General features: G+C 38.2%; 5 protein-coding genes and 2 long non-coding RNA genes across 10 annotated transcripts; 2 read left to right on the top strand and 5 right to left on the bottom strand.

Moving 5' to 3' along the window:
• Positions 1–1,750: 1,750 nt before the first annotated feature.
• LOC112542717 (complement factor H-related protein 2-like) lies at positions 1,751–8,949 on the bottom strand. 2 transcript variants are annotated; one of them, XM_025176212.2, is made up of 5 exons: positions 8,637–8,949; positions 6,484–6,540; positions 4,996–5,178; positions 2,599–2,799; positions 1,751–2,325 (listed from the first exon to the last, which is right to left on the bottom strand). In XM_025176212.2, the coding sequence occupies exons 1-4, from the start codon at positions 8,695–8,697 to the stop codon at positions 2,603–2,605; spliced, it is 498 nt and encodes a 165-aa protein (XP_025031980.1). In that variant the 5' UTR covers positions 8,698–8,949; the 3' UTR covers positions 1,751–2,325; positions 2,599–2,602. The 2 variants fall into 2 exon arrangements, with proteins under 2 accessions (XP_025031980.1, XP_025031979.1); XM_025176211.2 differs by having other exon boundaries at positions 1,751–2,799; positions 8,637–8,948.
• Positions 8,950–12,642: 3,693 nt separating this feature from the next.
• LOC103067128 (coagulation factor XIII B chain) lies at positions 12,643–34,853 on the bottom strand. Its single transcript, XM_025176215.2, has 11 exons — positions 34,750–34,853; positions 23,842–24,042; positions 22,918–23,115; positions 20,885–21,061; positions 20,588–20,764; positions 18,932–19,111; positions 18,103–18,333; positions 16,573–16,779; positions 14,615–14,797; positions 13,882–14,092; positions 12,643–13,126 (listed from the first exon to the last, which is right to left on the bottom strand). Exons 1-11 carry the CDS (start codon positions 34,844–34,846, stop codon positions 13,123–13,125), a joined length of 1,866 nt encoding a protein of 621 aa, XP_025031983.1. The 5' UTR covers positions 34,847–34,853; the 3' UTR covers positions 12,643–13,122.
• Positions 34,854–37,244: 2,391 nt separating this feature from the next.
• ASPM (assembly factor for spindle microtubules) lies at positions 37,245–61,443 on the bottom strand. Its single transcript, XM_088153124.1, has 24 exons — positions 61,018–61,443; positions 59,047–59,190; positions 57,276–58,524; positions 56,967–57,062; positions 55,720–55,866; positions 53,276–53,518; positions 53,026–53,093; positions 51,867–52,008; positions 51,412–51,542; positions 50,848–51,023; positions 50,611–50,756; positions 50,441–50,526; positions 49,325–49,534; positions 47,486–47,690; positions 47,240–47,385; positions 47,035–47,157; positions 46,817–46,942; positions 43,773–46,601; positions 43,363–43,533; positions 40,741–40,933; positions 39,863–40,017; positions 39,210–39,386; positions 37,702–37,874; positions 37,245–37,618 (listed from the first exon to the last, which is right to left on the bottom strand). Exons 1-24 carry the CDS (start codon positions 61,312–61,314, stop codon positions 37,513–37,515), a joined length of 7,539 nt encoding a protein of 2,512 aa, XP_088009250.1. The 5' UTR covers positions 61,315–61,443; the 3' UTR covers positions 37,245–37,512.
• A 124-nt stretch (positions 61,444–61,567) lies between these two features.
• Positions 61,568–67,486, top strand: LOC148214136 (uncharacterized). The gene is made up of 4 exons (XR_015798314.1): positions 61,568–61,720; positions 64,258–64,476; positions 65,171–65,297; positions 67,351–67,486. It is a non-coding gene; the product is annotated as an uncharacterized LOC148214136 (long non-coding RNA).
• On the bottom strand, positions 65,338–89,373 carry ZBTB41 (zinc finger and BTB domain containing 41). Its single transcript, XM_088153125.1, has 11 exons — positions 89,038–89,373; positions 85,195–86,405; positions 81,246–81,453; positions 80,005–80,074; positions 78,721–78,868; positions 75,307–75,436; positions 71,835–71,931; positions 71,219–71,324; positions 70,367–70,472; positions 69,050–69,138; positions 65,338–67,965 (listed from the first exon to the last, which is right to left on the bottom strand). Exons 2-11 carry the CDS (start codon positions 86,312–86,314, stop codon positions 67,316–67,318), a joined length of 2,724 nt encoding a protein of 907 aa, XP_088009251.1. The 5' UTR covers positions 86,315–86,405; positions 89,038–89,373; the 3' UTR covers positions 65,338–67,315.
• A 28,546-nt stretch (positions 89,374–117,919) lies between these two features.
• CRB1 (crumbs cell polarity complex component 1) lies at positions 117,920–237,723 on the top strand. Of its 3 annotated transcripts, XM_088153677.1 has the most exons (13): positions 117,920–118,146; positions 151,152–151,736; positions 164,290–164,485; positions 167,642–167,781; positions 171,819–172,001; positions 175,219–175,287; positions 193,059–194,006; positions 202,289–202,839; positions 205,812–205,977; positions 208,106–209,012; positions 211,346–211,474; positions 213,214–213,340; positions 236,685–237,723. In XM_088153677.1, exons 1-13 carry the CDS (start codon positions 118,071–118,073, stop codon positions 236,898–236,900), a joined length of 4,293 nt encoding a protein of 1,430 aa, XP_088009803.1. In that variant the 5' UTR covers positions 117,920–118,070; the 3' UTR covers positions 236,901–237,723. The 3 variants fall into 3 exon arrangements, with proteins under 3 accessions (XP_088009803.1, XP_088009804.1, XP_088009805.1); XM_088153678.1 differs by lacking the exon at positions 175,219–175,287; XM_088153679.1 differs by lacking the exons at positions 164,290–164,485; positions 167,642–167,781; positions 171,819–172,001; positions 175,219–175,287.
• On the bottom strand, positions 132,854–142,767 carry LOC148214137 (uncharacterized). Its single transcript, XR_015798403.1, has 3 exons — positions 142,653–142,767; positions 133,782–133,885; positions 132,854–133,012 (listed from the first exon to the last, which is right to left on the bottom strand). It is a non-coding gene; the product is annotated as an uncharacterized LOC148214137 (long non-coding RNA).
• Positions 237,724–246,995: the final 9,272 nt, after the last annotated feature.

Raw genomic sequence — 246,995 nt, forward strand, 5'->3', positions numbered from 1 at the left:
CAGAATCTGGTTTGGGATCAACTATTTAAGCAGGATGGAGATTGATGATGATGATGATGATGATGATGATGATGATGATGATGAAGATGGAGGAGGAGGAGGAGGAGGAAGAAGAAGAAGAAGAAGAAGAAGAAGATGATGATGATGGATAGATTGATTTTGGTAAATAGTCTTTCAGCAGAATGTATAAAAAAGCCTTTGTGAAGTATAATGAGACATTACTTCGGAAATTTCATTTAAAAATAAGTTTATTTTCAGGTTAAGCATCCTTTTCATACAGTTAATAATTATTTTAGATCCATCTGATGTCATCTTGTTATGGCATATTTACACTTTTATTTAACACCTCTATTTAAAATACAGTAAATCTTCTATAGGATCTGTTTTTAAATCAGCAAAAGCATTAAGAGTGCCAGTGATAATAAACTATATATTTTAAGCTTAAACAAATAGGTCTATTTTGCATTTTAACTTCTAATTTTTTTTCTAAGAAGTAAAACCTAAAAGATCTCTCCCCTTAAGCATACAAAAGATCAATAATAATAATAACATGTATTTTTATGTATTTTAAACTAAACCAAATAAATCACTTTTACAGGTATAAATCATCCTCTTACAGCACTGGTCAGAAAAAGAAAATTCAGTATTAACAATCCAAGATCAAAATATAGACAATTTAACCCTGATCTGATAGATCCACCTTGAATTCCTTTCTCTTCTTTTTGGAAGGCTGAGTCTTCAGTCTCTTTTCCAAATAAAACCCCAAATAGTAATCTCATATCATTCTCTCCCTGCCTATTTTCAGAAAAAGTTTCAGAGATTTGATGTTTTTAACCAGGATAAACACTCATGTGATGTTCTATGTATTGTATAGGACTTAGATTAAACTAAGTATGGCAAACACAGTAATCCTCACATTTTATTGATGAATCATAGCTTCTTTAATTATCATCTGGCAGCTTTAGAATTCTTTTCGGTACAATATGACCTGCTTTGTCAGTGGCCATCAAAGTAAACTCCTGAAACTTTTAAAGCAATTATTTTTATGTCGTTTGTTTTACAGTGAAGGCCTTATTTTTAATTAATGGCTGAAGAAATTAATGGCTGAAGAAATAATTACATAAGCTATCTCTCATATACATTGGGGATTTTTTAAATAGAAACCACCTGCTAGAATGCTGTAAGGATGGTTCTGTAACATTACTGTAACACATGACTCCACTAAACTAATGGAGGCCACCACAGAGGACATTAATGAGCTGGCAGGACTAAACCAACCTTGGGAAAAGTATGTAACCTGTTAGATCTTTCTGGGTTCATGATGCCCTTAGTGTTTCAGGAATTTTTTCACAGTGCCCTGCAATTCACAAACTGTGTGCTATGATGCCCTGTGCACTATGATTGCCCTTGGGAACTATGGGCTTAACAGAAACAGTGAACTCACACAGGAGTGCTGTGAGATATTTTAAATTTTCAAGGGAAACACAGTGATACTAGATACAGTAGTTTGTGCACTGCCCAACATCCAATAGATGTCAAATATCACTGTGTTCCCTTTAAAATATCCTGCTGTGCCCCTGTGAGTTTGCTGTGGCACCCTGAAACGCTGCAGCACAGGGTTTGGGAACTGTGGAGTCCTTGGGGTTCTCTAAGCTTGGTTCTTTTCTTGCAAACATTTCATTACCCGGCTAGGTAACATCTTCAGTGCTAAAATGGGATGGGGTTTGCTCTCTATTTATATACTGTGGCATGTTTTGCCAGTACTGGTGGGGGTGGGGTTTTTTGTTTTGCTCCTCTGGTAGTTCCTTGATTAGCATATGTTTACTGCTTGATTGTGTGCCTGGTGGTGACCTTTGCTTATCTGGGTGATGATTGCTGGTGAGGCAATCTTCTGGTCTTTGTCTCTTTTGAATAGTATGTAGATGTTGTTTATGTCTGTTAATTGCTGCCTTGTCTGAATACCAAGCTTCCAAGAATTCTCTTGCATTTTTGGATTTAGCTTGGTCTAAAATGCTGACAGTTTCCCAGTTGAAACTATGGTTCAGTCTGTCCATGTGTTGTGAGATTAAGGAGTTTTCATCATTCAGTTTTCATTTCAGTTTGGGAACTGCAGACCTATGCACAATTCTAGGATTCTAAAGTAAGTTTACAGTAGTCTACAGTGGAAAAGTGGATTGGTAGAGTGATGTATTGTGATCCCTCCCTCAGATGGGACTTCCAGATGGGACACAACTTCTTAAGTCATTCCAGGTCCATAAATCATTAGTTATCAAGAAGGTGTGGGGAGCTCTGATTAGATAGGAGACATGAACAGTAATTGTGCTTCTGAGAAGAGGATAAAGAAAGGAAGACTGTTAGTTCCTAATGTAGGTCACTTAAGTTTCAACTCTGAGATCTCCAAAGCCCAGAGAGCCCACAAATTATCACCAATAGCAGGAGATGGCAGCAGGTAGGGTAAGGATCATCACAATTTGCCACATCATTTTTTCTTTCTGATTTTTAAAACATTCAGGCAGTTACACACCATCATACAAGGATAAGGTTATTAACCTTTTGAGTACGTGTGAATTTTCTATAGCTGAACTAGGAAATACTCACACTATTAAACACATCTAGGGTACACCCATGGTCCCTTTACACATTGTTTCATAAATGGTGATGAAAATGGGTGCTTATGAAATCCCATTTTACACTCAAACTCCATCCAATAATCTGACGCTGTCATGGAGGTTGACTTAGTTATCCATCTCAGTTGAATATTGTTGTGGTCCATATCAGCTTTATCAGCTCTACAGGTTTCTGAAGAATACATAAATATATTTATCTTTAAATTGAAATAACCCAGGTGTACTTGAAGGCAGAATAGTAGAATCTAGGATTATTCCCTGGTCTTGATCCCATAATGGAAGAATATCCCTTCAGGGGCAGGGAAGGCTCCCTCAAATTGACTGAGAGTTCCCCCAAGCACCAAACCCTCAGATTTATCTGGATTCAGTTTCAATCTGTTACAATTTACCCAGACTACAATGCAGTCCAGATGAGAGCCAATTCAGGAACTTGGCACCATTGGCAGTGATAGAAAAGAGAAATAGTCCTGGGTACTATCAACATTAAGATGGCACCCAGATATACTACCCTTACAATCACTCTCACCCACCCCAAAAAAGTTAATTGGGGATAGAATTTAACCTTGTGGCATCCCATAATCCAAAGACCATGGATTGAGCAGAAGTCCTCCAATGTCAATTCTCAAAGACAGGGCAGAAGAATTCCATGATTGATAGTATCAAAGCCCTCAAAGATATCCAAGAGCCTGAGCAATGAAAATTGCCCAACATCTGTTTCCTTAGCAGATCATCCAATCCTATCTAACCAAAGCCTGGCCTGAAATTGGACTGAAACAGACCTAGAAAATCAGGTTCCTCCAGGAGCATTTGGGGTCCAGGGCCAAACTGTAGCATTGTGATAATACACTTTGGTAACTTACTGAAATGTTATCAGTTTGGCATCTGGGAATAAAAGCAGATACACATCATTTCATTTCAGTGGTGCTGCTACTATAGAAGCATATTTATCTATATTGTAATATGTATATTGCCTTTCTCTAAAGCACGGGAGGGAATTGTTTTCTTAGTTGTCTTTATATTTAGTATACATGTCTGTGAGTCTTTTCATGGTTTCCTGTAAGAAATGTTGATTCTATCTGCAGATTAGGTTCTCCATCTACAGGAAGGAAGCCTGCTACAGGCATAAGTCTTTATGTATTTCCTGTTCTCAGTTTTCTAGGCCTATTGACTAGATCTTGGAGGTAAGAATGTGAAAGGCCTATCTAGCCTAGGGGTGGAGTAGTGACATTGTCCTGGTACCAAGTAATTACATGAGGATGTGTTGAAGAATACTGTAGGTTTAAAGCTGAACAAGATTTGCACAATGCTGATTGGCTAGTCCTTAAGTTAAACATCAAAGCTTCTACCTTTTCCTTATTTTCGGTGATGACAATGAAAGAATCATATTTAAAACTTCTACAAGGATAATGAATAAAACCATTATGCACCCTAAGTTATGATGTCATTGGTTAAACTGAGTGAGATCCCATAGATCTTTCAACTTGAGGCAAAGCAGCAAAAGACCTTCTTTCTCCTTCGCCAAATCATGGGTCATTGTACCAACTGTTTTGGCACCTAAATCCTACTATTTCCTAACAGTAAAAATTTAATATAAAAAAAAAATTAAACAACTATTCGCTGCCTTTCCATGATGCTGCCAAACTACAGGTAGTCCCATTTAGCAATCATAATGGGACTGGCAACTTGGTCATTAATCAAAGTGGTCACTAAGTGAGACCATGATTGTGCTTATGATCTTACTTCAGCTTTCCTTTGCTTTACAGACCTGTGAAGATTGTAAATGCGAGGATTGGTCACAAAGTTACTTTTTCATCACTGCCGTAACTGTGAACAGTTGCCAAATGAGGAAATCACTAAATGAGGACTATCTGTGATTGCTTGAGGAAGTTGTCTCACAATACTAAACAGTATGGCTGAGATAGCATTTTAACAAAAGTCTTTTCTTTGACTGTATGCTACATACTGTATACTATAACGATGGGATCCATGTCTATCAAATTTAATATATGTATCACATTCTAATGTAACTAAAACAATATAACCCAGGGGAAGGCTAAGGAGTTTTGCCAGTCTTCATTTAAAATGGCTACACTCCCAAGAAGCAAAGAATAAATTTAACTTCTATTCCACAATCTTCTTGATTGCATATGTTTTTTTTATTTCATGAAGTAGTGCATTTTTTTTTCCAGGAAAATATTGTAAAGTTTTGCATTTCATGATATTGCTGCCCTCAACCTCTGATATCATGTGGCCTGGCCTCGCAAGGATATCACAGAAAAGGGCCATTTTTGCCATAAGTATTTTTCTTATAAGAAAGATATTTTGCCATCACAACAAGAATTATTAGAGTTTTAAATGTTATACTTACGAACACATCTTGGCACACCTCTCCAATGACCATTCTTACACCTTGCAACTGGAGTGCCCTCCATTTCATACAGCCTGTAGCACTGATATATCACAGTTTCACCTGATAAGAATTCCTGTCTTTGGTTGGCTAGAAGCAATGCATTACCAATAACAGGTGGAGGACCACAACTTGCTGGAATCTCTATAATTAAAATATTAAAATATTAAATAAATGGCTATATTAGACTGACTAACAAATAATGTCAGATCCCATATACCATGGTACTGTATAAGACCATGAAAGAAACAGAATGAAATATACAATATATATCTCCCACTTTACCCAGCATTTCACCTTGGAAGGTTAAATAATCAGTTATAATTTCTACCTACTATCCCCCATTTTCTCCCCCATTTCTGTTGTGAATTCTGCATGGTATTAGGTCATATTTTTCTGGAGAGGAGCCATAGCTCAGTTATAGAATTAGTTATGATTCTACTTTCTATTCCAGCCATCTCAGGTTAACAGAATCTCATGTAACAGGACTAGAAATATATCTGCTTGTCAATGCAAGTAGATGTGCTGTAGAAGACATGTAAATCTAATTTTTGTTTGTTTGTTTTTATGGAAATCTACATTTTTTCTGAATTAACATTGCCAGGTATAATATAAGTGTATGTTGTCTATTGCCTGTGCATATTTTTAAAGTCAAGATTTTTTTTTTTTTACAGTGAGGTAATTTTTTAAAATGAATTCTTAACTAATTAATGATAATACTGAACTAACAGAATTAATTACATTTGTGAAAATCAAAACATTGTAGAGTTAGGATATTTTCATAAGACACAAAAAGACTACCTTTCTTAAATGACAATACACAAATTTAATGTCATCAATAGTTCCTAGATAAAGACAAAATATCACACTTATGAAGATTTATGATCCAGAAATTCACATTACTGATAGCCCATTGCCATTTTATTAGCATGAAACAATACCATTGTAATATACACTTTAGAGGTATGTTCCTCCCATACTAAAAATACAACAAATTGGGCGGGCTGGATTCAGATTTACTGGAATTTTTTCAATAATTGGGATTGGAAAGTCCTATGGATTTCAGTGGACATTCAGTGGAAAGCCAGTTTGGTGTAGTGGTTAAGATGGTAGCCTAGAAAACAGGATACTTTTAGTGAAATGGAAGCCAGCTGGGTGACTTTGGGCCAGTTACTTTTTCTCAGGTCAACCCTCCACATAGGATGCAGGAGTATTAGGCATGTTTGCCACCTTGTGTTTGTATATATGTGTATATATAGATTTGCCCATGATACATGGTATATGGATGTATAAATGACAACCTGAGCTCGAGATTGTGGAGAATATATTACGGATACATATTTCTTTACTTGCTCAAATTTTTAAAAAGCGCACAGAGATGTATCTTGTATAATGCCCTGACTGGAATTCAATTTTTTGTATTACAGGCTAGTAGAGTTTGTATCTTACCTGGTTCAGTAAGTAGATTGACCAAGTCCTCATATGCAACTTGCCTCTGCTGGGATACTGAAAGAGCAATGTGGAATGCAAAAAAGGAGGTACTAAAGTTCAATGATACCAACTTTAGAGGGAGCTTAATTTCTATTAATGTTTAGAATCTTTTTCTGTATTGATAAGCCCTGCCATTTCTTTGAGAGTAAATCGTTCCTTGCCTGTCTGTAATTCATCTTCTGCAAAATGCAAATGTAATGGCTACTTCCCATTCTCATTTTTCGAGAAAGGGAATATGGTGCACTTTTTGAAGACAAATAAGTGGTTGTTTCTGAGGAGGAAAACATAATTAGATTCTATTACAGAACCATTTATTTGTCCTTCTAAGTACCACCGAGAAACATCAGCTCATAGTAATTGATTCTCAGAGAGAATCTTTTTTTCAGTTAGACTACTTGCAGTCACACTGAAATCAATGAATGAAACTGTTATCTAAAACTTAAATTTCATTAATTTCAAAGTCTGGATCCATTTCAATATTAGTTGAGCACACTTTCTGCGAAACTGTTCGTTCCCCTTTTTCCTTTCTATGTAGGTTTTTTCAGCTGTTTTGGAAAGGAGAAGATTGCAGATCAGGAATAATAGTGTGGCTTTTTCCTTTGCCATGAGTCACAGCTAGTAAATGCTGAGTTACTAACACTCTTTCCTGACTGCTGTTCTTAGGATATACAGTATATTTGACCATGACCATGAAAGCTGCCTGATCTCAATGAGTTTCTTATTGCTCTGGCTTTTCCCCAGCACTTGCTCAATAACTTCATATTTGTACCCAACAAGCAGTAGTAGGGATCAAACAAAGAACCCCACAAGAGATGCCAATCTGTTAGCTAGCTCCAAGGCTGCACCCGCCCCCCCAAACGACATTGTTTAAAATCAGTGGTCTGGTCTCCCCTCATATATGCTTAAATAATTATTCAAAATAAAGTGAAAAGAAGAACCCCACTCCACACACCTGTACACACACAGAGATCCTGGCCCTTGACCACACGTGTGACACAGCAGTTCCCATTTTGCATTATTGTCTCACCAACGGTGGCCCTTGCCCTCATAGAAAATGTTAAGTGCAGCCCCAATCATGAACGCTACTAATATTCTTCAACTATGCACTGAGATATAAGAATAACAACTCCATTTTCATGTGCTCAACTGGGAAACAATGCAAAAGGACTGGTGACAAATAATTTGAAGCTTCTTAATGACTAGCAAGAGTTATTCTGCCATAAACTTTCACAAACGTTACCTACTTCTTCAGATGCATGGGGTTGTAATTGGAAAAAGCATAATATGTGTGTTTACATTTGTCAAAGTACATAGCACTGAAACCCAGCCAAATAATTTTGGCACACGAAAACCTTGCGACTACTTCTCCCTATCAAAAACTATGTACAACTGCAACAAAGTATATAACAAATAATTTGTTGGTCTTTCAAAACCTACTAACTAAAACAGCTTTCTCAATTCCAACTAATAACTGCAAGACAGATGAGAATCTTCAACATAAATAGTCTTTCAGCTACTTATAATTATAAACATTCATTATAATGATATGTGCCATAAGTATCATAGCACTCTATGATCTGCATTTCATTTCCATCTAACCTCATTGTTTACTATTAATTTAATGATAAAACACCCACACCCACACATATCTCAGGCAATTAGACAATGCATCTGTTGAAGTAGAATATAGTACTTCAAAGTTTATAATAAAATAAAGATGCCTTAAGATGCCACAACTGTTTTCAATACAACAGATGAACAGCCATCCTTAACAGTGAAGTTGCTTTGAGTTCTGCACCGATTGCAAAATTCAGAAAGAGCCATCAAGTATCTTCGTGTATTACATTACAGAATCTAAGCTGAATAGACATCATTAAGCATCTAACCACAATTACTTAGCCAATGGACATGAGCTGAAACATAAGATTCTAATATCTGTTTTAGATGCAAAATGTTGCAAATCACAACATTTTCTCATGACATGTTCTTGCTTTACAAAACAACTTGAAATACTTGATATTTATCTCTGCATTGCCTTAAAAAATATGAAGAGCAATTCATTTCCCCTGTTAAAAAAAAAAGTAATGTTTACTTCTACTTGAATAACTTACCCTTCTGGAGAGCACAGCATATCCATAGTAGGCCAAAAATCATACAGCCAAAACAACTCATGTCTGTATTTCAGATTGTCTGTATCTGCACTGTACAGTTGGGACTTTTAACCACTGACACCAGAGACTGTCCTTGGGAAGGTTTTTCACTTGTAGTTCCACAAAACTGATTATTTACTTATTCATAAAGCAAAGTCCACAATACGTCTCTCTCTGATGGAAACCTGCATTATAAAGTATTAACCTATATACTTACCCCAGACAAATGTTATTCAGAATTTGCCAAAATAAAGGATTGTGGAAAACAGAGTTGAAACTCCTAACCTAATTTATTGCGGAAAGTTTCTGAGGCCTGCTCATTAATATACAAACATGCTGAATGACCTTTACCAAGAAGCAGTGGGAGGGGAAATGTGAGCAAAAGAATACTGGGAAAGGCTGCTTATCCTCTATTTTGGGGAATTAATTCTTCCAGTTATACTTGTGTGTGTAATCACTGCTTCTTACTAGATACAGTACACACACACATTGAATAGGACTCTTTTTTCTGTTTTCAAAAAGGAACTGTTTGCCTTTAAGGCTCCCCCCCCCCCTTCAGTTTAGGGCTTTCCTTAGTTAAAAAAAACAATCTGAACAAGCCATAGCTGAGAGAGTAAGGCCAATTAGAAAATTAGACAGTGGGAAGGCCTGGCCAAGGTTTCCTAGACAAAGGGAGTGGGCAGAGTAATAAAATCATGTTGGTTTTAGAAATGGCTTTAGTACTGTATGGCACCTTTTATTTCCCAAGTTTCAATAAAGCCAAATAAGAAGACTTGAGATGAGGCTTTTAATTAACAGAGGTTTTATTGGCCAAGGAAACCTTCTGGATGGCTCAAGGAGTGTTGCCCAGAACCACACCTTGCAAAGCAAGCAACAAAGATTTTATAGGCATATTCAGATGTATTCAGATAGTACATCCCCTCATATCCATACAAGGGAATTTTGGGATGACCCAGGGAAAAGTAAAGGTGGGCCTAAAGAGGTGAATCTAAGTTTAACTTTTTTCTTCTGGTTATCAAGGAAATACCTAACTTCTTTGGAATGTAGGGCCTCTCTCGTTGCAACTTCTTTGCCTGGTACCGATCTAATTTATGGCTTCAGGCATCTGGCTAATTGCTTCTAAGGAAATGGGGTGGGGGAATGCTGTGCTCTCTTAGAAGGCAATCAGGCATTCAACAAAGAGATAAGGTGGGGGAAAGAAACACTGCTCTTTATAAAGCAAGCTAATCCTTTGTAAATAAGATAGAGTGCACTGTCACATGCATGCCCACACATTATGAGAGAGTGTAAAATTGTGTATCAAAACAATGCCCTTCAGTACTGTTCCTCCTTCCTGAGACAGAAGCTGATGATGTGATGGGTAAGGCTCAGGAAGGGCCCACTGCTGTGGAAGGAGTTCTTCCCTCCACATAGGCAAAGGAAGTGGTGGTGTTGATGTTTCAGATACAAATAGTCCTCACTTAGCAACCGCAATTGGGACTGGCAATTCAGTCACTGAGCGATGCAGTCGCTAAGCAGAAAATCACGTGAACACGACTGAGCTTACAGACTTACTTCCCCTTCAGTCATTAAGCAAAGTGACATGGTCACTAAGCAAAAAATCACATGACTGCGACTTATGATTTTACTTCCACTTTCTGTATTAATTCTGCTTGTCACAAGCCAGTTGCGAAGCCCACGATTGGTGATCACATGGCTTCAGGACACTGCAACAGTCATAAATGCAAGGATTGGTCACAAAGTTATATTTTTAGCACCATCATAACTCTGAATGATTGTTGCATGAGGCAGTCGATAAGTGAGGTCTACCTGTAATCAGTCTGCTTTCTCCATTAGAAACCCAGGGGCTGAGGGCAAAGGTCAGGGTGAAGAAGAGGATTCTTTCTGAATCTGAGACAATGGCATGTGGTGGCACTGGGGACTCAGCAGACCACCCATTACTACCAAACAAGCATGCTGGTATGGTAGCACTCCAAGTTGTGCTTAAAGACCCGCGCTGTGCTGTTTGCAACCACTGCAATGTATAGGTCAGCAAGGGGCTTTTCCATCTTGGCAACAATTCAGCACCTGTCTTGCCCACCTCTGGCATTGCTACACTACCCAGATTGCTCACTAGCAGGAAAGGCACTGGCTCTCAAACAGCAAAAATCTTCCACAAATTTTGAAGCAGTCATTTGGCAGCAAGCACAGTGTGGTTCAAAAACATCCGATGATAGCTTTGGATGACCAGCCATTCAGCATGTTGGAGGATGATGGATTCTGGCACTTCTGATTACACCAACTGCTTGATCTCCTCATACAGCAACTTTACCAGGCAGCCAGTGCCTACCCTATTAATTGATGCAGCAAGAAAGTGTTGTGAATGCTGTGAACAATAGGCTGAAATCCTTATGTTCATTTTACCTTGGCCCAGTTGAAGTGGACGGTGTCTTTTTACCTCTCCCTCAGCATGAACTGGCATCAGTGGGGTGAGAATGAAGGGATGTCTCCCACAGTAAACCATAGCACTTCTTAAGATGCAGAACCCAGGCCCTGGTGGGTACTGCTTCATAGTGGGGTAATGAACATGACTCACACAGCAGATGAGTTGAGCATAGTTGGGCAGCTAAATCAGACTGTGAAGGATGGCCTTAGTGTAAAGAGATGTTCTGGACAAGTGCGATAGATTGCTCGTTATTTCTACTGAAGTATAAAGGGAAGACAGATATATACCAGTGCCAGGTCAAGCTTCATTCATCCTGACCTCTGATCCCTCAAGATATTCCCATCCAAGAAACACTATCTGTTGTTCAAGCGGTTGCTGAGGATGAAATGGAAAAGCATTCAGATATGGGTCTCCTTTACCCCTGGGAGTGGAGACTTAGCATCAAAGCAATCACTCTACGTGAGTTGTCCTATTTTTGCAATGAACCTCTCAAGTCAGACAGCCAAGGTTTTACTCTTGGCTTTTTTCATAGAAAAGTTCTTAGGATTCTCTTTCTTTAAGAGAAACTGGGCTCTGAGGATGGGACCCAGAACCCAACCGGGGTTCCCGCTGGAATTGTGCAGTGGATGAAGCCACCGGGTTCTGAAGATATGTTTGTGCTTACCAAATTCTGAATCCCAAGGTTAAAGGGAACAATCATCCACACGGATGAATTTTGGGATGATTGGGTGTCGTAACTACCAATTAAAGGATGGCTGCAGTGGGTTCCTTCTCCCAGGTATTACTCCAGCAGAAGGAGGAAACTGGAGAGAAGGATTTGGAAGGCACAGATAAAGGGACAGGTCTGAGGGAGCCTCAGAGTCCCCTCCCTGTTATGCAGACACAGTTGGAAATAATTTTAGGGGCAGAATAGGTTAGTAATAGTAGGATATAAATAATTTGCAGAAATAAGTAAACCATTTTAATCCTACCTTTTAACATGATTCAATAAAAGTCAGTTTGTTCCATTATTCCTTTGTTAACCAGGTATATCTTCCCACCCAGTTTTATTACTTCAGAGTAATGTAAGTATAATTCTATTTAAAAGATAACAAAGAGAGATTACTATTTCTGAGACAATTTGGTCAAGACATGTTTTATACTAGGAATTATGTGACAGAAACCATAATAGTATAGGAGACGTCACTTCAGATAACAGTGATATTCTATCTGGAATACTGATGGAGGAAAATTATGTTCCAATTTCTAAGGAACATTAGAAGAAGTGCTGGGAATATTCAGTATTTTTTAGATGCAGTGGTTCTGCCATTTCTGGAATTTCTAGCCAACATGAACTTTAGGAAAGCTGCTTTGGAGGTTTTCTTAGGAAATACGTTTGGATTCTGTGGCATAGGTGCTCCAGAAGAGCACGACTTTGCATTATAAACTATGTACAATCAGATTACCTTGTGGTACCTTTAGCATGTCGTGGGTCATCATGGAAGGCCATTAAGAATTCTGTATTAGAAAAAATGTATCCTGAGAACCCAATACACCCTTGCATTTTATTAAGCAGATGTTTTAAGAATAGGCTTAATATATAAAATGACTGTGACTAATAAACTTGCTGTTGTGTTTGTCAATCTCTCTGTTACCCGGTCACCTAAGAGTAGCTGGAGCATGTTGACTAGTATCAGACTTATGAAAAAGTCCTGTAAAGTAAATTACTAATAAGAAAAATAAAAGAAGAACATGGAGGAATTTGATACATTTGGCATTTAAAAAAAAAACTGAAGTGGAAAAATGCAAAGCCGATGTTTATTGTAATAAATATGAATATTTATTACAATAATAAATATTGTAATAAACAGATCATGGGATTATTCTCTTTACAAGCATCTTCAAATTATGTTACAGCTGTTCCAATAACCCTGAGTGACTATAGTCTTCCAGCAGTAAAAAAGGTAAGGCAAGTTAATTTGGCAAGCTTCTTGCAACATGGTATGAGGCCGAGAAGTCACCCAGGTTTTTTTCCATGTTCTTTTATCTAAAGAAAAACAAAATACATAAAATATTACCTACAAGGAAAGACGAAATACATAACTATAACCAATAATTCTAAAACTTGGTTTGGGGAGGAAAATTAATTATTCATAAGTAATAAAACAGCAGTACTGCTCAGCTCAAAAATAATGCCTGATATAAACCAACGTAACTTCCAAGTATCCTTCTGCAAAATACTGCATTTTTTCAACTGATCTCTAATCTAAAAAAAATGAAGAATAATTTTATAGCAATATGCTTTTTCATATTCTTCAACAGACAGAGCACTGTCTGTTGCATTAGTCTCCTTTTATATACCATATACTGGAATACTTTCCCTTTCCCTATTTTACAAGGTGCATTATAAAATTACAAGGTACATTGTAAAAATATCCATCAAGTCTTCTACAGCGCGTGAACCAAGCTAAGTGTTTTTATAACATCTATTTTCTAATAGTGTCAATGGTTCAGGTTCAACTAGCTTTAATAAATTAAAAATAAAAATCCTCTATTTTTCTAATCATGGCTGAATGAAAGGAACCAAAGAGGAATCCTTAAAAACTGGTGATATTTTTGAAGTAGCAATCACTGTTTAATCACTTTCGAGAAATGTATTTAACATGCATTGTCCAAATACCATTTTGGTAGCCGTTATGCCCAAATTCTTAAAATATACTTCTGAGAAGCTTAGCTATTTGAACAAGGAAAACACAGTACCAAGTAAATATGAAGATATCCTGCAGGTAATTTTCTACTTACCTGTTGTTCCTAATGCATTGTGGATACAATAGTTGTCCATTCTGACACTGTACTCTAAAATCAGGGAGTGAACTTGATAAGACTCCAGTGTGGTATGCTTTGCACATAAACTCAACAAATTCTCCATGAAGAAAATAAGGTCGATTGTCAAAACTCCATCTCAGAAGCAAATTATTTTTTGCCATCACTTCCTGTGACAAGGTACATGGCTCTTTAGAAAATAAATACAGTATTATTAGTTTTTTACCATACCATGAAATTTAGTAGAACATTTCCATTAGATAATATGATTCTCCTATATTGTATTTGCTAAAATATAAACATTAATGAATTACAACTTTGTCAATTAGAATTATCAACAGCTTGCATATTTTCACTCCATTAAATGGCTAATTTGAAAATCACTGATAATTACTTGCTAAAACTACAGTATGTATATTGTTTTAAAAATCAGATGGTAGCTTAGCTGTTGCACTATTAATACCTTGGAGTTAAACATCAAACAATCAAATATAAAAGAACTACAACCACACAATATAAAACAACAAAAATAGAAGCCAAAGCCACAATATATTCAAAATCCTAAACCAATTTCCAGTTGGGATTATCAAACCCTCCATTTAGTCATGAAGACACCAATAAATTTCTAAAATTGAAATGCATTGAAGCTGCATGTTTACCTCGATATCTATTTGTATTGTATTACAATGATAATAACAACACTGTACAATACCTATACAAACAGGTGGAGTAGTCCATTGGCCCCTTGAACAAAACACTGTTCTGGAGCCTTGCAAAACATGATGTTCATTGCAACTGTACTGTATTGAAGAACCATCTTCATAGTTTTCTGTTAATGAGCCTATAACAACCCCATTTTCTATGGAAGGTGGAGAACCACAGTTAGCACTTAAGCCTGCAAAACAAAGTGAAAAAAATAAAGGCAGCATAGGCCAGTAATGTGTTATGGCTAAAATCAATTTTAAAATGGAGAGGAAACAGGTGCTTTTGCACAAATTTTCTCCTGCAATCCCTAGTTTATAGAAAGTAGTATATTGCAAAATTGGGGTAAAAATGCTCCCCCATTCAAAATGAGAGGTGGCTCCATCGTTCTGACTTCTCTTTGTGATGTCATCACAAAGTCAAAATCAAATGACAGTATGATATCCTATTACTGACAGAAAGAAACCTAGTTCCTTTTTTTAAGAAAAGGAAACCTAGTTCCTTTAAAAAAAATTTTTTTTTTTAAATGTCCTAGCTACTGTATATCCTGAGCAAAAGATACAGTTGGGGGAAAACCACCCAGAGTCACTTCCTGGCTAATTTTGAAAAATGAATGAATGAATGAATGAATGAATGAATGAATGATGGAATAAATAAATAAATAAAGAACTGTTCTTATGAAAAAAAGCAAAAGAAGGTTGTTATGAGAGTAAAGACAAATATCATTTTGTCATGCCAATTCCTTAAAGAAACACTATAATATAAATGGAATTCAAAATAAATGGAATATAATATATAGTCCAGTAATTGTATATGGACATCAGCCTCTCTTGTTCCTACAGATTCTTAGATATTTCATCCAGAGAACAGTGGCTCACTTCATAATATGCACAGAAGAATTAGACCTTGAACCTTTGATGATATCTCACAGACACCAAATTGACAAATTTCTTAGATATTAGTATCTATTCACTGCAGGCAACTACAACTATGTTTTTATATAAAAGCATAACATTTAGGTGCACATAATTGGTGAACCTCATTACTGTAATACAGTGATTGACCTTTAAACTTCCAGTGCTATACAGGTAGTCCTTGTTTAGCAACCACAGCTGGTTCCAGTGACTTGGTCATTAAGCAAAGTGGTTGCTAAGTGAAAATTACATGACCATGACTTGCTTACGATTTTACTTCAGTTTTCCTTTGCTTTTCAGCATCAGAAGGATATGACCCCAAACAGCCAGGTGACCCCAAACAGCAGGGAAGGTTTCTGGAACTCGACTCACAAGGAAGCCAGGTAAAAGGGCAAATCTTATAGTCCTTTTTCTCCACTCCCCTGCCCTTTGGAATTCTCACCCCAGTGTTGGAATAATTAGCAAGAAGAGAATTGATGTTTATATTTACATCCATTGCAGAGGAAGGGATTACAAGAGAGTAAGCAGGTGCACAATAGGAAATACACATCAAAAGGAATGCGCTAGCACTGGCTGTTTGTCTAGCTGGCTTGCAGCTGCAAGTCACAAGCCACTTAGGAGGCACCCAAGTCTTTAGTGTGAAACTGATTAGGGTCTTGTCAATTTTGGGCAGCAGCTGCAGCCAGCCCACAATTCTAATCAGCCAATTATGGTCACAAAGCTGAGCTTGTTAACTTGTGGTTAACACTTTTCAGGAATAGGATGCACTGCAGAGAAAAGCAGCCCGGGAAGAGATAGCTTGTTTAGGCAATCTCTCCCCTCTGCAAGGGGGGAAAAATGGGTCAGGTACAGGACAATGTGTACTAATTGACTGTAATGGCGAACACATGACAGAGAGAGAGAGAGAGAGAGCGAGCGCAAAGGTCATGAATGTGGGCATTGGTCGCAAAGTTACATTTTCATCACTGTTGTAACTGCAAATAGTCGCTGACTGAGGATGTTGGAAATATCAGAATTCTGAATAAAACTTTTGCTAAGGACAGCATCCTTTTACCTTTGAGAATACACTGAGGGTATAACAGTTGTCCATTATTGCATTGCACCAGCAATTTGGATTCTGAGACTAAGGGTGGCAAAACATATCCTGGTTTACATGCAAATTCAATAATGTCACCATGTTGGAAATACCATTCTTCTTCAAGCTTCCATTTCATTTCTATGTTGTAATTGCCAGGAATTTCTTCCCTAGCTAAACATGGCTCTATAAGACAAGAATTAACAATAATATGATATTAAGTTCTATAATTAGAAAATTATTGGCACTCAGTAATTTCCCAAGCCACAAATCTAGTTGATTACAGATATTGGGAGATAGGAAAGGGGAACATTCTTAATTTATGGTTAACAATGATTTGCTGCCCTAGTCTCCTGCCTTAGATAGAAAGCCTAGTGGTGATCAGCAGTGTCATGGCCATTAGAGTCATGGCCCCCAGTATAAAAAAACAACTGATTAATCATTTGATGTATTACTCACATTTCAGCAGCTCAATCCATGGAGATATGTCAGTTGTGATAACCAAACTATATATTCAAACACGTTTTGAGTGTTAATTATGATGGCCAAATTTTGTGTCTTAACCACACTGAAAGCATTCAGTTTTCAAACTGTTTTGGAGAAGAAATTTTTGGAGACAAACAGCATTATACTTTTAAAGAATGATAGGATTTATAGGAACATAATGCTGAATGTTTCCTTAGCCTAGTTTGAAAATGAAAAATTTATAGAATAGCAATGTACTATAGTGGTCTTTCAGTCTAAGGTCTTCCATCTGCAATATATGAATGGGATTAGGCATCCAGTGTCAGAATCCTTGCAATCAATCACTTGCACCACTAGTTCGCTTGCTTCGTTTCTGCCATTACAGTAGAGAGGGAGGAAGGGAGAAATGGTTGGAATGTTAACCGTTAGGCTCAGATGGGCCATTATCTGGCTCTCAGGAATGCCCAAGGTCGTACCAACGCGGGAACCTAAGAACATCTTCAACATGCACAAGAGAGATTCAAAGAAGGGGGAGCGAAATGGGAGTGAGGTAAAACCAAGTTTCGGCACACGCAGGACTCACTTCCAGCTATGTTTCTGGAGCTGCTCACTACTTAGCAATAAATGAACTTTCCTTTGAACCTGCATTGGTTTCAATGAGAGTTGCTTTCATTGAGAACTGAGTACCGCGGTTCTTACACCAGAGGTATATGAAAATGACAATAGGTCCCCATGTTCTTATATTACTCTGTTGATATAAAGTAATATAAGATATCTTTTTATATAAAATAAAAGATGATACATATGGCCATGTGAGGGATGGGAACTTCTAACACAGAGTTCTGAGCTTGTTTCTCAATATTCCTGTAATGCATGCTAATCTCTAATGTTATACAGTATTTCAGAAGATCTTGAATGAAAGCTGGCAAATATGTTAAGATGTAAAAATATTAAGATCTGGTATTACATCATTCTTTTATTCATTCTTGCACAGTTCTCTTCAATTTAATAATGTATATAATTGATTTGTTCTTCAAGGCTTACCCAAACAAATTGGTGACTCGGTCCAAGCTCCATGGACACAATGAATTGTATTGGATCCTTTCATTATATGCAAAGGACGACATGCATATTCCACTAGAGATCCAGGTTTGTAACTTGCCAATGGAACAACATCATTAATAACAATACTATTTTTAACTACAGGAGGGGAATTGCAATTTCTGTCAGTTTCTACAATCTGACGATCTTCTGTTGTTAGTGGCCTGCCCACATCTGAGAAATAAACAAAAAGATGGAAAAAAGTAAAACAAAACAAAACAAATTCTAATGATGCTCAGGTATACTTTATCAGAATCATTATATAAATGGCATTTCAATCCTCTTGCGTTTTTAAGTTACAAATTTCCTTTTTCTCTTTCTCAACATGTTAGCATTATGAGATCCAAGAAAATAGCTAGGAAAATTCAGAACTCAGCAAAGGTATTAACAATTGACAATTGACACATGGTACTAATCCTAATTATCTAGTCACTAGACAATTGATACATGGTACTTGACACATAGTACTAGTCAATTTCCTGCTACCTCTCTGTCTTGGAAAAGGGACAGTTTTTAGTTCCAGGAATAAAGATGTCTGAGCAATATGTTCATTGTTCATTCTTACAGGAAATAATATGATCTGAATCTCTTGGATAGAACTAGCTTTCCAGAATATCTAATATCTAAAATAGTCACTTTTGGGTGACTAAATATACCTGAATGCATATCACATTTATATTTGGGAAAAAATACACAAGATAGGCATTAAACTATGTCTTAAAATTCTATCTTCCAAAATGTAATTATCTAACACTGATATTTAGAGACCGACCTATGCATTTGGGAGGTGAAGTCCATTTGCCATTCTCACATCGGATTTCTCCAGTTCCATTAAGTTGAAAAGAATGCTCACACTGAAAATGTATTATGTCTCCTGGATGGTAAGTTCTTAAATTGGTTAGTAATTTGGTATTTGGGGGCTGAGGTGGAGGAGGGCATTTGTTTCTTCTTTCTGTAATCATAATAATAAATAATAAACAATAGCAAAATACCATTTTTGTTTGGTTAATAAAAGCTTTACAATACAGTCTTTCAGAAAAACCATGTCCAAAGATATCTTGGAGTAAAACAGGCAATAAAGCAGTTTGCTCTATAATGAAAATTAATTTAACGGCATTATTTTTTTTCGAGAAAAAAATTTAACCACATCCCACTTTCTACTATTTTTCAAAGGTAATAAGTAGAGGTGAATCAAAGCATCCCTCACAGAATTCCAAGTAACCGAAATGTAAAAGACACCTAGTTGGGAAAAAATAATTTTAAAGTTAAACATGCTATATATAAACAGTAACATTTAGTTTATGCTCTTTAATTGATGATTCAGGATAATCTTTTCTTCCTAATTATTTCTGCAACATATTTAAAGCAAATTACATAATCAGTGATTTTGGTATTGCATAGAAAAAAGGAACTGATAAAGAAAATATTAATGGAGGTTGTTCTACCAAAATGGAGGCTCACAATTGTCCAGTAATCTTCAATCCAGTGTTCCTCAACCTTGGCAACTTTAAGATCTGTGGACTTCAATTCCCACAAGGCTGGCTGGGAGTTGAAGTCCACATATCTTAAAATTGCCAAGATTGAGAAACACTGCTTTAATCTATGGTTAAAGCTTACCTCTTGTCCAATGAACCAGGTTGCTCTAACAACTTTCATTCTGTCTCCAGAGTTTTTGCTGTCTGTGGGCTATGCTAAATTAGGGTGCCTCTTCAGAAGCAAGTCCTGATTGTTGAACCGCAACATGATCTACCCTCCAGGTCCTAGAGTTTGAATCCAGTTCTGCAGCCAGCCAAGTATCCTGCCTGCCTGATCATTCTAGAGCTTTTCCTCAAGCTTGATTTAACATCCTTCCATCTGCTCTGCTGGAAGGCAGATTTAATAGGACTCCCTATGAGGAGTGCACCTGCCTGTTTGAATTTTAAACATGGCAAAGGGCTGGGTTATTTGAGGAACTACCTCTCCCCAACCATGTCTACCCATCCCATCATGTCTGGCAGGCAGGCATGTTGCAGGTCCTATCCACAAAGGAATGACCCAGGAGGAGAGCCTTTTCTGCTGCGGCACCTACCCTGTGGAAGATTATTCCCCCAAGGTCAGATTGGCCCTGACCTTTCCAGAAGAGCCTGAAAACACAGCTTTGCCACATGGCCTGGGGATCCAGTAATGTGAATATGGAACCTGCAAAATGGCTGTATTGCTAGGGAAATTGAGTGCACTGTCCTGCTGATTATGGGGATTTTGAAATGGTTTTTTAAACTTTTTTATTGTTTTTGATGATTTTTAATGATTTTTGTTGTTAAGTTTTTGGTTATTTTGTTTTATTGTTTTGTGCTTTTAGCTTTGTATGCCAGAGTCACATATATCAGATGGATGCCTATACAAGTTTACCAAATAAGTAAGAGAACTGTGAATAATATAAGAGAATTACCTTCACATATTGGAAACTTTGGATACCAGCCAAAGTAATAACACTGAATTAACTCAGACCCTCTCAAAGTATAACCTTCCAAGCAGATAAACTGAATTACATCTCCTTCTTCATAACTGCCCTTCTTGGGGTAGACATCTCCATGCTCAACAGGATTTGGAGATGAACACTCTAATTCTAAAATGGAAGGCAAAGTGAGAATGAACATGAGTAAGTGATCTATTTTTCAGTGTTGATACATATCACCTACTTAGAATGCTGGTCTTGGCCTGAAGCAAATCTTGTAAATCAACTTACTAGTACATTTGGGAACAAGAGACCAGCCTTGAACTTGACATAGTACTTCCTCTGTTGTGTTTCCTCCAGCTGTAAGATATCCATCAGTGCATTCATATCTGAGCTTGTCATTTACACTGAACACTCTCTGGACTGTATGATAGTGACCATGCAGCAGATCTGGTGCTAAACAAGTCTCTGAAAACAAATAGTAGAAAAACCAGACAAACCTTGAGAGAAGGGAAGAGGAAGAATAGGTTGTGCAGAAAAATGTACATTATATGTGTATCATTATTATTATTGTTATATAAATTATAAATTATATTTTATAATTCACCGAGACCTTAACTTATTTGGAGACAAACCTAAACATGGAAGTGACAAGTTAGACATAAAATTAAGTCAGGTATAGCACAGTCAGAGTAATTCAAACACTTTTCTTTCAGGTTAACTGACCTCAGTTGGGGATTAGAAAGGTCACATATAATTCTATTGGTCTATTGGGTCATTTGGTAGGTTCTGCACAGCCTGGGCAGAACCTTATCCTCAGTCCTTGCAGGACCTTTTATCTTGGGGAAGATGGGTGTTAAGGGATGAGAAGTTCTGCAACTTTCAAGAGGTGACAAAAATAGGAAAATTAGATGAATTAGCATTTTATTTTTTAAGCTTAAACAATAAGTCTGAAATGTCAAAGGATGGCACTCTTCGTTTCTGGTTTGCACACTGTTTCTTCTAAGACTCAAAAAAATATCAGGCTGGCATCATCTCTCTCTGGCAAACATGTTTAGTGGTACATATAGTAAGATTATTTGCTAAAAATAAATCTGTTCTGCTTGCCAGAATTCCAGATTTGAGACGCAACTTTTTACCCACAAAATGGAATGCTTATTGAACAAACTTAACAATTTTAAAAATATTAATTTTAATAGTACCTCATTTTAGTTGTACTGATAATTAGACTCATCCAGGTGAACAACGTTATGCATATCTCACCAAAACTAAGTTCCATTAAGTTCAATAAACTTTCCAAGTAAGCATGTGTACAACTGGAGCTTTATAACACACATTTACTTAGAAGTAAATCCTAAAACTACCATTCTTACTGAGCCAGTGGAATTTACTTTGGAATTTACTATGGAATTTACTTTGACTAGACCTCTGTTGGCTTATACTCTACTGGGTTATTTCTTTTTCAGTACAAATAAGTTGCAAATATTTAACCTATGCATACAGTTATTGGCTTGTTGAAATCTGAGAAGCATGGGGTGGGAATTTAGATGCTTGTACACATCCTCCTTTATGCTTTATATATTTGGATCAATGAACAGAAAAACTGAATTTCTGTTAAAGGAGATAAAAACATTTATATTTAGTTAACCTTTCCCCAGTGGCATTTGTACTACAGTAGAAACAATATTTGTCAGGAATGTCCCATTTAGATCTGCATTTTCAAGTTGGTTATTTAATATATTTTAATTCCACTCTTCAGCTGAAAAGATTCCAATAGTAATAGTCTCTTACATTCTATAAGGCATGACAGAAAAGAAAAGAGGCATAGAGAGGTAAGTTGAAAAAGAAAAAAAGCAAACCCACACTTTATTTCTTAGTTAAATCATCATTCTTATAAAGATCACTGGAATGGGTGCTTTGAAATGCACAGGGTTTCAACATTTTCATTTTTAAGCAACACTCTTCCACTCCTTTCTCCCAATAATAGTAATGATTTATTTTATGCTGTTCATACTTTTTCTCAATGCAGTAAATCCATAATTGTGCCATTGCAAAGGCCATAAGGATGGAAATGTTTTCTCCCAAGGGGAATCAAGAGTGGAGAGACTTTGAAGATTTTGTTTTACTAAATCTTATTTCTAGGATATTTTCTTACACACATATTCTCAAAGATCACAAAATCAGTAATAATCTCCATCAGTGGAAAATATTCCATGGAAATTTCTGCTAGATGATTCAATGTCCTAACACCAATAATAACATCGCTTAAAATCTTCTTAATAACTTGAGAGCTGTGGGGTGAGAGTAGGGGAGAGAGACATTACCTAAAGGTTTTTTAGTTGCGTCCACACACTCTGGCTGAACTGGCCATCCATCTTGAAGACATTGTATGGTTGCATCCCTCTTGCCTTCTGGAGTTTGATAGCCTGAATGGCAACTATATTCTAAGTTTTCCCAGATGTTGTAGGACAGTTTTGTATCAGAAAAAACACCATTATCCAAAGTAGGTTGGGAACATTTCTCTTCAGCGTGTTAAATAAAAAGATTAGGAAAATATTATATTTTTTCTTTGTTCATAAAACTTCAGTCTTTCATGGCAAGAATTGTATTATAGAAAGGACCTATAATCACTTAGCCAAATTCTATTCATCAAGAAACCATGTTAATATTTTGAGAAACTAATAGTATTCAAGGTAGGTTAGGAGAGCAGGGATGGATTAATAAAATAATTATGTGAGAGGCCAGGTAGCTGTAGAGAATATAAATGTCCTCTTTTATAATTTACATACATTTTTTCATATCCATTTTTCTATCCCAATTTTATTTTACAATCCCTAGGAATCTGGCTATAAGTAAGAACTTTACATAGCTTCTTACTTCATTCCAGATTAGAAATCCTTTGCAGTTGTAGGAACTACACATTCACATATGGCTTTCTTCTATAGAAGTTTCCATGTTGATTTTAGTTGAATGAAATAAACATAGAAACATGCAAAATGATGAAAAATAATCAATGGAAATTCATTGATACTGATGTGCTCATACCAGAGATATATGCATGTATCAAAGCCTATATTGGGAAACATTTTTTTAAACTGTCAAATTGTATATAGAGAGGTTGCTTAGAAAATCCAATTTTGACCATATCCTAACTATGTTTTATATATAAAATTAAAATTTCCTTACAATATGAAGGATACTACATTTATTTTCTAACCAGACTAGAAAAGACAAGGATATGGACTTACTGTAACATTTGGGGACTGGTTTCCAGCCTTCATTTGTGCAGTTTACCCTTGCATTTTGACTCCCAGTTTCAGTTGAAAACCCAGCCAAGCAGGTGTATGAAAGCTTTTCACCTTTCTTCATTGGAAAATAGTATTTTTGAAAACTATAATAATATAGTGCCATCCTTCCATTTTCTATATTGGGGAAGTCACAAGCTTTGTCTAGAAGAAATGTGTTAATATTCAAGTAGGAAGAAATAAGAAATATACCAGTCAAACAACTTTATTTCAAACAAGGGCAACAGGCAAATGGAAAAAAAGACTGGAAGCCATGTCTTTTTAAAATATGGTAACAGTGCCTTTGACTATATTCACAAGAATCCAACTGAGCACGGCATTGTTTCTATTTCATGACTCTGATTTTGAGAATAAAAAGGCCCCAAAATCTATAATACACATATAGATTTGCTCACTCGGCAAGACCTAGACATTCTGGAAAGTGAAGTTAAATGGGCATTATTAACTTATTGTTAATAATAAAGCTGCACTTTATAGCATCCTCAATAGGAAGGAAGGCAAGGGGAGACAAGGGTCAGAAATAGCATCATGACATCACAATGCAAACCCTGTGACATATGTATGCTGTACTTGTTTGACATCAAGAAACAATTACAAAAGGGCAGAGTTTGCATTGTGACATCACACATCATCTTTTCCTCATCTGACACCTGTGTGCAGGATTGATTAAATATCAGAACTTTTAAAACTCTTACAAAACAATGCAGTTAAAATGCACATGTGATTTATAAGCAGAGATGGAAAACACAGATAAACATAAAATATAAAAGAGCCATTTCTATTCCAATGCTGGGAGTCCTCATTCAGCAACCACAATTGGGACTGGGAACTTGGTCATTAAGTGAGATGGTCACTAAGTGAAACTGTTGCTGTGTTTATATCTGACTTCAGTTTTCCTTTGCTTTACAGACCTGCAAAGATTTTAAATGCGAGGATTGGTTGTAAAGCTACTTTTTTATCACCATCATAACTGCAAATGGTTGCTAAATGAGGCATTCACTAAACGAGACTGTACCCAAAAAAGTGCTGAAAAATGCACGTTAATAAAATAATGCTCAAGATTTTGCTATGCAAACTTCAACAGTACATGGAACAAGAACTGCCAGATGTATAAGCAGAAGAGGCAGGGGCACTTAAGATCACATTGTTAACATCTGAGTGATAATAGGAAAAAAAATGGGAATTCCAAAATGAAGTCTAATTTTGCTTTGCTTATACAAAGACTGTTAGTAATAATACTTTATTAACTGTATATGCTGCCCAACTCCTAGTGATTCTGGGTGATTTACAGCTGTTAAAAACATTTTAAAACAAAGTACAATAAAACAGCATAAGACAAAAGAACAAAGATGTCAAAGAAAACAAACCTGGAGAGGAAGAAGGAAAAGGAAGTAAGGGGTGTCTGTCATTCTTGCCAAAGGCCTGGGCAAAGAGCTATGTCTTCAGAGCCCTTCAAAATACTGGTAGGGTGGGGGCCATTCAAATCTTGCGGAGAACCTTATTCCAGAGGGCAGGCACTGCTACAGAGAAGGTATGCTTCCAGGGTCCTGCCAGATAGCATTGCTTAATCAAGGGAACTTGGAGTGTGCCAACCCTGCCAGATCAAACTAGACAGGCAGATACTATAGGAGACAAGTGGTCCCTCAAGTAACCAGGTCCTCTGCCATGTAGGGCTTTTTAGATAGTGACCAGCATCTTGAATCACATGCAGAACCAAACTGGCAACCAGTGCAGCTCGCGAAGCAGATGTGTTACATGGGCATACCAAGGCATGCCCATCACTGCCTGTGCAAGAGCATTCTGGACCAGCTGAAGCTTCTGGGTGGTCTTCAAGGGCAACCCCATGTACAGCGCATGGCAACAATCAAGCCGTGAGATGACCAGGGCATGAGTGACTGTCTGAAGGACCAGATGAAGGTGGGCAATAGCCTTCCTGGCCACACCTGTCACCTGCTCATCAAGCAGGTGCTCTGAGTCCAGGAAGACCCCCAAATTGCTCACCACCCTTGAATGGGGAAATGCAACCTCATCAAAGGTCAAAGTTGGAATATCACCAGATCTGGGTGGTCCAAATGCCCACAGCCACTCAGTCTTGGTAGAATTGAGTCAGAGACATTTCCTCCCCATCCAAACCTCCAGGCACTGGAATAGAACCTCGACAGCCTCATTTGGCCGCCTTGGAGTTGAAAGATGTAATTGGGTATTATCAGCACACTGATGTTACTGAACCCTAAGCTAGCGGATGACCTCATTCAGTGGTTTCATGTAGATATTGAAAAGGAGGGAGAGAGAATAGAACCCAGTGGCACCCCACTACTGAGGGGCCATGGGGACAATCCTTCTCCACCAACCTAGGACCCAGCCCCAGAGAAAGGAAGACAACCACCATAAAATGGTACTTCGATCTCCAACCCACAGAGCCAGTCCAGAAGGATACCATCAGCCTTCCCAGGTAGACCAGATGGGAAACACGGCAAGATGAGCTAATTCTACTTTATAGTAAGGCTACATTAACAGAATCTTGCAAGTCTGAAAGTACAAATCTCCCGTCATCTCTTTTACAGCCTGATAGGTTAGGGAGATTCCTGTCTGAGTTTCATTCTCTGCCCAATATGCAGTGCAAGCTATGCCCTCTCTTATCTGATAGTTCCCTAGGCAGCATTTCTTTCCCGTCTCCCAAGCTCATTCCCACATGCCATTACAGATACCATGGTCGATGGTATCAAAAGCCACTGAGAGATCAAGGAACACAAGGCCTGGATGCACCACGTCATCCTGGCTCCCCTACAGGTCAACAACAAGCATGACCAAAGCTGTCTCAATACTAAGTCCCATCCTGAAACCTGACTGAAACAGGTCTAGTAATCTGTTTCCTCCAGGGTTCTCATCAGGTATACCCTGACCACCTTCTCAACAACCTTTCCCAGAAAGGAAAGGATGAAAACTGGGCAATAGTTATCAAAGACCATTGGGCCCAAGGGCAGCCTCTTGAGAAAGGGGCACACCACCACCTCTTACAAGGCTGGGGGCACCACCCCCTCCATCAAAGAGGCTGACACTATAGCATGGTAGGACTGAGATCCAGTAAACAAGCTAACAGCATCAACACCACTTCCTCAGGAATTACCAGGTCAAACTCATCCCAGATCATACCAGTCTATACCCCAGGCACTTCAGCCTGCTCTACCCAGTCAGAGTCCAAGGCAAAGCGAATCTGATCAACCTTATCCACCAGATAGCCTGAATAATCCTCACAATGGCCCAGCAGATGTTCTGGGGGGGGGCCTCCCTGCTCAATAGGGGCTGGGTCACCCTACACAGGGCTGCTGGATGGCTATCAGCAGATGCAATAAGGGCAGAGAAATATTGATGTTTTGCCACCCTTATTGTCACAAGGTAATCCCTAATATGGGGTTTTACCCATGTCTAGTCAGACTCGCTTTGAGTCTTCATGGAGGAGGAGCCATGACATCAGCCCAGCAACACATGTTTTTCCAAGCTCCTGCCCTTTCAATTTCATTTTATTTATATTACTATATTTTAATTACGTTTTTAAAGCTAATTTTTAGTTAAAATAAGTATACTACGTTACAGTAGACTTATTCGATTTTTATTAGACTTATTGGATCTTTTTAAATTTAATCATAACTTCTTCGGGCGAGATGAACATGGAGGCAAAAGGCACAGGTAAAAGATTCTGAGTGGATTTGAACAACATGGGAAAAAGAAAGAAACGTCATGGATCAATCCGGGCTCCCTTTCTTCATCAAAGTCTGCTAAGGAAAGTTAGAATAACATTTCAAAGGAGAACAAAGGAATCTGTAAGTAAAACAAATTTTCCTCCCACCTTTAACAAATTTGCAGCCCGTGAATCACTTGAATGGGACCTTCAGACAGAACTGGAAAAATCAGATACTGCTAGATCTTTCACTATCTGTCAGGGAATTGCTAAATGAGAATCTGGGTTTTCTCCCAATCTCTCATTGTGTGTCTCTCACTGTGTGCTAGTTCACGTGCTTACTTCAAGGGAAATAAAAATAAGCTTAAAAATAAAATGCAAAAATCAGAATACTGAGAGGCCCCCATGGGAAAATTCAACAGAGTTTATGGCAAAGCAATGCCTTTTTACAGCACAAGTTATTTCGTTATTTGAGCAGCTGTCAGATATAAAATATGACCTGGAATTGCTGAAAAATGACTTGGAGGCTTTCGTTCAAAAATAAAAATCTGGACATACCACTTCCATTAAGTGGTATACAGAAGCTCTGGCCAAGCCACATATTCCAGGCATGTGCTCTGATAAAGGGCAAGTTGTTAAAGTTAAACAGACACAACTGTGCAACAATCAAACATCTGTATTAATAAATCCTTACTGTCTGACAAAGCAAAGAGTGGAGGCTTCATACATACTAAAGCCTGTTTGGATACTAAAGAAGCAATTCCCTGAAAGTTAAATCATTCAGACACAGCAGATTGCTCTCTGTATCTTCCTGAATAGTCTCAATATTGGACGCTGGAATTCCAGGAGAGCAACTGTAACTTCCCAAGGACAACTTCTTCATTGTCAGCACAGACAGGTAGATTTATGTGCTGTTGAGTGGCTTCCAAATGCTCCAAACAGAAAACGGATTCTGCTGTCTTTTAAGCAGCCTACTATCCCACAGATGCTATTCAAGATGAGATTGTACTTAGCATAATTTCAAATCTTTCCCACCTTTGTGAGTCTTTCACAAAGTAAAAGTTAATTTCTTGTTCGGTTCTGTCTCACCTAGATTCCGTAACAGTTTTAAAACTGTACCAGATGCCACCAAGTTTGCCTCTTCCCCATACCTGGCCTTGAAAAGGCAAGGATGTGGGAGTCAGCATGTCTCAGTAACTGAAGATGTGTCAGGCCCATCTGAAGCTGGCCTTATCAGTGCTTTTGGTTTCCTGCCCAGGAATGAACAAGATCAGCTGGAAAACCTTAAGAAAACCTTACTGGCTACAATTGACCTTGTGTCTCCAAGCATCAACACTAATTGCCCTCCCTCAGTGGATAATGGAATGGCTGGATATCACCCTCCAAATAATATTTGTTCTGGCCCTTATGGGGCAGTTGGGGAGCCTCTTGGAGAGTGCCAGACCATGCTAACTATTGAGGAGGAGATCTCCTACAGGGTCCATAACTGCAAATCATGGGGCAGGAGGAGGATCTCCTGCAGAATCACCTGTGCAGGTCACTTAAGTTCAGATGCCCTTGGTGATGAAGAAGAAAGCCACACGTCTACTCCTAAATGCATTTCCATTACCAGAACAAGACCCATATGGAAACTTACCAATATGTTCCTCAAAAATTACAAATTACGCCCACTTTAGTAGATCCCATGCAGAATCATTGTGATCCATTAATCCTGCACGCAGTGACTCCAAATGAAGCTGCCGCAAGGTAGGAGGGTACCCAAGGAAGTATCACAACCCTAGTTAGTACAGCTTTACAACTGAAATGTGTGCCTCTGCCTTCTTTAAGCCCATGGGTATCAGCCTCCCTGCTGTCCCTCAAACAGGCTGAAATCATACTTTTTAACATCCACATCCCCCCTTCTAAAACACATGCCCAAACAAAGCACCTGGGAGTATATAGAAAATTTTATCCTCACTTGCTCAGATACACACCCTGCAGGATCAACAATAATTGGTGGGGATTTAAATGCCAGGATGGGGCCAAATGATCACTCCCTATTCCATCAATTTAAGACCTTTCATGAGGAAGATGCACTAGAGGGACCCCTATACACTAGAGAATTTAAGGATCTAAAATATAATTGGGCAGGATTATGTGTTAGGCAGATGACCACACATCTGGAGCTGTGCATACTCAATGGCTCCCTAGATGGGGATCATCCAGCAGAATATACTTACTGGGGTGCAGGGAGAAGATCAACAGTTGATTATTGGATCATATTACATGATCTCCTAAATGCCCTACCTCCTGGATGGAGGTAGATTCACAATTAGAAAGCGATCATCACTCCCTAATACTACCTATGACACTCCTCTGGGAATCAGTAAGAACAGAAGCAGCGTACACCCCAATGCTGGAAAATAAGAACACAGAGGTGTTATTAACAAATTAAATGGAATGGAAGTAGTGCAAAAGTAGTTGCAAAATGGCTGACAGCTCCAGAAACCTTAGAAATTTGTGCACATCTATTAGACAACAAGCCTCAAAAATCATACTTAGACATGTATGTTCTGTTAATTTTTAATCTGAAATCTGTTTTTTTCAAAGAAATAAAGTAACAATCAGTCAGGATTTTCTTTCTCATGGGAAAGGATTCATCCCGTTATCTTTACAACAATAACAAATAATATTTTGGCTACAGAGATCATGTGAGAAACACCTGCTATTGTGTGTTGTGTATTGTGCTATTTACTGCCACCTATTGGCGTGTGTCTGCTAGTTACCCAGTGGGGGTGGCATGGAGCTATAATATGAGAGGAAAATGTTCAGCCTCTCAGTGTGTGTGTGTGTTTTTAGCTTTAGCTCAGTATAGCACCATGTAATCATTTTTATGGGCTATGTAGTTGTAACAAATAACCAAGTAGTGTACCTCTTCTCTGAGAGTTTGTAACTACATTTTGTTAAGCTTGTGTTGCTAATAAGTCTTGGATGCTACATTACATGAGAAGATGTGTTTTTCTTTATATTTTGTATGATATTTGCATTTTATGGAATTTTGCATTTTTATCAATACACACCAGTTAGTATATATTTTCTGACTGGATTTCTTTGGGAAACAAGAAATGGACATTGCATTGTGAACAGCTGCAATGTTGATGTGTATCTTTCCTGGAAAACTTTTCCTGGAGTTTTTGCTGTGCTCTGCACAAACAGGAGTGTTTGTGATTTGCACTCTGCCCGACACAATCCAGTAACTGGGATGTAAAACATAAAAAAAAATGTTTTGATCAGGACTGTGCACAGCTGAAAAGGTTGTATCATACAACATATACAAAGTGTAAACATTTTCCTTCTGAGGATTATGAAATTTAAAGGCTCAATACAAGGCCCTCCTAAAAGAAAACAAATGATTGGCAGTGAAAGAGACCTGGTAGAAATTAATTCAATCAGTCAGGAAGTGGGATTCTTCCTTCTTCTGACAAACTACCAGAGGACTAGGAAAACTGCAAGCCCCCCCCCAATCAAGTACCAAAACAGGTAGTCCTCAGTTAGTGACCACAATTGGGACTGGCAACTCGGTCATTAAGCAAAGTGGACACTAAGTCAAACTACGATTGTGCTTATGATCTTACTTCAGCTTTCCTTTGCTTTACAGATCTGTGAAGGTCATAAATGTGAGTATTGGTCACTAAGTTACCTTTTCATCACCATCATAACTGCAAATGGTCACTAAATGAGGCAGTCACTAAATGAGGACTAACTGTACAAACCTGGGAACAGTATTTTAGAGGGTTGCACGTGGACCCAGCTAGTAACATAAATGAGAGTGAAGTCGACCTGGACCAAGTTCAAAATTGGCCCCATCTTTGTGCAAGAGATAACCCGATTGAATCCCTTAAGGTGAACACCTGCTCCAGGTGTTGTTTGTGTTTTGCCTGAAATAGTTAAAAAGAATCCCAGCTGGTGGGTGCCTCTGCTAGCATTGCTATTTACATTCATAGATCAGACTGGTGATGTTCCAAAAGATTGGGGGTTGGCAATAATAGTCCTAATCTATTAAAAGGGCAAAAATTACAGGCCTATCAGCCTTTTGAGTGTTGTTAGCAAATTATATGCTAAATACCTAAATCACAAGCTCCATGACAGGACAGAGACAGAGGGTATAATCCAAAATGAGCAGGCAGGATTCAGAGAAGGGAGGTCAATAACAGACTACATTTTGGTGCTCCACCATCTTGTACAAGAATAGACTCATAAAAAGAAATCCTCCCTTTATGGCCTTTCTAGATTTTAAACATGCCTTTCACTCAATTTTCAGGAATGCCCTTTCGGGAAAATTAAAAAACACAACTATTGACAGTCCTCCTCTTTCTGATACAGAAATTATACTCCACCACCACCTTGAGTGAGGTGCAACCCCCAAGGGTCCCGCTCTGGCACAGTAAGTGCTGAGAAAGGAGTGAGACAGGGATGTATTCTTGCCCCATCTCTTTTCAACTTGTACCTCAGTTCAATGGTGCACCTTCTTCATAATCCGGATTTCCACACACCTAAACTAGCAGGGCGCAAAATCCCTATGCTCCTCTATGCTGCTGCTGCTGCCATAATTTCACAAACCCTATAGGGCTGAAAAGAGCAATAGCAGCAGTATTTTGGTACTGCAGACCCAATCACCTTAAATGTGGGTGTTCTTAATTTTAATACATCTAAAATTCTGGTCTTTGCTAAAAGAGCCATCTAACAATCCTGGAGAATAGAAGGGCATAAGCTAGAGCAGGTTACTGCATTTAAATATCTTGGGGAGGTTTTCCACTCTAAAGGCACTTGGAAGGCGCATCAGAATCATGTAATGCAATTAGCTCTTAAGTCTACAAGTGCTATTAAGGGCTTCTTTTATACAAGCAGAGGACAATCAATCCCTGCAGCATTAAAAGGTTTTGAGCCCAAACCTCTAGCCCAAATCCTTTATGGGGCACAAGTAGGAATTTATGTGAAGAAGGATGCACTGGAAACAGTGCAAACAAAATTTTTGAGATCAATCCTTGCTGTTCCCAGTGGAACAGCAAATGCCCAGTTAAGGCTTGAGACAGGAATACTTGCAATCTAGGTAAGGCTTGGAGGAGGATAAGCTATTAGCTGAAAATCCAATTCTTCCCAGTCGGACTGACCCCTTTAGTTTTAATAGACGATTTTCCTTCTTCCTGGAAACAGACTGTAGAACAGAAGTTGGCTTTCTGTACCATTCCTAATCTTTTTAGGTTATGACCAAGCCAAACAACTGCTCACTCAAAGAATAAGGGATATGAAATTTCAGATTGAAGTTAACAGGCTGCCCCAACATGGCAGAAATTGGATAAATAAGGGCACTTGGGAACCAGCAAGATATCTACAAAATCTAACTTTCCCCAAACTGAGAATAACATTTTTCAAAGCCAGGCATAACATTTTACCATCCGCACTGCTGCAAGGCAGATACTCCAAAACCCCATTAACTGAGCATACCTGCCCACATGGCAACAAGATCAAAACCGTTTCACATTGTAAACTCTACAAAGATATCAGATCTGCTTATATTCTGCCCTAAAATGTAAATTTCCAGAAAGACTTGACAATTTCTATGTGAACCATTTTCTAGATGATTTGAAACCATTTATCCCCTGTGCAGTAGCCAAATTCTGTGTTGCCGCAATCAAAATAAGGCATAACTAGTTACGGAAATAATCACTTCTGCTTTATTTATCACTTTATATTTAACACATGCTAGCTATCTTGTTTTTAGATGATATGTATTTTACTTCATAGTCTGTAATATTTTAGATTTACAATTGCACAAGAAATTAATGCACCGTTATAGCAGTGTATGTCACATTTTTATGTGTAATTTTATTTTTGTTATGCTAGTATTTTATCTCATCTACTCAATTTTACTTTGGTGTTGTATTTTTTTTTTTGTCATTGACCTATTATTATATGGTTGGTGGCAACCATCCAGCCAGATGTTTAGACTGGAATTATTATTATTATTATTATTATTATTATTATTATTATTATTATTATTTCGAGTCTTCCTCCAACAGAGTCAGAGCTGTTCAGTAAACAAAGATGCACACTGGGATTGGCGCACAGGGAGAGGTGGCATAGGAGTGATTACATCCAACGTAAGCCACCTACCCATTCCAGTCAGTGACTAGGGCCTCAGCCAAACTGCCCACCAGATCCTCAAGGAAAACCCCAAGCTCTCTCTGGAACTCCACTGGGTTCATCAATCACCTGGGGCCAGCCAATCAAATGGATCCAGTTTCCCTGCAGGGAGGGGTGACACCAGTGAGCCAGAAGGCAACCATCTCTCCATAGCAGATCCCTGTTGACAGAGTTGATTACAACAATTTGCAGATAGCCCTTAAAACCCGAACATACCAGGCCATTTCATTTGCCTATTAAAACATTTCTATGATGATCAAGAAACAAAAGCATGGGATATGAAATCAGGAAAGAAATGCTAGAGAAGAAGAAAATGTAATTATGGAGGTTTTATAACAGTTCTATAACAGATCATTATCTTCTATTGATAAAAAAAAAAAAAGACCAAGAGTTCTCCTAGGGTAGAAAGGGATTAAAGTCTGATTTTCCATTTAACGTTGACAGATGACTCAAAAGATTACCTAAAATGTAAACCCACCAAAGCTCCTACTTGGTTATTTCCAGTAGGCTGGTGTCCTGAAATTAACATATACACCATAGTAACTTACATAAAACTTGCCTGACTGGTCATCTGGATACTGTACAATTTGTTGGAGCTGTTATCTAGATTCCAGCAACTAATTATTTATGGGGGTCCTTTAGGGTACACAGTATATTTGCATTAAATTAGGAGAGAAAGCGGGTGTTTCTAGATGAGGCTTATTGTATAATGATCTGCTTTATCCAGATAAGCATAACCTCTTATTTCCCATGTTCCCCCCTCCACACACAAACTTGTTTAAGATTGAATATCCAAAATCTTTTGCTTGCTGGCACAACTTTCAGCCTCTCAGTATCCATGGAATCATACCTTTTTAAAATTCTTCTTAAAAGAAGTAATCGGAAAGGGACAATATACAAGTCACTTGAACCTAATTGCCTTATAATTGCTGAATAAGTAGTGATAAGATATTCTAACTGCAACATACATACATTTATTTGATTTTTACCTTCTGCAGGAAGTTTCCTTATTGCAGCAAACATTAATAGAAATGAAAAAATCCACCTTTTATATCCCATCCTGGGTGCTTCCTGGAAAGTTTGCATTAACCCAGCTTTGCTGATTTACTCCGTTTCTGAAGGCAATGCAGTTAATAATTTATAGGACAGCTTGACAGACTGGGAAGCTTCGGGGAAGTCAGCTGAAAGATTATCTCATAAACAGCAATTCAGTCTAGGTAGTGAGAATTTGGGGGGAAAAGTGCCTCAAAGAGACTTCACCTTAATTAACTCAATTAAATTGAGGCTGGGAAATTCCTATTACAGTTCCCAAGTTTCTGTATTTAGCCCCAGACTGGCAGAAAAATCCTACATTGAAATCCATGTCATTTTTGCTTCCTTGCTCTTGCCAGCTATATGGGGTGACGGACAAATACTGTTCTTGTTTTCAGTATGAAACTTTATTCCCAAATAGAATTATGTATACCTACAACTAAGTTGTAAAAAGGCAATATCCTTTAGGAAATGTGAAAAAAAAAATCTGCAATGCTTATATATGATCAGTTAAAAGGTTTTTGATGTGACTAAAGTTAGCCCCAGGCTGGGTTTTTTAAAAATTATTTTTAATACCTATACATGAAAATCTGTTCACTTTACTGAATATCATCTCCGCAACTCTGAAGTAATTCATGTCCTAATAACCTCACACTTGGATTATTGTAATCCACTACATAGGAGGCTACCATTAAAGGCAGCATAGAAGCTCTAACCAGTACAGGATGTGGTTGCTGGATTGTTAAATTGGAAGCTAAGCAGGACTACATAACACTATCCTTATAAACATTACAGTACTTCACAAGTTCAGTGTAAGCATTGACAATCTATTACCTTCTAAATAATTTAGGATTTATGAATGTAAAGTAAAATAAGCTGGGGAGGCCTTGTTCATAGTCTCACAGATGGTTCAACTCGTACTGCAGTTGCCAGCAATAGAGCATTTTCCATGGCAATGTCCCAATTATAGAACTCTTCTGAAGGGACGTTTGGCTACCCCTTCCCCACTCACATCTAAAAAATAAGTAAAAACAGGCATATTTACCAAGACATTTGCAGGTAAACATAACTTTTAGATTACCTATTACTTTGCTTCTTTTTAAATGAAATTTGCATTATTTTTTGTATCCATTGTTGAGTGTTGGTTTTATTGTAATAGCCTTATTTAAGTTTTTTATTTTTCTGTTGTAAACTATTCTGGGCTCCTCCAGGATGAAGAAAATAAATAATAGGCCAAATCCTCAGACCACTACATTTTATTGAAAGGGAAGCCTTGCAATCAACTACTAGAAAACAAAAGTAGCAGTTTTTACTAACAATTTGTTAGCCATGTTCATTTGTGGACACTAACACTACCACCAAACAGATCAAGGCATTTAAATACTTAGGAATTACTTTTCAATCCTCTGTGGCTTGAAGGAAAATCAAAAGTTGATTTAAAATCAAATTCTTTATGAAAGAATTCTATCAACTGCTGTGTATCAAATGCAAGCCTTATAGTAAAATCTAGTCACAAATTTCTTGTGCCTTTTTCTCTCCTCTGAGTGAAGCAACAGACTACCTCCCTTTTCCCTTCTGGGCAACAGGAGCAATTTCCATCTTCTCTTGTGTTAATAATGAACAGATCTGATATCTGGCTATTTAGACCATTGTGAAAATTATTTCTCACATATATATTAAAATAGTTAAAAACAATAAAAATCAAAACAACTGAAACAACGAAAAGGCCATGATGAACAAATGTTTTGAGCCTGCTACTGAATTATGGGGAATGGGAGTTACTTTAACTCCAGAGGCAGTTTGTTCCATGATACAGGCCTAGCCGCAGAAAAAGGCATATGTAGGCATCCAGTGAATCAGTGGAAGGACATGTAAAAGATGAAGATAGAATTGGTGATCCAAGAGTGTGGGGTGAACTGAATATGAATAAACAGTCTTGCAACTAGTAGTAGTTATTTTCATAATTTTGATGTTTCCATTTAGTAATCATATCTTGTGAAAGAACTTACTTCTCATGAAATAACAAATACAAAACTTAGGATTCCTTGGTTGCAGTGGTAAAGCAAAAATATAAGAATTCTACAGATAATAAAAGCTAAACTTCCCATTCTTAAACCAGAAAATAATTTGATTAAGTGAAAAACCAAATGTAAAATATTCATTATTTTAATGTATCACAAGGAGAAAATTATCCAATACATGGGAAGTAATCCTATGAGTTTTTAAAATTAATTTAGCTTAAGTTATATTTAAATTCAGTTTTTGTCCTGGTATTTTCCACCATTTTTTCTATGAACCTGTCCAAACCTTTAGAATGCAATCTCCCACAGACTAGCCCTTAGCCTTAAACAAGTTTTGCATGCTCATTTTATGGTATTAAACTGTTAGTATTTGCCTCAAATTTCCCTCTGAAGCAAAAGAAATACACATTACATTAACAATCTTAGTTTTTCCATTTTATTGTATAAAATGACAATCTTATTAAATTGTACACAGTATACAATTTTCTTATTTATAAGTTATATACAAGTAATATTTGAGACTTTATTAATTCAGTAGATAAAATATCAGAATTTGCAGTAACATATTTAGTTTAGTTGATAGTTATTTCAAGGACTGGTAAACAAGATTTATAAAATAACTACATAATATGTAAATTGATACAAGAAGTCAAGTCCATTTCTTTCGAAAACTGTCATAATTATAAACTCTTTAATCTTTTAATTGCAAGAAATTCCAAGCGTGTTCATTACCATTTCAATGGCCTGCAGTGGATCAACAATCTCTCTTATATTATCTTTCTTTAAATCCCAATCTGGCCTCTGCCTATAGGATGGGAAAAAAAAAATCCATAAAAATAAAAGTAGGATTTGAAGGAGAAAATTAAAGTCAGAACAATTTAGACTTACCGTGAAACTATTTTTGTTTTTACAGGAAGCACTGGAATGGAGCTCTGTCCATTTATGTATGCATCTAACTTCTGTTTGGCAAGCATTCTTTGGACATCCATTTGATGTTTACGGGCTATAAGTTTAAACAATCTCCGAAGGCAAGCAACTACTTTATGGTTGTTTCGAATCTCCTAAAAAGTAAGCAACCATCTTGTTGTTAAAGTACAGTATTTTGTTCAGTGAAACTTCAAACCTATATAATTTTCAAAATCCTTTCTAATTTTCAGTTGGACCACTTTGATGCTGTTTTTATAATCTTAGTATGCCTCATTTACACCAAGTGCTTCCTTTTAAAACTACTCTCTGGTTATAATTTACAGAATTGAGGACACACCAGCCCTCTACAGAAAAGGGCAAATTCAAACACTTAAAATAAGGTATATTTTATTAAATACACAGAATTATGTACAAGAAGAGCTGGTAACTTTTTCAAAAATATCCCATAAAATTGTATGGTCTGCCAATTGTGAGTTGTTTGAACTAAGTTCTGCTTTTAAAGACTATTAGCTGTTACGGGATCCAGGTCAATTTGATTTATGACCTATATACTAGAAGACAAAGATCAGTAGGAATTGACTACTTTGAACTACAGCCCCCAAAGAAGCATCTTCCTTTCTCCCTTGGCACATTTAAGATGATTTGTCAGCATAGCTAGAGAAATAAAACCCTATTGTTAGAATCCAATATCCAAGATTTTGCATTTAACTATATGGTAGCCCTTGTTTAGCGACTGCCTCATTTAGTGACTGTTCCCAGTTACGGTAGTGATGAAAAAGTAACTTTGTGATCAGTCCTCCTCACATTGATAACCTTCACAGGTTTGTATAGCAAAGGAAAGCTGAAGTAAGATCATAAGCACAGTCATGGTTTCACTTAGCAACCGTTTCCTTAACAATTGAGTTGCCAGTCCCAATTGTGGTTGCTAAACAAGGACTACCTGTACTTAAGATGAATCAGTGGCATCCCAGATAAAACCACTATATGTAGGCAAGTATTAATTGGACAGACATATGTGTAATAATAATAGCATAGTGAACGTTTTGCAATATTTTGCCCACTCAGCAGATACATCACATTGCAGTATAAAATAATCACACATTTAATGTGGCAAGAGCTAGTAGAAATATTTGCTCACTATTTAGTTCTAAAGTACTATTATTCTAGAATGGTCCTTTTAAAAGCTCCAGCAACTACCCTGCAGCCTCCAAGTACTAGCTCCTGCACCCTAACCCTAAGTCTAGCCCTAGCCATTTTTTGGCATGCAAGCCCTCAACCTGAAAAATAATTTGCACTCCAATTATATATGTAGGTGAAATGCAATTGACACCTAACTACAGCAACCATCAGCATTTAACACTCAGTCAACATCATTTGTTTATTAACTGTAGTAATTCTCTCTTGTTTGCCTGATACAACCTTGACAACTTCCAGATAATAAAGACACAAAGTTAACAAATAAAACTTACAGAAGCTCTCCTTGAGTCCTTTGACAGATGAGCAAATAAGCAGCATGTCTTTGTAAAAATGCTACCACCTTTTTCTGAAGTTTTGTCCCCAGCTCTTTCCCGGTACATCTGAAGTAAATCCAACAATGTTCCTATAGAATTTTCCACCGTATAAACAGCATCAGTAGTCCTTTCATACTTAAATAGAAGAAAAGAGTTTTAAGTCAATTGTCAAGAATCCTACCATGCTTAGTACTGAATTTAAAATCTACTTTCCCTATTTTTCCATAATGAAATATTTTGCTCAAGTACTTTCTGGCTATTTGGCAGACTGATACAGACTACAAGAGCAATGAATAAATTCTTTGCAATTTGAATCACATACTAGGTGAAATGCTAATCAATTTTAAGATGGAAAAAAATTGTGAAAACCAATATCACAGGTATTTTTCAGAACAGAAATTATTTGGCCCTGCATTTTAGAACTGCATTAAATTAAACTTGAAATGGACTTCAAAGATTAAAACTTAACCCTCATTTACAATATAGCCTGAAATTTAAATTCTGGCATTTATTAAAATTGAGAAAATTATAACATATATAACCTTTATAATACAAACTTACAAAAAATAAAAAACAGCTTAATTTCAACAAACATGAAAGTATATAAATACCTTTGATAAATTAAGCAAGACTTGGACAGAATATCTAATAACATCCATGCTAGGGACACTTCTATTGCAGCTCCGTATCAAAGTAAAAATAGTACTGACTGCTTTACTTTGGGCCATATTTTCACAACAAACAGGAGATAATCTAGTTACAACCTCTGAGAAGAGAAAAACAGGAAAAATACTAACATATTTTCAGAATAATACTTAGCCTAAATATATTGTTGAAAGAAATTTAGTGACCAATCTATTCCTCATGCAACTGGAACCCTGGAAGAAGAGTTGATTGCATGTGTTTACTGAGCCTCATTCTTTACATCAACTCTTAGTCTAGTCCTACAATATTCTACTTCATTGCAGCTTAAGCTCTAAGCATACAAAATTCAAAGGCTTCCAACATAATTTAGAATTCAGGGTTACTACATTCTACATTTCTAGGTACACTGTTATTTAAAACCCCAATTTCTACTGTCTGTGAGGAGTCTATGCAACTGAGCTCTCAACTGCACAAACTTCAGCCTCAGTGTGTGGAGGATGATCAGGGAACAACCAACAGGGCAAGTTAAGTCAACATTTGCTCACTGTTCCAAATGTATGATTCAAACTGCACCATGTACAGAGACTGATTATGACAGCAATCCAGTGGTAAAATAGTGCTTCTTTCAGACATATATTTAGTTTTGACCTAACTGCCTCCCTTCCTGCTTTTCTGTCATTTTAGACACCAGTACTTCTAAAGGCTAAAGTAATAATGGTACTAATAACTAGTTTTCCAAAGTATTTTTGTTTTTCAAATGAAAGGGTGTTTAACTTCATACATATAAGATTGTCTGTATACTGATATTTAAAAATAAAGACTGCCCTCGAATCAAATTACTAACCCAGATCCTTTAAAGCTGCCAGAACATGAGAAAAGTCTTTATATTTAAGAAGATAATCAATAGCAACTGCAGTTCTATTACACAGCTTCTTCTCTTCTTTGCTTTCTTTATTGGCAATGATCAAACTGTCTCGCAGAGATCTGGTTTCTTTTGTATCAGTCTTCTTCCTCCAAGAATATCCTCTCCACAGTGCCTTATAAGTAAGGGGGGGGGGGGAATCACATGTTAAGGAATAAAAGAGAGGCAGAAATATCCAACCCAGAACATAGCTTTATTACTTAAAAATAAGTTCCACAAAATTTTTCAAGTAATATTGTTTTTCTCCAGTGTTTTCTGAAAGTCACTCAATGAGAATTATGAGAATAAATGGAAAATTTTAGAAAGTGGGCTATTTATCAAACATTTCCAGATAATCCTTGAGCAATATGCAAGATTTTAGACCTAGTTCACAGAGAATCCCAGAAAAAAAATCAAACTGTTTCCATGTTTTGCAACTTTTTAGAGTCAGCTGACCTGAAATGGAATGAGCAAATCATTTGACTTATTTTATTTATTTATTTATTTAAAATATTTGTATACCCGCCCATCTTAAAGCAACTCTGGGCAGTTTACAACCAATAAAGCAGTGTAAAAACGAAGAATAAAAATAAAAACAGAACAACCTGATGCCTTGGCCACGCTTCTCTAAGGCACCGACATTCTCATCCCACCCTGGCCTTTCCCTATCCCAACACCTGGGGGATGAACCAGGTTTTAAGTGCTCTCCAGAAGGATAGAAGGGTAGGGGCCTGTCAGATCTGAGGGGAGAGTGTTCAATAGGGCTACGACGGAAAACGCACACTTCCAAGGCTCCACAAAATGGCAATATTTAAGGGAAGGTACCTGGAGTGTGCCCATCTATCTAATCTGATAGGACAAACAGATGTCCTCAGGGACAGGTGGTCCTGCAGATAACCTGGTCCCATGCAACGTAGGGCTTTAAAGGTAATAACCACCACCTTGAATTACACCTGGAAGGAAACTGGGCAGTGCCAGTGCAGTGTGTGCAACAGGGTATAATATGGGCAAACCTAGGGATGCCCAACGTTCTGGACCAGTTATAACTTCTGGGTGGTCTTCAAGGGCAGCCTCATGTAAAGCACGTTGCAGTAATCCAAATGAGAAATGACCAAGGCATGAGTGACCATGAGCAGGGCCTCCCAGTCGAGGAAAGGGCACAATTGGTGCACAAGATGAATGTGCAAAGGCCCCCTAGCTACAGCTGCCACCTGCTCATCAAGCAGTAGCTGTGAGTCTTGGAGGACCCCCAAATTGCATACCAGCTCTGTCCAGGGTAGTGCAACCCCATCCAGAGTCAAAGATGATATATCCCCATCTTCTGGGGGGCCAAAAATTGAAAGCCACTCCATGTTGCCAGGGTTGAGTCAGTTCCTCCCCATCCAGATCCTCTTAGCCTCCAGGCACTTGGCCAGCATCACAAAAGCACCACCTGCCTAGTCTGGGGTGGAGATGTATAAGTGGGTATCATCAACATTCTGATGATATCGCACTCCATGCCGGCAAATGACTTCACCCAATGTTTTCATGTAGAAGTTAAAGAGAGGAGGAGGAGAGAGACCCAAGCTGTGAGGCACCCCACATGCAGGGGTCTAGGGCTCAACCTTTCCCCTCCCAGCAACACTGACTGAAACTAGCCACGGAGAAAGGAAGAGAACCACCACAAAATAGTGTCTCCTACACCCAGTCCCCAAAGCCAACTCAGAAGGATACCATGGTCAATAGTATTGAAAGCTACTGAGAGATTCAGGCGGGCCAGGATGGTCACACCATTCCCATCCTAAGTCCTCCAAAGGTCATCAACAAGTGCGACCAATGCCATCTCAGTGCTGTATCCTGGCCTGAACCCAGACTGAAAAGGGTCCAGATAATCCACTTCATCGAGCCAACCACCCTTTCAACAACCTTCCCTAAAAAGGTAAAGTTGGAGACTGGACAAAAGTTGTCAAGAACTGTTGGGTTCAAGAATGACCTCTTGAGAAGTGGGGTGCACCACCACCTCCTTCAACACAGGTGGCACCACTCCCTCCCACAGGGAGGCATTAACCACTGCTTGGACCAACTGCATGCCACCACCTGGGAGGCCTTAGCCAACCAAGAACAGCATGGGTCCAGAACATAGGTGGCCAAACTCACAGCCACAAGGACCCTGTCCACTTCCTCAGGACTAATTCAAACTCCTCCCAGATAATAGGGCTTAGATGCATCTTGGTCACTTCCAAACAGACCTGCCCAGCCAAAGACCAATTCTGAGCAAAGTCAAGCAACTTTGTTTAACAGATGCTGAGAATATTCTTTATGGTGGCCCTGGAAGAGTTCCCCCGGCTCCTCCTTACCTAGGAGGAACCTGGTAATGCAGACCAGGTCGGGCCTCTTTTCCACAATCAAGTCATGGACAACAGAAGCTTTATTATGGGCTGACCTGACTTGTTTCATTTGGATCACTGCAGGCCCAAATGAAGGGTAAAGGAATTTCCAAAACATAATATTTGAGTTTGAAACAAAGCTCCTTTGCCTTTTATGCACAGCCCTAAACAGTATCATTTTTCTGGAACATTTACTTACCTGAAATTTAATTATTCCATTGCTAACAATATTGGGGTTTACATCTTTTGGAATTCCACCTGTAGTTATATTCCTGCAATTCATCCATCTTCTCACCATTCTTTGTATTATAATAATTTTCTTACGATATTGCAGGTATCTCCTCCTCTGCCAGTGTGCTCGATACCATCTCTGTTTTAAAAGGATATAAAAGGAACATGAGCTCATGACCTCATAATTATGGAAAACAGTAACCTAACGTAAATAAAGGACAGCAATAAAAGAGGGATATTCTGTATTTTAATGATAGTGGGCTTGCATAACTTTGGTTTTAATTTAAAGTTAAATTAAATCAAATGTCATTTTATTCAAACTTATGCTACAGTAATTGGAAGCAATTAATACTGGAGAAAACTGAATTTCTTGAATACCTGGATTTTTATTGTATTTCTTTTTAATCTGGAAAATCTTTGTCGTTCAATGAAACCTCTCACTGTGGCTTGCAAAAGAATTATTCTCTTACGTGTTTGTAAATAAACCATTGATTGATGCTTCATAGTCACATAAGATCGGTACTGTTGTTGTATTAAAAGTGCAGCTTTCCAATATTTCTGGTACTGTTCTACAGCTTCACTTGTATGGCACTGAGTCTCTGATCCAGCAGCTTCAGTTCTATGATCCACAGCCATGTGAAAGAACTGACTGTTTCTTGCTGCATGCATTTTCTTTGCTTTTTTGCGTGCTACCATTCCACGATAGGCAGACTGAATAATTATCACAGCCCAGCATATCAATTTGTAATGCTTTTGCTGTACATACATCCGATAAAGAGACTGGATGATAGTTGCTGAAATATGCATAGTGTCCAGTTCTGGGTGTATTCTTGTTCCTCTGCAAGTGGCCTGACTTACAGATTTCTGAATTACCTGATGTGTATTTTGATGTTTTCCCTTTAGGCGTGATCGATAGTACTTCTGCATGGTGATAGCAGCACATCTGAGTTTCTGGTAAGCCAGCTTAGTTTTGTGCATTCTAAATGTTGCCTGAATTGCTGTTGCTGCTAAATGCTGGCGTTTAACTTCTTTCCGTATTTTAAAACCTCTATAGAAAGACTGCACACAAATAACTTTTGCACGAACAGAAGCGTATTCTTTAGCTTGTCTTCTCATCACAACCAATGCCCTGTACTTTCTCTGAAGGAATATAGTAGCCGTTTTTAAAGTGAGGTAATTTTTACGTGCAACTTGCATTTTAAAATTCCGCTGAAGCACGATCGCAGCTTCCTGTCTTTTTTGGTATCGTCTTGCCTTCATCCTGCGAAAAGCTTTCTGAATGCAGATGGTAGCCTTCTTAACTGAAGAATATTGCTGGACTGCAATTTTGCTCTCTTTGTTGGCTCTGACTCTTATCTGGATGATTCTGACTGCCCACTGAATTTTTTGGTAGGATTTCCATTGCCTGTGTTTTCTATAGTTACTTTGTATGACTACTGCAGCTTCATGTTTTTTCTTTAACATACGTCTAACTTTCATTCCTCTGTAAACTGCCTGAAGAATTAAAACAGAATGGTGCTGTTTTAAGTACAAGTCTCTAGTTTGTTTAGTTTTTCGGTATGCTCTATAATGTTGCTGTATTACAACAGAAGCAAACTTCATTATTCTGTATCGAGTGGAGGCTATGTGCATTCTAAAGGTTGCCTGGATAACTACAGCAGCCAAATGCATTTGCTTTAAATGTTTCCTAACAAGCAGGCCTCTGAGAGTAGACTGTATTATGATCACTACTCTACGTAAATTAAGAAACTTCTCTCGCTGCCGTTTTGAGAGTACTGTTGCTCGATACTTTCTCTGAATTGTCACAGCAGCTGACTTAAGAAAAATAAACTTACGCCTCTGAATGAAAGTTTTAAAACTTCTTTGAATGATGATGGCAGCCACATGCATCTTTTTAAAATAGACTCTAGTTTTCATACCCCGGAAAGCAGACTGGATTCGGAGAGTAGAAATCTTCATCATCTTGTATTTATGCATCTGAGCATTTGTATCTCTGGAAGCACGATACCACTGCTGAATCACTTTTGTCGCTGCGACCAACTTTAAGTAAGCTTTCCGTTCTCTGTACATTCGATAATATGACTGAATAACTATTACACACTGGTGCCTAGTTCTCAATTCCTGTCTAATTTTCATGCCTCTGTAGGCTGCTTGAAGGATGAGAGATGCCTTTCTTTGCGCCAGATATGTTTTCCGATCTTTTTGTCCTCTGCAGAAAGCTCTGTATCGTGCTTGAATTACAGCAGCTGACTTTTTCAGGGTCCTATATCGAACATGACTCTGATGCATTTTAAACATGGCTTGGATACAAATCGCTGCTTGGTTCATGCACTGGATTTTTCGCCTTACTCTCAAACCTCGGTAAATTGCCTGCATTTTAACAGTTGCTTCCTTTAAAGCAAGGTATTTTTGTCGTGTATTACGGGCTTGAATAGCAGCACGATACCATCTCTGAATTGTAATTGCAGCTTCCCTGAAATGTTTAAACTTGGCCTGCTTCACATGCATCCTATAATAGGACTGAATGGTCACTGCAGCCTGGCACTGTCTTTCTATTTGCCTCCTCACAACAGTTCCTCTCCAAGTTGCCTGGAGTAATATGATGCTATTGCAAAGAACAATATATTCCTGTTGCTGTTTTTTACTTAAGATGTGAGCTCGATAATGCTGCTGTAGAGTTAGAGCAGTGCTTCTCACCATTCTGAATTTTTTCATAGCTGTATACTTTCTGTAGGCAGATTGTATAGTAATGGCAGCAGCATGCTGCTTCTGAAGCCATTTTCTCACTTGCCAACCACGCAAAACTGCTTGCAAGGAAATCACAGCTGCCTTTGTCTTCAAAAAACTTTTTCTTATTTTGGATCCCTTTTTAGAAGCCCTGTACCATCTCTGAATCACAATGGAAGCTTGAATCAAACTCTGATATTTCATTCTAGCAACATAAGCCCTGTACGCAGCCTGGATTTTAGTAGCAGCCATGCTTTGGTGTCTTAGCATTCTTCGTACTTTACGGCCCCTGTAGCTTGCTTGCAAATGCAAAGTTGCCTTTTTTATTTGCAAAAACTTCTGTCTTTGAAAGGTTTGTTCTCTATGTGCGCGATAGTGTATTTGAATGACAGATGCAGCTCCAGACATCTTTAAAAACCGCTGCCTCTCTCTCCTCATTCTGTACCAAGCTTGAAGGACAATTACAGCCTCTTGCTGTCTCTGAATCACAAGAAAAGAGAGAACAAAAGTTATGCATTTGTTTGTTCAGGATTTTTTATAAAATGTGAAGACCAAAAAATACTCTATTAATGAAATCCTTATCTACTTGAACTTGAAATCTAATGGCTTGGGCAATGAAAACCATAGCTCTTAACAATCTTAAGTAAAAAATGGATTTATTTTGATGAAGTGGTTTTATATGAAGTCAATTATACCTGGATTACAACTCTTCCAGTTTCTTCCTGCTTTGCCTTTTTTAATTTCTGAAGTTCCAGTAGAGCCAAATATCTTCTCCAGTGCTTCTGAATTATAACTACTGCATTAGATTTTTGCTTCTTGGTCTGAAAAATAAAAAATATAAACATTCCTATTTCCTTCCAATAGCAGTAGTTTCAGTTGACAATTAAGAGCAGAATAGAAAGCAACTGAATACCTGAGCAAGTTTTATTTTCAATCTGTATTTTCTCCAAGCAGACTGAATCAACTGAGCTGCTCGAATCTCTTTAGAAAGACTTAAAAGTCGTGAACACAGAAATGACACATAGGTAATAACTACCTAAAAAGAGAGCATACAACAGAAATTTATTATGTTGTGAGGAAACAAAACAACTTTGAACTTTAATGACCTGACTGATTACCTTCTCATCAGGTATTGTATTAGACATGTCTGTATGCTGAATCATAGCTGGAACACCTCCCAGGTCAGAAACTGCAGCGTTGATCAGCTGAAAATTTCTCTTTTCATTGTCAAGGAGTTCTTTATAAAGCACTGAAGTACTTATAGCTTTGTAAGCAGAAACATGAAAAATGGAATATATTAAAGCAGAAATAATAGTAACTCATATTTTCAACCTGCTTTGAAGCTCTATTTTTAATGAACTCACTTTGATCAAAAGTTCCATTGACTAGATTTAGAGAAGCATCAGACTCAGAGGAGGAATTCAGTGCAAGAGTGCCACTTTTGGTACATTCTACTGTTTGAGTAGTGCGTTTACATACAGCTTCCAAAGGCACATAACATGGGTGATAATGATGAATCAAATAGCATAATACTCTTCCATCTGAAAAGGACACTGTAAAATTTTCCACCTAGAATAAAGAAAAGGAAAAAAAAAATTAAGTGACTGCTCCCAGTGGTAGCTCTGTTATGGTTGTAAAAATCTAACATATGTTAAAGCAGTTCTGAAGCATTCATTCTGAGAGAAATAACTTGCTTAGGGCCTATTCATCCAGATACACACACACACGTGCGCGCACACACACATACAAATAATATGTATATAATTAATAAAAAGGTATTTTATTAAAAAAGCAAATCTAGATGCAAAAATCTACCTTTTCTTATGTACTAGCCTAGAATTATTTTTTTAAAGTCAGGTTAGGATTGAGGGCTAGGCAGGCTGATGGGAAAGAAAGAAACAAGGTTCTGTGAATAGTGGTAGATTGTGGCAGAAAGATGGGGACTAAGCCAACTGATGGGAAGGAGGCAGGAAAGGCAAATTCATTTTATTTCTACTACTTTTATATTAGATTACATTTTCTTTTTTTGTTGCAACAAAAATGTATGGAATTCTTTTTAATTATAAAAAAAAATAAATAGTGTGTTTGTGTTTAATTTTAATCATGAATGGAAATTTTTGTTAGTGAGTAGCCTTAAATAATGGGTAGGGAGACTTGAGTGTTTCTAAAGAAAATCCAAAAGGAGACATGTTGCCAAATAGTTTGGAAATCCCTGCTCTAGAGAATATTAACTGTGAGAGAGCATTTGTAGATAGAATATTAATATATTCCACAACAACTAGTTGATGCAAAAACTCTGCAACAGTTCTGTAAAAAAAAGCACAAGATTTGAAACAAATCTCATCGTTCGTTTTTGCCAAACTAAACTGAAGCTTCAGCAAGTTTTTATTTAAGCTATGTTCTTATTTGAAGATTTCAGCACATGGTTCATCTGAAGTTTTTTTAAAACAAACTGTTGGAACTAAAACAGGGAAATATATGACCATATCATAAGGACATTTAAAGATTTAACATCAAGTTAAATCACTGATTAACTTACATTAATAGTATACGTACTGAGTGGTAGAAAATTTAGTGTGTTTAAAAAGAGTCAGTGTCACATATTCTCTTAACCGAAGTAATTTACAGACAAATGAATTAATCTAACAATATGCAATATGCTTCTGAATCACATACAGTACTGTCTATTGAATTTTAAGCCCAATCATACTGCCAGGCCATTATATTTGTACCTGCTCTCTCTCTCTCTCTCTCTCTCTCTCTCTCTCTCTCTCTCTCTCTCTGCCATTACTTGCTTTAAATCATTATCATCATTTTCCCACCAGCAAGCAACTATCCACATCATGCAATCTAGTATCAATGAAGTATACCAAGAAAAGAGACAGGACAGCAGCAAATGCAATACAATTAGCACTTAAATCGTCGTTGTAATCAACTCTTATTTTAATATTTTAGTTTCCATTTACTACAGCAGTAATAATCCATAATCAAAAACAAATATATAATCAAACACAAATACACTTGCCTTGAAATTTCAATTCATTTTTATTAAATTTGGTTAACTCTAATATTTATCAAATATTAGAGTTAAAACAGGGAAATATATGACCATATCATAAGGACAGAACTAAAACAGGGAAATATATGACCATATCATAAGGACAGTGTGCTTTGTGAAGTTGTTTGAGGAAATAATTATTTACCTTAATACTGTAAAACCCACAGACAACATTCACCCACTCCATCAGCAGCTTTATATTTTCACCATAGCTTTCATATGAATAAGACCTGTCGGTATCATTTCCCACGCTGCTAGTACATTCCGCATCTAATCTTTTTAGTTTTGCAGCATGCACATTTTTTAAGAAAGCAATTTCTTCTTTTAACTGATCCATGTCAAGAGAAATATTCACCTAAATAAAATCCAAACACCATTATATTTATAACATATTCCTTATACAGTGAAATAATTAAACAGAGTATTATTGGCAGAATTTAAAAAAAAATTCTGAGTAATGTTTAGGATGTTAAAACATAACGACTCTCGACAACTTGCTAAGACAAACTATCAAAACTGAAATGGCAATAGGTATGGGGTAGGATATTCAGAAATGTTGATTTTGTTCCTGTGTTGTGAAAACAGCCTTCTGAAAGTTCTAATAACTCAGAGAGACTGTGAAAACAATGTCTTAGTCTAAAACTGCAGTCCTATATAGTTATGTATGTAAGACTGTATTATTTAAAATAAAATAATTAGGACTGTGCAGTGTTTTGCTTTCAGTTCTAGAAAGGTGCTCTGAAATATGAAGAGGCACTAACATAAAACCTATCTGTAACTCTTTAAAGCAGCTATGTTTTTTCTTAGAACTGTGCAGCTACCTTTTATGGCTACCATGCGGTCAGAAGACATGGCTGCTTTAAAAAGTTGTATACAATGCTACACAGCACTGAAAAATGATATTTAAAATTAGATCACCAAATAATGACAGGAATCAATTTCTTGATAATTTCTGTGTATACTTTAAAGTTTCAAATCTTAATATCCATAGCTGTCACTTTGTATGATAGCTTTTCATGAAAGCCCTACAAATGTAAATAAATGTATCCTCACCAGTCCTGTCATCCATTTTTTCTCACTGAAATTGAGTCTGTGTAGTGCACTTCCTACTTTTACAAATTGGCTTTATGCATAAAACAAAATAGTGCCATAGTAAGTTTCATGCACCGACCATTGCTAAAATTCTAAAGATAGATTACAAGTGCATACACTTTCTTATTTTATGTTCCAAAAACAAATTAGACCAATGATTATGCAGTACCTGAAAAGCAAACACTATTTTCCATAACAAAGCAAATGTTTTCTCTCTATGTCGATCCACAATATCCTTTGTGTCAATGGTTGAACCTATAAACCAGTGAAACGAATTAATGGAAAGCAAAATCAACAGACTTATAAGATACCATCTCCACATTACTTTCTAGTACTTACCGTGTTCATCTTTCAACTGAATTCCATGATCTTTCAGTACCTCAAAAGCAAGTTTAACATTATGCACCTTCTGAAGTCTGCTGATTGCAGGCACTCTTAATTTTTTGGAAAGAGTCCAGTCTGATGACAGCAGTTCTAAAGTTCTCCTTAAATACATATATTCCATATTAAAAGTAATTAATTTCTTCATGCAACATACTTTTGTAATTTTAGTAACAAAATTCAGCAAAAACTTACACAAGACGAATGCCACATTGTAAGTCTGTAGCTAAATTTGTAACAGCAAAGTCAAATTCATCAAGTGGAGTCTGCACGTGATTAACTGGGAAACCCAAGAAGCCAAGGTGACGTGAAAGATCACCTTCTCCACTTAAAAAGTCCCGGGAAAATGCAAGTAATATCTCTTTACTAGACTAGAAAAAAAGGAAACAAATCAGTATACATATACAGCAGAGCTACAATCCTATGTAATTAACGAGTCTTAGGCTACTGAACTATAATACAAATATTACTGCTACCTGTACAGTTTGTTTTCAATATGATCATGGACATTAATTACAATCATTAATGAAACTGCTAGTTTAATTAATAAGACGAATAGTTATATATTATCTAGATCAAAAACTTATAATAAACCCATTGTTGACTATATATCTAATCAATCCTGAAAAAATCCTGTATCTGATATCTATTATTTAAAAAAAATATTCTGAAGAAATAAGCATGACTTGTGCCTTTCAACACACACATATATATAGATTATATGCAAACATAATTTAAGACAAACTTAAGTGAGAGTACCTTGAATTCTGCATTTTTTAAGAATAAGCAAGGGTCGTGTTCAATAATTCGAGACACTTTGGCACGATCAAGGAAGCACACCAGTAGTAGAAGTTTTTTCAGTGTGAATTTGGACAATGCTTCTTCATGACCTACAAATGCAGTATTTTATATAGAGATGCCTCTTGTAACTGTATTTTTTTTTCTTTGTGCTTTTGAGTCAGTCTTGACTCCTGGCGACTACATGAGGAAATCCATGCAGTTTTTAAACATTTTTGGAAATCGTTTGCCATTTCCTGCTTCCTAGGGTAGAGAGAGAGTGACTAGCCCAAAGTCACCCAGTTATCTCTGTGCCTAAACCAGGACTAAAACTCATAGTCTCGCAATTTCTAGCCTGGTGCCTTTAACCATTACACAAACTCACTCTCAGCTGTGAAATACAATTACATAATACCAAAGAAAAAGTATTATTGTACCATCTCGATAAAGGTGAGGCACAGTTGGGTGTCTGTATTCAGCTGCAATATCTGGGTTCCACAACAAGCGATTAAGTATAAATACTGCCAAACCCATCACATCACTGTTACTTTCCAAAGCAATCAGTTCACCAAAGATTGTCTGACAAAGAGAAAATGGTGAAAATAATTTAAAATATGAATAAAACTTTTGTAGGAATAGGATGACATTCAAATTTTTGTAAAAAACTTCCAAGATACCATATACACGCACGTTATGAATTCCACTGAGTCTGCATCACTGTAAGATTATCTTCACTGAATATTTCAGGAAGCAACAGAATCAAGTATGGGAAAGGAAGAGCAAGACATTTAGTGTCATTATGTTAATTCAGTTTATCCATTAGCTGAAGCTGTTTCTGTTCTCATCACTGCAATCAGCTTTATGAGTCACAAAATACAGTGGTACCTCAGGTCACGAACTTAATTCGTTCTGCGACTCTGGTCGTGACCCGAATTGGTCGCGACCCGAATCAAATTTTCCCATAAGGTTCAATGTAAATATGGTTAATCCGTTCTGACCCCTCCGAATTTGGTCGCCAACCGATTTTGGTCGCGTCCTGAATCAAATTTCCCCATAAGGTTCAATGTAATTATGGTTAATCTGTTCTGAACCATATGTATTTTTTTTTTAAAACCACAAAAATATGAAACAAAATACAGTACAGTACAGTACGAAGAGAGAGAACGCTAACCTTGCTCGAGGCGACTTCTGGCGTGGAGGACAGGAAGGCGGGTGAGGAGGCGGTTATTGCTTGGAGGGAGAGTCCCCCTCCCTGCAGGAAGCCACGACCACGTGTCATGGCAGGGAAAATGGCCGCGGATCCTGTTTATCACCTGATGCGGAGTTCGCGGACAGAAGCAAAATTTTGCGAACGGTGCTGTTCGTGATCCGAATTGGTCGTGAACAGAAGCGTTCTTGACCCGAGGTACCACTGTACTTGCATTTGTTTTGGCCACTGATACCTACTGATATTAAGCTTTGTGTTCTCAACCAGCAGGATTCAGGATTAAAGAATATCTGGTGTTGGATAGTTCATTGTAACACAGTAATCATTAGATTTTACAAAATAGCATATTGCTTACAGAATGCTTTAATCATTAGAAAGGACAGACTTACTTCTAGGCCTATGCGCAACCATAATGGATTGTAGCATAGAAGCCAGCTAAGGATTTTCTGTCGTTCTCCTGAAGGAAAGACAGGGGCAAAAGCATTATGTAGTGAAAGTATTTCTGAATAAAGTTACAGAAAGATACTGACGACAACATCAATAACAGAAGCATGGTCAATTTATTATAGTATTTAACAACTTGGTTCATCAGTTTTATTAAGCCTTAAAAAAAAATCTAAAACACAACTATATTCTTACCAATATCCTTCCACAGATGTCTGTCTTTTCGAACTAACAAGCGTTTTGCTTCAGTTTCAATCTCCAGCCTTTTTATTGCTTTAATCATTTCATCACAGGTAAACAAACGGCAAGCTGACCTACGAAGTCTGTTTAATTTGCACCGAGTTGTATATGCTCTTAATGATGCTTCTTCTTTTGTTGGTGCTTTAGGAACGCTGGATTTATAAGTCTCTGTTCCCAGGATGAGACATGCTGTATTAACTGATGAAGAGAAAATAGTTGTATTTGTTTAAAACTTACAGAATCTCATCTTAAAAATTATTATTTAGTTTACTTCCTTGAGTAACTTGCTTTTCCTGGTATTTTTCTATAATGAATCTTTCTTAGTTTGGCTCTGCATCACTGGATTATCTTGACTTGTGATAGGCTGGCCTAAATTATGTTAATAGTGTTCCAGGACAACTTCCTTGGCATCTATCAAAGCCTCCTGCCTTCTTGATTTTTAAAAATGTAAGCATTCTTTTAACTCAATCTGGAAAAGAGCAGAGCCCCCACAAACCCTTTATTTCAATGCAATGAACAACTCTAGATACCCCATGGGCTCAGAGCTTTCTTCAAATACAAAAGGTTATAGGGCAACTCAAAACTGGAGCTCTACTACCTTCTATCCACTTCCCAAAACTTGACCAAAACCAAACCATTGCTTTAGGCAAAGTTGAAAAACGGAGAAGAGGGGACTGATCAGAAAGGAAAGAGGCAAGTAATAGCAGGGAATACCATAGAAGACGGGAGAGAGGGCTAGAAAATCCAGAATGGAGGGGTGGGGCTGTGGAATTACTAATAAAAAGAAATAATCGCACATATCTAACATGTAAATTACCTATTAGAATAAACATATATTCAGATATCATTGCATTGTCATCAGAAGGATGGCCAGATGGCTGAATCTTGCTGAGCAAGCAGTCTTAAATCCTAAGCAAATCCAGCAGCCCAGAGAAAAGAACTTTTAATGTGATTGCCAGGTTGACTTCAGATAATAGCAGGTCCTACAAGACTATATCACCAGCTGGACTTCTGGGGAAGAAATGGCAAACTGAAGACAGCTCTGTTAAAAGCAGAGCCAATGACTGCAGTGGAATGAAGAACCGGTGAGTAGACCGGCTCTTTGTAATTCCTTTCCAGACAACGAGAGGACTTGAGATTGCCCACAAGTGCTCCATACAGTTGCTCCTCATGAGGTGACCGCAAGATAGCAGTCTCTGGCGGGTTTAGAGCTCTGGGAGACAAGGGAATAACCATCTTTTTGCTCAAACCATGGTTGGCACCTTCAAAACTGGGTTCACATACTTTTCTAATCACTTTTGAATATTGCTTGTTAATTGCTTTTCAGCTGTTAGGAACCTTTGGATCAATAGGTTTTACAGCACCTATTATTTATTTGATCAAGGTTAAAATAGATATGTTGTTATCTCTGATAATCCTTAATGGACTTTTGCTGATCAGGACTGAAACGACAAGGCTTTAAGGATTTGCTTATAGATAAGAGATGGGATATGGGAAGAAGAAATCATTTGTTGTATTTTAAGAGAAGGTGATAAGTTACTACAATTGTTTATACTTGTGATAAGGGGGAAGTCATCTCTCTCTCTCTCTATATATATATATATATTTACTATATTCTTATTTTTTCTTTCTTTTCTATTTTTCTATTTTTTCTTTCCTGCACTTTGTTTTTTTCTTTTTATTCTTTTTTAGTTTGTATTAGTTTTTATCTTTTTATTTGTAATTTTTAATACAATTACTATAAAAAAAGACTATATCACCAGCTCAATTTCAATTATACTCAATGTGCAGAAATGAAAGAACTTTAATGGAAAGTTTTTATGCATATACACACAGCTAATTTCTGGAACATAGAACAGTTCTTATATACTATAACTACCTCTAATCCTTGAAAAATATATATATATATATATATATATATATATATATATATTTTATCTGCGCTCAGTCATTACTGACTCTGCAGTGACTGCTTGAACAAGTCCTTGCAGTTTTCAAGGCAAGTGTTTCGGAAGTGGTTTGCCAGAGCCTCCTTCCTAGAGCAGAGCCCAGCTGGCGCGCGCAGGAGATGGGGTTTCTGTTGCTTTGCGCCCTTTTCGGGCGAGCGCGGTTTCGCGTTTTTACCGGCAACTGCTCCCGACTCCTTTTTTCCAAGGTGCCACCAGCATTTTTCCTCCCACCAGAGTGAGAGTACCCATTTGTCTACTCACGTGAGTTTTCGACCTGTTGGGTTGACAGGAACTGGGGAGGAAACAGGAGCTCACCCTGTTTAACGCGAAGGCTGGACTTGAACCACTGAAGCGTCAGCCATTTCTGGCCAGCAACTTTCAGCATCATTAAGCCGCTGAGCCACCGCGTCCCCCCCCTTGAAATATTAAGATGCCATTAATCAGCTTTACCTTGTGAAATGTCCGTTTTCAAAGTAAAGTCATCAGGAGTAAGTACAAAATTCAACCACCACGTAAAACCTCTTTGCTGTTTTTCTTTCCACTGCTCATCGTAAAACATATTCTTAGCCACAAAAGGCATTGGATGCCTAGGAATATCTTTTAAAATAATTAAAAGTTATATTATTTTTTTTCCTGAAACACTGTAATCCCTATCAACTAATGAGAATATCTCAAAGCTCAATTTCTAACAGCAAATGAAGGCTAGGAATGCACAAAATATTAGGGCTGTGCAAAGCACTGGAAATGGACATTTCTTTTAGTGTGTTAGCATAAGCACTTACTTAAACTGTTAAAGTAACTGACTCTTCTAGTTAGTGTCACTGCTTTGAAGGCTCTACCAGTTATCTGAAAATGAGTGCGTGTTCACAAACACTCCTGTAATAACGGCCAATAAAGTGAGGCAGCTCTGCATGCACATACAAATGCACAAACAGTTGCAGGGACAGCTTTCAAAGGAGCAGCACAAGCCTTCCAAACGACATGGCTGCTTTAACACTGGTAAGTGCTGGTTTACTTATGTTAAATTGCCTTGTGAAGTGGCTCTTTCCAATGTTTTGTACAGCCCTACCAAATATGAGATAACAGAACAGATGCATAGCTGTTGTTTCAGATTTCACATAATCCTCCATTTTTCTCTAAAGATTCTCCATCCTGAAGTGAATTCTAACTTTTAAAATTCTTACTATTTTTTATTTCACTTACCTTCCTCACTCAATCTGTGCATGAAACCAATAAATAAATAAACCAATAGTTCTGCTACATATTGCATTATCTAAATTATTTAAAAATAATTTCAACTCTCGGGCAAGTAAGCAGTCTCCTAGTTATATACAAAGATACAACCCTAGCATCAGTAACAGTCTCCCCCTTAAAATGGCAGGCCTCTACCCTCCTAGCCTTCCAAAAAGCTTTGAAGACCTGGCTTTTCCCACAAGCATAGTGTGAAGCTGGAGCCCAGAAAGGTTTTTTGCAGATGTGTGGGAATGTGTAGCAGCTGGGTACATTGGGAGCTTCACTGAATAAATATCTGAACCATTGTGAAATAGAATGAAAAGAATGAAAACCACATAATTCTACTAACTTTTACTGTTTTTACTATTTCACCCAGTGTACTTTAGATAAACTTTACCAAAATTATTTTAAATGATATAAAGAAAAAATGCTTTCTTTTCAGGAGACCAGGAATTTATTTTCACCTGTTTTTAAAGTCTTCACAAAGGTCAGTTGAGACTGTGCAACAGGAACAGTATTTTTTGTTCTTTTAAAAATCTTAGATTTTTGAGAAGCAGAACCTGAAAAGAATAAAAAATAAATAATTCTAACATCCGAAACTGAAATGGAAGCAAAAGACCAAGAAATTTAGAAGCAAACTGTTCTATCACTTCTATCACAAAAGGTTAATATAAGAACAAGACTGACTTGCCCTGAGCTGCATCAAATATTGTTTTCTCTAACTGAACACCCATCCAAAGTTAAATGCTTTTTTTTTTCTTTTGTTACATTACCGCATCTCTTCTGCTTATTTCCAGTCTGAGATTTGGAAACAGAACATTTCAAAGCACTCTTGCTTCCGTTTCCTTCACAGGACTTCAGAGTTCTTTTTGTTCCTAAATTTTCTGCATATTCTTCTCTTCCACTCTTAGCTTCTTCTAAATGTTCTCCACTTTTTCTTTTACGATTATGTGAAGATGATTCCAAATAAATAGAATCTGCTTTAGCTTTGACACATTTAGCTTCACTTTCAATAACTGGAAGTCTTGGCAATGTGTCCAGGTTTGCATTGTTAGGGATAATGTCCACGCAGTGCTCTATTGCATTAGAAAGACATCTTTTAGATTTTAGTTTTAACATCTCTGTTTCTTTTCCCTCAGGAGTGGGCTTGGTTTTGGTAACAGTACTAGAAAGCAAAGGCCTTTTTTTCTTCTGAAAGCAGCAAGCCTGATTATTTGTCCTGTATCTGGCATTTTGTTCAGTCTTATCATAGCAAACTGTAGGATTTCTGTCATTTATATTGTTGGGAGCTTTGGTGGAAAGCTGAGGTTCCATAAAAAAGGAAGTAACTTGTATCTTTTCTTTCTGTTTTGAAAATTCTGCTCCCGACGTACATGATTTCACATCTGAAGAAAAGGACACTGGTTTACATTCTTGTGAGGTTGGTTGAATAACTATTTGATTCTCTCTCAAAAACCGATCAGGTGAAAGAATAGGCATTGCTGTAGCTGCATCAGGTTCTTCAGTAACTTCATAGCTATTGTTTACAAAAGAATCAGGACTTAAAATCTTCCTATGATTCAAAGATATGTTCAGTTGTTCTGGTGTACAGACTGAGTTTGCATTTATTTCTACTGAGTTCATAACATTCTCTCTGCTTGCTTTCTTTTTTTCCAAAACATTATCACATACAGTTGTAACAGTAGAGGTTTCTGTTATATTATTTAATGACTTATTACATGCTGGTGCCCCAGGAACAGAATATGTAGTTGATAGGGGGGTATAAATGACATGTTGGTTTTTCTGAAAGATGGGACCAATAGGGGAAAGAGAAAGCTTATTTTCTGAAATGATTATGGAATTTCCATTAGGTGAAATTCTGTTTGAATTCACTTCCAGGTTCTCACAGGATTGAAGAGGGCTTCTATTTCTCTCTGTTTTTTCAGACATCTGAAATGTTTTATTTATTCTTTTAATGACTGGCACTCTTTTTCGTGATTGTTGTGCTGGAGTTCTTCTTTTAATAGTATCCCAAAGTTTCTTCTGAAATGACATTATACATAGACAAGCATTATGTTTTCACTTATTGTACTTATAAAATTAAAAGCCCATACTGCCCATGACATGTTTCTAATAATTCCTTTATAAATAAAGGAATGGTAATTCTCCTTTTTAAAGTTGGCATTGATATTGCAGCATTTTATCTCTACTATTTATGTATCTCCATTGCATATTTATTTACAATAGCTATCTTTCATTTTGTAGAATTCAATCTTAGGGGACATTTAAGATGCTTAAAATCAAGGAAGATATACTAAGAATTTCACAGGGGGCACAGGAACACAGGTATAAGTCCTATGGAGACTTTTATAATATAAACATCTATAAAGCTCAGAGGCCTATGAAGTTTCTGCAGCTTTAATTACATTAGTATGTGGTTTTGCACTTTCAAACATGCCACCAATTTATGCAGAAAAGCTTATTACATAGATAGATATTCTGCATGACAAAGGAAAAGACCAACTTTATTAATAAGAACAAGAAAGATTTTAAAGAACTTCCTACCTTCTTCTTTATAGGCTGCTCAGCATTCCCCAGCAAAACTGCTTGATGTTTTACAACATCATTTACAATAAAAGTTATGAGCTCCCGAACTTTGCCACCTTGTAGTGGTGTCCATGTTATTAATATATATATTCTCTCTCCTGGCTGCAAAAGACAAGCATGAAACAACAGGCAGATGGTATAGTAGCTGTGACAAATACATGAAGAATATATCCAGTTACAAACACAATACTGTCCAGACTAGTTCCTTTGAAAGCTTAAAGTTATATTTAAGGATTATATCTGTGTCATTCTCCAAGAAAGTAAGGATCACTAGTGGATCAAATTTTGCTTTGTGTGCAATCTCCAAATTTGCTTTGAAACCTGGGAGCCTTCCACAGCATAGCTCTTTAAAATATTGTGCTTAAATCATGAATCATGCTTAGATATTTTGTGAGTATGCCACAATGTTTCCTAAGACAGCAACAAAATGTCACAAGAGATTTTATTTCTGAAATTTATATGCCACTCAATTCCAAAAATAAAAAAGGCTCTCCAGAATAGCCAGATCTTGACAATTTTGTTACAATTAATATTTTTCATAATACCAGCCTCCCATATGAATTCAGACCAAGACTGTGCTCTATAAACAACAATATTTGAAACAATATTACAGTTTATAACACCCCCCCCACACACACACACAAACTAAAAACGCATGTAACTCAATAATCTGCTCAAGCCTCCAAATTCTACCTTCAAATAATATGCATTTTTGAAGAGGGCAAAGAGTAGAAAAGGGGAAAGGAAGGAGAAAGATTAAAATTTTGCTACAAGCAAATTGCAATTGATATTTTAAATCTCCCACTACTGTAGCAATGTGGAATTGCTTTTCATCTTCTTTGCTTTAGAAAAGCCTTCTGAACAAACTTCTTTGGTTATAGAAATATCTAGGTACTCTAGTTTTCTTGGCAATAATATATGTAGAAGTGATTTGACACTGCCTTCTTCTCAATTTTTTTTCAACTTCACAGTTTTTCTGATAGTGAGATTTTCTGGCAGTTTTCCATCCAAGCAATGCCCACATCTGATCCTGCTTAGCTTTTGGAGATCCACCATGGTCAGCTATAACCTACCTACCTAGCCAGACCTATTTTTGACTATTACTCACTGCCAATATCTGATATATTTATATTATAGCTTAAATTGTATAGCAAGAGCCAGTTTGGTATAGTGGTTAAGGCTTCAGGCTAGAAACTGGGAGACTGTTCTAATCCTGCCTTAAGCACAAAGCCAGCAAGGTTTGCTTGGGTACTCTGGCTCAGCCCTAGGAAGGAGGCAATGGCAAACCTCTTCTGAAATCTTGCCAAGAAAACTGCAGGGACTAGTCCAAGCAGTCACCAGGACTCAATACCAACTCGAAAAATTGTAGAGCACATGTGAACTCATACTACATAAAATACAGACAAGATTTTTTAATATAATATTTATCATATTCACTTTAGCCTACGGTCCTAATGTAAGAAGCATTCATTACCTTTATATCCCACCAAAAAACAATCCTCATAGAAATAGCCTCGTTTGGGAAGATTCTAAGTTTATTAACCATTAACATACTACAAGCTTCCCACTTCCCTAGAAACAGTAAACAAGAAGATAACTTATAGCAGCATTCTTTAAAAATAAGTAGGATATTGGTAGAGAATCAGCGGACCTTACCCATAAATTGAAGGTTATTCCATAACGCCCATGATCAATTGAAAGTCAGGGAGTAAAAAAATGTAAATACTGTAGAGTATTGCTATATTTATCATTGTCATTTAACCATTTCTTCACACCGGCCAGCCAATCTTTCAGGCTATCGATGGTACATGAACATTACCGTCCCCCCCCAGCTTTGACCTCAGCACTGGCTTTTGATGTCGCCGCCACCTTAGAGCCGCCTCCCCTCCCAGACCACGTCGTCTCGCCTCCCCTCTTCTGATAAAGTACCTGAAGGAGGAAGCTGCACTGCTCCACTGTGAAGCCTTTGGAGACGGGCGGCGGGCGGCAGACGGCCCCGTGGACAGGCTCCGCATTGGGGTTCTCCACGGCCAGGCGGCGAACGCAAGAGGTACCGACGCGGACCGAGCCGAAACTGAGGAATGGCGGTCGGGAGAAGTGGCTGAGTGACAGAACGGCGTCGCTCCCGTCCTCGCAGCCTTGTGCGGCAGCCCAGCGCCTGCTCTGCTCGGGCGGACTCGGCTCCTGAAGCCTGGCTGCTCCCGCAGTCTGCCTTCTTTCCGCCATAGCCCCATGTGGGGAAACGATCGCGGTCAGCCTCCCCCGACTTCGCCTGTCAGAACGCAATACACAAGCTCCTTCCAAAAATCGGAGTCGCAACCGCCGCTCGAGAGTTCAAACTCACAGCCTCCACCAATCAAGAGGGCTTACAGCGTTCGCAGACCGTTCGCACACCAGACTCTTCCTCCAATCGTCGTGCAGCCCTGAGCAAAGATTCGGCCAATCGTTTGAGCCGTTCCTTTTTTTTTTTTTTTAACTGCTTTCAATCCTTTCTCCTTGATCAAAGCCTCCGAACTCTCCGTGTTACGCACCAATAACAAGCGAGCGCTCAATTTAAAACGCGCGTCGTGGGAAAATTGAATTGCCTTCTTTCGGATGTTTACCCCGCGCAAGTCCCCTTGTTACTCGAGAGGTGAGTCTCGGTGCTACGTTGCAGTAAAAGCACGAAATAAGTCCCGAAAGGTTCTGTCTAGCCTATTAACTGCCAGTGAAGAGCCAGCCAAGGCCCTCTGGAAAAGATCTTTCCTTGAAAGCTTCCCAAAGTCTTAGGGATGAGATTGGCTTAGTAAAAGAATAAATAAATTGATCTTAGTAAAATAAATAAATAACCCTGGAAATTTTCGCGATAATTTGGCATCAGTGCTCAGATCTGTTTGCTTCCCCCCACTCTTTTTTTAAAAACGTTTAGTTCTCTTTGAATGTTTATCAATGGACTTTCTGTGCCTATTAATGGCTAATTTCTCAGAGCAGCAGTTTAAAAAAAAAACAACCAAAAGTCAAAGAAAAGGCAAAGGATTAGGGTTAGATGTCCACACCAGATAAGCAAAATCAGTCATATAGGAGACAAAGCTCACCTGGGAGGGGAAGCAGCTGTATATAAACAGCCAACACACCTCCTTTCCTCCACATCACAACGAGTGAGATAATGGAACTTCTGCAAGGAAAACACCAAGCTGAGAGATCATCAAAGCCAAAGTGGTTTTCATATTAGAAACCATTACTTATGCTGTGCAGAATAAGCATAAGGCCAGGTTTGTTTGTTTTTTAATCTGTTCAGTTGTGTCTGATTCTCAGACATGGTCTGGACAAGTCCCTGCAGTTTTCTCGGTAAGGTTTTTCAGAGGTGGTTTACCATTGCCTCGTTCCTAGGGCTGAGAGAGAGTGACTGGCCCAGCATCAACCAGCTGGCTTTGTGCCTAAGGCGGACCTAAAACTCTTGGTCTCCTGGTTTCTAGCCTGAAGCTTTAACCACTACACCAAACTGGCTCTCTATAACAGTTCTTAGTTGTAACAAAAGATACCAGTAACTCATATTGTTAAGCCCAAGTCATTAAAAATCAACACCCCCCATGGTAAGCAAAGTGATATTATAATTTTTTCTGCTTTAGATTACCATGATGAATGACCTAGTTTTGTGCCAACTGAAAATTTAATTTTATCCAGAATATTTACATGTCAATAGCACCATTCCAATGTGGTTTTATTCCCATGACACAATCTCTGACATATAATTGCTTCTATGGATTGTTTCTAGTCAGTATGATCCAGTTCATGATAATTTTTTTTTCTATAAACTTCAGAAGGTGTGTGCCTAAGTCCTTTACACTGCCAGTTTACAGCTACCCAGATACTTCTGGGTGGTCATCACTCCCAGTGTAGAAGTGGCAGGTCTTGGCTCAACCTGGCCTCTCTGCATAGTCTCAACTATTATGGTATCTGCTGCTATAGTAGCTGGCATCATCTTCTCTCTCCCCCAACTGCTGCAGTTGGAGACTCAGCACGGGTTCTTTTTCAGTAAAGGCAAAAGCTGTCTTGCTTTCAGGCAGCCCAGCCATGTGGCTATAGAAAATAAGGGAGCTATTACTGCTGTTGTTGCCACCAACTCCACTCAAGGAACCACAATGGCTGCCATGCCTCTTCCTTTTGCTCAGCACCACTATGGAGGTGAGGAGCCAGAAGGCAAACCAGCTGTAACCTAAACAAATCTAGAGTCCTTGGGGTTCTCTGAGCTTGGTTGTTTTCTCACAAATGTTTCATTACCCGGCTAGGTAACATCTTCAGTGCTAGCCAGGTAATGAAACGTTTGCAAGCTCAGAGAACCCCAAGGACTCCACAGTTCAACCATGAGGTATATGAGGTAACTCTGCTGGCTAATATCTACTAAGGAAATATATAACAAGATAGGGAAAGCTTGCATATGCTCTACTTTGCGTCATGTGACTGGGAAGAGGACTTAGAATGGAGCGGTCATCATTTGTATTATGAGCCATTGCTAATTTACCTTCCCGTGCAGCGCACTGGGGGAATTGGGGAGGGTATGTGTGTTTCTGCATAGCGCTACCCTGATTCAATCCATTTTTTAACTGTATCTTTGTATTGCCAGCTTCTGCTCTCCACCACAAAATATGGTACCATTCTGTTCTGTTTTGACAGAGTTGTTCTGCTGACAAATACATAGACAGAATCCCAAAGCCCTTTACATAATATCCTTCCTTCTGTTGGGTTGGAAAGAATAAAAACCGATTAAGCATTGTTTTAATTTAACATGCGTTATGAAAGGAGTTCCCTTGCCAACCAGCAAAACTCACATATTCACAATACACATCACTTCATCTCAGACAGAATCCACAAGTCTACAAGTTCAAGATGGAACCTTCAAATTACCTCACCTCCTCCTTTGCTAGAGATAAGAATTTTGTCATTTAAAAATATTGGAATATATTCATTGGAATATATACTTCTCTCAGAGAATTGGATTAAGACTGGGAAAAAAAGGTTCTATTCCCTTTCCCCAGAAGCCCCAGAATAAAGCTGGAATCCCCCCACCCCCCCACACACACAAAAAGGAAAGATGGGATTTTGTACTAGGTTGCTTTTTCCGTGTGACCCAAAGTCTATTTCTTCCCTGTCTCTATAGAATATTGAATTGTGTGTATTTTATTTCTGTAGAATCTTCTTGTGTGAATAATTTCAAAATCTCCCACCTATCTCCTTATGGAGACCTGGAATGGTAAAAAATTTACATTTCTAGCAGACCAGGACCATCTTGTAGTCTGCCTGAAGCATTGCATTATCTTCCATAATTTCCTTTTTAAACCAACCTGCTGATCATGACCTGTCAGCTCTGCCTTCAAGACTGAATATTTGCATGGTTCTTAGTTAAATGGAGTAAGTTTTAAAAACTTTTTTACCTTTTGATCTGTATCTTTATTTTTTCTTCTTAAAAAACTGTGTTGTTTATTCCTATGAGATTGGTCTATTTCCCGTGGGAGGGAAGGGCTGAATCTTCTAATTCCATGCTTTGATACAAAATATGGATTTTGCATTTTGATCTTTTAGGCAGTACTAACTGTGAGAGGCCTATTTCTCTCAGATGCCAAAGGTCCAGAGTAGGACACCAGAGAAGATCTGTGGAAAGATTAGATTAGCTGGGAAATTACTGAGACTTGAAATACTAAGAAAATAAATGGCAGCAGACTTTGTTTGAAATAAAGTTTCTTGAACCCAGACTGCCTCTACTTTAATACAGTGGCCTTGTGTACATAATTCCTATTATATTCATTTATTGTGGCAAATCATAAAGTGATTTCTTTGGTTCTTGCTTAGTATGTTGTGTGAACCCAGATTATCAGTTTATTTAGTCAATTATGGGTTAGTGTGATGCTGGAATCCAGCCTATGTTGTGATGACAAAGCACCGTAAGATTTTTTTTTTTTATTTGTGATTTGTCCAAGTTTAAGCACTTTTTTGACGAAATATATGGTCATATCCTGGTTTTTATGAAGGAAGAATGAAAAATGTGTGATGATTTGCTGTGGGACAACTGAAATTCTACTGTAACTAAGATTTTATCTTGCCTTAGGATTCTCTAGGTAACAGTAGAAGTGTGGCAGTTTGGAGCTTTGACTTGAGGTGAAAAGGAAGATCTTTCCTGTTTAGCTCCGATGATTACTTGGCTTTGGATAAACCTTGCTACTATATTTTAAAAGGTAAACTAACATGACTAATTATATAGTTATGTAAAAGATTATGTGATATATGTTTACTCTGGTTAAGATTAGATTCCTAAACTAGTGGTATAATAAAAGTAGCAGGTGTACACTTTTAAGTCTCTAAGAACTGTTATCAAAGTTAGAGTGTTTATCAATTATATTTCAGCTATGTCTTGCAGATTACAACTTTTAACAGAGTATGGAAATAATCTTCAAATTAGATCCTCCTATGTAGTTAGTATTAGGCTGGAATTGATAAAACACTCTAATCTGTACAGACCTGGTTTAAGCACTAGCCAGTACTATTTTGTTTCTATCTTGTTTTTAATTAGCTTTTAATTACATGGATTTTTTTTCCTCATGGTCAACACAGCTCCTTTTACTTTCTATAATCAAAGCAATTGAAATTAGCACTTCAGTTCCATGAGCCTTTGCATTTATGCAGGTTTCACATACAACTAATTATATTTAAGGATAATTTTCCATTTTTTTCAAAGCCTCTCCAAAAAAAAAAACTAGATTAAGGAAGCAACAAAGAAAGACATGCTTAACACAGTTGTCTTCTGAATGTGTTTTAGATTACTAACAGCAATTACTACTTTTGATACCAAAGACATTAACTTAAGGAAGCAAGATTGCTACCTTGATTTCTTTTAATTTATATTGAAATACAAATGGTTTTAAAATTATGACATTTGATTGAGATTGAATTAATCCACAATCTAAAGAAAGGTTTATGTGGTTTTAACCATAAAGCTTTTTATAACATTTTCATATGTGAAAGGAGATATGTGTACAATGAAAACATATGGGGGGAACATCAATCCATAATTGATTAAATGTGTATTGTTTTTACTCTTGTACCCTTCAAGAATCTATTTTAAAAAACATTACAATTTTTTAAAAAACACATGATTTTGAAAGCTAAACCACTGCATTAAAAAGGCAACAATAATTTTTCATGCTCAACAGCTTTAAAAAAACTGAAGAAGTCAAAGAAAATACAGATACATTAACTTTTCAATAGTTAAAAGAATTTTCAGTGGAACAGCTGTATTAGTTTGTTGGAGCAAAAACAGACACCATAAAGACCAACTGTTATAATTTTCGTGCACTGCAGCTCTCTTCCTGCAATATTAACTTTCTATCTCTCTAGAACAGCAGAATACTGATGTCAGAAATACTGCAAATACTGATGTCAGAAAGAAATGCACTAGAGAAAGTACAAGTAGTTATTACTACTATGCCTGTGCATGCTTTAAAAATGATTTGGAATAAGAGTTTTGGATCTCACGTAAGCACAGTACAGGTAGTCCCCAGTTTAATGAGTTGCATTCCCAAGGTCTGTCCTTACGTCAAATTTGTATGTAAGCTGGAATATACCAGTAATAGTATTATGTAATTAACTTGAACGATTGTGTATTTAACTCAAATTTTGCTACAGTAGGCTCCATTCTTAACTATGGGTTGTCTGTAATCTATGGGTTCTTAACCCAAAGATTACCTGTACCTTTCTACTGTTCATTAAAGCAGCTGTTCTTTTTTCAGGCTCCTGAGCAAGTCTGAATAAAGATGTAGCTGCTTTAAGAGTGTGATAATGGAACCTGGTCTCTATTTAATGATTAAACAAAAATTGAGCTAAATTTTATTTAAATGATTTTTAAATCTAAATTAGCTAACTAAATACAGCTAATATGATTACTTTCACGTATCTAGTAATTTTTGTCTTCTGTCATACAGAAGAATGCTAGGATCAGTGACAAGAAGACACTTGTCACAATCTATATTCTCTGTATTTCATTTCCCTCTGAGTTTTCTATTGCATATTCTGCCCCCATAATTCTGACTATATATATATATAGTATATATATTCCTGTTTCAATATAATACTCCATTCATTTGATGAAATGGTCAGCAGCTCATACAATAATGTTAGCCTTTAAGATGCCTCACAGCTCACTGTTTGAAAAGAAGTATTAAGACTATTGAAATATCACACTCCATAGACATGATCATTAATGTTCATTATTTGAAATGTTCTGTACAGAAGGAGCTGTATCAAGACCCAGTAATGTCCCAAGATAAGTTTGTTCTCTAGGATCCAATATTTGTTCAGGTTTGACTGGATGAACTATATTTGCTGGCTGTGGAGTAAGAGTATATTTTTCAAGAAATTCCAAATCTGTCGTTTGCTGGTAGTCTGTTGGAGGGGGCTGTGAAGGAAGAATTGAGTGAGATGAAGATGTAACAGGAGGCTGTTGTACAAGATCAGACTGAGTTTCACGCATTCGAACAGATATCAGTGTCACTGGCACACATGTATCTGATGGTACATTCTGTAGCATTGTCTTGGTGTCCACTTGATAAGTTGTGGTCTGATCCACAAATGGTTTAGAATCACCTTGAAAAGCCTTATCATCTGGTGCGTACTGAGCTGGCAATGACATATTTTTTTCATCTGACAGTGGGTTTTGCAATTCTTCTACAGATTTTCCTCCGTGTACATGATCAGTATGGTATTTTAGTTTATCCTTTCGTTTAAATGTTGCATTGCAGTACTGACAGTTGAAAGGGCGAGCATCTGAATGAATAACCATGTGTTTAGTTAATGTCTTCTTAATCCTGAAGGACTGGTTACAAATTTGGCATCTGTACGGTTTCTCACCTGTATTGAAAAGCCAATATTAATGGAATAAACGTGCTGCCTCTCATATCAATATCTGTTGTTTTTTATCCTTGTTGCATACCAAAATATTTTGTCAAGTAATTTCTACAGATTATAGAGCACTTGACACAAGCCTGAGAAAAAACACACAAGTCATTTTAAAGTTTACTATCATTTCTTTTTTAAAAATACATCATTACTTTTAAGGATACAGAAAACCTTCGACTTACACCAAACTTTGTGTCAAGTTAGAACACAGCATAGGGATATACAAAGCTGGTATACGCCACCATGGGGTGATACTCTGTAACTTGCAAAACATTTAGAGGAGCTGATTCACTTTGACTGGCAGCCTTGCATCAAAAATGTGCAGAGCTCCTTCATTTAGCAGAAAGCATTGCAGGCCATTGGGGAGGGTGCAAAGTGAGGTCTTAATTTTGTAGTTTTGCTTTAAGAGGATTTTTTTTCTCCAAATGCTCATCAAAGCAAAACAGCTCTTTAAAATTCACACCTCAATCACACACAGTTCATTACTTTTGTTAGTGTTTTGGAAGCTTGCATTAGAGTTATAAATGGACATTCAAAATAGCTTATTGTTTTCTTTACATCCCAGGCCACAAGGACAGAGGGGGTGGAAATCCATACTGAATACTTTTAGCCACTCAACTTGCAGAAAGATTGGCCAAAGGAATCATTTTAAAATATTTTTGACAACATTCTTACAGAAAAGCATTGGAATGGGGGAAAATAATACATAAAGTCAGTGTATTAATAGTTAACTGGGGAACCTCAGAAAGCTCAACAGCATGGAATATAGCATGAACCTGGAAAGGGAATTGGGACAGATTAAGAATCCAAGGGATAGAAACCCATCCAGCAAACCACTAAACTGTGAGAATTAAGATCAGTGCTCAAAGTGTCCTGGATTAAATATTTTCACTGCTCAAAACAGGAGGGAAACAGAAAGACAGAGAAATGCAAGCATTCTCCCCGTTCATATATCTGTCTTGTCTGTTTGCTGCAAGCAGGATTTTGAAAATATCAGAGATTCCAACTGAGTTTTAAGACTATTCTGATTGTTTACCTGAATGTGTCCTAAAATGCATTTCCAAACTTGATTTCCCCTTAAAAACTTTCTTGCAGACTTCACATTGATGAAATGTTGCTTTGTACCTTCAAAGAAAAACAAATAAGCAGAATATATTAGAAGATAAACTTTCTATCAAGGAATGTTTTCAGGCTTAATGAACTAAGTCACTATTACAGACTTAATCTCTTTTTTTACTGCTTCTGTAGAAATATATGAGCATTGAGTTGTTGTTTGTGAACAATTTCATTCTCTTCACAAGAAGTGGTAATACAAATAAATGTATAAGCCATCAAGAAATTCAGTTTTATCCAGTGGTGTGCTGGAATCACAACAGCCAATTGTTAAATTTTGGGCAATTTGTGAACCGGTTGAGGGCAGAGCTGAGCCACGAAACCTAGCACGGTGACCAGATGTTCCATGGCTAGCCGCATGGCCGCAGCAATGGAGCTGGCAGAACCAGTTCTTAAACATTTACTAGCATACCACTGGTTCTATCTCCTGTAAATGGGACATTTAAAAAAAACAAACTCACTGATGCTGCAATTCTATATAATACTGCCTAGGAATAAACCACTCTGATAGGTCTTGCATTCTTATAGTCATATATAGGATTGTACTGTAAACATTCATATATTCTTCGTACAAGGGTAAATGATTACTGCAAAATCCAGCTATTCTATGATTTGAAGGCCACCTATCAGAATGGTTCCCAGGTTGGAGAAGAATGTGAGCTATTGTTAATGAAATATTGAAGTGCACTTTCTATATCTTATTTTCTTTTGGCCTTGCTGTTTTCAGTCTCATGTTCCCTTTCAGCTATGTGATACACACGCACTTGCCAATTTAGGAGAAAACTTCATACATCTCAAGCAAAACAACAACAACACAGAAATAAAATCAAATCAGATAAGGCACTTAGATCCATAATTAATATCTTCTATGTTTGCTTCTCACTGTTTTGGATATCAAGTAACTGGTGTCATGGATTATTGAAGCCTTTTCGTCCATGAAGTTTCCCTGATCTGAAACCCCTCATCAGTAGGTATGAATATTTTGCTTTATATGTGATATTTAAATCACATTTTCATACTTGTTATAATAATGGAAAATTGTATCTTATCATACCATAGTATCTTTCTTCAGCATTAGTATATAAGGGACAAAAGGAATGTGTTCACCTAAGACTAATTTTTGGTTCAATTAAGCCCTGATTTAACAGATCAAAATGGTTCTATTTGAATCATTCCACATGGTGTATAATAATCTAACATATCCTCACAATAATATATTTCAATATTAAATTAAACTTACTTTTGCCACACTTTTTCTCCTAGATGAACACTTTTATAATGTACAGTGAGGTGATCTCTTCGGCCAAAGCATTTTCCACATTCCTCACACTGATGGGCCTTCTCTCCTAAGGCGAACCAACAATATATTCTGAATTAATGTTATTAAAAGTTTCAGGAATCATCCAAAAGAATACTAGAGGCACTCAAATGTTTCTGATTTTGGGCCAGTCACTCTCTCTCAACCCAACCCACCTCATAGGGTTGTTGTGGGGAAAATAGGAGGAGGGAGTATTATGTAGGCCACCTTGAGCTGTACAAAATAAAGGCAGGATATAAATCAAATAAATACATTAGGGGTTAGTGTCCATGGCTCATCAGTATGTGATAATAGTATGTCAGATGATCAGTAAGTATCACCAAGACTATGAAAAGAAGTAGCATTTATCAAATGATGTGTTAAACTGCTGATAGGCTTAACATGTCTTTTAAAATTAAGTTTATTATCCCAAAGGTGTTGGGGGAGCGATGGGATTAGGAATATCATGTCCTGGTCCCACCACTAATTTAATTTCATTACTGCTCTACACTCTGTGACTCTTTGCTGCTGAAAAAATAATTTTAAAATGTGCAGTCCTTCCATCAGAAAATAGTTACATTCTAGTATACCTCAGTGTTTTCCATGAGTAGAAGCCTTTTCATTCATGGAATAGCTGGTCTGCATATAATTGTCTAGCCACATATGTTGGCATACATCCTCTCCATCTCTGACCAGTCATGGTGGAAACAGACATTAAATTATCCTCTTTTCTATGTTCCCGCTATGTTCATGGGTTCTTGGATTGAGAAAGGTAATATCAATGCCACTCCTTACCTGAATGTATCTTTTTGTGTTTTGTGAGATGGTCATGGCGAATAAATGTTTTTCCACATTCTTCACATTCATATCTCTTATCATCATGGTGGACTCGCAGATGAAGCCAATATTAACAGGAATACAAGATTAGCATCTGCATGCTTAATATACCATGATACTCAGATTTGAAAATCTCAATTAGAAGTATAATTCAACAATGAGACCATCTGCTGTGAGATAGTTTCTGTACAATTTCCTGGTAGATTTGCCCCTACTGTTTTTTTTAGTGTTGTTTGATACACTGCACATGAAGCACACTATTAAGACTAAATATATTTGAATTTTGGAGAAAATGGGTCATGAAATCTAGCTCCAGATTATAATCTTGTACCTATTATCTTGAAATAAGACAATTCAGTTGAGCAAAATTTGCTAAGGATTGCTTATCAATAGGCCATTTTTGCTAAAATCTAAAAACAGATTCCATAGGGATTTCTCTATTTTAGTAATTTGTATTATGTTTTAATTCATAGTAGCTACTGTCTTAGATGAGACACTGGCTATAAATAACTTCAGTAAAATGAAGTAATTTCAGAGCATGACTGATTGCGGCATAACAGTATAGAATGTGTTACCTGTAGGAGCTTCCATGACGAAAACTCTGCCCACAAATGCTACATAGGTGTGGCTTCTCTCCACTATGAATTCTCAAATGCTCTTTCAATGTTGTTCTGCAAGAAAGAAATTCAGATATTAAGAGGAAAATATTTCCTAATCCTTGCACAATGATACATAATTCTACTTCAATTTAATGCATTTAAAATGGCCAAGTCCAATTTCTGCAGAGTGTAACTGACATCTATAGATCATGTGACAAACTATTATCAGATATTGGCAATTTATTTATTTATTTATTTATTAGATCGATTTATATAGCCGCCCATCTCACTACAGTGATCATTGTCAATGATCACTGACAGCTGGGCTTGCCTTCTTTCAGAAATAGATGTGCGCTTCTGGTGTTTCTGCCAGCATTCTGCCTAAAAGTCCTACTGCAGTTTTAAAACATTAAATACTTTTGGGACACCATGTATATCCACAGTCTTTGGGATCTCTGTAGAAGTGTATGTGTTAGTGCAGTTAAGTATTTTTATCCTTTTTATTTTAAAAAGTTATAAGATTATCTCATTTTATTTGACACATAGATTAAGTTTTAATTTTAAAAAGTCACTTATTTACTATTGTTCAACCCTAATCTCAATAAAATCATTTTCTTATTCATAGGAGGATGGGCTACACAATCTTACTTATTATTTTAAGTCACATGGAGTCCCAAAATTGAGAATTCTGCTGTACAGATAAGTATTTAAACACACAGCATATAAGATAAACTTAGAAAGTAAGTTTACTGATGGCACATAAAATGGCCAACATGAAGGAGAATCTGAAAAAGGCAATTTAACACATTGGGTAAAGACTACGCTATTGGTAATTCTGACAGAGTAACTTAATGGCTTACCAAAAACTAAGAAAGTATATTCTTCAGCTTCGTATTTTTGGAACGCAAAAATATAAAACTAAACAAAATATTCTCTTACTTTTTGAAAAGCGTAAACACAAATGCATTAATATTGCATTTTCATGGACAGGTTGGTAAGCCTCTCCATATTCCTGATGATTACAGCTACTGGGAATCAAGCCTATGCTGATCTGCGCAGTCTTTACCTGGGTTCTGTTTCTTAGCCTTTCTTAGTATACACTAACAGTCAAGTCTCAGAATGCCTATCTGTATTAAGAGTGTAATGTTTTGGCTACAAAGGAATAAAAGATGATTTAGATAGCATCTCCCAAAATGAAAGGCATCTTCCCCCAGGATCATGCTACAGCTGTACAATCCCAGAAGAGGTTGCTGACATACTAAATGAATGCCCCCTGAACTACAAAGCACCCTGTCCTTTTTAATTCAAAGCACTGTACAACACTAATTTTTATGTAATCTAAACAGTAGAAGAAAACTAAAACTGCACTGATATACAGTTGCAAGAAAAAGTATGTGAACCTTTTGGAATTTCATGGTGTTCTGCATTAATTTGTCATAAAATGTGATATGCCTAAAATAATAACACAAAAACAATTCTGATCCTTCATGTCTTTATTGAACACACTCATTCAACATTCAAAATGCTAGTGGAAAAACTAAGTGAACCCTTGGAATCAATAACTGGTTGACCCCCCCTTGGCAGCAATAACCTCAACCAGGCACTTCCTGTAGCTGTGGATCAGACCCGCACATCGTTCAGAAGGGATTTTAGCCCATTCTTCCTGGCAGAACTGCTTTAGCTCTGTCAAATTCTTTGGACATCTCATGTGTATGGCTCTCTTCAAGTCATTCCATAGCACCTCTATTGGGTTGAGGTCTGGGCTCTGACTTGGCCACTCCAAAAGGCGGATTTTGTTTTTCTGAAGCCATTCTGTTGTGGACTTGCTCCAGTGTTTTGGGTCATTGTCCTGTTGCATCACCCAACTTCTACAGAGTTTCAGTTGACGTACAGACATTCTCACATTGTCCTGAAGAATTTTTTAATACACTTGGGAATTCATCTTCCCCTCAATGACTGCAAGCTGGCCAGGCCCTGATGCAGCAAAGCAGGCGCAAATCATGATGTTTCCTCCACCATATTTTACGGTTGGGATGTTTTCATGATGATATGCCGTGCCCTTTTTACGCCAGATATAGTGCTGCGTGTTCTTTCCAAATAGTTCAATCTTTGTTTCATCAGTCCACAAAACATTTTGCCAATACTGCTGTGGAGTGTTTGCTCCACAAACTTCAGTTTATGCAGCAATGTTCTTTGTAGTAAGCAGCAGTTTTCTTCATAGTGTCCTGCCATAGACACCCTGCTTGTTCAATGTTTTACATACTGTAGACTCATGAACATAGATGTTAGCCAGTTCCAATGATGCCTTCAAATCCTTGGCTGTCACTCGGAGTTGTTTCTTTACCTCACTGATGAGTCTTCATTGTACTCTTGGGGTCATTTTGACTGGGCGCCCACTTCTTGGTAGAGTAGCCACAGTCCCAAAGTGTCTCCATTTGTAGATTGTTTGCCTAACTGTAGACTGGTAAATTTCTAAAGTCTTTGAAATCACTTTGTAACCCTTTCCAGCTTTATGTAAATCAACAATTCTTGATCGTAGATCCTCTGAAAGCTCTTTTTGGCGAGGCATGGCTCACATAAGCATATTCTTCTTGTGCGGAGCAAACTCAAAAAGTTTGAGTGGTTTTTATCAGTCAACATAGCTCTAGTCCACACCTCCAAACTCATTTTCTTAACAAGACTCCAGGTATGCTAACACCTGACTCCAATTAGCTTTTTTGAGGTCAACTCAAGGGTTCACATACTTTTTCCACTAGCACTATGAGGTTTTTATGGTTGTTCTCAATAAAGACATAAAGGATCAGAATTGTTTTTGTGTTATTATTTTAGGCACATTATATTTGTCAATACTCTTGACTTAGATGACGGTCAGATCACATTTTATGACAAATTAATGCAGAACACCATGAAATTCCAAAAGGTTCACATACTTTTTCTTGCAACTGTAAAAACAGAGAGCCAGTTTGGTATAGTGGTTAAGGTGCTGTATTAGAAACAGGGAAACCTTGAACTCTAGCCCTCCCTTAGGCACAAAAGCTGGCTGGGTAACTTTGGGCAGTCTCTCTTTCTCAGCCCAACCTACCTCAAAGGTTATTCTGAGGAAAATAGGAGTAAGGAGCATTATGTATTTTATACAAAGTTATACAAAATAAACAAGGTATATAATCTGAATAAAAACAAATACCAGAAACCCTAAAATTTGCAGAGTTTATATGGGCTCAGTAGGTACAGAATGCTGGTTGGTGAACAAAGAAAAACTTGGGTAGTGAACGAGATGGAATATCCTGAGAAAGCATATGGCTGCTGATTAGCATGAACAGGAGCTCTCCACTATACAACTGTTTTGTTCAATTACCTTTACAATAAAATATTTTTTAAATGCTGGTGAATTCATGGATCTGCTTATTATTTAATTTATATAAAACACAGTATGTGTGTTAAGCTTACCTTTCTCTAACTGATTTTCCACAAATAAAGCAAGTCCATTTTCTCTTTCCTCCATGAGTACATTCAATATGGCGCTTCAGATTTCCAGTGTCATTAAACTGACGACCACAAATATCACATGGAAAAGGTCCTAAGAAGTCACAGAAATACAGTTTTGCATATATGCAACTTGAGCAAGTGAGTTGAAGCATTAATAAACACATTATTTTGGAACATGAAAATACAAAGCTGAAGAAAATATTCTCTTCCTTTTTGAAAAACTTAAAACACACACATTAATCTTGCATTTTTAAGCAGTACATCATTTCTCCCCCAGAAGTTGCTATTGGTAATTCTGACAGAGTAACTTAATGGCTTACCAAAAAGGAAGAGACTATTTTCTTCAGCTTTGTATTTTTGGAACACAAACATACAAGCTGAACAAAATACTCTCTTTTTGAAAAACTTAAACACAAACATTAATATTGCATTTTTATGGGCAGCTTGGTAAGCCATTAGGTTACTGTATCAGAATTACCAATAGTGATTTCTGGGGAAGAAATGGCAGACTGAACAACAGCTCTGTGGAAAGCAGAGCCAACAACCATGGCAGAATGAAGAGCCAGTGAATAGACTGGCTCTTCAATAATTCCTCTCCAGACACTACGTTCACATACGTCCTTTTCTAATCACTTTTGGAAATTGCTTGTTAACTGCTTTTCAGCTATTAGGAACCTTTGGATTGACATGTTTTATAGTACTGGATGAGTTTCCTTCAATCCTTAGCAAAATAAATTTTAACTACAAGTTTAAGAACTTAAAAACAGTTTTTGTGGGAGGAGGGAATAAACAGCAAAAGGATGAACAATGGACCCAGAAGGTAATTTTAAGAGTGTCTGCCTCTATAGATAAACTGTATTTAAAGGATGTTATGGAAGAGGAACAAGTTTATCTGAAAAAGATCGAGACTGATTTGAAAGTGACAGGCTATAAGAGTGACACTGAAAAAGATATTACACTGGACATACAAAAGAAACTGGCTGATGTCTTAATAATTAAAAGTGATATACAAATAATAAACCAAGAGAGTGACCTGGATAATTTTCCTATATTGGGTTTACAAAAGAGGCTTCTTAAAACTTTGAAGAATTTTGTGAGAAGGGACAAAGGAAAAATGAAAAGAAATTAAGTTCTACGTTGTTATTTGAAGGGACTAAAGATCAAGATTGTTAGAAGTAAAAGGAAGGAATATAAAGTTGATTTAGTTGATCAAGGTTAAAATATATATATTGTTATCTCTGGTAACCCTTAATAGACTTTTGCTGACATCAGGACTGAAATGACAAGGCTTTATAGATTTGTTTACATATAAGAGATGGGATATGGGAAGAAGAGATCATTTGTTGTATTTTAAAAGAAGGTGATAAGTTACTCAAATTGTTTATACTTGTGATAAAGGGGGAAATTATTATATATTTCATTTCTTTTTTTAGATTTTTTAAAATCCTGCCTTTATTATTTTTATATATAATATAAAAGGCAGCGAACATACCTAATACTCCTTCCTCCTCCTGTTTTACCCACAACAACAACCCTGTGAGGTGAGTTGGGCTGAGAGAAAGTGACTGGCCCAAGTCACCCAGCCAGTTTTCATGACTAAGGTGAGACTAGAACTCACAATCTCCTGCTTTCTAGCCTGGTGCCTTAACCACTAGACCAAATTGGCTCTCTCTTTTTCTTTACTATATTCTTATTTTTTCTTTCTTTTCTATTTATCTTTCTATTTTTTGTTTCTTTTCTGCACCTTCTATTTTTTCTTTTTATTCTTTTTTTTAGTTTGTACTAGTTTTTACTTTTGTAATCTTTAATAAAATTACTATTAAAAAAAAGGATTACCAATAGCACAAGCTCCATCTAAGATATGCAGTCATCAACATGGTGTACTCTATTTTATAACATGTAACAAATCAACAAAATAAGACAACAGAATTAAACCTAGTGATTGAAATATACTCATTTCACTTCACCAGTCTACTATAACAAAGATCACTCAAAATGGTATGAACAGAAACAAAAATGACTTGGTTTTTCAGGGGAAAAATCCATTTATCCTTATACAAAACTAGAAGTACCTATTCAAGAACTGGCCAAGGGACCACTCCCTTAACTCTTATTTGAAATGCCAAGCAAAACTGCCCTTAAGCTTCACAGTGCAAAACCCACATTCTCTGATTAAATTTTGTTTCATTTGCCAAATTGCAGAAAATGCATAATGGTATTTTCCAATATCCTTTGCCTTAAAAATGACAACGTCCTGCTGGAAATGGGAGCTTACACTTTCCTTAAAGGAAATTACCACACTTAAAACAGGTATTCTAGTAGGATGATGAAGGAAAAAGTGGAAAACCATTACAATGGGGAAATGGGGAATGGTTATCTTCTCTTCTGTAGCCCTGTGGATCCAAGCCAATCTACTGTTTTGCCATTACCATCACAATGACAGCTTTTAAAGCTCAAAAGACAAGGAGAGAGAAAAAATACTGGGAAATCTAGTTATATCTTCCACATTATATATATTGCAGAAGTCCAAACCCTAACCTCTTTCTTGTTTTTTTATGTTGGAAGCACTTAAAAAATCAACTTCACCTAATCTCCCCATTTGAAATGTAATACAGTTGTGTTGCTACATCTAAATAAAGTTGCAGAAGTTTTTTTGCTAATAGATTGTGATGACAAAATCATGGAGGGAAAAAAAACTTCAATGTTTTTTGTCTGTTTGATTATTCAGTAAATGCACAAATTTGCTACCTGCAACTGAACAAATAATGAAATATAAACCGATCAATTTTTCATACACAGTTTTCATTCTCAGCAATAAAGAAAATGTTTTAGGAGAAAACTTTTAATCATTTCTGTTTAAAGGTCATCAGTCTAAAAGTTGACTGTTTCCAAGAAAACCGGAAAAACAATATGTGATAGATGTAGCAAACTCCAAAGGTTTACCAGCTCACAAAGGTACACATTTTCTGACCAAACAGGCAGTGACACTGATAACCTTCCCCACTTCTCTTGTGTCGTTGGGCTTTTATTTTTTGCATTTTTCATTCAGAATTCACTGAAAGACTGTTTTTGTAATTTTATGTTAGCCTTAAAAATCAAGTAATTGCTCATGCGAATGTAAAATTGGTCTTTTACCTATGAGGTGGAATGAGGTGGTAAAACCAAATAGATAGACTGAGGTGGGGGGGGAAGCACCCTGTTAGCTGTAAAATATATAAATCCTTAACAATAACTAGATTAACTGAAATGTGTGTCTTTTTTCTAAACATCCTCTAAGTAAGGATTTCATATTAGAGATTTGCAAAATTGGGTTACAGAATTCAATTCAGCTAATGTATATTAAAGAAAACATATGCGCATTGAATATTTTCTTACCTAAGTGGAACTTTTCTTGATGCTTCAATCTTGTAAAGCGGGATTTAAAGTGCTCTTCACAATAGGTACATTTGAAAGGCTTATTCTGAGTATGAAGAATCCTATGTTCTTCCAAGTGAGGTCTTCGTGTGAAAGATTTATTGCAAATCTGTAGCAACAACAACATGCAATGATTATGTAAAATACACAATCTTGAGCTTCCTGAAGAAAGCCAAGTTATCTGTGAAAATACATATATAAACACAGTCTTATTGCTCAGAAAAAGGAATGAATTATCAATAAGCATATTACCTTGTGAACAAGGCAAGAATTTTAGGTGCCAAAAATGCACCTAAAAATCAAGTTTGGCTTATCCAAAGATGAGCATATCCACGAGTATATACAGTAATACCTTTTTAAAGTACCCATATTTCCCGTATAGACCCTTGAATTTTTAACCAAAATAGTTGACCTTTGAATTTTTAACCAAAATAGTTGACCTTTGAATTTTTAACCAAAATACCACAAAAAAATGTGGATTGCTTTATTGACAGGTGAATTTCATGGTATTTCATGGTATTTTGGTTAAAAATTCTAGGGTTGGCTTATCTGCAGATGGACTTGCAAGTTAATAAGTACAGTAGCTTTCTGAAAATGTTTGTACTAGATATTATAGAGTAATTGCACAGTTATGGACTATTTGCTTTTCTGTTATTCCTGTCCGTAATTTCAAGTCTTGTAACACCTTTAGTGTACATGGTGATTTACTGAACATGTTGATTGTTACGTACTGCTTTCTCCACTAAAGTTACCTGATCAAACTACTGACCAAAAAAATCATATATCAATAATCCATGAAGTCATATTACTTTTTATTTCTATTATCCTGAACCCAAATGCATCATACACAATTTACACACTAATGCACATAATGAAATGTAGCATTTCCCATTTAAACCTAATATTATGATTTAGTAACTTCAGCATAAATTGTTCTATCACATATCAGGCCAATGAACAAAATCTGCATATTACTTGCACAGCATAAAAATAGCAACATAACCAAGAGCATGGAGCAAAGCTTTTAAAGCCCATGCTCTGGAGTTTCAGAGATTCCTTTCCTACTGCAGCGTCTTGATGAACACTCTGAAACAGTTTGCAATACATTATAGGTAGCAGTTAAAAGAGAAAATTCAAGAACTCCAGAAAATAAATGCATAGCCTCTAATCTGGATTCAAGTCACAAGATGTCAGAAGTAAATTAGAAGTATCAAATAATTTTAGTGAAGCCAAAATCATACTTACCTCACATTTCCATCCTTCACTTTTTTTCTTCCTGATAGACAGAAACTCCTGTACATTTTCAGGGTGGAATCTGAGGGGGAAATCCACTAAGAAATTATTTATTTAATGAATATAACACAACAAGCAAATCACTAGTCTGAATTCTGTTACTGCTTGCTGTGCTAATTGTATTATTATTCAAAGGAATATTATTCTGTGTTGCATATAAAGAAAGCAAAATATTTGAAGTTTCTTGGTTTACATTCCCATTTGAAAAATTTTGCAGATAACCCAAGTTGAAGTTTCCAATTTGACATCAGCACAAATGTTAACTGTTATTTTCATGTGCTTTTCCTCATCCTCCTTTAAGCATCTTTTGCCCCAATTTTTTGCCCCAATCAACCTGTACACCCCCTGGTCCAGTAGAGAAGGCATATTGCAGATCCTGTCAGTGAGAGAATGTTGCCTGGCGGGTCCTAGGAGGAGAGCCTTCTCTGCCATTGCCCCCGCCCTATGGAATACTCTCCCCCCAGAGGTGAGGTGGGCCCCTACCCTCCCAATTTTTCAGAGAGAATTGAAGACTTGGCTCTGCCAACTTATGTGGGGCAAGGAAAGATATAACCGACCCTGGGGATGGCTGGTGCCTTGATGACACTCCCTGAGTTTATTAACACCTAATTAACATCAGCCTCCTGGAAGTATCATATAGGAAGTTTGTTTTTAGTATATTTTAATTAATTAATTAATATTTATTTATTTAAATTAATTTATTCTGTTTTTACTGTAAACCGCCCAGAATCACTCTGTAGTGAAATGGGCAGTGACAAATTTGAAATATATGTAAATAAATAAATTACCTTTGAATACTCACCTGACAGAAAAGCAGGATATACATTAAAGAGAAACAATACATAATACTACTGAACATATTGCTATCTCACATCACACATATACATTTGGTGGAGCGCATACACCCTGATCTGATTCAAGTTGACTACACTATTGATTCATTGTAACAGTAAGTTAGTTTGTACACATGCACAATTTTACCCAGCCTGAGGTCCTCCAGATTTTCATCATCTCCAGGCAGAGCATGGTAATTTTAACATCATACACATTTAAAATAAATTGTCATATATTTTAACAGGACTACTGTTTATATATAATTTCCTGTGGTATACAGTTTTATAATTTTATAATAAAAGGAAATCAAATGATCACTCTATATTACCCACAATACAGTATGTTTCAATGATACTTGCCTTTTTACATGCTTTATCAGGGTCTTTTTGGTGGCATGCAGTTTGTTACAATATGAACATTTGTGTTCTTTTTTATGAAATTCCATTTCATTGTTGTGTTTCTTTCTGTGTACTGTTAAGTTAGATTTGGTTGAATAACGCTGCTGGCAAATATCACACTCAAAAGGCTTTTCACCCGTATGTACTCGAGCATGGCTTTCAAATTTCCCTACAAAACAAAATATATGCATTTTAAAATGAAAAACAGCTGGTAAATAATATTAACCTCTAGTATTATCATGGTAACATATGTGTTATGTGAAATTTGTAATGTTTCAAAACAGATTACTTTATAATGTATTATCCTTCAAAGAAGCCTTCCCGAATCGTGGCTGGGACATTATCTTTTTTTCATGTGGCAGAATTAACAAGTGATAGAAATGTAATGGTATATAGCTGCCATCTCACTGTATCACTCAACACTAGCTCTCAATCTGTACAAAGGAGACTTATACAAGAGCTAGAATACAAAGTAAGTTGTGCAGAAACACATCACTTTCACCTTTAGTAGTTGTACTTCAGTTCTTGTCTTAAAACTAGTTGCTAAAGAATAATGGCTAAGGATCTTCTCCTCACTATTATCTTACCCACTATTATCTTTATTTCCACCCCTGTAGTCCAGGAGCACAAAGCAACTAAGGATTAAAGAAAGATCATTATCTGAAAATGATTCTATAAATTTGTCTAGAAGCAAGGTTAAAACTTTAAAGTTGCATTGGCACAATATGATGTGCCAATGCAACTTTACTTTTATCTTGAGTAAGAGTGCCATTGTGCAGATGTTTGATCATCTATGGGAGAATGCAGGTTAGTCTTATATGAATTAATATCTTCATGTAGGTGTTAACACCTGATACTACCGGTTAAATGAATTTTGGTAGCCATGTAAGGTGCCTTCAAATGATTTCAACTGAACTGCAAGCCTGCAACTGCATATTGGGCAAAGAGGTATCCAGATCAGCGCTAGACTTTTTCTTCTCTAAGAGATGGCTATGATGCTATTGATAAAGTAATAAATTGATAAAGTTACCAAAGTTACCACATACCAATTGAGGAGCAATAATTTAAAGGGCAGGCCAGTAAGCTGTAGGCTCTCTAGATGTTGCTGAATTGTAGCTCCCAACAATCCCAGTTAATACAACCAATGGTGAGGGATGAGAAATTCTACAATTCAGCAGTTGTACAAAGCCAAACATTTCTATGACTAAATGCTACCAAACATGGGTCCAAGCCTGCTGCAGTAGTTGAAACAAGCTATATGCATTTTTCCAGCCATTCACTACATGGAGTTTATATACCAATGAAGCTAATCTGCTGTTTATTGAATGAACATTGTTTTATAATGCAGAGAATTCAGTATTGAATATACTGTATATCATAATGCTAGTATATTTTTGCAACTCTATGGACTCATTCCTACGTTGACTGAAGGACCAAAAGACACAGGCTTCAAGTGATACAAGTAGAATTTGAGAGGAGATGAAATATTTTGAATTTGGAGTGACTTTTTTGTCTATATTGCCAAGGTCCCACTAACTTAACATTACTTGTTAATCTGAATAAATACTGTTTGCCTGCAATTTGGGTGTATCTATATGCATAGTGTTCTTGAAATCCAGAGTTGTATGCAGATTCAAAATAAGAAAACAATGTGACAAGTATAGAAGTCTAGACACCTTACGGTTCATTTTTATTGTACAATAAACTTGTTAATAAGGCCCAGTGAGGTGATTGACTTACTAGACCTATAGTTCAATTAGGTCAAGATAACTGCACAGATGTGGTGATCAAATAAATACTCAAACTTTTCAGGCTGTGACTGTTCTCTTATTTCAGCTAGGGTTTCTCTAACCAGCTTTCTGAAAGTTTGAAAATGAAGGTAATTTCCTCTTACAAAGCAGGGAAAGCTTTAAAAAAAAAATTCTTCCAGCTAGTAATTTCAACTGTTAGAGAGCCAGCTGGCTCCTTCTCAGCCCAATTAACTCCAGGATTGTTGTTGTGGGTAAAATAAGAGGGAGCATTATGTATGCTGCCTTGAATACAACATATATAATGTTGTACAACCAGAGAGATTGTGTCAGCTTCTGTTCATTTAGGGATTCAATGAAACATTCATTTTGACTAAGGGTGCCTAAACTTTTGCATGCAAGCGTACCATGGATGGATTTAAGATCTAAAGAATTACAGTGGGGTAAAAAAGTATTTAGTCAGCCACCAATTGTGCAAGTTCTCCCACTTAAAAAGATGAGAGAGGCCTGTAATTTTCATCATAGGTATACCTCAACTATGAGAGACAAAATGAGAAAAAAAATCCAGAAAATCACATTGTCTGATTTTTAAACAATTTATTTGCAAATCATGGTGGAAAATAAGTATTTGGTCACCTACAAACAAGCAAGATGTCTGGCTCTCACAGACCTGTAACTACTTCTTTAAGAGGTTCCTCTGTCCTCCACTCATTACCTGTAGTAATGGCACCTGTTTGACCTTGTTATCAGTATAAAAGACACCTGTCCACAACCTCAAACAGTCACACTCCAAACTCCACTGTGGCCAAGACCAAAGAGCTGTTGAAGGACACCAGAAACAAAATTGTAGACCTGTACCAGGCTGGGAAGTCTGAATCTGCAATAGGCAAGCAGCTTGGTGTGAAGAAATCAACTGTGGGAGCAATAATTAGAAAATGGAAGACATACAAGACCACTGATAATCTCCCTTGATCTGGGGCTTCATGCAAGATCTCACCCCATGGGGTCAAAGTGATCACAAGAACGGTGAGCAAAAATCCCAGAACCACATGGGGGGACCTAGTGAATGACCTGCAGAGAGCTGGGACCAAAGTAACAAAGGCTACCATCAGTAACACACTATGCTGCCAGGGACTCAAATCCTGCAGTGCCAGACGTGTCCCCCTGCTTAAGCCAGTACATGTCCGGGCCCGTCTGAAGTTTGCTAGAGAGCATTTGGATGATCCAGAAGAGGATTGGGAGAATGTCATATGGTCAGATGAAACCAAAGTAGAATGTTTTGGTCTAAACTTAACTTGTTGTGTTTGGAGGAGAGAGAATGCTGAGTTGCATCCAAAGAACACCATACCTACTGTGAAGCATGGGGGTGGAAACATCATGCTTTGGGGCTGTTTTTCTGCAAAGGGACCAGGACTGATCTGTGTAAAGGAAAGAATGTATGGGGCTGTGTATCGTGAGATTTTGAGTGAACACCTCCTTCCATCAGCAAGGGCGTTGAAGATGAAACGTGACTGGGTCTTTCAGCATGACAATGATCCCAAACACACTGCCCGGGCAACGAAGGAGTGGCTTCGTAAGAAGCATTTCAAGGTCCTGGAGTGGCCTAGCCAGTCTCCAGATCTCAACCCCATGGAAAACCTTTGGAGGGAGTTGAAAGTCCGTGTTGCCCAGCGACAGCCCCAAAACATCACTGCTCTAGAGGAGATCTGCATGGAGGAATGGGCCAAAATACCAGCAACAGTGTGTGAAAACCTTGTGAAGACTTACAGAAAACGTTTGACCTCTGTCATTGCCAACAAAGGATATATAACAAAGTATTGAGATGAACTTTTGATATTGACCAAATACTTATTTTCCACCATGATTTGCAAATAAATTCTTTAAAAATCAGACAATGTGATTTTCTGGATTTTTTTCCCCATTTTGTCTCTCATAGTTGAGGTTTACCTATGATGAAAATTACAGGCCTCTCTCATCTTTTTAAGTGGGAGAACTTGCACAATTGGTGGCTGACTAAATACTTTTTTACTCCACTGTATCTCAATTCTATACATTGAACCTGGCCCTGGATGCTTACCCAGGGTTAAAATAACTTTTTGGTTGCTTTTAAACCTATCACAGCTACTCTGTAAAAGTAGAAGGCAAACCACATTCCCATTTACCTGGTCGATCAAATGTTTTATCACATTTAGGACACTGCAAACATTTTTTGCTGCTGTTCTGAAGAATAGGTGGAATACACGTGGAAACATTGTCTTCAGAAATATTTCCTGCTGGACCATCTGGTTCATGGATCTCTCCACCACATTCTTTTTCACTGTGCTGTTCAGACTCGGTATCATCTCCCAAAGTGTCCTCTTCCTGCCTATCTTCATCAGTATTGTATTCACTTCCACTATCTTCAGATTCACTACTCTCCTTACTAGGAGCAATTCTATCTAAATTGTTATCAGATGCATTACCACTTTCATTGTCACTCTGATCAAATTTTGCTGGGCATTTGCGATTTCGCACTGATCGTCTAGTAGAAATAACTGACTTCTCAACCATTTTTAGCCCATGTTCTTTTTCCTGTGCAGAAGATTTGTGTGCTTTGGACAAATGATTTTCTAATGATTTCTTGTAACAAAAATTACGATTACACAAAGTGCATTGGTGATTGTTGGCTATTTTAGGAGTTTGTTCGGTTGTCTTTTCTACCTGAGATGGGTTTTTTGTTTTCTGTTCAGATTGTGAAATGGAAATATTTTCACTGTTCAGCAATTTAACTGCATCAATAATATCTAAAAATTTTGCTGCTTCTAAAACTAAAGGTACTTCATTTTTATTTAAAAAAAACTGTGATGTGTAAAGAAACTCAAGCAAATGATGGAAAACTGAATGTGTTACATGATCCAAGGTAACAACATTTGTATTTGGATTTTTGCTCAAATAAGCATGAAAGTAACTGCTCCCAACAGCAACTACTACTTTGTGGGCACTAAATTCTTTTCCATCAACAGTTATAAGAAGATCACAAAAAGATGGCTGTTTCTGTCGATCATCATTCAAATATTTAAGTAGATTTTTATTGTATTGCAAAGAAGTTAAAAGCTTTCTTTGATCAGGCAACAGAGAAAGTTCTTTGGAATATATGAACTGGCCTGCAGTAGCTACTTCTGCAGAATCAACATGAGCTTCCTGTTCAGAATCTGCTGCAGGAATCTTATCAGTACGATCCCGCCGATGATCAAGATGTATTTTGTCATCTAGATTTACATTGAGTCTTCTCCTTTTCTTCATTGCAATTGTGCCACTTTAAAATCAGAACTGTCATAAATAAGCCAACCTTTTCCAAACAAATAGTTGCTTCAATGATACTTGAAGTTATGACCTGCAAATGGATCAAATAATTTTTTTTTCTTTGAAACCAATGAATGTAATTTGTTAACAGGGATTCATTCAGTTTCTTAACCCCAGTTAATGTACTTTCACATTTGGTAAAGTCCTAAAAATTGGCATCCACCCTTTCTTTTTAGAAAGCAAAAACACAAAAACATTTTGCATTTACACTGAAATATTCTACAAGCCACACACATTTTATCAAGCTGTAAATAGTAATCTTTCTTCTTGTCAACAGAAGCTATGGGAAATATAGCCAGGAAATACTGTTGAACCAGGAAGCATTTAGATCCCTCTCCAGCTGCAGTATCTCTTTAGAATGTTGCCACTATTAAAATCACTCACGGAGGCACAGATTAAAAAAAAAAAGTTTTAATTATTCTTACTGCATCTCTCTTGCTCATCTTTAAGCAAAGCAGGGGACATTACACACATACTACTATCTAGAGTGAAAAAACAATGGGGGGCCTCTGCATATTTGTTTATTCACTGCAGAATGAACAGTTGGTCACTGAGAAAGCAGTCATCTCTGAAGCACTCACCTGCTCTGAGTAGTTATGATTGCCCAAGACAGATACCAAATAAGTACATGGCTCCTTTCTCTTATACTTAAAAAGCAACATATGTAAGCAGATGAAACAGGGTGCAGGAAACATGACAATCAAGATGTTGCTGAACTATAGCTGCCACAGCCAACATAACCAAAGGAAAGGAATGCTGATAATTCAACATATGGAAGGCCACAGGTTTTCCACCTGAGATAAGAAGTTACAGGAGGGCTGATAAGCAATGAGTAAATGTGAACAGTATAATATATCTTGCTAAACTATGGTTTAATAGTTTATTAAACCATAATTAGTGGGTTTACACATCGATCATCAAACAAATCAACCCAGACTTCTCATTCAAGGCACAAATGACCAGGGTCAAATTATCCTACTTTGAACACATTACATGAAGACCTAACTCTCAGGAGAAGACTCGAATGCTGGGAAAGATTGAAGGAAAGAAGAGGATGACCAAAAGATGGATGGACTCACTTATAGTGGCAATGAGTATACAATTGGAAAACCTGAAAGACCTGGTTAGGGACAGGTCGTCATAGAGAAAATCGATGTGTTTGCTAAGAGTTGACAATGACTTGATGGCACATAATAAAAATCAAATTAATAACCATGGTTTACAAACAAGGGCTGGGTTCATACAACACATTAAGCCAGAACCAAAGAAAGCGCATTATAATTTAGTGTGTCATGTGAACCAACGTTTGCTTAGTCCTTCCTTATAGGGAAAGCTCAGTGTGTCAAAAACAGCTGTTTCTTTTTCCAAGCTGCTGTTATCTCCTTCATTCAGGTTTTTTTCTCTGAGTGGCACAGCAGGAAAGATGTGGTTCATGGGTGCTATCCAGAGAAAAATCAAGACAACAAGTAAGATAATGGGTTTGTGCTTTCCACAACCAAGTCTAGATGCTGTACAGCTGGTGAAAACAGGTAAACTGTTGGGGTGATGCAGTTGGTTCCTTTGCTTCTGTGACTTAATCTATCCACCCAAAGAGGGACAGCAAGAGACAGGAAGCAGTATTAGCCACCTCCCTCTTTTGCTTAAATGCTGTTGTTCTGGGAGAATGCCACCCAGGCAGCATGTGACCAAGACTGCTCAGATTTTATTATTAGCAGGCAATGAATGCCCCTCACTGGATTGCTCTGACTTTTTTTTCTTTCCTCTTCAGTGCTCTATCTGCTAATGCATTCTGTCTGTTTGCAATGATCCATGGCCTTAGCCACATAAAGAAATCAGAACATGTCCACCAGCATCCTCAGCCTAGATAATATTACAGGTCCTATCTTCCCTGCTGTGCTTAGAGCAAGAGAGATGTGTTAAGAGATGAGCAAGAGAGATGTGGTAAGTGTCCTTAGCCAAGCAAAACCAGCATCAGCAGCAGGTAGCTGCTCCTTTGCTCCCTCTCCTTTCAGTGAGTGATGAAAATAACGACTTTGGCCCAACTGTCGCATTTCTAGAGCAAGGAGAGGACCAGAGAGGAAGCAGCTTCCATTACAGTCCCCTGTGAAGTATCCTCCGCAGAGAAAAGGCAAGGAAGAATGTTAAAGTTGTATCTCTCCTGGGCCAAATCCTTCCTTCCGCGGTGCCCGGAGAGGCTGAGCAAGAAAGAGGCGTCGGCACGAGCATATTTTGTTAGCCTGCATACCGATGCAGCGCGGCTGGAAAGGAGGGAGGGGAGGGGAGGGAACGGGCTTCAGGGGACTTCTAGAGGGGGACCCTCCGCACCGCTGCTTCCCGGCCTCTGTCGCAGGGTGGGAGGTAGAGAAAACTGCTATTTACGGTCGGGTCCCTTTCCTTTCTTAAAAGGGCAGCGGCAGTGCCCCCTTTCTTTCCCACAGCCCTTAACGTCATATGATGATGTGGCCCGCCAAGGGTGACCAACATATAGGTCTAACGTGTCACGTTCGCCCAGAAGCGGCAAGCAAACTAAAGCCAAGCCTCAGGCACGCTGAACTCTCGCGTCCCTCTTCACCCCGACCGGAAAGGCGAGAGTAAAACTGCGCCCCTCGGAAACCCCCCTGAACCCACCCAGCCTCGAACGAGGGGAGGAGCCTCTTGCCTACCTTCCTCCCCTATCCGAGGAAAGGGGCAAATAACGGTCCCAGGCGCGCGCACCACAAAAGGCTTCTTCCCCATTTGCCGCCGCCGTTACCAGGCCGGCCTCCCAATCCCGAAAAACAACTGCCAAAAAAAGAAGAAACACCCCCCCCCCCAAAAAAAACCTCGCCCCCTCACACCCCTCTGCTTTCGCCATCACTTCCGGGTTCCATGCGGGGGTAAAGAGCTACGTCAGCTCAGCCCGAGTTTGACAGGAAGCTGGACAGATTTATCGTTCCGACTCTATGCACGTGGGTGGGAAAGGGGGCGGAGCAAGAAGAAAAGCGCTGGCGACGACGCGGGGAAGGGGTCCTCTCTACCTCCGGCTCACCGTGGCATTTGCGGGATAATCAATGCCAAAACGCGAGCCACCCTAGAAACGTGCACTGTAGACTTCCTCCAAGAGACTGGGAAAAGTAGAGCGGAAGAAGTTTCACGTAGCCATCCGGTTGTGATGCGAGGCCTTTGAAGTGTGGCGGAAGAGCTGCAGAAGAATCCCGGGCGGTTTCGGGGACGCGGGAGGTTCGGTTTTCTCTTCAAAGTCGGTCCCGTCACACCGACCCGACCCTTTCCCTCGTTTTCAGCTGCCCGCCTGTTAAGCTACGTCGAGAGAAGTCCAGCTTTTTCTCCTTTGCTTTCCCTCCGGATGGATCTTGCGCGCCCACCAAACCCCTTGCTCTACTCAGCCCTCTTGAATGTAGTGCTTCTGAGATGTGTGAAATTTAGCTTCTCATGATCCTCAGCAAGGCTGGAGAAAGTATCTCTCTCTCTCTCTCTCCCTCTCCCTCTCATGCCATCCAGAAAGCGGGAGAAGAGGCAGGCTAAAAATAATAATTTTTAAAAATAATAATAGGGGTGGTCACTCACTCAAGAAGACCCTGGTGCTTCTGGCACGCTGCCTAAACAAGTAGAAGGAGCTTTAGCCTGAGAACAGCTGGAAGCAATCGCCCTGTAATTACCTACCATCACTTGTCCCCAATCTCTCTTTCGTTAATGAAGGGCAAGGGAGCAAGAGAAGCTAGTAGCTGTTCACCACTCATTGGTGGCCCTCCCCCTGAGTGTTGTTGCAAGGCTGAATTGAGTATATTTCCTCTGTCACGCTGCCTAGATGGAGAAATAAACTTAGGAAAATGAAAGGTTTTACCACCTCCCAACAATCTGTTCTTTCTCTTACATTGGTGGATGTGGGTGGGAACAGTTAGGCAATGGCTGAGATGTGCAATAGCTACCATTTTTGTTCAGTAGCAGGATGCAAGGAAAGTAGCCGATCACTTATACTTGCAGTCTCCAGAAAAGTTGCCACGTAGAGAAGTCTATGAATCAATTGTGTGTTTGTGTAAATAGGATTGGAAACAAATGCTAAAGTTACTTCAATATGAATGTCAATATTATCCTTGGTTGGTTCCAGCAGTGATACATATTTAACAAATCATTTAATGGGATGGGCAAAACAAGGAGGCTGGTAAACAACTAGGCACAGAAACACTGTGTTCAAAGTATCATAATTGAAGTTTTGTATTTTTCAGTTTAACAGTATCCCTGCAAGGTGTCAGTAATATATTAGACTTTGGTTTTCCAGTTTTCTTCTTACTGACACTTATTAGACACACACACACACTCATCCTTTAATTTTTTTGCATGGGATTGTTATAGAAGACTGGTAGGTTATTTAGTGGAGTTTATTATTTTGAACATCTTACATAAGCAGTTAAAACACTTCACTAACTAGCAGTCTCTTTTCCAAATATGTTTCAAGTAGCTTTAAATCCCTACCTAATTTGCAACCCATATAACTAAGGGAACAATTGTACCCGTATCTGAGATAACCTCTGGAAATTTTATAGTGTCCCTACTTTTCTATTTGAGACATAGTGATGATCTGAGAGACAATCTCTTTGTAGTATCCATGTACAGAATATCATTCCCAAAGACAGGCACCAATATTACAAGGACTGCGGAAGACTTTTATTCACACACCCCCACACACACACACTTTTAATGTGTTTTCCTTTTTACATGCTGATTGTTATAATTTAGCTTGATTTTTGAATTTCATTTTGTTCTATAAACAACCAGTAAATACTACTGAAGGTCATTATCTGTCTGTCTGTCTCCTCCTGGGAATTAATGTTTGGCAGTAGGGTTGGATCAGTTTTTAGTTCCCTGATATTACAAAGGCAGAAATAAAAATAGTGTAAATAATTGATTGGCATAATTAGCACTGCCCACTTTCTGTTGATTCTCTTGAGAACCCCATAAGATGACAACAGGACACAGAATGTGTAAGTTTGTTAATTACTTTAGGGTTTGTAACAGTATCTGTTTCCTGTTCCTATACAACATTTAGTTGGTTACAGAACAATTAATGAGGATCATAGTGATATAATAGTAGTTCAAGACCAAAAAAAACCCTTTATATTAATGCTGAGAAAAAAAAAATTGAACCTAAAGAAATCTGAACCCCTAAAATTATATTGCCCTGTATCCCATTTGTTGGCATAGTTTCAGCTCTACAGAATGAATAATAAATGCTGAATTCAGAAAAAGGTAATTGTCTTGCCAGAACTTGAGCAAAGATCAGTGCAAGTTAGTATTCAGATGTAGGTTGCTAGATATTTCTGAGGGAATAAATGACACCATGAAGGTAACTAGCCTCTGCTGCCATTTGTACACATATCTGTCTGAAGTAGGCAAGGTCAAAAAGCAGGCATGGCATGGATTCCAGAAATGCTCTTAGTTGTAGTAGGGTACAATAACAGAATCATGAAAGCCTGTCCAAGTTTCTCTCTGTACCATTTTATGATAAACAAAATCAACGTGTGGTTATTCTGAGTTTAAGTGCTTCTTGATTTTGACATCAAAAAGTCTTGATCTGACTGTTAATTATCTCCCGCTTTGCTGAGACATGGCAAGTGATCCCTTATGACTGTGATATCTTTCAGGATATCAGAATGTCACGTTTGCATTCAGCCTCAGCTATTCCAGTGCCAACAGCAGTATAACCACCTAGCTGTTAGTTAATTCTCCCAACAGAACCTGAACCTGCAAAAGAAGCTAATGTAAGTTTGTTTCTGATACTAACACAAATAACAGAGTATCCCTTGAAACCCATACTATTGGTTTTATGGGTCTGCAAACAGTACAGTACTGTATGTTCCTACAACTCCCCTGAGAATGTAACATTTTAAGATGCCTGGAACTTTAGTAGCCATCATGATGATGTGCACTGTATTGTTGTTGTTGTTGTTGTTTTTAAAATGTTAACAATTCTGTCAATTCCTAATACCATATACAAACTGTATAAAATAACTAGGCCATGTGCCCACTAGGGGGCGCAGTTTATCAGTGTATTGGAATACACTCCTGCTTCTGCAACATCCCTAAATCACAGAAAACTAAACTCAGTGCAACATGACTGGAAGCAACCACACCGGGGAGGTATTGTCTTATTTTTTGTTCAGAGGCTGCATGACATGTTGTGATGAGTATCTTATTAATATTGAATACATTTTAAGATGTCCTTTAAAAATATCCTGAATTTCGGAGGCAGCATACAAATATATGTATAAATAAATAAACATGACAAGTATCATCAAATATCTTTCAGCTAGGATGACTTGTATCCAATTATAATAACAGATCCAAGAATCTTTAACTATAAGACTAAATTTTATGAAAGAAAAGATGCTATTCATGTTGCTACTGCTAAATCAGTTACTTTTTTAAAGAAAGTAAGAATTGAGGTTTTTTGTACTGCTCCAATTTACCTAACTCATCACAAAAATGAAAAATTATGTATCTGCAATGGATATCTACATTGATTATATATACAATAGGACTCTGGGATCTTAATTCAGCACCAGCATGGATTTTCTTAGATAGTCTGAAGTAACTTACTAGGGCGGGATCACTCATAACATAAGTCATGGTTATACAATGCACACAATTGGCTGAGTTTGTACAATATATGAAACCATAAACCATGGTTTACAGTGTATAGTGGTTGGTTTACACAATGCACTTTGTTGTTGTTTAGTCGTTAAGTCGTGTCCGACTCTTTGAGACCCCATGAACCATATTGCGCCAGGCCTTCCTGTCCTTCGCTGCCTCCCTGAGTTTGCTCAGTTTCATGCTCATTGCTTCAGTGATGCTATCTAACCATCTCATCCTCTGCCGTCCTCTTCTCCTTTTGCCTTCAATCTTTCCCAGCATCAGGGTCTTCTCCAAAGACTCCTCTCTTCACATTAGGTGACCAAAGTATCTGAGCTTGAGCTTCATTATCAGTCCTTCCAATGAGCACAGGGTTGATTTCCATTAAGATTGACTGGTTTGACCTCCTAGCAGTCCAGGGGACTCTCAAGAGTCTTCTCCAGCACCACAGTTCAAAGGCATCAATTCTTCGGCGCTCAGCCTTCTTTATGGTCCAGCTCTCACAGCCATACATTACTACTGGAAAAACCATAGCTTTGACTGTATATATGTATGTATGTATGTGTATATATATATATATATATATATATATATATATACACACACACACACACATACACACACACACACATACATACATACATACACACACACACACACACACACACACACAATGCACTATAGAAAGTCAAAATCAAGGAAACTATGCTATGGCTTAGTACAATGTATCAGGTTTATGTTTCAGCCTCACTTGCCTTGCCTGAGTAATGTAAAACTAGGGACACCAATTTTTATTTACTAGTCCTCCTGTACCAATGACAGAAGGATACCACACAGAATTTATCATCACCTAGTTTAGAAAAGTTTCACTAATTTGTTATCTTTGACCTTATTCTGAAAATGTATTTTGCCCTGAGAACGTGGCCTGCTGAAGGTGCAAAAAACACTACAAAATTATTCAGTTTTTCCCAGAAACATCCACATCTTCCCCTTCATTATGAGCTGTTTGGCATTTTACTGAGCCAGTGTAATATAGTAATTAAGGTGTCAGACTTCACTCAAGGAGACCCGTTCAAGTTTTCACTTGACTATGATGCTCAATGAGTAACTTTAACCAGTCACTCTATCTTAGCCCAAACAACCAATAATAAGGAACAGGGCCTCTAGTGTACCTGTACCCTTTTTTAAAATGGTCTCAGATCTTTAGACAACAATTTGTTTTATTTATGATAGCAGAAATCTGCATCCTTCATTTAAGGTTTTTTTTCCAGTTCTTCTTTGCCATATAATACATTGGCTCTTCTTCATCCTAATTAGGTTCATATTTCACATGCACCCCAATGTCATTATTATTATGTCTTATGCGCCTTTAACAAAGCATAGTGCAGATCAAAGAAAAACACAACAGTTCAATAAAATTAGTTCATAACTTAATAACCAACTAGTAAAACCGATATACAGTGGTACCTCTAGTTACGAACTTAATCCATTCCGTGACTCTGGTTGCAACTCGAGTTGGTCTCAAGTCGAGGTAAAGTTTCCCATAAAGTTCAATGTAAATCCAGTTAATCTGTTCCGCCCTCCGAATTTGGTCGCACCACAAGGCAAATTTCCCCATAAGGTTCAATGTAAATACGGCTAATCCGCCCTCCGAATTTGGTCACACCCCGAGGTAAATTTTCCCCATAAGGTTCAATGTAAATACGGCTAAACAGTTCTGAAACATATGCATTTTATTTTTAAACCTCAAAAACCTTCCAAACGCTACAAAAACCTTCCAAACGCCACAAAACACACCACAAGCCTCACCGAACGTCTCTTTGCTACCGTGATCTCGCCCACAGGAAGCCGCGACCGCGTGGCAGCAGGGAAAATGGCCTCGGATCCGGTTCATAAGTATAGGCGAGTTCGTAAGTAGAGGTAAATTTTTGGGGCCGGAGCTGGTCGTATCTCGAAAAATTCGTAAGTAGGGGCGTTCGTAAGTAGAGGTACCACTGTATACAGCTACACCAAATCAGACATAAAGCCATGCATATTTAAAGGGATGCCCTACGATACTGTGTAACATGCATACATCTAAAATAGACATCTTTCCTTTGTTCAGACACCGGCCAGAACACGACTGTCCTCCTGAATGCAGAAGTCCAGCCCTCAAAGGGAACTACCTCTCTCTTGATCCAGAAGGGTTGGGAAGAGATTCCTCCCTACCTTGGAAAATGATAAGAGAATGGATGAGGAGAGGCTTTAGGGAAAAGAAGAAGCCTCACTTGTGGTTCTGGAGACTAGATGGAAGAACTTGGCTGTCTTCATGCATTACGCTGGCCTGGGTTTCCACCCCTCTGTCTCTAAATTGAGTTAGTATATTTATTTCATTTTATATTTACAGTGGTACCTCTAGTTACGAACTTAATCTGTTCCGTGACTCTGGTTGCAACTCGAGTTGGTTGCAACTCGAGGTAAATTTTCCCATAAGGTTCCATGTAAATACGGTTAATCCGTTCTGCCCTCCAAATTTGGTCGCACCACGAGGCAAATTTCCCCATAAGGTTCAATGTAAATACGGCTAATCTGCCCTCCGAATTTGGTCGCACCCCGAGGTAAATTTCCCCCATAAGGTTCAATGTAAATACGGCTAAACAGTTCTGAAACATGCATTTTATTTTTAAACCTCAAAAACCTTCCAAACGCCACAAAAACCTTCCAAACGCCACAAAACACACAAGCCTCACCGAACGTCTCCTTGCTACCGCGATCTCGCCCACAGGAAGCCGCGACCGCGTGGCAGCAGGGAAAATGGCCGCGGATCCGGTTCGTAACTCAAGGCGGAGTTCGCAAGTAGAGGTAAATTTTGGGGCCGGAGCTGGTCATATATTGAAAAATTCGTAAGGAGGGGCGTTCGTAACTCGAGGTACCATTGTAATCAACTAAAATGTATGCCAAACTAAGCAAATGTGCTACATGATGTACCAATTAACTATTAAAGCCATGGATACTGGAACAAATTAAAGAATTGCACAACTGTTTCCCAGAACCATTATTTAACTCAAACCAAGGTGAACCAGGAATTTTGAGAAGGAAATGAAGAGAGGAAGGTGGTGGACTTTTGCTTCCCACTTCTCTGTGTGCGTTGTAAATATGAAACAAAACTAGTGAGAGGTAACATTTCAAGTTATGAAAAATGTCTGAGTTTGGCAATGTACCCTCCTTCCCTGCTCCTTTTAGGGTAAATCCAAAATTGTGGTGCTTGGCTTGGCATTTAAAAATAAGTCTAAATTTATTATGTTTCCACTTTTTTAAAAAATGTTCAATGCTCATTACATGGATTTATGTGAATGCACACTGCCACTTAGCAAATTTGTTTACTGCAAAAAAAAAAATCTGCAGGCATTCTGGTTTGAAAGTCAGACTGATTAACAGTGTGACTCTAATTTACATTCTTCAAAACAGTATTTATTTGCAGTTTGAGCATCCCTCAAGGTTTGAGTACAAATAACGAATGTTAGAATGCTAAATGATCCATTACCATGACAGGAATTTATATGATAATTTACCTTTGGAAACCTGATATTCTTGAACTCTTAGAATCACCTGATTTAATAAAAACATTTTTGTTCATAGCACAATGAATGTGTGCATAAATGGTTGCTGATTTCCATACAATTGCTCCTAATGATTTTATGGCCAGATGTTGTAGGTAAACATCTCCATTCTACATCAAATTAGTATGTTGGCTTGAGCATTAATAGAAGTCAAGTTTTTAATGTTATGTACAGCATTGATTTTGCCCCCTAAATTGTAGTCCTAAACATGCTTAGTAGGGAGTATACCTCATAGAACTTAATGGAGCTTATACACATTCCACAGAATGAAACATCTTTTTCAGAAACATACCATATCATGCTACTGTTGGATGATTATATTGAGAGACACCATTGTAGAATGGTTAAAATAGCTAACTATGGCTGTTGAGTCTCTCAGTTTAATATATTTCAAAGAATTGTTGTGAAGATAAAAAAAGGAGGGGACTTATATATGCATTTTTTAAAAAATTTCTGGAAAGATTCTTTGTTTTTCTGCCTCATGAAAAAATTGTGGAAAACCTCTGCAGATAGGGAAGAGGTGGATAACAGAAAAGAACTCAGTATAGTATCTAAGGAAGTTACTATCCAAATGTAAATGTGAGAAAGACTAAAGATGGGGAAAGAAAGGTTGCAAAGCCTGAGAGAAAATGTAGTTACCTATAACTTGACTTTGAAACAGACTTTGATGGAGGAGTTCTCAGTTTCTTTTCAGCATAGCATTGAAGGAAAAAGGAGTAATAAGTTGCTGTTCAGAGAAGGAATCAAAGTATAATGTAAAGCAAGAAACAACAAATGGAGTATGTTAAATCAAATGCACCTTTTATTTGAATAATGTTGCCCTGAAGAGAATGACACCTACTTCCAAATACATTTAGACATTGTAGGAAGATAGCCATGTTAGTCTGTGGTAGCAAAGAATCAGTAGTCTGGTGGCATCTTTTCCAACTAACAATTTTTATTAGCCACTCTATGTATCTGATAAAGTGAGCTGTAGCTCACAAAAGCTTATGCCTTTAAAAAAAAATGTTAGAAAAGGTGCTGTCAGATTCCTATCAATTTAGAGTACAACAGCAGCAGGCCCTTGGGTGATTGAGGATGCTGCAAGCACAAAGATAAAGGACCAAGATACATGTAGAGATAAGAGCAGAAACATTTTTACAGAAAGCTTTAAAGACAACAGTTCCTCATTCACTTATTTGCATTGTGTATTTGTACTTACATAATACAATTATTTATAACCTACCTTTCAGGATATCAGTCCTCCCGAAGGGACTCAAGTAATACAACAAATGTTTTAAAATAAAGAAATTGGTCCCACAGAATGTTCCATGGAGGAGAGGAGAGTCCAGTTGAGCAGCTTTTGCAGTAGTGGTTACTTGCCTTCCTTCTTCTGTTCAGGTATCACTTCCAGAGGTTGTATAATGAAAAACAAGCCATACTAATGGGGTACAAATCATAGTTTAAAGTCACAGATGGTTACTTTACCCATTGTGCTAAAGGCATCAGACATGGTTCCTTCAAAGAATATAGTGATAGTGGAACTATACAGCTAAAACTTACTTTTCAGACATTATAAGATCGCCTTCAGATTGTCAGTTTAGCTGAGGAAAAAAAGTAGCTAGTCAGATGTTCATGGAATGCAGTAGAACAGATAATAATTTGTTACTTATTTAGATTTATTTACAAATCTCTACTTCCTTTTCCCAGCCATATACTCTAGGTTGGTAATTATAATTAAAACAACAGGGCAATTATCTGATTTAAAAACAGCAGAAACTCTTTTGATGCAATTAAATGCTTTAGAGACCAGTTGAAAAACATAGCATGATATGAAAAATCTGAAGTTGTACTGTGCAAAACACAAGTTTGTATAATTCCATAACCTATGGAACAGAAATAACTAAGTAAGTAATTATGAGTCTCGCTCTTGAAGAGCTCATCAAAAAGCATGTTTCCACAAGTGAGTGGCAGGGAAGGTGAGGGGCTGGAGACCAACTTTTATGAGGAAAGGATGAAGAAACTAGACATGTTTAGCCTAGAAAACAGACAATTAAGAGGTAGTATGATTTAAGCTTTCTGAAGGGTTGTCACAGTTGATTGTCATTATCCATAACTCCTTAACATCTAGATTTGAGAGTGAGGATCATTAATGGGACAATGAATCTTCCATCATTAAAAGAACACATCAAGTCCTGTAAGGACTTTATGTGGCTGTCACAAACACTTTGGGGTTCACAAGATTTGAACCACGTTATTTGTTCTCAGTTTCTTTCTTTTTATTAACATAGGAAGCAAGTTTTGTTTTCTGGGCAGTATTGCATTACACCAGCATAGATAAACAAGCTAAAATCCTTTCTCCATTCTGTAACCTTTCTTACTGATACATAGCCAAAAAGCAGCAATAAAACTATGAAGCAAAGTAAGTTCAACAGAATTGCCAAATTAACAGTTGACTCCCTGAAGCTGATGGTCCCTGGGCAGCTCGTGAGTTTATAGCCACCATGTACCTATCTCCAAGCACCTTTGGAGGAAGATAAAGAGCTAATCCAACCAAGCACAAGTAAGAGCCCACATTAAGATTACATCATTGTGATAAGAGCAGCAAAATGTAGTTACAGCTGATAGCTGTTTAGTGACACTTTTTCAGATGATCTGCTCCTTATAAGGCAGGGGGATGAGCTTCAGGGCCGTGTCTTGGGCTGCTGTGAAGAATATTCCAGGTATCTGGAGAACAGTTATTCAAATTCACTTGGAGACTGGGCTGGGTTGGTCAAGGAGGCAGAAGCACAATCATGCTTGGTTACCTGAGAGAAGTTAGGCCCTGTAACTCCAGAGGAAATGGACAGAATTCTCAGCACTGTTAATTGGGCCACCTTTTGCCCCTCCTGGCTTGCGAAAACCAGTGGGAATGTGACATGCAGTTTGGTCCATGTGCTGTTGTTGGCCTCTTTTAGAGAGGGGGTAGTTCTGCCAGCCTTGAAGGAAGGTGGTGCTCAACCTCCTCGAAAGGCCACCACTGCACAATTTTTGTCCAGTCTCCAACCTTCCTTTTATAGGGAAGGTTGCTGAGAAGGTGGTCAAATTCCAATTGCAGAGGATCTTGGAGGAAATGGATTATCTGGACCCTTTTCAGTTGAGATTCAGGTCAGGACATAGTATGGAGACACATAAATAGTACTTGTTAAAGACCTATGGGAGAACTAGGATATCATCAACCATGGTATCCTTCTGAACTATGGGAAGTAAGAGTAGGGGGCATGGTGTTACAGTGATTTTCCTCCTTTCTCTATAGCCAGTTCCAACTAGTATTGTTGGAAGGGAGAGGTTGAACTTGAGGCCCCTGATTTGCAGGGTGTTTTAGGACTCATTGCTCTCTTCTTTCCTGTTTAACATCTACGTGAAGCCACTTGGTTCAGGATCAGTTATATATCTCAACCCCTGGCCAGCCAAATGATGCTGTCAAGGTCTTCCTCCAGAGCCTAGAGACTTCTGGGCTTTGGATGGGGAGGAACAGGCTCAGGCTCAACCCTAGCAAGACTGAGTGACTGTGTGTTCTTGGTGCTCCCAGTGCTAGGAACTTTCCATCTTTGGTCCTGAACAGTGTGAAACTGCCTCACTCATGACTGGTGAGTAATGGGGGGGGGGCGGTCTTTCTAGACTCTCAGCTCTAGCTTTAAGAGGAGATGACAACTGTGGCCAAGGAGACTTTTGCACAGGTGCAGCTTGTGTGCCAGTAATACTGTTTCATGAATTGTGAGGCCCTCATCACAGTCACTCACGTCTTGGTCACCTTGTGGATGGAATATTTCAATGTGTTCTATAAAGGGCTATCCTTTAAGATTACTCAGAAGCTACAGCTGTTCCAAATATGGCATCACAAGCAATGATGGGCAAGCATTGCTCTGCCCATATAAGACTTATGTTACGTGAGCTGCGCTGGTTACCAGCTGGCTTCCAGGTGTAATTCAATATCACTATATAACTGTACATGGCTAACTATTTGAGGGACTGCTGATCTCCCCAGTATTCTCTCATCCTGTGTACTCTAACAGAATTGACTTGTTCTGGGTCCCATTAATTAAGCAATGTCTTATAATGAGACCTAGAAGTGGGCCTTCTCTGTTGCTGTACATCTCCTTTGAAACAACACTCCCTAGAGATTTGTATTTCCCCCACTTTGCCATTCTTCAAAAACTGGTTCCCCCCTCCCCCCAGACCTTGGGTTAAAATGGATAGATGGGCCCCTTTAAGCTGGGAGGTTTGTAAAAGGATGGTTTTATTCCTTTAGACAGTTTTTGTTTAATGGATGTTGTGTTTTTATCAAACTGTTGTTCTTTTAACTTTGTGAATCTACCCAGAGTCATTTGGAGTTGGGGAGCCTAGAGATTAAATAAACAAATGAACAAACAAATAGTTGCTAAACATTTCTACTAGCAAATTAAAACGTCAAGTCTATTTTGTTATGTATGCAGCCACACCTAAACTGTGTGGACCTCAACTCCCAGAATTCCCCAGCCAACATGCTGGCTGGGAAATTCTGGGAGTTGAAGTCCACACAGCTGAAAGTTGCCAAGGTTGAGAAACACTGCTCTAGAGTCTTGGCAAAATATAAGCACTGCTATCTCTACATCCTAACCTTATATCCTACTTAGGGGATTACTTACACTGGCTTGTACTCTTTCTGTCTCAGGTTGTTAGTCTTTCCTCTGGCTGTCATTTTTTTCCTACAGGCTGGCCAAATGTGATCTTTCCTCTCTGTCTTCTTCAGCTTTCTGTAAGGGGTACACTTATACACAGTGGTTCTCTTCTTTCTTCACTGGATCTTCAGTTTCCTCCCCACTCACAGTTGGCTCAAGAAATTTGCTGTGAGAATCCAGATGCTGCCTAGAGTCCAGATTGGTCCTCCAGTCTTTAAACCTCATCTTTCCACCCTTCTTCTTTCCAGAGCTCTTTTCTTTAAGTCTCCAGCTTTCTCCTCCTCCTTTTGTCAGTTCAGAAACAGCCCCAATTGCTATAAGAAAGTTGTGAAAACTTTCACTATTGCTGTACTCTTAAAGTCTGCTAACAGCTAGAAGGAACAACATATATGGCTGGGTGTATGACAGGATGCTGAGAAGCCATGGGAAGTTGCAATCACAGTGGCATTGCTAAATGCTCTGTTTAAGCACTTAGGGTTGTTCTAGGCAATACATAATTTCTACAACACACTGACCTACATTCAGATTTTATTTTCTTCAGTGTAAGAACATAGTGGCACACGTATCTATCATTGGATAAGTATCCTGAGATTGCCATGCATTTCAGATTGATTGCATTTCAGAATAAACAAAACCTGTCCAGGAAAGATCTCAGTCCCAACAACCAAAATCCATCAGCTTTCATTGAATTGCTTCATGCTTTTCCTCCCAGGTTCAGTGTCTTTTTGCTTCATAGGATTTTTTTTTTTCCAGGCATGCTGATCTCTGGTCCTCATCCAGATTGTTGTTGTTAGCATTTATCTTGCTTGGTTGCAGAGTCTGTTTGTTTTTGCTTAGTTCACTCAGTGAAGTATCAGTGCAGGATTGCAACAAGGGGTTTTGATTTTTAGCCAGCTTGTCACAGAGTCTGATGACGATTAAGGCTGAGCAGGAGTGACTGGCCCAAGGTCACCCAGCTGGCTTCCATGCCTAAGGGAGGGGTAGAGCTTGTGTCTCCCTGTTCCTAGTTCAGCACCTTAACCACTACATCACACTGGTTCTCTGATCAGATTGGATCACAGTATTATCACTAAAAGAAAAAAAAAGGATATTTATTAGAGAGGTAGAGCAGCATGGAGCAATATCTGTGTGTAACATGTTTAGCTGTGGATCAGTGCTGAAACAGTATTGCTGATTATTATAACAATATTATTTCTTTATTCCTGTCCCCCTGCCCCCCACTTTCAAACTCCTGACCTAGCATGTATCATAACAATTAAAAGCATAAAGGCTTTTAAATCCTTGCAACCAACTACAAACTGCATTAAAGACCAAAGGCTGCTATCTACACTTCATTTGTATCAGTAACAGACCCACCTGTTTTCTTTTCTCTTGCACCAAAAGCTAGATTGTGAATCCAATACTGCTTAAACTGCACCAAAAAATAATTTGGATTCAACATTAGGAAGAACTCAGCCTGATTGGCTGTGACAGCTGAAGCACAGAAAAAAAGACCAACAGAGTTGCTACTCTGGGGTGCAGAGCAATGTTGTAAAATATTATTATAAAATATTATAATTGGGTTGTTCAGAGGTCACTTATATCTGAACAACACATGGCCAATGGTGAGGGATGCTGGGAGCTGTAGTTCAGCTACATTTGAAGGGCTACAGATTTGAAGGTGGCTGAACTACAGATTCCCAGCATCCCTCACCATTGGCCATGCTGGCTAGGGCTGTTAGAAATGAAGCGACTTACAGAGGGCCGTACGTGCCCTGTCCCTGTTCCAGATACACACGGGCACTCCTACAGGCAGTGGGCCTGTATTACTCCTTTTTGTTTTTCTTAAACTTTAAAAAAGTAAGTCTCCAACCTCTTGAACACAGTGCTGATTTCTACAAAAGGCTTGCATTAAAATCCAGTTTGATTACCATAATATCAGCACTTGGAGCATTCAGCATAGTTAATAGAAATGAGCTCTTAAGTAGCTGAGAATATATTCCCAAATCAGATTGCAATTTGATAAAATAGAAGAAAATAAATACCTTCCTGTTTCCATAGTTACCTGGATAAGAAGCCTGGACCATGGATTTCATCAGTGGTCAGAGGGCATTTTCAGAAAACTATCATTTTTTAACCAATTGGCTGATTATTGGAGTTACATTATTCATGAAACTTAGTGCAAAGATTTAGTCTGAATTATTCATTTCTAATCATGCTGTGAGAGGTTCTGCTATAGCCCAGTTTACTGTAACAGCCAAGTTTGCCTGTGCAAAAGAGGACTGGCCAAGGCCAGTAGATTATTTGTCTCTCATCCAGTGCTCAGTGCAGAGTTTCTCAACCTTAGCAACTTTAAGATGTGTGGACTTCAACTCCCAGACTTCCCCAGCCAGCACACTGGCTGGGGAATTCTGGGAGTTGAAGTCCACACATCTTAAAGTTGCTGTGGTTGAGAAACCCTGCCTTAGCTTGTAGCTGGTAGATGGTTTGCAAAACTCTCTGCTCCTCCTGACTAGGCTTGCTATATCTGGTCTGCAAAAGTGTGGGTGACCATTAGCGATGGTAGTCAAGAGTTAGCTTTCTGGTGACCATCTAGATTTTTGTAACCCCAGATTTGGTAGGCATAATCTTGGCAGCTGGCAGTGCCCCTCCTGGAAATAGAAACTGAAGTCCATTCACTGAGTAGCCTGGTAGAAGTCTGGATGTTTAACCTATTCATCACCAGACCAACCTCTGGATGTCAGCATACAGTACTTTTTTTATGGAATTGGATTACAAAGCAGCTAGGAAATACTCACTGAGGCCTGCCTCCTAGAGCAGTGCAAGGGCAAGAGAAAGAAAACAGCAGAAGCAAGAGAACGTATCTCCATTTTTCCATTCACAAATGGAAAAGGGCTATCAAATATTTTTACCTCTCGAAATACATTGTGGCTATCCCTCACTCTTGAAACAGGTCAGATGCTTCTGCTTTCACTGAAATCTCTTACAATATATGTTGAAAATTACAGATTTTTTTTTAAATGTATCTTCTGCACACTGTGAGCATTGTCATAACTTTTCACTTTACTCTTAAGCACTTGCTGTCTGTGACTTTCTTTCCCCTGCGAGCTGACCTCTGAGGCTTAGTTGAATGTTTGGGGGCATGGACTGAGGTCTTCCAGTTCAGTGGTTCTAAAGCCTATTTTACACAAAAGCTCATCAAGTGAAAATTGTTCCTGAGTATAATACTTTTGATTGCATTTGAATTCTTAGCCATTAAAAAAGTCAGAAGAACTTCATCTTGAAAACTAGAATGCTAGTTTAGCATCCATCTTCCTGTCATAGATAGATAGATAGATAGATAGATAGATAGATAGATAGATAGATAGATAGATAGATAGATAGATAGATAGATATCAGCTTTAAAAAAAATGAAAATTTTTAAAAAGTATTTTTTTAAATAGGAAAGTAATTATAGTACATGTGCTATAATTCAGGAAAGTGATACTGTATGGTTTTATAAGCCAGATGATCTAAGGACTGCTCAAAGGTTTGTGATAGAGCAGCCTTGCTGAAGCTAAGTAGTTTGGAGTCTGGGTCAGTGCTTTGATGTAAAAACAGCTTAGAAAAGCTATGCATGCCGCATTAAGGTCTGAAAAAGGAAGACAGGAAAGATTAAGTAATGAGTGGCTACATTGCATCACTTGCATGTTTTTGCAAAAATGTGTAGTTTACTCTTGTAGCAGTTGTACAGGGAACAGAAAGAGTACTGTTTGTTATTTAGAACCTTTTCAGAACCTTAATCTGTCCATTTCCTAAGTCTTTTTAATGGACATTTAAATTAATTTGGGATTTTTCCTAGTTATCTTTACTTTTTTCAGATCTATGCAGATACTTGTACTATATAATCACCAGCATATTTATGGGAACTTCCAGATGGGGATACAGATCCTATCAGGTATCAACTCTTCCTCTCACCCCAAGCTATCAAATCATGCCAGTGCAGTGTACTTCTATTGCACTTCATTCCAGCTGGTCCTGTTGTTGCAATCAAACATTTTGCAAATGTGGAACTGTGATTTGCAGATGATACATGTTGCTACAGAAATAACAGCATTTCAGCATTGTCACATCTCCCAGGTCCTGGTATTCTAGCATAATGGCTGAATGTCAGTGTCAGATTAAAAGCCCTAATACCTTATCCAATTGCCTCCAGGAAAAGCACTCTAAAATTTGCTTTTACGGAGGGAAAGGTTCTTTTATTATTGATGTAAAGCTAAAGGCAGGATAAGGCACCCCTTACTGAAAAGTATCAATTGGCTAGGCCATCTCTGTGTTCATCTGGTCAGGAAAAGGAAATTATGATTAGCTGTTGATTTTATGCAAGCATTGTGGACTCACAAAGAAGGAGTCATGAGAACTGCAGTTGCGTTTTGGTGATTATTATGAATGATGATCATAAACTGCCTGAACAACGCCCTCAAGCCCTGATTGATTGATTTCATTTATATGCCACCACAGTTAAAAGTGATTCTTAGTTTCATTGTTATTTTCATTGTCAGATCAAAAAGGTTGGTAAACAAGAAGGTGTATTATGAGAACTGGGTTGTATTTTTTTTCATCTAGAGCTTGCAGAGAATATCAGCCAAGTAGTGTTCACCATTCCTGTCTCCAGATTTGCCAATAGCTACATATCCCAACCACAGAATTTCCACAGATTGTGAATGAGCAAAAATCCCTTCACACACCACTTCACAAAAGGAAAATGTTGCCATTTATCATGTGATTAGCAACATTTCTCTTTGAGAGGCTCTTTATAGTATGGAGGGTTTGATTATCAAAAATGCCAGCAAATCTTCTTGGATGCAGTCCATGGTGATACAGCAGCAAAACCTGGGTAGAAAAGCCCTGGAATGGCTATTATAATGGTGAGAGGTCTGCATTTAAATATTTACTAAATGGTTGTAGTCGTGGCAGACATGTTGCAGATTTAGAGTAGAGGGAACGAGTGAAGAAAGATCAGTTCTAAACAATGCATATACCAGCATGAAACACCAGAACATTGAAAGCAGATTATATCTGCTGATATCTGCCCTGTTTTTGCACAGAGATGAAATGCTCAAGTTGAATGCAGGAACTTGGAGGCATGTCAAAAATCCCTCCAATAGCAAGCAGATATAAATGCATGCACACACACACTTTGGTGCCAAAAATCCTAACTACTCATACAAACTAATGGGATTAGAGCTAGCAGTGCCTGATGAGGAAAGAGATCTTGGAATAATGGTGAACAGTTCAATGAAGGTGTCAATACAGTATCCATCTGCTTTTAAAAAAAGATCAACAGCATGATAGGGACAATTAGAAACAGTATTTAAAATAAAGATGCTAATAGTATAATGCCCTTATATAAAATAATGGTGTGACCACATCTGGAATATTGTGTGCAGTTCTGGTTGCCACACCTCACAAATGATATAGTGGAGCTAGAGAAGGTTTAGAGGGGGGAAGCTGAGTAAGGGGCTGTAACATCTTTCCTATGAGGAAAGATTACAACATTTGGGGCTTTTTAGTCTAGAAATCAGGTGAATAAGAGGGGACAGGATTGAGGTGTACAAAGTTATGCATGGTGTGGATAAAGTGGACAAGGAGAAGCTATTTTCCCCTCCCAAAATTCTAGAACCAGAGGTCATCCAATGAAATTGCATTCTGGAAAAATCGGGACAGACAAAAAGAAATATTTTTTACACAACGCACAATTCAGCTTTGGAATTTGCTACCATGATATGTGGTGCTGGCTACCAGCTTGGCTGGTTTCAAAAAAGGGTTGGGCCAATTCATGGAAGTCATAGGGATCAATGGCGATTAGCTTTGATGACATTGTGACTGTCTCTGAAGGCCATCTGCTGGGAGACTAGTGGGCTTCCTTGTGCAGTTGATTGGCCACTGTGAGAATAGACTGCTGGACTAAATGGGCCAGAGATCTGATCCAGCAGAGCACTGCTTATGTTTTATGTTCATATGTACACACACACATACACACAGAGTATGGGTACCAATTGGCTGCATGTTATACGAAGTTCCCCATCAAATAACAATGGTGATTTTCCTGCAGATTTTAAAGATAAAACAGCTTTTCCTCATTAGAGAAAATAAAGTGGAAGAAAGATACACCATATTAGAAATGGGACAGTTTCTGTATCATGATAACTGCTGGCATATGAAATAATAATAATTATCAATTTATTGGATTTACAGTATAAGGCCTCAAATCAAAAGTCTCTGGTGACCCAAATCCATACATGTTATGTCAAAATATTTATGTTTTTTAAGAAGTGAAGACAAATGGAACTTTGTACAAATAGTATGGCAATCTTAATTCAGATAAATCATTCTTCTCCAGGTCTGAGCATTGAGGGGAATGGGAATCTGGCTCCAAACATTTCTAGCAGAAGCTGACTGAGAGCGATACTTGTTAGCATCTCTGATGACAGCAAGGAAGATCCTTTCCCCCAAGAAGTTTCTACATTAACAAAGAAAAGAACGAAAGTACATTTTTGAAACATGAAGAGGCAAGGCAGATAACCAAGCTGACATTTTATTTGCTGATATATAGCTTTGTAATTCAAACTGCAAAGCCAGAAAGAAGCTGAGTTCCCATCTGAGCTGGGAGGCACACAATGAACTGAATTTATTTTATGCTTATATTTAATATATAATATGTCAAAGAACCATTTCTTTGTGCAGTGTCTAAGGTCATGTTTTAGGATGTGGAGTGGCCATTAGATAGAATGGATATTTTCTATAAAAACATATTCAAATAAGCAGCCATAGGCAATTAATGGTAACATTAGCAGGATGTAGCTGCAGACATATGGAAATATTACTACTTGCAAAAATACTAGATATTTTCAAAGGCAATTTTGGGACTTGGTAAATAATGCTTCCAGCAACTAAGCATTCCCCTGCTTATTTGGGGTGCCATCCTGTCAGTAGCAACTACAGGTGGAACTGAATAAAATAGTTGTAGCAGCATATATATTGGCAGGGATTCTCCCTCCCTCCCTCCCTCCCTCTCCATCTGGCAATCTAACAGTGATGCAAAAGGCAGTGGAAAACAACCATACTATTTTTTTTCTGAGAAAATCATCAGTGACTGAAAAATAGCATTGATGGTTGCCAGTCTCCAGTAGGAGATGGCACTAAAAGAGGAGTATCTGGATCTGTAGTGTTTGCCTGCTAATCTGATAGACTACTGTAGTCCCTTTTGTTTACAGTGAAGTAGTCTTCCAGATTTACATTTGTGTGTGGTGTGTGTTTATGTGTGAAAGAAAATTAAAAATTAAGTAAAGATGGAGTTTTTTTTTCAAATATAGTTGCAAGTCATATACATAGGAGCTGTTCTAATGCACCTAGAAACTTCTTTACCTTATACATGGGCACAGTGATTTCTGTGCATAGAGAATTATTTTAGCTATTGTGGAACTTGCTGATAACTCGGTACAGCCTGATTCATACTAGTACTGTCTTTCTTTTGCTCTGCCCAAGGACTGGCTATAGCTGCTTGCATTTAAGGTAAACTTCCTGATCCAGTCATGCACAATGACACGTAAGTAACCTGTAAATATTTGAGGCTCCTTCTACAATGCAATGCAGCTGTGAAAATGGGACCTGTTAAAATGCTTAATATGTGCATCAATGCTCTTTAGTGATATCTTATTTGTGCAAGTCCAACAAGGAAATGTATGTGTAGATACTATTCTTACATGTATGCTAATGAATATGTTTAGTGAACACCCATGGGGACACTTGGAGACACCATATTTGCAAAATACGAACAAAATAATGAAATATAGACAACCATCCTTCCTTGGCTGTGGTCTCTGGGATTCATGTAGAGACAGAGTTCTGCATATATGCAGTAACTCAGTCAGGATGTTCCAGAACATAAGGTTTGGTCCATCCAGTAGCATGTCATATGCTCTAATCAGTTCTCTTCCAACCATAGCAGTAATACCTTTGTTTGTCTTAATTTCAGCATTTATTTGAGACGAGTCGGGCCACTTGGATTATTTTGGGCTTTTATGATCTTAATAGCTTCCTTTAGGAAGTATAGGAGTTCTCACAATACGTTTCCTCTGTCCAGTAATAAATCATTGTGCCTTTGCCTTGGTAAAGAGTAATATTGTGGAATATTCTCCGCATTGATCAGCGTTCATGAAACAGGCCTGTTGCAATTACTTCTCTCACTTCCTGGCTTGCATGCTGGCTGGGGAATTCTGGGAGCTGAAGTCCACACATCTTAAAGTTGCTGAGACTGAGAAGCACTGCACAGGACTGTACTGCAGATGCCTTAGTGGCTTCAGTGGACAAAAAGGCATCTTTGCAGACTATCTGCCAGTCAGGGCTCTCAGCTATGCCTAGTCCAGCAATGTCCACAGGGAGAAACAGAAGAAACAGTCATCTGTTCCATTGGCACATTCAGCTCAGTAGAAAACTTTGGCTCTGTTAGCCTCTGGGAGATCACTCAATACTAAAGTTTGATTTTGGGGTAGCCATACCACTTGAGTGAGCACCAATCAAAGAACTGAAAAAGGAGCTTCCTTTGTAAAAATAACTTTTTAAGTAACAGTGGGTTACTGAACTGAATCCATCTGAGAGCAGCCTGGTTCCAGGCTTTTAGTTATTTACCTTGAATGTCATTTCAACCTAGGCTGAAGAACATATGGCTTCATCCCAGGAGGGACTGCAGCTCATTGATGGAGCAGACTCTTTCCATGCAAAAGGATCTAGTTATTTTCAGAAGAACTTGGAGCTTCAGCCCCTCAGGATAGACAATATTAAGTGTAGAGGATCGATGATGACAAATCATTTAAAGCAGTTTCTTCTGTAACCAAGTCCCATCAGCCATTAAAAATATATATGGAAGGTGCTTCAGACCTAGAGGTAAAAGAGATACATCTCTGGCCAATAGCAAGTATTTCTAATGTCTATTTCTCAGAAAGGAAAAGTGGTGATGACCTTTCAAGATGCCAGTCTTTTCCCCTGAACTCGCAGAGTCAATATGGTATAATGTTAAGGTGTAGATTGGCATCAGAAGACCCGGGCTCAAGCTCACCCTCAGCCACAGAAGCTTACTGGGTGACTTTGGACCCGTCACTCTCTTTCAGCCCAACCTACTTCACAGGGTGGTGGTTGTGGGGGAAAATGGGAGAATGTCTCTGGAGGGAGGATTATCAGTACAGACAGCAATTGTGGTTAGGCAATTCATCAGTGGGAAGGTGAAGAATATTAGCAAAGTCATCTAGAGCAAGAAGAGCCGACCTGGCCTCTCTCTGACAACAGAATTCCCTTCCCAATGGTATTAACCACATGCTCTGAAGCAAAAAGAAAAGTGTTCTGTGTGCAGGAACTTAACAAAGATAAGGGTACTCAAATCATACCCTATGTTGAATTACAGAGCTCCCAACAGATTCCTGCAGTATCTAGGTGGAATTAGTTTGTTTCTTCTTTCAAGAAACTTATCAGTAGTATGTGTTGTATAGGTTAAAATACAACCAGGCTTGATTCCCGTTTGGAAGTAAGCACTTTCTCTGAAATGTTCTTTTAACTGACTATGTGCAGACCCCAGAATGGATACCCTAGCGTGTTCTCCTGTGTAACTGGGAGATAAAGTTGAGAGATGGCTCCACACAGGTTTGTCTGATGAGATTACAACAATGAAAAAAAATCTTTGGACAGCATAGAAGAACCATAAACATGTCAACTCAGAGATAAACTCTTACATTCAATGGAACTGATTTCCATGCAGGTGCTTATAGCACTGCAGCCAGTCATATTTTAGCCCATAAAAATCCCTTCATTGTAGGATGTGTGTTGGGAGAGTAAGGAGAAGGTAACAGGACACAATCCAACTGCCAATAGTTAGGTGAATCTGATGAACTGAATGGCAGTGGGGCAGCTGTATTTTTATTCAGGACATTGTGTTTAATAAAAATAACTTTATGACCACTTGTGAGATTGACTGAGAGACCAGGGTATTCTTTACATAAATTAAAACAAATAGTCAAGGATTAATGTGGGCATACAGGATTGCATGGTGGGAGAGTTCTTTTTCTGGAGACCCTTTTTCTTATCAAAATCACCTTGTTTTTTCTTGGGCAAAAATATAAGGGTTTCTACAAAAAAACCCTTATATTTTTGCCCAAGAAAAGCTATAATAGCAAAAAGCTATAATAAAAGTGTTGAAAACCACCAAGGCAGGCTATATTGTAAGAAAACAGCATTTCTAATTATGAAGGAGCCTATTTGTACACTAGATGGAGTTACATATTCTGGTCTGTTGTAAGTGTCAGAAATGGAAAAGGACCACTTCCTGCCAGCTCCAAATGGCATGACAGAAACCCAAATCAAAACCAAAATTGCAAACCTTTTTTTCTGGGCACGCTAGTAGGAGTCATAAGGGTGTGCAATTAGCACCTACCATGGGGGTAGATGATGGCTGAAGCAAAGAGGAAAGCAGTTTAGAAAATATTTGAATAAAGAAGCAGAAATAGCATAAGAGCTATAAGTTGCCAAGTGTTTTAAGTGTGCCAGAACTGGGAGACTTTGCTACAAATTCCCACTCAACTATGGCATTCACCTGCTGGCCATCACTAACCTTTCTCACAGAGCTGTTTTGCAGATCCAGTATGGAATATGTGAAAGGTTAACATTTTGCCAATCACAGTGAAAATTCTGGCACTTCCAACTCCATTCATGGTCAGAAAAAAAGGATCACAAATCTGATATTTTATTGTAATAGTGATGTAGTAAAATGAATACTAGCATACAATAAGATCCAGTATGATATGACTGAGAGCAACCTAGAATTCTCAAAACTCAAAATCCCATAAAAAATGGGAATGCAGCTCCCATAATTCTGCAGTGTAAGCTGAGCAGACACTAAGAGAAACTAGAAGTAGATTGTCAGGTTCAATTTGTGAATGTCCAAAACCCAACTCAGTTTTGAAGTTCGGAAGTCACTATTATCTTTTCGCCTAACCTACTCACAGAACTGATATGAAGTTAATATGAGAAGAGGATTATGTACCTGAAATACAATCCTTTGGCAAGGAGGTTCTTGTCATTTTTCATAATCATTGGATGAATATGTGAAATCTGAATAATTTGACATAATTCCCATAATTTGGAAGTTTAGATAGCAGCCCACATATACAATGGAAATTTTAATAGCTCCATCAAGAAATCAGCAGTGTAATAAAATCTGATTCTCCCTCAAGTAGCTAATGGAAGTTGAAATAATCAGACATTTTGAAGTCTGAAAACAGGAGTTTAATGTGGGAGGGAGAATATATTGGATGTCTGATGGTTTGGAGCAACCAAATAAAAATCTAGCATAATTAGATGGACTCTCAGAGCAAGAAATAGATAGGAAATTGCAATCATCATGAGAGGTGCAATCAGAGTTACAAGAGACCAGAGGACAATGAAAAGGTCCATCTTGCTATATGAGGAGATTGACCCAAGTCAGCTGAAGTGGAACCTCCAGCAAAATTATACGATTGCAACGCCTATCAGGGCCAAATAACACTGAGCCTCTATATTCTCTTCACACAAATGTCATTGCCGAAATATCTCAGGTTGCCTTTTCTCCGTACTAGTATTTCCAAATGGAGTGCTGATGAAACATAATAAAATAGCCAGAAGGGTTTATACATTGATCGTAAACTAGTATAAAAATACTGTACTCAAACTTTCAAGTTTCTGAGAATGCTTTACATAAGAAAGAAATTAAGATGGACTTGCCTTGTTCTGTTTCCTTCTGGCTAGTTAGAGACCTTTGAGAAGGCCATGTCCAGGATGAGAGCAGTGTATCTCCTTCCTGCTCTCATGCCTCTGGAGCTGATATTCAGAAGCAGCTTATGGAGGTCACAACCAAGCAAATTATTGATATAACCCTTTGTTCACAAATAAATTGTGTTTGAAGCAATTTCATAGACTAGATCACTGAATGACATCAGCCATCCCATTATGAGAGACTGATGTTTTAACTACTATAGTTCATCTGAAACATGAATACCTATAGATGAGCATGAAGCCTATCAATAAGAGATATCTAACAATATCAGCAATTTAATTCTTTGAAGCAATTCATTCAGCAGTCCACATTAAAAAATGAAACAGTGAACCTGCATATACCAAAATACAGCAGAGATAAACATAGTAAAATTAAGTTTTGTGGCAGTCTGCAATTAAGCATATTTATTTATTTATTTTTATTATTTATTTAATCATTTTTATTTAAATTTATTTAATTTAAGGCTGCCCAGACTCTGGGTGCCATACAATAAGTCCAATACATATATTAAAAACACAACTAAACGCTTCATGACTGCATTATTAGCCTTCTCCAAAATGGGTTGGTATTGAAACTTCCAGAATTCGCAGCAAATATCTTCTGTCTCTGGGATCCCAACTTAGCTGCCAAAGAAGAAGTGTGATAAACCTAAGGTGCTTCAAACAACTCAACTTCCTGCCACAGAAAGAGTCTGTGCCTTCTTAGGGTCCCATCCAGATTCACTTTCCTCGTGGCAGGAAAGTACCAGAAAGGGCAAGATGACAAAAAAAAGTTCTCCTGGCAAATGTCCTTAAGAAAAGGTATGGTGTTAAAGGCCTAAAGTGAGAGTTTTCGCTCACTTTAACTTGCCCTAACGTTGATAGTTTGGCCTAGTGGTTAAGCCACCAGGCTAGAATCCAGGAGACTGTGAGTTCTAGTCCTGCCTTAGGCATGAAAGCCGGCTGGGTGACTTTGGGCCAGTCACTCTCTCTCAGCCCAACCCACCTAACAGGGTTGTTGTTGTGGGGAAAATAGGAAAGCGTATTAGGTATGTTTACCACCTTGAGTTATTTATAAAAATAATAAAGGTAGATAAAAAATGTAAAAAAAAAAGTCACTGACAGAGTTATTCTTCATCAGCATAATTAATCTCCTTTTTAACCTGTTTAAAACGCCATCGTCACATTTTGTGTTACCCAAAGTAAGCATGTTATTAAAGAATTGTTTCATTTTGCTTGTCAAAAATCAGAGTCTGTTATCCCTTTTGAATTTTATCCTGAGGCAGCTCAACTGATCCGATGAAGTGTGTTGCTTGTCCTGGGTCTCCCGGGACTCAGTTTCCAGTAACTGGATTCTAGGTTTCTGGGGCTCTGAGAGACAAATATTTCTGCCCACCTTTCTACCTAATTTTATAAACTTGTTTCATGTTTTATCCCTATGGTCCCTTTTTTTAAAATACTTGACAACACTAAACATTACAACCATTTCTTGTAGAGCACTGGCCCAAAGGCCTTGATTTTGGGTAGCCTTTTCTTTAACTTTTCAAACATCCCTATACCCTTTCAAAGTACACCAAACCGAATTGTACACAGTATTCCATAATTTGTATAATGGGATTAAAATATTGATTGCCTTATTTTTTTAATCACTTTTTCTAAGTATACCTAATGGGGAATTGATGTTTTTTCACACATGCTATGTGCTGGGTTCTGTCCACCATAGTTTTAGGATTTCTAGTTAGTTGCTGCTAGTTTAGTTCTTTTTCAGTGTATATGTGAAACGGGGGGGGGGGGGGGGGTCCCACTGTATGCACTTTTACACTTAATTGAATCACTTTTGTTTTATTGCTGTTCCAGTCTTACTTCTAGAAGAGCCCAAAAGAACAATATAATAATAATAATAATAATAATAATAATAATTATTATTATTATTATTATTATTATTATTATTCTTGTAGATCACACAGCCAGCTGTTTAGACTGGATTTGGCATTTTTATCTGCCTATCAAGTCCTTCCCAAGGACGTGGGATAGGCAGATGTTGTTGTTCAATGGTGTTAAAGGTATCATCGCAGGATATAAGCTGTTCCAAGTCAAGTTGCCTTTTGCAACTGACTGATGCTGATTTTGTCAATGCCGATGGTCTTCAAGTGGTGCTCCAGGTGTTTTGGGATTGCACCCAAGGTGCCTATTACTACTGGTACTCTCTTTGCTTTCTTTTGCCATAGTCATTCTACTTCTATTTGCAGGTCTTTGTATTTTGTTATTTTCTCCAGTTCTCTCTTCTATTCTGCTGTTTCCAGGTATTGCAATGTCCACTATCCAGACTTTTTGTCTTTCTTATCAACAGTTATTAATTCTGGGGTGTTGTGTGGCAGGTGCTTGTTTGTTCGAATTCTAAAGTCCCAGAGCTTTTTAGACTCTTCATTTTCTATCACATTGTATATTTTGTGGTCCCACCAGTTCTTGCTTGCAGGCAAATGGTATTTCTTGCAGATGTTCCAGTGCACCACTGTTGCTACTTTGTCATGCCGTTGTTTGTAGTCAATCTGTGCGAGCTTTTTGCAACAGCTGACTAGGTGGTCCACTGTTTCTTCAGCTTCTTTGCAGAGGTGACATTTGGTTCTGTTGCTGTATTCTTATTATTCTATTGTTGTTGTTGTTATTATTATTATTATTATTATTATTATTATTATTATTATTCATTATGGCTGCCCACTCCAGCAGACTCTGGGCAGTTTACAAAATCCAGAAACCGTAAAAACAGTTGAAAACATAAAACACAGGCAACCCAGACTAAAACAGCTACAACAGGAAACCACAACAGGGCCCCCATAGACACATGAACTCCAGGCCTGGAACCAAAGCCAAAGGCTTTTCTGGAACCCCAGGAAAGTGGATGCCATTTGTGTCTCTGGGGGGATGCTGTTCCAGAGTGTGGGGGCTGGACAGAGAGACACAATTCCCTGGTCCCACATGATGACAACATTTAATTGAGTGGATCCGGAGCATGCCCACTCTGCTAGAATGTACCAGGAGGGCAAAAATAATTGGAGATAGGCGATCCCACAGATAACCAGGCATCATCGTTGTTGTTGTTGTTATTGTTGTTGTTATTATTTCAATGTAGCCGCCCATCTCAGGCCAGTGGGCAGCTAACAATAATAAAAACAATCAAACAAGTAAAACAATACAAAAAAATATAAATACAGCCAAGAAATCTTTAAAAACCATTGGTGTCAGCACAACCATGAAATGGGGCCCCTCGCACACTTGGGGCCCCAGGCCCGGGCATAAAACCAGGGCTTCAAGGCCTTCCAAAAAGCCAAAAGGGTCGGGGCCATCCTAAACTCAGGAGGGAGGGTGTTCCAAGGGGCAGGCGCCACAGCAGAAAAAGCACGTCTCCTGGTCCCTGCCAGCCGACATTGTACAAAGTATGCTACAAAGGGCTTTTTAGGTGATAACCAGCATCTTGAATTGCACCCAGAAGCTGACTGGCAGCCATGCAGCTCACATAGCAGCAGTGATACGTGGGCGCACTGGAAGGCGCCTGCTGCATTTTGAGCCAGCTGTAGCTTCCAGGTGGTCTTCAAGGGCAGCCCCATGTAGAGTGCATTGCAGAAGTCCAATCATGAGGTGACCAGGGTGTGAATAACCAACTGAAGTAACCATCATAATAAAACCAACATGTTAATGCCCATCCAACTAGACCGAGGCTATCCTTTTATAATTCTTCAGAAGCTTTTCCCTTTTTTTAATTACTGTGAATAATTTGATATAGGCCATAGCTTGGTTATCTTGGAGGTAACATCTTGGGGATAACCAAAGATAGTATATTAACACATTTCAAAGCAAAACCTTCACTTTTTATATTCATCTATTGTGAGATTGATTGATTGATTGATTGATTGATTGATTGATTGATTGATTGATTATCATCAAATCAGTGCCAACACTTAGCAACCACACAGACAGATTTTCTCCATGATGATCTGTCCATAAACTGGTCTTTCAGGACTCCCAGTGGTATACCCATCATTCTTACTCTCTGCTTCCTGTTTGTTGTAAAGTGACTATTTGATCCCATGACTCCTAAATTTGCTTAGGTGCTTTTGATGAGGAGTTTTGTCAAAAGATTTTTGAAGACCTTAAACCATAAGCTCTAAAGAATTATCTTTACTGATATACAGTTTTGGAGACATGGTATAGAAGTGGGCAGCTCTAAATGAGAATAATTATCTGGGTGTTTTTCACTTTGTTCTAGGCCACTTAGTTAATTTCCAAAGACTTGGGAGAGAGGGCTAAAATCTGAAACTAAAATCTAATGTTGCTTAATTGACTGAAAGCAATATTAATGAAAATACTGTATTTTTTTTTCTCAAAAAGCTTTAGTCTTTTGCAGCAGAAAGAATGATCCACAATATTAGTGAAGTTGGCATATTCATTAGGAGCTTTTTCTCTATTATGGGATCTAAAATAGCATCAGGTAATAATTTCCTTGCTAAAATTCACAAAGGAACGTGAATTTAGCTTGCTTCATCTTTTAATTTGCCCGATTCACTTTATAAAGGGCTATTGCTCCTACAACATAATATTGCTATATAATTAATATATATAAGGGCCTTTTGCGATGAGAAAAGGAGAACCTATGGAAGACTACTGCAGGATATGGTTTGAGGGCATTTTCTCTGTCCATAGCACAGTTGTCCTTAAAACCACAGGGGACAAGACAGACTCCAGTCCACTAAGCTGAGAAATCTGTACCAGGTTTGAGCCACCACCCAGTGCTGCTAGAATAAAATCTTACCAAGCACAAATGCTTTTTAAATCGAACTCTGCAGGTTTGCTGTTCATGCTGGCAAGGGGCAGAAGCAGAGATGGCATGCACTGGATCCTGTCCCTTGATTGTCTTTCTGGGCTCAGGGCAAGAGTAGAAAGCAATAGACATCCATCCCCTGTGTAACTGGAAACTTTGAAAGAAGATGTTCTATTGGGATGAATAACATGGCTCAGTCAAGAACTACTTTTCTTTTCTTCTACCTCAATGTCTTGCTGCTCTTCAGTTTAAAAAGTAAGCATTAACTCTTTTTTTCCTGTCATTGTTTAAGGGCTGTGGGCAAGAAAAGAGCTGAACTATTCTAGCAAAGATATCTGAAGGCAATTTACATATTTTAATTTTAAATATCAAAAGGGATGCTCCCTAGTTATATGAATCCATAGACTAGATGGCTTTGAAACCATTGGAGTTCAAGATGTTTAATCCGATAGGAAAGAGTTTTGAAGAAACGGTACTTCTGGAATACTCGAACAGACATAATTGTTAAACTTCATTTTTTTAAGTAATGTATGCACCATTATAAAAGCTCACAGTTTTTAAAATAGTTTTTTAAAAGGCACCTATGTTTGTGTGTGTCTGTGTGTACCTCTCTCTCTATATCCTTCTGTATTCCAATTGACTAACATTTATTTTTGATAGGCTTCATTCTTAGGTTTGTCATAAATTAAATAAAGTAATAAAACATTACAAAAAGCCTCCCTCAGAAAATAAAAGACTTTTTTTTTTAAAAAAGCTTCAAATATCTTAGAGTTGGTCTCACTTTTGTAAACAAGACGTTCCATTAGGAGGACAAAATAAGCGTATGCATCTTTTTGTTTCTGTCCTTTTAGAGAGCCTTTTGAATAAACTCCTGCTTTACAGGAGAATATGTTTATAAAGCTTTCCAAACGGTCTTTCATCATTTTGTCAGAAGGATGACAGCTATGTACAAGATGTAAAAAATAAAAAGAGGTTAAACTGGCAAGATTGATGTGTGTTTATGAAAGAAAGGATCTGTCGAACAGGTTTGGAAACTGCATATGTTTGAAGAGGCTGTTGTGATTTGTCCCTGTCGAATGGGAATCTTAATCAGAGAAGCTCACAGCAGCTGCTGTTAAACAAGATTTGGCCTTAGCGTACAATGCCATGTAATCTGGGTCACCTTCTGTTGCTGAATCCATCAGATTGTTGTGCTGAACATAGATTTATAGTTGAGTATAAAGCAGATGCTAGGTCCGGTTAGCCACGGACAACAAAATAAATCAGTAGGAAAAAAACTTGAAACAGGGAATATGGGTCTGGGTAACTTTTTGAACAGCTCTCTCCTAGAAATGACTTAGTGTCCCCATGGCTGATATAGTAACCTGGCGCTCCGCTTTTATCTGTTTGATGAAGAGTTCTGTGTTACCAAAAAGTTTTGCATCTTTTTGTTTCCATCAGCAGTGATTTCCCAAAGATAGTAAGGGATCTCTAAGAAGAAGTTAAGAAAAAGGACAATCATGATGAACTTTTCCATGTATGTCTGTTTTGTAACTTTCTATCTTTTTAATTCTCAACTTTTTAAAGAGATATTTTAAAAACAATTAAAATACTTCCCATTCACACTTCTCTTATCCAATCTGTAATTCTCAAATTTACCTGACGTCTCTCATGTTAAGACTGAAAAGAGTTAACATTCCCTTCCCTACAGTTTCTGAGACACTCAAAAGTTCAGTAACAACATCCAAGGCACTTAATTTTTGTTTCTGTTTCTTTTTTTAGTTTATGTTGTGTTATTACAATGGCTTCCATTATAATCCTCAGAAGTAAAGCACCGCAGGTTATTCTTGTATACAATCAATAAAACAAAGCAGTTCTTGCCCTTGGATTTGCAGTCAAAGAGACATGAGATAGAATGAAAAGAATACGGGGAAGGAAAAAGCAAAAAGCAAGTTCAAGCATGATTTCACAAAAGTAATTAATAATTCTTATATAATAACCAAATAGAATAGAAACTGTTTATGGGAGAGGAAGAACCCAGTGTTGCTGATATGTCACAGGATTTGAAAGGTGGTTGGAAAAGCCTTGCTTTCAATCTTTTTTTTTTTTTTTTGCTGCAGCCGGCTGAAGTTGTTGTGGCCTGATGATAGTTCATAGAGAAGTGAGGTTTGTATTAGTGAAGACTGAAGTGAAAAGAGCAGAACTACCACCAGGATAGGGCAAGGACAAGACTTTGGGATGAATGTCTAGGGCTTCTGTTAGAAGAATGAGCATATAATATTACCTTCAGAAGCAGATCCTTCTCTAAGACTGTTAGTCAGAATATAAAATTATCTAAGCCCATCACTGGGAAAGAGCAAGGCCTTATGGTGGGATGAGATGTTGAACACTAGTGACACTAAGCCTCTGCTTTCCTATCATTTGAACATGTGTGAAAATTGTTTCGGTGGCACGTTATATTTATATAATTCAAGTGGACCAGAAGCTTCAGGCTGTGGGTGCCTACTTTCAGTATTTAAACTCAAAACCTGTGGACTTCCCTTAGCTTTTGCCAGTGCTCAGGGAAGATGAATATGAAGTGAAAAACTGTCTGTAAGGACTTTGGTTTGATATAGTAATCATGCCTTCAACTGAACTGTCATTAAATTAACCCATCCGTCTTCCAAATATTTCAGAACATTTTATGGAACAATTTGGCCTGAGGGAAAATGTTTAAACTTTCCTTGACCACGTGCAGTGGACTCAGTCCAGATTGGGCCACATGACAATTACTCATTGAGAAAAATCATAAGGGCATTTGCAACTGCATCTATAATTTATTTGGTAGTTTAATCCATTAAAATGGTTCTCTCTGTATGCTTTTGGCTAAGTAGGGATTTTGACATAACTCTTCCCAGTCCATGTCCTAAACTTTGCTGCCCATTTCTTTTTCCATCATCAGGCCAAAGGGAGCAGGTAAGTAATATGAGGGCATCTTCAGAGAGGGTGCACTGAAATTATTATTCTTTCAGCATTGGTGAAAATCTTAATCTATAATAGGCATTTTAAGTCTATCAAGGATTGAACTCACATCTTTCTTTAATGTCCCATCAAAATGAGGGGCTGTATATAGTATGGCTGCTACTTGGCAGCATGGCTGTGTTACAGACGCTGCTCCCAGGTTCGGCTTATGGTCACTCACTCACACACTCACTGCCTGTTGAGGCACGCGGATCTTGTCAGCCCCCCTTGCTTTCTACCTGGGTTTCCAGATAGGTGCGGCTGGAGCAGACAGACACACAGCCCTGGTCAACAGCGGGGAATTGGGGAGACACACAAATCACTTCCAACCGAACACTGAGGCACGAGAGGTTCTTTGTAATACACAGAGACCCAGTGAATTTAAAGTAACAGCAAAACTTTACTGGTTGCAAGGTATATTTGCTCTTCCTCATACACACACACACACTTACCCACGTCCTTCCCAACTAGGCTGCCAGGCACTAGCTAGAGGGATGGAAGCCGCCAAGTCTGGATGACTCAGATGACCAAGAAGACTCAGATGACTCAGATGACTCAGAGTGGGCGGGCTTTGGGACCCCTTTTATCCCCAAAAGTACAAGTTGATGGGATTGGGGCGAGGGCCTCCATGTGCTCAGGCCCAACCTCCTCTTTCTGGTTCAGGTCATGTGCTCAGGCCCAACTTCCTCTTTCTGGTTCAGGTCCTTTGTTTTTTCCTTAATTTTCCTTAATGACTTGCTTCCTTCTTATCTACCTCCCTGAAGGGATCCCATAGATAAGTTTCCTGGCTTTTGCCTTCTCTGCTTACGTGCCTGCTTCATCTTTAGGTTATGGCAGCTTCAGCCTAGTCTCACAGCTGTGCCATGCTTTAGATTCAGAAAAGTATTCCATATTCCATAGGGCATGAATACAACAGCTGATTACAACTCTTTAGTAGACACATCTTCTTGTTGTCAGCTAGGCCATATAGCCCCACAATCCTGGGAAAAGATGCAGTTGGTTTAATGAGTTGCTGACAAGTGCTAGTGTCCTGTTACAGGTTGGCATTAGAGGTTGGTCTACTATCCAAAAATCTGGTGACTTTCTAATGCTCTATACATAGTGAACATTATCACCCCTAACTTCCTGTACATGAAGTTTGTGTTTGCAAATATGAGTGAAAGGACTGCTACTAGAGGAATACTGACAGAACATATTAGTCAAGAAGCTATTGTTGGAAATTAGGGTTGGACTATAGGATAGTCCAACTATAGGATCATAAGGTATACACCTGAAGCAATGGGACAGTAACAGTTGTTACTATCGGTGCATAGTATGTCTTTTCCTACAGAAAACACAATGAGAAATGTATCCAGGAAAGCATTCAGTACAAACATATAGATGTGAATCATGGTATGAGTTGAAGGATTGATGTATAGCACGAGGATGGGCTACCTGTAAACTATGGGCCCCTTTTGCATCTCCTCTGAAGGACCACTAAATTTCAGCAGACAAATCTTGAGAAATTTCAGGAACCTGCTTTGTCAGTATTCATGTAGTAACAATCCTTCCACTCATTTGTGTAAATACAAACTTCATTATGGAAAGCTAGGGATAGAATTTTGACTAATTTTAGTATGTCTAGAGCATTAGAAATCCATCAGAATTTTTTGAGCAGTAGAGCAAACTTTAATGTCAGCCTGTACCATGAGATCCATTTTTAATATGCCTTTCTTCTCTTACAAACTTACCTGCTCCTCTTTGGTTTCCTTATTATCTTTCTCTGAGTTAATATAGGCAACCAGCCGAGCATTTGGTGAAATTTTATATGGATTGTATCACTTTACACTGTAAAAGGGAAGAAATGTCATCATTAAATTTTTCATATGCAGTATCAATAGCACATAGAAAACTGGTGTGTCTTTTTAATCTAAGCTGATGATTTTTAAGCTTTCTATGCTCAGGAATATGTAGAAAAGCATTCCACAATGACATCTCCACCTAACAATCTGAAACAAGAAAGCCCAAGAATCTCATATTTTGCAATATATTCGAAAGGTATTATCTTTCTCCTTCTCACTCTCTTTCTCTTTCCATCACATATAAAACTTAAAAGAAAAATAAAGAGAGTCATGGTGGTGGTGCTTTTAATATGACTCACCTTGGATCAGAGCAAAAGAGAGATCCACCAGTTTAAGACTGTGCATACAATTGTCATCTTTTGAATTGGCCATTGTAATGGTGACTTCAATATAACCTTGATGCACCTCCATTAGCAGGCAATAATAGCTATTTCTGTGCTGTGAAAACTCTCACCAGCTAAGGTCAACAGAAAAAAAAAAGATGCTCCTAAAGGCACATGGACAGGCTCAGTTTTTATGATTAGTTGGCACCCCGACCAGATTATTTGTCTGGCATCTCTTTGGGCATGCGTGGAAGTGCTTTCATGTTCCAGCAAATGTGAAATACAGCCAAACTTTACATCTGGGCACATTTGTGAACATTTTAAAGTGTTCAAGAAGGCAATTGGAATATGTTCTCACTGGTTCTATTTCCTGTGGAGGGGAACTCAAAATAATATATAATACAAGGATATATTTATTGGTTGTGAAAGCTGATGGTCCCTTAAAATCACAGCAGCACAGTTTTCCTCTTTGAACAAAAGGTGCGATATGATTTCCTAACACCATATTTTCTCCAGAGGACAGTTTCTGACACTCTGCAAAACATCTAATTAATGTTTAATTATTGTAGGAGGATAAAAGGTCAATTGAGAAAGGGAGATGTACTGCAGTTGTTGCTCTGTTTGGTGAGCATCCCTTGCTTGCAAAGAAGATGGAAGGAACTGTCTGCTTTCCATCAGAGGCACCATTGTTTGGTGATGAGGTCCTATGAGTGCTGGTGCTTCAGTGAACCCTCATTAGCTGACAGAGAAAGAAGTACCAGCAAGGCTGATATTCTGAGGACCAGGGCTATTCCTGTAGGGAAACTGCCTGGCTATCAGAAAATGTTTTACCCTCAGTGCAAATGAACACAGCCTGTGTCCTCGGGTAGCTTCTCAGAAAAGAAAAAGAAAAAGAAAAAAGCAATTTCTTGTGTATTAAACAAAAGTGCCTGGATAATGAGCTAAGTTGTTATTCTACCTCTTTGCTCTCACTTTCATTAGTAGGTCCCCTCATGAGTACATTCAGACCTTTCACACAGGTCCCTTTGTTTGAACCCAGCTGGAGACAGTGTTTTAGCATCCTACTAATGTAAAAGTTGATTTCTTCAAAATGGAGTTAGTTCAAACAAATAGGGCTTTTGAGCAATTACCTCAGCAGGTGGTAGCACCTGGCTAACCTTGTCATGCTCAGGCCTGGTTAATGCTTGGATGGAGATCTTCAGGGAATTGTAGGGCTGCAAACTGGACTGAGAAGTCATAGAAACATCCTGCAATAGGCAGTGACAAACCAGTCCCATGCTGTTCCCAAGACATTGGCATGGAGGAGTCCATGACGTCACCAGAAATTGAGCGTGGCTCAAAAGAGACTTAACTGATGTCACCTTTTTTGAGCAATTCACTCAAAATGATTTGTCCTGGAATTACTTTGGGTTACTATAAGAATTATGGAAAGAGTCACAATTGTCATCTCTTCTTAACTCTAAAACAAGACCAATCCTTTTGATATCCTCAGACTGCAATGCCCATCATCCCCAGCCAGCATGAACAATAGTAATCTGTAGCCCAACAATATCTGCAGGTTCATAGATTTTCTGTCCCTGTTTGAAAGAATATTGTCTCTTTGTATGGAAAAGGTGGGGGGGATGAAATTTTAAATGAGAATTATTATTCTTCATCTGATTGTTTTTCTACACTTTACACATTCAGTGAGGATGGGGGGAAAAAGTCTCTCTAAATTTATTGAACAAGTTGCAGCAGTTCCAATAGGTGGGATGGCAATAACTACTGGTGATAATCATAATTATGAAGAAGAAGAAACTTGTGACAGTAATAATGATTATAATAATAGTAAAGTTAACAATAACTATGAAGGAGATGTAGTTTTAAAGCAAAGACCTTTAGCATAAGGTACTTAGGGTGTTGTAATGCCACATCCTTGCTACCAGTGTTTCAATACTTTACATATTCTAAAATATTTATTCATTCGATTTATTTATTCGATTTATATAACCACCCATCTCACTTTTATGTGACTCTAAGCAGTTCGCAATAAAACAAGAACACAAAATACATAATAGCAAATAAAAACACATAGCAGCCGAGCATGATCTAACCTATCATCCATACAACCAGGAGACAGGCTCTAACCCACACCCAGGGCCCCAGGCTTGGGCACAAAGCCAAGTTTTCAAGGCCTTATGGAAAGCCAGCAGGGAGAGGGACAATCTAATCTCATGGGGGATGATGTTCCAAAGGTGGGTGCCAAGGCAGAAATGGCTGTCCTTCTGGGTCCTGCCAGCTGACACTCTGTAGCTGACAGTACCCAGAGCACGCCCTTCCTGCCAGATCGGATAGGACGGGTAGAAACAATTGGGAAGAGACAGTCCATAAATAACCCAGTCCTATGCTGTGAAGGCCTTTAAAGGTGACAATCAGCACCTTGAATTGCACCTGGAAGCACCCTGGAAGCCAGTGCAGCTCACGGAGCAGTGGTGTCGCATGTGCCGAGTAACTGGCACCAGTGACCGCCCACGCCGCTGCATTTTGCACCAGTTGAAGCTCCAAATACTCTTCAAGGGCAGCCCCACATAAAGTGCATTGCAATCTGGAGATCACAAGGGCATGAGTGACCATAAGCAGCCCCCCCCCCCCGGTCCAAGAACAGGCACAACTGATGCACAGCCCTAAGCTGTGCAAAGGCCCTCCTAGCCACGGCTGATACATACTCTTTGAGCAGGAGCCGTGAGCTCTGGAGGACCCCCAGATTGTGTACCAGGACTGTCTGGGGCAGTGCCACCCCATCCAGAAGCAAAGAAGGAAGGTCCTTGGAACCAGGAGTTCCAAAAATCCAGAACCACCTGGTCTTGCTTGGGTTGAGCTGAAATCTGTTGCACCCCATCCAGGCCCCCACAGCCTCCAGGAACTGAGATAGTCAGTGACTTATCAATGATACTAATTTAAATGAATTTTAAAATAGACTTTAAAATCAATATGATATCCTTGCTACCAGTGTTTCAATACTTTAAGTATTCTAAAATATGTATGTATGTATTTATTTGTTCAGTTTATATAACCACCCATCTCACTGTTATGTGACTCTAAGCAGTTCACAATAAAACCTCCATAGCATCACCAGGTGGCTTGGTGTGGAGTTATAAAGTTGGGTATCATCAGCATACTCACCCCAAACAGTCAGATGACCTCACCCAGCGCTTCATGTAGATGTTAAACAGGAGTAGAGACAGTACTGAGCCTTGAGGCACCCCATAAAGGAGGGGCCACAGGCTGGATCTCTCCCTCCCCATCAACACCAACTGGAACTGACCCCAGAGGAAGGAGGAGAACCAACACAACACCATTCCACCCACCCCCAACTCCCAGAGCTGATCCAGAAGGATATCATATCGATTTTAAAGTATACTTTAAAATTCATTTAAATTAATATCATTGATAAGTCACTGACTATCTCTTTAGGCTGTGAACCATTCTTGCCACACATATAGGAAAGAATAATTGTAAGTATTCCTAATGCATTCTCTGCGGTGTTCAAACAACAGTCTTAATCAGTCACAAACGGAGCAGCTGCATTTGTACAACCTGCTAAGATTGCTTAGTTTTAACTATGATTATATTTTTTGCAGTCGCTACTTAGTGTGTTATGTGAATCCAACCCACTTAGTTTATTGTTCAATGATTTATGAAAGCCCAGTCATTGTTTAATTTGGTACCATGTTTTGCATTACAGTGACAATCCTTATAGGAAGTGTGGACTTCAACTGGCTGGGGAATTCTGGGAGTTGAAGTCCACACATCTTAAAGTTGTCAAGGTTGAGAACCACTGCTATAGATCCAGTTCAAACTCCACTTAGCCACAAAGCTCCCTAGATGATCTTGGGCCTTTCAGTAGCCTTAGGCTACTCTTCAATATTAGGTTCCTGAGGATGTGCTGTAAGTGGACTTGGTACCGTCACTGAAGAGCAAATAGCGATCTTTATGGGAAGTTTTTGCATACAAGTAAACGACTCCAAAGGTTGCATGTGTGTTTCTGTTCTTTCTTCATATTGTGTCTGTCTACAGTAATGGACTTTTCACGGCCTGGGAAAGAGGATGGCAGTTTGCAAAATACAGAAAAGATTTTGTACTTTCTTCCCATATCAGAGAATCAAATAGCAATCTGCCCACTGCTCTGAGAGGCAGTCAGCAAGAGGATCAAAGAATCCCCATCTTAATGAATGTACTGATAAAAGGGGTGCTAAAGTGCATATACTGAGTTTCCAAGGTTAATGTCAGGCATTAATTTCAACCTAACTAGCACTTAAATATTTTTAGTAAATTCATCATATATATATGTATACACACACACACATATATACATATATATATGTGTGTGTGTATATACACATATATATATATATATACACATACACATACATTATATACACATACATACAGTTTTTTATTAAGAAATTTTATTATAATAGTAACATCTAATACAAACTAAGCTTTAAAGAAAGAAAAGAAAATAGAAGGAGTAAAAAGTGCAGGGAAAAAGACAGAAAAAAGAAAAGTAAGAATATAATAAAGAGAAATATATAAAGAAGTTACTTCCAACCTTCATCACAAGTATAAACAAATTTAGTAACTCTTCACCCTCTCTAAAGTTACATTTATCTCTTCATCCCATATCCCATCCTTTATTTATAGACAAATCCATAAAACATCATCTTTTCAGTCCTCATGTCAGCAGAAAGTCCAAAAGGGGCAGCCAGAAGTAACAATATATCTTATTTTATCTTTGGTCAAATAATCCAACTTTATATTCCTTCCTTTTACTTCTAACAGTCTTAATCTTTAGTTTGTTCAAATATTGTCACAAGATTTTATTTTTCTTCATTTTTTCTTTGTCCCATTGCACAGAGTTCTTCAAGTCTTTAACAAGCCTCTTTTGTAAATAAAGTAGGAGAAAATTATCCACGTTTGCCATTTGTATTTCCTTTTTAAATTTTAAAAGCTCATCCAGTTTCTCTTGTAGATCCAGTGAAACATCTTTTCTAGGTTATTCTCCTGGTCTGTCAATTGTAAATCCACTTTCAATACCATGTCTATCTTGTCAGATAAAATTGTTCTACATCTGATATTTCTTCAATAACATTTTTTGGACATAGTCAGTCCATAGAAGTAGGCATCATTACTGACATTGTTGATATTGTGGCCACTATTTTCTGATTCCATTCTTCAAAAGTCTCCTTCAATATTTTCATTGTCATAACCATTTTGCAGGCCTATATATCTTTCCTCTACCTAAAATCTTTAGTCCCCTCTAGTGTCCAGTTTTTGAAAACATGAAATTATTTTGTATCTTGTAAAAACCAAAACAGGACCTATTTCCCACAAGAAGTTGTTTGTACTTTATAATTAATTCCAAAATCTTATTGTGAAAGTTGCAATATTCCAATTTTATTTGAACCATTAGTCTGTTTATAACTTTCTAAAATCAAATTCTTGTTTAGCTTTTTGCTGTTTATTTAAGATACTTTAAATTCCTAAGTTTATGATTAAAGTTTTCTTTCATTCAGGATTAGAAACAGACTCACCTGGCATTTTCAAACTTGTCATTCTAAAGGTCTCTAATAGCTTAGAAGTAGTTAATAAGCAATTTCCAAAAGTGATTAGAAAGTGAGGTTTGCGAACGTAGTGTCCTTTAAAACTCTCTGCTGTGGTTACAAGCAAGATGGTTAATCTTGTCTCCTGGCACTCAGCCCCATGGAAAGACTGCTGTCCTGTAGTTTCCTTGCAAGGAGCAGCCATCCAGAGCCCATGTAGGCAATATCCTGTCCTCTCCTTATCCAGAGAGGTTCCAAGGAACCGGTCTACACACCAGTTCCTTGGTCTTTGCCAGGGTCATCGACTCAACTTTCACAGAGCAGTTCAGCATACCTCCCCTGGAAGCTCCTGATTCAGTAAATTCATCACTTTTAACTGACTGAGAATTGATTCATTAAACTTACTGAAGTTGCATATTACCAGAATATCAATAACTGCCTTTTTTATTCTTTTGAACCCAATGGGATGTTGGAAAGATATTATGTAAAGAGACTTAAAACTTTGTCCATCACAGGATAACTCTCTGAGAACAGAACAGAATAAAACAGACCAGAACAGAACCAAATTTAATGTCCAGGGGAGAAGTCAGCAATAGAAAAAATGAATTTAAAATGGGCTGGATCAGGTCAGAGACTATGGAAAAAAAGAAAAATTAAAAGAAACTATGCATATACAGAACACCCACTGATGGTACATAATAGGAGAACAGAAACATCCATAGATTGTTAGATTAGATTGTAACATAGAAGAAAATATAGATACCTTCTAGGCCACTGCTGGGTCCAGGGCTGGGAGAAAAAAAAGAAACCAGAAGCCATGTGCTGCATGGTCTCCCTTCCTTATTAAGAAACTACAAATATGAGAAGTATTTCCAAACAACACCTGAACAGAGGGGAAAGCTTCCTTTTTCCTTCTTTTCACTTACTGTTGTGTTGGTTCTATTGTTACATGTAAAATGCAGCTTCAGTGCAATATTTGAAGAACATTGGTGAAATGAAAAAAAGAAAATGACAGGATTCCTATTTTCCAGAAGTAGTGATAACTGTAACCGTCCTTCTCATTTTCTGTCTTGCTTACCTCTATGTTATTTATTATTTCTAAGAGGCAAGAAAAAAGGAGAAGTAAAAAAGCATTGCCCAGCAGCCTCTGCTATAACCAAGAAGCCAGTCCTGTGTTCAAGAGCTGAACCCTCTTCGAGATTTGCCGTGCAAAATGTCTTCTAACTCCTATAGAATTTAATCTCATCCAGCCTGCCATTAAACCTTTCAACCAGCAGGGACTCTAAGGAGCAACTCCTCTTCCCCCCATTGACCTACTAAGACCCAAGATACACTTTGAGTTATGAACAAACCACTTTTCTTTGCTAGCTGGCATTCAGAACCATAACACTGAAAAGAGGTCCCCTTTGCTCCTTGCATTAAAACAAAAACCATAGACATCTACCATCAGATTTATGCAGATACAAGGATAACTTTATGCAAGAATAGCCGCTGAACCCTGTGGCAATAAATCTTACACCCCGGTCCTGAGAGGCACCTGGAGGCACTTGGAGAATTCAGCCCCTGTCTGTCACCCAACAGCCAGGCAGGCTCTTTTTAAAATCCAGTATATTTTGAACCTCCATATATTCACACAATTCAACAAGATTTGTTGTCGTGCCAAAGTCACATGGAGCAGTTTCCTCTCCCCTCTTCATGGCTCTGCTTGAGTTTTTTGCACCTCCGTCTGGCTGGCCCTGATTCAAATCCAGGTCAGCTGCTTGTTGGGTTCTGCAGCCACATTCTGCGTCTCAGCCGCCACACACTGGCTGCACCTCACCCTCCTGACCTGAATTCTCTCTCCAGCTGACACGTTGGATTGGTTCCCTTCACAGGAGGAACTTGCCAATCCACCTCCCTTGAACCCAAACTGCAGGCAGGCCTGCCAGCAGGGTACGCAGCAGGAGGACAAGCTTGTGCATTCTCCCTTCATCTCTTGCTCATAAGTAATCTTTCTGTCACTCTCCCAACTGGAAGGCTTTGTCTGTTATCCCCTTTTGTCTTTGTAAGCTGCCTGACTCAACCAGTAATTTTTCTTGCACTTTAAAGCTTTCTTCCCATCTCCCTTACTCTCACGTGCTCTTCCTGTCTCATTTTAACTTTCTAACTCCTATTTATTTCCTCAGGTTGCTTCACCAAGTTAACCCCTTCTTTTTCCTAATCTCCCAAATAGAAGAAATAGAGTCCCTATATCTGTATGATTTTACACTTACAGCTCAACACTTTCTATAATTTCCCAAACTCAGTTTCATTTCTTCTTCTCACCTTTCCAGGATGACCTCCCTCATCCCCTCAGAAGGACCCCAACTCTTTCCTTACAGACTCTGTGAGCTAAGATGCCCCTTATCTCACCCTATGAACCTTATTTCTACTCTTACATTCCTCTTTCCTACATCCAGTAATTACAAGGACTGGCATTCAAATTTGTAGCACCCAATGAATTTCCTTGCTTCTTGTAGCAAACCCCTACCACTGTGCAGCGCCTTCACTCATTTCCCCAATTTTATTGCAACCCCCCACTTACAAAATAATAGCAAGAAGCTTGAGATAAGAGACTGAAGACAGGAAAGGATATTATATGACTGAGCAGAAAGTCTAAATACCAGATACAAAAATCAACAGATGATAAAGATATACAATGGGTATTAATCATAAATGCACAGTATCCATGTATGAGCTCTAACATTTTGGGGCCAGAATTGTAGTGGAGGATTATTGCTGTCAAAGCCTTACTTGAAAACTAGCTAGGGATATTTGGTTGCTCACTATCAACTATATCAAGGCTCTTTTCTTACTTTCCTAGGATGAAACTCCACTGAGAACCAAAGAATTTACCTAGTCTGAACTGATAAAGAACTTTATGATAAGGAGAAGAGGTTGCCCCTTGATCTGAGCAATCTTAATTTTGAAGCCTACATTTCATTCATGTAATTGATCACATGAATCAGAGCCCCACCCTTGTCAGTGCATTCTTGATGCAAGTATTATTTGTGGATTCAGAGGAAGATCTGACCAGGATTATCTGTTTTATATATATGGGCTCTCCCGTAATTCAGTATTCTTTGTGATCAGAGTTAAAAGTGAAACCTGTGACTCAAAATATGGTCAACAGGTATAGGATTTGAGGGACGGGGCTAGTAGATGTGGTCTCTCTGCAGGTCCATGCTGTTATTTATCATGTGGTTTGAATATAAGTATACCATATCAGACCTGCAAAATCCCAGACAACTGATAGATGGCAGCGAAGTGCGAGACTAGATTGAAGCTGCCATAACTAAAGATGAAGCAGGCACGTAAGCAGAGAGGACAAAAAGCCAGGAATGTTGTCTAAAAGACCCTTTCAGGGAGGTAGATAAGAAGGAAACAAGTCGATAAGGAAACAAAGAAAAAAAAATGTCACCTGAAACAGATAAAGGAAGTTGGGTCTGACCACATGGAAACCTCCCCCTGCCCCTATCCCATCAACAGCTACCAGACTTGTAAATGAACAAGGCAAGAGTAGCTGCCAGTCCTGTGAATCAACAAAGCAAGAACATTTGGGGATAAAAGGGGTCCTGAAGCCCCCCACTCCTTGAGTCGTCTTTGGATCCAGACTTGGTGGCTTCCGTCCCTCTAACTAGTGCCTGGCAGCCTAGTTGAGAAGGACGTGGGTACATGTGGATGAGTGTGTGTGAGTGTGTGAGAAAGAGTAAATGTACATTGTAACCAGTAAAGTTTTGCTGTTACTTTAAATTCACTGGGTCTACGTGTATTCTAAAGAACCTGATGTGCCTCAGTGTTTGGTTGGAAGTGATTTGTGTGTGGGTGGCTGTTGACCAGGGCTGTGTATCTTGTCTGCTCTAGCCACACCTATCTGGAAAATCCAGGTAGAAAGCAAGGGGGGCTTACAAGATCTGCATGCCTCAACAGGCTGTGAATGTGTGACTGAGTGACCATAAGCTGAACCTTGGATCTCCTATAGGAAAAGAATTTTTCTGAGTGTTCATCTGGATTTTTGCAGCCCAGATGTATTATGCCTACTGAATGTCCGAATATAGCTTATGGCTTTTCTCAACCTCCAATGTGGTCATTCAAACCTGAGTGTTTGTAAGTGTGTGTGTGTATTTTACTAACAGTCCAAAGAAAAATCTATATCCTCAACTCTTTGTCAGAAATCAAGTATTCTTAATTATTTCAGTAGCAATACACAATCCTGCTCTGTGTTATGAAGCAATAGGGAAATGATAAAAAGCATTAGAAAAGTATTTTTCATTGTATGATGAAACCAAATGTATTGGAAAAGTTCCATTTAAATTTTAAAGTAGGGAATTCTTGTAGACGTCCTGCAGTTCTCCCACTCTGAAAATATCTTGGCAGCCTAGATAAAATAGAAAGAGATAATGAAATGTTAACGAGCATGTAATCTTTTTTCTGCCAGAGAGTTTTAAACACATGGTTGAAAAATGATCAAGACCATTAGTAATAACAACTGCAAGAAAGGGCAAAATAAGTTCTAATTCTTTAATTGGAGGAGAAATACAAACCAAACACTACACTGAAAATACAGTGAGGTACTGATATCTTTCTGGAAAGAACATTTGTCTTGGGGATTGCCCTTGAAACAACTGAATCCATTGTAGCCTCTCATTGGTGACATATTCAAGAAATAAATCAAAACTGAAGATGTGCTACAAGAAAAATTATTATTCATTTATACTAATTTATACTCCACCTGTCTATTTGAATAAGTGTTCAAGGCAGCTAACAGAATTTAAAAAATAATAAAAATGAAAAACATAAATTAAAATCAATTAACAATTAAAAAGAGGTGGGTATTTACAGATTTTCTAGATGCTAAGAATGTGGAGGTCAAAACATTCTCAAGAGAGTGCTTTTCATAGCTTGTGAGTGATACACGGGAAGGCCCTGTCTTGTATGCCAGATAGATCAGCCTCAGATCATGGGGGCGTCATTGGAAGGACCTCTCCAGAAGATTGCTACCTGAGAATCCAAGGAACTTGCACTTTCAAGAAGAAATTTGTTTTTTCGAGGGGAGTACAACTCCATCCAAAACAGGCCGAATCCCCACCTCATAGTCCAGTTTCCCATTTCCCACAGCACTTCTGTTTTATATGGTTTAATCTCACCTTGTCCTCTCTCTTCCAGCCTACTTTTGAAATTATTCAACATTCAGGTTTCGTGTGGAAGATGAAATGAAATAGGCCCTTGTGTGATCTCATAGGTCAATGGCCTAGGTATCAAACAATAATAACAATTAGCATGACTTTCTGGCATGGCTTGACAGAAAGGACCAGAATCACTTCAAAACAGACCGCCAAGAAGGATACCATAGTTTCTGGCATAAGTAACCCATCAAGGCAAATAAAGAAGTTTCAGGATCATATCCTGGCTGAAAACCTAAAATGGATCCAGAAAATCAATGTCATTCGATTGCATCTGGAATTGCAAAAATGCCACCTTCTCAAGTAGATTTCCCAGAAATGAAATGTGGGTATCTGAGAATGTATAAAAGAACAGAGATTATGAGAATGATTCACACACACACAGACACACAGACACACGGACACATTCTTGGTATTCAGCCATGAAGGACTGCTAACATCCACACAAAATCTATATTTATTTAGCTTTATGCTTTATTTAAGAACGAATGAGTTACAGCACTTGCTTTAGAATTACATTGTTTATTTCCATCAACTACTTTATACAGAAAAGGTTGTTGTTGTAGACATCAGGAATACTTAGTCACCTGCTGTGCTTCCAGCTTTGGATGTCTTTTCTTCCCTGGTTGTGAATTAGACTGAAATGGAAAATGTTATTATGTGCCTTCATGGGAGACTGCTTTCCTTTTTCAATTTATCATTCATCACTTATATTTTCAAAGGCTACTGCACTTAAGCTGCACTTAAATAAATCTACACATACATATACTCATACATGCTCATTTGGAGAGCAATTTGGAGAACAACAAAACTCCAAGAATAATTTTGAGAACAGCATACAAAAAAGCAATGGTATTTTTCTTTAACTCTAACTCATTGCTTCAAAGAGATTTATAATTTAGATTTTTAGCTGAACAGCTCCTCTTGTTGGAAATATTTAATAGTTGGTTTATTTATTTGCCCAAGTCATGTACTTCTTGCCAGTTTGGTCTAGTGGTCAAGGCACCAGGCTAGAAACCAGGAGACGGTGAGTTCTAGTCCCGCCTTAGGCATGAAAGCCAGCTGGGTGACTTTGGGCCAGTGGCCAGTCACTCTTTCTCAACTCACCATACCTCACAGGGTTGTTGATGTGGGGAAAATAGGAGGAGGAAGGCGTATTAGGTATGTTCGCCACCTTGAGTTATTTATAAAAATAATAAAGGCAGGATAAAAAAAAACTTTTAAAAAATGGTAGGAATATGGGGTTTTAAAAGTATTTTTATCATACTCCCAGCAGAGTCACCCAAATCATGAAGGTCATCTCAGCTGTCCAGCTAAAGCAAGAAAGTGCTTATAGCTGATAGCAATATAGGATCTATCTATTTATCTATCATCTATACCTATCTCTTTTTCTCTCTCCCTCCCTCCTTCCCTCTCTCTCTCTCTCTCTCTCTAATTTATTTAGTTGTCCATTTACCCAAGGAACTCTAGGCTTCCTGGGGCCTACCAGGTGACACTGCTTCACTGATCGGACCTGAAGAATGCCTACTGTGCCAGACCTAGAGGGATGGGCAGAAACCACTGGGGATAGGTGGTATATTAACACTCTCTATTGTCTCGGATCACTTATTGCGTTAATGTCAGTAATCAAAACCCAAGCATTTACCCAAGGAATGATGTCCTCTCATTACTGAAAAGCCCCACTCAACCCAGCTTCACATTAACTCAGAAGTAAGTCCAAGGCATCTAGGCTAATGAGCTGCAGAATACAATCTTGTTAAGATGTTTGATTTAATTTCTACTTAGAATTAAGCCCTGCTGAATTCAAAATAGCTTAGATCAAAAAGTGTATTTAGGACTTTATATTTCACAGAAGGAAGCACATGCATTTTTGGTATTTCTAAGAGGTTTCCCCAAGCAAAGGATAAGTGGTCAACCTTCAGTGTGCCATTCCTCCCTTACTCCAGCCATTACATGCTTCATTTCAGTTAATCTTTTTTAATTAGTTCTGCTTCTCAGATAACTTCTTTAAAAAGTAAACATTTATTCATGATGGTTTGGTGCTCATATGCTCAGGGCTTTGATTGCTATTCTGTCTGCAAAGTTCATTTTTCACAGAGGGCTCCTGATGATGAATCTTATTTCCAATTGCCTGGCTGGACTTTCAAATGACATTTTACTAATCACAGTTAATTAAAACAGGGGTCAGGACTAAAGTGAAGCACAGCTTTATCAAAAAGCTGCAACACTTACTACCGTGCTCAGTTCAGTAGCTTTTTTTCTATTTACGCAAAGGGATTTAACTCCAATAAATCATAGCTACCAAAGTTTTCAAGAGTTGAAATCCAAGACTTCTGGAGGGCAGCAGATTGGAGAAAGCTTGTATAGAAAAAACAAAACTAGAGAGGAAATAAATCTCCTAAGTGTTATGAAACAGTTCCACAAAATAAATAGCTGAAGCCCAATGAGTCTAGAGGATAACATGAATTTTTGGAATTGCTAAGAGGTTTCCCCAAGCACAGAATAAGTGGTCAACCGTTGTTAGCTTTCGTTAGGGTTACCATTAGGGCTTTCCATGTAATGGCTGCAGAAATCTGGACAACTACCAGATGACAGCCAAGAGCTAAAATTATCTACAAGAATCTCTCTTTGCTGCCCATCTAGTGATCATCCAGATGTTTGCAGCCCAGATTCAGTTGCCTTATTTTCATTCAGTCCTTGAACTGAGTAGCTTTACTGAGTTTCTTGTCTTTCTTTTTAAAGGTGATATAGCACACATTTTTATGCAAGATGACAGGTATTTATTTTTTAAACCAGAATAATTGAAGTTGAAAACATTGAAGTTAGCAGTTCAGATGCTTATTGTATATGATTACATTTCCTAATTGTTATTTCTATGTTTTAAGGTCTATGTTGGTCTTCAATGGTTATTGCAGTGTTTCTCAACCTTGGCAGCATTAAGCTGTGTGGACTTCCACTCCCAGAATTCCCCAGCCAGCATGCTGGCTGGGGAATTCTGGGAGTGGAAGGTCACTCAGCTTAAAGTTGCCAAGGTTAAGAAACACTAGATTATTGGCTTAACAATTAGTAGATGATATGTTTTTATATATATAATACTTTCTACTTTTGGTTGCTTTTCAGTGGTAAACAAAGTATCAACAATAATCAGAGTTATCAGATAATATCTCTGATTATTGTTGATATCTCCAAATACTAAGTTAATAAGGAAGGGCTTACTTATATAGAACCCCATTGGAGCCATTTTCCAACACTAATCAGGTTTACCTGCTTCGCTTTTCAAGATTAGCAAAGGTCAGCTAGGTACCACTACTCCGCTGGGCTGGTATGGGAATAAAGATGGCACTAACAGAGAAAAAAAAAACATAAAGGACTGTAATGTAATGTAATATATTACATATTTGTCCTTTGTTTAGTCGTTAAGTCGTGTCCGACTCTTCGTGACCCCATGAACCATATTGCGCCAGGCCTTCCTGTCCTTCACTGCCTCCCTGAGTTTGCTCAGTTTCATGCTCATTGCTTCAGTGATGCTATCTAACCATCTCATCCTCTGCCGTCCTCTTCTCCTTTTGCCTTCAATCTTTCCCAGCATCAGGGTCTTCTCCAAAGAGATCTCTCTTCGCATTAGGTGACCAAAGTATCTGAGCTTGAGCTTCATTATCAGTCCTTCCAATGAACAATCAGGGTTAATTTCCTTTAAGATTGACTGGTTTGACCTCCTAGCAGTCCAGGGGACTCTCAAGAGTCTTCTCCAGCACCACAGTTCAAAGGCATCAATTCTTCGGCGCTCGGCCTTTTTTATGGTCCAGCTCTCACAGCCATACATTATTTTTCAAATTTCCCCTCTTTTTAAAAGTTATACTTGAGCTATCTTAATTTCACACAGTACATTTGTAAAAATTCTAACAAAGCAAGTGTTTTTCAGTGTGACAAATGACTTGTAAAATAGGTCTTGGAGGAGCAATAATCTTTTATTCATTTCTTATATGTGTAGAGTACATCTGTTTATCCTAGTACTTCCCACCACCTTCTATACCACATTAGTATAAATAGGGAAAGGAGGAAGGAGAATGACCCCAGCTTTATTCTATTGTATCCATAAAAAAGGAAAAAAAGACACACCCCTTGTTCAATTCAACTATAATTTAAAATATTTTCCTTTAGAATATTTATATATCTGTAGCTATATATTGAAGTAGTTTATCCTTTTTTCTGGATGGTTTTTCTCATTTCCTTAGCTCTGATTAGTATATTAATAGATATACTAATCAGAGCTAAGGAAATGAGAAAAACCATCCAGAAAAAAGGATAAACTACTTCAATATATAGCTACAGATATATAAATATTCTAAAGGAAAATATTTTAAATTATAGTTGAATTGAACAAGGGGTGTGTGTCTTTTTTTCCTTTTTTATGGATACAATAGAATAAAGCTGGGGTCATTCTCCTTCCTCCTTTCCCTATTTATACTAATGTGGTATAGAAGGTGGTGGGAAGTACTAGGATAAACAGATGTACTCTACACATATAAGAAATGAATAAAAGATTATTGCTCCTCCAAGACCTATTTTACAAGTCATTTGTCACACTGAAAAACACTTGCTTTGTTAGAATTTTTACAAATGTACTGTGTGAAATTAAGATAGCTCAAGTATAACTTTTAAAAAGAGGGGAAATTTGAAAAATGGCTTAATAACAACTTGTGAATTCCTGGGATACAGACATTTAGGGATTAGATACATAGGAAGAATTTACTTGCTTAAATTCATACCCATTTATAGTTAAGTTCCTGGGAAAGTATTAGTTAGTAGGGACTATATGCTATGCGATTGATATTTTAGGAGAAAGAAAAAGAAATATGTTGCTTTTTATATTTTTGTTCCCTCTAAACCTCACTTCACTTCATCTCACTTAGTTTTGTGCACCTCCAGACTTCATTTTGACAGAGTCCACTGGAGTTGGGCAGCTAACACATTTAAAATAATAATAATAATAATAATAATAATAATAATAATAATAATAATAGTATATAGTGATAAAATCCTTATTTTACTAATATCTAGTAAAACTCGAAGCCTCTAGTTTGTATGCCTAAATTTTCCCCTTCCATGTAATGTAGTTCCTCCAATCCAAGAGGCATATTGGAGGCTGTTTGGACCCTGAAGACCTCTATGTCCCCCATTAGATAATAAAATAATGATAAATATTTATTGTGGCAAATGCTACCTGGAAGGCATTTGGGGACATAGATAACAGACATACTCTTTTTTAAAGTGTGCCAGCCACAATGTATAATCTAAGGTTTACCTAAGATTAGTGAAATACTAAATAGCTAATGAATTATCTTAAATGGGTTAAGAGATTAGAATACTGTAATTTTTGACTATATGGTATTAGTATTGACTTCATTCACTAACCCATTTCACCTCTGATAGGCAAAGAAAAACCTGGGATGGAGTTTCAGAGTAAATGTTCAAGCAAACCTTCTTATCTTTAAGAATCCATAAATGGTAGGCCTGGAGAGTTAATGTTCTATGAAAAATGAATACTACTTTTAATGTCCTACAAGAAAGGAGGAATGCATTATCTCTGAAGGCTCCTGTGGTGAACTCACAGACTGCTGTCTGCTATAAGTCTGCTTAATTCAGCGTCTCCTTCTGATCAGGAGGCATACCAAGCACAGAGATTCCTACAGATACATAAGGAAGAGCTTCGCTGGACAGGGGATAATTCTTATTTTTATAAATTCCAAAGATAATCCCCTGCTCTTTGAGGCATGCCATGTAATTGCAGCACCACAGACTCAGAAGCTGGCCAAATGCCCTTATCCCTGAAGATTTTTGAAAAGGTCAGAAAGGCATTGGCTGCGTCCTATTTGAGGTAATGGTAGAATGGGAAATGAAATTGTATACTCCCTCCTTTAAGCCATTTCCCCACTCATGATTTACAGCATCTTCATGGCATCATTCAATTTTAGTAATAAATAAATAAATAAAATCATCCAGAATCACTGAAGTAATCTAAAGTCCTTCCTCATTATTATTATTATTTTGGCACAATGATGATTGAATGAGTGGAGAAATTTGAGAGACTGCTTCTCCCTGAGGGTATCTGCCTATTCCACCAGGTCAGATAGCTGGGTGTACACCAGGTCCCATCTCTTAAATGTTGTAATCTAGTGGGCTCTAGGAGGCATGACTTCTCCATAGCAGCCCCTATCCTATGGAAGAGCCTCCTTCCTGAGATCTAGAGAGGCCCTATCCTCTTAGCCTTCCGGAAGGCTATGAAGACCTGGCTCTTTCCCCAAGCATTGGGCTAGGATGGGAGTTGAACCCAGCAAACATGGAGTTGGTGTAATGATGTCAGGGTGCCATAGTAGGAAATTTGATGTTCTTTGTATGGTTTGGGACTATTGTTTAATTTGTTTATATTGGCAATTGGTGTGAGCCGCCCAGGGTTATTGTATATAAGATGGGTGGCCATATAAGTCTTTTTAGTTAGTTAATTAAAAATATTATGTATGATAAAGTAACTCTGTCTTAATAATGCTATGTATAAAACTGAACAGGAAAATTGCTTTGGCAGGCTTTCAAGATTCTATTACATTACCCTACGAGCAATAAAGATCATTCAATCCAAGTGGTTTCTGTTTCCTGAGTCTGCCAGCTTTGAAAAGCTTGAATGTTAGATTACAGAAGACACTTGCCTTTGTGAGGAATCCTGCTTGAATCCTTCTTATAAGTAGTATATCTATCATGTCTGTCTGTCTGTCTGTCTGTCTGTCTGTCTATCTATCTATCTATCTATCTATCTATCTATCTATCTATCTATCTATCTATCTATCTATCTATCTATCATTTATCCATCCTGTTGGGATATTGATCAAGCAGCAGGTGAAGAACTTCAGATAAATGAGAGTGATGATGAGGCCAGGTCCCCATTGCCCCTTCTGAAATGGTTGTGGGTTTTTTTTGTGGGGTTTTTGTTTTTTGTTTTTTGCTCTAAGGCAGTGCAAAAAATGCACTGGGTCGAAAAGACAGGCTCTTCCTTCCTTTCCATTAATGATCTAGAATCATCAGATGCTGCACTGTCTGTCTTTTTCCTGTTTCTGTTGTTGTGCTTCCATTGTTGTCTGCCCCTAGAGTTGCTTTGGCTTTTCATACAGCTGACTGAGGCTCATGGCTGCTCATTTGCTGCAGATACAGTGTAGTGGATTTGGAGGACGGGGGTGGTGGTGGTGGTGGTATGGAAGTTTCCTTTTATTAGTTGATGGAGCTCTGGGAGAGGTCATAGCTGCAGGTGCTTAAACCATTGGCACCATAGAGCTGAAATGATGCAAGTCTAGCAGGGGTTGAGAGATCCCTGAAGGACATTGGCATTATTAGAATACTAACTGGGCTGTTGCTTTTACTATGATAGAGCTATCAACCTCTTTTGTGGAAGAGAAGATGATGCTGCCTAGAACCTTTTGCTCTGGGAATAGATTATCAATGGTTTAAAGACATCTCAACTCTTCCCTTTGAATGTATTTGATGTACAAAACCCAGTGTAGCATAGCCAAGGTGCTGGCGGAAGGGAGTGAAAATGAGTGATTTCAGCTGTCAGTTCATCACCAATTCCCATCATTATCATATGACACAATGGCGATGACCCTATAATGGTAGCAGCCCAGAGGGAGTTTCAACAGTGCCAGCAATCATCATTAGTGGTGGCAGACTCTGTCACTCTATCTCCAGTCCTGCTTGTTGGTCGCTTTTCAAACCTACCATTCCATTTGGAAAGATCCATATGGTAGGCCAGAAGTTGACTGGTGCAAAATCTGCAGGCCTCTGATCCATTCAACTTAGTGTCACCTGCCCACAATTCCTTTGCCTGCGTGCGCACACGCACACACACGCACTAAGTAGGGCTTACTTTCTGAATAGAAGGCATACTCAGGACAGAGATTTTTGCAGATACATAAAGGAGAGCTGTGTCAGGCTAGGAATAATTCTTATTTCTATATATTCAGCATGCCTTCAAATTTCATTTTAAAAGCCTCCATTTTTAAAAAATTTAGAAAGCATTGGTATCAGGATGATGGTAGGATTGGACTTGGGTGCCTTACAGTCTAAAGGCCCCAAAAGACCACACAGAGAGTGATGAACGGGACAGCAGTAAATAAAGAAAATTTATTTTTTAAACTAGGGCCCCATCCCCGATGCCTGGCTGACATGACAAAGGAAAGAGGCTTGTGAGGTACTGCTGTCTTAGCTGCATGCAGCACTGGGAAGGATGTGTATCTCCAAGTTCCAGCCATAAAAGAGGTTCTCTAGGCAGTAAAGGTTGGGGAAGAGTGCTTCTAGAATTGAGCAAGAAGACCAAGCTTATTTTGCTGGTGAACTGAAGCTGACCTTCAGGATGTTTTGCTGCTACTGCTACTTGCTTCTTATATCATTTCCACGCCATGAGACAAAGAAAAACTTTCTCAAGTGACTCCTTCTGTACATTCGCATTGCACCGCTGTAAGCAAAATGGAGCACGCATGTGACTGTTTTGCAGAGAAAACTGTCATTTTACATTTCCTGTCTCTTGCTGGTACCAACGTTACTATATTTATAAGACAGGCTCAGGCTGATATACAGTACTTGTAAGATAGAAACAGCAAGGACAATCCACCAATATAACAGTGGTGTAAGAAAAGGAATCCTACAGTTCACATTGTTTCCACCTCCTCCTCCACCTCCTCCATATTTTGGAGTTGTTATTTGCCACTCCACATCTGTATGGATTGGGACAGCCTATGAATAGGGTTAATAAACCAACCAACCAACAAATAAACATGCAGCCCTTCCTACCTTGTGTCATTCTTGGATAATCCCATGACCAGTTAAGCTAATTTTGGCTTTAGAAAACTTTCATCTCCTCCAGCCTCTGTTTGTGTGATTTATTGCATGGATAGACAGCCTGCAGTCTGGGCTTCTACGCAGCCCCCTTAAGCCCCTGCCCCCCTTTTCAGCTTCTATTTTTAGTAAATAAGTTACAATTACAGTACACTTAGTGCTCAGATGGATGGGTCGGGGGGAGGGATAAACCCTTTACCTAGGTTTACTGTACTACCCCAGCTTTAGTATTTTCAGTTAATCGCTATTTTCACAAGAGTGAAAAAAACAAGTAAGGTAGAGTGAGACATAAAGCCAGCAAATTAACTAGTAAAAAGCATGGTCTAGCCAAACTGGAAACGTACCAGTCTGAATGCCAGACCTCATATTCAAATTCTCTGCTTTTTTCCAGTTGTCTCTATTATAATGCCAGATTCTCCATGCCAGAGAATGTTGGTGTTGCTCTGCTTTTTCACTTGTACAAATATGGAGCTTCCTTTGTCTTTTCTGATTTAAATGTTTTGGGGAAAATAAAATAATTGGCTCTTTCTTACGGAAACAGAACAGTGTCTTCCTTTTGTTGCCATTGCTGTTGTTTTTGTTGGTTTCCATGGCGATGTTCTTCATTCAAGGCAATAAGCCATGTATAAGGTTTCCATGGCAATCTACGAGGATGCTTCAAAAAACAGGCCTGGAGTAAATAAATTCTATATTTAGGGCCTTGGCGTTTTTATGGCCATAACGTTTCTGCATCTGCACAAGGCATGACCCAAAGGCTTGTTCATTTTTCTTTTGTGATCCAATTTGTCATTAGCCTTCTGGAAAATATAAGGAATGTCTTCCAATTTATTTATTTATTTACTGTCCTGCTGCTGCTCTTCGTCGTTTCTTTTCTTCTACCCCTCTTTATGTATTTCCAAACTTTGCCCTTGCCTCACTAGCTTCCCCTTTATTTGGGACAAAGAATGGAAATATTTTCCCCCTAGCTGATAGCGTACTTCATTCCTGAAGAGTACAGACCTCAATCTGCTAAACTGGAATTCGATGCAAAGTAATGCTACTTTGGGATGTAAGGTGCTACGAGCCTTATATTTTCCAACCATCAGGACAGGTCTTGCCTGGAGAGGCAGGAAATCATGAGATCATTTAGAAAAGAATATAAACACAGAGCATAACGGAAATAAAATGGGTTGCAGGATGGAAGGAGGAAAGAGTAAAGAAAAGAACCTCATAATGCTGCAGCTACACACTTAGTTCACATGGGTGAGAGGTGTGGATCAAGAACATCTTCAAAGGAATAAAATTCACCAGAGAGGAAGAAAACAGCAACACGCTACCCTTCCTGGATATCCTCATCAGCAGAGGAAACAACAGCAAATTAGAAATTCAAGTCTATCGAAAAACAACCACGCTAACCAAATGGCCCATTACCAAAGTAACAACCCAACCTCCCACAAGAGGAGCTGTGTAAGAACGTTATTCAAATGAGCACAAACACACTGCAGCACCCCAGAACAGCAGAAAAGGGAAACAGACCACCTATACAATATCTTCCAGCAAAATGGATATCCACACAACTTTATCAAAAAGTGTCTGACCACTCAACCTACTACAACACAACCAACACAAGCTATGAAAAGGATAACACTGCCATACACCAGAAATGTCTCAGAAATTACCAGCAGACTGTTACAACCACATGGCATCTCTGTAGCACACAAACCAATGAAAGCCTTCCAAAACATCTTAAGCAAACCAAAAGACCCAGTAGCCCAAGAAGAAAAAACAGGAGTCACCTACAACATACAGTGTAAGGACTGTAACAGCCACTATGTAGGACAAACAGGCAGAAGACTAGCAGAGCGCATCCATGAACACCAACTAGCAGTCAGAAGACATGATGAAAACTCCTTAATCTCACAACACATGGACAGACTTAACCATGGTTTCAACTGGGAAACTGTCAGCATCTTAGACCAAGCTAAATCCAAAAATGTGAGGGAATTCCTGGAAGCTTGGTATTCAGACATGGCATCCATCGACAGGCACATAGAGATAAACAATATCTACACACTATTTAAAAGAGACAATAAAAAGGAAAACAAAAAAACAGAACATCTCCTCACCAGCAATCATCACCCAGATAAGCAGAGATCAACACCAAGATTAACAGCAGACAAGCAATCAAGCAGTAAACAATACCCTAATCAAGAACTACCCGGGGGGGGGGGGACCCAACACTGGCAGGGCATGCCACTGTATATAAACAGAGAGCAAACCCCACTCCATTCTAGCACTGAAGATGTCACCTAGACGGGTAACAAAACGTTTGCAAGAAAACAACCAAGCTCAGAGAACCCCAAGGACTCCACACTTGTGGGTTTGTCTGTCTGTTGGAGATGAGGAGATAATTTAGCTCATACCCTATTGGAACAAACAATGCATTTGTATTTTGTCTATGAATGTACAGCAAGGGGCTTAAGTGAGCCTTACTCCTAGGAAAAACATGCTAAGGATATGATAATGGATGTGATGGATCTGATGGTGTACTTCTTGAACAGTGGCTATGAATATGATCAAAACCAGTCTTCCCAAATCTGACACAAAATGCCTAGGACCAGGTTATAGCAGGCCACAAACTACAACAGCACCATTTGCTTATGAACAATATTGCCTGTGAGACATGACAGAACAGGTCAGCAGCTACTACTTTGTGATCCAGAGAGAACTTTGGCTGGGTTAAAATGGCGAAACAAGCACTTAGTGCCTTTCTGTTGCCCCTCTGCCCCAATCTGTGTCTTCTCTGGCTTATTTTAATTTGTTGCCTACTCCTCTATGTGATCCAAGTATCACATCTCTTCATGAAGTTGTATGCTTATGTTCTTATTCTTTTTGGCACTTCCTTAAGAGCCATTATGTAGCATTAGAAAACTCAAGATAACATACAGAGTCTTCTGGGTTTGATTTACCAGGGAGTTGTTAGTAGATTTACAGGATGCCCTTTTCACTATCTGTCACAACCCATTGCAAACAAGTTGAGACACGCCTAGGTATGCCACAGCAAAGAATTCCCTAATGCCATGCTGAACACCTTGGGCAATAGATGTACATCTAATAAAATATGCTGTTTCAATTCCTATTTAGGGCCAAAGGATTTGAAGATATTTCATTGGCACCATGAATGAACATGGTTGGGTATAATCTCAATGTCAGGTTGTATTGCTTTAAATCACCCGTTGAGCACTAAAAATATCTTTGTACAATTCTAAAGCATGGCCCCATAGAAGAAAAAAACTTATCTGATGCATAGAAATCAGCACTAGCTGTGGCTCAGTTTAATTTTAGGGGATATTCCAAAAGTGTTTTTATTATATACTGGATTTTTATCTTGTTAAAGAGTTATTGAGTCCCCAAATAATGGAGATAATGATATAAAAAGAGGAATAGAGCCTGCTGCTGTTAGGCTCAGTTTAAAAAGTCAAGATACGCGAGGAACTGGGGTGAAGGAGGAAGGGGCACTTTTAAGAAGGCAAGGATAAGAAGGCATTTATATCAGAGTGGGCTGTTGGATCTTCTCCTGCTACTTTTCTTTCTTGAGTAATTATCAATAGGTTTTGCTCTTCAAGGGCAAAGTCAGCAAATGCTGAGAGTCCTGTCTGGAAGGAAGAAACAAAGAATATTTGCTGGAACTACCACTTTTTGGCCACGGGAAGGGACACATTTATTGCTGTGATGTTTTTAACCAGTTACAAAGCATGGGTTTACATGTATGCTACTTGCTGCACACACCACTCTGGTCTACCATCCTGCAGGACATTCCTTATTATTCTTGACTCCCTTTGTTTGCTTGTTTATTTGTTTATTTATTTATTTATTTGATGATGTTTATCCCACCTTTATTATTTTTTATAAATAAATCAAGGTGGTGAACATACATAATGCTCCTTCCTCCTCCTTTTTCTCCCACAACAACCACCTTGTGAGGTAGGTTGGGCTTAGAGAGAGTGAGTGGCCCAAAGTCACCCAGCTGGCTTTCATGCCTAAGGTAGGACTAGAACTCAAGTCTCCTGGATTCTAGGCCAGCACCTTTACCACTACACCAAACTAGCTCTCTTTTTTGTTATTTTCCTGAACAGTGGATCCAGATCCAAACACAGACTAAGCAATAGCCACCCATCATTTTTACTTTCTAAAAGAGTATATGGAAGCCATTTGAGGCTCAGAGGCACTCTTGCACTAGGGCAGGCTGATATACAGTATTGGTCATTGACAGCCCAGATGGCTACTGCATTGATCTTTCTGGAAATACTAATAGGATTTGCATGGAGGAAATGACAACTATTATTGTATGCTGGAGTGCCGTTCTTAAGATATCTGGGTCCAGAAGATGAAACAAAAATGGAAGGCTGAAATTGCATACAAACCTAAGTACAGTAATAAATATAAGTATAAATATAACTTGTGAACTGAAAAGAAGTAGTAACATTGGAATTTCTTTTCATATACTATATGCCTTAACATTTAATGCATCTCTTTCCCAGTATATAAACCACTGCATACTTATCCCAACATACATATTTTTATATATAATATTTGACCCCCAAAAGTATTATTTGAGTGGACTCATGAATTACACAAATGATGGCTTCCGTTTCAGTTTATCACACCATTTCACTTGGAAAGAATCCATTATAGGTTAGTCTGATATCCCTACCCTATATTAAAAAATGATCCCTCTCTTAGTTTCAGTTCCCTGTAGGCCCGAATTCTCCAATAGATAGAAAGATTCACAGGCTGGTGCATTCTGGAAAAGGGACAGACTGCTTAATGATCTAGGGAAGGGGAGTAAAAAGCGTGTCCCGTAGGCCGTGCTAGAATGCCTTTTATTGCTCTATGAGTCCCACAGAGTAAGAGTTCAGAGATTAGAGTAGAAGGGGAACATGAAGACTTGCAGAGATTTAAAGCATTCATTTCATGTTTAAAAAACCCTGAATACCTACCCAAAATCATTTTCTGAATATCCTGCCCCTCTTAAGGATCCAGACCTCAATATAATGCACATGTCGGATGCAGCCCTTGAGCCAACAAAGCATATTCTTGATCTAGAAAAAAATTACCCAAAACTAAAGTTGTCTTTAAACTGAACCCAGTTCCTGGAGGCAGACAGATTCCTTTATTTCTTTAATTTGTATAGCTGACCATCTCACATTTACTACTCTGGGCAGCTCACATAATTAAAAAAACCAATGACACAACCTGTAGCCAAAATACAGAAATCAATAATTAACACAATAACTCCCTTTTGAAACCCAATTAAAAACCAAAGTTAAAACCAAGAAGCCTAGAAGAAAAGCAAGTAAAAGCCATAGATCAATCAGTACAGCCATCTGGCAGGCTCTGAACCATAACCACATCCCCAGGCACATTGACGCAGCCATGTCTTTAGAGCTTTTCAAAAGGCGAGCAAGGTTGAGGCCAATCTAACCTCCAGGGGGGATGATATTCCAAAGGGCAGAAAAGGCTGTCCTCCAGGGTCCCATCGGATGACGCTCCTTAATAGATGGGACCTGTAACATACCATTTTTGCTGGACCTGATGGCACGGGTAGATGTAACCGGGAAGAAACACTTACATGGAAATCTTCATGCAGTTTTCTTGGCCTAGTATAGAATGGTTAGCTGATGTTATCAGAAAGAGAAGCTAAAAAAAAACATGCAGAGCCCTAAATTAAGGCCTTTCTCCACAACGTTCTTCTACGTCTTGGGCTGAAAAACCAATCTTGCATGTAGAAAATGTAATAATAGTTTTGCAGTTGCTTCCAACATTTTCTGATGTTTCTTAGGTGTCTGATATATACAGCAAGCTCAAGAATTCAGGAATGTTGGTGCTTGTTACAAATACCTTTCGTTAAGCAGTGCTGAAAGAATATTGTTTTAATTTTGATGCAATTGAATTTGGTCTGTATATCTGTTCTGAATGCCAAATGATGCATTTTTAAACAAGTAATATGATAGAATAAATTGCCTGAAATCCTCCCTCCCTCCCTCTCTCCCATGTTTATAGACTTATGGTTATTTTTCTCATATTATATAGATATCACTTTAGATTAGAGGATTTTGACAGACAGATTTCTTCTGATTTTTCTATAGTATCTGGCTTCCTATTTTATACTAATTGTGTTATAATATTAGATGGCAATCTGTTTGTGGGACTTTTTAAAAAAGGATTTCTTGGTTAATACTGATAATAGCCAGTAGATGGCAATCTTTAATGTGAACAAAATCTTCCTGGGAAAACTCATCATTACTTCAACTGTAATATATTCCATTTTCTAAGGGGGAAAATCCTCTTGCCAAGCATCTCAGTTACATCAAAAGGCTTTAACGATGGGGTAAAATGTTTGGCACTAATTATTTGAGTAATTAGGTTAGTGCCATGATGTCTTTTAAATAGACTCAGAGCATTACTTCATGTATCAGTCAGTCTAAATTTAGAGTGATTGGCAGTGTATTTTAATATTTTTGGATGTTAAATATTAATTTTCTAAGAATTTTTGTCAAAGCAGGTCACTGTTAAGTGACCTTAATTGGTTGAGAATAGAAGAGAATTTGTATGGTTCTTATTCTATATATGAAGCTGCTAAGACCCAGCTCCCATCGTCACTGCAGGCTTTAACCTACACCCCATCCTTTCTCTCACACTCTTTTTACTCCCTCCTGACAGTGTTAATTGGGACAATATTCTTATTTGAAGAACAGATGTTTGTAGCTCAAGCATGAGGAAGCGCTTGTGCCTGTACGCAGCATGCTCTTCCCCCCTAGCAAGGGTTACTCACAATGCAGGTCAGAGCATACAGGAAAGGCAGTTCCCATGGAATCAGATACTTGCCTTCCTGTGCAAAAAGGCCAGACACGGGGAACTTATCTGAGTTCCCTTTCCAGTAAGATACATGTGCCAGTTGAGCACTGTGAAGAAGGAAATTATGTCTACCTACAAAAGAATTTCCTGTAGGTCCTCTAAAAATCCAGACCTTTAAACAACGTTCATACATTTTGGACTAGTTCACACATGGCTTTTCAGTATGTTCCTAAAGACTTGAGGGCTGAGATGCTAAATGTGAACACAACTGATATTCTAAAGTATACTAGGATATACAATACTAAGGCTCATGCAATATGTACTGTAAGTAACCGATTGAGTGGATTTCTGGATTTCTAAATAGATGGATTTCTGTTTATTAGGTCCGGAATTGATATGGTTGGAATTATTATTGTTCCAAATCTTGTTTCCAAAATCTCAAAGGACTGGGAAGGCAAAAAACAACCTAGAGAGAAATGTCCATCCAGTTTTATGACCTGTCCTCGGCCATCTCCCCCTATATTCTTTTAATCTCATAATTTACTATTGCCATAGAAGAAACTGCTGCAGTGAAGAGATAACCTCCTTTTTAAGCTTCTTTCTTCTGTGCGATGTAACACTTGCAGCTTTCTAGCTAATCATTTGGATGGCTGGTATCATTATACATAAAATATTTTCCTAGGCGAGGGTTGGAAAAAAATGTTGCAGCTGAGAGAGAGGAGGGGAGAGAGAGCGAAAGAGACTCAGTTTTGCAGCTGCATAAAAAGCAGCTTCCTTAGATAGTAGAAAGGTCAACTTGTTCCTTTGTGGTGGTTGATGCTACTTCAAGGCTATGGCCTAGCTAAGTACCTGCCCAACACTCTGTGCTTATATTTTAAATTATTGTTTTTTAAAACACACACACACGCACACATTCTCCCATATTACGTTTTATTTTATTTACAATGAAATCATCCCATAGAAAATTTGTCTGACACTTCCTACCATTCAACAAATTATAGTAGGGGCATGAGACATTGTTTTCATGCTTAAATAGATCAAGCACTATGTTCATTGTTTTGCAGAACAAAAGTAAGGTCCATGATCTTGTTCTACTGTCTTGAAATCCAAACAGAATATAGACAGACTATTTTACCAAGGGAAGGGAATTAGGAGAATAGGGGATGGGGGAGGAAAATGGATATGAATCAAAATGAGTTCTTGGGCCAACTATAAAAGTTCAGCTTTTTTTTCTTTCTTTCTTTTTTTTTTTTTTTAGTGCCTTGGGGGTTGGGGTTTATCCCTGTAACAGCAAACTCAGAAATCTGAGTGCCTACTCATTTGGAAGCGAAACAGGGCCACCCAAAAATAAGTATGTCAAAATAAGTAATTGTAAAATAATTATGTATATTGTAAGACAAGTTTGTAAAATAATTATGTGTATTGTAAGACAAGTTTGCTCAATATTGGCTTGTAGACGCTTTGAAGACTTCCTTATTATGCAGATATATATGCACTTTTAAGCCCCGAAAAAAAGAGCCCCTATTAAACTAGAAGGAGGAAGTACAAATTTTTCTTGCAAGTCTTACTTGCTGATGTGCTGAAAGTTGTCTATTAATCTCTTTCTATTATTTTTAGAATCACTTTGCATGAAGGATGGCCCCAAGTGCCTGTCCAATTCTTGCCAAAAGGACTCTGCGTGTAATGCTGCCACCACCGCCAGCAGTTGCCACTGTCTGGACTCAGTGGACATCTCTGCAGAAGATTGCATTAAGGAAACTTATGATCCTTGCTCCTCCATCCCTTGCCTTCACAATGCTACTTGTGCAAGTGCTCCCGGAAACCTTGACTTTACTTGTGATTGCCCCATGGGCTACACTGGCACTGTTTGTGAAACTGCCACTAGCACATGTGACTCATATTTCTGTAGGCATGGAGGCACTTGCCAGGATGAACCTAGTGGTCTCACCTGCCTCTGTGCTGAAGGATTCACAGGTACAAACTGTGAAACTGACATTGATGAATGCCTTTCCAACCCTTGCCTCAATGGAGCCGTGTGCAGAGACAAGATCAGGGGATACTCCTGTTACTGTGTCCCAGGTTACCAAGGAAAGTACTGTGACCGGGAGGTGAATGAATGTGTTTCTGAACCTTGCCTGAATGGTGCCACTTGTCTGAATCTCATAGGGAAGTATGAGTGCATTTGTCCTCTTGAGTACACAGGTAAGAACTCACAAAATTAGTGATACATGCAACTTGCATTTTGCAACCCTAAAGACACATTCCAGGCTGCGCCTCAAGTCCTCCTGCCTTGGCAAGCCTTTGCAAAGTGTGTGAATGGGCAGTGGAATCCTCTCATCCTATAACTTCATCCGTAGCAGGGCAGCTGGTGAATTTGGAAATTGGAAAATCAGCTCTGGGTATGTCAGCATGCTATGCACTATCTGTGGAACACGTGGAGAAAAGATTCCCCTCTTTGATGTTAAATTGTAGTCCTAGCCACTGATTTCACCCAAGTTTTGGTGTAAATCACACCATCAGATTTTGCAAACCAGAGTATCCTAGATAAAAGCATTTGTTCGAATAGAAGATAATGTATGTAGCTCAGGGTTGAAACATGGAGTCCTTGGTGCTCTCTGAACTTGGTTGCTTGCACTGATGATGTTACCTAGTTGGGTAATGAAACATCTGTAAACAAGCAACCAAGCTCAGAAAGCACCAAGGATTCCACAAAAACATTCGTTTTAATATTTAATATTTGCTGCATGCTCCTGATCAACTGAGTATACCTCACTCTCCATAGCAAGTATTTAGGCTTAGTGTAGGATATACATTCTTCTTAGGCCTCGGCATCCTTCTTGAATTCCTTTTCCCTTCCATCCATTTCCTTTTTGAGAAAGTTTGTTATCTGGAACTCTCTTGCTTTCTCATTTGAAGCTGTCCTTCCATAATTTCCACCCCTACCAGTCTTTATCTTCTTGGACCTCCATGCCTGCTTAATTTTCCTATCGATCTGCTTCACCTACTGTACTCTATACAGCCTTCTATCTCATGCTAGGAACTGTCAGTTTCATGCTGCTTTCTCCACTCAGCAGTGCTACACACTGTTTCCACATAACATATGCTGTGGTTTCACCTTCCCTTCATTTCACTTTACCAGCCGTAGAATGCAATCTCGTTATGGACCTATTACTCCCTTCCCATTTCACCATGATATTGCAGCTGCAGGGATTCTGACAAGAATCATTCTAAATTATGCATCAGACTTTCAGATCAACTTTATCAAAGGCCACCTCTTTCATCACCTCTTACAAAAAGATATTTTCATATGTCCTGACAAGGGGGTTATGCATTCTGAGGCATTGCCTTATTAAGCTGTCTTATCTCTCATAAGGCTATATGCTTTTCTGCAAATGATAATATTTCTGTGAATCTGAAATTCACTTTTGATTGTTATGTTTTTATTTATTAGATTATTGCCTTGCCTGTCATAGAAAGTGTAGAATCATCTAATCTCTGTTCAGTGTGAATCATTCATAGGGTAAGATCACAAATCCCAAGAAAAACGCACAGTTGGAGACCAGTGCAATATGTTCTTGGTAACCCCATTTCACATAATATCATGTGAAATCTCACCATGAAATTTCCGATAATATTTCTCAATATTGGACATTGTCTCAATAGCCCATTCCTGCATTCCAGCCACAATACATGGAGAGACAAAAGATGTTTACTTGCAGCTCAAGTGAATTTCTTGGCAAGTACATTCCATTAAAATCATTGGAACTGAGGCATATAAGGGGCACTATCCACCATTATTGAAATTGGTAGAATTAACTGATGCTATTTTGATGTTGGGCCTCTTGCAAACAAAATGCCAGCTTTTTTCTTAAACGTTCTCATTTAGTAGCAAACTAGTAGACTATATTTCACAGGCTGATAAATTTAAAATAGCATTATGAAGACTAAAAATAGAATCAAACAGAATTTGCTCAATGTTTTTTATGAACCTGGTTCAATTTCATTCCTTGTACTCATCTAATTAAATCTGTCCTCCAGAACCTCACCGAGCTACAGTAGCTACACCTAATTGGCCCTGTTGTATTATATCAACCCATTCATCTTATAGTCTCTGAAGGGTAGAACAACCATGTATTTACTTTGGAGAAGAACCAGTATTGAAAGAGAGGGATGAAAACAAAATGAGATGCATGCTAACTAGGTTTTGAAAGTAGAACCTTCTACACTGTTTTCGTTCCTCAAATCCTCAGAAGCACTTCACTTCTGCTGACTTGAAATGCTAAAAACAAAGGGGGAAATCACTGCTATGCCCCAAATTGCTGTAGCAACAAAAATACCCTCCCCTCATTCCACTCAAATGGGGAAAAAAGAAAGGAACTTTTGAAGTCCAGTTGACAGAGTGCTGCAGGTTCTCTCTAAAGTCTCGAGGAGGAGTTGCAAGGCCTCACAGGATCTGAACCTTGGAGCCAAGAAGAGCAGGAAGACAGTTCTCACCCGTGGGAAGATGGTTTGCAGCCATTTTAGCTGCACCACAGCTGAGCTGGAAATAAATCAACTCAGTTCTCCTGTGCCACTCATGTCCTGGGGACACAGTGGGCTGGACCTGCTTTCAAACTGCCACAGAATGCTCATGGTGAAGTGCCCTGAGTACATTCCTGAATGTATGTTGTTGTCATGGAGAATTGTGTGGTTTCAGTTCAACCTGAAATTTTTAATCAGGAGCATAGCTGACATCTAAAAATATCTGAAATATCTAAAAAAAATAATAACCCTCTAGACAAATTAAGCTGAGTGAGCAATTTCTAGAGAGATAAGGAGCTTGGTAACAGATAACGCATAGCATACAAAAATATTATGATGGCTGTAAACATTGCATCCCATCTCCTCTCCACCCCTGGGAAATAAATTGTCAAGGAGTGCAGGGGTTACGTCAAAAAGTAAAAGTAGATATTTTCTGTTGAGTGGCATAGACTTTATTTTGACGTCTGCCTTCAGTTAAGATCCATCACACAGACACCAGTATTTTTTCAAATAAAAAATGTGTTGCTTTCCTGCCACCCTGCTGCTACCAGTATGTGTCTCGGTCCAGGGCAAGTGATGAGAAGAACTACAGAGCCACAGGAAAGACAGAGAGGAGAAAGAAGGAAAAGCCCATTAACTGCCGGTATGGCTGCTCTGAAACGATCACATTCAACCTGGACCTCCTGTTGTACGTAGGAAGCTGGATGACATGTCTCTGTTAGCCTAACCAAAGGCAATAGCTGCAGCCCAGGAATAAGCTCCTTGATGAAGGGGGAAGACAGAATCTCCATTCAACAACAAGACAAAAAATAGTATTAAAATGGGAAAGGGGAAAATTAAATCATTTAGACAGGATTGGGATTGCTCGGCAGGGTTGGTGACCTATATCATGAAGAGAAACTTGAACATCAGATGGAAGAAAGGGTAGTGTTGTCCTGCCTCCGAACTACGCCCCCCCCTTCAGTTTTTCTTTTTTCTTTTAACTTTTCACTGATCATTTGGCTTTAGCAATGATTGTTTACCATGAAACATGGCACAGATGGAAACAGGGGTGCTCTTGTGAATTTGTTGCTTCAATCACTTTATCTAGAAGGACTTCTCGACCTTCTCCCTCCAATTACAAAGTGCAGAAGGCTTTCTACATTAGCATGCATGCTCTGCTCTCCCCTGTCTACCCTACAGGGCATGGTGATGACCTGAATTTTATTTTTCTTAAAAAAAATTTTTTTTAAAAAACCTTTAAGAATTTTTAGCAGGTTGTTTATCCTTACAGTGGATCTAGTTGCCATTCACTCAGCATCATTTATTATCTGGACAGTTGGTCATGTAGAGTTTGGGGGAAGGAAAGGAAATGAAGAGAAGCAGTGCATATTTTCCCTTCCATGCTCATGTATTTACAAGCACTGGAGTCAAGCACATTTTCCTCCATTTATAACATAGTTAGTAACATTTTTACTAAAAAGAAAAACCCAGTGTTTTCAGTTACGCTTACTGACTAACCCTACCTTCCAGGAGGAAAGTAGAATTGAAAGTTTAAAAGATTTAATGTCTGCAAATCTAAGGAGAGATCAGAACCCTAGAATAAGTAGGTAGATCATGATAGGATTTTCACATATTCCCAAGATGTAATCAACCTCTTTAATGCTAAGCAATTCAAATTACTAGTCACCTTGTAAAAATACATAGCATGGTTTCACTGTGTTTATTATCATCATAATCAGGTGACTGCTTCGGGAGACACACTTTTAATTCAGCTATAGCTGAAGTCAAGATAAGCCATTCAAAAGGACAGTACCTATCAGGGAAAACACTGAAAGAGAAATGCCACCCTATTTCTTCCAGTTTCCCCATAGTTTGCAGTTTTCCATCCAATTGAAAACTGGGCTGCTCTTTCTGGCAATTCCACCTTTTATTGTTTCCCACTCAACCACAATATCAAGTTCAGACACATGTAGGAAAAAAGAAAACCAAGGGAATTCTGGGGAGAACTCCAGCCGCTAGTCCTCTTGCAGATTCTGCAGGTGCTACCTGTTTTAAAGTTTGGTTTTTTACTCCTTCAGTTCAGTAACTTTGTTTAGGGAAATACAAGAACCCTTAGGAACCTAGAATTGTCAGAAGGGTTAAAAGCAGTAAAGAAAGTGTGGTGTAAAATAGAAACTCAAAGAGATGTGTTGAGATAACCACTTGGGATTAGCTTCTAGCAGCAGCGCCTAAAATAATAAGAGTAATAATTCCATAAAGGGGTAGCTTTCTGTTTCTGCAATAGTAAAATGGTGGATTTTAAAGCCCACTTAACAGAATGATTTATCAGCAGCTCCTGCTGTTGTTCCGGTGGTTGTTTAGTTTTCTGCAGCTCACTGTGAGTGAGATGTGTTAAATGCACAAGCCAGAGGGAATCCTGCATGAAACCCCCAAGGTGTCCCTGCTGGTAATAAAAATCCTCATTTACTCAGTCAGAGGGAGCTTGCCTATTGCTATTAGCCCAGCCTGACACCATGAATCACAGTGGGAAATCATCCACCCTCATCTCATTTCCCTGGGATGTTAAAAAGCTTATAACTTTTGATATGTATGCTGAGAGCTCGCAATAAATCGACCGCGGTAATGCTAACCAAATGCTCTCGTTACCAGCTCTGAGTTGCAACTTGCTCTGTGGGCTCTCCAGACGGCTTTCCGCAACTGATCTGCTGGGTGCTTTTTTTTTTCTCCCCCCCCCCCGCCCCATCAAAGAACTAAGAAATGTCTCACATAATTTTCACTAGAAGGAAGGAGCTTAGTATGTCTGAATCACAAGGAAGACTGAACACTTAGGCAGTCAGGAGAGCAATGGGAGGGTAATATTTTTATTATGCTCATGCACTCCCTCTCTCTCTCTCTTTCTCTCTCTCTGTATACACATACATACATATACATATACATACGCACACACTTTGTGGTGTGTGTGTTGGACAACTATTAAATAATAGAATCCTACTGGTGCTGGACATGCTGGAAATCTACAATAGTTGTGTTTCATTATATAAATATCCGTTAATCTGAAGAGAATATAGAATTCTCCAGAGAGAGTAGCTTCCTGGGCACTGTAAAGCATGACCAAGATGTACCTTGAAGAAATGTGGTGACTATCAAAGTAAGCATTATACAGAAGGGTACTGTGGATTTTGATAGGTATAGTGTCAGCTAAGATATTAAACATGGCCTGTTAAAAGATTGAAAATCAGCGTCTATTATTTTTAAGATGGCTAATAATGCTTCTTTGCTGGACGTTTCTCCAACTTTGTTGGATTACACTTAGTACTTTTATTTGAATAACTGGAGACAAATCCTATTCTATCTGCAAGAGTTTGGTAGGTGATAGTTTTCTTTATCATGTTCTTTTCTTAACCATGGAGTTGAAAGTAGACCATTGTTCAGTTTATAGATGGAACTTGAGGCCACCACATCATTATTTGCCCAGGTTCTGATGCTGCCTAGCTGGGAATAGTGTACCATTTTCATTTATTATCAAAATGCAATTTCTGATTTAAAATAATCCAAGCTACCCACCTATTGAAAAGTGCTGCTTCTTAAATAGTCTGTTTATATCTTTTTTTCTTGCATTCAGAATGCTCATGTTTAAAGAAGACATTGAATAAATTAGTGAGAAATATAATTATTAGGACCCCTTTATCCTTTTTTTCCAGAATCACTTCTATTTATGGAAAAGCTTTGCATGCCAACATAAATATATATCTACTCCTCTTCCTTCTCTTCTACCATGTCTCTAAAATCGTGTATGTATGTATGTATGTATGTATGTATGTATTCCATTGTGGTGGCTAGATTTTTATAGATGGAAAGAGCCTTTTGCTCAGTTGCCTAAGGCAAGGTACTTGATTTGACAGACCAATGGCCTGATCCAGCACAACAAAACCAGGCTGTAGTTTCATGTTAATGATCAGACAGGGCAGGGGGAGCAAGGAGGGTGTATTTTTTAATACGGCTGTTCTGAGACTTATATACACAGTGCATTTATTATTGTCACTGTGTTATCAAATGTTCACAGGGAACTGCTGTTAAAAAGTCCTGACAGATTTATGGGCACTAGACAGCATTTGGCACATGTATATGTGTGTGTGTGTGCGTGTGCGTGTATGAAAACCTATTACTTATGACAATTTTATTGAGCAACCCACCCACCCTAAGATTTCCCTATTGTTCCTTGGTATAATATTTTTGTTATTCTTTTCCTAAACTTCAAATTGTTTCACACAATTGCCAAACATACACATTCTGTATACCTTGTGACATGAGAACAATTCTCAGGGTTAAATACATTCCCCATAGTCTCCATGCATAGAATATGACGTGTATGCCTAGAGAGCTTTTCATTAACAAAAGGGTGACCTGATTATATGGTTGCTTGCACGTTCTTTGGGGTAATGAGAGAACATACATCTCACAGAATATACCTACAAAGCCTGTGTGAAGGAGTTTTTAAGGTACTTCATATATACCATTCATGGTTCACAACATGCCAGGCAAACATCATGCTCCTCAGTGCATTACCTCCATTCAAATGAAATGGTTGTGCTATCTCCTGGCTTATTTTCAGGCACAGTAACGCAACAGGTTTGGCAAGAGTCAAATATTTATTAGAGCTGTGTGAAGCTTATAAGTAGTGATCTGATTTGAAGGGAATTCCTTTAAATCTTTGAACAGAAACTGAATTCATTTGACTGCTTTGAATTACTCTGGAGAGACTTAAAGGTGATTTGGAAATTCATAGGATCATAAAGTTGGAAAGGTCCATTTTAAAAACTGAATTCAGCCCTCAACTCTATGAATAAATTTTAATTAATGTTTCCGTGACATTTGACTGTCCAGCCCTTGTTGAACTCTTTCATTGAAGAGAAGCTCACCACTTCCCCTGGTAATTAGTTCTACTGTCAAGTGGCTCTTACTATTAGGTAATAATTTAATGCACTTTCCTGATTTTCAGCATATCAAAGATTATAATAATTTTCTTTCCATACACTGGAGAGGGTATTGAGCAATATAATGTGTTTGCTGACACTGACAGCAACCAATGAACTTTATCATTTCTACAAACCCTCCCTGTCAGAGTGCTTGGAGGAGTTGTGGTCTACTATTTATTTCTCAGTCTTCAGTTAGAATGGTTAGGCAGGTTCACCTGGAGAGACAGCAAGAGATTTAAATAAATTCTGCTACTTTTTAAAAAAATCTGATTTCCTCTTTCTTTTATAATTCTTAAGATTTCTACAAATCCATATACTTTTATCATTGTTCCTTAACTAAGTCTGCCATATGATCTGTGGTATATTTCCTGTTAATCTCTGTGTAAATTAGTTATGCTTGCAAACCCAGAACAGCTAGCAGTGGTGGACTCTTTTACCTTTTGTAAGAGTTACTTCAACTTTCAACAGTTGTTAAACATTTTTATTTCAAATTTGGACTAAGACATTTTCTGCATTTTCTATAAGCTCTTTGTTGGACACTTTGGAGATAGCAGTACTGTCCTTTCATTATTTCTATTATATCTTCCCAGAAGACATAACTGAAGTGGTGGAGGGAAATATTTCAGAAGCCTTTTGTTGTGAACTCTTTCATCTATCTAGATGACACTTTGTCCTGTAAAGGATCTACCTGCTATTTTCATCTACCTACTTCATTCCGTTCTGTTCAAAGTTGAAATAGATGCAGTTATTTTGATATTTTATAGCCTACAGCTGAATATTTTGTTGAATCAAATCTTCTATTGGGTTATATCAAATCTTTATGCCTTCAAATCTCAAATATGAATTGGATCTCAGCTGATTTGCACATCTCTAATGTTTATGCCATTACCCAAATACATTTTCCCCATGCTTTGATCCAAATATGTAAAAGTATGATATATTGTACTCATATTGTAGAAACATCTAAAGCCAGTTTATCTCAGGAAAGTAAGTGATATTTTATTGTATGAGGTCTAATTAACCTTTATAGAATTATCTTCTAAACAGAACTAGCAACTGAACTGTATTTCATTGGCAATGGAATGGTGTCCTCCACTGCATCTGAGACACTAGGCAAATGTAGGGTTTAGAAGACAAACCATGTAGCACATGTAGCTGTCTTACAAGCAGCAATGACCAGGAGACACTCAGAAGGAATGTCCAGAGTCTGTAAGCTATGTCACCTGAGATGGTGGCTTTGCTCTGCTTTATAGTAGGGTTGGACTGACTGACTCTATGGAATTCATTAGCTAGTTATACCAAGGAAACAGCCATAATGAAACCAGGCCTGGTGCAACTTTTTTGAAATCATATTTATTGAAAAATTTCATATAATAATAATGAACCAGCCTGATATTTTGGTACAACTAGAGAAACAGATCCTATTAAGTAGCCAAGTTTACTAAATTCAGTGATAAATGCTAATACTTGTAGCAAATCCAAGTGTGATAGCTCAGTATCAAGAGCTGGTGTCCTGTTATCTTGTTGTTTGTATCACTACTAAAACAAACATATCAACACAACCAAATGCCTGAAAAGAGCACAGCTCTTCAGGAATATAGACACAAGAAGGATTAATTCATTAGCATCTCAAATTGCACATCAAGCAATAGCAATTTATATAGTGAATAATGGTCAAATTCACGTGGCCACTTGGGTTATTTCAGCAGTTTGAAATAAAAGACCAAGGTCGCTGTTTGTTATGAACAAATAATTTAATGATCAGTGGACAAGACAACTTGTTATTCAGGGGGAAAAATCAAGATGCACACACACATATTATTCCCTTTTAAGAGTTAAGCAACATTATGCAGAGTCAGAAAAAGAATAAGAAATAGCAAAAGAAATTAAGACATGAGATAAGAAAAAGAAAAGGAAGCCTACTAAAACTAGTTTACATCAAGACTTTTCACAATACTTCTCCATGATTTTCTGTCTTTGCAAACCATCCTTGTTTCCACCTCATTCATATCACAGTGTACATTGTCTGCTGTTTTTTAAACTTCTTACCTCTCTTTTTCAGGATCTCATTAACTCCATTTGACCCCAACTTTCTTTTCCCTCTCAGCCGGTTCATTCTTCCTTCACGTGTTTATTTTGCAAGTCAATATTCCTTCTCTCTCTGACTAAACCACCTCAATGCACTTCTTTCATCACTCACTTCTATTCTTAGTCCACACTCATTCAGCACTTACTCATTCCTAACCTTATTCCTTCTTGTTTTATCACCCACACTTGCTAAGTATCCCATTCCCACCATTTTCAGCTTCTCCTGACATACCCAATTCTCACTTGCATATAAAAGTGAGCTGAAGAACGCTATTATACATAGCAATTGATGCTTCTTTTGGTAAATATTCATTTCTTGCAACAAATCACATAATACTCACCACTTTTCTATGAGCATTTGCACATTTTAAAATGTCTTCATATTCTCATCTTAAGTAAGCATTCTACCACGGTATAAAATTCATCTACTTGCTCTAGCTTTTTACAATCTATGTATAAATTTAGAATTGTTCACTCCATTTTTCTTGTTAAACACAACTGCCTTGGTCTTTCATAAAATTTTCAGATTAATACGGCTTGTTGCATCATACAATCTATCTGACATCTGCAGCAAAATTATTTGGGATTTGCATGGCATTATCTGCTTAGACATATATCCACATCACCAACCAACACACTGCTAATATCACCACAAGAACTCCTTGTGCACTTATCCATAAATACATTAAACAACCAATGGGACATCACCTATCCTTGTCTTATCCCAGTTGAAGGCTGAACCATTCACTAAGCGTTCAGTTTCTTTTCACATGTCCTTTGCTTCTCTAATATTCCTTATATTGCATTCAGAAACCAAACTTTAACTCAATATTCATGTAAAACATTCCATAATTTGAGTCAATTGATTTTATCATAACTTTCTCTAAATCAACCAATGTACAATACATTTTCTCACATTAATACATTTTTCAGTTGACTTACTAAAGAGCAAAAATCTTGGTCTTCATACTCCCTGTCTGACAGGTCCATATAGGGGGGTTTTTTGCAACATTTCCAGAAGTGGTTTGTCTGTACCTTCTTCTAGAATGTTTTTTGACCTCCCATTCAGCTGGCTTTCATGCCTAAGGAGGACTAGAACATGGGCCTACCAGTCCTAGTCTAGCACCTTTAACTACCGTACCAAGCTCTCTCAGTAAATGTATACATAGTGGCTTCTTCTTGCATAGTGAGTTGGAAACAATATGGGAATCAGATATACAAGCCTCTTTACCTAAGATTCATGGTTATACAAATGGCACAAAAATTGATTGAAATCAGTTTTGGTCAAAATTAGGGAAAACCTAGTGCAAGTATTTTACAAATGGTATGTAATGCCAAAGAAATTTAAGATGATAAATTCTAGCATAAGTCCCATTGTTGGAGAAAATTTAAAGAAATAAGTACATATTATATGTGGTGGTCTTGTTCAACAGTTTTGGACTGAAATCTTCATTAAAATAAGACAAATTACAACTCAGTCTGTTTTATTAGTCCCTAGGTTGGCCTAATCAAGTTTTTTCAATAACCCAAATGACACCTTAGAGCACTAAGAGTTAACAGATTTGCTGTGGTTGCTGTTTGCAGTCAGACCGGTAATAGAAAGCTCTTGAAAACCTGGAAAGGATTTGAAAATTTCCATAAGGTAGCAAATACATTGGAAAACTGCCTTAATGGAAAAGTTGACCGAAAAAGAAAAAAAGGGAAAGCGGTCACTATTTTGATAATTCAGAAGATTATTTTTACCCTGTCTGGTTTAAACTTAAGCACAACAAAGGCAGAATGATTTTTTTACTACACAGTTCCATGTTCCTTGATAATTTAACTATTTTTCAGTAGTATTTATGACTACCTTTTCATCAATTTTTTCTTGGTCGCTAACATAGCATTCTCCCCATCTATAATAAGCAATCAAATAAATTATGCTTTTAGATTTATGGTAATTCCTTTGCCATGTGAACATATGAATAAACTCATGCCTAACCAAATATTCAAAACAAGCATACTTTAAGCAGATACTCACCAGTTGCCATTCTCATTTACTCTTGGATCTTCAAATGACCCAACCACTTCTTCTATATTCTTTTATCTCATCTCCACCCATTCATTCATGTTACCTGGCAGAATATTTTTCATCTGTGATATGCCTTTATTCACAATGTTGCACAATTTTCCCCCAAATAAATATCTAATTATCCCAATATTGTTGGATATTGGCTGGAGTATAATATCCAACTGCCATCAGCTATGCATTCATGCTTGCATACACACCCATGACAGTGCCAACTCACACTTTCTGACATACATCATTCAAAATTAAACCTTCATCTTTATTTCCTTGCATGTATTCATCAACTCTACTATATAAGATCAGACCACGGTCATTCAGATCTATTATATCCTTTCCCTTTCTTTTAGTTTTACAGATACACAACGTATTTATTTTTCTTTCATTCATTTCAATGGTAAATTAATGTTCTTTAAAATATAATCCTGTTATCTTCAAATTCGCAGTCCGTAAGCAATTATCATCATGAGAAGAGCCTTACTGGGTTTGGTCAGTTGAAGGTTCCACATAATATAGAGGAAACTAAGTTACTAGCCTTATTCATACCTGTGCCACAATGAACATTCTCTGCTAAGGGTAAGGGCAGTATCAAACACATTTGGCACATTTTGACTTGCATGCAGGGGTTTCTTAAGAGGGGGGTAAATGATGTAAAAATGGTGGACATAACTGAGCAATCAAAGCCCACCCCTTTTTACACGCATTTAATGCACTCAACATACATGAAAACGTGGAGGGGCTTAATTGGCTGGTCGCACACACCATTTTGCTGTCGTTGATCCTCCCTGTGGATGTCCCTGTGGATGTCCCTTAAGATATTGTGTGATCCTGGTCAGTGAATTGGATAGGATAATGTTATACTTCAAAGCTGTTTCCAAGAAAGTAAGGAAGTGTCCAGACTCTACAAACAACAACATTAAAAGATGAGAGTTCTGCTTGTTGTCCTCATTAAAATCTAGATTTCTGCTTCTTCCCTCAGATATGAAACAAAAATAATTGCAATAATAATCATTGTAAGATTTGGGAACCAAAAGATTTTCACATCATGTATAAGCCTATAAATTGTCATCTCTTTTCAGAACAGGCACTTCTGACACGTCTTCAAATTCAACTTTCACTGCAGGTATCAACTGTGAACTAGAAATCAATGAATGTTTGTCAGAGCCTTGTCTGAATGATGGAGCCTGTCATGATATTCTAGGTGGCTATTACTGTTCCTGTCCACTGGGTTTCCTTGGTGATCACTGTGCCATCAACAATGATGAATGTGCAAGTCAACCATGCCTCAATGGGGGGCAGTGCCTAGATAATATCAATGGGTATGTCTTCTCACATACTGGATGACTTGTTTACAGCAGATGCCAAGTTTTTTGTCATTTTTTTCCCTTTCACTTAACTTTCTGAAATCACCTCTAGGTCATGTAGATAAATATGTCGATTTCGTGACTGGACGCTGATTCACTGATTGCAACTGGAACTTGGATGAATTTGGAAATATAGCACAAAACCAAACCAAACCCTAAGTAAATCTTACTCTTATTTCAGCAGTTTAGTATCTAAGATCCATTTCCTCTATTTAAGATCTATAATGTTAGTCCCAATAGTTTAGTTCATAAGGTTGCTTTCAGTTTGAATATGCATTATTTCATCATTTTTATAAAGTTATCAATACTATAATATTAGTTTTTTCTTGTATTTACTTTGCTATAATGGATTACACAGGGAAAATTCTTATGAGTTATTTAATAAATCAAATTCAGAAGCCTTTCCATCAGACAAGAAGCAGTTGGGAGTAATGATAAGGACAGTCCTTACAGACAATATAATATATAATAGAATTATATTAAATTAAATTAAATTAAATTATATATAATAGAAATGATGGTTTTGATAAAGTTAGGTTACCCAAAACCAATTGGGAATTCAAGCTTTAAAATATACATCACTGCATTCTCCTATCAGAAGAGACCAGAGATCACACTCAGGTAAAATACCCATTTCAGTTTGCATTAAGCAATAGTTTTTATTTATGCTGTTGTGCAAGGGACATCATCAAGCTGTCTATTGAACTAATGGTTCTGGAGACAAGGTCAGGATTTCTGCTCTTGTCAGATAAAAAATTGCAGCTTTGTAGAGGTCACTCAGGTTGGAATATGTGAATTCTCAAAAATCCAAATCATTTTGCTATTTTCTTTGGCAGAGCAATTTTTGAGTCCAGATGTTAGGGTAAGAGATTATTAAAAAGTTATAACAAGCTGGAAGAGATTCCTTGGCCAATGCATATCTTTAAATAAAGCTAGTACAGTATCTCAGCCCCTCGGTTAAGTTTTTGGGAAGAGAAAGATGAATACTAGCAAGTGGTGCCTTTTGACTCATTCATCCTGCCACAGATTCCCCTGGTGAACCCATGCAGAAAATGCTGGGCATTATTTGCTAAAGAAATTAATGCAGGCATGACGCAAAATACAGCAAAGTGCTTTTGAATATTTTATGGTGCTCTTTATGTGCAGATATTCTCTGTATATAACAGGATGTTTCAACAGGATGTCTTTACCAGTGTTCCAGAGAGTAATTTCTTCGGTATAACTTCATCTATCTTTGATAGCATTGCATAACTACAATATAAAATATATCACATATTCCAGTTCTGCTACTTGTAAATGTGAATGCATTTTTCTTCTGCAACAATTACATTCCATATCATACTTACTTACAACCATGCAAACGTTTATGCAACTAAAAGCACAGATGCAACAAACAAACCATAACAGTACATAAGTTCAATGGAAAATACACATACACACATACACGTACACACAAAATATAGCTAAATATTCCAAGAAAACCAAGTTAATATGATATAAATAATCATAACTTGACTTTCACTATCGCAGACAACTTAAACCATTCCAGTCCTCCCTAATATATACCTGGTGAGGTAATAGTAATCTTAATACAGTAGTCACATATTTGAATATATGTATGTGTGTATGCTTAAATATATTTGCATATATACACTATATATATATCTCTCTCTAATATATATATATATATATATATATATATATTAGAGAGAGTGTGCCTGTAAGTATTTCTTAAATCCTAAAAGCCTTTGTTTAGAAAAACAGCATTGTCAGATCTGGTCCTCCATGTTTTTCAATTTTTCAGTCCCAAACCACTCAAATGTATAACTCTTGTATTCAAAAGAATCCACTGAATGAGTATTTTCAATTAAATTAAGAAGTTTTATTTTTTTGTCAATCTTTTCTTGAAGTGTGACCTACATATATAGCCTACCATCCTGTCACAGAAGAATATATATCCTACCTTAATTTTATGTAGTGTGTTGTTTTAATGAATATTTTTATGGAAATTGTAATAGATGAAAGCACCAAAATGTCTCAGAGGAATTGTAGTAGATTTTTTTAAACAATGCTAGTCTCAGCAACAGCTTTGTTTTCAGCCTGGTCTTGAAGTTGGATCGATGAGGAGTGATTATGTTTGTAGACAATTAGATGCAAATTCAGGAATACGCATAGAAATGCAAATATGAAAAAATAAAACTAGGGTTCTCAGTGTTTCCATTTCAGTTTTGAATGACTAGTAAAACATGGGAAAAGTTTCATTTCAGGATTAAAGATGATTTAAAAAGAGTCCACCTTCAAAGTGACCCATCACAGTTCCGTGTGAAAATGAAGAATCAAATTAATAGGTAAAATGGGGGGGGGGGGGAAATGGAGGTTTCTCAGTGGTGCTGGGAAAGAATAACTAAAGAACACATGATTTTTAAAAAAAGTGATGTCTTAGGTGGAAAATCTTTATACAAATGAGTCTCCAGCCTTACAGATATGCATCCATTAAACCAGGGGTAGGTAACTTGTAGCCCCAGAATTACTTCCTAATTTTGAAGTTATTCTGATAAAAGCAGCCCGCCCCTTCCCTGACAGCTGAGGGGTGAGGGGAGTAGAGTAGAACAATGGAGAAGGATTGGCTGACCTTTTATTTTTGTTACTATTTATTTGTTGTTGTTTTTTTAAGGTGAACATCACCCTTCAGAACATTGTACCAGGGTGGCTTATAACACATTAAATCAGTGTTGTCCAAACTTGGCCACTTTAAGATGAGTGGACTTCAACTCCCAAAATTCCCCAGCCAGCCATGCTGGCTAGGGAATTCTGGGAGTTGAAGTCCACTCATCTTAAAGTGGCCAAGTTTGGACAACACTGCATTAAATGTTGTATTCTAGCTTAGCTTTCCACTAGCTTTGCAGCCCCCAAAGCAGTGATCGAAACCACGTAACATAGCCCTGCAGAACAAAATATGTTCCCCACTCCTGCATTAGACCATTTCTAGAGGCCCACTGCTAGTCATACAGGGTTTTTCCCCCATAGGACAGAGAAGACTGCGCAGTTGTTCCAATCCGAAGTATGGATAAAAAAACATGTCATGTCTGTGTCTCTTTTATCGCAATGCAGATATAGCTGCAATTGCACAGGAAATGGATACACGGGTCTGCATTGTGAGATATCAGCTCCCTTCTGCTGGTCACATCCGTGTCATAATAACGCTACCTGTGAAGATACAGCAGAAGGTTACATGTGCCATTGCTGGCCAGGTAAGCTTTCACAAGCAGGCATCTCTGCTGGTTATCTTTTACTGAATGAGTTATTTTTTAAAAAATCATACACACATTTCTATATACATATTAGAAGCTCTTAGATATACAGGGGGATCCCTCTCTTTTTCTTGTTTTTCTTATTTTTTGTGTTTTTGTCTTATTTGTTCTCTTTCTTCTGTTTTCTTAAAGTGAGGAGAAAAACATGCATCTCTGTAACAGTAGCATACATATTGTTAAAGCAAGCAGACATCATTAAAGAGTTCTTCAACTTAAGCAATGTAGAAGCCTGAACTATATTCCAAAAATATGCAGAATACAATAGGCAAATGAAACACAGTCCCATATACTGATTTAGCACACATTATTTATTTTATCACTGCTCGCTGTGAGGAACAAACGGGCAAAGTAGGCCTTGATGTTTCATCTTGGATTGGTGCAAGTCCAACTTAGCCCATTCGGATGATTCTGCAAAATGCTAGCAACAGCATTAAAGCTTAAAGTTTAGCCCTTTAGTATTAAGGCTGATACAGTTGCCTTTAAAAACCAAAACACAAAAAAGTAAAAGCTTGATTTTAAACACCTCCTCCTCCTCCTCTTCTTTCTGGCACCTTCACAGAGTTCCAATGACTATCCCATTAATTTTGTGACCTCAATTGTCTTTTGAGTGAGCTCCTTTTGGATGTATTAATTGGGAAAGGGCACCATTCTGGTTTGAAAAGAATAATATATTTCTTAAGTACATATTAACGAAGGTCTGAAATTATAAAATGATTCTAAATTTAGTAAGAAGACAAGGATGCTGCAGGAAATACCACTAGTCTCATTGGACCTGAGCATACCATTCATTCGGAAGTGATTTGGGAAGCTGCTAAGCAAACAAGGAGGGCTGCTCTTTGAGGTCTTAGGGTTAGCATCAGGATTGTATCCTACCTGCACTGCATCTCTGCCTTCACTTCCTGTAATCAGAAAAAGTTCATATTACGGAAAAGGGAACAGAAATAAATTTATGGAAAGAGTGGTAGATATTGATTACTCTCTAATCAGACTATACTGACTATATTCTATAGAATAGTGTTTCTCATCCTTGGCAACTTTAAGATATGTGGACTTCAACTCCCAGAATTCCCCAGCCAGCATGCTGGCTGGGGAATTCTGGGAGTTGAAGTCCATATATCTTAAAGATGCCAAGGTTGAGAAACACTGTTATAGATGAAGGCTACATTCAGATATCACATTAACTTGCAATATGCTTAAGGCTTTGGCTTAAAATATTGGGTTCATACAGTCATTGTGATTTGTAAAACATGGCATTTAGCTTAGGGGCCCTCCATGTACACTTGTTTTCCAGTTGGGGCTCCAGGCTTGCCACCCCCATGATATTGGCTTTTTTCAATGGCTGAATCAGTATTTTTCTGACTCTGCACTGATTTATATGAAACTGGAGCAAAGATTTAGGGGTTTTGGGGGGAAGGAGGGGAAATGCTTGGCCTTGAGGCAAATCTACTTTTATATTGGCACTGTTTTTGCTTCTTCATGCCTCCCATCCCCTAGATACAACAAGGCCTTGCTCAGCATCCTTGGTGGGAAAGGAAATGAAGTATCTATACTTCTCCTCCCTTACAGTCTTGGTGGGTTGTCAGCTAGTGGCCATGTTTAGGATGGCCAACTTCTTTTGGGGAAAGAATAGGTAGGTGCCTAGTCCAGTATTTTCCCTGTTAAATCTCTCAGATTTGCCACTCTGGAGTATTTATGGGTGAGGTCAGGCAACGTCTTGCCATGCTCGCTGAGACTTCTGGCATGGATACATGCTTTCTAGCATGACGTCTGCCACCTGCGGGCTAGACCCATGCCCTCCTGAGTCCTACATGGGACTGGAGGACGTGACCAGGAGCCTGTCAGTTTGGAAGGGGGTGATGTCTACAGCCTTGAAAAAGACTGTGGTATGACTTCTCCCTAAGAGGCCATCCTTGAACCCAGACATATTTGATAATACTTGTTTTCCAATGTGCCCTTTAGGGGAAAGAAGGTTGAGAGAGTGAAGAGTCAGTTACAAAGTGCAGCAGAAAAAAGTAGTTTAGTTGGACACTTTTCAGTCAGGGTTCAAGCCTGGATATGAGACAGAAATGGCATTGGTCCCACTGGTAGATAATCTTTGTCAGGATCTGGATGAAGAATATGACCCTCCTGATTGAATTAGATTTCTCAGTAGACTTTGTTATTTATTTATCTATTCATTTACTTATTTGCTTGTTTTCCTGCCTGCCTGCTGGGGTTTATATACTGCTTCAGTCCCAAAGGACTCTGAGTGGCTTACATTCCCTTCTTTCTATAAGATTAAAATAGTAAACACTGTAACAAAGAAGCAAACCAGGATTATAACTATGGTGTATATGATGATCAAGACACAATAAATAGCCAGACATAACCCAGAGTGAGGTCTCCCCACCTACGCCAGATCCATTATCAGGCCAAGTTGCTATGGTTCTCCTAAAAACTAGTAGGGTGAGTTTTAGTCTGATCTTAGTAAATAAATTTTACCTAAAATGGTTCTGCAGATGAGAAGGTTCAACTCATTGGGTCTTTTAGATGACAGTTCCTAAGAGAAGTGACATGGACTGATCCTGCCTGACTCAATCTTATTGGATGGGGCAGATGTCACTGGGGTAGGCAATCTTATAGATTTCCAGGCCCTGAACTGTGTAGGGCTTTAAAGCTGACAAGCAGCACCTTCCAGTGCAACTCTCTGAATAGGTGAAACTTTCCTACTTCCATCACTACTCAAGTCAGAGAAATTCTGGACCAACTGTAGCTTCTGGATAGTTTTCAAGGCATCCAGCACTATGTAGAGTGAACTGCAGTAATTTAAATGGGACAAAATAAGGTATAAGTAGCTGTGGGCATGGCTTCCTGATCCAGGAATACTAATAACAGGAGCACCAGAGAGAACTGTGCAGAAGCCCTCTTGGCCACAGCTCTCACCCCCTCTGTGAGCAGGATCTGTGAGCCCAAAAGGATTCCTAGATTAAGAACCAGTGCAACCCCCATCCAGAATCTTCTGGATCATCTGCAAGAGTTGGGGATTAGGGTCACTGTTTGTCAGTGGTTCTGCTCCTTCCTTAGTGGGAGGTTCCCATCAGTGGGGATAAGGAAAGAGAGATTGGCTTGGCAGCTGCTCAGTTGTTAGGTGCAACAGGACTTGGTCTTTCCCCCACTGCTCTTTAGCATCTTCATGAAGCTACTAGGAGGGGTCATCCATTAGTTTGGGATGCAATATTGTCAATGGATGATATCATATTATATGTTGCCAACCCAGGCTGAATAGGTGATGCTACTGAAGTCTTGTCTCAGTATCTGAAGGATATTAGAGTCTGGATGGGATGAAACAAGCTGAAGTAAAACCTAAGCAAGGCAGAATTACTGTACTACTGCTTAGAGAAGAAGTATCCTTGAGGAACAATGCATGACATGGGGGGTCCTTCTGGACTCCTGGCTTCTGCTGAATGGGCAGGTGAAAGTCAGCTGGTATGCCCTGCCTGGAGTTGGAGGATCTTGCATGCAATGGTTACTTATGCCCTCATCACTACTCATCTGGGCTACTGCAACACACTCCACATGGAGTGTCTTTGAGAACCACTTGGAAATTATACTGTTGGTACAAAATGTAGCAGCCTGCTTCTTAGCTGGTGCTGGGTGCTGCAAACATTATACTGTGCCTCTGCTGTTGGCTCTGCATTGTATGCTAGTAGGTTTTTGAGTGCAATTCAAAGTTCTGGTGCCATATGGAAGTGCCCTTTGTATGTGACATCCATCCATCCAATTATGACATACACAAGTTGTAACGTAAATAAATGCATGTAGAGCTAAAACTCTTCTGTGATACCTCTCTTAACCCTTCTTTGAAGCCTTTCACATATGCTCTAATACTTTATTGGGTAGCAAATTGCATTGTTGCTTTCAAAATTATCATTAGAATGCCCCCCATTAGAAATAAGAATAATCATTTACAATTCCTTCTGCTATTTTCAATGCCACAGGGTATATAGGTTCTCACTGTGAAATAGACATCAATGAATGTAGCAGTAATCCATGTCTCTGCGGGAGTGAGTGTGTGGAATTATCATGGTCAAATTGGTATGGAAAAATTCCAGAACTACCCTCAGTGTTCAACTACCATAAAGCATCAGGTTACGTGTGCAACTGTCCTTCTGGATTCACAGGTGAGCCTCCAGATCTGTACATTTGGTACACTACACTTGTGTTATAATCCAAAGGGTCCCCCTGGTGGACAACTGCTGCAATAGCTACTGCGAGTTGTTTCATGAGCTCCGGTGATACTTCCATATAGGTGACCATAATATACAGTGATGTGCAACGAATAAATATTTCTAAATTTTTCTGCACGTGTGCTTGATCTGAAAATAGAAGTTTCTCCTATGAGTGGCTATCACATATAATGATGTATACTTAATTCTCTGTGAATACAATATTGGTATAGGGTATCTATATAGCAATGGTACATTAGCTACTTCCTATTAGCGGGGTGTTTTCCAAACATTTTGAATTAGAAAAATTCTCAAAAACGTTTTCTGATGCCCTAAATGAAGATGTAATTTAATATGTTTATTTATTTGACATGTGGTTCATTCGCTTACTAATTAACTGGTTGATTTTTATGTGTTCAAAACTTCAAGCTGCAGATTTAAAAATGAGGTAAACTGTATTCATTCTGTATACAGTATAAATGACTCAGAGTGTTTTTGTAGAAAAGGTATTTTGGAACTGAAATGAAAATATACTTAGGAAAAATATCCAGATGTAGCTTAAATACCACACTGAAATGAATTCAGAGCTTCATCTTAGAGAACAAACCTAAATTTCACCAAACACAAACCAAGGGAAGGGCTGCTAATTGGAGCAGGAGAGTTCTTTGCTGGGTGAGAGCCTTCGGCAGTAGAACAGCACATCTCTTCTCCTCCAGGCCCACAAACACTTCCGCCAAAGGTCGCTTTTATCAAAATATTTGTAAACATTTAAGACACAAATCTTCAAAAATATGCATTTCTGTTACAATGCTTATATTTTTAAGAACAATTATGTATAAAGACAGACCCATGCCAGCGGTTAACTTCCCTAACAATATTCACTGCATTTATCGTAATCACATATCTTGTTCAGTCTTCTTTCTTTTATTAAAATTATTTGAGTTATTCTATATATTTCTTGAGGAATGATGATTCTTATAGGCTTGATTAATACACGCACATAGAGACGTGATTGTTATATTGTTCCCAATCCAATTGCCTCTAGATAGCATTTGGGGTGTGTCTTCCATAAGGAAAGCTCGGCCTGCACTGTCTCTTCCACCATCTTTATTGGTCTTGGCATCTTCAATCCCCAGGGGATCCTCAGCATCTTTTGTCCTTTCGAACCATGTTGAACCAACATGAAAAAATGTAATGTAATGGCACTTGAACCATATGTGCATTAATTTCTTGGCTAGAAAAGGTGGTGATATTTTGTAGAGGTGACAGACTGAGCAGCAGGCAAGCTTAAAGGAGAGAGATACAGAACTACTATTGCCACAGAAACACTTCTTCAATCTGACACTTCCAGTTGTGTTGGGATTGATACCCAGAATCTGGGACTTCTGTGACTTGCAGTCCTGGCACATCTGGGGAGTACTATAAGCAGCCTCATTTGAGGAGAACAGATTTAACATTCAGATCTTTATTTAATCAAGTGTTCCTGCAAGCTGAAGTATCTTCAGTGGAGGTTCCATGTGGTCATTCTTCCAGCCTCTAGCTCAGTGGAGAAGATGTTGGCCAAACCTGGGATTGTTATAATACTAGCTGAAGAACTGGACTGTATTCTTTATAGTGAACCCAAGGCTAATGGTCAGGATCCTCACAGATACCTTCATCCAAGACTAATTTGCCTCTTGCTTCAACATACATAAGAAACATGCATCCAGAAAGTTAGAGATATCAAAGTATTTCTTTTAATGCTGGGAATGTGATGGCAGTTGGTTATCTTTTTAAGGATTATAATTCTGAAACAAAAAAACAAAAATGGTGTAAATAAGAAAAGGTAGACTAGAGCAGGGACTAAAAACTCTCATGTTCATGGAGCTCTCCATGGTGCTGCAAACTTCAGTTTGCAGTGTATCATCAATAGACCCATGGTTCAGTACAATGATTGTATATCTACATGATGTACTAGCATTACCACATCTAATCAGCCTGCATTGGCATTCATTCACCATTTATGCAGAGAAATAGCAAAATAGCTAAGCCAAAGGAAAGTCTGTCAATTGTCTCTTTGTATAGACAACTATTGTATGGACAATTATTCCTTACTTGACTTTTTCCAACCAGTAAGAAATTGTGAGTATGTTGGACTAGGATAAGGAGATCCAAGTTCAAGTTTACCCTCAGACATGGAAGCTCACTGGGTGGCTTTGGGTCAGTCACTTGCTCTGTCCAACCTACTTAACAATATTTTTGTTGCAGGGGAGGGATATGGGGGGAGGGAGTGCTATGTTCACTGCCTTGAGCTCCTGAAGGAAAAGCAGGATATAAATCTAACAAACAAACAATGCAGATGCATAATTGTTGGGCTGTTTTGAGGACAACCCATTCTTATTTTGCAAATCCTGTATGCAAGGTGAGTCTGGTTTCAGTGCTTTTGTGCAACGAATGCCCATTCTCACTTTCAGCTATTGATCATTAAGACAAATGAAGATCTTGAACCATGATGTAATTATTCTTTTTGATGGACTAAATATATAATGGCAAGTGCCTTAAAAGGGAAATAGGACAGTTGATTCCATTTTGTATATGATTTAACTATTAATCTTTAATAGAGACAAGGCATATAGGAAAGCATTGAAGGGAAAAAAGGACAAATAGGCATTACCAGATTTTGCATAATAAAAGGAAGCAAAGCTCTTAAAGCTTCTTTGTATTGTTCTTTGAAGTTATGGTCCTTAGAGGACTTACAGCTGTGGCTATTTTCTCCGCTCTCCCCCTCCCCACACAGTATTAATTCAGGCCACTGACATGGAACTGATGGCAATAGTATCTATGAATATCAGGCTATAGGAACCAGTGTTCACTTCTAGTCACGAGTATTGCACAAGTATTGGCCTGCTGGGTTTTCCTCTAGCATGAACTTCTAAAGTTATGGGTACCAAGTCTCAATTATTTCTTTTTGTTGAATAGTCTTGAAAGGTAGATTAGAATGAGATCTAACAAAAGCCCAATGCCATCCATTGATCTTCATGTCTGATTAGAAACTGGAAGTGAGACTACTTTCTTTCAGATTGATAGGATTCACTGGATGACCTTGAGCAAACCATCATTTAACATTATAGATTAATTGTGGGAAGAAGTGGTAATCTGTAAAATAATCTGTAAAATGTGCTATGATTTGCAGGAAGTCAGGTGGAATACAACTGTTGGATAAGTGAACAAAACATCAAAGTGAGAACACCTGTGCTAACAGGTAGATGGAATTTTTTTTTTTTAAAGGCACAAACTAAGCCACGTGCATAGCTCAGTCCACAATCCATGCCAGATGAAAGGCCACATGTTGTCCAGCTTTATAGAAAGTTACATTTTATGCAGAATGGGCTTCTTAGTGCTTCATATAGAATTGATGATCTACCTAGCTCAAGAATTCCCAGGCTTCTAACAAGTGAGATTTCTTTATGCTTACCCACCTCTACCCCAGAGTTCCCAAAGATGAATGAATCCTAATCATTTGAGCTACTTCATGAAAGGCAATGGCCAATTAGTTAAATCCTTCATTAATTTTCATTAAGTAAATGCTAGACAAATGAATGGCAGGCATGTTCCTGATAGGCTTCTCTGAGAAAAACCCAGCAGAAGGTTATTCCATAACAATGAAAAGGCACTGCTCCATGCTTTAGCAGATCTTATTTCACACTTAGCTGAAACTGCAGCAGGTCTTTACTGCTTAATCAGAAAGAGCGATATATTTCATGGGGGAGAACGTTTTTCTCTAGACTATATTAACCCCATACTATGGGGACTTTAAAACTGTGATTGGAATTATAGGATTAAGACTGCACCCCTATCTACACTTACCTGTCAATAAAATTAATTGAACTCAGTGAGTCTTACTTTTGATTGCACTATGTTAGCTTCAATAGAGCATCATGGAAATTTTCAGCACTTACCAAGCATTTGCTGACTGCATTTAAAAAAAAATAAAAGAAACAATTAGCACTTTAAAGCACTTTTCCCCCTTTCCAAAGCCCTCTGATCTTGAAAGAGCATTTGGACAAGTTCAAAATAGATCTTAAGTTTTGTCTTTTTGCCGTTATTTTAAAGCCTTTCTTTAATTCATCACTTCCTTAATATGAAAAGCTGTTAACCTTGACTTTAATTGCATATACAACAGCTTGACTATTTTTTAGTTTCTTTTTGCTGTTGCTTTTCATGGGATCTGTTTTGATTTTGAGGAAATTCTGACAAAGTGTTCCCTTGGAATCACTTAACCTCAGTCAGGAAATGGGAATTGAGAAATGTGTATATATCTATGCCAACAATTCATTTTGCTAAATCCTTGTTTTCCTTTTCATCCCTTGGCTTTTGCTTACCAGAAGATAAATAGTATTTTTTTCTATGATATTTATAGAATTTTTTTCTATAATATTTATAGAATTCTACAAAAACACAGAACAAGTGCATGATCTTTTACTAAATTTAGGACACAAATTTCTGAAAATTTGGGGTGTTTTGTTCCTTTTTTAAAGAATATGCTTCTAGTAGTTATGTATCTGAAGATGTGTTTGAAAGTTTGAATAATGCCTACTAAAGGCTCAGAAGCTATATGGCTAGCTGAGTGCAATTTCTGAGGGTTGGGCTGAAGCTACAGAACTCTTTGTCTATTCCCATTGCCAAGGTAAAATCTACACTTGAACCCCTTTCATATAAGAGAGGGAGGGAGGGAGAGACAGACAGCAGTATTTGTTCAAGTGCAATTGCTTCCCAGTAAACAGAAACAAGTAGATACAGGATGGTAGTCACTATGTTGATAATGAAAGCAGAGATCAAAGTGTAAACTTGCTAATTTAATGGAAGTAGGGGATGCTTGAACAGTTATGTGAATTAGGAGAGAATAACAGAACGTTGAAAGCCTGTCAGAGCTTCTTTCTGCCCCATCTTATATCAAACAAAATCAAGGCAGTGTAATTTTGAGTTTCTTTCTCATGCTCTCCTCTTCCTCAGGCCTGAGTAATCTTTTTCTGAAAGTCCCCCCCCCCCTTAACAGTTTGTTCATTCCCTCCCCATTCCCAAGGCCAGGTCTACATATTCACTCACAGCTGCATATCTTGGCAAGGCAACCAACAGTAAAAGTAAAGTCTGTTTTATGTTGAGGTTGACTAACCAGACCTGACCCTGCTTAGCTTCTGAGGTTAGACAAGATCAACCAGTTGCTGTTCCTACTAATGCTGATAATTAGATAGCAGCAAAAAGTTAGTTTTCTGCACCTCTTTGTTGCCATTTAGTGGTCACCTAGTCAAGGTATTTTAAGCCTAAATCCTTGGGCTTTTAACATCCCATAGATTGCAAGTTGCCCAAGATTGCATTATTCCCTAGAAGATATATGCTACGTAACACCTTCATTATTTATTTACTGTAACATTCCTATGCAGCCAAAACAAGGTGATTTACAAACAGGTGTGCAAGCTAGATAATTGAAAACTGTGAAGTCTGGCATTCAGGTCAGTCCCAAAACAGTGTTGCTGGCATCAGACTACAGTCTCTGTTACAGGACAAAGAAAATAGTGGTCCTCTTTGCCCTGAAAATACAAAAGACTATGAGTCCCTAGTATCACCCACCAAGTGCCTTCACTAGGCAGAAATCAATACAGAAATATCACACTATTTCTATAAACAAAAGCAACTCATGAAGTGCTATCTAGTGGCGAGATGAAACTGAACACTCCAAACTTAAGTCTGGCACATCTTCCTGTGCAAACATCTGATTCACACAATCCATTTAAACCCTCAGACTACCTTATCTGAAATGAGATGTGAGAGACACAAGTAAATTGCCTAGAGGAACACCCTAAAATTAGGGGCAGTTTTCTTATTTGCTCTTTAAAAAATCATTTGCAGCTGTTACATGGCCTTGAGGCACTTATACTGGGTCAGTAAAGAGTTAAGTTTATAATTTGCAAAGTGTTTGATTTCATCATGCTGCAGTATAGTGAAGAGAACAGATCTGGCAAATCATTCAATTTTAATACATTGGATATGCATATGTCAGAAGAATGCAAAACCCTTATTAACAGAAAAATCCATATATAATAAGTATAAATACATATATGGAATCAATTTAAGCTTATCAGTAAATCTGGACCATATGTACTATCTTCTCACTTTTACAACACAAATACTTTCCAAAAATAGACGACACACTCATATCCTAGACCTATTCCTTAAAATCAGGAGAGTGTAGGATTATCCCCAGCACTGTGCCTCAGGCCTGAGAGAACCAAAGTTCTTCATGAGATGACAAATTCCATGTTTTAAAAATATAATTCAGTTTCACACTGAGATCCTTAAATTTAATATTTCTTCCCAAAATTATATTAACATGTGTATCTGAAAACAAAGGAAAGCTACAGTATAATAGAGCAAGTCCAGGTTATGTGAGTTTAAAAAAATCTTCAAATTTCTTACATTGCCAACATAAAAAAACTAACAAACATGTTTTTTAAACATTCTTTGAGGGGTCCAATAGACCTGAAATATTTTCTGATGACTGGATTTCATGTTTAAATCATAGGAAGTATATTTCATGTTTTTTAATACCTGGACCCATTAGTTTTCCCAAATTGGGTATTCCAATTCTTCCTTCCACGGATTAAGTATAAAACCGATACTAACTTTCATTTCACCTTTTAATAATTTATAAAATTGAATGGCTTATTTCCATTCAAGCACAGCATTTCTTAAAGAAGCTAGAATTGCAGGTACCTGGGAGACTGCTGAAGCGTCAGCCATACTGTGTAGTTGATACATGTTTCAGCTGTATATATTGCCAAGCATACATTGGAGATAAGTCTAACTCAAATTGCAATCTCTCAGAATCTTTAAAACAGCCATTACAAATCCAGTTGACTTAAAGTATTAATCCTTTGTTTAGCCCAAGCATTCCAATAGAACATCTTCCTCACTATTTTCAAATTTTAGTTGTATTACAGTGTTAGCTTCTTGGGTGATTTGGAATCAAAACATAACCATTTAGCTATTAATAACCAAATATGCCTATTAGCTTTCAAAGCAGGGTACGAAGGTTTAGTATATCTGGACCCTAAAACTTCAGAGGTGTTACACATTTACTCTTCAGCTGGGCCCAAAGAAGTGTCATTCCTACCCCACGCTCAAAAAAGATGCTGAAGTAAAAGCCCAATGATATAATTGAAAATCTGATAGATTAAAACCACCATCCTCATAAGAGATATTCTAGGGGCAAAGGAAATGGATTATCGGGACCTCTTCAAGTCTGGACGGGGAATGGAGATGGCTCTGATTGCACTAGATAATTTTTGTCAGGATCTGGATGGGGGAAATGCACCCATTCTGATTCTTTTACACCTTTCACGGCTTTTTATGGGACTGACCTGGACTGCCTGCAGGGGTTGAGGATTGGGTTCACTGAGTTGCAGTGGCTCCAGTCCTTCCTCAGTGGGCAGTTCCAGTCAGTGGTACAGGGGAAGAAAGATCAGCCTGGTGTCTACTCTTTCCTATTTAACATTAATATGGAGCCTCCAGATTTGAGGTTCAGTATCATCAATATGCTGATGATACATCGCTGCCCCAGGCCAACTGGTGATGCCATTGAAGTCCTGCCTGAATGCCTGGAAGCTGTGGAAGGGAGAGAATGCATTTAAATGGAATCCTAGAAAGATGGAGTTACTCTTTGTCCACCAGAATTTTCTGTCTGGCCCAGTGGTATTTCTTGACAGGCTGTCACTACCACTGAAGGAGCAGGCTCATGACTTGGACTCTCAACTCCTGCTACAGCAGCAGCAGTAGGCTATGGCCTCAGGGGCTGTTTCCCAGCTTTGGACAAGGCACCAGTAGTGGCCCTATCTGGGGTGAGAAGATTTTGCTGCGGTGACTCATGCTCTCATTACCACCCACTTAGACTGGTTCTCTGAAGCTTGGACTGATTTTGGACTATTCTCCTGCATGTTCCTGTTAAAAAGCAAATCTTTCAGGCAAGCATCTGAGACTCTGTTTTGGCTTGCATGCTTTCACTGATATCTCTTGACCTTGACTAAACTGCGAGCTACCATAGCAACTGTGTGTGAGTCAGTATTTGAAACCTAAAGCAGGACAGACTACCACAATGCCCTCAGTATTAGGCTACCTTTGAAGATAATTTGGAGGCTGTCGCTGATACAGAGTGCAGTGGCCTGTATGTTGAGTGGCTCTTGGGTACAATTTAAAGTGCTGGTAGTAACCTGTAAAATCCTCCTTGGCTTGGTGCCTAGTTATCTGCAGGACTGCATTCTCCCAATGGAATTGGCCCAACCAGTTCTATCTACCTAGGAGAAACTGCTAGTAGTGCCCCATTATGAGATGCTGGTTTCTTGTCCCTTCCATCTAAGGTAGAATTTTCCCTCCAAATCTAACTGGCCCTATGTTTCAGAAGTCCCACTTACTTACCATTATTCTCCTTTCTTTCCTCTCTCCTCTTGGAGCATGCATTCAAGGTCCCCACTTGCTTTGGTCAACAGCCAGCAAGTGGCTACAATTGAGCATCTCGAAAGAAGCTATTTTGCACAGGTCTGGTGGGGGGAGGGATTTATTTTGAAAAATCCCCCACATAAGACTCAGTAGGACTCCTTTCCCTAATTTTTCTTTAAAAATTCATAGATGCCAATTAGAGAAGCAGCTAGGGGCTTTTCGTAAGCTATGAGCACACAGAATTCCAGGCTTAATTAAGCTGTATTGCATTAGAACATTTTTCACCTGCACTTTCATTCTCACAATCATTCATTCACCTAACTGTTGCAACGTGGGACTGGTTGTCCAAGAGCACTGTGGTTTTTCCGTTTAAACAGAGAGGTTCTACTGGAATCTTTTATAATCCACTGGTTGCTGGGCTGAATTGCCTTGCATAATGCTGCTTTACAAGCTGTCACTTAAATGTTTATTTCTCCAGTCCATATCCTCATTCCTCTGGAGTCTGGTTCTTGCCCCCTCCCCCTTGTCATCTTGGTATGCCAGGTATCTGGTGAGATGTAAACATGCTGCTTTCATTTTCCAATAATAGCATCCTGGGCTCTCTTTCCTTTAATGCTGGCTCTCGATCTTTTGCTGAGAGGAAAAAATACTTATTTTTATCATAGCAAGAAAAATACTACTCCCAAAGTAAGGCAAAAATGCACCCATTCAAGGAGCCATGCTTTCCTTCAGAACATGTGAAGAGTGACTGGATGAGGAGTAATCCATTGTCATGACTCCCTGAATGTAGCCCCACCAACAGACAGTACAGGGTATCTATGAAAAGCCAAAGAGCTTTATGCTTTTGTGCTTCATTTCTGCACCAAGGGAACGGAAATCAACAAGAGCCAACGGGGGGAGCCAGACATGGACAATATTTAAGCCTTCTTCTGCATCTGAGATACTTTTAGGCTGCTACAGCTTCATGCCTTCTTAGCTCCTTGACCATTTCCATGAAGATATCTAAAATCATTCAAAAGAGCTTTTTTTTTTAACCCTACAGGACAATGCAGATTACATAGTTTTACACACACACACACACACACACACACACCGGCCTTTTCATCATTTATACAGATCTCAACATTCAGGTTTTGGGAGGGAAATGTTTGAATTTCAGTTTTATAAAACTGAAAATAAAGACCTATTTTACTTGGGACATTTCCAGCCCTTTCTTCATTGTAGGCTTAAGAAATATGGCAAGGAGAAGTGGATTATAGCAGAGGATTTAGAAGGGGTGAGGTTGTGACAGTGAAGCTGAGAGGTGTTAAGAAAAGTAAGGAGGCTGGTCATTATGTCTGGTGTTGTCCATGCACAGGTTCTCAATTAGCAATACAGAAACCAGTCCTGATGCACATATGTCACTAAGATTAAGGTATGCTAATATATACTGGGAAATGTGCATTTTGTCACCCATGTTACCTTTTTACCTAAATGATTTCTCTACACACAATCATTGAATACTAAAACCAGCTGATAGTATGAATTCTTTCCATTGGAAAGCACTGCACTTCCATCTGCGCTCTACTTATGTGCTACTTTTGCTGGCATGTTTTTTTAGAGAGAATAGCCAAATGAAAAAGGAAGTGCTTTTAATAGGAGCAGAAATGGGAATTTCAGTGGGTATAGTTTGTCAAGAAAAGTAGGAAATGGCTCTTAGAAGGTTTAAAATAAAAGCAGTAATACAAAATGCTTCCCATTTCTACGGGGGATAATGTGTAGAAGCCTTCGTATAGTGTAATTGTAATATTTATTAACAATCAACACTGAAGCTTCTTCTGTTCCTGAGAGCAACCAGAAAGTTATCTACAAACGAAAAGCCGATAAAATATCCTGATAGTCAGATCCACATTTCCATCGGTGTGAGAGCTGATAAGTATAAATACGCATTACCATTCACATTTTTATTTATCTGTGAATACTCTACAATTAGGAGCTGATATGTTATAGGAGATCACCTAGGTAAAAAGATAATTGAGATGACATCGCCACCTCAAATATACATTCTCCAGTATCTGTTAACACACTCAATCGATATTTCACAAGAGACCCTTGTACTGCTGTTGTGAGCTTATTCATGAAGCTCATTTATAGCAATTAGACACACTAATGCAAAGAGTTCCCACGGTGTATGGAAAGGCCCTAGTTCTTTCTCTTGATTTTGTTCAAGGAAAGGTACCACTTGGTTCATCATCTGATAGCTACAATGACTGATCCATTCCAGATCATTCAGTGGAAAAAGCTTCCATAATGCCCAATATGCAGTTGGTTCCAACCATCCAATCTGCTGGGGGAGGATTTTGGAATACTTAAATATTAGTTTAAAAATAAATATATTTTTGGGAAAATTACAATAGCTTTGACATAACCAACTATTATGTAGAATAATATTTCACCTAAATTTGAGAGATCCTGATAAAGCAAATTTAGATTGCAAAAGTTTTACAGATGAAGTATCTGAGGTAGGGTTCACATAATTTAGTCAGAGCACAACTACTGCATCTATTACCATATCAAGGTTTCAGATAAATGCCATTCAGACCATCTTTTTCAATGCTACTCAATGCTGTTGCCTTTTTTCAACTAGTCCATCCCTATTAAAACTATCATTTTCTACCTTGATGGCTCTTAGACTATATTATAACATGATTTGACAATGAGGTTATGTAAACCTATCCACTTTTACATATTATACATACACGTTGCATTTCTACAATTCACAATTCTCACAAACCACTGAACTTTTTTCCCCAGATGCTGTATCCAGGGGCAAGATTTAAAGGTAGGAGCAGTTTCACACTAGACAGCACAATGGATGTACATGCCTATCTCAATTAGAATGAGCAAGAAACAGCCAACAAGCGACAAGATACACAGACCTTTTCACAGCAGATTGGATGTTGCCCAAGCCCTCTGTGTAATTGTATTCAATTGCATGCAAGCGAGCATGCTTTAAAACCTTAAGTGTTTTCAGGAGTGAAAATGAATTTTCTTACCAACCCTTGGTGCAAGATCTTTATTCCAATGAATTTTGAGCTTACACAATCTGCACAATCTTATGAATTGTGAAACAAGAGGCATTGGGGGTTATTTGAATTTCTTTGTCATGCCTTCCCCCTTCCCAGGACTGAGTTATCTTTTATCTCTTATTTTCCCTTAACAGTTCCTGCATACTTTCACCAACAATGATCTTTACCTTCTTCTATACAAATACCTTTAAGAGTTCAAATTCCCTCCTCTACTATGCATCCCATCCCATCCTCCTAAAATGCTCTGAAATGTTGGGGAGCCCTCTGGACAAATGTAGGTAACAGTAGGAAGTGACAACAGGAAGGAAGAAAAGGGAGGATCCCACAATATACTATACCATAATAGTATAGCCTTTGCTATTCCATATTCTAAGAAATACAGAATCAGATAATAAGTTTATCATGACTGTAAGCCAAGTAGAGGAAATGCCCAGTGACTCTTTTTAACATTTAACATTAGCCAGGATAATGTTTGTATTCTGTATTGTGATTTATTGTAAACCTTTCTGAGATACTGTATATAATGAGAAGCAATATAGAGACATATTAGAAGAAGCACTCTCATCTTCTAAGAAAATAAAATTAAAGCAGCCCATTTGTCCTAACTTTTTCAAGATAAAGAGCTAGTTTCTGAGCTGACTTGACTTCATATTCATAAATCGCTTTTTTCCTATAATCCCTAATGATTCTGCCCTTTTTCTGTTGTGATGTGCCCATTCTTTAAATCTTACCTTACATTTCACTTTAATTCTCATGTTGTCTCATGAATTTTTAGGGGTGGAGCAGATGACTTGGCTTCCACTTACTTTTGGATCTTCCCATTCTGATTAGTAGTACAAGAGTCTTCCATGTGGAAGAAGCAGCCCAAATTCAGGAGGGGGGGGGATCACCTTTCTCCCACCCTCCACATGCAATGCTTACACTGATGGGAGTCTTGTCATAAACATGTCTTACAACAGGCAATGTGGTCTCCTTCAGCACCAGATATATCTAAAGATGCCCATCAAGTGCAATTTAGTGTAATTTGAAAAGAAATGGGAAGCTGCCATGCAGCTACAAAGGAAAGCACCAGACTTCAATATCATCTTTATTTACCAAATGTTTCTGGTCCATGTGTAAGCTGCAGAGGCCTTTCCAGAAATGAAAAATATAGGCAGATGGATGGATGGAGGGAGGGAGGGAGAGATGGGTATTTGTGCCTTCAAGTCAGTGTTGACTCCTGGCAACTGCCTGGACAAGTCCCTGCAGTTTTCTTGGCAACGTTTTCAGAAGTGGTTTGCCCTTGCCTGCTTCTTCCTAGGGCTGAGAAAGAGTGACTGGCCCAGCTGGCTTTGTGCCTAAGGCAGGACTAGAGCTCATGGTCTCCTGGTTTCTAGCCTGGTACCTTGACCACTACACCAAACTGGTTTTCAAGTAGATGTAGTTCAATGCAAATATATAAGTGTAAGGTGAGGTGATAGGAAGCATCATGGAAAGCTACAGAGCGTGGCAAGAAGCAACCTCTCCAGTTTGCCATCTGGTCAATAAGTCTTTCATTACAGGCCATACTCATGGCAGCCACTCTATGAAAAGGCAGCTCCCTCCCCACAATATCACCTTTGTGAGAAAATCCACAGCTTAGTTTTCTAGTTCCAGATGTGTCCCTAGCATTTAAACTTGTAAGGCTATAAACCTAACCTTCATGTTACTCAATAGTGGGTAAGTGACAGCCATCTCAAGCATCTGGATTGTCACTCATAATGAAATCTCACTAAATTTAATGGGGCTTAGTCCTAGGTAAGGGCTTATAGCACTTCAGGCTAAAGTGGCATTTCTATGGGTTGAGTAAGTTCCCACTGAATTTAGCAGCATTCCACAGGACCAGGTTATAAGACTGGCCTCTTATATTATGCTAACACAACAACCCCATTCTAAATGGATTGCTTATACTTAGGTACAAGACAGTTGAAACAGGACATTCACACTAAGTCCAATAAAATACATATAGCTTCTGAAGTGCAAGCTTGGCTTGAGATATGTATAAGTTTTTCCTGATTTTCTTATTTTCCCAGCTCTATTTCCAATAGTTCCTTCATCCATTCAAAAAAAAAGTTTCACGTGGATTTCCACAGGCACATTTCTTCTTCTCTCTCAAAATATATACACAAATGAACACAAGCTCTCACACATTTTCATAATGGGCCTGCTTTTGACTGTATTTATCTGTGTATTTTTCCTTCCATCCAGCAACTAAAGTTGAGTTGAAGGGATGGGAAATTGTTTGTGATTCTTACAGAAAGTCGTACATTTATGCCCTGAAGTATAAGGGTTAATTATCATTATTTTAGCCCGACTGGTTTTACTTCCTTGATCACCCACTTTCCCCACCCCCATGAAAGTTCATTTCCTCCTTTCAGCAAAGAGCAATTATCACTTGACAATTAGCAGCACAGATGTGGTAACATCTGAATTTTCATGATTATTCAATAAAATTTGATGTAGCACTTCAGGATGAGCAAGCCTTTGAATATACTGAGCCTTAAAGAATGCTGCTGCTTATTCATCATATTTTCAAAAAGGAAGATATAAGATATAAAGTGCTAAAATGGGGTAGGAAATTACAGTGAAATACTATATGTGTATGTGTTGTGTCTTTAAAGTAATTCTTATTGAGTTCAACAGAATTTACTTCCATGGGAATAAGTTATCAGAATGCAACTTTCCTTATTTTTCCTCTCCAAACAATAATTTTTAAATGAACTGTTTATGCACATCCATTTTCAGAGGCTTTTGGAAACCACAACAGCAAAAATATAAAAGGAACTTAGCTCATGATAATGCAGTAGCTTTGCATGGATCATTAGACCTTCAAGCAGAGCAAGAAAAACTTCTGGAGCTGCCAATCAGTGCTGCCCATATTAAACTAGGCAGATTCTATATAAGGCAACTCCCTATAATCCTAACTGGATTGTAATGCTATAAACCTGTGCTCACTTTCTTAGCAGTAAGCCCGGGAAAACTGTATCACTCATTTAGAAGCATGCAAATACAGTCACACGCCTGCATTTTACTCTAGGCCACACTAGAAACAAGGACTGCCAATGTCTAAATATCATACGTCTTAGAGGGCAATGCAGATCTTTGGGTTCAGTTTCAAAAGGTGCTTCAGAGCAGCTGTGTCTATTCCCAGGATATGGTTTTAATAAAACAACATTTATAAGGGCAGTACTGCTCTAAATTCAGGATCCAAAGGGTCCATAAAATCATTAGAGTACACCATGAAACCTTGAGTTGCCAGACCTTAATACAGGGGTCGACAAACTTTTTTGTAAAGGACTAGATCTGGTCCCTCCTCCATGGGCACAGCTAGCAGGCCTGCTGGCCAAGGAGTGCAGCAGCTGTTGGATGGTGCTGGCCTGCCAGCAAGGAGGCTGCTGATAGGCCACCCTCCAGTTCACTATACTCCCGGCCCTCAGCCCAACCCCTTGCCCTTAAAGTTCAGCTGAGGCTCAGGCCTGGCCATCTGCTACCTGCCCACCTGTCCAGCCTTGGCTTGCAGGCTGTATAAAAACAGGTGGTAGGCCACGTTTGGCCTGCAGGCTGTAGTTTGCCACCCCCTGCCTTAATATAACAGACTTCACACGCAGTGGGCCACATTTCCACAGCAATTTGCATCATTTGTGTAATATAGTATTACACAAATGGCACATTGTTTGCATAATGGTGCCATCACACAAATTATACAAAATAGTACAAATGGCATCCCTACACAAATGTGCTCACTTTACTCTGTAATTTAACAGATCTCTGTGAATAACACCCTCCTCTAATTAATCTGTTAAAACATAGTTTTGAAATCTAGTTTCTATGACATCAGATCCACTGTAGTCACTCATTGAAAAACTACTCAGAAAATATCTCATTAACATCTCCTAAACTGACTTCTATACAGTAGCTCTTCTGTACAACAAGTCAGTCTTCTCCAGTCTGGTGGCCTTCAGATGTGTTCCATCACTTTCACCTTGCATGATCAGGTAGCTACAGCAGGTAATGCTGTATTTGAGCAGAGGTGGGAAAGCATTATACGTCTCAGCCATTAACACACCTACCAGAAAAGTCCATTGCTGTTAAATTCTGTCCAGAATTAACATCCAGTTATGTTTGGAATCGCACCCAAGCATCTAACGTACAACCATTGCATAAGCACCATAATGAGATTTATGTTAAGCTTACTGATCTGGCTTGATACATTGTCAATCTGCACTAGCGATTCAAGCATATGCACAGACCCTCCAGGTCTTCATTTCAAAATGGATAAATGCATGTCTCGTGGAAATTGCAAGTAGAGGAATCACATCTACTTTGGGGGAAAATGGTTGGAGCTAGGATACAGACTTGGGCCCTTTTAATGGCAATGCTCACAGGTATTATTTTCCTTTTTGTTCTAAGCCATTTTTAACTCAGCGTTATCTGAAACTTACAATTTGAAAATCAGTTTGCTTCTAATGTAATATAATTAGAATATACTTTGAAAAACTATGGAAAAATAATGCTAATATGTTTTATTTTTCTAAAAACTAACAATTAATATACAAGTTTGAAGAAAGTTATATGGAATATGCATGGATTAGATAAGAAAAGAGCATCTGAGCACCATCAAAGCATAAAATTAAACACTTAAATTAATTACCAAAAGAAAATAGTATTTGTAAATAGAATAAAAGTAGGATATGATTCAAATCATTTGAAAAAAAAAATTCATTAGTATGGATAGAAGAATTACAGAATGCTGCAGAAAGAATGAAATATCTAACATACATTAAATAAGAAAGTTTTGATCAATATAAATATCAATAAAAAATGAAGGAGTTTTGGTGGCTTTTCTGCACAAGAACATGCAGGACACTATTAGATTAGCAGATGCCTATAATGTCTGAAAACAATGAATGCCTTAAAACATAATTTTTAATGATTTTCTAGTATGCAAATAATTTATAGCCTATGAGCCTCTCAATTTGACTGTATTGCATTCAGTGGTTCCATAAATGTTTCTTAATCCTTTTAACATAATGACAGTGGCCTTTGCTTCCAATAAAGCAATAATAAGAATTGTTAACTGACATATACAAGAAGAGTTTGCAGAAGTACCCATGAAAACTTAAAGTAGATGTATACATTGGTTCTTCCAGTTAAATGAAAACATTAGCTTGCAGATTTAAAATGAAACATGTGAAATAGAAAAATACAATATATGCTTTCTATGGGTTAGTTATATATTTTCTGTGTCCCCTTCCTAGTACATATCTTCCTTAGTTTTGCCATTATCTTCCTTAATTTTATGTAGAAACATGTTATTTAATAAATTAATACAATATAGACAATTAAAAAGAAATAAAAATTAACTTGTCATTCATTCTTCAGATTTCAGACCAGCTGGGTGTCTAGATAGTAAACATCCAAGTGAGCAGCAGATGATTCCAGAATACAGATGTGTAAAATATATCCATTTGACTATTGTAGGGCTGTATGATGCCCAGATTCCCATTTTACAAACTATAGACCCTAACCCTATAGTGACATTCAATGGTTCATTTTTTTTTTCTATTATACCTTAAAAGAGTATCAGCCCTATGAGGTAGACCAGACTTAGAAACTAATGTCAGGACTACTTTTATTCTAGCAACTCAGAATAAAACGTCAGGATATAGTTGATAGCAATCAACTATAGCAAAAGAATCTGGCAAGTCTGAATGTTCTTTCCCCATCCCTCCCTTTATCTTCATGTGAACTAGGGAAGTGCTTGTCTGAGATGGTTTCTCAAGTTATTTTTTTGGCCCCAGGCTTAGGCCCGTTACCTGTCCTTTGCCTTGTTAGCGGCTCTGCCTCCTGTCCTTCAAGGCCATTCCCTCTGTTCTCTACAAAGAGAAAGAGAAAAAAAAAATTCAAATAATTTTAGGACCATGAATTGCAGAACAAATGCACAAAAAGGCAGAGAAATGTCTAGCGTTGCCACTATTTTCTCCAAACTGTGTAACTTTAAATCCCCTATGGAAGAGGAGGCAACCTCAGTGAACAGTGTTTCCCTGTCCCCTTTTTTCCTCCATTCCTTTCTTTTCTGCACAGAACATTGGTGCATCTATATATGAGAAGTGGGAGGCCACTATCCTGAGAACTAGGGAGAAGAGACCTCTTCTGTAATGCCTACTGTGGTCCCTGAATACCAGAAAAACATGTGGCTTCGGACCACCAACAGTCTTGAATGCCAGTCTTGAACCTGGGCATTTTGCTGCTAACTATTCTGCTCTAGAAATCAGCACTGTTACTAATTTTGTGAACTCCATGATACTGTGTTTTACCTCCATGGTCCACATCCATACATCTTGAGTCCTCCTTTCTGACTCCATAAACTCCAACAGATGGGACAGACAAGTCCCATTCTCTGTCCTGCCCTCTCTTCGCTTTTCCTCCCACAACTGTATGTTGATGTTTTATTTCTGAGTTATTATCAACTGTAGCTTAAACTGCCAAATGTCCAGGTACCCTATTTTCAACAACAGAATGTAAATTAAAGTTATATGACCACAAGGAAAAACTCCAGGTTTTTAATGTAATTATAATTGGGTAGTTGCATCTCCCCCTGCAAATTAAAAAAAAAAAAACCCGCCAGAGACAATTTTGGCATTCAATATGAAAAGCAAAGTTGTTTTTCTAAAGAGAAAAATGAGTAACTTGACTATTTTCTTATTGCAGTGCCTCAACATTCTGTAAATCTAGGAAGTTCACAGCTATTATAAGCCCTGATGAGTTTTAAATGTTTATTCATTTAATTTACAAAAACTCATATACTGGTCTCTCAGAATGACTATATGTGTGTGTATGCATGCATATAATAAAGTATATTGCTCATTCTCTTGGTGACCACACTGTCATGTCCCTGTCGTTTTCTTGGAAACAATATGGACACTGTCTGCCACTACCTTCTTTTTGGATGCCTTCTATGATGTCCTGGTGGTCTTTCATCCAAATTCTAACCAGGCCTAATTCTGCTTAGCTTCTAAGCCCTGGTCAGATATATTATAAAGATGCAGCCTCACGACGAGTCAGACCATCTATATTGAATTCAAGTGGCTCTCCATGTTTCAGACAAATATTTTAGTAGCCATACTTGGAAATGTTCGAGCTTGAACTTCTGTATATTAACTATGTAGTCTACCAGTGAAGTACAAATTCCCTTGCATGCAAAAGTCAAGGAATAAAGCATTATTCTATAGAGAAAGTGTACCAGGATTGATCTAATGGCATTTAGAGAGATCAGTCTCTATAAAGTTCCTTTTAAGTTTTGTTACACCAGAATATAAATGATGAAGACCCAAATGAGACTTTCAGAGCCAAGACAAAAATTCTTACATTTTCTCCATTTGTCTTAGAATTATTAAAGCACTTGTTCTATTCATTGAGGGTAGAGGATTTTTGTTTTCTTGGTTTTTAAAGCATTCTCTTATGTGCAGGCTGTTTAAAGGGAACAACAAACCTTACTGTTACTTCATATTAACTCCTGTCTTAGCAAATGTCTTTCACTGCATTGGCACGTTTGATTACTTCTCGTAATTGAGAAGCGTGTCACTTAATTTAAAAGGTGGAAAGGAAATGTACTGAATTGACAAATGAATGTGTTCCTGGAACTGTTTTCTGTTAGACATATTTTTAAACAAACCATGTTAAAATTCATTTTAAATAATATGCAGTACCATTCATTGCTGCCTTGTAACTCAAGCAAGTCATTTGCACCTGCAGAAATGAATATAAAATGGATAAAATAATGTTTCCTTCCTAACACAGAGACACTTCTTTTGTGCAGCTTCCTCTAGAAAGATGCAAGAAGATGGGTAAAACAGCCCCCAAATGAATTTGCCTTGCTAACTGTAGGCAGAGATCCCCACTAACTCTTATGAACTATAAGAGATTTCCAAAATGTGAGTTTGACCCGAGGGGCGGGGGGGACATTAAAGCCCAGCATAGACATGACCAGGTGAACTGAAACTGCTTATTTGTATGTCACTCTGTATGGCTGGTTTCACGCTAAAATCAGGTCCTTGACTGTGGCACGTGACTGTCAGCTTGCCCTTGAAGTCTGTGGGTGCCTGGGTGGTGAAGTATTGGCTTAAATGAAATAGCACGTCCATGGCTAACTGTAGGTGGACAGAATCCTTTGTGTCAAGGATGAATTTTGTTTGTTCTGCAAGAAAAGATAAAACACTATCTCAGCATTTGCAGTAAAAAAAAAAAAGGTATCAGATAGCAAGAGTGATTTTAGCTATTATCTTTGCTAACATATAACCTTTACTTTATTGAAAGGCAAGAAAGCAAGAGTTGGCCACCAATATTTCTGTTTGGTATGCTGGGTTAGACTCATGAACTCCAATGTGGGATACTATAGATTGAGAAGACTAGATTTACTGAAGACTGAAGAGCAGTTAATTACACAGTGATGCCAAAGTCTTTGAAAACAGCAGCTGACACCCATAGAGAGCATTCCTAGAATGAAAATGTGAGGGGCATCTTTCCTTTATTCTCACTGCATCTTGGCACTTCCAAGATGCCTCCTTGCCTCCTTCTTAAAGTGAGAACTGTTTGGTGGCAGAACCAGCCCCATGCTATCTCCCATATTGATGCTAAACAGAACTGCAGCATCTCTGATGCATCTATCTGGATAACTACATTCTGACTCTTCCCTTGCAGATGGATCCTTCCTGTGCAAGATTACTAAACAATTACTAAGTGGTATGGATTCTCAATAAGGTGCTCTGCCTGAATCATCCTGCTCAGTATGAAACATCACATTTAATGAAATCTGGATGGGCCAGCATACTTTTTGTTTCCCTTTAAATAGACTGGATGACTCTATAGTGGCCACCAGCTTCTTTTCCCCCAATGTCTTTAGCCCCTGCTATCCTTTTATATATATTGTGGTTGGGCCTGAAGTCATAGAGAATTGAACTATGTCTAAGTATTATATGCAAAGTATCAAAAGCCTAAACAAAGCTTGAAGAGTATAGGAGCCAATAATTATGCTAATTGAGATAAAGCCTCCATTACCTTTTTTCTGCCTTCTTAGTTTGAGAATGTAACTATTCCATTATCAAAGAAGAGCTCAGAATCAGAGGGCAGTTGTTCCATATTTCTGCAGTTTCCTAGACACTGGTATTAATGACTTCAGAAAAAGCCAAGGGTTAGCAACAAGGAACAGAGCTACGGAATCACTCTTCTTTTCTTCTTAAAGCTCCAGCTGAGGATAAATCACTATGCTCCAGATGAATGTGTAGGCTTCTTTTCTTTTAACATTTTGCCTTCAAAAATCATGTTCATTATACTAATTATTATAGAATTATAATACTAATAATGAAACTATTGATATATATTAGAGGATGTTGCTTTGGATATATATGCCAAGAGGTTGGATATGTCAAATAAACAATACAACTCCAATTTCTTGCAGGCATTCACTGTGAAGATGATATCAATGAATGCCGCATGAACCCTTGTCAGAATGGAGGGACCTGTGAAAATTCTCTTGGAAATTATACCTGCCACTGTCTCACTGGAGAGAAGGATGGGATCTTTTATGGTGGTCAAAATTGTACAGAAATCCTCTTTGGCTGTGTTCAACATAAATGCCAGAACGGGGGATTGTGTATTCCTTATTTAAGAAATGGACAACACAGATTTAACTGCATATGTTCATCTGGCTACAGAGGAGTACACTGTGAAACCATGACTACATTGTCTTTTCAGGGAAATGGATATCTTCAGGTAAACAGCACTGCAGCCTCCTCCAAGGACTATTTTTATAACATAAACCTTAGTTTTTTGACTGTTCAGCCAACAACTTTGATATTTTACCGAGGGGACAAAGACACATTTGTGAAGCTGGAGTTACAGAATGGCTGTTTATACTTATCCATGCAAGTCAACAATCAGTTAAAGGCCTTTCTACATATAGCCTATAATGTCAATGATGGTGAATGGCATTCAGTAGAGGTCGCCATAGCCAGAGCAGTTACACTTAAGTTACTCAAGAGCTCGTGCACAGAATCATGTCTTAGTAAAACTGCTGCCATAGTAGATACCAGGCAGGCAGTGACTGCTTTTCAAAACATATTTTTGGGTGGCTTGCCAGCAGGGAACAATGACTCTCTACTAAACATCTATAGTATGCATTCTGCACCTTCATTTGTAGGCTGCCTTCAGGACATAGAAGTAGATTTCAACATTATTGTCCCAGAGAACTTATCATCTGACACATTTTTAAATGTCAAATCAGGCTGTGTTAAAAAAGATTGGTGTGAATACCACCCTTGTCAAAATAAGGGGCGTTGCAACAACTTATGGCTGAACTATCAATGTGATTGCTACCGGCCCTATGCTGGGCCAAACTGTGCTACAGGTAAGAAAATTCTCTTGAAACTAGGGTTCTTCATCATCATTCAATTTGTATTGTAAGCCAGGGTTTTTCAAACTATGTTTGGCAGAAGCCTAGGGCAAACAAAGAGCCCCCCCCCAACATTTCACTTGAACACAGTTAATATACTATAACTAGGGCTTTGCCTCTTGATCAGGGGTTCTGGGAATTGTGTTTTAAACTAAGAGTTTCCATGGCCTGACAAAGTTTCAAAACCTCTGTTGCAAGCCTTACGTGGACAGACTGCAGAGTAATTGAAAATGTGTGGCAACCCAGCATTTCACTATTTTTGTATTAACATAACTCATGCCTCTACAGAGAGAGCTGTGATACTGCCTCTGTGTTGCATCTATCTTGGCCATATGAATACATCTATCTTGAATTTACCACCAATTAGCCATAGCCAGTTCAAACAGTTTGTCTATGCAATATGAACCCTAGTGATTGAACCTGGAAAAGGTACTGTTTTACTATTTTGTGGATTTTTCTACCTCTGTGGCCTATTATTCTAAGCCAAACGTGCTGTGTAAGTGATGAAAGGCCACCAAAAATTCACACGAGATCCACTGGTGGCCTTTTGTCAAGATTATGCTCCTGTTTGGTACAGAACATGAACCGGTAGACATACACATCAGATTATCTCAAAGACATGAGATATTCTGTCTCAGATTCACATTCATACTTGGTTCAAACACACTCCCATTGAAGAAACAGTCCCAAGTAGTCACGGTCATTTACTCCTCACTGGAATATGTCCACATTACATATGGTCTGAAATTGCTGGAGTTGCAATAAATATATAGTGTGTAAATGGGGTGCATGGATGTAAATGGTGGGCACATTGATGCTGAAAGTGCAGCTCCTGATCCACACCCTTGAGGCGAAAATGACTGCCCTCACCTGGCACAAATCTTATTGTATGGGGTGGGGGGGGAAGTAGATTTTATAAAAACATAAAGCCATAAAATACATAAAATGGTAAAACCAATTGCAGACATATAGAAAGGAATAAATCCAGTGGGGAAGCCTCACACTGTATCATGTTCCTAATAATATCACAGCATAAGAAGATATGAGGGTTGCAAGGTATCATTTGAATTATATCTATTTCTTACAAAGAAGGTAAAGGTTAAAACATAGCATGATGGATGGGAGAAAGTAATGGAACTCTTCAGTTTGTAACTTCCTCAGTGAAAACACTCTTCCCCAGCCACCTTTCTTCTAGCAATGGATTACACCTAGGCACACAGTCCTCTCCAGGAGAGGAAAAAAATTGGCAGGAGGACTTTAAATGGAAAAGCATACACAGGGGAAGCAGCATTTCCCACATCTCCATAGCTGTGTTTAAAATGGCTACACTCCATACTTCATGCATCATTTTATTTAGCATATATTTAAGATGTTTATTTGTGAAAATATCAGGTTACCTTATTGAAGATCATCATAATCATCTGAATTAAATATGAAATTATATATAAATAAATGGAACTGGAGAAAAGTCTGAACATCTGATACCAAAGTTCAGTGATACAGGCTAAAAGATATCAAGCTGGCTAAAAGAAATTCTTAAACATTTGGGCAAATAAGACAGCTTGCTTGATGCTGACATAGCATCAGATATGATCAGGCCAGCCTGCTTGGGATTCTATAAGCAGAGCACCGTAGTTGGAAACACTGTTCTCTGTGGTTGCTGTTCACTGCACTTAGGGTGGTACTAGAGATATGGAATAGATAAATGCTATTGCTGGGCAGCACTTCAGAATCAGGCCAAAAAAAATGCTTTGCAGCATACAGAGCAGTCATTTAGCAGCTGTCTGGAACTCATTAAAGCAGCTGCATCTTCTTCAGCAACTACCCTCCATAGGTGTTGTACAACCCTGAAGAAAGATGCCCTTGGTTGAATTAGTTGTTTTTGATTTATTAATCAAAGGTATAGGCCTCCTCAATCACAATTCGCAACCATAGACAGCTTACAACAATTAAAGTAAAGCAAGAAACCAAAAGAAAAACCAATAATTGGCAAAACTGTATAATTTACAAAAGCTCATTTTGGGGAAGCAGGAACACTGCACGATAAAATTATATAGACATACCTCAGGAAGCAGCAGGAGCAAAATCTTCTTGCCCCATGGCCATTTGGAAAAGCCAGGTTTTCAAAGTTTTACAAAAAAACAGCAGCGCTGGAGCTGTATAGACTTTGAGAATACTGTTCCATGGGGTACAGAGAAGGCCCATCTCTGCAGCTTTGCCGAATGAAACTGCTTTATCAAGAGGCCCAGAAAGGAGCCTATCCTGATAGATTTTACTGGACAGGAGGGAATAACCAAAGAAGGGTGGTCCCATAAGCACCCAAGTCCTGAGCCATGGAGAGCTTTAAGGTGATGATCAGCATCTTGAAGTGCACCCAGAAGCAAACCAGCAACCAGCATAGACTGCATAGTAATGGCATTACATGAGTGACCTAAGAAAAATCCATACCTGCTCCTCACACTACTGTATTCTGGATCAGCTTGAGCTTCTGAGGGTTCTTCAAAGATAGCTTTATATAGAGGGCGTTGCAACTGTCTAATGCATGAGTGACCATGGGAAGGTATTTGGTCCAGGTAAGGTAATCAGCACACAAGATGACCAGAAGTCATCTGCACGTGTAATCAGTGCTATGTTGGTACTTTACTCAGGTCTAAAGCTGAACTGAAAAGGATCAGATAATGCTCCAGAACCCTGTGGAGTTGCAGCCCCACCACCTTCTCCATAGAGAGAAGGTTGGAGACAGGTCAACAATTATCCAATGCTGCTGGATCTAGCGATGGCTTCCTGGAAAGGGAATATACCACTGCCTCCTTCGAATGTACCTGGTTGCAGACAGGTGCTATATGTCCAAAGTACCTTTTTGCTTTTAAATCCAAATATTTATCCCTAATAAATATAGTCCTCCTGCTATTGGTACCCCAGTCTCAAACCATTTAAGTTGTTATGGAGAGGTGCACTGGTACTTAGAATGATAACCAAAGGAACTGATAGCAATCAAATTCCCAAATAAATTTCTGTTGTTCTCATATTCAAAGACAAGGATCACAATTAAATAAAACCAGCCACTACAGACCAGAGAAGATAGGAAAATTATAGCAATAAAGTTTATACCCCTTTACCTGAGAGTAAGTCCTAATGAACTGCATAGGAATTCATACTGAGCAGACACGTGTCCAGCTGTACCGAGTTCTCTGAATATGCTCAGCATTCCTCTCAAATATGTCTGACTTGGTCTGAGCTGCATTTATAGTTCGCATTCAAATATATTCATGCCAAAAGGTGGAGCTAAAAGATTCCTGCAAAAAGGGATGATGTTCCCCCTACCAGATAGAAAAGTAGGGAGCTGGAACATGCATGACAAATATCATTATGGATCCTTGTTTCTATCCAGATACCACATTTCTTGCAGATACGGCACAGTTGTGCTGAATTTAGCAATTTATCAGAATTACAGGGATTCATGTGAGTTTCCGTCTGGTAAAAGAGTTTGCTACTTGTTTTCGTTTGGAAAGCATCATCTTCAAAATGCATTCCTATATTTTAAAAATACCATATTTTGTGTGCTGTTCTTCACAGTCCACACCTACATTTTTTCCCAGTTGTTCCTGTTGCACAATGACATTGCAGGAGCCATAATTGTAGTCGACAGCTTTGAAGTTTGGCAGTAATTTATCCAAAGGTTTGAAAAGCAACTTTGGAAAAGAGGGCTACATCTGGTAAATACGTTTGCTTTTCTATGAAGCAAAATTAAAACCATCCCTCTCCAAGAGAGGCTTTTGCTTCCAATAGAGCTATTGTGAATGATTAGAAAGTATTTGAGACATCTTTTCTTCGTGACCACAATATTCTTCTCAATTCACAGCATCCAATGTTTTAAGAATACCCACATACACATGCAGACAAGGAGAGGAGACTAGGAAGCAATCTCACTCTTGTATTTAATCAAATCAATATTAATAGGATACTTTTCTAATCATCCTGAAATCTGGTCCAAAGAGAATCCTGATTTCTAGAAATATGGGAAAAAATTATTGCAGTACTTCTTTTCTCGAACGGGTATTTGAAATCCCTAGATATCTGAAACCTTGTCTCACAATTTTACTTCATACTTCTTTGCCTCACAACAGAGGCCAGATCACAATTATAAAATAAGACAAAGTGAGTCCCTTTAAAAATTAAGAATAATGTGTGTGAAGAATGTGTGAGATACAGCTCTAGTGATGGAAAGAGATAAGTCAAGATTTGTTTACTATATTAAAATGCTTCAGTTTGCACTTTCTTTAATAGCGAGGGTCAAACTGGATGGGACACTGAAGATCCATAATCATAATATTGCATTTCTTAATTTGGTTTTTCCTTGGATAGAGTGAAAATACTGGACATCATTATTGGGAGATCTCACTTAAACTGGAATTTCATCAGTGAAAATGCACTGCAGTTGGAGCTGTCTGTACATGTTTTCTAAATAGGACAAAATAACAGGTTTGAAAGAGTTTCCAAAGTCTTAAGAAACAGGAGATTTGGTCATAGATCTCCATCTTTTCTAAACTACTGGATTTCAAACATTCATACTGGGAGCCAAAGGCTAATCTTAAGCAAACAGACAGAATTCCAGGAAAGAGAACATCTGTTACATTACTGCGGTTATCTTCCTTTTGGAAGGCCAGTTTTAAGTGGCACCAAGAGAAGGGGATAATTGAAGTCAGGATGATTCTGGTGCAACAAAGTGTATTAACCTGATGGGAGAAAATATTATTTGGACTCAAATTGAATCAAGAAAAGTTGACAAGCGGTTAACAAACACTGAGCAGCCTTTTTAGTACACCCTGAATCATACCAAGCAAGTCACAACCATTGATTGATTTGGATCAGCATCCAGACGTGATAGCTCAAGAGGTTAATTTTGACCAAGGTTATGCTAAATTGCAGATCATATTCAACATTTCTTTTGAAGCAGAGTAATTGAAAACTGCATGTGTGCCTGGTTACTTTTTTGAAGGCTCCCCTTGCTTCCTCTCTCTGTAAGGTGGTGGCTCTTCCTGCTGCTTGCTGGCTTTTGCTGCATCGTAAGCATTCACCCTTCAACATGAAAAATGCCTTTCAAGTGCTGCTCCCTTAACAGAGGAAAAAAGAAATTGCCGGGGGGGAGTGGAGTGGACATGGACTCTTTTATAGTTAAAAACACCCATTTCAATCTGGAGGGAGGTTTATGTGCATGGCTTTAACAAGCATGTAGAGAAAGAAATGGAAGGTACTTTCATTAACAAAATTAAAACATTTTTACATTTGGTTTTTAGGTGAATTTTTTTCTCCAGGCTCTAGTATTTATTTGCTCCTCTGAAATAAACTGAACTAGCTTGGAAGCCTTTGAGAGTTGCAGAAAGGATTTTCGCAGTGACCACTCTCCTGTTTTCCTGGGTCTTAGGCTCCTTCATTAGAATAAACTGCTGCAGGCAGACATAAATAAATAAAAAATGGCCTGCGGTTATCTCAGCCCCCTGTTTTTTGGTGCTGCATATGAAAGGAAAGTCTGGTAATGGTGTTTGTGAGGCATTGCTTTTATCGCTTGATTTTGATTTTAAATAGTTTAATGCTCTTAATGCTCCTTGTCCTATGAAACATAAGTGTGTTACAGAACTTTGTTCTAATTAGCCTCCAGTATTTTGCAGTTGTGAGCAATATGTACACATGAACATACAGTGAATGTGTGTTTGTTGCAGTTTGGCAACAAAACAGGATGACACTTCAGCAATTCTTACTCTATCATTCAGGTATTAGTTTCTTCCTTTCGTGGAAACCCAGTTCTCATTCTTAAACCATATGTTTTTTTAAAAAGTTTTGGATAATCTGCTCTGAATGATACATTACTACAGTGGGATGGAAGAAGTTTCCACAGGGTCCAGGCCTAGGTTGCATATGAATTATGGCAACTGCACATTATATGCAGGGAAAAAAATATGGAGAGGAGGAAGGGGACTAGCCTCAATTGGCTCAACTAAACATCTGTGGCTCCTTCATAGTGATCTATTTCTAGTTGTGTTGTTAAAATCAAAGAAGTGTACCTATGGGACCACATGCCCATTCTGACACAAGAAGAGAAGGCCAGAGCCTATGATTCAGCCATGAGGGACATGAAGAGAGTTTGGTGGTCATCTTTAATGTCTCTTTCTGTCACAAAAATCATAGATATAATTTAAAAGACTTTCTAGGCCAAGATTCTCCTGCACTGTGAAACTTCCAAACTACTTTTCCTTAGCAGATCATTTCTAGTGGGCTTCAAGTTGTCTGGATGGTAAATCATTCCACTTCCCTTGGATCTCAGGGCTTTGTGGCTTGAATCAGGCTCCCGGTATTCTGAGGTGGATATCTATTTGGTGGATATCTATTTGGCAACTCTATTTATTCCTCAAAGCTTTCTTCAAACGTATGTGGGTACAGGAAAGTAAGCACTAGCTCCTGTAATTGATAAATGATATGAAGCCATTGCACTGGTCTGGACAGGAGTCTGGTCAATACAGTGGAATTTTATTTCAAGTTCCAGCTTCTCATACTAGAGGCTGACCTCAGGGACACTCAGCTGAAGAACACCCACGTGGGTCTCTTCTCATTTTCCCTTTTTCCACCTTGGGTTTCAGAGAAGGGCCATCAGGAAAGTCAGAGGAGAACGCTGGCACTGAGGTATCGAAGTAGAAATGAGGTGACTGAATGCAACTACTACATCCTTTAGTGGTCAAAAACTATTGCAACCGAAGACCAAAAGGACCCAGTCATTATTTTGCTGACTGTTCTGCTTTGAACTGTGCCAAACTGATTGACTGATTTCAGCCCATGGCCAGTGTTATAAAAACATAAGCATACACATACACTCTATTTTAACAATTCCAAATAATTTCCTAGCCTATCCTTGTATTTATCTATTCCTCATCTGATAAAAATTTTTCCTTGTTGGACCTTACTTGCTACAATATTTGACAAAACTTAGTAATGTTATACTGTCATTCACATTTGACAGTATTTACACAAAATATATCCAACCCTCCTGTATATCCCGTTAAGAAAGCCAGCAAATAGTGAGCATGGCTATCTTTATAGAAAGCATAGTGTAATAATAGTCTTGTTTCACTGTTCCCTGGGTTGCATAGGCAGTAAGGTTTATCATAGGGTATCTTTTAATTTTTTTCTTCAAATACCACTGTATACAATGCATCAAATGCTCTGCAGTATATGGGGACTGTAATTGTTCCAAGGTATTTTGCTGGTTTAAGATAAAGACCTGATTTCCCAAAGTAAAAGAGTTATTGGAGTAATTCAGATGTATTTGCCAGTCCATATCACTAACATATTTTTTAGTCATTGACTGGATTTACATATGACATTAAAACTAGGAAATCTGAGGAGAGCCAATAGCAATACAGTTGCCTCTCTAATGAACATTTCCAGCTGGATGGAAATATATCTGATAGTACCAGAGGTGCTAAACCAGTAGGAAGAAAAATTAACATCATTCATCAGTGAAAAGTACCCAGCCACTGTCCAGCATTCTAGTTTGTCAATCAGCCATTCCATATAGTCCATTTTATCTCCATCAACCCCAATCTGATTTTCCATTTCCCTCACCTCCATGCAATATAATATAAAATATAATATAATATAATATAATATAATATAATACAATACAATACAATACAATACAATACAATACAACACAATACAATACAATACAACACAATATAATAATTATATCATAGCCATAGAACAATTCTCGCTGACCTTCTTTTCAGGGGAACTTGCTAACCAGTCAGATTGGCTTTATCGATAAATTTGTGTTTATCAGAAATATAGCTTTGGAGTGAATATATACACGCTCCAGATTTGGCCAGATTTGATTCATATTATCCTGAGTCTACTCTTTTCCTCCCAATTCCATTCTTGTTTTGGAATTCCAAATCTGGCTGGCTCCACGTGGCCAGGTTCTGCAGCAGGCTGACTCCAGAGATATTATATTTTAAATCAAATTTAGCAACTCTACACAGCAGCCAGTTCAATAATTCACTACTCTAAAATCAGATAGAGAAGCTAATTTTCATTTTACCATTGAAAGTAAATCAGTATCAAATATTTAGTTTAAATACAGTGCTGGGCATTGCTGATCTATATTATGATATGTTAATACTCAAATAGAACTTTTATATTAAAGAGGTCATTACTTTCTCTCTTTTTTCTCATGTGAAAGCAAGAATACATTCCAGGAAGATTTGGTCATGAGGAAACCACTGGGTATGCTGCTTTTCCCATAGAAGAAAGTCATGAAAATGCAACAATATCAATGTTTATGCGCACACGCAAGCCTTCTGGCTTGTTATTTGGTCTAGAAAAAAACACATCCCTGTTTCTTAAGGTCTGGCTAGAAGATGGGAAACTTGCAATATCAGGTCCAAACTCCAGCAAATTCTTAGGTATGCAGACTATGAATGATGGAAATTTCTATTTAATATCTTTACAAATTGGGCCAAATAAGACAGAGTTGTTCCAATCATCACAAAACCTGGGCTCTGTTTCTACACCCTTCATAAAAATACAGAGAAGGGATATGTTCTACATCGGTGGATTACCAGACAAGCAAGAAACAATTGCCAATGGTGGGTATTTCAAAGGCTGCATTCAAGATTTAAGACTGAGCAACCAACCACTTGAATTTTACCCTGTTACTGCTTCACTGAATCCTGTCAACAGCCACAGCACACTGGTCAATGTAGTTGCAGGATGCCCTGGAGATGACCTCTGCAAGGTAAGAATCCTGTTTTTCAAAGTGCTGTTCCCATGATTGAAAGGAGTTCTCCTTTGAACTGGTAGGGTTCCAAAACAACATGTGACAGTAGGAATACCTCAAGGCTGTATCTGAAAGAGGCAGGTAAGACGAGATTTTGCCAAACAGGTTTGCAATTTGTGGGCAATGATACCACAAAGTGTCTGGTAGACAGGAAGGGCAGCTCTTACTGTAAATCTCACAGTAATGACAACCAGTAAGCAAAGCTGCAGTTCATTAAGAGCAACTTGAACTCACTGTAGTTTCCAGACCAAAATATTCTCATAATTACTTTAAAACCACACTTTACAGAACAGGCTAATCAGAGGGCATGTTACGGGCATTAGATCTGGCATCAAGGTTCATAAAATATTAAACAAGGAGTGAATGTTGTATCACTACAGAAATATAAAAGCAGCCAAAAATGGATTAGATGTACCAAAAACCTCACAGCTTTCATTTAACACTTTTTAACAACATGGCATTCTAAAACACTATCACCTATGAATTATATGTAAGGGAATATGCAGGTTTATGGAATACATTATACTGTGGATTCTAGGTTTATACAATGTATGTTTCACATTAAGCAGCTATTCATTTAAATCCCAGACATTTAGGAACATTTTAATGATTTACTTATAATCATGCCTGATTTCTTCCCAAGAGTTTACCCTGTTTTGAACTTTTAAATTATACCACTATATTTTCAGAAAAAGATGACATTTCTTACTCATTTTCACTTCTCCTTGCCACTTGAAGCCTTAGAGAGGAATGACAACTGAACTCACAGCATGCCTAACACTTGTCCAGGCCACTCTCTTTCTGTTCTTCTCTACTATGTGGTTTTTTGCTGCTTTCAAACATGAGGGCCAGTTCACACCAGTACTTTGTGCTTTCTCATTATTTGTTTTTTCCTTCCTTCATGGGGGCCAGCTGAGATCACTTCTACCTAAGGGGTTTGCAGCAATGCAAAAGCAGATCTGGGGCCTACTCATAGACCTTTTTGCTTCTCCTGCCATTCCAGCCACTAGAGCAATATGCAACCATAGTTAATGCTATAGGGAAAAGCATGTGGTTGCAAAAATGCTGACAAGCTATTATTTCTCTTCACAACTTGAAAGAAGCATTTTAATGCAACAGGAATGGCATTCAGGGCCCCTCCCAGTAACTACAAAGATTTTGCTTCCTTTTTGCGGGGGGGGGGCATGGAAACCAGACAAATGGATCCTGAATACATGGAAAGAGGAGGGCTAGCAATCTATTTTAATTTTGTATGCAGTGGGGAGAAAGGATTTTTGTTGCTCCAGGAACTGCAAGAGTTCAGGGAAGTGGGAGACTGATTAAATTTTGCTCTTCCAGTGTTCAGCTGGAGGACTAGCACAGAACATAACTACAATTATAGATTGCTTCAAACTATTTATGAGGGTTTCAGGAATAGAAACAGTAGGTTTGGGAATGCCCTGAATGCATGAATGGAGTCCTTTGACAAGCATGCTATTTGTGATCTTGGTTCTATGATGGCTTACTTACATGTGCTGCTTGATGTCAGAACTGGTAAGTGGTGAACAGAAGCCAGCCCTCAGTAGTAGTAATAATATTAAAAAGAAAAAAAATACACAGGGCCTACTTTCCATTCATACTTCACAACTGTATCTCCTGACAATTCCTCTGACTAGAGAAGCCCAAGATGATCTCCCCCTTCAGCTGGACTCTTTGCCTTCCTTCAGCCTTTACATCCATTTATTTATGCATCTATGCATGCATGCATGCAATTGATACCTATTTTTCTGTACAGCTGAATACACAAGGCAGCCAATAAAATTATACAAAAATACAAATGATAAAAGCAAGACTTCAAATTCACAAATATTCTAATACCTGCTTTTGTTGTACTAGTTTTCTGTTTGCCTTCTCTTCAATTTGTTGGTAGTCCAAAGACAAAACCCCCAAAGAAGAAGCATTTCTACAATTAGGATTAACAAAAACTTGGCTAGTTAGAACTGTTATTTCTGTACAATAGAGTGGCTTTATAATAAGCAAAACCATTATTACTTCTATCAGTACTGTTTGTACTGATATGGGATTGAAATTCGTCATTTGAAAATAATAATAATAAAATCATCCATGGGGGTGGAGGCCTTTGTGTTGTGGGAAGCAGCAAGCGAAAGATTAATATTTTTCCCCCTCCACTCTCATTGCTTTTTGGATCTAATCCACCCTCCCTCCCCCAAAGTTATTAGCCCAGAGCAGGAAAAGAAATGCAGGCGCAAAAATGTTACCTATGTTCCCCACAGCAACTCCCAGGTGGGGCTCCTAGCAGCCTTAGGATCTAATTTAGATCTAGAGAAAGTGGCATAGAAGATTAAACTTCCTTTCTCACAGTACTGCTATTCTCATAAAAATTGGAGCCCCCCATGGCTGTCTGAAAAGGCACAGAAGTTGAAAGACTTGATCTCAGATTTCTTGCTTCCTGTCTATTTCCCAGTTGAGGGTGAAATCAGAGGTCTTCACTAACTCTGCTACCTCAGGTACTTCAGCTGGTAAGGCCAGGAAATTAACTGAGAATTTTCTGGCATTCAAAGCAAGTATTTTACCAATGGATTAAAGCCACCACCCTTTACTGGTTTGTTTGTTTAGCAAACAGATAAATATTCCGTATAGTTAGTTCCACTGTAAACTTTGTATAAGAGAAATGGACAATATATGGCCTGCAAGATGTTGGATGGAAAATTTCCTTTACTCCATTGGCCACCCTGATGAGGGTTGATGATAAAGTTACCCAACATCTGGAAGACCAGATATGACCCATCCTTGATTAAAATATATGAACGAAAAAAGATGACTAATCACCACCAGTGACAAAGTGAGAGGAAGCCAGGAGAAAGGCAGATTGTCTTGATTGGAAAAACAGAAAACTTTGCTCACCTTTCATTCCCATCTTTCCTGTTTAGTCTGCTCCATGCCAGAACAGTGGTGTTTGTTATTCAATCTGGGATGACTTCACTTGTACTTGCCCACCAAATACCGCTGGGAAAGCTTGTGAAGAAGTGAAATGGTGTGACCTCAGCCCTTGCCCCCCTGAAGCCCAGTGCCTGCTGGTATATCAAGGATTTGAATGCAAGTATTTCAGCTTCCCCAACGATTTGTATTGCCTTTTGCAGATTAAGGTAACAAACACAGTAAAAGTTTTCCCAACTCTTTCAGGGTAAATGGGTGTTCCACTTCTTTTGCTATGTTTGGTTCCCTAATTGTTGGCACCACAAGCACGCTTTGTAATAACTCTAGTTTTGCCATGGATTCCAACTGAGGTGAGCATGATCAGTAATTTAAAGAAATAGAAGATCACAAATAGGCAACTTAGGTCAGCTGAAGGGCTGCACAAGGCTTTGTGTGGGATGCCAAGTCTCACACTTCAAAAGTGAGCAAAGGTAAGTCTGTTTTGGGAGACAATTACTGCAGTTGTTAAGATGCCTTAAGCGTCTACAATCCATTTTGCCCCAAACTCCCAAAATGCAAAAGGGGCTGAAATGGAGTCTTTTGATAGGAGTAGCTCACCTATAGCCCTGGGTTACACATCATGGCTCCAAAGATAATGTGCAATTCACCAGAAGGAATGAGGATGGTCGGCAAGTCTCCCTCGTCTGTGGGTTTTGTTTTTGTTTTTAAAGATGCAGGGGAACTTATGTGAATGCATCTAATGGAAATTTTATGTCAAATTTTGGCATACTTGCTGTTTCATGAAACGCTGACTTAATTATATATTTTCCATTATTCTGAAAGGAACAGTAGCATTTGCCATACAAAAGCAAACTGAGTAAAGGCCTAACCCTTAAAAATAATTGGGGCTCTAGTGTGGACTTAACATGATAGTGGATTGCATTCTGTAGTAACACATAAGGGGAAAATTGCAGTGAGTCAGTCGCTGTGCATAGCATATGGCAATGTATATGCACTTTTGCATGGCAAGATAGGAGACAGGAGAAGGTGGCATGAATAAACATTACATCCCAATCCAAGGCAAGATTATGGTTTCAGAGGTCTGCTATGAATCATCAAAATAGAGGCTGGTGCAAAATACACACACTTTACAATGGAGATTCAGTTTTGAGCATCAGAACTGAACATTCCTTCCATACAAATCAGTTTCTGATTACCCAAATTTTCTTTGTTTTAGCAATATAATTTAGGACATATTGTTATTGCTGTTGTTAAATGATTGGGAGTCAGACATCTTTTCTACCTCGAATCCCAAGTGATCTGCTAATGGAGCCATATCTCTCTACTTTATATGTGTTCTGTATTTTAAAGAAGGGGTAAAGATGGAGAGAGAAGGGGATGATTAATTTTGTAAAGAAATCATTTCAAGATTTTTTCTCATAAATTGCCAAATATTCTTAATTCCACTAAGATTTGAAGTCCATAAATATCATGTGCAGTAGTGCCATCAGGACAGAACAGAAATCCGTGGCCCTGTTCAGCAGAATGAACAAGGTCAACTCCTCTTTCTCAGAAAGCCCCAAAGTTTAAATTATCTAACTGTATCACTCTACTTGTAACATTAAGAGGAAGAAAGGGGAGGAGGAATACTTAGTTATCAGAATGTTGCCCTTTGACTTTTCAGTTATTAATGATATCTGTTTAAGGTAAGACTATTACATGTGGACTGCTAAAACTGGATGAACCCTGTGTGGTAGCAAGGGGATCCATAAAAATCCAACTCTTTGTTGTGATGTCATGATCATCTGAAGTTTTGCAACCCAGATCTTTTAACCCAAGCCAAGGTGGTTCTAAAAACAGCACAGTGCTTTCTCAGTGCTAATATGACTCTATTTTAGCATACAGTGAGATAAGAAGTTTAATCCTTTACACTGACCTTAGATGTCCTTCTCTCCTTCCCTTCTTTTCTTCTGGCAAATGATTCCAGATGTGTATTTTCATGCTAATTAATTGCAGGTTTTTTTAAAGTGAAACGTGCAACAAATTTTTAAGCTCTATAATCACACTAACCATTACAAAGCCAAGGGCAGTTAAGGGAATAATAAATAAATATGGGCTGTCAATATTTCAGATAATAGGGAGCCCGTATCAATATCCTAACTCTTAAGATTCACATATGTGTGCTTTTTTATTACCAAGCACTTTCTGGTTCATGCCACATGGAATCCAAAGTAGAATCTCCCATTAATATACAGAGAAGATAACACTACTCTTATGCAGTAAGTTGATTTTTGCCATCTCTGCTCAGGTATTTCCAATGCCATTTTTAGTGGCAGAAGCAGTGCCATCTTTTATAGAAGCAATGGGAAGATCAGGAGAAATCTCACTAATATAACCTTTGGCTTTCGGACTCGAAACTCAGATGTGATACTGCTTTATGCCGAGAAAGAGCCAGAGTTCATCTCTATCAGCATTCAGAATACCAAATTGTTGTTTCAGATGCAAAGTGGTAATAGCTTTTTTACGCTGAGCTTGGCTAGTTCACTATCAGTGAATGATGGGAAGTGGCATCGGGTCACCTACTCTATGACAGAGCCACTGTCTCAGTCATCAAGATGGCATATTGATATAAATGATGAGAGAGACCATGCAACAAGTACCGTTGCCACTGGAAACCTCAACTTCCTCAGAGAAGAGACAGATATCTATCTGGCTGACAAAGCTTTTGATAGTCTAGATGGACTGAGAGGGTGCATGAGCACTGTGGAGATTGGTGGTATCCATCTCTCTTACTTTGACAATGCTGGTGGCTATACTAAAAAACCACAAGAAGAACAGTTTCTCAAGATCTCTGCCAATTCTGTTGTCACTGGCTGCCTTAAGTTGGATCCCTGCAGCTCAGACCCTTGCTTGAATGATGGGATGTGTGAAGATTTTTACAGCTATTTTCACTGCCTATGTGTCAAGGGATGGACTGGAACCCAGTGTGAAATCAGTGTTGATGAATGCTCATCAAACCCTTGTGTCCATGGAAATTGCAGTGATGGAATATCAGCTTATAAGTGTGTATGTGATCCTGGATACAAAGGAACAAGGTGTGAAGAAGACATAGATGACTGTTATGGACATCTCTGTGGAAATGGCGCCACTTGTATAGATGGAATTAATGGTTATTCATGCCTATGCACTGGGAATTTCACTGGAAGATTTTGCAGGTACGGTAACAAAGCTTTGATGAAGATATTCATTCACTATCAATATAGTTAGAGATCCAGTTTGGTGTAGTGATTAAGGCATCAGGCCAGAACCGGGGGAGACTGTTCTAGTCCTGCCTTAGGCAGAAAGCCAGTTGGGTGACCTTGGGCCAGTCACTCTCTCTCAGACCAGGCAATAGCAAACCACTTCTGAAATCTTGTCAAGCAAACTGCAGGGACTTGTCCAAGCAGTCACCAGGAGTCAATACTGTATCAAAGGCACCACCAAAAAAAAAAGTTATAGTTCACTTCCAAAGATCTTAAATACCTGGTTACCAGTTATGATACTGTACTAAAGTACAGGAGGTCTGATCATGTTTGGAGCAGTTATTCCATGCATCTATATTCATTGTTATTAATGTAGGTAGCTGTTGTTTTACATGATGTTTTGCAAAGCAAGTAAAACAGACAAGACAGATGAAATAACGTACAGTAGGAATGTCAGGTATCAGATTCTGTGGGTCATGAAGCAGTCAGAAGAGTGCATGTGTGATATGGTCTGGCTTGTAAGCAAGCCTGCTCAAGGATGCTGGTTCCATCAACAGCACTAAAGTGAGATTCTTAAATGGAATGGAAGTGTTACCTTTGCTATAGCCCTGGACCATTTCTGAAAAGATCCCTCCCCATGAAAGTTGCAAGCTAAGCTTCAAAAGAAGGAATACAAAATGGGGTTGGAATGCTAAGAGCATTAGGTCATAGACCTGAGGAATGGAAGAGATATGAATGAGGATAATAATATTGTAATTTATTTCATTAGTTTGTTTCATTTATGAGTAAGAAGTGACAGGTTAGACAGTTTATTTCTCTGGACTAGAATATGTGATTCATGCCGTCAAAATATTTCATGCTGCCAAAAGGGAATGGAGATGGGATTGCAAATAATTACTGTAGATCAGAAACAAAATAACTGATGTGCAACAACTTGCAAAAAACCCCACCTTTTTCATAAAGAAAAGAAAGGGTAGGAAAGGTTCTTAATATAAATACAAGGAGTGGCTCCTAACTTTTCCCTACCATTCTGTTTCACATACCAATAATACCCACAATTCATAGCGACCATTGGCATGGGGAAATAGCCAGCAGGGGGGAGGGGAGGAGAGAAATAAATATCCACACTGAGACATCAGAACTCAAAATAGCCCCCAACCCTCAAAGGCTCTTCATTGACAAACAAGCAAGCAGCCATTGAGACTTAAAATTACATTTAATGCATTATTTAAAATGCAAACAGCCATTTAAAAGCCTTTCCAAAGATACAATTCTGGTTGTGGCCGAATAGATCACTTGAGAATTATTTCATTTCACTGTCTCCTTTGTTTAGTCACTTAAGTTTGCTTATAGTATTGGGATTTTGTATAATTTATACACATTATTTTTGTGCCCGAAATTTTTTTGCTGATTCCCTCATTTTTGGTTATACCCTTGCATCTGTCTTGGCAGATAGCCTCTAGGTACTTCCAACAATTAGATATCCCATCGAAAGCATAATCTTATCACAATCACATCAGAAAAATGGGTGAGGAGGGATGGAATTTTTCCTGGCAGATCATCTTGTGAGAATACATTTACAAGGAGCTCATAAGTGTGGCCCCCAACATCTGAGAAACGTGAAAAGTTGGAAATACAGTCTTTGGAATATGCAGCAGAAACAATAAGGGAAAATGGGTATTCTGGAATTCAGGGAAGGTTGAAAGGGATTTTAAAACACGCTATTCACAGACCTGGTTAATTCTTAGATGAGAGACTATTAAAGAATTCTAGATTATAGACCAGGCTGGGAAATTGGACATGCTTCCTGGAAGAATATAGCAGCAAACCACTGTTCCCCCAGAAACTTTGTGCTTTTGTCAAGGTAGTCATCAATGGTGTCTTTCTTAACTATATAAGTACTAGAGATGCTCATGCATAAAAATGATTCAGAAGAAATGCTTCAGATCCTATGCAAGCACAACACCTTTCTGCTATTCATTTTAAGCAACCCACCTTTTTTTCAGTCTTCCATGAAAGCCTAAAAAGAAGTTGCATTAATTTCAGTGAGTCAGTTCCTAAAAGCAGCCACTCCTTTTTCTCAGGTTGGTCCTCCTTCCAGCTGCCCTCTCCCACATTAGGAAAGGTCTCCTATTTATATATCTGGTATCTGATTACTTGGAAGTAATCTCTCCATTCAGTCTTTCATGAATCCAAAAGAAGACTCAGTAGATTTCATGTCAGGTTTTAATACAGTATATTAAAAATAGATGTGCCTTAAAATAATATTGGAACATTATTACAGACTTGTTTTTTTTCCACTATAGGCACATACGACTGCCTTCAACAGTGTGTGGGAATGAGAACAAAAATCTTACCTGCTACAATTATGGCAACTGTACTGAGTTTGAAGGACACTTAGAGTGCACATGCCTTGCAGGCTTTGCAGGACCACAGTAAGATCTTTTGATGTGTCATATCTGATTTCTTTGAGAATGAATATATAATTTTTTTCATGCAACTGCACAATGCCATGTGTTAGTTGTTATTATTCCAGTCGTATGCAACAAACACTAGGCTTGGCAGAAATATTAGCTTTTGTTTACTACAGTAGTGTATCATCTTGCTATTCGTTCATTTGTGGAAGCAGTGAAAAAAACAAAACAGAAACCATGTGAATGTGTTTTGAAGGACTCACTCCAAGATAAGGGTTTCACACTGAAAAGCTAGTTTGTGTAAGGTGGGATTTTTTAAAAAAATTAAAATTATTGGCATGAAGGAACTTAGTTCATGAATGAGATTACTTATAAAATGCTGTAACTTCAGAAAGGTTGAGTCATATTTCAGATCTAACCCATCCCAGGAAGGCTATATCACAGGGTTTCTCTGTATGTGTATATCAACCCTACGTGTAGAACAAATCACGACCTCCTTTATATTATGGCTTTCTATTCACTTCAGCTTCATACACACCCTATATATACAGTGAACAAGATTCCCCAAATCCTACATTGCTACATTCCAAATAATCCATAATCTATGGATTTGTATTTACAAATACAAGCAATTTAAGAAATTAAAATCTTTATATTTTCAACGTCACTAGCTAGCAAAAAGTTTTAGTTTTTCAGTAATTAATAAATGGCATTGTGTACCATTTCCTATATTCTTCAAATTTAATAAAGCTACCTGTATGTTTCTGGATTAACCTAACTGAATACAAAGCAATTCTGGAATGTTTATTTTAAATATTGTAAGCTGCCCAGAGTCTTTTTGATGTTGTGTGGCCTCAAAAAATGAAATAAATAAATTCAGGTCAGATCAACATTTTTAATTTTTTCCCCTAGATTGCTATAGGTTACTATATGAATTAAGCTTTCATTCATGTTTGAAATATTTGCACAGTTAGATTTAAGTATTGTCACAGTGCTTGCCATTTTGGAATTCTTGTTACAACACTTCACACCAAAGGATTCCTGTATGTGTGACATTACAAAATTTTCTGCAGCATTATCAATACTTACTGGATCTCATCAGTGTTCTGTGTGACCTGAAAGCATAAACTAACAGATATCCCAACTTTCTTTTTATAGAGAGTTGCTAATTTGTTTACAGATAGCAAGGCAATAACATCATATAAATGCTTTTACTTGAATTTACAATGTAATCATGTCCAGTATATCTAGATACTGTATAAGGTTCACTTTAAATATCATTCCTTCATGCCAATGTCAACTTCAACATTCTCAAATCTGGAATCCATCCATAACTCCAACAAGCAATGTGGGACAATCCATTAGTTTTTATTATTAATTCTATCTGTTTCTCTTTTCTGAATTTTTTTCCCATCTATTTTGTCTTCCTCTCCTCCCACCCCAATAACTTTTACAACGGAGATTGTCTTGGTCTCATTTACAGAATCTTAAACTTGATGTCGAAGGAAGATCAATATTGTTAACTCACTTTCTGCAGTGAGATGTTTTATAGTTCAATACCCATAATACCCAGCCATGGACCATGATGACTGGAGATAATGGGAGGTGAAGTCCAGTAAATCTGGAAGATCTGGAATCAGGTTGAGTAAGAGTGGTTTAAAACCATTTCAGAGCCACTGGAAACAGAGAGTGATATTTCTTCCTCTTCACTTTCTGTTAGGGCAGCTGGTCTAAATATTTATCTAATTTTTACTTTGCAGATGTGAAGTGGACATCAATGAATGCAACTCTAACCCATGCCTCAATGGAGGCCTCTGCCAGAACCAGATCAACAAATTTTACTGTATCTGTGATGTGAATTATGCTGGTGATCGCTGTGAGATAGATGTAAGCGACATCTCCTTTTTTCTCTCTCTCTTGTTGTGGCAGAATCTTTTTCAACTTCTTTCTTACCTCATTCTGCGCATGGATGATGACCCAGCAGTGGAATGGGGTGAACCAGATGATTAGTAGCAGTGAATATGTCCAGTGTTATTTTAAAATCATCAGATATCTTGGCCAAAGTTGAAATAAAAATAATAACAAATCCAACACTTCAAACCATGTTTTGCGATATTTCAGATAGATGTAAAATCCATCATTGTACATTATTTGGAGTTGTTATTGCAGTGGTAAGCATAAGGGCTGTGAGATAGATTTGTGATACTTGAGCTTTTAAAGTGACAGAGAAGACAGCAAAAGGTTTCCAGAGCAGATCTCCATTCTCATACACTGGAAATTTCTTCTGGTTTGGGTTTGTTCACTAGTCTGATTTTCATGCTGTCTCCTCCCTTAACATTGTAAGATGCAGAACAAACATATCTTACTTTAAAACAGGGTATGCAGTCTACAGACTCAGAGTTATATAGAGCTCCCCCAAGGCATTGAAGGTTGTATCTGGAGCCCTTCCAAATGTTGTTGCCAAACTGTAATTTTAATGTGATAGAAAGGGAAAATTATGACAGGGATAGAGATTAATCATATTAACAATAATTAACACTTTGAACTTAATTTTGATTTCCTTTTACTTAAATCCAGTTTAGGTTCCCTTTGGTCTTCTTTACATTTTGCAGTGTGAGTTGTTATTCCCTTCCTGTTTTAAAAAATGTGGTCATTTTCTCCCAATATTTTGAAATCACAGACTTGCGTTTCTGAGTGTCATAACATTATCACCAATCTTAAGTGTCTTAGCTTGTGTATATGTGTGTGCATACATGTAACATGTGGGTGGATGGAAGCATGTGTGTATGTCTGTAGATATATACATACACTCTGTAACGATAATTCCTTTGTTTCACTACTCTTAAAACTACTCTGCCTTCCGGCAGCCTGGACATTTGTTAGAGTGGTGTCACTGAGAGCAAAAATAGTTATCCAGTTGCAACTTAAAATCATAATTATTTTTACAGATTGATTCAAATATAATGATCAGGTTAAGATGCTCCCAAATTGCATTTCAGGTCACACACTGAACTCATGCCATAAGGAAATCAATACAGTTGGACACTCCTGTGATCTTAAAGCACTCACTTCAGAAGGGTTTTGTTCCAGACTGGCCTAATAATAGAGTCAGTCTAGTTTCCGATGATTTATGAATAAACAGCTGCTCTGCCTTGCTGGGATTTAATATGAGCCTGTTTTGTCCCACCCAGTTCCTTACAGCCATCACACACTAGATCATGGTTTCCACAGCATCTTCTGCTTGGCCCAAGGTGAAGATCCACCTACTGATTGTAGCCCACACTGGACCAATGGATGACTTCTCCCAGCAGTTTTATGTGGATGTTAAATAAAATGGGGAGTGGAGTGGAGACCTGAGCCTTGGCAGTACACCTCATAGAAATAGCCAAAGGGTTGACTTCTCATCCCCCACCACCTGCACACTTAGGAAAGAGTAGAACCACTAAAACAGAATGCAACTCCCGACCCTCACAGGTAATCTAGAAGGCTACCATAGTCAATGGTTCCACATTATCCTGTGAAATCTAGCAGGACTAGAAATGCTTTAATTTCTTCATCCAAGTCCTACTGCAGGTCACCCACAAGAATATCTAATGTTATTTTCAATCCCATACCCAGTTTTGAACCAAATGTATGGGATCCAGATAAACCACTTCTTCCAGGATCCTCTACAGTCAAACTCCCACCATCTTATCAACAACCTTTCAGAAACAGGGAATATTATAGATGGGACAGAAGATGTCTAGCAGCTCTGGATCAAGAGAGGTCTTCTTATGAGAGGGTGCACAACTATCTATTTTAAGGTGGTGAATACCCTTTTCTCCATCAAGGAAGGATTAACATCCTTCTAACTCAGCACTTGTCTCCTTTCTGGCAGCTTGAACCATCTAGGATAGGCAGTGATCCTGCACATAGCAGTTCAGTTCATAATACAGAGGACCTGTTTACTTCCTCAGACTTTACAGCCTCAAAGGAATCCCAGATGACATCATGAGACATTCTCCAGTCATTTTAGTAGATTCTTCCCATGAGATGTCCAGTTCCAAGCAAATATAAGTGATTTTTCCCCCTCAAAGTGCTTTATAAACAAATCACAGCACAGCAGTTCTTTCTGTCCCCTCATTCCCCAATATAATTTGGGTCATCTTAAACAAGGCTGCTGGATTATACTTTGGGGTGGAAAAGTATTGCTGCTCCACCATCTTTATCACCACAGCGTAGACCCGAATTTGGGCTTGTATTGATGTTCAGTCCTATTCACTCATTGGTTTTGCCATCAATATTCTAGGCGCCACTTCATCTCCAAAGCATTTCCATAAACTATGGGTCACCACTGGATTAGGACACACAGAGAAGCCAGTCAGGGCACCAATTCTCTGTTCAAGAGCTCAGTGAGAAACATGTCAGAACCCTCTTCCAGATAGCAGGGAAATTCTCCAAGTACCCATAGGAACTATATATAGGTGTATGTATGTATGTACGTATGTATGTGTATATATATATGTGTGTATGTATGTATATGTGTGTGTGTGTGTGTGTGTATATATATATGGAGAGAGAGAGAGAGAGAGAGAGAGAGAGAGACAGAACTAGAGCAGTGTTTTCAACCTCAGCAACTTTAAGATGTGTGGACTTCATATACTGTCTATGGTACCTAGAGTGACCATCCTAACTGGAAAGTGAACTGATAATGACAAAGGATGAATGCAGAATGAATGCACTTCACATTCAGTTCTTTAACCATGAGCTCCAAAGCAAAAACTAACATTTGGCTACCTGTATTTTAAAAAGGGCTTTTTTCCAGACATGGAATAGTCTGAATAAAACACTTTTTCTCTGCTGCATGCATAAAATGAACATAGTGCTGAGCTGAGTGACATTGAGGAAAAATGCTATTATTAATATTATATGATGCTGGTCATTTCTGATTGCTGTACATAATCTTTTTGGATATCTTGCCAAAAGGAAAAAAATAGAAAATATCTAAGCAACACAAAGGATATTGCAATAATAAACTACTTTATTAGGGTTGGAATATGGAAGCACCACAGAATTTGTAAGGAGAACTATTGCTCTCAAAGATATCCTTCTACAATATTTCACAATATTTCACAAAATGAAAAGTATGTCCAATGCAATTATTCTGTAGAATAAGCAAGGCATGTATATAGATTTTCTCTTCCTCAATATGTATTTTGAGATTGTGGAATCAGATACGAGGGTGTGAATGTACATTTAGAATGTGTCATTTAAAATCACTAATAGCCATCCCTTCTGATTACATGTAAACATACTGCTAAGCTCATAGCTCCTACAATTATGGGAAACGACTCCTTCTCCTACCACCTTGACATCAAGTCCATCCTCTAACTTCAGAAATCTGTACATCTGTATTCTTTTACCACATTCTGTCTGTATTAGCATCTCTGTCTTTGTGCAGATAATAAACCTTCTCCTTTTGTCATGATGCATCTATCTTTCTCATTTGTGTCTCTTTGTGCTATTCTCATTTGCTTTAAGCATGTCATGATTTATAAAGGTTTTGCACACTTCAGATACATGCTACCTTGAAACCTGAAGCAGTGCTGTTTCCAAACTGCATTTCACCTGAGCCCTGAGGTGTGTGATTACTTAAACATCTCTCGAGACAAATGTCTTTCACTAAAGACTAAAGCGAGGAGGATCAACCCTCCCTCAGGACAGAAAGCCTTCTATTCCAATTCCGGAATACATTTGGTGCCTGCTATTTTGATTTCACCAAATGTCAGCTGAAATATATATACACATACACATACATACCCATATTCTCTCTGTCTCTTTCTCTGACTCTGTTTCTCTCTGTGTGTATATATAATATTTGCGTGGGCACTGCATGAGATTTGTCTGTCTACATTCTAAATCCTCTCTCTGGTGCTGGCCCATTACTTTTCTGAATCAGCAACTATCTTACAACTGTCAGTCATTCATTTCTGTCAGTAAAATAAACAGTCCTTAACTAGAGCCATACAAATACGCAAAGGCATGAGCTGGGAGCTGTGCTGCCTTTCTCTGCTCTGAAAATGTAGCATGCAGGGAGTGGCCCAGGGTCCAAATTAAAAGTCTACAGGGTCCCCTTCAGACTTACCTTTTCCTAGTATTCAATAACCAAAAAAACAGTGTCAGCTAGTGTTCTTGGGGTTAGCATTGTTGCATTCTTTTTTTAAAAAATTTTGACAGCAGCATAGACAGAGTTACACTTCTAATAACATTGAAACCATGAATAAGCATGACAAATATCAGTAATGATGAATTCAGAACTGAAAAAAAACCACCCCTACAGAATATGAGACTGGGATTAGCCTGTTGGAGGTGCCTTAATCTATTCATTCATTGCAACTGGAAGTTAGATGTACACATCCTAATGGCACTTAAATTACGATAATAAATGCCCGCCACTTCATACATAAGTTATTCCACATTTGCATAGTTGTTCCTGTGCAGTTATTCCTAATTATCATACTGACGAAAAAGGTGTCAAACCCTGAATAACAACCTTTCCTTCCGTTAGTATATCTTTCCCCTTCATTTTGTACATTCATCTTTCATTTTTGATCTTACTGCCATTCCTATATACAGTTGTTTTATAAAAGCAAAAAAAACCAAAAACCCCTACTAGGATAGGAAAGAATAAGCAAATTGTTCTTTGGCCTGAGCTTAGCAATACAGTACTAACTTGAGGGATTTGAAAACAGCTACAAACTGAATAGGATATTCACCCATTCAAGTTAGATGGCCTTTGTATAAATATATTTGATATTTGTTTGTTGTATTGATGGACACCACTTCAGATTCCACTAGTGAAAGGTAACATAAAGGCTACTTTGAGTACACCTTGACTCCAGATGACTTCACAGACATATCTGTACAGTGTGGAAGTATCTTCTTTCGAATGTTTTTCTACTTCTCAATCTAACCTACAGCCCTGGAATTCACCCTTCCAAATACTGTCCAGGTCTGACTGCCTAGTTTCTGCTTAGCTTCTGAGCCTGATAAGGTCACCCAGGTACTTCCACCTGGTGAGACAACAAGAAAAGGGGAGAACAGCTGTTTGATTCAGCAGCTTGCAGGGTGCTGTAAGAACCTCTGTTGTGAGAAGGATTATAATTATAGATACTGGTGTTGTTTTATATTGTAGTTATATTCATACAATGTCCAGATTAGAATAAAGACCTGGTTCTTGTTCCTTCATTTTTCATATCATAATAATTCAGAAGGAGCATGCAAAGACCATTTCTGTTATGGAAGTATTCATAGTTATTGATACTGAAATGGTGTCTCTTTTCCTTCATTACAAAAGAAGTCTACTTCATAATGCAGAAAGAATTTCATACTGCACTAATCTATTTTTCACTTACAGTATATAATCTTTGAAAGCAGAGATACATTCTCAAAGAGTTTGGCAACTGCAGACAAGCCAGAGATCTCCCAGCCCTGCTGGAGTACATACCTTCTCTCTCTCTCTCTCTCTTTCCTTCCTATTAAAATATTATTATAATAACCATATTCAGCTCAGAATAAAGAGGCATACTTTTTAGAAAATAAAAAAAAACGTGGATCTTTTACATACTAACCTAATACCACTGCTTTGCAAGTTGCATTGGCTTCCAGTAGAGTTCTGGGTACAATTGAAGGTGCTGGTTATCATCTATAAAATCCTGTATGGCACAGGGACAGATTATTTATGGGACCACTTGTTGATGATGGTTTTCGCCCATCCTACCAGATCCTTCAGAGTAGGCATGTTCTGGGTCCCTTCCATTAAAAAATGTCATCTTGTTGGACCCCAGAGTTATCCCTTCTCTGAGGTAGCACCTGCCCTATGGAACAGCATCCCCTTGGAGACCCAGATGGCCCTGACCCTGTTAACCTTCCATAAGGTGCTGAAGACCTGGCTATTTCCCCAGGCATTTTAGTCAAAAGGTTAGGTGAGCTCTGCTGCTATAGATGGATTTTTTATGATTGGGGGTATAGTTTTATCTTTGGGTGCCAGGGGTCATATGCTGTGGTTCATGTTTTTATCCTTGTATGCCACCCAGAGTCACTATTGTGATATGGGCAGCCATACATGATTTAAATCAATCAATCAATCAATCAGCTTCTGGAGGACTACCTACAATTGGGGGAGGAGCTATAGTTCATTAAAGTGTATCTCCTTGGTTCACATCCTTGGTATTTCCACTTAATAGCCTTAGATGACAGTTAAGACTTCTACCAAAGACAGGTAGGTATCAGGAAATGCAATGTCTTTAGAAAATAAGGCCATTAAAACTTATCTTTACAGAACCATTTCATCATATTTATATTCTTTTGATGTATTCCCACATTTCAGTGAGCTCTGCCAGATTCTGAGCCCGGACTCAAAATGAAAACTGGATGTAGTGAATTAGTCCTTTAAAATAAGAACAGTAATAGTTATTTTAATTAGCATATTTGATGTTAATATAAGTTGAAATCTAATTTAGAACAAAGCTGGCTTCATATTCAGTGAAATACAGTCATATTTACTTCAGAAAGCATTTTAGGAAGGATTCAAGAAATATGCAAATACTTTTTAAATAATCTGTTCACATGCTAACAGCACTTGCTGATTTTTTATTGCAACTGTGAAACATATTGTGCAGTGCTAGTTGACGCTCTCTCTTGGATTTCATATATCATTAGTTACACTTTGAATTCTCAGTGTAGGGAAATTTGAAATTTGCAGTAGTTCTGAAAGCAAAGTCATACTCTTTAGTAATAGTGGCAGTATGAGGGGCTCAGTGTCGTTAGCTCTCTATCAAAACGGCAGTACTGTAGCAACTCTGCTATTATCCACTGCTAATTGTCAGGAGTTACTGAATCTTCTCCTTTTTTATTGTTGCTGCCTGTTCACCTGCACTGTTTTTTTCCTAACTACTGCAAGTCTATTCATCTATTTGTACATAACACATGAAAAAAAAGGGACCCCCCCCCCAAATTAGCCAAACTGTTCCATTGACACTATTTTTCACTCAGTAAAACCTCTTTATAATAGTTTTAAAAGATAGGTTCATGCATTACCGAGTTACAGTTTTGTTGAATTGTACCTGAGGTTGTACCTAAAACAATAGAAGCAATTTGTTACCATTTTTTACCATCTTCACCTTTGGCTTCAGCTAAAGAAATATTTGTCCTCCAATTCCTCTCCTTTGACAAAGAGTCAATTTTCCCCTTCTCTCCCCTCAGATCCTCAGATTTTCAATACATCATTACCACTACATAGTTGCATAGGTATAAATAACCATGCAATCTTTATATTTAAAAATATTCATAGCTGCTCAGGTGTTGTGCAATAATAGTCCCCCTTTTTAAAAAAAGAAACCTGAAATGGCTTTTCACTTTTCCTGCAATTGCAGCACTATATTTGTTTCGTGACATATTCTCTTGCTATAAATATAAATGATAAAGCTAAAAAGATTCCCCTATAGCTATAACAGATGCATTGGTGTGTTGCATTTGATAGTGTTAAAAGTGTAACAGATGCTGTGGAGACAACACTGACTAAAATATTAAACAAAATGTTCTAAGAAGAAACTATGGGAATTGGTGACTCCCTAATGAGGTTTAATAAAACTTTGTAAACTCACTAATTCTAATAAAACATGATTTCAGATGGTTGGGTCCTCCTGGCAGAACCAATCAACTGTGGTTCATCTTGTTTTCTTTAAAAAAAAAAGAATAATAAAGGTTCCTCAAAACTGCACCCCCATTTTCCTGCAAGCTTAGTTCAAAACACTTTCTGTTTGCCATTGAATTGCAAATATTAAGAACAAGTGCTATGTTAAATATTACAGAAAGAAAACAAAATCTGTGGGAGCATATCAGTGTAGTAAATGTTTTGATTTATTATTTTGGTAATCATCAGATTTAATTTGGATGGCTAGTGTCTCAGAGGTATCTTGTTTGTACTTCTGTAAAACATGTTGTTCACTTCTTTTGAAAGCAAAATGAACACAAATAAAGAAGTAGAGATCAAAAGGAAGCACAAAGTGCATGTGACACCTACCCTCTGTTGAGAGGTAGAAAAATGAAAACACGCTGCTAGATAAAAAGAAGCACAGTTCTACTGGTTTTGGGGCAATTACAGATAATGAGATGGGTGGGTGGGTGGATGGATAGATGGATGGAAGTAGATCATTTCAACATCTTGGAATACTTTAGGTGAAATCTTCTCCCTTGGGATTCATCCTGTTCCTCCCACAACCCCTTCCCACCACTTCACACAACATTCCCACTGGAATAAGAACTTCAGGCATTAGGAGAACTCATGGGGATCTTCTAAGCTTTATTTTCATTATAAACAAAGATTCAAAAGAGAGTAAAGGCTACATATAGAAGGGGGTTGGGGAGACCCAGGCTATAGTACATTTGTTTCTATGAATTTGATCTCAGATTTGAACCAAAAATGGGGACTATAGCAAATTTTCATATACGGTGTCTGATATATCAGCATCATGCAAAGGAATTAAATATATAAGCGCCTCTTATGTTTGAAAAATAGTTAAAATTGTCTCCTGGGAAGGAAGAACAGACTTGGGATGGATCATGGATATGAGCCAATCACAAGTTTTGATATGAACCAATCTGACTTTGGCCCTATTTTAGGCTGGCCTGTCAGATTTGTGGACAGATCAAGGTGGAGATCTAGCCACCTAAAATTAACTATTATGGCAAACTTGCCATTTTTTAAATTTTATTTTATATGGCTGTTAAATTTCTATTATGGATTGGACTTTATTTCTGCTTCTTTTCATGTCATTTTCAGCTGCTAGATCTGGCTGAAATTTGGAGACACAGCACTCCTGCCAAATCTAATGAAGTAAGCTGCAGCTCATGAAAGCTTATGTCTTTTAAAAAAAATTGTTAGTTGGAAAAAAAGTGCTACCAGACTCCTGATTTTTTTTTTTTTTTTTTACCAAATGATAAAAGAAATCAGTGCAGGCAATTGGTGCCAGCCTTCTTTAATAATTTTTTTAAGTGCTTGTAACATTTTAAAAATAAAATAGATTATATTTTAAGGCATTCCTATATCATAAGTGCTATTAAATTTCAAATAAGTAGGTGCATTGGATTCTACAAGAGTAGTAATTTTTTTTAAAAAGATCCAGAATTCCTCTATTGTCTGAAAAGAGTGAACATTGTGGTGCCACCTTCATTAACATTTCAAATTGCAGCATATTAAGTTTAGGGGCTTTTGTTCTACATTTGAAATACTACATATGCAGAAGTTATAACAAGACAGATTTAAAAATAACAAACTAAAAATAAAATTCCAAGGGAACATTAGGTTATGGATAGTTTGGAGTAGAAAAAAAATAGTGAGCAAGACAAATTTTAATGTATTTTTAAATATAAGATAATAAAAAAATTGGCATCCATTTCTGTTCACCATTTTTGTCATTAGGTAACATAGATTTTGAAAGAGTGCATGGGGGGAGAGCTATCCTTTTCTTACATATTTTTTCCTAATGCAGGCTTTTTACCTTTCTTCAGTGTAAGCTATTTTTAAGTAAATATTCCCTTGCATGCAATTCTTAGAAGCAAGTTTTCTTGACACTGTGACTTTTGACCAGAAAGAGTTGTATATTAGTAGACTTTTCAGTGTTGCCCTCCATGCTGTTCATGGAATCCATTCTGAGGGATCTTACAAACCCACTTTCATAGAAACCTGTAGCAGGTTTCTTTTACATCCTGAGTCACAACTCTCTCTCTGTCTCTCTCTCAGAGTGGTTTGCTATTGTCTCCTTCCTAGGGCTGAGAGAGTGACGGGCCCAAGATCACCCAGCTGGCTTTGTGCCTAAGGCGGGCCTAGAACTCATGGTCTCCCGGTTTCTAGCCTGATGCCTCAACCACCACACCAAACTGAAACAATAGAGTCACAACTCTACTATTTCATAAGCATCACCAAAACTGTTCATTTCATGTTGATGTGAGGTAGACCTATCAAGGAATACAGAATAGGAAAAAATATAAAATTTGACATTGTTTCTTCAAAGAACTGTGAATAGAACACCTCACACAAAAACCTTGTATTTCAAAAGGGGTGGGCAACCCACCTCAGATACCACATGTCCCTTCCTCTTTTTCTGCAGCCTTCTCAAGACTGCCCCCATGGTCACATTGCCAACATTTGGCTGTAGGCGATCATATATTGGTGTGAAATCCCATAAAATAAGTGAATTAAGCCTTCATTCGTTTTAATGAACCTATGGCATCTTTAACAACGTCACTGCCCTGCCCCATTATGAAATAATTAGAATTAAAATAAGCACAGTCCCCAGCATCTCAAAGAATTTGTTATTCAACCATTCTTTTTCCCTTCAATAATAGTTTGTATATGGAAACTACAGGGTCTTCAGCCCAGCATGCCAGATAATCATTGGAGAAATTCAGATGGGCCTGCTGTCCCATCTTTCAGTTCATATTAGCTTTCTTTTAAGAAATGATTCACAGCAACAATGTTCACAGAAGCTTGCTAACACAAGCCACAGTTATTTATAACTCAGTAAACAATGAGATAGCAGGGAGTCACATGTTACACACAAGGCCAATAGTACACTGCCTTCTGCTATATTTAGTTGGAAGCAGAAAATGGTTGCAATATAAGTGTTGCAGCTACATAGTTGAGTGGTTGACTTGATATCCGGCTGTGACAGCATGAAACATTAGAGGTATTTTGCTAATCACAGGTTCATGATAGCAGTAGATAGGGGTTAAATATTATTTGCAGAATCCTGGAACCAACTGGCTAGGACAGTTTTCTCTGAAATATGTTCAACAAATCTGTGTCACACAGATACACATGATTACTGAAGAACCAGTTAATTGAAATGATCTGAAAGTGAAGGTACTTGCATGTTGAACATTGATTGTTCAGAAAGATAGGCAGATGTTGATGGAGATTGAGATATTTTGTGCTAGTTGCATGTTGATTAAATGGCATTGAGAAAAAACTTGAAATACATGTTCAAAAATGCAAATGTTGATGTCTTTAATTTTGTAAATTTCTATGATTCTTTAATGCTATATGAAAGAAAATAATAATATCTAGCCATAAATAACCTTAGATGAGATACAACATTATGACTTAGTTGAGATGCTTCTTAATCACATAGCTAGGCTTTCTTGGTCCAGCCTTGTGCATTTATAGTCCTCTTCTTTGGATGCAATGATTGAGATAGCTGTAGTTTCTCAATCCAGTAATTATAGAGCGTAGATTTTCACAGCTGCTATTTATTGATGTGATGACTTTCAAGTAATGCTTTGTGAGACAAGGAATTCATTGTTTCACACAGTATTACCCAGATGTCATTTCATTAATCCACTAACTGTTGAATTGAGATATACCAGAAAAAAAGAGACAGAGGACAATATAACAATATAGAATCTTGGCACCAGGCTCATATATATATATATATATATATATATATATATATATATATATAGGCTTAATAAATCAAATATATCTGTTCATCATAAAGAAAGTATACAGATTTTTACGACCTTACAATGTGTGCATGTGAACGAGAAAATGGTCCCAAAGATTCCATTATCCATTCTGCTGACTTAAAATTGACAATTTTGCCAACCTGCTTAAGTGATACCCTCAGTAGCTAAAAGAAAGACTATAATGCACCAAATCATAACCGTTAAACACTTATCATAGGTCATTTCTGATTCATCACTAATGCAATATAAAACCTGTCCTCATTACTGCTATGGTAGCACAATGGTTAGATGACTCTAGAAGATGTTGTAAGTTGCTAGAGGGAAATTACCCCAGTAGCAACTTTTAAAAAATTAAAAGCAGAAAATGCCAATGCAAATTCATCTAGGACATTCACTTTAATAAAAGAAACTCAACAACCAAAAGCCACCCTTTCATTATTGAGAGGGTGGGAAACACTACATTTCTGAACATCAAGAATGGAACTTAAGAGCTCCATAATGATAGTGCCATTGCCAAAAAGGATTTCATGCTAACAGCATGGCTCTGTTCCCCTTTTAACTCTCTATTAAATCTGTCAAACTAAGAGGGACACACAATATAGGTGTGTACATCTAAAAGTTTAAAAATGCTATCAGTGCAAAAATAGAAAAACTAGTTCCAGTATGTAAGCCTGTTTCCTCTGATATATTCCAGCATAACAATCAAAGTGATCTAAAGAAACACCTTACCAGGAAGTCAAACTTCAAACTCTCCTTTCAGTTCTTCTGCCAGACAGGCCATAAAATAAGACAATAAAGTATGATGATTGTCTCTTCTATTGCTTTTGCCCCATTTTTCTTCCAACAGTAACTGTTAAGCGGCAACCATTCACCATCATGTGCACAAAAGCTTTGATTCACTATTAAGAATTAACCTGATCTAGAAACAGATAACAATATTACAAAAAGATGAATAATACTTAACAATGGTGCTTTCTAAGAACACCTGTTTTTTTAATGGGACCTATAAAATAAATCAGTACTATTAACTCTACTCCCTTGATTTCCCTTGATATGGGTGTAGGGGAGCTAAAGCAGAGAAAAAACATTTATTTATTTATTTAAAACATTTGTATAGCCGCCCTTCTTAAACCAATCTCTGGGTGGCTTACAATCAAGAATAAAATCACAAATACACAATAAAAACCAAAAACAATAAAACCAATAATGAACCCAGATCCATGGCTATAGAGGCATTTGAACCAGCAACCTCCTAGCTCATAGTGATAACTGCAGTATGCTTCAGCTTATATCAGCTACAACTCTCTGTTGGCATATTCTAAATACAACCTACAACCTTGTGACATTCATACAGTAAATGGCTATTATGGCTTGTATGCAGAATAATTTGTGCATTACATATATTACATTTATATTCCACCTTCCTCTAAGCCAGGGTTCCCAAACTGGAGGTGGGGGGTGGGTGGGAATCATGAAATATCAATAATACCATGAAGCTGTAAAAAATTTAGAAAAATATTCTGCATTAAAAAGTACAGTAATTTGCAAATGAAGTTCTAATCAATGTACAGGGAAGATTAGTGATGATGGGCAGATTAATGTACTGCAAAGGGTGGTATGGCCACATTAAAAGTTTTAAAAGTTCATGGGGCATGAAAATTACATTAAATTTAATTAAATAAAATCTTAACAGACACTACACTTACAGCAATTTGCATCCTCTCATCTCAAGCAATAGTCAGGTTCAAATTTTAAAGATTATGGGAGGGAGGGAAGGAAGGAAGGAAGGAAGGATAGGTAGTTTGGCTTCCCAGCAGACTCTGTGTCCCCTGAGCTGAAAGGTTTACTTCTCTTTCAGTGACAGCCTCAGGACAAGACAATAGAATATGTGAGAGAGTTCTTAATCAGCAATGATTAATCAATGGCTTAGAGCGTTTTGAATATTTCACAACATCCATTAGAAATCCCTCTGAGTCCACAGTCTAAAATTATTGTATTGCATCCCTGGCAAAGTAGTATAATTAAGTTCTTCCCCTCACCCGCACCACAACACCCCCACCTCTTCATTCTCACAACAAACCTGTGAGGTAGGCTAGGCTGAATGCTAATGTCTAGATCAGATCACCCACTGGGCTTTCTATTTAGTGGAAAGTAGTTAATTTTATCAGTTTTTAAATCTAAAGTTATATTGCCCTGTCAAAAAAAAACACCCACAGTTATTACACACATGGCTGGAAAACCATGAGAAAATAATTTATAATGTGGTATAAATTGTATTTATTTATTTTATTCTCCAAGGAGTAAGATCACATGAACTTTCAACTAAGAAAGAATGAATTATCAAAACGCTGAATGAGTTTTGGTTCCAAGTATGAATGGGCGCACATTGTCTGAGGAGTTTTATGTAGGCAAACTTCCTTTAGTTTCTTTTGAAAAATTCCACATGCTTTATCTGAGCAGGAATCTGCAAGTTTGCTTCAAATTTCTCCTGCTATTTTTTTAAAAAGAATCCCTAAATCCCTATAGCTTTTATTCAAGATTTCAGAGCTCTTTCGGCTTCCCTCCAAACTCCTCTGATGTTTTGCCTGAGGCAGTGCCCTTAAATTCATTTCTCATTTTGTCTGAGGTGAAAATGTGGGGGTCTCCCTGCTTAACATTCAATCCATGTCTTCACTGTTAATAGAATTAGGGGCAAAGGTTGCTCAAGAAATGCGAAAAAGAGGCACTGCCATGTTGATAAATACAGGACTGAGTTCTCCATTCCCACAATACAAATGAATCCAGGCCTGATCCAAAGAGCTCTGACTGACTCCTTGAGCGTGAGTAAGGGTTGGCCTTGGGCCCACGTTGCTCGCCATCTGGTACCTCAGCATCGTCCTAGTCTAAGAAGGCTGGAGAGGCTAACAACCATCACAGGCCCTGTTGTAAATCTCTGCTGGCTCCCGATGGTGAACGATTACTTACATAATTGGAGCTTTTTGCTGAAATAAGAGCTCTGCTATCCAGGCAAGGAATTGACCATCTGGCAGCTTGTGGCACAAAGCTGAGCTGCAAGGAGAGGGACTTGTGCTTGTATCTTCCTTCGATGAGCAGTTTTGAGCAGGCCGCCAAGCTCTCCGTTTGGACACAGACCAAGCTGGGGCTCATTCAGGTTTGACTTTGTCACAGCACCCTTAGGGAGGGCCTGGGGCTCTGGGGTAGGACATGTGCTTTATAATAGGTCTAGTTTCCAAAGTGAAAGAAAAGTTCCCCTGTTGCTCCTACAGCATTCTGGTGGCTGTATTTTTGGCCAGTTGCAATTTCTGAAGCATCTTTGAAGGCAGGCCAAGATATAGCACGTGGCGATGAGCCAGGCCTGACGTAACTACAGTAGAGGGTGAGCAATAGAAACAAGCCACCCGCTATGTTTTTAGGAGGCCATGGTTGGCAGACCCTCAGAAACTGCTAAAGGTGCTTCGAACTACAGACATCACCTGAACATCAGGGGAAGTGGCAGATCCAGAATTCTCCTGCGCCCCACATAGTATCTGATTCTTTAAGGAGAATACAATGCCAGCTAGGGCAGGATAAATAGATATAGAATAGATAAACCCTATCATGGGCAGAAGAAGTATTTTGTTCTTGTGCCTAACATTTCCAGAGAGCTCCTCTGATAATAAACCTATTTTGTTCCTAAAAGATGTGGCTGGATAATTATATTTGAGTAAAGCCTATGATCATCCACTAAATGCTTAGACATTGCTGCTTGTGCACATATTGTAACCATTTGTTCCTGATGTCTAGAGTCATTTAAAATGCTCCTTTACCACCTCACCACAGAGACAGAGAGAGAGAGGAAGTGCAAGCTTTAGAAATAAATCTGATCTAGAGCTAGTACTGTTTTTGTGATTAAACCACTGTCTCAAAGTAACTTCCAAAAATCTCCAAACACTTAATATGGTGGGTTAAATCCTGGCATCAGGATGAAAGAGAATTTAAACTTACTTTAAAACAAATCAAACGCCGTAATTAAGAACCCAAGCTAAACTAAGTTAAAATTTAAAACAATAGGGAAATTAACATAAATGATAAATGACTCATCTTAGAAAAGGTTTGTAAATACACAGGCATTTTACACACACCATCAAGGTGCACCCAGACACCTCCTTTTGGTACCTTTCAGGCCCCAGAACGTGTTTCTTTTTTAAAAGATTGTTAGATAAATACACAAGTAAATGGGAAGTGACAACCCTATAAGGTAGACCAGACAAATAAACCAATGCCATATACTATAGATCATGTAGGACTGCTTTTATTGTAACAGCCATAGTAACAGAATCTTGCAAGTGCAAATGTGCTTCATCCCTCTCACTTTATTTAAGGGCGAACTAGGGAGGGGCCTAAGACATTTACTCAAAACTAGTTTCTTGAGGTGGGTTCAAGCCTTGCTTGTCTGATCATTGCCTTGGCAGTGGCTCTTCCTCCTGTCCTTCAAGGCTATTCCTTGGTCAACTGGGCAATGGCTGAGATGGCAGGTGAATGTTCCATTCTAAAATGCACACCCTCACATCACTCTCAGTCATCTGAACAGAATGGAGAGTATGTAGAGCTCGCCGTGCATTTCCCTATGCAAACATATGCACAAATATATGGCCGCTGCTGATAAAGGTATAAGAAAGAATCCCATAAGCCATGGTTTATATGGTTTCCCTACCTTGTTAGATCTAACAAGAGCCTCCAGTGCAATGAAAAAGGAATTGGGAAGAATAAAAGCTATGAGAATGAATCAGAGAACTAAGCTGGTAAAAAAAAGGGGGGGGGGACGAGGGACTGGTAGGCTGTGTAAATTAGCCAGTACTTGGGGTTTTTTTGGTTTTTTTTTAAGAATGATTACTGAAACCATGTAAACCAAATTTTCTAAAACATTTGTAATAAGGTAGGGGTGTAAGTTTGGAACTCATCTGTTTTAGAAACCAAGACATGCTCTTTTTTCAGACCTATGAAAAATAGTTTAGGATTCACTAAGCAAAGTGTGTATAAAATCTCTCACCTTCAATGCTCCAGCATCCTCACTTATATTATATTAAGTAGCAGGTGATGGGAAAAGCTTTTCCCAGGGACCCAAGAGATCTGCTATCAATCAGAGTAGAAAATCCTGAATTAGAAGAACTGTCGGCTGGGATTAAAGCAGCTTTGTATGTTTCCATCACATTAAGTTCTTTAAAAACAATTCCCGCTTATGCCTGAGAGATGCAAAATGTGGCCTCCACCTCACTTGCAGGGTGGATCTCAACCTGCTGGCCATATTACACTCTTTTGAGTAACTCTGGGGCCTAGAAATGCACCCCTAGTAGCTAGGAATGGAAGATTTCAGAATGGGTTAATAAAGGTGCTCAGCTAAGGTCATGTAGACAGGAATTTGGTAACTTGCAGTCCTAACATGTCTGCTAGGCAAAGAATTGAAGAAAACTGCTGTATACCATCGCCAAGCCATATGCAGAAAGAGAAAAAGCTTAAATCCTGAAATAGAGTGAAATGATTTTTTTTTTTTCAAATGTTAAAGAAATTATGGTGGAAGGATATCCCATTGCTTCTCATCTGCAGCAGGACTGTTATCCAATAGAGGAGTGATTTGTGTGGAAAATAACACATTTCCTTAAAATCACAATGTATTCCATTTTCTCAGGCAGAGGAGAATTATGAGGGCAGGATCTTTAGATCGCCAAAGAGATTCCTGGAGCCAAATTTACATGGCTTTTATTTTATGGTGGTCCTTGACTTATGACCATTCGTTCAGCGACCATTCGAAGTTATGGCTGTTGCAGTGCCCCCAGGATCATGTGTTCAAAATTTGGGTGCTTGGCAGCCTGCCTGCACTTATGATCGCCACCCTGCACTCTGAGATCCTTGCCGCCATGCACTCCACCGTCCCAGCTGACCTTTGCAATCTTTTTGCTCCCACTGCTGACAAGGTGAGCCCGGCTTGGCTGCCAGACCAGGCTGGGCTGGGCTTTGGCTGCGGGAAAAAAAAGCCAAAAGCAGCCACTGAGCAGTAGCGTGCCAGAATGCCCTTTTGCGCCACACTCTTGGCCCAGGCCGGGCTGAGCTTTTGGACTTTTTTTTTTTTTTTTTGCAGCATGAAGCAAAAGCCCAGCCCTGCTCTGACAAAATGCACAAAGGGGCATTTTGGTGTGCCGCACTCCAGGAGCTTTTTGCAAAGAGGCTTTTTGGCACGCCACACTCCAGGAGCTTGTTGCAAAGGGGTGTCTCGGCACATTGCAGCTCTGGGGCTGCTTTGGGCCTTTTTTTTCCACAGCTGAAGCCCAGCCTGGCCCAGTCAGGCAGCCAGGTCAGGCTCACCTCATCAGCAGCAGGAGAAAGAAGATGGCAAAGGTCAGCTGGGGTGGTGGAGCACAGGGCGGCAGGGATCTCAGAGTACAGGGTGCTGAGGGCAACTGAGGCTGGGACTGGGCTGGGGCGGCTGCAGTTTCCAGGAGCATGACAGCAGCCCCAGAGCCATGCAGTTCTGGGATTGCTTGCCACTCTGCAAGGCAGGGTGCAAGGTGCCCAGAAGGGCAGAGATGAGGGGGAGATAGGTGGATGGGGGGAGTTGGAGGCAGTCTGTTGCCTTACTGAGGCTCCGGGCTTGGAGGGACCAAGGCTGGAATGGAATGGAATTGAATGGAATGGAATGGAATTGGGGTGGGTACTTGCTTAACGACCTGCTATTCTCGGTTAAAGATGACAACCGGGACTGCCGAGATTGCAGTCGCTAAGCAATGTGGTGACATGACATCTCACTTTATGACCACATCACTTAGTGATGGAAATTCCAGCCCCAGTTGTGGTTGTAAGTCGAGGACTACCTGTACATGGATCCACTGCCAACAATCCATTTGGGATCTTTCCTGTGACACTGTGATTCTCTTATCGTGGGAAAATAGAAACTAGATTACTGTCATTTCTATAGATGCTGAGCCCAAAAGTTTTGCTCAAAACAATTTGTAAGAGTCAATGTCAGAAATACTGCTCTGCAGATATAGTCAAATATGATTTCCTAATCTTCAGGACATGGCTTTTGAGAGTTTTGGTCTGTTTTTTTTTTAAAAAAACCTTCCTGGGTTCTTTTGTTTTTAAACATTTTTGGAGTTTAAAGTTATACCCCAAGCATATAATCTGTTTTTGACAATTCAATTGTCATGAGTATTCCAAATCAAAAGCACCAAAAGAAAATTGGGACTGACAATCAAAATTCTCCCAGGGTGATGCTGTCCAGAATGTCTGTTTTCCCATGGTACTTCTAGTCATCTTTGTGCTTCTTAATATAGATAGGGAAAATATCTTAATATCTTTCATAGCTCTTCAGATTGAAGTGTCCCTCAACAACTAATTAATGCAACTTGAAAAATATTTGATTTCAGTGGTTTTATTAGTACTGATGCCATGAACGTTTCCTACGCTATGTAAAATGTATTATTGAATATAATGCAACTTTCTCCATTCTAATATCCAGTTTTGTTTATATTTTATTTATTTCTATTATGAAAGCTTATACGCTGCTTCAACCATGCTATTCTAAGCAGCTTATAACAAATATACATTGCAATAATTAAAAAATTATTTAACTATAATAATAAATAATAACAATAATTCAACATAATCACAGTAACATTATAAAAACCATAATCTTTTATTATGTTTGACATTATAAAGACTGCAACACTCACTATCTCCTCATAACCAATGGTTGGTGCCTTCACAAAGCTTTAATCCTAACACCTCGGGAGAGTACTAGGTTAAAAAAAGATTCATATAATAAATTAATTATTCTTGCATAGTGTTGTCTTTATAAAGAAAAAAATAAACACTGGGAAACAACAGGGTGTAATTTAATATTAATAGAACTGTATGTGGGCTTAGCTGTTCTGATAAAATGAACTAGGGAACTCCTGCATATATAAAGCTCTGTTTGAAGTAACATTTGAATTTTTGTTTGTTCGATGGATTGATTGTGTGCCATAAAGTTGGTGTTGACTTTTTTAAAAAATGTTTTTTATTAAGCATTTTTTTTTAAAAGAGAGAGATAGAGAAAAGGAATAGACAACTAAAGGAAAAAAGAAAGAAGAATAAGGTAAAATAAATCATGAAATGAATAAATAGGGAATTTACAAGCATTGTAGAATTAAAGTTAGTGGAAATTTTCAATATTTCATTAATTGACTGAACATATTGTTTTGAAAACCTCAGGTTGTTCTTAAAATCTAAGCAATACAGAAATTATCAACAGCACAGTCAGCACAGTATAATTCATAAAGTAAGATTAAATTGTGTCCAAGCTACTGAAGATCTATTCTGGTTTAACTGATCTTTATAGACCTAGACTCTGGTACAAGTTCTTATATAGAATTATAGTCTAATAATGGTTTCCAGGTTGAGTTAAATTGTGTGTCAGATTTACTTTTGAGATACAAAGTTATTTTGGACATGGGGTGTACTCTTACAACTTAATTAGCCATTCTTTGGGGGTGTGCTGTCTGGACAGATGTTGCTTTTTTTCATATCATACACTTTATTTTGTATATTATTTGTTTCTTCCAATTTTGCAATCATGCTCATCTTCTTCCAATATAGTTTCCCATCCCTCTCCCAATTTATATGCATAATTTAGGTTGAATCAATAAAGAGCGAGTATACAGATTTGACTTACTCATTTGTCAATCCAGAGCCAGTCCGTTTCATCAAATTCTATCTGGAGTGTGGCTTTCTGACCTGTGTAAAGGTTTCCCATGCAGACAATAGAATGTTCTGGGATTCTCATTTTCCTAAGGGCATTCCACAGCTTGAAATGGTTGACATAATCAAAGGCCTTTCCATAATCAATGAAGCAAATATTGACTTCTTTTTGGTATTCTTTGGCTTTCTCAATTATTCAGTGTGCATCAGCAATAATGCACATTGTTGTTCTGTTATTCTGTTGAAACTCTTGTTCCTCAGCCTTTTTTAAAATCAGTTGAATGTCTAGTATCTCCCTTTCCATGTAGGGTTCTAATCTGTGTTGGATGATCCTAAACATTATTTTGCTAGCATATGAAATTAAGAATATTGTACAATAGTTTGAAAATTCTGTTAAGTCTCCTTTTTTTTTTTTTTTTTGGTATGCGTACTGTATGTAGACTGACCTTTTCCAATCTGTTAGCCACTGAGTCATTCTCCAGATTTGCTGGCATAGTTTGGTTAGAACCTTTACAGATATTTCTTATGTTGCTTGTCATATTTCTGTAGAATTCCATCAATTTATGTAGCTTTCCAACTTGGTAAAAATCAATAACAGAGGTTCTTATAAATAGGGACTATCTTCTAACGTATATTGGATGTTGACATCTCTACAGAATTTCAATATATTCCTTCCATTTTTGTTTGATCTTCTTGGAATCAGTTACTATTGGTTCATTTGTATCCTTTAGCATTTCAATTTGAGGTTGGAACCTCCTTTAGACTTCCATCTTTGATGTCTTTACAGATGCAATTACAATACTACTTTTTGTCTGTTCTAACAGCTCTCTGAAATTCTTTTAAGTTCCTTGCCAAGCTCTTTGCACATGAGCTATTCCACAGTCAGTCCCTGGCCATGCCTTTGCTGTTATAACTGACTTCTTCCACCTCTTGTATCAATAATATAATCAAAAGTATTTCTATATACTCCATCTTGGGATGTCCATGTCTACAGGTTAGGGTTGTTTGAAGACTGTATTGGCAATAAAGAAATCAATGGATTGGCAGAGACTGATAAGTCATTCTCCTGCTTCATTTCAGTTTCTTAGGTTATATAGTCCAACTATATTTTCCTCCCTATGTGGTCACTAGAAGTTGAAAATGGCTTTATGGTACATAATCAATCAATTTCCAACTTGGAAAAGTTTAGCATTCTAGTCTTCAATCACAAGCAGCACATCTTGCTTGCATGTTTGGTCAATTTTAGATTGAACATGACCATAAAACTCATCAGCTAATCCTTCTTCTTCATCAGTGTTAAAACATAAACTTGGATAGCATCATATTAAAGATTGCCCACAAAGCCTAATTGCTATTATTTGCTCATTGACTATGTAATACTCCAGTACTGTCTTAGCTATATCTTTCCTGGCCATGAAAGCAACGCTGTTGCTTGTTTTTCATGCCCTGAGTAATAAACAGTATGATCCTTTTACTGAAAGTGTCCAATACCAGTCCATTTCAATTTGCTGATGCCTAAGGTCGATATATAGCCAATTCATTTCATCTTTCATTCTGCTGAGCTTTCCTATGTTCATGCTTCTTACATTCCATGATTCCATTGTAATTCTGTATTTGCAGCTTTGGAATTTTTTTCCCCTACATGGTAACATCACCAACTAACTGTCCCAAAGGTTTTAATCTAGCTGTGTCATAAGCATTAGTAGTACTCTGAAGAATCTCAGCTTTTCCTTAGTAGCATGTTGAGTGCCATCCAACTGGAGGCCCATTACCTGACACTATGTTGTCAATCACTTTATCTTGTCTATACATGTGGGTGATTTTCTGTGTGTGTTGGGTGTGTGTGTGTGAAATACAGAGTAGTTTACCATTTTTCCAACACAGTAAGTTGTCACTAAAGTGATCATCTGCCTCCAGCATCTTCCTATATTGCTGCTGCCCAATATAAGTGCCTGCTTGATTTAGCTGGGCATCTGGGTACCTTCACACTTTGGATAATCTGCTGGGAGTATATACTCTTACCATTATCTCCCAGCATTCCTCACTTATCTCTCCCAAGAACCCCTCTCCACCCCACCCATCTCCCATAGCAATGAGACAGCATAGCAAGACATAAAACTACTTTCAGGATTCAAACCTCATAAATGTTTTCTCGTGGCTAAGCAGTTCCACAAATGAATAATATGAATGGTCTGAAGGTTTATATTATTAAAAAAAAATCTTTTCTTTTTAATATGCAGTCTTGCAATTTGGAAAATGATGCAGAAATTATTCCAAGTATATGTTCTCCCAACAGTCTTCACTAGTATCGAGTGTTCTGTGTTTTTCTTCTGTGTTTTTAAACTAGTCTTCAGTTTGATGGGAGAAATTGTCTTTTTTTCACCCCATAGTTGGTTAATTTCATTGATTTAGTTGTGATGGTATGTGTGGAGTTCTTGTACTTTTGACACAAGATGACTAAGGAATGTATGTGGATGTCCTGCTGTTTATTGGACCTCTCTAGTGGTTTGAAAGTTACCTGGCCCTCTAAGCTTCCATTCATCCTGTGGTGAGAATACCACTGATACTTTCTACCACTGTAGCTTTGAAGTGCAAGAAGACAGGCAGCCAGCCTTATGGCTGCAACATGATGAAAAGATAGCAGAAAAAACAAGCAGCAGCTATTGTCATTTTGCACAATAAAATAAGCTCAAAAACATCATCCAAAGCACCCTCAGAATCTGGTAGAAAAACAGAAATAACTTTAACAGAGGAATAAATCTGTTAGGAAATTGGACAAATTTTAATCTGGATCTTCTACACAGTTGTTGTTTTGTTGTTATTACTAAATCCATTCTACAGCAGATATATTGAGATGTTGCTGTACGTACACAGATAACCAGCTATATTTTGGGGGAAGAAGTATTCTGAAATATACTCTTGTGTGTGTTAGCCAATTATTTACACGGTGAAATTATATATATTATTTTTCTGCTTCAGTGCCATCATATTGTTCTTTCTTCCATTCTTCCAGCTGACAGCTGATCTGGCCTCCAATATATTTACCTCCATTGGCTCAGTGACACTGGCCTTGTTACTGATCTTTCTTCTGGCAGTCATAGTTTCCATCATAACTGCCAATAAACGGGCCACCCAAGGGACTTACAGCCCCAGTCGCCAAGAGAAGGAGGGATCCCGAGTTGAAATGTGGAACATGGTGCAACCTCCTCCCTTGGAAAGACTGATCTAATTGAAATTAAGACTGTTCTTCTCATTTGGAGACACACAGAAAAATGCTTGTTCTGGATACTGTAGGAGAATCCTATAGACCATGAGGATTTCTGCCATTAAACTCAGAAACCCTGCTTATTAGTCAAAGGGAGCCTCAAGACTGCGTGGAACTTTTCAGCTTTGCCGTTCTGCTGGTAACCCTTTGCACATTCAGTGCCTGTGGAAGAAAGAGAAAATTTAAAACAAAAGAAAACCATCCTTCTGCCCTTGTGTGCACATGAAAGCACTTTGACATGCAAGACTTGTCTCAGTCTTCATTCTGGAAAGCATTCATGATAGAAGTGACTGGATGCCATATCTCACTTTCTTGAATTTTTTATTCATTGTGCTGGAAATTATATTTAGAGTACAATCAACTTCAGATTGTGATGACTCCTGGGATCTGTGTTAAGTGCCTGCATTTCAGATGTGACTGAAAGCCACTTGTTTAGGTCTCGTTCCCTTCTGGTCATCACTGCAGAAGAATATTGTCACACAACGTTCCATGTACGCTCCTTGTCCTTCAGTTAGTGCCATATGCTTCAAGAGTCTTTAGAAGTAGAGTTGTTTCTCAAAAGTACATCAACTTAAATTCTTTAAATAGGGATTAAATCAATATTATGGGAGAAAGCTCTTCTTGCAGCACAATAAACGTTTCAAACCATTCTTCTCTTTGGGATGTTTTTGTCATCTTATAGATTCTAAGACTTAGACCAGAGGTGCATAACTTATGGCTTATAGACCACATGCAACCACCAGCACCCCTTTTGTGGTCTCCCTGAGCACCTTCAAAGTGAGTAGAGACAAACATTTTTAATAGTTGAGGAATTTGGGACAGAGTTCTCCTCACACTGAAAATACCCCTGCCCACTCTGGTTATGTCACGATGTCACCATCTATACCCACTGCAATTTTTGGAGACCACCATTTTCTTTTTTAAAAAGTTCACTTCCCAACCACAAGGCTGTTCCCTTATAGCAGCTAAAGATCACATTGGCTGGGATGATTAGAAGCTGCAGTTCCAATTGGATGCCTAGGCTGGAGAAAGTTATCCTAATGGGTGCTTTAAATTGCAATCCTGTGCACACCTGCTGGGACTTCCTTCCGAGTCAGCATGCATAGGATTACACAGACTGTTATTTTCTTGGTGAATAAGGTGGTGGCCATGCTGTTCTTCTGTTCATTGTATCCTGCTTTATAAAATTCAAAGCAATGTACAAGGGAAGGAAAAACCAACTATGCACTTCAGCCATTTGTCACTGTAATATAATCAACAAGTCCCCATGTCACACATTCGATTCCATTATGCCTCGGTTACTTTCCATTCAGACTACTGCAATGTGCTCTATATGGAGCTGCCCTTGAAGACCACTTGGAAGCTACAACTGGTCCAAAATGCAGCAGCCCGTGCAGTACTGGGTGCTTCCAGGTTTGCTCACGTTACACTCCAGTTGTGCGAGCTGCACTGGCCCCCAGTTTCCTTCTGGGTGCAGTTCAAGGTGCTGGTTATCTCTTTTAAAGCCCTACGTGGTATGGGACCAGGTTATTTGTGGGACCACCCTTCCTTGAGAGTATCTGTCAGTCCTACCAGGTCAGATGGGGTAAGCCTGCTCCATGTCCCTTCCCTGAAATGTTGCCATCTAGTGGGGCCTAGGAAGCGTGTCTTTTCCCTGGCTGCCCCCACCTTGTGGAACACCCTCCCCCTGGCAATCCAGCAGGCTCCCACCTCTTAGCCTTCTGGAAGACCATCAAGACCTGGCTTTTTACCAGGCACTGGGTAGGTAATGGTGTCTGTGGCTGGTTGTTGAGGCACCAGGTTTTTAGTCTTCGTTTTATGGTTTTATTAAGCTGCCCAGAGTTGTGCTTTAAGATGGGCAGCTGTACAGATCTTTTAAATATAAATAAATAAATACATTTTAAGATGTGCCAGAAAAAATCTAGACTAGTTTGGTCTAGTGGTTAAAGCGTCAGGCTAGAAACCAGGAGACTGAGAGTTTTAGTCCCGCCATAGACACGAAAGCCAGCTCGGTGACTTTGGCCCAGTCATTCTCTCTCTCAGCCCAACTCACCTCACAGGGTTGTTGTGGTGGGGAAAATAAAAGAAGGAAGGAGTATTAGGTATGTTCGCCACCTTGAGTTATTTATAAAAAATAATAAAGGTGGGATAAAAACAATCTAAAAAAAAATCAGAATGAAGATTGTAATGAAAATGTGGTAGATATGTATCTATGCATGCCTGTTGCCTGGGTGCGCTGTTAGTCTAACTGGCTGTCATGCACCTAACAGTGCAAGGCAGTGTGCAGATATGTGTGTGTGTTGTGTGTGCATGTACATGTGCATGTGAAAGACAGAGATGCCCAAACTATTTAATTATTTTCTAGTGTACTAAGATGAGCAAGCCTTTATTCACCAAGTTCTTGCCTTTTTTTTAAAATTCCAATTGGAATTTCTTTGCATTTTAGGATTAGACCAAAACTTTATTAATTTATTACTATATGTTCATTTAAATCCATGGGAAAACAGTTGGGCTTTGCTTCATTATAGTTGTTTTCATTCTGATTTTATTAGAAAATAATTTGCACCCTTGTTTTCAAATTGTTTCACAAAAACAATTCCATGTTTCAGCAATTCATCCAATAGTATCAAACAGCAGCAAGGCCAAAATTAAATTATCCTTTTGATTGCAATACATTTACCTGAGCCTTCATCTTGTTTTCATGCTCTTGGAGACAAGATTCAAGACCCCTACATTTTCTCTTCTTCAGTATGTGACTGGCCTTTCAAGTGTCACCTATAATTTCATATGAAGTGTAATTTCCATTGGCATGTATTTGCTATAAAATGCAGATTACTAGAATTATGAGGGACCCATCAGAATCCCCCTTTTATCCCCTTTTGTCCAGTGCCAATTCTTCTTTTTTAAATGCTGTTAAAAAGCAAATTAAAGGTAACTAGTTGAACAAAAAACACAGAAGAAAGTTTGGCACACTACTATATATTCTAAAACAGCCATGTGGTCACTGCATTGGTTAAAGAAGACCAAGTTCCATGTCTGTTGTTCTTGAATAAAAAGAATGGAACTGTTGACCCCTACATGTGAATAAACTGTCACACATTGAATAGAATAGGAAACACAGTTGTTTTGCTGCAGGTAACTTCAGAAATCTTTCCTGTTCACCTAAGAGCAACTGAATGCCAAGAAACTGCCATACGTTCATGTGAGAATTGGCCCTACATTCATTGATTGGTTCAGAAGCACATGGATAATTTACAGAGCTACAGAAATGTCAGCCTCACGAGGTAGACCAATCATCTCCACAAGAAATGTAAAACTACTTTTACTGAGATTGGCTATAATAACAGAATCTCATGAGTCTGATTGTGCTGTATCTCTTCCCCTTCTTGTAGTTCAGTGAATTAGGGAGGTGTCTGCTTGATTTGCTTCCAAATATTATCTTGTTGTGGACTTACAAATGCTTCAGCCCCTTTTGTCTAGGCAACAGCTCCTGTATATCTCCATCAAGGCCATCTTCCTTACTCCCTACAAGAAAGCAACACAAACCCTGTGTTGCATGCCTGTATTTTTTTTAAGAATTTGTGCTCATTGGTGGATTTCATGCAGAATTTGTAAGAAAACCAACAACCTCCAGGGATTTAAAGCTTTTAAAAACTCTGCTTCTGGCTATTTTTCTCCCTACCCCCCCCTTCCCTTCCCATATTCAGTTGATGAAAAACCACAAAGTCTTTCCTTAGTTTTCGTTGCATACCAGGAAATCCACATCATAACTGGAGGCACTGCTGTGGTTTTTATGTACATGGGGAGATTTAGGGTGTGGGGGTGTTTTTAGTTGTCACATTCAATCCAAATCCAAATCCCAGGGTTCGATATTGTTACTTTTCCTGTTATGATCATTATGATGATAAAAATACAGGGAATCCTGCATGGAAAATTCTTTCTCCGGTCTTTGGGAGTTGTGTTTGAATACCTAGCAACAGCAAAACGTGGATTGGCTTGGAACTACTGTACATACAAGGTGGAGAACAGCCACAAAGCCATACTATTTAGTACTATATTTCTAAAAGTATGGATCCATAGATCTATCAGTTTATTGCTGGTATGGCTGTTGATATATTATTATTTTTGTTGCTGCTATTATTATTTGTGCTACTGTTTGATTGATTGCTCCAAACTACTGTGGGCATGTTTCAGCCAAAGAAGAATTTCAAGTGAGAGGACCAAATGTGAGATTCATCCAAACTGAAAGTGTTCAAATTCGTTGGCTGTATCATGCTGGATTTTACCATCTGTTTTACTTCCATTTTACAAACATATTTGAATTAATTCTCATTGATACAGAAGCAATGAATCAGAGAAGGGAGTTGACCGAGAGCTACATAATCACAGGTTTTTAGGTGCCGCTCAGAAAACAGTTTGCTTCTGACTAGTTAAGGGAACTGGTATTTGGCAGACTTACCTATGCCCAAAGTGTTATGCAGGAAACTGCATGAACCAGAGTTCCAGCATTGCTTTGAATCCATCTGAATGTGATTCTGCCAGGAAACTTGTTAAAGCACTCTTGTCTTTTTTTAGGGTTCCATGCACAGCCAAAAACAGTGGTGCTGCTTTAAGTGTCATGCTGAGCTGATTTTAATGAATGGACTGTTTACAGCAGTGGCATTGTTAATGATTTAAGGAATGGTAGGTGTTGTATGAGTTCCAAAGTAGTTCTGAGTGATTTTCAAGGCATGCTTGACCTTAGTGTTGTTTGGGAAAAGTGGTCAAGAAGAAGGCTTTGTCCCTGTCAAAATATTATAATCCAGGTTGTCCACCACAGCCAGATAATGAGAAATTTAAGAAACAGTATCTATTACTTGTAGAATTTGCTCACTGTACCAGTGGAAGCTGATGAGGCAGGAACCAGTGGTTCCCAGTTTCGACAGAACCATTATAGAAACACTGAGATGGCCCAAAATTCAAGGCCAAGAAGAGAGTGGCAAAATTTCCATTTAGTGTTACCTCGGGTTACGAACGCCTCTGCTTACGAATTTTTTGGGTTACGACCAGCTCCGGCCCCAAAATTTACCTCGGGTTGCAAACTCCGCCTTGGGTTACGAACCGGATCTGTGGCCATTTTCCCTGCTGCCACGCGGTCGCGGCTTCCTGTGGGCGAGATCGCGGTAGCAAGGAGACGTTCGGTGAGGCTTGCGGTGTGTTTTGTGGCATTTTGGAAGGTTTTTGGTGTGCTTGTCAGCATGGCTCCAAAGAAAATGCAGAGCAGGCTTGGCAAGAATAATGATGATGAACGATAATGTGTTCTCTCATTTCCGGAGGGTTATGCAGCGCAGGAAAAAACAACTGACTTTAGACAGGTTTTTCCCCAGAACTGAGCCTGCAGCTAAGAGGCAAAGAAGAGAGATCTTTGAAGGAGATCTCCCCGATGTCCTTTTGGAGGGGGACTCTCCCTCCAAACAATAACTGCCTCCCCACCCCATTCTCCCTCTTCATACTGTGCTGTACTGTACTTTTTTTCATGTTTTTGTGGTTTACAAATAAAATGCATATGTTTCAGAACGGATTAACCATCTTTACATTGAACCTTATGGGGGAAATTTGCCTCGGGTTGTGACCAAATTTGGAGGGCGGATTAACCATATTTACATTGAACCTTATGGGGAAATTTGCCTCGGGGTGCGACCAAATTCGGAGGGCAGAACAGATTAACCGTATTTACATTGAACCTTATGGGAAAATTTGCCTTGGGTTGCGGCCAGCTCGAGATGCGATCAGAGTCACGGAACGGATTAAGTTCGTAACCCAAGGTACCACTGTATTCAAAAAGGCAGCAAGAAAAGGATTTAAACTCCAGAGTAGGTAGATTATAAATAGAGATGAAGATGGTTTATTTCTGTTCTGCAGGAAGCATATACTTTTTTGTAAGTATGATTTTTAATAAAGCAACTTATCCAGATGTGTAGACTCTATGAGTTTCTGCTGCAAGTCCCCAGGTATGGCATTAGGTGTCTAGTGAGTCAAATATATTGCAGACTTGGTGTGAAGCTTGACACTACACAAAATGTGATTTGGGTGATATCCAAAGGGGAGTAGGTACATTCATGGAGAATGAGGCTATGAATCATCAGTAGTATACATATTAGAAATTGATATTCTGACATTAGTACTATTGGCTGGGAAACAGGAGCCCAATGACCATCTACTATGCTTGTGTATTCTCTGTGACCTTCCCATTGGCATATGACTCATTACTATGGGAACCGTAGTGGATTAGATGGACTTTTAGTCAAATCTAGCTTAACTTTTTTCTAGTTCTGCTTACTCCAGGTAAGAAAGAAGGCTGGGATTGCCCAAGTGAATCATTGGAAGCTACAGGAGGATATCAGTGTTGCAGTCTAAGGCCATATAGCCCAGGGGTCTTCTCAAATTATGGAAAATGCAGCAAGCACACCCAGAATCAGTACCCAGGATGGCAGGGATATGCTAGAGTCTACCAGAGCTGATGCTGATTCCTGCAGCATCTTAATTTAAAAAAAACAAAAAAACTAATCTGGTATCGCCAGCTTGGCCTGTATATAGTTACTAACGGTTACTGTATATATTGTTTAAAAATATACTTTCTTACAACCAAGTGAAACTTATTATATATAGTTGTGCTTCACAACTATACAATTGTACAAAGGCTCCTCATAACGGCACTACAGGCATTCCTCTGGGCGTCTGCTGCAGGCTGGCAAAAATGGAGTATTTCAAATAAGAGATTAGCTACTTTGTAGCTCAGTCTCTTGATCACGTTGTGCTACCAGAATCTTTCTTCCAAACACAGCAATTAATTTGTGGCACACTAGTTATCAACAAGCAGGTTTTAATTAGTTGCAAGGGAGGGAAAAGACTTTAAAGTGAGGATAAGCCTTTTATTATACTTGATCTCTTGCTTCCTTTGTGAATATTTCTATGCAGTCAAATTTTGAGCACGGTGACAGATTATTAAAAAATAAAACATATTTAGCTGTTGTTGTTCAGTCGTTAAGTCGTGTCCGACTCTTCGTGACCCCATGAACCATATCATGCCAGGCCTTCCTGTCCTTCACTGCCTCCCTGAGTTTGCTCAGTTTCATGCTCAATTTAGCTGAATACTCCAGTAAAAATATAGAGTACAGCCGATGGAGGAAAAGACTGCACAAGGTTGACAACCTCACTGATTCTGGCAAGAGGAACTTGAAAGGTAAGTATCCTTATACCATTTATACATTTCCATCTTTTTATCTGCACACATCCATACACAGTATAAAAGCTGGAGATGTGATGAGATTGCTTGTCCCTGAAACTGTCAGACTAGAGCAATGACTAAGAGGATGTGATTTCTCTCTCTCTCTCTCTCTCTCTCTCAAAAGACTACCCGATGATCAAAGCTGCTAACCTGGATCTAGCAGGTTGGATGCTGCTCCCTATGGTGGGCAGCTAGTTGCACCTGTCATTTGTTTTCCAGTGAATGGTTGTTTGAATCCTGTGCCAGCCAGATTGCATGCTATGCCCACTACCTGTCAAATTCCATTTCTAGATGTTATGTCTTCTGCCATCTTGCTTAAACTGGGCTACATCCACAGAAATGCTATTCCCCCACTGACAAGACTGAAAGTGATGGAGTTAACTTTCAGCTCTTCATAATCTCATGTTCTTTAACACACATCACAACACGTATCTTTAGGGGTTCAGGAACACACAGGACTTGGTTGTCCAGGAGCTATACATCAGAGACAGTGAAAGACAGGCAGTGAAAGGTTTTCATTTCAGAGAAGTCAAGGATTTTCTAGAAAACCCTTTTCTTCATATTCCTCAACTGTCAAACTTGTGTGACAAGGAAGCTGGTAGGTAGGCAACTGGGTATTCTAATAGAACCCATTTCTATTCTGCATAAAAGTTCTACAGTAAAGGCAGTGATGGCATTCTTGAGATATGTTCTCCTCCTTCACTTGACATGTTCAGTAAAATGTGCACAACTATAAGCTCCCCATTTTGACTTCTGCACATTGAGAAATATGTTAAATATCACAAAATCATGTTGCTGCTTTCAAGCCTATTGCTTAGAACTCTAAAATTTAGACTCAGAGTCAAATGATGAAAAAAACACCACCTTAGTTCACCATTTGTGAAATTTGCTAATTTTTATTTGTTTTATATTACACAGCGGGGCACTTTATGGCAATGTGGAGTCCACCAAATACTTTGTACTGACATTAGCCCAAAGGATCAACTTAAAGTGCATAAAAAAAAAGTTCAAGTTCCAGTCTTTACCCTTCAGAGCAGCATTTTATACTTTTTCAGAGCCAGGACCCATTCCTAACACCAATTTATAATGTGGTTATGATTTTTATCTAGTAATTTTACCTTCACACGTCCATTTGAAAGCTGCTTTATAGCAGATCAAATCGTTGACCTATTATAGTTTCAGTTTTGTTTACATTGTTGGGAAATAACTCTCCTAGGTTTCAGGCAGGGAATTTTTTCAACCCTTCCTGGACTGAGATTTGACTTCTTGCATGCACAGCATGTCTGCTAAATTCAAACAATGTGTCTTTCCCCATCTTCTTCCCTTTTAAGAGCCAGGAGGACTGGTTCCTATGCATCCAGGGGAGGCAATCACATTGGCAAAAGGCATTTTTGGAAATGTTTGGAGATCAAGTAGTGGGAACACTCAAAAAAATGCTCTCTGCAATTGCACTAGGACCTTTGTGGACTCAAAGGCACTGATGCAAATAAACTGCTAGAGGTTGATGCTTTGCTTTTTATCTGTATCAAAGGGGGCCTTCTGGCAGATACTGGACATGATGAATTTCTCCCTTTTTTCAAAACTTGTTTAGCAGGAAAAAAAACTGTTTTTTTTTGGTTGGCTACTCTATTCTTCATTTTCTCTTTTTGTAACATTTTTATTTCAGTACATGCTAGTATAACTGGTGCAACTTTGCTTAACCATACTGGTTTCATTAATAATGCAGTTCTAGTCCCTTTGCAAATAGTACTGTATTGGTAGAAGTAGAAACAATTCTGGTGCAAGCAATCCTGGATTTTGTTGCTTAACTTGCAACATTCATAACATAATTTTTAAAAAGATTTCTCCAAGGCTGAGAATTTTTTTTTAATAATAAGCCAGGCTCTGAATGATTTGCTCTGTTCAATCGGAGATATTTTTTTCCCCACATTCTCTTCTTCAAGATAAAAGTTCATAAATATAGAATTGCGTTGCATCAATGAAATTATGTACAGGCAGTAGCACAGGTAAAGTACACTCTGCAACCACACCTATTGCAATACAGGGAACATGGTATGGAACACCAAATTTATCACAGTGCTTATCTGCAACTTGCAATCGGCTAGATTCCACAGTGCTTCAGTTAACTCAAGTAAGTTAATTCAAAGTAGCTCTTGATCAACTTTTAGCCATGGGAAGAAAATATACAACAAATATATAAAAGCTAATCGAACAAACAATTCAAATGTACTGGTGACATCTATTGAACTGAGCAATCACTTATCACAACTAGAGATGTCACACGCTGGATCATAAAAATTATACATATTGACCGTTCACTGCCATCTGGCATCAATTGTAAGAAGCAGCCATTTATTTGCAAGCTGAAAGAACAGTGAGACATGAGGATCAACAAGTACAAGTAAATTAACAGAAATCCTATTCTGCTGTGTACTTATAATGTAATGTGGGCAATACAGGTATTGCTAACTGTGAGCTTCTGATATCTATTAAGTAATTGGCAACATTTATGATTTGCATTATAACACAATAATAGATGTCCCTACTCAATTTCAATCAACTAAAAACTATTTGCCCACTGACAATGTACTGTACTTCTTTTTACTAGACAACTGTAATGAGGTGCTATGCACAATTTAACACAATCCTGAAACAAAACAGAAATACACCAGGGTGAAAAATAATCTCAAAGACTTACTGAGAAAGAAACAGATGCTTCTAATTGTCAAAACACATACATGCATACACACAAATATAAGGAAGGAAAAATATTGCACAAAATCCAATGCCTT

The sequence above is a fragment of the Python bivittatus genome, unplaced genomic scaffold, assembly GCF_059951505.1.
Source record: "Python bivittatus isolate LINGU-HERP-01145 unplaced genomic scaffold, Pbiv_v1 ctg000700_np1212, whole genome shotgun sequence".
NCBI classification, from domain to species: Eukaryota; Metazoa; Chordata; class Lepidosauria; order Squamata; family Pythonidae; genus Python; species Python bivittatus.

Coding starts and splice junctions, on each gene's coding strand:
- LOC112542717 (XM_025176212.2), bottom strand. CDS start 8,697: ATGAGTTGTTTTGGCTGTATGATTTTTGGCCTACTATGGATATGCTGT. Junction 5,179..6,483: donor CAATCTACTTACTGAACCAG/GTAAGATACAAA, acceptor TTTTAATTATAG/AGATTCCAGCAAGTTGTGGT. Junction 2,800..4,995: donor AGGTGTGCCAAGATGTGTTC/GTAAGTATAACA, acceptor TGTATTCTTCAG/AAACCTGTAGAGCTGATAAA.
- LOC103067128 (XM_025176215.2), bottom strand. CDS start 34,846: ATGCAAACTTTCCAGGAAGCACCCAGGATGGGATATAAAAGGTGGATT. Junction 19,112..20,587: donor AAAGTTTCCAATATGTGAAG/GTAATTCTCTTA, acceptor TTATGATTACAG/AAAGAAGAAACAAATGCCCT. Junction 14,798..16,572: donor CCCTCAGTGTATTCTCAAAG/GTAAAAGGATGC, acceptor TTTGTTTTGCAG/GCTTAAGTGCTAACTGTGGT.
- ASPM (XM_088153124.1), bottom strand. CDS start 61,314: ATGGCGGAAAGAAGGCAGACTGCGGGAGCAGCCAGGCTTCAGGAGCCG. Junction 59,191..61,017: donor AGTGCAGCTTCCTCCTTCAG/GTACTTTATCAG, acceptor TGTCTTTTGCAG/CCAGGAGAGAGAATATATAT. Junction 40,018..40,740: donor GGCAGCTTTAAAGGATCTGG/GTTAGTAATTTG, acceptor TTCTCTTCTCAG/AGGTTGTAACTAGATTATCT.
- ZBTB41 (XM_088153125.1), bottom strand. CDS start 86,314: ATGAAGAAAAGGAGAAGACTCAATGTAAATCTAGATGACAAAATACAT. Junction 78,869..80,004: donor GTGAAGGATGGAAATGTGAG/GTAAGTATGATT, acceptor TTGTTGCTACAG/ATTTGCAATAAATCTTTCAC. Junction 67,966..69,049: donor GCATTTTAGGACACATTCAG/GTAAACAATCAG, acceptor TTTTCAATACAG/GTGAGAAACCGTACAGATGC.
- CRB1 (XM_088153677.1), top strand. CDS start 118,071: ATGAATAACATGGCTCAGTCAAGAACTACTTTTCTTTTCTTCTACCTC. Junction 118,147..151,151: donor GCTGCTCTTCAGTTTAAAAA/GTAAGCATTAAC, acceptor TATTATTTTTAG/AATCACTTTGCATGAAGGAT. Junction 172,002..175,218: donor CTGTCCTTCTGGATTCACAG/GTGAGCCTCCAG, acceptor TATGATTTGCAG/GAAGTCAGGTGGAATACAAC.